This window comes from Spermophilus citellus, assembly GCF_964194105.1.
Source record: "Spermophilus citellus genome assembly, chromosome: 1".
Classification (NCBI taxonomy): Eukaryota; Metazoa; Chordata; class Mammalia; order Rodentia; family Sciuridae; genus Spermophilus; species Spermophilus citellus.
The window spans coordinates 263,296,182-263,584,539 of record NC_138182.1 but is presented as its reverse complement, the minus strand read 5'-3'; positions in this window follow the sequence as shown (position 1 = coordinate 263,584,539).

Sequence of the window (288,358 nt, the reverse complement as noted above, 5' to 3'; positions counted from 1 at the left end):
TCAAATGCCCCAAAACTTCTGAACACTTTTTCCTCTGTTGGTTCACAGTATTTCAGTGGTAAAGAAGAAATAGGGCATGGGTGCATTCTAGAACTGAAATAAGTCTACAGCAGGCACAGCACAGGCTGTACCAGGATAACATGTGCTGGACTGCATTATGCACTTCCAGGACATGCTGTGGGAAGCATATACAGCACCTTCTCCACCCCTCCTAACATGGAGTTTGGTCATTGACTTATTTGACTAATAAAGCATAACCAGCCCACAATGTTGGAGGCCACTGAGACTTAGGACTTTATTCTCACAGACTAACTTATTAAATGATAACTGATATTGTATACTATGAATAATTTAGGAAGCTACATCAGATCATTGAGGATGTTATAGATTTAGAGTTCAGATCTTATCTTTTTAGCATTTAAAAAAACATTGAACATTTTTCAAGAGGGAAGTATAAGGTTTAATTTACCTTTCTTTTATTTATTTGTTCATTTTTGTTTGGGAATTATAATGAAATAACAAATGTAAATAATTAAAAATTAAACAGCACATTTTTTAATAATAAAATAATTGAAACCAGAGTTTGAGATGAAACAAGATTCTCTGTTTCTGCTGTTAATTAGGGTCTGTGTATTGCAGTCCTTTGCAGCCTACAAAACCTGTTTTAGTGTTAGTAACTAATCCCAGCAAGGGCTGCCAACTGGTATCAGCTCTGAGGGTCCCAGCTAGCAAAGCCAGCGTTTTCTCCACTAGTATAGAATGGCATATTATATCTTTTAATGCTGAGCCATGCCCTTCAGTGTCACAGTATACTGCAACAGCTTACTGCTAATGTTTTTCTGGGGTCTTATTTCAGAAATTCGGAGAATAATATCCATCAACAACAATGAAAAGCAAAAGTGAAAGAAGTAGGATTTATTTAAGTGAAAAGGAAAAAAAAGAATTTCTGCAAGGTGAGAGGGGACCTGATAACTTTTTTTTTTTTCTGCTTAAATGTACTCGTCCAGGAGCATATATATATAGCTTCTGGGTAGGGGCATTGATTAAAACCCATGCTAAACAGACATTGGAAAATTGTTAAAGGTACTGGTTAAATTTTATGTTAAACAGGTATAAAAAATTACCAATTACTCTGCTCTTAATCTAATTGGCTGTGCCCTTTTAGCACCTGAATTTGCACTTTTCTGTAACTTCTATTTGGAGCTGCCCCCACTTTCATTTTCCCCAGGTTCGCTCCAGGACAAAGGAGTTGGCTGGAATATTTGGAACATTTCTATAAGTTAACTAATTGCCTGAAGTGAATTTAAAGTTAAAAAAAAAAAAGGAAAGAGAAAGAAAGAAAATGAAAACAATAAGCGTTATTTGGGATCCATTAACTATGGTATCTTATTCAGAATGGTGCCTTACCGCATCTTTCCCAAACTCAGGTTCTGTTTCCTGGAGGCAAAGAATTTTAGTTGTTTTGAAAATTTGTTTTACACATTACATCCAATTTCCTGTATATTTTTTAGAAGATTTTATAATAATTTTAAATTATTAATTTTAAACATTATTACTTAGATGTAGCAAGTATTTTTTTTTTTTTAATGACTGTAAAATCTCTGATACTCCTCCCATTGAGATGGGTCCATGTCCCTTTTTTTTTTTTTTTTTTTTTTAAGTCTGGGCCAATCTATGACTTGCTTTCAACTAATGCAGTACAGCAGGATGTGCGTGTGACTTTGAAGCTGGGCGTGGCTGCATGAGAATATATCTCTCAGTTCACCTGCGATGGGGAACTGAACCAAGAGACTAACCCAGAGGTGCACAGGGGATTCATTCTACATTCACGTTCTTCACATTCACATTCACAGAGGACCACTCTTCCCACAGGCTACCAATGACTGATGTAGCAGGGATGCTAAGGGAGCTTTGTCCTCCCAGAGGTCAAAATACCTTTGTTAGGTAATTTTGGCTCAAAGACTCTTTATAAGTTTGGCTGAAATGTCCTTAGAATTGTCCTGCAGTCTAAGACCCTGCCTAGCGATCTTTCCCTCCATCTGTCCTTCCAAGGAGTCAGACCTGCATTGTCAACAGCCCCTGGCTGCCTCCTTTGACTTCCTTCATTTTTTCTTTCACAGAAGTTTCACCCAGCTAATCTTTTATGCAACTGATGTCTGCTTCTCCAACTCAAGCCAACATAGCAGGTCAAAAAGGACAGGGTGGCTTTTCCTTGTCTGCTACCAAGTCACTTCTGGAGCTCTGCTACACCTGTAAGAAATCTGACTGTACTGACAGTGTGATTTGTGGGAGGAGGCCCCCAAACATGGAGAGACTGGGTGGAAGTCCTTCATTGACAGTGGTAGGTGAGGTCTTCATTGACACCTGGGCTTACTCCCCAGCCCTGTGAAATGAGAGAGGCTTTTACATGATCCCATCCCGACCCATCAAGTCAACCCTAGCTGTTCAGTCTTCCCATTGGAAACTCTTTTATTGTATACCAGAGAAAGCCATTTCTGCTGACACTCCTAACATTTAGAAACAATATAATGAAATTATTTTTTCAAACAACTAAATTGTAATTGTTGCTTGTGGATTGTCAATTTTTATTTAATTCCATTTAATTTCATCCATAGAAATTCTTTAGGTCTAGTATGAAGATATGTTTTCTGGGAAATTTTTTAGTTGTATTTTGAGTACTTTAGGGGTATATAAGGGGATAGCTAGATGTTATTTTTCAGCATGAATTTTCTCAGAAAATGAAAATATATGTATGTATGAAGATGCTTGTTATATAAATGAATAATTTTTATAATAATTTTAATGTATTTTTCCCACCCAGACCTGTAAATCCTAGAACAGTTTCACTCTTAGCCAACATGATCACCATAGAGTTTTTCTTTGTTTGTTTGTTTTTTTAAACTTGGGGTGTTTTCAAATAATTTAATTCTCACATTGGCAGACATGAAATTATTCACTTAACTTGCAAATTGAATGATTAATGAACTTTTGATTGATAATAATTTTCTCTCAAATCATTTTTCTATTATCTTGTGCTAAGCACAGCTTGAGAAGTAGAAGAAATTTTGATTTTCAGAATTTTGATATGTAAATTTGTTTTCCCATTTCTAAATCATTTAAAGGTCTTAGTCTCACACATATTGTAAAATTTTTAACAGTTTTTTGGATTATTTTTCCTTCTTTTTTTTTGTTTGTTTGTTGAAAGGTGTATCCTTTCAACTAGCCATCACTCCAACCATCTCTCGTATGTTATATGGTGGAAAATCATTTTCAGTCTATTTATTATGTCTCTTTCTCTGTGGTTTTCTATAGGTATAATCTTGAATTACCAATAAATTTTTTAAGTTTTGAGGTTTTTTCTTTTATTTTCAATTCTTTTTTTAAAGTTAAATTTAAAACTAATTTTTTATTACTCTGAGAAATGTTTCCCTGACCTTGTCCTTCAATCCTGAAGTTGATTATGTTTTCAGTGATGACAGCTTAACTTTAATAAATCTCTTTCATGTTTCCACTTTTCTTTTTCTTTTCCCCATGGTATTTTCATACTTTTTATGGAACCAAAATTGTTATATGGATATTTTTCTCTGAAAACCCCTCAGGTTGTTTTCTGTATTTTAATGTTTTTTTGAAATCTCTTATTATAGTGGAATATAAAAAAACAAAAACCTTAGGAAATAAATTAAGAAAAAGAAGTTTGGTGGGCAGCTATAAAGCCTTAGGTAGATTATTTATCATCAGATATTAATATGGAGAAATTCCACATTTGGAGACATTAAAATTTGGAATTTTTCATTATCATCATCTATTTAAACAATAGCAATGATTAAATCATAGTATCTAAAAATGATTGAAATGAGTCTTAAGTATATTTGGGGGGGAAATGATGATAGGAAAAATTGGTCAAGTGTAGTGTGCATGGCTATAATCTCAGCTACTTGGAAGGTTAGGCAGGAGGATCACAAGTTGAGGCCAGCCTACACAATTTCGTCTGACCCTGTCTGAAAATAATTTTTTTTTTTTAAAAAAAAGGTTTGGGGAAGTTGCTGAGTGGTAGAGCATTTGCCTAGCATACACAAGGTCCTGCATTCAATCCCCCATATTAAAAAAAAATTAGAAAGTTAGAATAATCACCAATCTAGAGTTGCTGATGAAGTTGAAGAATGAGTATGTTGGAGTCATTAAAGTGTAGAGTTAAAGGAACAGAAGATAATGAAGAAAGTATTTGCTATTATTTTGATAGGATGTGTTCCCCCAAAGCTCCTGTATTAATGCAGAAATATTCAGAGGTAAATGATTAGATCATTAGAGGTATAACCTAATCAGTCCATTCTAGTTGGAATGGATTAAATGGGGGTTAACTGCAAGAAGGTGGATCATGGTTGGAGGATGTGGGTCACTGGGGGTATGCACTGGAATGATTCATATCCTCATGGCTGGCCCCTTCCTCCCTCCCTCTCTCTCTCTCTCTCTCTCTCTCCTTGTCCTTCCTCCCTTCCTCCCCCTAGTCTCTCCCTCTTTCTCTCCTTCTCAGCTACTATGAGATACCTTCTGCCATGTTCTGCCTCAACTTAGGACCAGAGCAATGGAACTATCCCACCATGGACTCCATCTCTGAAATGGTGAGCCAAAATAAACTTTTCCTATTCCAAGTTGCTCTTATCAGATCTTTTTATCACAGTGATAAAAAGTGGGCTCATGCATTAATATTCAATGATTATTTTTTTAACTTCAGAGGTAGAATATTTTAGGTCATAATAAAATTAGGATTGTGTGTACAAAAGTGTGTGACTCTGGAATTAATGATCTAAGAGAGGTTATAACTGGAGAAAAATAAATCCTATTTGGCCAATAATAATATCCAGTAGGAAAACGCTGTGCAATGTTATCAGTTAAATCAATGAGACAACAAGGTGATCAGTGAGTAGCAGAACTGAGTACCTATGGAGAAAGGTGGGGGACACATTGACTTGGTTCCATCCAAATCTACTGGGATACTTTCTGATGGATGTAACCCATGCCTGAGATTCTGTGCACATTCACTTTTAATGACTTTTATTGGTGACTCTATATGGGCTAAATTGTGTACCTCCCCATGCCAATTCACATGTGTAACCTACAGTGTCACAGACTGTGACTATATTTGTAGAAAGAGTCTGTAGAGAGGCAATTAACTAAAAATGAGTCTGTTACAATGGGCCCTAATCCAATCTGACTGGTGTTTGTATAAGAAGAGGAGGTTAGGATATTCAGAGACAGAAGAGAGACCATGTGAAGAAAAAGGTGGCCATCTGCAAGCCCAAGAGAATGGCTTTAGAAGAAACAAATCTGTTAATATCTTGTTCATGGACTTAAAGTCTCCATAACTATGAGAAAATGTATTTCTTTTATGCAAGCCACTGAGTCTCTGATGTTTTATTATAACAGCCCTAACTGACTGATGGACTCCCTTTGGCGAACTATCCCTTAAGATATAGGAGCTGCTTTTCCCTAGTCAGACTGAAAGCTGCAAGAACTTGGCAGTTTATGATGCAGGGGAAGGATGTGGGAGGTAGGAGGGAAGAAGGGAGAATGTGATAGTCCAGCTTCATTGCCTAAGGAAAATTCCAATTCATAATTAATGCTTGAGAGTTGTAATATAAGATTACATGGGAGGATGACCTTGAAGTTGGCCCTCTTTCTGAAATTTTGTCCTCTTCACCTTCCTTGGCTTCTTCACCTTCCTTGTGCCATTTCCTCAAATTCTCTTCATCATTTTTTTCCCTAGAAGCCCATCTTTAATAAATCTCTTACATATACATCCAGGTCTCATTGTTGCCTGTCTGTGAACCACACCTCAGCTAGGTGGTAGAATCAAATGTTTTATTCTCCAAGAAACAGACATTTTCCAATGAAAAGCCACTGAGTTTCAGGGAGTTCACTGAAGTGCCTTTTATCCTAAAGTATGTGGAGAATAAGAACATAAAAAGCTTTATTGGAGAGGGCCAAGAAGAAATGGATTTTAAATTTAAAAAAAATTGTAGTCTCTATACCCTTCTTTCAAACACCTGACTTTTTCATGATTTTTTTATGTGCTACCATCCCATAAACAGTTGGATACCCATTAGCTTTTGTTCTTGTCCCAACTTCTGTATAGCCTTTGAATTTCAATGAGGTGTTCTTAATAAGGTAAACATATTGCAAACTCTAATCAAATTATTCAATGTCTTGCCTTTTATTTATCAAATAAAAGATCACAAGTTTCAGACACAAGAAATTTATTGAAAGGCTTTTCTTGTGCACCTAAACACCTACTACTTCATTTTCCCCAGGACATTAATCTTTCTATTTGTCATTGTTGCTTTTTCATATGTTCAGACCCTGGCACCTTATCACAAATTCATAAGAACACAATAAAATAATGCTTGCCAGTTCATGTGCTATAACAAATTGCTAAAACCTCCCCCAAGAAGAAGATGTTCCAAAGATGCTACTTAGAACTTTTTTTTTCAATAATATCTCTCATTTGCAATCATCTTCCTTTTATTCTCAGTATTCACACTTGCATATGGAGATATCATGCCCACTGCTCATTAAAGTTCCTGCTGTGCTAGAAAACTAGTTGCCGACAGCTCTCAGTCACTTCTGTGAGAAGTCTAGGGCTTCCAAACTCTAAGCAGTGCTCCTTTAAGAGGGAGAGCTTCTGTTTTATTTCTACCATCTTGCAAAAGTCTCACTGGTAATAAAATACAGAAAGAAGACAAATGAAATGAGAGTTCATGATAACCTTTAGGTGCCCATGCTGATATCTCAGTGGGTCACATTTACCACCCAGCAGGTGTTCTATTCTGCTCAAATACCACTGAGTTGGGGAATTTAAAGAAGAACATATGACCCAGGGATAAGATCAGTAGAGTTTAGATGGCCATCTTACAATGCCACACTGAAAAAAATCTCTGCAATGTCTTTATTAACTTGTGCATCTGATCCACCCACTCAGAAATGTCTGTGAATGATGAAAGCTGAGATAACAGAATGTGTTCCCTGCTCCCTAGTTTACTAGGGAAATTTCTCAACTATATCAGAAAGTCTTCTAACAGGCTTTCATTTTATTTTAATAAAACCATATTTATATCAAGAAGTATCATTTATAATCTTTCTTTAGAGCAGAATCATTTTTAGTATCCTTTGAGATTTGATAACAAATACTTACTAAGGCTTCTCATTAGAGGAAAAACATATAGTTATTGGCAAATTTCCTAAGCATTAGGAAAAGTGAGAATCTCTTCTTAGTAATAATTACATATAACAGTAATTAATGGTCTGGGACTTATGTGATTAAGTAGATTTCATACCCAGATTCTTTTGTAAGTCAATACACTTGAGTATTTCTAGTTACTAAACATATCTACTTCCTTAATTCATATCGACCCCATTTCTTTTAGATTGTACCTTCAAGTGTTTGAAGTTCTACAGAGCTTATCTGTTTTATCCTCTTTCCAAATGGCAAGACAAGCCATGTCAAGGTAATTAACTGGGATAACCTATTTTGCATAAAGTTATTATAAGTGAATGAAGAGCAAAGAAACTTTTTAGAAAATCTCCAAATTCCTAAGTCTCTTAAATTAGAGCACATGGGGCCATCTTTGTGTCTTGAATAATATCTATCTTGAGTAAATAAATAAGGGTTTAGATAAGTAAAATATTTCATTTTCTAAATTTTTTAAAGTAGGGTTTTTGTATAAATTATAATGAAAATAATCCAGAGATGGGCTTAATTATCACATTTTAATTGTATAGATTAACATTAAGTACTTTTCAACCAAAGATCACCTATAATTTCATTTGTGCTAATATTTTCTGAGGTTATATATGATTTGATGATGATGAATCTAACAGAAGACATCTCACTAAGTTTTGAAAGAGCCCTTGGCTTTGGATTACAAGACAACTTATTTTTAGGATTCTGCTTCATAGATCGGTATTTTAACATTTTGATTTCCTATTGATGAGGCATTTCTGGGATATATTAATTTAGATCGGAAATTCTTGCTGATTGGCTTCCCAGATATTAGGAGAAAAAATAGAGTTTTATCTTCAAGCACATTAAAGGCGTGTGTCAATATTTAGAAATGTTCTCAAAACAGTGTTAAAAGGCTTGACTGTGGGGATTGTCAGATAATGACCAGCCCAGGGCTAATACTATAGTTTATCTGTTCATTGAGTCCCAATAGTTTTGGGCACATTCTTGGACTGAGCATGCTAAGACTTCTGTATAATAACTGGAAAACTAAATTAGTCTCTATGACAACATAAACCATACTAAAATGCAAGGGTTTTGTTGTTGTTTGTTTGTTTGTTTTTACCCTCTGGGTTTAGAGCATTGCTAGGGTTTGTCAGGTGACAGGAGAGATCATCTCCATGTGCTAGTAGAAAAGACTGATTGGAAAATCAAGCCTGAATGAATTTTGTTCTGCCAGAACTTAAAAGAGACCAGACGACATTGATATTTTGTAATGAGACCCTCTAGGTTTTTTTTTTTAAACAAAGTTAGATGTTAGATCTATTTTTTTAAGGAAAAAAGAAATCTGATGATACCAGTACAAATTGACCCAAACTAAAAATATGCATGACTGTTGAAACTTTGGATGAATTTTGTTCTTGGTATTTCTGTTAGCAAGATGTACTATATATGAACTTTCAGTACATTAAACCTGAATGTTACAGTAGAAAATGTCCTTCACATAGCTTTACTTTGTTTAAAACCTCTTTAAAATTAATAAAATACAAGATATTTGAGTTATCTTGGATAAATACAAATAATGAATTGAAATTACCAAATGCCTGTTTTAAAATTTAAGAGTGCATAGGTACATGTACATGACTCTGCCAATTTGAATGTATTGCTGTTACACCAAGTCAATTGTTAGAGACAGAGTATTTGATGATCTAAATTAAATGAAAAATGTAATGTCTTTTTAAAAAAAGCTATTTTAGCATGACATGCTGCCATTTGGAGGAAGGAAAAAGGAAGTACCCAGAATTTGTTGCTAAAATTCACCAACATTTGGACCTAAATTCCTTGCATTTTTGTTTAATGCAGTTCCAACTGGAGGCATGAATGAGCTGGATGCATCATCTGAGGATGGCAGCTCTGCAGGCATCCACCAACTTGCTAACAGGCTTTGTATGTGTTTGTTTATTTTTGTGATTGTATTTCTCAGCTTATGGTTGCTTATCCAGCACCGGCTTTCCACAACTGGCAAGCTAAAGTGAACGTACATAGAGATTGTGTGTATGTTCTAGACATATTGACATACTTTATTGGGAAAATAAAAATTGTTTGTAGATAAAGGCTGGGTGGGAGAATATGGATAATTCAAAACAACAACTAAAAAAGGATTAATCAGATATGCTTGAATGAATCTGGCTACTGCCTAATACAGAGAACTGAATGCAATAACTTTTAGTGATGGAAAATTACTGTGTAATATACAAGCAATTTGTTAGGGGAAAAGATGGTATCCATGTGTTAAAAATATCAATGTGCAAATGAAGAAGACAGAGCTTCCCTTTTCTGACCTTTGTAGAGCATACACAAAGAGATTGGATTTTCTTACTTAATGTCTGTTGACTCATTTATATTATCCTTTAGACATGGTCATAAGTAAAACTAAGCAAATATAAGACATTAATAGGCAGACATCAACAGGAATTCTATGTATAAAATAGTTAAGAAGCTTGTTGTCTGTGGTGAAGATTTCCATAGATTGGGAAAAAAAAATTGCAGAAACAACAGGGTAAACATGGTGGATTAGCCATGCAGGCAGAAAGATCTTAAGGAAAATTTTAGTAATACTTTGTAGACATACTCACAGGTATCACAGTCCTCATTAGTGATTTGTTGTGTGATGTAAATCTTTTTTCTGATATTTGTTAGAACTCTTACTTCAACCCTTTTCCACTCTGGACTCAATTTTCCCTCCGAGTTTTATCCTTTACCTCCTACTCTGCTGCTCCCTACTCCTGAAAGACTGATGTGATTCATGGTCTCTAGATTCGCTTACACTTTGGGTCATGTTCCTTGCCCAGAAAACGTCTTCCTTTATGTACTCCTTTCCATTTATTTAGGCATCATTCAGACCATATTCCATATTTCAGATATTTTCCTTGAACTCCTGTAAGAATTGACCTATCTATTCTACAAATCCTCCCCTCCCATCCTTTCTCAAAGTTGTGTGTGTGTACATAGTGTGTTGATGGGATGTTGGTGTATTAGTTTTCTGTTACTCTCAAAACTAATTAGCACTCATTTATGCAGCTTAAAGCAACATTAATTATTATTTCACATTCTGTAGGTCAGCAGTTCAGGCATGGAGTGGCTCAGCTCATTCTCTGTTTAAAAAAAGTTACAAGAACAACCTCCATAAACTGGAACAGGGGCATGCTTTCTGGGACATTCTGGGGAGGGGTTTGCCCCCAAGTTCATATGTTGTTCGCAGAATTCAGATGGACACGGTGTTGATAGGACTGGGGTTTCTGTTATCTTGTTGGTTGCCAGTCAAGGTTCTTCTCAGTGTCTGGCAGCTGTCATATCCTTTGGAAGGTGGTCTCCTTTCTTCATATTCAAAGCTACAAAAGCAGGTTGAATCCTTTTTAATCTTTGAATATTTTTTATTTCCATAGCATCTCTTATTTCTCTAGCCAGACAATTTTCACTGCATTAGAGATTCATGTGATCAGATGAGGCCCTCCTGGATAATCCAGGTTAATCTCCCCAAGGACCATAACATTAATTACCTCTACAAAAATCCCTTCTGAACGGTTCCTAGAGTAGCGTTTGATTGAATAGCTGAGGGGTAAGAATCTTGGGGAACATCTTTGAGTCCTGCCTCACCACAGTCAATGTCACTCTGTAGGCTTTCACCCTTTGTTACCTTGCTTTAGTCACCGTGGCATCTTTTTGAATTGGTTTTTCTATATTTCCCTGGAGTTAATGTCCTTGGTGTGCATCAAGTTGTGGTGAAGAAATCCTTCCTGTGGATTTGAATGGTGCAAGTTAGAGGAAGGCCTTGGCCCATCAGCTAGTAAGGTATCCATTTTGCTGCATCAGTTTCTAGTGTTTATTTCATATTTCCATTCATCAAAACAAACAAACAAGACAAAAAAATCAATCAAACAAACAAACAAACAAACAATCAAACAAAGAGCCCGGGTGGTGGTTGCCTTGGTTTCTTGACCTGACTCCATATTCCCTGGATTATGGCTTCAGTTTCCTGATTCTTAACCTTCATGCAGTCCAGCATGCTCTGGAAGTGGTGACCGCAGCAGATGCTAATAAAACTGTCTCAGTTGTGGTCTTAGAGGAAGTCGATTCATGATGAGCCAACTCTCTGTTCTTGGAATTTTTCAAAAAACTGAGGCTTAAATAATGCTTCTACACCCATCACAAGATTTTGTAATAAAAGACCATAATCTTGCCTTCCTCTTTACACTTAAAGTCCTTAAGAGTAGTGATAGTTCTTCCTTCCACTGAAACCTGCCTGACTCATTATTTGAAATAAAAAATGAATTGATCATAGCAGATATCTAAAACTATTGACTTGGACTAGTGGTCAGGTAACAAGGAGTGCGGAGAATCTTATGTGACAGGTTGGGAACTTGTGAAGCCTTGAGCAAATGTTTATTCATACTGCTACTTACAGCTACTTTTTAAGAAGTAGTAATAAAAGGATCTAACCTTTTGGTGACTTCAAATATCAAGTTAATAACACAAAACTTGTAACTATTTGCATAATAAGCAATGTGATTATTTGGTAGCTTCCATTGTTTATATTTGTTACAAACTCAGGCAACTAAGATTCACTCTATGATATGGCACAGGTACATTAATATGAGCTTTGACACTACCTTGGGAATTTCATAAATAAACTTATTTTTATTATGGTGATGAAATATCTTCAAAAATTTCTGAAATTACTATTGAAGTTGATAATAATAATAATAATAATATCTAATTCAACTATTATGTCAAGGTATGCTGGGCATATTTAATATATATAATCAAATAATGCTGTAATATTATTTTAAATGACATAGTTAGCACAGTTTAATAACCTGTAGAGATGCAATATAAATCTCTAGTGTGTGTGTGTGTGTGTGTGTGTGTGTGTATATATATATATATATATATATATATATATATATATATATATATATATAAAATGAGCATTAAAAGGAATGAGAAACTAGGAAGGATAAGAAAGATATTTATTCATGGAGAAAAATATACCTCAAGTTTATGTTTCTTTGTAAGATTCTCTCATTATGTATTTCTCATTTTATGTATTTATATATGTAATATATATTACAGATCTTGATTACTTTTATTTCCTTATTTCTTCTCATTTTGCCATTATACAAAGTTTGAACCACCTAAAAGTAGGCAAAATTTTATAATAGACCTCCATAAGTTACAAACTTTACTAACACTTCATCAGTTGTGGTTTACCTATCTCTTCCAAATTTCCCCATTCCTCAATGAATGAAAATAAATCCTATGCATGTTGAACATATCACCAAGTCAAATTTAGTGACAATATATTTTATTAGTATGAATTAGATATATGTATAATCATATAGAATTATGTACACATCTCATAAAATTTGGGGGTGGGTACTGGAGAATTACTTCAGTGGCACTCAACCACTGAGCCACATCCCCAGCCCTATTTTGTATTTTATTTAGAGACAGGATCTCACTGAGTTGCTTAATGCCTTGCTTTTGCTGACGCTGGCTTTGAACTTGCTATCCTCCTGCTTCAGCCTCCCATGCCACTGGGATTATAGTTATGTGCCATTGAGCCCTGCTCATAAAATTTTTGATAAGAAAAAAATTTTAAAAGTTATCTGACCTTGAAATTCATCGTTCTTTTCTTTCCCTTGAGTAATTTTACAGTTAATACCCTCCATTCCTTAGTGTTTACAGTTGAATATTTCTCATTGCTGTGAAATATGTCATTTAAATCAGAGAGAAAAGTCTCATTCCATCTTCAATTCTATGCTCCTACAACCCCAGGATAAAAGCTGCATTAAAATGGAAGGCATTCTACTCAATTCTTAGGAATTGCAGAATTTTTCTCATGTGGATCCATGAATTTTAAGAAAATTGACTGTTTATAAACCAAATAAGTAGTTTTACCTTCAGTTTGCATTCTCATGATTATGACATAAGAGAAAAATGCAACTTTTTCTTATAAAGTATATGGCTAATAGAGTAAATTATTCATTCCAAAACATTTATTTCACTCCTGCTGTGTCATACAGTGAATACACAAATATCAAAAGCAAATTGCTCATTGACACCCTCAACAAACACTGGGACACAGTGCTGATCAAGTTCTGCTAATCTCCTTATAGAATGCATGGAATCAGGTCTAATAAAATACATTAGTTATGTGCTAATGCTTGAAGTACAGTGTTGTGGAGCACAAAGGGCTGACACAGTCACTGATGATATATATATATATATATATATATATATATATATATATATATATATATGAGAGGGAGTGGAGGAGATGGTGAGGGTAAAAAGAGATTTAGGGAAGAAACAGCCAAAGCTCTATGTGATTCCAGAAGCACAAAGAATAGTATGGTACATGAACAATTGATGTGAAGAATCTAAAAAAAAAAAGAAAGGAAAAAATTGTGAGGAAAATATTTTGGATAGTAAAGAAATAGAATTACATGCTAAGGAATTCAAACTTCAATGTATAGGAAAATATTTTAAGAAAAGCAATTGAATGATCAACTATAGTTAATTTAACCATATCTCACATGCCATGTAATGCCAGATAACTAAGTTGAAAGATGTGTATCATTTCCTAAGCTAGCAGACTCAATTTAACTCCGGGTGAAAAACTATATAGAATCTATTATCATTCAGTCTGAGCTCCCTGTGCTGTTGCTTTTGAAGTCTATGACCACATTTAAAACCCCAAAGGGTGGGCAAGCATTTTCCTTTCTCCCTCCTTGACTCTCTGCTCAACTCAGGTTATTCTTTAGTAAGAGGAGAGAATTGCTGCCCGGCACCCTGCAGCCTTGGGCACAGCTGGTATCTGGAACACTTTGGTGCATTCCCAAGAGCCATGCAGATAAATGACATATAGGGAGATTAGCAGTGCTTTCTCCACTCCCTGGAGAAACTCCTACTCAGTACAGTGGCAGGGGACACGAAGTGGGGCTGAAAGAAAGTCATTTCTATACACACACACACACACACACACACACACACACACACACATCAACTTGAACTAGGTTTTCCATCCCAAGGGTTAAGTTTGGTCTAGCATCTAATATCTAATATCTTGGGTCAAATATCAAGTCTCCCCCACACACAGACACACCCTGTAATTACTTTGTTGATCATAAATAGTATTTGCTTCAAGGACTCATTTGCATGACTCTCCCTGGGCAAGGACTCATTCACATTACTCTCCTTGGGCAAACCTATGGATGTATTTACCAATGCTTGTTTAGATAAGGAAAAAATCCATATGCATTTTGGAGTGTGGCTTGTGAATGCTACATAGTGTAATTCATTGCTTTTGAGTTTCTGTGGTAGGAAGAAATTTCACTTGGGTGTAATTTTGTCAGAGCTCTGGGAATTACTTACCATTTTTGACATGTGAGACATCACAGCTCTGGGAAAGAGCTGATTACCATTTCATATTTGTTATGGTTTTCCAGGTGGCTGGATATTGCTAAAGCATCCTGCCTCTCATCCAGCTTTACTCAAACTGTTTCTTTAGAATACTGAGTCTACACTGCCTGGCAGCAAGCAGAGAAGGGCTGCCAGTTATGCAGATAACTTCCACTTCGTAATTAGGAGCACTGAGGAGCCAGCAGAATACATAGGCTCCATTCACTGATAGCATCTGAGTGTCCTTGGAGCAGTGTAACTGTGGGCGATTTACTAAACCTTTAAAACCTGGTTTCCATAACCTATAATGTGAGATTAGTAAGATCTCCTTCATAAGCACCATTTATACTGTTTGAAGTTTTTTAATGTAAAATGTTTAGTCCATAAAATCTGGTTAAATATGCTGAAGAATAATAAATTTATAAGGTATTAAAATACTTATTCATTTGAATTTCCTTCTATAAAATCAACTTCCATTTACTTGCATTCTTCACTTCTCAGAAAAAAAAGCGTATCATGTCTGTGGTCTCATATGGAGAATCCACGTATTACATTCATTGATTTTTTTTTCAAATAAAAATTTTCCATACAAGTGGAAAATTTTATTTCTTTTGCTCAAAATGCAGGTGACAATTAGTTTTAAATTACTTCCTTTGATAAATGGAAGAGTAGATGTCTAAAATTTTAGCAAAAAATTGCACCAATTCTAATCCATTAAAATAAGTCAGAGCTTTATTGGAACAATCTCTTAAAGACCACTGCAAAATATTTGCTCAATTGCTATCATTACTATTAATTTTGCTATCATTTTGATATAAAGCATGGGGTGGCGGAACTTGATTTTATTGATGAGGCTAGGAACAATTTACTTTTGCAACACATTGCTCATTCCATGAATTTAGAACTAGAGGCCTAACATATCTTATGTAAGCCTACAAACCTCTGAAGTGTTTAAGCATTGAACATTTAAATACAATCAACTGGTTGGCAAGAAGTTGACAGGTTTTGATTTCAGCAATCACTTATTTGTTTATGTGTTTCCAATTGGAATTGTACAGTTATCATACTGAATGATATTGATCAAGTCAGTTGGGTGACTGGTACAAGTGTCTATAAATAACTCATATCTCATGCTGCTTAACACTGGATCATTCATCACTGTGCACAAAGCGTGAATGTCTAAGATTATTTTGCTTCTCTTTCAAGTGGTAGACAGTACTCTACCTAAATTAATACAAAAGTGAGAAGGAAATTATCAGATGATCTTGGGGATGTCATTCCGAACATTACTGAGTGGCTCACCTGTGGTTTGAATGTTCCCCCAAAAAACACATGTTGGAAACTTGATCCACACAGCAAACTTGCTGACTGGCAGGTGGAACCTGTAGAAGATGGTAGGTCTTGAGGGCTCTACTCCATGGTGGATTAATGCTGTTATAGAAGATCTTGAGGCTGTGAGTTTCATCTCTTGCTTTCTCTTACTCTCTCTTTATTCTGTCATGGGATGACCTAAAAAGGATCTCACAAGATGTTGTCTTCTCAATACCGGATCCAGCCCCCAGTACTATGAGCTAATAAATTTCTGTAGATGTATAAGTTATGTAGGCTCAGATATTTGGTTAGTAGCAGCACAAAACAGACTAAGGCAGTCCTAAATAAGGAGTAAGCAAATGATTTTGGAAATTATAATTAAGGTGATATAAATAAGTGTTATTTTAGAATAAAAATCTAATATAAATACATATACATATACACACAGGCATAATATGTTATATCTGTACATAAAAGGGAAGGATTCAGGTTATACCAAAATTAAACTAACGAGCCAGCTCCAAAAATACAGTGACATTATTAGTATCAGTTCCTTAACAGTCGAATACTGCATTATTACCAGACCACTACATAATTCATTGGAATCATGGTGAAAATTTAGAGAATACAATTGCTTATCTTTTATTTTTGTTCTGTTTTTAAGAAAATATCCCTGAGCATAAACATTCATTTACAACATAGGAATGATAATCCACCCCATAAGATAACTGAGAGTGTTAAAAAAATAAAACACATATTACATGACTGAGAGATGGTTACAAAGAATCAAAGAATGCTGTTTCTTCTTCTTCTTTTTTCCTCAAAAAAATTCACATGGGTATGTGAATGTCCAAAAGGGAATTTAAAAATGCTTTGCTACTTAAAATTTGACCACACAATGTTTTATGTTCCCAATGTCTACTAATTTCTTAAAGAATTAGTTATTTTATGGGACAAAATTCTTAAAACATAGACTTAGTTCAGTCATTTGAGAGAAATCCTTTCTACATCTCTGCCTGGTTAATACTTCCAAACTGGGGAAGATTTTACAATTCTTTGGAGTTCTAACTGAGTCATAGAGCCCTAATTTAAAAAAATAACAACATGAAAATAAATATAAATTAATGAAATACCTAGTATGAGTATCAAGGTAGATTTCCATTTATCTTTAAGCATTTTTAATGGATTCAACCAAGTGAAATTACACTATGAATTAATGAAATCAAGTTTTTACAGATTTGACTGGCTACCAAGAATAAATTGGAAGGTTGAATTATGTTCTCAAGAAAATGAGAACTAAGTAGAAATATGCCTTAATTGTCCAAATGTATCTTTTTAAAGTTGTATCTTCTTCATGAATATATAGAAAAACATGAGTGTTTTGAAAACAAATGTAAATTTACCATAAGGAAACATTTGCGTCTGGACATGTCTGTTCTATCCATATCTTTCCAACTATAAAATTTTCGGGAGACATTAAGGATGATGTCAGTTTTTATTCAAAGTTAGTTATACTAAAATACATGAAATTGTTTGAAAGGTCAGAAGAGAAAATAATTTAGACTATCACTTCAAAACCTGGGCAATTGTTTCGATTGCAAAAAATATGCTTTGGAAGCCTGAGTGGAGCTGCCAGAACCAGGCACATTTGAGAAATCTCAGGGGAAGCCATGTCCTCTGGAGACTTGGCGTTTGCTTTTCACTTCAAAGCAGTCAGGCTCAGCCTCTTGGTAATAAGCCAACATGAACATCCAAACATCTGTAGTTTCTCCCTTCACACTCGCAGTCCGTTTGCTGGTATGTCAGAAGCTGGAAATGTGAACTATAAACAAAATATTACTCTTCTATTTAAGTTTTAACTTCAGTGCACCCTTCACTGAGTCTAATAATCATATTTTTGTTACTTGCTCAGAAATAACTGTCTAAAGCTTGATAAGATAGAGTTTCGGATTTTGTTTGCGGAGCATAAACTGGGGTCCAGAATCACTAAGTGACTTGCCTAATGGCACACAGTGGGTAAGCAGATCAGCTCTGCACTCTATGTGCATCCTTCTGCTGCCTTGAATTCATCTCTGCTGTCAGCTCAAGACTTGTGTCTTGGCCTCCTGCCATTGTAGCTCAATGTTCTGGACTCTGTGAGGATGTTCATCCAAATATGATGTGACTGTACCAGAGCAGTGAATGGTGCACTTTTATATCCTTTAACCAGGTGATTTTTTGGCACATAGTAAGGTCTTTTATTTCTCAAAGAGTTTTGGATATATGTTTGTTTATAACAGAGAACAAAGGCCATGGAATTTAAATAATTCAATAATAAAAATAAAATGCCTAAAAATGTGACTTGAGGGTGACTTTTTTATGCTTTCTTTTTTTATTGGTTGTTCAAAACATTACAAAGCTCTTGACATATCATATTTCATACATTTGATTCAAGTGGGTTATGAACTCCCATTTTTACCAAGTGTACAGATTGCAGGATCACATCGGTTACACATCCACGTTTATACATACTGCCATACTAGTGTCTGTTGTATTTTGCTGCCTTTCCTATCCTCTTCCTATCCCTCCTCCCCTCCCATCTTCTCTCTCTACCCCATCTATCATAACTCATTTCTCTCTCTTTTTTTTCCCTTTTCCCTCACCTCCTCTTATATGTAATTTTGTATAACAATGAGGGTCTCCTTCCATTTCCATGCAATTTCCCTTCTCTCTCCCTTTACCTCCCACCTCTAGTCCCTGTTTAATGGTAATCTTCTTCTCATGCTCTTCCTCCCTGCTCTGTTTTGAGTTGCTCTCCTTATATCAAATAAGACATTCGGCATTTGTTTTTTAGGGATTAGCTAGCTTCATTTAGCATAATCTGCTCAAATGCCATCTATTCCCCTGCAAATGCCATGATTTTGTTATTTTTTAGTGTTGAGTAATATTCCATTGTGTATAAATGCACATTTTTCTTTATCCATTCATCTATTGAAGGGCATCTAGGTTTGTTCCACAGTCTACCTATTGTGAATTGATGTAGCTGTAACCCTATAGTAAGCTCTTTTAAGGTCTTTGGGGAATAGTCTGAGAAGGGGAATAGCTGGGTCGAATGGTGGTTCCATTCCCAGCTTTCAAAGGAATCTCCATACTGCTTTCCAGATTGGCTGCACCAATTTGCAGTCCCACCAGCAATATATAAGTGTACCCTTTTCCCCACATCCTCACCAGAACTTGTTGTTGTTTGATTTCATAATGGCTGCCATTCTTACTGGAGTGAGATGGTATCTTAGCGTGGTTTTAATTTGCATTTCTCTGATTGCTAGAGATGATGAGCATTTTTTCCGTGTATTTGCTGATTGATTGTATGTCCTTCTCTGAGAAGTGTCTTTTCAGGTCCTTGGCCCATTTGTTGATTGGGTTATTTGTTTTCTTATTGTTTAATTTTTTGAGTTCATTGTATACTCTGGATATTAGGGCTCTATCTGAAGTGCGAGGAGTAAAAATTTGTTCCCAGGATGTAGGTTCCCTATTTACCTCTCTTATTGTTTCTCTTGCTGAGAAAAAACTTTTTAGTTTGAGTAAGTCCCATCTGTTGATTCTTGATTTTAACTCTTGTGCTATAGGTGTCCTATTAAGGAATTTGGAGCCCGACCCCACGAGATGGGGATTAGAGCCAACTTTTTCTTCTATCAGACACAGAGTTTCTGGTTTGATACCAAGCACCTTGATCCATTTTGAGTTAACTTTTGTGCATGGTGAGAGAAAGGGATTCAGTTTCATTTTGTTGCATATGTATTTTCAGTTTTCCCAGAACCATTTGTTGAAGATGCTATCCTTTCTCCACTGCATGCTTTTAGCAACTTTGTCAAATATAAGTTAGTTGTAATTTTGTGGATTGGTCTCTGTGTCCTCTATTCTGTACCATTGGTCCACCCTCCTGTTTTGGTACCAGTACCATGCTGTTTTTGTTACTATTGCTCTGTAGTATAGTTTAAAGTCTGATATCACTATACCGCCTGTTTCATTCTTCCTGCTTAGAATTGCTTTTGCTATTCTGGGTCTTTTATTCTTCCTGATGAATTTCATGATTGCTTTATCTATTTCTACAAGAAATGCCTTTGGGATTTTGATTGGCATTGCATTAAACCTATAGAATACTTTTGGTAATATCACCTTTTTGATGATGTTAGTTCCGCCTCTCCATGAACAGGGTATATTGTTCCATCTTCTAAGATCTTCTTCTATTTCTTTCTTTAGGGTTCTGTAGTTTTCATGGTATAAATTTTTCACCTCTTTTGTTAGGTTGATTCCCAAGTATTTTATTTTTTTGAGGATATTGTGAATGGGGTGGTTGTCCTCATTTCCTTTTCAGAAGATTTGTCGCTGATATACAGTGATTTTTAAAAATTCATCTTATAGATGTTTAATTTACATATACTAAAATGTTCAATTGTATATATACATGTGTATGCATACATATATATGTATCTAAATCTATATTGTTATCTGTCAGTATATTTATAATTTGAACCACGTACAGACATGTTCTTAACCCCCAAATATTTGAGTATGAATTTTCCCAAAACAAAGATGTTTTCTTCCTTACATCCATATAACACTTTTAGGAAGCTAGCAAACATTTAAAAGGCCAAAAACTATCTTTAATATTCAATTGATAAATATTGGTATTTGTATTGCTATTTTAACATAAATATATGAAAAATAGATATTTATTTGAAATTATATGTTACACTGCATTTACATTTTTGTCACACAAATGCTGTTATTTAAATGGATCAAGTTAACAGTGAAATTAGTAGTAATATTAAGAATTTAAAAAATAATATAAAAGGAAAACCTAATAATATTTTATAACATTTCAATTTTGATACAGCAATGCTTAGAATTATTTAAAATATTGAAGACTTATATTTTGTAAGTTCTATTATACATTCTTAGGAAGGAATAATACATAAATGTAAGATTTTTTAAGAAGAGATTATAAATACAGAAAGATTAGGTATTGTTTTTACTTAATAAAAGGAAAAAATGACATGTTTCTTTCCTTCTAATGATGCAGTGGGATATTTTTACTCTTCCTGACTCCTTTTCTAATATTAGACCTCTGAACACCTGTGGCCTTTAAGACAAGTTTCTTTACTTTTATGCTGCGGAAAAACTAAACACTCATGTACAGGACATTCTCTTTGACTGCAGCCCTGCTTTTCTGCACTCCTTCCTGGTGTCAGACCATGGTGATGACACCAAACTAAATATCCTCTCAAGAAGAGCATTTGAGCATAGACTATTTAGAATTTTTCCAGAGAGTTTCATTTTTTAAAAAATTCATGATATAAAATCAACCATTTTAAGGTGTGCAACCCAATGACATTAAGAACATTCACAACGTTGTACAACTATCATCCTTTGTTTGAAAATATGTTCAGCATAAGAAAAGCTAGACTCATTCATCAATGTCTCATGGTCACAGTCTGTTGGGGCCTCTGGCCATGTCCTCAACTGGCAGAAGGGCTATCTAACTCTTTGCATCTCTTTCAAAATGGTACTAACACGACTTGTGAGGGCCCTGATTTTATAAGCTAATCACTTCTCAAAGGACCCACCCCCTAATATTATCCATCTAGAAGTTAGGATTTCCACCTATATTTTTAAAATTTATGATTATAACTATTATAGTCATGTCTCGTTGTGGTTTTGATCTGCATATTCCAAATGACAAATGGTGTTGAGCACCTGTTCATGTGCTTGTTGGGCATATGTGTCATGGTCTTTTAAAGAATGTCTGTTCAAATCCTTTGACTATTTATTAATTAGATTGTCTATATTTTTGTTGCTGAATTCTAAATTATTTATGTATTTTGAGTATGAGACCCCAATTAGTGTATAACTTGCAAATTTTCTTACTCTTCCTTTAAATTTATTTTTGATAAAAAAACACAAAACTTATACACATTAATGAGGTACCATAAGACATTTCATTACATGTCTACTTTAGGTTAAACAAATCAGTATTCTGAAACATTGATCACTTTTTTAGGTGAAAACATTCAAAATTCTTCCTTCTATCTTTTTGAAATATATAGTCCACAGCTGGTATTTATAGTCTCCCTACTGTGCAATAGCACACTAGAACTTCTTACTCCTATCTAACTGCAAACTAATGCCCATTAACCGACCTTCCCTCATGCCCCCTCATCCTGCCCACCCTCTGGTAAACACACTTCTACTCTGAATATTTATGAGATCATCTTGTTTATATTTCACATATAAGTAATATCATATGGACCTTATCTTTCTGCTAATTTTGATTAATGATCTCAAGTTCTATCTATGTTGCTGCAAATGATAGGACTCAGTCTTTTTTGTGGTTGAATACTACTCCTCTGTCTCTATATACCACATTTTCTTGAACTATTCATCAATGAATAGGCACGTAGGTTGCTTCGATTTCTCAGCTACTCTAAATAGTGATGTGATGAGTATGGAGAGATGGGGAGGGAGTATAGGTATCACTCTGACATGTTAATTTCACTTCCTTAGATTATATACCCAGAAGAGGAATTTCTAGATCATATAGCAACTCTCATAACTGTTTTGGAATCTCATTATAATATCTTATTATAGTTTTGATCTGCATCTTTCTAGTGACTAATGCATTTTATTATATACTTATTGGCCATTTCTTTGTCTTCCTTTGAGAAATGGCTATTTAGATGGTTTAATCATTTTTATTACATTATTATTATTATTACTATTATTTGCTGTTGAGTTTTGGGGTTTGGGGAGTTACTCATATGCTCTGGATAGGAACTACTTGTCAAATACATAGTTTGCATATATTTTGTGCTGGAAGATTGTCTCTTCACTTTGATGATTGTTTCCTTGAGTGTGACAAAGCTTTTTATTTTGATGTAATTCCATTCGTTTTTTTTTTGTTTTGTTTTGTTTTGTTTTGTTTCCTGTGCTTTTTGGGGTCTGATCCAAAAATATCGATGCCTCTTTATGAAGGAAATTCCTGAAGCATTCCTGCTTTCTTTTAGTTTCTTCATTGTTGCAAGTTGTACATTTAAGTGTCCAATCCATTTTGACTTGAACTTGTGACTGGTAAAAATAGGGATGTAGTTTCATTCTCCCCTACATAATGGCTACCCAATTTTCCCAGTGACATTTATTGAAATGACTGTCCTTTTTATAAGGGAATAATGTGTGCATCTTTGTCAAAAAGTGGTTGGCAGTAAAGGAATGAAATCAGCAAAGAGAAATCTCTATGCCTGTATTTATTTTGTCACTATTCACGTGAATAAAACCTGAAGTTAGTGTAGGTGCCCATCAACAGGTGAGTGGATAAAGAAATGTGCTATATGTACACAGTGGAGTAGTATTGAGTCATAAAGAAGAATGAAATCCTTTCACTTGCAAAAAAAACATAGAACTATAGGACATTAGGTTAAGTAAAATAAGACAGACTCACAAGGACAATTCTTAATCTTCTTTCTCAAATAGGAAGCTAAATAATATTGACCTGAAAATGGTTACTAAAGATTGGGAAGGTTATGTGTAGTGATGGTTGTGGGGAGTGAAAACAGGGAGGTTGCGTTTTATCACTGAAAACTATTATATGCATGGAAATATCACATTGAACTCCATTAAAATGCATAATTCTTATGTGTTAATAACAAAATATTTAAAAAAATAATAATTAGTTGGCTATGGTATAGTTTAGATATGAAGTGCCCCTGAGAGTTCATGTGTTAGACAATGCAAGAATCCTAAGAGGTCAAATAATTAAATCATGAGAGGTCAAAATAACTACTTAGTGTATTGAGCCACTGATATGGATCAGCTGGGAGATAACTACAGGAAGGTAGGATATGGCTGGAGTAAGTAGGTCACTGGGGGTGTGCCTTTCAGGTTTATATTTTAACTCTGATGAACAGAGCTCTCTCTCTTTTCTTCCTGGTTGCCATGCCCTAAGCTTATTTCTTTCTTTACACCCTTCTGCCATGATATTCTGCCTCACCTTGGGCCCAGAGCTATGGAAAGAGCCAACTAGACACCGAACCTCAGAAACTGTGAACTGAAAGAAACTATTCCTCGTGTATGTTTTTCTAACCAGGTCTTCAGGTCACAGCGATAAAAAAAGAAAAGCTGACAAAAACAGATATGGCTACATGAGTTCATTTCTAGGGTCTGTATTCTGTGGCTTAGGTCTCCATGGTCACTCTCTTGATAATATCTTTAGATATACAAAAGTTTGACTCTTATGAAATCAAACATATTTTTTACTGCTTATTGTGTTGTGATGTCATATAGAATAGACTATTGCCAAATGCAAGTCATGAAGATAATACACTGATTTCTTCTGAGAGTTTTATAATTTTATCTCTTTCATTTAGGATTTTGATTCATTTTATGTAATTTTTGTATATGGTATAAGGTAGGGGCAATATCTAGGATATTATTTATATATAACAGCAGGTTTTTAGATTTGTAGAAATTAGTGTCCGTTTACAAAAAATGCCCAATCTCTGTGTATACACAAGCTGTTTTTTAGTTAGGTTTATTGTATCCATAAACTCATAATATAGTCTATTCTCTGCTGTTTTAGTCAGCTGTTTCGCTACTGTGACTAAAAGATCTGATCAGAACAATTGTGGGGAAGGAAAAGTTTATTTGAGGGCTCAGGATTTCAGAGGTCTTAGTTCATAGAAGGCTGGCTCCATTTGGGTCTCAGGATAAGGCAGAACATCATGGCAGAAGAGTGTGGCGGAGGGAAACAACTCACATGATGAGCAGGAAACAGAATGTCCACTCTCCAGATAGAAAATATGTACCCCATAATCATTCCCTCCAATGCCCCACCTCCTTCAGCCACACCCTACCTGCCTGGGTCCCCACTAAATTAATCCCAGCAGGGATTATTTCACTGATTAGGTTAAGGCTATAACTCAATAATTTCTCCTTAAAACCTTCTTGCATTGTCTCATATGTGAGCTTTTGGGGGACACCTCAGATCCAAACCATAACATATACCATGATATATATAAATCAAATCTGTATTTCCCAAGAAAAATGGATTTAAAGTATAAAGATTTTTTTAAAAAAATGTAGTTGTAGATGGACAGAATGCCTTTATTTTATTTGTTATGTGATGCTAAGGATTGAACCCAGTGCCTCACGTGTGGTAGACAAGTGCTCTGCCACTGATCCACAACTCCAGCCCCTCATCAAGATAATTTTAAGTTGTGAAATTTAAGGTAGGTTCCAAAGAAGTTATAATTTTAGTTAGAAATGAAGAAAGTCCTTTTTAAATTGGCATGTATGTTCTGGTGTCTGTTTTGAGTTTTGAAGTAATCTTATTTCCAAAAGTGAATCATTTTTTGTTGTATTTTTGTCATAACCTACATATAACACTGAAAAACTAAGATGTAGTCAGTGCAGTCTTTTATGAGATCAAAATGGCCTCTTCAAATATCATCAAGCAATTTTGGAGAAAGAAAACATAAATTTTGTTTCACTAGAGTTCTCTTAATGGTTCTTATCCTCAGTGCATTTCCAGGTTAGAAAAGGACATTCTTGTCCCACAATTTGAAAATATGATGTTACACCAGGACAATTTATTTGTTTATTTATTTATTTTATTGTTGGCTATGACAGCCATCTTGTAGGTACCTGTCTAAGGAGTCTATTTCCTTCAATTTCTGTAAAGTCAAACTTCTCATTATATACTTTTGAAAAAATTGAGGAAATTGAAAGTGACTCAAAAATATAAAGCCTTCAACATTACAGATAGGCAGATGATAACCTTTTTTAGCAGTGTTTTGTGCAAGACATCTAGAAGGAAATATATAATTTTTGGCAAGAAGTTTATAGTGTGAATGAAACTGACCAAAATTACATTCATATTATATGAAGAATATGAAAATATTTGCACAAAGTCTTATTTTAATTTGGGGGCAACATTGAAAATTCTCTGTTCTGCACAATTCTCTGCTTTAATCACAATTTTTTATAGATTTTAAGAATGTGATTTGAAAGTTGACTTTCCTAATAACGTACCTAAAACCTATGGGTAACTGTTGCTATTGTTGTGTGGTGGATCCCTTGGTATTCTACAGAAACAACAGTCCTTGTATGAACTGACAGAATCAATCCTTCACTGTAAAGCACTAACAGACTAGTTATCAAACTTCTCCTCTGGTTCACCCATAGATATGTTAGTTATATTCAGGAAATGTGAATTTACTCAATTTTGGAGATCAGCTAAGTGCATAACACAACAAAGTCCAATGTAGAATTCCCAAGTTAATTTAGAGCTTTTATTTCCAACTGTGTATTTCCAACTGAGCATTTCCATCCTTTTCAGAGATGAAAAACAAAACAAACAACAACAACAAATAAAACAACAACAACAACAAAAATCTCTTGCTTAAGTTAGAAGAAGTTCCCTGTCTTGGACTTAGCAGATATCTCCTCTACCCTTTCTTCAGTATGCCTTGTCCCAGTTGTTTTCTACATATTGTGCAGCAGGTTTTCTTTTGCCTACATACATCTCTAACCCATTGTGATGTCCTGTTATCATAAATGAGAATAGTGTGTTAAATGAGATATGTATAATGATGGCATTGATATTGTGAGTGTTGTAATTTTATTTCTCTGAACACTTACAATAAATAGTCTAATATTCAAAATGCTAAAAACATTGAACCATATTTATGTCGACACTTGCTCAAAACTTAATTCAAAGACAATTTTAAAGATGAATTGTGAACTTCATGGTTATAATCCACATATATTAAACACTTAAGGCAGATAATCTGAGCTGTACTGTACTCACTTAATACTAAAATCATGTTTTTTTCCCCTTCAGTATCCACCCATAATGAGAGTTTATTGAAAATTTCCCACCAGCCTTCTGTACCTATCATGCTGTACCTGTCATCAACAAAAGCAAGGGCATTGTGGAACTGAAGAAAGGTTTGCCATCTAACTGGGCTTTCTGCCATAAAATCAGGATAGTCCTGGGCATACTCGGTGAGCTGTTCACTCTACCTCCAAATCAGGGGTCAACATTGATTCAACACTATTTAATCCTCAGCTTTTATTTACTTTTGCCCACCTGTTTTTAGGTATATCCATGTGGACAGCATTTCTTTTTTCTTTCTGGTCCTGGATTCAATGCAGGATCATGCATAGCATTTATTTGCCATGTCATTCCTGTCTTCTTTGATGTGCAAAGAAGTTGCTTATTTTATCATGACCTTGACAAGCCTTTAAAAATTATTAACTGAGATATTTGATATTTTCCTCAATGATCAAACTAAAGCCACACATTATCTAAAGGAATACTGCAGAAACATTACCACACTAGTCTCAGAACATTATATAGGGAGGAACAATTTTGCTAATAGTGATGGTAACTTTGATAGCCTGACCAATTTTGTGTATACCATATTTCTTCACTACAAAACCACTTTGCAATTTGTAATTGGAGTAAGCATTTCATGGGAAAACAGTCCAAATCTAGGACAATATTCTGTTCTTCCTTAAACCTATGTGAATCAACTGCCCCCACATTTCTCAGTTATTGAATTTTGATTCTCTTCATTTTCTCTATAGCCTTAGTTATCTTTTTAAAATATGTTTTTTTATTGTAGATTAATTTTATTTACTTATTTTCATGCAGTGCTGAGGATCCAACCCAGTGCCTCACAGATGCCAGGCAAGCACTCTACCACTGAGCAACAACTCCAACCCAGTTATCTTTCTTTTTCTACGAAAATGCTTTCTCTGCTCTTGAAGCCATTTGTTTTTTTATTTATATCAATATGAAACCATGGGATTTCTGTTTTAATGAATGAGTTGTTGCTTGTTACTATTATTATTAACTTTGATGCTTATTTTTTTTGTAGATTCTGTGTGTGTTCCCTTGAGTCTCCTTTGACATTATCCTATTATCTTTTTTTTTTTGGTGGGGGAGCACTTGCTTTTTTTTGCATAAGATTTTCCATAATTACACTTTTTATTTTTTATTATTTTGGTACTGAGGATTGAACCCAATCGTGCTTAACCACTGATCCACATCCCCAGCCCTTTTTTATGTTTTATTTAGAGACCAGGTCTCACTGAGTTGCTTAGTGCCTGGATAAATTGCTGAGGCTGGCTTTGAACTCCTGATCCTCCTGCCTCAGCCTCCTGAGACTCTGGGATTACAAACATGTGCCACCATGTCCAGCAACTTTCAATCCTGAAATCAACCATTTCACTCACAATCTGTAGCTTTTTTTAGTAAAAAAAAAATGGCATTTAGGAGTAAAATTTTGATCACTGCTAGAGAAAAGGAAACACTGTCCATATAGATATAAATAAAATGGAGAAAAGTAAATGAAGTCTGGAAATTAAATAGTGCAGAATTGATGTTGGTCTTCTGATTTTGAGGAAGAGTAATCTCTCTAGGCCTTACTGTTTCTAGATCCTCTCAGCAGAGAGAGAAATAGAGGTTAGATTTGCCTAGCCCCTGCATGGCACCCCATTGCTACCTTTTCCCACCCCATGGCTACCTCCACATAGCTCTGTGTTACCATGAGCACTTAAGTCTGCTCATGCCTCGGCTCGCTGCCCACAGGACTGTCTCCCCTTTCTCAGCCTCCAGGTAAACTGCCACATCTGCACAGCCATCCTACAGTGTGGAGATACTATAAAAATTTGTGCAACACATTTTGCATATATCATTTATTCAATTCACCTATGACTGTTTCTTTTGTTTAGAAAGTGGGCCATGCCATGGAAACATTTATTCAAAGTTACTAAATGGTGTCTTACATTTAGTGAATGATCAATTGAAGACTTTTAATTATTCATTTTACTACCTGTGATTGTTGAATGTTTAATTAATTAGCTAAATTACTTGCTTATTTTCTCTTAAGGAGATGTTCTTTTCTTTCAAATGGGAGATGATGGGAAAGTGATAGTACTAATCTTTTAAAGAGTATTAGTTTTCTTCGGTTTCTTCTATCAAAGGAAAAATAGTTTTGTTATTCATAGATCATTAAGGTCAAATATAGTTGAACTATTTTCTGACCAACTAGACTTGTAAAGAATTTTCAAGTTGGAATTATTGAATGCAAAAAAAAAATGTAGTCCATATGATATAAAGAAGATTAACGTTTTACAATATAGACTTTCAATTGCTTCTTGTTATAGTTGTGGTAAGCTATTTTGAGAAGTAATTTCCAATGTTATTGGCTGAAATTTATTTTCCTTAATCACTGTTTTGAATTTGTGAAAAATTCTTTATTGGTGTATGATCAGCCTTGTTAAAGGTTTATCCATGTATTAGTTTTTTAAAAGAAAAGGCTTTGGTCCTTGTTGGTCCTTTCCTATGCATTTACGATAACTCTGAGTGGATGTAACATGCACTGTTTATGAGCTATGCTTTAGTGTGATTAATTATTATATTATATTATCTGTGATATGTTTATCAATTGGTCTAAATTAAGTTTTATGCCCATCCTTCTAAGATTATATACAAATGTATAATATAAATTCTTATACATGCAAATATACCTATCTTGTTTGAAGTTTATGTCAAAAATACTATAAAGGTTATGATGATGATGAGAATGCATTCTCTCAACAAAAAAAGGACAATGCAAATGTTCCTAAGACTTATAACACCTATTTTAAGAAATGAGAGTGGTCTTAAGTGTGTCTTGTAATATCATAAATAAAGAATGTGAATTAATATATATATCTTAATATATACATGGAGGAATATTAGTGTGAACATATTGTCTGTGAACTTTATGTTTCTGTCCATTTATAATTGGTTTATAAATTTGTCAATACTTATAAATGTAGTATCTAAGTTATGAAATATTTTAATAGAAATCCAGATTAATAAAATTAGGTAATCACAGTGCCACAAGAAAATAGCCCTTCAGGATTGTTTATGCCATAAAACACCTAAAAATAAGTTATTATATTAAATATTGGAAAGAAACTAGAATCAATTTTGACTATGACTAAGTATGACAAGGATTACCTTGTTAAGTTTCTAGGAAATACCATCAAGTCTCTAAATAGAATTTATTTCCCAAATTCAGTAAGCATATTCCTAGTATTCAACACTATATAATAATAGCTTAATCAACATATCTTTAAAAATAGTTACAGATTAAGGCTTAATAGCAGCAATCCCTTAGCTGAATTATGGTATATTACAACTGAAGAATATAATAAATACAATAAATGTATTGTTTTATGTTTAATCATCACTTTTTAAGCCAAAGGAAATATTAATTAAATAATGCTGCATGCCATTGTATGCTCAGTCACATTAGGAAATTTAGAGACTCCCTTTATTTCTGTCTTCATTATAGCAATTACCTGTTTTGCTTCATTAACTTCCTCCTGCACTTTCTGTGGAAATTGTCTTGTTGGCCTGGAGCTTTTGAGTCAGTTCATAAAGTGAGAACTCATTAAAACATGAGTTCTGGCCTCAACATTACTGGCATTGAGAACACTGGCACAACCTAAATTATGTCAACTCTTCAGCATCAAATTGGTGCCTATTCTGATCAACTTCATTATCTAAACCAAATATGAGATGGGTCCAACTTGAAACTAAATAGTAAATTCATTAATCAGATAGACCAGGTGAAATTTTGGGGTCATTTTTATTTTCTATATAGAGAATAAATCCCTCTAGTTTTCTATGTAAAGATACAGGAAGACTGGAGTATACACCATATTCTACTATATGCAATTCTATATCCGTCATACATGATATGTCACAAAACTCCTTTACAGTGCAGTAGCAAATGCTTTTGGCACCTTTCCCAGGTCCTTTGGCCTTTACCTTCTCAGGAAACTCTTGATTTTTAGCTGCCAAGACCTTTATTTCTTTACTGGAGAAATTCAGGCACCTGGGACCCAGAAGCTCCTTTGATCCTGTGTGGCAGGCTGGGAATGCTGGAGAAAGGGTTCCCTAGGAACAGCTGCCACTTAATGATTGACAGCCGAAATCTATCAATGTCTTGTCTCCCTCACCCATTGGGTTGCATAATTTTAGGGTACATATTCTATAATTTCCCTGAAGATAAAACTGCTTTTGTCCACAGTGATAACTTGCTCAATGACACGTCTTTGGATTCCTGCTCTCCATTTTCTTTGAGATTCTAGGATTAACTCAAGAAAAGTTTACATGTTCCCTTAATTATAATGATTTGACTTTAGATTTTTCAATCTAATGATGGTTTTGAAGCAAGTACATTCATTAGACACAAAACTTTGGATTTTGATCTTTTCCTGGGCTTAGTAGTATGTGTTTATATATTATATTATCAGTACTATATAGTTGTTCACCATTGTGACCATTGTGACCATTGTGAGCCACAGCTCCCTATCAGCCACATGGTCACAATGGTGAACAACTACATAGTACTATGTTGTTAAGCTTTGGTGTTCAGGAGGTTAGGTATATTAAAGTCATTTTCAAATCATGATATTTTCAACTTACAATGAGTTTATCTGGATATAGTATAATTATAAGTTCAGGAGCATATATCCTCGTATTTGAATCTGTCTCTAGTTCTGTGCTGAAGGTAAACAAAACTGACAAATTCATTTATTTAGTAAACAGATATTTATGAATAGCCTAGTCTGTAAATAGATAAATATCCCTTTCTCATGATATTTCTATCCTAGAAGAGATAGGGCAAAAATTTTTGTGTGTGTATATTCATATATGTATACATATATACACATATGTATACATGACATGCATACATACACACACATGTGCGCACACACACACACACACACACGCACACATACTCCCATATTAAATACAGTTACATCAAAATGTCCTACTCTGAATAAGAAAATTCTCCTTCCCTCAAAGAGTTTGGATTTTAGAAGTATAAACAAAATGATACAAAAATGTAATTATTTCTAAGGAAGAGAAAGAACTCAGAATAACAAGATCAACCAATGAGAGTACAAATCAAAGGCATTTATAAAGAGTTATTGGTATATGAATAGCGTAACGAGGATCAATCAAACAAGATGGGATATTTCAGATTTGGAGAACAGTAGGAATAATGCTGTGGAATCATATGGCAAATGCCTCATGTTATTGAAGAATTGTGAGAGAGCACATTTTGAAGATTTTAGATGAAAGGTGAGGCTAAAGAAGGAGGTGAAGTTCCTATCACTAAAGGACTTTTATGCCTGGCTGAAGGGCCATTGAATACTTTGGAGTGGAAAGGATGACATCATTAAGCTTGTGTCATGAAAAGCCTCCTCTGGCTGCAGTGGGGAATATGAATTGGAGGGAGCACAAAAAAGACTGAACACAAGGTCAGGAATTTGAACATTTAGTCATGGTAGATATGTTGGCAAGCCCAAAACAGATTTGAGGTACATGTGACAAAACCAATAGGATTTGAATGACAGGAGTTAGTTGAGTGACAAATCAAGTAGCTAGACGATGTTCTGGCTAGATAGGGCACCAATCTCAAAACGGAATGTGACTTCACTCTGCTTCTGTTTATCTCTCAGGGTATTACAGTATTTTATTCCTGGATTATTGGAACTGAAAAGATTGAAGTAAGTTGCATAATAACATAACCGTACCTTCAAAATAAAACTTCTTTCATTTTATTCCAAAAATGGCAGATTACTTTGGCTATCCCAGTGTTAGTGGTTGCTACAAATAAATTTACATCCTTAAGAGGGACAAAATTAATTTTGATTGTCAAACATGGGCACTTTCCAACATTTCATCCTTCATCAGAATCCTAGGCAACAAGACAATGCTAGTTTATAGGTGAGAAATTCAGATTCTTTTGCTATTGTTCTACATAAGGACTGGGAGATTCAAACTCTCCTGTCCCAAGTTGCTCCACAAGAGGGAAACAAAATTTCAAAAGTAAATGGCCTATCTACCATTTATATATCCAATTCTAATTAGATAATATGCATTTGTATTTGTGACTAGATATTAGATTATAAGGAGCATTGAAACTTCATTTTAGGAAAGTTATGATTTTAATCAGGAAGAGTTCTGATTCAGAATAAGCTCATTAACTCTAACACTATTATATAAAAATGCATATAAAGATTTATATTTAAACTCGAGAGGAATTTACCAGTGAAAATTTTGATAGTATTTATTTGAAGTACTGGGAATTGAACCTAAGGGTGTTGTACCACGGACCTGCATCTTTTTTTTTTTTTAAGATATGGTCTTGCTAGGTAGCCCAGGCTAGCCTCAGACTTGCAATCCTCCTGCCTTAGCCTTCTGAATAGCTAAGATTACAAGTGTGAGCCGCACCTGCTGATATTTATTGTATTTGACATGATATATTTTGTTTTATATTCTTTTGTTGTTGTTGTTTAAATTTTTATTCTAATTTGTTATATATGGCAACAGGATGCATTACAATTCATATTACACATATAGAGCACAACTTTTCATTCCTCTGGTTGTACACAAAAGTATATTCACACTATTTGTGTCTTCATACATGTACTTAGGGCAATGATGTTCATCTCATTCCACCATCTTTTCTGTTTCTATGCCCCATTCCTTCTCCTCCCACCCCTTTATCCTATCTAGACTTTGTCTAATCCTCCCATGTTCCTCCTCCCAACCCCACTGTGAATTGGCCATGTTTTATCACAGAAAACATTCAGCATCAGATTTCGGGGGATTGGCTAACTTCACATAGCATTATATTCTCCAAATCCATCCATTTACCTTCAAATGTCAGGATTTCATTCTTTCATTGCTGAGAAATATTCCATTGTATATATAACCTACATTTACTTTATCCATTCATCTACTGAAGGGCATCTAGGATGGTTCCACAGTTTTGCTATTGTGAATTGTGCTGGTATAAACATTGATGTGGCTGTGTTCCTGTAGTATAGACCAAGGAGTGGAATAGCTGGGTCAAAAGGTGGTTCTATTTCCAGTTTTCCAAGGAATCTCCATACTGCTTTCCTTATTGGCTGCACCAATTTGCAGTTGCACCAGCAGTGCATGAGTGTACTTTTTCCCCCACATCCTTGCTAACACCTATTGTTGTTTGTATTCTTAATAGTTGCCATTCTGACTGGAGTGGGATGAAATCTTAGAGTAGTTTTGATTTGCATTTCTCTAATTGCTAGAGATGTTGAACTTTTTTTCATATATTTATGGATTGATTATATATCCTCTTCTGAGAAGTGTCTGTTCAGTTCCTTTGTTCATTTATTGATTGAGTTATTTGGTTTTTTGGTGTTTGGCTTTTTGAGTTCTTTTGTACCCTAGAGATTAGTACTCTTTCTGATGTGCAAGTGGCAAAAATTTGCTCCCAAGATGTAGCTTCTCTATTCACCTCACTGATTGTTTCTTTTGCTGAGAAGAAGCTTTTTAATCCATCCCATTTATTAATTCTTGATTTTAATTCTTGCACTATAGGAGTTGCATTAAGGAAAATGGGACCTAAACTGACATGATGGAGATTGGGCCTACTTTTTCTTCTAATAGACACAGGGTCTCTGTTTTAAGTCCTAGGTCCTTGAACCACTTTGAGTTGAGTTTTGTGCATGGTAAAGATAGGGGTTTAATTTCATTTTGTTGCATATGGATTTCCAGTTTTCCCCGAACCATTTGTTGAAGAGGCTATCTTTTCTACAATTTATGTATTTGGTGCCTTTCTAATATAAGATAACTGTAATTATGTGGGTTAGTCTCTGTGTCCTCTATTCTGTACCATTGGCTACCAGTCTATGTTGGTACCAAAACTATGCTGGTTTTGTTACTATTGATCTGAAGTATAGTTTAAGGTCAGGAATATTGATGCCACCTGCTTCACTCTTCTTGCTAAGGATTGCTTTAGCTATTTGGGGCTCTTATTTTTTCAGATGAATTTCATGACTGCTTTTTCTATTTATATGAGAAATATCACTGGAATTTTGAGTGGAATTGCATTAAATTTGTATACTGGTTTTGGTAGTATGGTCATTTTGACAATATTAATTCTTCCTATCCCAGAGTAAGGTAGATCTTTACATCTTCTAAGGTCTTGTTTGGTATCTTTCTTTAGCATTCTGTAGTTTTTATTGTAGATATCTTTCACCTCTTTTATGAGGTCAATTCCCAAGTATTTTACTTTATTTTTTGAGGCTATGTAAATGGGGTAGTTTTCTTTGTTTCCCTTTCAGAGGATTTATCAATGATATACAGAAACGCCTTTGATTTATGGATGTTGATTTTGTATCCTGCTACTTTACTGAATTTATTTATTAGTTCTAGAAGTTTTTTGGTGGAAATTTTTCGGTCTTCTAGTTATAGAATCATATTGTTGGCAAATAGTGCTGATTTGAGTTCTTCTTTTGCTATCTGTAGCCCTTTAATTTCTTTTGTCTGTCTAATTGCTGAGGCCAGTGTTTCAAGAACTATGTTAAATAGAAGTGGTGAAAGAGCGCATCATTGTCTTATTCCGGTTTTTAGAGGGAATACTTTCAATTTTTTTCCACTTAGAATGACATTGGCCTGGGGCTTAGCATAAATAGCTTTTACGATGTTGAGATATTTTCTGTTATCCCTAGTTTTACTAGTGTTTTGAACATGAAGGGATGCTGTATTTTGTCAGATGCTTTTTCTGCATCTATTAAGATTTTCATATGGTTCTTATCTTTAAATCTATTAATATGATGAATTACATTTATTGATTTCCTGCATCCCTGGAATGAACCCCACTTGGTGCACTATTTTTTTATATGTTTTTGCTCAATTTGTCAGAATTTTATTGAGAATTTTTGCATCTATGTTCATTAGAAATATTGATCTGAAGTTTTCTTTCTTTGATGTGTCTTTGCCTGGTTTTGGAATCAGGGTGATATTGGCCTCATAGAATGAGTTTGGAAGTGCTCCCTCTTTTTCTATATCCTGGAATAAATTGAAGAGTATTGGTATTAGTTCTTCTTTAAAGGTCTTGTAGAACTCGGCTGTGTATCCATCTAATCCTGGGTTTTTCTTGGTTGGTAGACTATTGGTGGCATCTTTTATTTCGTCACTTGAAATTGATCCGTTTAAATTGTGTATATATCGTCCTGATTCAATTTGGGCAAATTATATGAGTCCAGAAATTTGTTGATGTCTTTAATATTTTCTATTTTATTGGAGTACAATGTTTCAAAATAATTTCTAATTATCTTCTGTATCTGTAGTGTATGTTTTGATATTTTCTTTTTCATTATGTATATTAGTAATTTGAGTTTTCACTCTCCTTTTCATTAGCATGGCCAAGAGTCTGTCAATTTTGTTTATTTTTTCAAAGAACCAACTTTTTGTTTTGTCAATTTTTTCAACTGTTTCTTTTGTTTCAATTTCGTTGATTTTAGCTCTGATTTTAATTATTTCCTGTCTTCTACTGCTTTGGGTGTTGATATGTTCTTCTTTTTCTAGGGCTTTGAGATGTAGTGTTAAGTCATTAATTTGTTGACTTTTTTTTTCTTTTAAGGAATGAACTCCATGCAGTAAATTTTTCTCTTAGAACTGCTTTCATAGTGTCCCAGAGATTTCAATATGTTCTATCTGTGTTTTCATTTAAATTGGAAATTTTAAAATCTCCTCCTTGATGGCTTTAGCAACCCATTGTTCATTCAGTAGCATATTATTTAGTCTCCAGGTGTTAGAGTAGATTTTATTTCTTATTTTATCATTGATTTCTAATTTTATTCCATTATGATCTGATAAAATGCAGGGAAGTATCTCTACCTTTTTTATATTTGCTAAGAGTTGCATTCTGGCATAGTATATGGTCTATTTTAGAGAAGGATCCATGTGCTGCTGAGAAGAAAATGTATTCTCTCATTGAAAGGATGAAATGCTCTGTAATGTCAATTGAGTCTAAGTTATTAATTGTATTATTGAGTTCTATAGTTTCTTTTTTCAGTTTTTTTTTTGGAAGATCTATCTAGTGATGAAAGAGGTGTGTTAAAGTCACAAAATTATTGTTTTGTGGTCTATTTGACTTGAACTTGAGAAGATTTTGTTTGATGAATATAGATCCTCCATTGTTTGGGACATATGTATTTTTAATTGTTAAGTCTTGTTGGTGTACAGTTCCCTTGAGCAGTGTGTGGTGTCCTTCTTTATCCTTTTTGATTGACTTTAGCTTGATGTCTACTTTATTTGAAATGAAAATGTAAACCCCTGCTTGCTTCTGTAGTCCATGTGAGTGGTATGATTTTTCCGAACATTTCACCTTCAGTCTGTGGATGTCTTTTCCTATAAGATGAGTCTCTTGGAGGCAGCATATTGTTGGGTCTTTTTATTTTTATTTAATTTATTTTTTTATTTTTTATACAATCTGCTAGTCAATGGCTTTTGATTGATGAGTTTAGGCCATTAACATTCAGGGTTATCATTGAGACTAGATTTGTATTCCCAGCAATTTTTGTTTATTTTTGGTATTTAACATGACTTGTTTTTTCCTTTATTAGTTTTTCCTTAATGTAATACCTCCCTCTGATGATCTTTATTGTTGTTTTTCATTTCCTCTTCATGGAATATTTTGCCAAGTATGTTCTGTAATGCAGATTTTCTAGCTGTAAATTCTTTGAACTTTTGTTTATTATGGAAAATTTTTATTTCTTTACCAAATCTAAAGCTTAATTTTGCTGCATACAAAATTCTTGGTTGGCATCCATTTTATTTCAGAGCTTGACATATGTTCTTCTAGGATCTTCTAGCTTTCAGGGTTTGGGTTGAAAAATCTTCACACAATCTAACTGGTTTACCCCTATATGAAATCTGATTTCTCTCTCTCATGGCTTTTAATATTCTCTCCTTATTCTGTATATTGGGCACTTTTATTGTAATGTACCTTGGTGTGAATCTGTTGTGATTTTGGGACATTTGGCATCCTGTGACCCTCTTGAATTTGGTTTTTGAATTTATTCTCCACATTTGGAAAATTTTCTGATATTATTTTATTGAATAGATTGTTCATTCTTTTTTTGTTTGGAGCTCTACTGGTTCCTTTATCCCAATAACTCTTAAATTTGGTCTTTTTACGCTACTCATAGCATAAAAAGAATGTTCTGCTCATGGTTTCTTACCACTTTCTCTGTGTGGTTTACATTCTTTCCAAAATTATATATTTGTCTTGATGGTCTGAGGTCCTGTTTTCCAAGTGGTCTAATCTATTAGTGATTCTTTTAACTGAACTTTTAATTTGGTTTATTGTTTCTTTCATTTCTATTTTTTTAGAACCTTTATCTCCCAATTGAAGTAATCTTTTGCTTCCTGTATTTGTTTATGTAGCTATTTGTCAAAATGATCTTTCGATGCTTGTATTTGCTCTCTTATATCATCCTTTAATTCACATAACCTTTTAATTATATATCCTGAAACCCTTCTCTGTCATTTCTTCTTCTTTGCTGGCCATGTATTCTAATAATGTGGTATATTGGTTTGTTTCAGGCACTTTCTTCCCTTGTGTTTTCATATTCCTGGTGTGTCTTCCTTTCTAGCACTGTGGATCTTAGGCATTACCATTTTTATCCTATAGGCTTATAGTGCCCAAGTAGGATTTTAATACCTTTCCTTAGAGGGGAAGAACAATGTTAACAGATCCCAATATAAACAATACACACTCTAAAAACAAATAGTTTGCTATTAAAGCATTTACAGTCTGGTCACAATGTACAGAAATGGTGAATTTAATTATTATCTACAATATAATCAGTAGGTTTTTAAAAGGACTTACAATTTCTGAAGTTGGATCAAGAACCAGGGGTGAGGTGTAGGATAATATGCTAAGGAGGCAGGAGGTGAGGATAGAGACTTATTATATCTTAGGAAGTGTGAAAGACAAATTTAAAGAGGAAGGTTAGTAGCAGGAGAAGAGAGAGAAAGTAATTTGGGGTAAACAAGTGAGAAGACAGTAGAGTACATAAAATGTACATATATATTAATAAAAATAAAATATCTTTATTTTTATTAATATATATGTATTGGAGGAAAAAGGCAAAATTTATAAAAGAATATACAACACAACTGTTATACAATATTCAGTTGTATCAGTTCTCAAATTCCTAATTCATGCAAAGTACTTGGCTTCACATATGTTGGGGATGTGAGTGCAAAAGAATAGAAAGGAAGAAAAATAAATATCTCAAAGAAAAAAACAAGCATTGTTTTGATTGGAGATCAGTATGTTTCTTGCTTCCCTTCTCATCCAATATGTGGGGTTGTCTCTTGTTAGCTGGTATCTCTGCTCTTAGGATGGTAAAAGTATCCAGGGTGAAAGGTGGTATTGGTTGGAAGGGAACCAGGAACTGGGGTGTGGGACCCACTGGTCCCCAAAAGGAGACTGCACTTCAAGGATCTCTTTTTTGGCCCACTCCTGTGATGTGAGCACCAGGTCTTACCTCCGTATCTCACCTGAAGCCCTCCCACTTCCTGGTCTCTGTGTTAGTTTCTAAATTGTATCATATTCAGCCTCCCTCTTACTACTTCCTAATAAGGGAAATTTGTCTCCCAGGCTCTTGAGTGTGGCACTTTGGGCACACTGTGCACCTGCCCTGCTGAGAGCTGTTTTGTATTGGGCAGTCACTGTGCTGGGTTAGTGACTACTGGGGAGAGGGGTCAGGGAGAAATTGGTTATCTGGCCAGCTGGGGTTCCAAACTGGGAGTTGCCCCCACTAAAGATGGTAATGAAGGTAACCCAAGATGGAGGTGGTTGCTGTCAGCTATGGGGTGTCTGGTTGGGTGGGGGAGCTGGATGTTGGAATTGGATGATGAGTTCAGAGACAAGCTCTGTGGCATGCAGTGTGTGGCTTCTGGGATGACTTCAGAGCCTGTGTGAAGTTTCCAGGTGCAGGCAGTCTACTGTGCATAGGGGACTATCTCCGCTGCTTCAGACTTCCAAGATGGAGGCCATGAGAGGAGCCCCATAATGGTAGATAGAGCTCAACATAGGACCAGCAGCTGGAGTTCCTGTGCATGGGAAGCTGATGGGTGTCTTTCATGGGAGTGACACCCTGGATTTTTGCTGAGGTGGGTGGCCAAAAGTTCTGCACGGGTGCTTATGCCCATGGTCCTGCTCAGGCACCACATAGTCCTGTATGGGTGAGTAGTTGCGAGACCTACTCTGATGCTGAGGTCTGGAGCCCAGCACAGGAATTGCGGCCATGATTCCTTTGCAGAATCAGGAATATCACTGGTAGAGAAGCAGTATTCTTATTACTTGAGTTCCAGGTCATGAAGTGACACAGAATGCTGCCTCCCTCTGGCCCATCATCTTGGACCTCTGGTTTTATATTCTAAATCAAAAGTAGTAATTTTAACTCAAAAGGAAAATGTAAATATAAACTTTGAAACAAGATTTAGTGATGGTAATTTTATATAGAAATATAATACAGAAATATATCATATGTATTTTTCATAAGATGTATGCAAAATTTACTCTATTTAGGTACACATGAGTGATGTGTGTATATTTTAGTCATCTTTCCATCATTATGACAAATACTGGAAAAAATGAACTTAGAAGGAGAAAAACTTTATTTTGGTTCACAGTTTTAAGATTTCAGTTCATGTTCACTTGACCCCATTGCTTCTGGGCATCATTGCTGAGCAAAACCATTCTCTTCATGGTCCAGAGGCAAAAGAGATTGAGGAGGGGCCTGGGGGCCCCACAATCCCCTTCAAAAACATACTCCCAACAACATAAAGACCCAGTAGGTCCTACCTCTCAAGGGTGCCACCATTCTCTAGAGTGCCAACCTGGGTATAATTACATACCTGCACACACAAACACACACATGTATGTATTTACTATATGCTACCATTCTCAGTATCCTTGGGAAAGATTGGTACCAGGACTCCCTTAGGTATCCAAATTGGCATGTGCTCAAGTCTCTTTTTTTTTTTTAAAGAGAGAGTGAGAGAGGAGAGAGAGAGAGAGAGAATTTTTAATATTTATTTTTTAGTTCTCGGCGGACACAACATCTTTGTTGGTATGTGGTGCTGAGGATCGAACCCGGGCTGCACGCATGCCAGGTGAGTGCGCTACCGCTTGAGCCACATCCCCAGCCCAATGCTCAAGTCTCTTATTAAAAAAACGGTGCAGTAATTGCATATAACAAATGCATATTCTCTTGGATACTTTAAATAATCTCTAGATTACTTATAATATCAATTCCAAGAGAAATACTGTACAAGTTGCTATTATACTATACTTTTTAGACAATAATAAAAAGAAAAAAATGTCTGTTCATGTTTAGTATATAAATAATATATTTCAAAATATTTTCAATCTATTTTTATTTGAATCACTAGATGTGGAACTCAAGGGTATGGAGGGCCAATAGCAGATACATTTTGGTATTTAATTAAATTCATAGGAACCAAGAGGATATCCCAAGGGCCCTCACTAATACTGCTAAGTGTTTACTTGTTTGCTCACAAATTTGTATTGACAGAAGTATAAGCAGCTGCCAATTACATGCAAATAAAATGCCATAGTCTCAATACCAAAATCTACTTTAATATTTCCATAAGAATAATTTAAGAAAAGATAGAAGTTTAAAATTAATAATCTCAAATGTTCTTTAAGTACTGAGTGGCCAATGCCAATGCATAACAGAGGACAGGGTTGATAATCAAATTCTTATAAGGCTATTAATTATTGTATAGAAAAACAAGGACTAAATGTTGTGGAAATCAGAACAAATATCTTTGTTGAGAAACAAAGCCTTTTGTTTTTGAGAGAGAGAGAGAGAGAGAGAGAGAGAGAGAGAGAGAGAGAGAGAAGTTTTTAATATTTGTTTATTTTTTTAGTTTTTGGCCGACATAACATCTTTGTTGGTATGTGGTACTGAGGACTGAACCCGGGCCGCACGCATGCCAGGTGAGCGCGCTACTGCTTGAGCCACATCCCCAGCCTGAAACAAAGCCTTTTAAAAATTTATTTCTTACATACATGACAATAGTGGAGTGCATTAGATTCATAATTATCCATTCACAGCACAATTTTTCGTAACTCTGTATGTAAAGTATGTTCATGCCAACTTATGCCAAGAACACTTGCATAATCAATGAGTGATGCATAGGAGAATTTTGGTTTCCATATATTGATCACTGAAGTAAATACACAGTTATAACAGAAATGGAATTTAGAAGAGTCAAAAATTATTTTCTTTATATTTCTTATCCATATGTAAAATATGGATGTGTGCCTGCCAGAGCTTCACAAAACATCTCTGTCAAAGTCATTGTTTGAAGATTAAAATCTGATCATGCTTTCTTCCCTCCTTAAAATTCTTCTTCTTTTTTTTTTCAATAACTTCCAATTTCCAGCATAACCTCAAGTTTATCTTGCCCCACTCTTCACCTCCTTCAGTGTATTTAAACCATTTGGGTTTTCTGAGGTCCTAGAAGCCCATATACTTTCACCCATCTCAGGATTGTCAGGTCTTGTTTCCTCTGACCAAAACACCATGTCTCTGCTCTGCTCCTATGTAAATTTAGCTGTTTTTCCAACTTCAGCACCATTTCTCCAGACATTCTCTCTTACACCTACAGTTTATTCTGCAGTCTCCTATGATATGTGATCTTGGAACAGGTATCTCCAAAGAGCATTTTTTCAAAACTGAATTAGTTGATACTTATTTGGAAGTAATTATTTAATGGCTATTTTCTCTGCCAACAACCAAATGTTTGAAGCAGAGGCTAGTGTTTGTGCCCTCACATACCCAGTGCCTGACATTTGGTAGTAACATAGAACATGACTGTAGATTAATTAACTTCTGAAAGTGTTTTCATGGAGGAAAAGTTTTTGGAGCTTTGAAAGTACTATTTTTTGGCTTCAGAGGCTTTTATTCTCCAGACAGGCTCACTAAAAAAACAACAAAGTAATCTTCCTCTTTTGACATATCTGTGGCTCCCTTTGTCCTTTTGGTTCTCTTCTCATTGGTAAAAACTCATTCATTACCATTTGTTTGTAAGAGTGGTATCAAGGTGCACTGATGAGCTTGCAGATGTAGACCAATGGTGCTCTATGGAGGTGATTTTGTGCTTCAGGGGACATCTGGTAACATCTGCAGACATTTTTCTTGTGATATTTGGCCGGGTGGGGGAGGGGGCGGAGTGTGGAGGAGTGTTATTGGCTATTAGAGGCTAGGGATATGACTAAAACCATAAAATACAGTGAAAACACTCCAACCAAATAATTATTCAGTCCAAATATAAATAGTGCTGAGGTGGAAAAATTCCAATATAAAGAATTAGGCTCTGAATTATTTGGTTCGAGATAAATGGTAGTTTCTATAATGTACCTTAAGAGTGTCACTTAGTTTAATTAACTTATTTTTGGCACTTGCATAAATATGAAGAGTGTTCTTGTTTCATAGTGTATACCTTGCATTTTTAGAGTCAAGTGCAAATAACTTTCCCTAGTAAATACATTATCTTGCACATTACTGATATTCAATGAGTTTTTGTTGAATTAAATTTTGACACATCATTGTAGGATGTCATGATCATTTTGTATCCAAGATGTGATGTCTAAATAATATTCAAATTCCTAGTTTCACATCAAACACAGAGTTGATGAATGTGGCATTTATGTCATCAAAAGGAATAGTGAACAATGAAATACCACACTTGAAGATGAAATTATTTTATGAAATATAAACCATTTTGAAAAAATTCCTTTATCATAGTGGTATGCAAGTCCTTATAACATTTGTTTCCTATAAATTTGACATTTATAATTGAAAAAGGATGATTATGTTTTCAAGAAAACTTTATATGTAGGATAAGGAAAATTAAAAATGGGTGATATTTTAGAATTGTAAAAAAAAGATTAATATTTTTAATATATTGAAATATTCATTCTAATGGCTTAAAGAACATTATGTCCTCTGAAAACATGAGCAAAGATGAACAAAAAATATACAAGATAAAATTATTTAAAATAGTGGTAATGTAAAAATTAATATTCAACACTTATTGAACATTACTTTTCAATCATTGTCCTAAAGCTATTATACACACACTATTCATGACTCTAAAATATGTATTAGTTTATTTATTTCCAGTAAGTTTATCAAGGTTAAATAATTTGTAAAGTTTCTGAGGTAGGAAATATAAAGAAACGTATTTAAATTCCCTACTAAATAGTTGCAAATTAAACAACTACCTAAAAGATTTTGCATAATAGATTAGGGAAAATTAAAAATGTAACACTATTCAGTGCTATAAACTTGAAATAAAATATACACACACAGATTGGTGGAATCAATGTGTTTAACTCAATGGAAATCAAATTGACAATACTTCTCAAGCATCATGAAAGTAATTTATATATTAATTTACAATCTCACATATGGTTATTTATTACAAACAAACATAATTCTAAAAATAATTATTTATATATCCAAATTTATTTATTTATAACATTATTATTTGAAATTATATGAAATTGGACTAATGGCTGACTGATTCGCGCGGCCTGCCCCGCGGCTACAGACGGCGGGGCGCCGCAGAGAAGCGATTAATTAGCAAGCAGGGAGAAAAGTGGCTGCGATTCTGTGGAATCCTGCCGGCTGAGCCCCCACTGACCCCCGGGCTGAGTAGGGGATTTCAGACGGGGAAGGAAGCGGTACAGTCCTATCCCCCACAACGAAAACTCCACCAAGGCAATCAGCGGCCACCATCTTGGAGAGCTGAAGTAACCACCGCCACTCTCCGACAGATTGCAACAATAAAACAGGTGTGTGTCACTCAGCTCATCCCCCATACATCAGGGAATTCGCTTAAAATCTCTCCTAGGCTTTCTGGTGGAGGGAGTATCAGAGTGAGCCTGCATAAACACTAGGGGAAAACTAGAGACACCTGACCTTCAACTCCCCCTCCCATCAGCAGCCAAAACGAAACCTGTCTAGCCAGCGCTGGGGGAGGGGCAAGCAGAAAAAATCAAAACGATAGAGTGCCGGGGACCCCAATAGCCAACTGTGGGACCGGAGATCCGGGCTGATTGATTCGCGCGGCCTGCCCTGCGGCTACAGATGACGGGGCGCTGCAGAGAAGTGATTAATTAGCAAGCAGTGAGAAAAGTGGCTGCGATTCTGTGGAATCCCGCTGGCTGAGCCTGCACTGACCCCCGGGCTGAGTAGGGAATTTCAGACGGGGAAGGAAGCGGTACAGTTCTATCCCCCACAACGGAAACAAAACAATAGAGTGCCGGGGTTCCCAATAGACACCCTCCACACCCAACAAACGGCAGGCCCAGAGTACAGTTTGAACTGCCGAGAGCCATCACTCAGGGGAAATCTGGTCTAGCAGGAGAAACCAAGACTAACAGGAGAAACCAGGGCACTAGAGGCCAGGCTCTTGTGACTGGGTGGCCGGAAACCACAGGCCCGCCGGCGACAGCCCACCCGCTGCCCGCATAACTGGGCGGCAGGAAACACCCGCCTGCCGGCTACCGACCGCGCGACTGGGTGGCTAGAGATCGCCCGCCCACCGGCGACAGCCGGCCGGCTGCCCGTGCAACTGGACGGCTGGAGTCCTCCTCCCCACTGGCGACCGATCACCCGCCCGCTGCCTGCGCTACTGGGCGGCTGGCGACCGCCCGCCTGCCACGACCGGGAGCTGAAACCAAACAGAGACAGTCCAGTCACACCCCCCCATTAGGACACCCCGGCAAGGAGCCTGGGGCCCGTCAAAGCAGAGAAGTGACGTTACTGGAGCTCGGCCGTCGGAATTCCTTCCCAGCGGAAGCCATGTTAGCAGGCATAGTTTAACAAAACAAAGGAGAGACAGAGTAATACAGAACCAAAACAAATCTATAGAAGAGAGCAGAAACACGGCAATCAAATAGAGCTAGAAAGTAACATGAACATCATGAGAAAACAAGGGAAAAAAGGAGTACAAACAATGTAGGACAACTTAATTCTACAGGAGGACATAGAAACAGCAGAAACAGGGATAGGGAAAGAACTCAAGGCATACCTAACTCAAATGGAAAGGAATATTAGAGAAGACATGAGACAGCAAGTCCAAGCAATAAAAGTATATTTTGAAAATGAATTAAACAAACAAATTCAAATGGCAAAGAATGAGCTCTACCAGGAGATAGAGATCTTAAAAAAATCAAACAATAATCCTAGAATTGCAGGAAAATATAAGCCAAATTAAAAACTCAAACAAGAATATTACAAATAGACTTGATCAAATAGAAGTCAGAACATCAGATAATGAAGACAAGGTTTATCAACTTGAAAAGAATATAGTCAACACAGAAAAGATGCTTAAATCCCACGAGTAATCTATTCAAGAGATATGGGATGTCATCAGGATAGAAGGTCATCAGGATAGAAGAAGGCACAGAGATTCAAACCAAAGGAATGGACAGCATATTAAATGAAATAATTCTAGAAAACTTCCCAGAGATGAAAGATGAAATGGATTGCCAAATCCTGGAAGCCTACAGGACCCCAAACATTCAAAACCATAATAGACCAACTCCAAGACATATAATTATGAAGACAGCCAACATACAGAACAAGGAGAGAATATTAAAAGCTACAAGAGAAAGGAGGCAGATTACATTCAGGGGTAAACCAATTAGGTTAACGACTGATTTCTCATCACAGACTTTGAAAGCGAGAAGATCCTGGAACAATGTATTTCAAACGCTGAAAAATAATGGATTCCAACCAAGAATACTGTATCCAGCAAAATTAAGCTTCAGATTTTACAATTAAATTAAAATCTTTCACGATAAATAAAAGCTAAAAGAATTCACAGCAAGAAAACCAGCACTGCAAAGCATTTTGAGCAAAATACTACAAGAAGAGGAATTGAAAAATAGTGCCCAAAACTAACAGCAGGAGGTATCTCAGTAAAGGGGGAGGAAAATAACCAAAAAGTAAAACTAGCCAAACTAAAATAAATAAATAAATAAACATGACTGGAAATACAAATCATATCTCAATTGTAACCTTAAATGTTAATGGCCTAAACTCACTAATCAAGAGACATAGGCTAGTAACCTGGGTCAAAAAACCAAATCCAACAATATGCTGCCTTCAGGAGACTCATAGGATAGGAAAAGACATACACAGGCTGAAGGTAAAAGGTTGGGAAAAATCATACCACTCACATGGCCCTCGGAAGCAAGCAGGAGTGGCCATACTCATATCAAATAAAATCAACTTCAAACCTAAGTTAATCAAAAAGGATAAAGAAGGACACTATATACTGTTAAAAGGAACCATCTACCAACAAGACATAACAATTATCAATTTGTATGCACCAAACAATGGAGCTGCAACGTTCATAAAACAAACTCTCCTCAAGTTCAAGAGTCAAATAGACCACAACACAATAATTATGGGTGACTTCAACACACCGCTCTCGCCATTAGACAGATCCTCTAGACAAAAACTGAATAAAGAAACTATAGAACTCAACAGCACAATCAATAACCTAGACTTAACCGACATATATAGAATATACCAACCATCATCAAGTGGATACACATTCTTCTCAGCAGCACATGGATCCTACTCAAAGATAGACCATATATTATGCCATAAGGCAACTCTTAGTAAATATAAAGGTGTGGAGATAATACCTTGCACCATATCAGATCATAATGGAGTGAAATTGGAAATCAATGATAAAAGAAGGAAGGAAAAATCCTACATCACATGGAAAATGAACAATATGTTACTGAATGATCAATGGGTTACAGAAGACATAAAGGAGGAGATAAAAAAATTCTTAGAGACAAATGATAATACAGACACAGCATACCGGAATCTATGGGACACAATGAAAGCAGTTTTAAGAGGGAAATTCATTTCTTGGAGTTCTTTCCTCAAAAGAAGAAAAAAACCAACAAATAAATGAACTCACACTACACCTCAAAAACCTAGAAAAGGAAGAGCAAAACAACAGCAAATGTAGTAGAAGACAAGAAATAATTAAAATTAGAGCAGAAATCAACGAAATTGAAACAAAAAAAAACCATTGAAAAAATTGATAAAACTAAAAGTTGGTTCTTTGAAAAAGTAAATAAGATAGACAGGCCCTTAGCCATGCTAACGAAGAGAAGAAGAGAGAAAACTCGAATTACTAACATACGGGATGAAAAAGGCAATATCACAACAGACACTACAGAAATACAGAAGATAATTAGAAAGTATTTTGAAACCCTATATTCCAATAAAATAGAAGATAGTGAAGATATAGATAAATTTCTTAAGTCATATGATCTGCCCAGATTGAGACAGGAAGACACACACAATTTAAACAGACCAAAAACAAAGGAAGAAATAGAAGAAGCCATCAAAAGACTACCAACCAAGAAAAGCCCTGGACCGGATGGGTATACAGTGGAGTTCTACAAAACCTTCAAAGAAGAATTAATACCAATACTTTTCAAGTTATTTCAAGAAATAGAAAAAGAAGGAGCTCTTCCAAATTAATTCTATGAGGCCAACATCACTCTGATCCCAAAACCAGACAAAGACACTTCAAAGAAAGAAAACTACAGACCAATATCTCTAATGAACTTGGATGCAAAAATTCTCAATAAAATTCTGGTGAATCGAATACAAAAGCATATCAAAAAACTTGTGCACCATGATCAAGTAGGATTCATCCCTGGGATGCAAGGCTGGTTCAAAATACGGAAATCAATAAATGCTATTCACCACATCAATAGACTTAAAGACAAGAACCATATGATCATCTCGATAGATGCAGAAAAAGCATTTGACAAAGTACAACATCCCTTTATGTTCAAAACAGTAGAAAAAGTAGGGATAACAGGAACTTACCTCAACATTGTAAAAGCTATATATGCTAAACCTCAGGCTAGCATCATCCTAAACGGAGAAAAACTGAAGGCATTCCCTCTAAAATCTGGAACAAGACAGGGATGCCCTCTATCACCACTTCTATTCAATTTAGTTCTCGAAGTACTAGCCAGAGCAATTAGACAGACAAAAGAAATTAAAGGCATAAAAATAGGAAAAGAAGAAATTAAATTATCGCTATTTGCGGATGACATGATAATATATTTAACAGACCCAAAAGGGTCTACAAAGAAGCTGCTAGAGTTAATAAATGAATTCAGCAAAGTGGCAGGTTATAAAATCAACACGCATAAATCAAAGGCATTCCTATATATCAGCAACAAAACTTCTGAAATGGAAATAAGGAAAACCACTCCATACACAATATCCTCAAAGAAAATAAGATACTTGGGAATCAACCTAACAAAGGAGGTGAAAGATTTATACAATGAAAACTACAGAACCCTAAAGAGAGAGATAGAAGATCTCAGAAGATGGAAAAATGTACCCTGTTCATGGATAGGCAGAACTAACATCATCAAAATGGCGATATTACCCAAAGTTCTCTACAGGTTTAATGTGATGCCAATCAAAATCCCAATGGCATTTCTTATAGAAATAGATAAAGCAATCATGAAATTCATATGGAAAAACAAAAGACCCAGAATAGCAAAAGCAATTCAAAGCAGGAAGTGTGAATCTGTAGGTATAGTGATACCAGAGTTCAAACTGTACTACAAAGCAATAGTAACAAAAACAGCATGGTACTGGTACCAAAACAGGCAGGTGGACCAATGGTACAGAATAGAAGACACAGAGACTAATCCACAAAGTTACAACTATCTTATATTTGATAAAGGAGCTAAAAACATGCAATGGAGGAAGGATGGCATCTTCAACAACTGGTGCTGGGAAAATTGGAAATCCATATGCAACAAAATGAAACTGAATCCCTTTCTCTCGCCATGCACAAAAGTTAACTCAAAATGGATCAAGGAGCTAGACATCAAATCAGAGACACTGCGTCTGATAGAAGAAAAAGTTGGCTACGATCTACATATTGTGGGGTTGGGCTCCAAATTCCTTAATAGGGCGCCCATAGCCCAAGAGTTAATAACAAGAATAAACAAATGGGACTTACTTAAACTAAAAAGTTTTTTCTCAGCAAGAGAAACAATAAAAGAGGTAAATAGAGAGCCTACATCCTGGGAACAAATTTTTACCCCTCACACCTCAGATAGAGCCCTAATATCCAGAATATACAAAGAACTCAAAAAATTAAACAATAAGATAACAAATCACCGAATTAACAAATGGGCCAAGGGCCTGAACAGACACTTCTCAGAGGAGGACATACAATCAATCAACAAGTACATGAAAAAATGCTCACCATCTCTATCAATCAGAGAAATGCAAATCAAAACTATCCTAAGATACCATCTCACTCCTGTAAGATTGGCAGCCATTATGAAGTCAGACAACAATAAGTGTTGGCGAGGATGTGGGGAAAAGGGTACACTTGTACACTGCTGGTGGGACTGTAAATTGGTGAGGCCAATATGGAAAGCAGTATGGAGATTCCTGGGAAAGCTGGGAATGGATCCACCATTTGACCCAGCTATCGCCCTTCTCGGACTATTCCCTGAGGACCTTAAAAGAGCTTACTATAGGGATACAGCCACATCAATGATTATAGCGGCACAATTCACAATAGCTAGACTGTGGAACCAACCTAGATGCCCTTCAATAGATGAATGGATTAAAAAAATGTGGCATCTATACACAATGGAGTATTATGCAGCACTAAGAAATGACAAAATCATAGAATTTGCACGGAAATGGATGGCATTAGAGCAGATTATGCTAACTGAAGCTAGCCAATCCCTAAAAAACAAATGCCAAATGTCTTCTTTGATATAAAGAGAGCAACTAAGAACAGAACAGGAAGGAAGAGCATGAGGGAAAGACTAACAGTAAACAAAGACGAATGAGGGGAGAGAAAGGGAGAGAGAAGGGAAAGCATATGGAAATGGTAGGAGACCTTCAATGATACACAAAATTATAAGAGGTTGTGAGGGGAAAGGGGGAGGGAAAAAATAAGGGGAGAGAATTGAACAATAGCAGAGGAGGTAGAGAGGGAAGATAGGAGGGGAGGGCAGGGGTGGGGGGATAGTAGGGGATAGGAATGGTAGCAGAATAAAACAGTCACTTATATGCCATTATGTAAAAATGTGAGTGTATAACTGATGTGATTCTGCAATTTGTATTTGGGGTAAAAATGGGAGTTCAAAACCCAATTGAGTCAAATGTATGAAAGATGATATATCATGAGCTCTGTAATGTTTTGAACAATCAATAAAAAAAAAGAAATTCGACTAAATATCCAGAATCAATTTTAGTATATTAGAGAACAGAAATTGATGAAGTACTAAGAATGTTATGATTTTTGACGATTACATTGTAATCTAGGAATATCTTCTTAGTATAGTATAGTAAACAAAAAACCAAAGTAAACATTTTGAATTTATCAATAGATGTCTGCCAGCTGAGCATAATGGTGCACACTTGTATTTCCAGCAACTCAGGAGGGTGAGATAAGAGGATCACAAGTTCCGTGCCAGCCTCAGCAACTTAGTGTGACGCTGCCTAAAAATAAAAAAATAAAATAAAATGGGGGCTGGGGATGTGGCTCCTGCGGTAGCGCACTTGCCTGGCATGCGTGCGGCCCGGGTTCGATCTTCAGCACCACATACAAAGATGTTGTGTTGGCCGAAAACTAAAAAATAAATATTAAAATTCTCTGTCTCTCTCTCTTTAAAAAAAAAATGGACTAGAGATGTAGCTCTGTGGAAAAGTATTCTTGGGTTCAACCCCTAACTTCAAAACAATCTTTAAAAAATGCTTACTTATGAGAAAATTGAGAAAAGAATATCTAAGATATAAAAATGTGTACATAAGGTAGGGATCACAGAATTGAAACAGTAAATTTGTGCTATTCATGTCCAGGAATACTAAAAATCAATTAATTAATGATCCCCTAGGCTAACACATAGAATTTGTCCATAGTCTAAAACCTAGTAATTTAAAGATGATTTCTTCCTATTTTGTGGCTTCTCAGGTTTGGTAATCTTGATATTTGGGGCAAATAGTCTTTTAGTGGGGGGGGGGGGATTATGTGTAGTCAAGGATGTTTAACAGCATCCTGGATTCTAACCACAAGATGATGACTTTCAACATCCCCATATCTTAGTTGACAGCCAAAAGAACATAAATACTTTCCTAGAGTATTTGAAAATTTATCTACTTATATAATTACATTTTGTAAGGTAACCCTGGAGCTCTTGTTAAGTAGACTCTGTTTTCCTTCCTTTTTAATCTGGTCTAGCTTTGTGTCTTGATTCGGTCAGTACAATAAGCTGGCAGTTGTAGGTCCAAATTCCAAGCCTAAGTCTCAAGAAGCTGTATATAGATTCACTTGTTTGTTTATAGTACATTTCTAGGTCATCTGCATAAACCTACTCTGGAGAAACAGAAAGGAAGAAATTCAACATAGATCAGAATGGAGTTGACCAGATATTGCAGCTGGGTTTCCAAATGCATGAAGGACTCTAGTCAACTTTATCAAACAACTCATAATAACCCACAACAAACCACAAATATGTGAGGGAATCTTCCCGTACAATTGTGATTCAAATAAATAGTTGTAGTATGGCACTAAATATTGGGATGCCCTTTTATTCATCTTCTGACAACACCTTATTGCTTCTGGAAAGTATGTCTTAATGCCATTCTACATCTTAAATATTTACCCTTCTCCCTTAGTTTGCTCAGTGGAACTTCCAGCCGGAATACATGAGTGTTTTCACAAGATGTTTGTTTAATTTCCATGTGAGTATATAAGGTCCCCAATTTCCTGTGATTGGATTTATATTTTTTAGTTTTACAGTGGTGTAGAAGTGATAAGCATTCTGTATAGACCATAATTTATTGCTCCTTATCAGTATGTTAATAGGGACTACCTATATAAGGATTCTGTTTATCACTTTCAGTCTAATATTTATCATACAAGATGCTTTGTGTTGGATGCTTTTGCTTAACTGTATGCTAATGTAAGCATTCAGAGCATAGTTAAGGTAAGATGGGCTAAGCTATGATGTTCAGCAGATCATGTTACTAAATGCCTTTTTGACGTATGGTTTTCAACTTAGGATGGGTTTATTGGGACATAACCCTCTTATGAGCCAAGGATCATGTATAATAGAGAATATCACATGTTATAAGTTTTCAGTATATAAGTAGCTAGATTTTCTCTAAGATATAATCTGTTTCATTTAATTAGAACTAATACAGCTTTATTTAATTTACTTCATACATTTTTCAATTAGTGTATGCTTTATGAAAGCAATAAAATTGCAAGGAAAAGCAACCTCTTACTTCAAGATACAAATATTTGCAAGAAGTAGGTTGAAATTGCTGGGATATTTTTGAAAATAATTAGGTTTGCAGATTAATGAAGTAAAAATTATTGTAATTGTATTCTAGCAGTAGGCCACTGCAGAGACTGAGATTGTTTTACAAAAATCCTTGTGTTGTATAAACTTTCCACCCTTTCCTAGCAAACCCAATGGAGATTTTTCTTATGTCTCCTCTCGTAATGAAGTGTTAACAATAATTGAATATAAGATTTTATTTTATGTTAGTTTGGCAATTGATACTAGGTTTTGTTTTAAGAGTTTTCAGGACCTTTATTTCAACCTCACAGATATGGAGGTGCAGAAACATTTCTAGATTTTAAACCATAACACTTAGGTTGTGGTTAAGAGTTTTCCAATTGGAATCCTTTAAATTTTTAAATTTCAGTCTCCTTATTTGAAATTTAGATATTGTCATCAATTGATTGTAAAAATGGTCTTGTCTGTTTCTTCCCTTTCCCCCATATGTAGATTTTATAGCTCCTTCCATCACAAAATAGAATTTATATTTTCCCCCTCTGAATTTTAAAGGACTCATGATCTACTTAGACCTGCAGTATGTGAAGGAGGTAATGAGCTGGCAGGTCTGAAAGGAGGCCTAGCAGCACATTGATTTTGCTCATTCTCTTGGACCCTGCCTTAATGTGAGACATACTCTGGCCAAGTCCATGGTGGTGAAGAGATCACATGGCTCAGAGCCATCAAATCACCCTTTGAGGACAAGGTACAATAATAACCAGCCTCGTTTGACCTACCAGCTAATTGAAAATGTGTGAGCAAACTCAGCTGGGATGGGCCTGTGCAGCACAGATAAACAGAACCCCCTGATAGACTTGAGTTCTCACTAGCAATACTAACTGTTTTGTTGTTTAAGCCACTGTTTTGGATTGGTTTGTTAGGCTGCAACAATTAACTGTGGTGTATAGCAGATAGGCAGCAACAATAAATTGTGGTGTATAGTGGATAACCAAATTTTTATACTTGATAAACATACAGACCCACTTATAAGCATATATATGTTTGGCTAATAGTATTTTCACTGACATGTGGAAGCAAGCCTACAATAAGTGGGGAAAGGAGAAGAATTAAAGTTCAGTATATTAGACAAAGGGGGATATAGGGGAGATAGGAAAAGGAAAGACAGTGTAATGAATCTGACATAATTTTCCTATGGACATATATAAATACACCACAGTGAATCCTACCATTGTTTTCATCCCTAAGAATGGGGTCCTAATTAAACTAGATATATTCCATGCTTATATAATTATATCAAAATGAATTCTACTATCATATGTAACTAAAAAGAAACAATAAAAAATAATACAAAATATACAAATCATTTCTTAATTTAAATTATATTGCATTTTAAAATAAAGAAATTGTTTAAATTATATATGTATAATACCATTCCAGTTAATCTGAATCCCAGTTTTTACTGATTCTTTGAAATTAACCATAATAAATGGGAACACTTATTTAAATTTATTCAGCATGTCCTTAAAAGCATTGATTGGCTTCCCACATGGGAAAAAAATCTTATTGTTACAAAACTATTTTATAGTAGAAAATCCATTGAAATATGTTCTTTAAAAACTTCTTAAAAATCTATTTTGATGTATTAAAAGTATATAGAGATTTATCATTCAAATATAAAGCAAATACAAGTTAGAAAATAAACTAATCCACATTTAAAGGTGTTTTAAGTTTTGTTATTAGACACTTAAAGATTTGATTATTTAAAATATTTATTCAAAATAAAAATAGGTGAAAATTATAGCTTCTCAAAATGAATTAGAAAATTATGCTTTTTACTTGAATGAAATAAGTGCGAACAGTTTAAGCCTCTAATAAATGACAGCATATTCTCTGTAATAGGCTGTGTTTACCCTACTCTGATAAGGATAGCTTTACTGTAATTTTCTACCTTGAAAGAACACATATGGGAAAATAACATTTACTGTGAGTTTATTGACTTGGCTCAGGAATTGTATTATTAGTACTGACTTCTGCTAGGAAATAGTTTCAAAATTCCATTGCAGTCCTGTACTGGGCTATAGTTTACATGCTAACATTTTGCAGGTGCTCTGTTTTCTAGGGGCTTCTGTGAGCTACTGGCTTTCATTCATTTGTCCTTGTTTCAGCTGACATTGTCATTCATAACTACACAGGACTATAAATGATGGTCTCATGTCACTTCACTAATTACTCGGCATCTCGTACTAAAGTTTAATCCTCTTGGGTCAATAACTGCTCTTGGCTTGGCATTCGACAAACAAGCACAGATATGTGTATGAGTATATCTACAGGGGACAGGAGTGTGGCTGGCATTTTAAGGCCTTACTAAGTGTGCATCTTTGATAAATCCTGAATGAGCAAAATTTTTGATTTTTTGGGTGCAAGCTTTAAAATAATTTCACTTGAATACTTCTGGATCTGAACCAGAATAGGCCACATGAACATGATTTATGAAAATGTGATTACCTAGTATTTTAGCACATTTGATTAGTTGAACCACACCCAATTTCTTCAAGGGAAGTGTTTTTATTGTTTCCTTTTAGTAGATGAGAAAACTGAGATGTTAGGCAGTTTGCCCAGTTCCACACCATAAATCACCAGCAGGGTTAGGATTAGCATTCCGTGAACTCAGACTATTCATAAATCCATGTCCCTGAATCCATAGGTCTGTGATGAAGAGCTTTTAGAAGCTGAGTTATCATTACATTCAAAAGGACGCAGCTCCCTTAAAATTACATTGGCTTTAAGTAGTCTAAGGAAATAGACAAAAAACAGATAGGACAGATTTTAACACCATCTCTTATTTTGTTGAGAAAGCATTTTTAATAATATTTCTATTCAGTCCATTAAGAATGACAGACAGACTCAGGTCACCAGATTCATAGCAATAGGTAGCCTTTACTTTAAATGTCATATTGGTTATAGATATATTTTAACTAATTTTCAGAAGTTGTTTAATGAGTCAAGAAAAGGACTATGTTCAATGATTTCTCTTTAATACAGTTGAAGCAATTCAGAGAAAATAATTTGTCTTTTTATAACCTCTATACTTCATTTTAGACTATGATCAAATCTGTAATATTAAGGTTAGCATAGTTTACAACATGGGATATAAGGCAGAATATAGAAGTCTCCATAAAAATTCCTCTCAGGATGGATTTTGTGCTATTATATTGCTTTTCTGCATATAAGTCAACATGTTTTTTACAGGCTTTTATTAGAATTTTTTAGGTGAAGAAGAAATTTTCTGAATTCTGTATGCAAATGTGTTCTCTTATTTTCACTTTTGCAAATTTAACGTTGGTTTTGAAATTCACCCTTGCTACATATGATCTCTTTTTTTTACATGCAAAAGCCAGAAGGAAACAAACATTTTCAAGAAAACTCTTCTTACACATCCTTGACCACCTCACATGAGCTGCTTACTTCTACTTGTAATGTCTCTTCAAGATTTAAGACAATTGAGTCAGTTCAAATTTTGTACAGGTTGTTAATATTGTTTATTCTTTTTTGAGCTGGGTAGTGGAGAGCAGGTAGAGAAATGCTGAAAGCATTTCTCTGTAAGTCAAGAAAACCCACTCTCCTGGCACGGGGGAGTCAGCATTGTGTTGCTCAACATTCACAAATCCTTTTTGTGGAATTATTATGCCTCAGAACTTGACTCTACATCATTGTTTTTACCTGATGCAGAAAATTCCTTTATAGATTACTGTTCCCACCCGAATTTCATTGACTTCATTAACTACATGGGCAAAGCCTGCAGGTGATAAAAATGTCTCTTCTTTCCAGTCTGCAATAATGCTACAATATGATAGACTCAATGTGTGAAATGCTGAAAGTTCCCTTCCCCTTTACATTACTCATAAAAAAACAGTATAAAAAAGTAAAATTAAAATTAATTGAAGGTCATTACTTTTTTGTTCCTGGTAGTAAAAATATATCAGCGTTAAAAGAAACAATGCATGAGCATTCCTCAGCAAGATATTGACTTGCAGTAATTGGCTCACACCCTTCATTGACTAAGAGGTCATAGGTTTCTAAAGGAGAAAAAAGATGATGTATTCACGTCCCATGTCTCTTGCACATAATTGGATCTCAGCACCCCTGTGCAAAGTGGATTTTCTTTCTGGAAATTTTAGCTAAATAATTTTAGTATTTTCACATGTTTATCACCAAGAAAACAAGTAAACAGGAGATCGCCATCATTTGTTCCTCTGAGAAAGATGAAAAACAAAATCAAGATAGTAAAGTCTGGAACTCTACAGTTTTAGACTGGTTGAATTAGGGAAGGTAATATTGATTTGACAGATTTATTACAGCTTAAATGACTTAGGACACAACATATTGGAGCTGAAGAAGTTGAGATAGAAATCGATCACTGTGTGTGTGTGTGTGTGTGTGTGTGTGAAATATATATGTCCAATATTATGGAGCATCTATTAATCAGAACAGGTCATAGTTGCAGAAACTGATAATATAATCAGGAATATAGATTATATTTTCTGAATTGTTGAAGGAAGACTAGAATTGAGTTAAGAGTGAAAACAGTAACTGTAGAATTTAAGACTCATTAAAAAATGTTTCATTAGAGATGGAAATTTAAATTAATTTTTGGAATTTTAATTTGTTTTAGAAAAATTACTTAATAATAGTATGATGGTAAAACAAGGCATTGTTTTCAAGTACAGAAAGCCTAGGAAATGAGGAGATGAAATGCACTTCATTCTAGTACTTACAGGTTTCCTTGGCTGTGGTAGGAGCTGTAGCCTGCAGACTTTAATAATGCTACTGGCTTAGGGGGTGAGCTGAATTCTATTGAAAGTGACCAGAAAGCAACTTTATTTGTTTATTTTTATCTATAGCTTCCTTCAAATTTGCCTTGCTGAATCACTTTTCCCTGCCCCTAGATAAGATAAAAGCATGCACAGCTGCTGTGCATTATGTGATGACCTTCTGAGATATTAAAGGAGACCTGGCTAAGCAGTGTTAAAACACCAGTTCCACCAAATTAATGTTTTCCTTTCTCGCCTCCCCACTCCTTTCCTTCACCCAATTTTCACTGCATTCAAGTTCAAAAATCAACAGTGAATTTAATTATTATTTTTAGATTATTTTATAAAGCTCTTGATGTTCAAATCTTAGTTCTAAAATATTTTAGACACAATGACTAATATTTGACATGTATGAAAATTCTATATATTTGTTCCATCAATGAAAAATCCATAAATAATATTAAAAAAGACGTCATACATTTATACCTAAATTTTATACCACACCCAGCTGGTTTGGCAGATATCTAGTAGCTAAGAACTGGGAATAGCTCATTTCCAGGCTGCATAAAATATTGCAACTCACAGAATAGGATAAGAAGCAATTTTATTTGTTTTATGAAACTAATATTTCTATAATCAAAACTTAATAAGTCAAGATTAAAAAATACAAATGTTAAGAAAAACAGATTAATACAATTTAAATCAAGAAAGCAACAAGAAAATAAATCTAACACTCATATGTAATGTATATATGTAATGTATATATAAATGTATATATTCTGATTAACACATTATTAAAATAAGTCTATTGGTATACTTTAAAATATATTTGTAACCTAGTAAGTCTGCATTATTTCCACCATAACAAAATTATTCAGTATTAAAAACCATGTGAGGCTGTGGCTCAGTGGTAGAGTGCTCTCCTAGCATATGTGAGGCACTGGATTTGATCCCCAGCACCACATAAAAATAAATAAATAAATAAAGGTATTGTGTCCATTTACAACTAAAAATACATTAAAAAAAACAATGTTGTAGTAAAAATGCTCATCAATAAATTAAACAGAAGATGTATTTTTAGTACTTTTTAAAAGTACTTTTAAATAACACCTTAAATATACTCAGGAAAATCGGCCATCCATTTTTTTTAATTATATATACATTTATATTTTTAATTCTTGATGGACCTTTATTTTATTCATTTATTTATTATGCAGTTCTGAGAATCTAACCCAGTGCTTCACACATGCTAGGCAAGGGCTCTACCACTGAGCCACAATCCCAGCCCTAACATACATTTCTGATGTGTGTTTGCTAATGAGAATAAAAGTCTGTCACCAAAACTTACACACAGTGAAAAAACAAATTAATAATTTGATAAACAATTGAATTAAAATAATTCAAATTAAATAAAAATAAGACAAGATGTCTGCCCTCTTTAATGCTATTCAAGTAAAAGAGGCCACAGATCTCTACTGAAAGACAATATGAAAAAGAAATAAAAATATCAATATGAGACAAATACAAATATTTTATTTTTGCAGAAAATATGATCATCAATCTAGAAATTGCAATGTAATCAGTTGAGAAATCCTAAGACAATTTAATAATATTATTAGATATACTATTAACATCAAATTATTAGGTTTATTATGTATTAGAAACAACAAATTGAAAAATTAGATAGTAAGAAGGTTTTATCCTTTTTATCTAAAATTATAAAATAAATTGGAATATAACTTATCAAAAATGTATAGATTATGACTATATATATATTTGTGTATATGTATAACACAAAGGAAATGTAAAACTGTACTAATGACCATAATTTATGAATAAGTATAGAGAAATACCATGTTTTTATACAGAAAATGTTCAGTTTTATATTTTGTAATTTCTCCATTTATTTATACATAAATGTGGGGGAGTTATGAAGAAATTACTGTGGTGTTTCAACACAATCTACAAACTCATTCTAAAATTTACATAAAGGGAAAAGTAGTTAGAAAATTGCCAACTTAATTTTTTAAAAATTATTAAATAGTGAGCATGGAAAGTGAAAATTTACTATCACAGTGGCCTTTTGAGATATTGGCAAAAAAATGAAGAAAGCAATGAATCATTTTGAAATAATTGTCTATTTGAAAAACAGCAGATGTAAATCTTGACCAGAGTAGTCACCAAAATAAATTAAATTCCTGATTAATTAAAAATAGTTTTAGGGCTGGGGATGTGGCTGAAGCGGTAGCGCGCTCGCCTGGCATGCGTGCTGCCCGGGTTCCATCCTCAGCACCACATACAAACAAAGATGTTGTGTCCGCCAAAAACTAAAAAAAAAAAAAAAATATTAAAAAAATTCTCTCTCTCTCCCTCTCTCTCTCACTCTATCTTTAAAAAAATAGTTTTAAATATTAGAAAAAAATATATTCTTTATTAGAAAAAATATTTTAAAAAATATACAAAAGAAATTTGTGACATTTTAATTGCAAATGTTATCTTACATACAATATGAAATGCAAATGAGATGAAAAATTTGGGTCACATTAATGTATTATAAACTTTTGATCCAAAAAAAGAAATTATCTAAAAAGTTAAAAATAGCTGAGATTGGCTGGAAAAATCTTTCAAATATTCATAGCAAGTCAGAAATAAAAAGGTAAACATCTAAATAGAAATGAAGTAAAGCACTAAAGAATTTACTGAATGACATTCTAATTATTAGTAATACATGAAAACATGTTTGATTTGGGTGGTACTTATGAAAATCATAATAAGGCATATTATTATTTGCTAATAAGTATGACAAAAAAGAATAGTATATCAAATGTAGGTACCAGGTATATCAAATGTAGGTACCATTTATTTAATATAAATGTTAGAGGAGAAATGGATAAGCATGTTAGAGGATCATGCAATATTGCACATTAAAGTTCCACATGTTTGTATATCTTCATTTTAATACATAGTTGTGACAACTTTCATGAGTATACAGTGATAACAAGATTTGAAATAGTTAAAAACACAAATAAACATAAAATTCATCTAAAGTAATCATTTAAATAAACCATAAAAATACACATTATATTGAACACAGAAAGTATTAAAATACACTGTCTAGGCATTTTTAAATTTTGTTAAAAATAATAGAAGATATTTAAAATATTTTTTATATTTAAAAAACTAAAATATTAGCTAAAATTTGCAAAATGCTTCTACATGCTACACATTGACCTAAGCTCATATCATATTAACCACAAGTAATACTCCTCAAAATGTATGAGGCAAAAGTATTATGATACCTATCTTAAAGATGAAAGTAGTCACAGAAAAGTTATTTACAATGGAAAAGGACCCCATTATTATGTTTTTCTGTAGATTCTTTAAAAAATTTGTAACTTCATTAAGCAATCAGGAAAAAGGAAAATCAAGTTGAAAATGATTACTTCCTAAAATGGAGGCAAGTTTGGGCATGATATTTAAGGGGAATTATGTGTACTGGTTAAATATTCTGTTCAACCAAATAAATTGATTAATTTAAATGTTTAATGCATGTAATGCAATGGATGTAGATCCTTGAAGTTATTAAACTGTATCTTGGAAACAAAACTTTTAACTGGAAAATAGTCTTCCAATCAATCCTAATTGAAAAATACTCTTATTTATACTTAGCTCAAATTACTTACTGTCAGACGATGGATATTTTTAAATTTAAAAAATTCTATCATTACTGAGCATTGAAAAATCCATAGTAAATATAAATGAGCATGCAATATATTTTAAAATCAATTAAAATATATGCTCAGTGTAAATAAAAATAAATTGTTTCTGAAAAGACGTAATATCAAAATAAAATATATCTCAGTACAAATATCTTGGTACCTTCAGATGTTAAATTCTGCTTAAAGTTTACACAAGAAAAAATGAAACAAATAATGTTAAGTGTCAAGTTAGGGAATACCACTTTCTGCTTAAACTGACCTGTGGTCATTTCTTATATTGGATAGTCCATTTCCCCCTGCCTTGTGAGAATAATCATATTTTTTTATAAATGATTGATGAAGTGCTCCAAAACCAAACAAAGCAAAAACAACACACACAAAATAAACACACAAACAAACAATGAAGATATGATAAAGCAACACAAGAACCAACCTATGAGTTCTTAGTAGCCAGCCCACCAAAAAGTATTTATCCTGGAACCCAAACTGTAAAATATGTACCTTTATAATGGGCTGAACTTTGTTCTTTGCTTCCAAGACCAGAGTAACATAAGGGTAAATCAAAACACAAACAAAATGTTAGGGTCACGAAAGCTCCAAACTACCTTAGCAGGGTTATCAGGTTAATATCCTCAGCATTATAACATGTTGAAATACCTAGACCTAATGTGACAATGACACTCTCTCATCTTTCTCCCTAAAACCTAACCATGTTTTTTTTTTTTTTCATTCATGAGACAAAACAAAATTGAACAGTGTTCTACAAATCATCTGAACAGAATTCCTAAAAACTCCCACTGCCATTGAAAGCATGGAGGGTCCGAGAAACTGCCTTGCTCAGAGGCTGGGGACCCATGAGACTAAATGCTGTCTAGTAAAAAAAGAATGTTAAAAAAAAAAAAAAAAACTAATGGAGCCCAGATAAATATGGTGTTCAGTTAATAAAAGGGTTAATCTATTACTGAAAATTTTAATAGATACCTTTTATAGATATGGTATAATTTTTATAGATAGAGTATAATAGCTATTTACATTGCATTTACATTGTATTAGGTATACTAGATAATCTAGAAATTATTTAAAGTTATATGGGAAGATGGACAGTTCCTAGGTAAATGTTACTCCATTTTTATATAAAGGACTTGAGCATCTGTGGATTTGGTCTCCCTGAAATTTGATGAGTCTAGAAAACAAATGCCACACGGGAGACATTCATGAACTTGGATACATAGACATTAAGAACTTAAGTAATCGTTCTGTCTACTAGAAGTGTTGAAAACTGCAGACATTTGGCATTTGTTTTTTAGGGATTGGCTAGCTTCACTGAGCATAATCTGCTCTAGTGCCGTCCATTTCCCTGCAAATTCTATGATTTTGTCATTTTTTATTGCTGCATAGTACTCCATTGTGTATAGATGCCACATTTTTTTAATCCATTCATCTACTGAGGGGCATCTGGGTTGGTTCTACAGTCTAGCAATTGTGAATTGTGCTGCTATGAACATCGATGTGGCAGTATCCCTGTAGCATGCTCTTTTAAGGTCTTCAGGGAATAGTCCGAGAAGGGCAATAGCAGGGTCAAATGGTGGTTCCATTCCCATCTTTCCCAGGAATCTCCAAACTGCTTTCCAAATTGGCCGCACCAATTTGCAGTCCCACCAGCAATGTACAAGTGTACCCTTTTCTCCACATCCTCGCCAGCACTTGTTGTTGTTTGACTTCATAGTGGCTGCCAATCTTACTGGAGTGAAATGGTATCTTAGTGTGGTTTTGATTTGCATTTCTCTGACTGCTAGAGATGGTGAGCATTTCTTCATGTACTTGTTGATTGATTGTATGTCCTCCTCTGAGAAGTGTCTGTTCAGGTCCTTGGCCCATTTGTTGATTGGGTTATTTGTTATCTTATTGTCTATTTTTTTGAGTTCTTTGTATACTCTGGATATTAGGGCTCTATCTGAAGTGTGAGGAGTAAAAATTTGTTCCCAGGATGTATGTCTTCTTTTGATATAATGAGAGCAAATATGAACAGAGCAGGGAGGAAGAGTAGGAAGAAAAGAGTAACATTAATCAGTGACATGAGATGGGAGGAAAAGGGAGAGATGAGGAAAATTGCATGGAAATGAAGGGAGACCCTCATTGCTATACAAAATTACATATAAGAGGTTGGGAAGGGAATGGGAAAATAAACAAGGAGAGAAATGAATTACAGTAGATGGGGTAGAGAGAGAAGAAGGGAGGGGAGGGGAGGGGGGATAGTAGGGGATAGGAAAGGTAGCAGAATACAACAATTACTAAAAGGGCAGTATGTAAAATTATGGATGTGTAACCGACATGACTCTGCAATCTGCATTTGGGGTAAAATTGGGGGTTCATAACCCACTTCAATCTAATGTATGAAGTATGATATGTCAAGAGCTTTGTAAAGTTGTGAACAACCAATTAAAAAAAATAAAAAAAAATAAAAATATTTTCAAGATTTACATTTTAATTTCTCTCTCATATTTTTAAGTCACACTATACTTCCATATTTTAACATCTTTGCAGTTGCCATTATATGATTAAATGTATTAATAATTTAATTTTGGATTATTGCATGTGAATTTATGATCTCTTACTTTTATTATTAAAGTTAAAACAACCATGATAAAAAAAAAAGAAACTGCAGACACATCTGTCCAGACATTTATTTCACCCTTTGTGGAGCACAAAATATATCTACTTACTCTTACTAAAAATTCTAAGATGACAAAGAAGAGAAAGACAAAAAATTATTTTGGAAGTAATCTGTTATTATTAAGTAGTATGTAAATGTATGAATAGAAAATGAAGTATATTATGGATGTTTACACAAAGAGAAATGTCAATTTTTCTGTGAAACTATGAAGTTCTAGAAAAATAAAGCTTGTCCTGTTTAAATTGGTTGTTTATGGAAAGTTTCTCTGTTGCTCACTGTTAATTTAAAAATGAAAAATAAGAATAAGGTCAATATCATTATTAAATTAGCAAGAATTTCACTCCTCTCCCTAATCTAGCCCTCATCGTTTTGTAATCTACTGATCTCTGCAATATGGAAGTGTATATCTATTTGTAAACAAGATAAGATACACTTACAACACATGACAAAACAAAAAGATGCTGATTATTTTTAAAATTTATTTTTGTCATCTTTATAAAATGACAAGATGACATTTAGAAGACAAAAAAGGCCAACTGAGTTACTTCTCTCTCTCAGCCACTTACGTGCTGATATGCAGCATTAACATATCTTTTTTAGATGATACGAAGCTGTGGCATAAATGCTGAGCTCTCTGCCCATAATATCTGTACCTCAGCATAACAGCCTGCAGTGGAATTCTAATTGCCAAGATGTGCGTCTTGGGGTCTGAGGGCTTTATCTGAAACCTTCTCTATTTCCAAGGCCACATCCATATGCCAGGGAATTACATTCTTGGGGCACAACCTTAACTTCATGAGGATCAGAAGTTTTTATACAAATAACCTAGGTTCTTCTCTTCTTGCCCTCAGTATAGAAAAATACTGAAACATGTGTTTATATCATTTCTCATAGTTTCTCCATGTGATTAAACTCTAGATAATCACTGTGGTTACTAGCTTCTAACTCTATTCATTTCATTTCTCCAGTCTCCTGAAATTGTTTTCTACACTTTCCAAGTAAAACCCTGATGCAAGCAGGGAGCAGACAGTAAGAAAGGTGGCCTGGTTGATTACAGAGAATAAAATAGGAGATAATGAGAAATGGCTTGCTTCCAATTACATGAAACTTTTAAATCTAGGTACTTGCATAAGGTTGTAACACTAATAGAGAAAATTTCCCTGTGTCTTAATCTAATGTTTTGAATCATACTTTTCTGACAGGTTAGCACCTTTGTTTTTAGGATAAAATCAAAAGCAATGCATGCTTTGATGAATAAACAATAGACTACAATAATCTCATTAACTGTGTGTCACTAGAGGCTTGGAATTGCTTTAAGAAAAAAGGGAAACTGAATATAGCAAATAGGCATGAAACAGGCCCTGTGTCTTAGAACTTTCAAATGAAAAGTGCTTCATGAGTAATTAGTACACTGGTCCCAAACTCTTCCCTTTCAGAGAGTGAGAGACCTCCTGGTACAGTGCACCATGAAGGGGGATTATGAAGCAATATTTCTCAGGTGACTTTATTTTTCAAAGATTTGGTAGATGTGATTGGTGTTTTGCTATTTTATGACTGCATTCTAATTTATAAATTGAATATTTAAAGTTGAGGGTGGAGCTGTGGCTGTGGCTCAGCGGTAGCGCACTTGCCTGGCATGTGTGAGACACTGGGTTCGATTCTCAGCACCATGTAAAATAAATAAAGGTCTATTAACAACTAAATTTTTTTAAAATTATAAAAAAAATAAATAAATAAAGTTGAGGGTGTATTTCCATCTACCGATAAGCACTGAATAGTTACTAATTTCAGAAACTTAAAAGACCACATATTTTGCTTTTGCAAAAATGTGGAGTGGAGGTTCTAACTCTCCTAGATTATTATTATTGCAGGTTAAGAGCCCGGCACACTGGGGTTTACAGAGTTCGGAAAAGAACTATAGAAAAAAATGAAAGACAATTTTGGTAAGGACTAAAGGGGATGTTGGGAGAGATGTAATAATGATAATAATAATGGTAGTAATTTCATAATAATGATAGTGTTAATGATAATTATGTTAATAACGTTTTTTTGTTTATTGTGCAGTATATGACCAGACATTCTGCAAAGCCGTTTACATATGTTATCTTTGTTAGTTGTCAGAATAACACTGTTTTTTTTTTCCATAGGAGAAAACTGAAAATCAAAGTAGTAAATAAAATTTTCTAAGATAATACAGTAAGTCAAGGGAGTAACTCAAACACAGTTGCATCTAACCATAGTCTATACTCCTTACAATGCTTGGTACCTGGTGATCATTTTGAAATAAAAAAAAATATTAAAAATAAAGTAGCATGGGATGAGTTTGTGGCTCATGGCAGAGCACTTGCCTCGCACATGTGAGGCACTGGGTTTGATCCTCAATACTGCATAAAAATAAACAAAGATATTGTTTCTATGTATAACTAAAAAAATTAAAAAATAAAGTAGCACGTTAGCATATTCTGTGTAAGTGATTTTTTAAAGGGCAACATTTGAATAATATAGGCTACATAATGGAGAATTTTTTTTTTTCAGAACTGTGGATTAAACCAAAGGTCCCACACGTCAGGCAAGTATTGTACACTGAGCTAAACTGCCAGCCTCAGCTTGGAGGTATTTTTCTTCTTACTGGCAAAACAAAATAATCTTTTAAAATCACTCTCTTTAACTTGATGAACTTATCATTACTATTCTACTATTCTATTACTATTCTACTATTCTACTTCCTTGAAAATTTAGTAGTTTGGGGGGTCCAGTACATGTTAAAGTGGGAACATAGAGGGGGGTCATATGTGAATTTTAAAGAAGACAGCCCATGGCCGCTGCAGTGCTGCCTGCGGCCACTGACCCATCCCTGGACTCTGCTGCCTCCATCTTAGGACACCTGCTGGGAACTGGAGGCACAGTTTTGGGGTGCATGCAGATTTGTTGCTGCCACTGATATCTCAGAACATAGCCGCCTCTGTCTGGGGACAACAACCAGGGCCGAGAGGTACATTGTCAAGGTGCCCACAGGTTTGGTTACACCTGAAGTCTTTCTGCTGGGTGTGCTTGCAGCCAACATCTTGCTGCAGAGGCTGGAGAGGGCTGGGATCTCCTCCAGATCAGCTAGGCCTGAAGCACTCGGGAACAAACAAGGCTGGCTACGGCAAGTTGGAAGGCAAGAAGAGGGGGTGAGGGCATCTTGCTCCTGGTTCACTCAGCCAGCTAATCTGACACCAAGCAGAGTCTCAGGACTCACGTGGGCCAATACTTGCTGGGATCCAGCACCAGCCCTGTCTCTGACTCCCTCCTCAGTCTGGCATTCTCTGATCCCTTGGCCCCACCAGATCTGGCATTAGTCCAGCAACCAACAGGGCCCTTGGGCGCCCCAGGCCTGAGTCTCCCAGCTCCACCCCAGCCACAACCTGTCCCAGTGCTCATAGCTACATGGCCATTCAGCAGGTCTCAGTGCCTTGTCCTGATCTGCCCAAACAGAGCACCTCTCTGTGACAGGTGCACAAGTCCCAGGGCTCAGCACTCAGAATTGCCTGTGAGAAAAGTGTCTGATGTCCTAATAGGAGCTATTTGGCTTAATGCTGTATATTGTTTGCATTGGGTGCTGTTAATATTGAGGTCTCTCTTAAATGCTTTGTACTGGGAACTTTCAGGGACACTATAAGTCCGCAGGGTAGAATATGTACTGTCTGAGATCCATACTGCTAGATGGGAAGACGCATGATCAACATGAAAAAAACAAGGGAATAAAGCACCCCAAACAAACCAATATGCTCCAATGGTAGAGTCCATTGATAACATAGTAGAAGAGATGTCAGAGAAGGAGTTCAGAATGTACATAGTTAAACTGATCCACAACATAAAGAATAATGTAAGGAGTGAAACCAGAGATAAATTTTAGGAGGAAAAGATTACTTCAGTAAACAGATAGAGATTATGAAAAGAAATCCAGCAGAAATCCTCATAATGGAGTAATCAACAAACAAAATTAAATATTCAATGGAAAGTATCACCAACAAACAATACCCCTTGGAAGACAGAATCTCAGGCAACAAAGGTGAAATAAATAATCTTTTTTAAAATTTATATATGACAGTGGAATGCATTACAATTCTTATTACACATATATAGCACAATTTTTCATATCTCTGCATACAATGTATATTCACACCAATTTGTGTCTTCATACATATACTTTGGATAATAATGAGCATCATAGTCCACCATCATTTCTAACCTCATGTCCCTTCCCTTCCCCTCCAACCCCTCTGCCCTATCTAGAGTTCATCTATTCTTACCATGCTCCCTCTCCCTATCCAACTAAGAATCAGCCTCCTTATATCAGAGAAAACATTCAGCATTTGTTTTTTTGGGATTGGCTAACTTTACTTAGCATTATCTTCTCTAACTCCATCCATTTACCTGTAAATGTCATGATTTTATTCTCTTTGATTGCTGAGTAATATTCCATTGGTTTATATGCCACATTTTAAAAAATTCATTCATCTATTGAATGGCATCTAGGTTGGTTCCACAGTTTAGCTATTGTGAACTGTGCTGCTATAAACATTGGTGTGGCTGTGTCCCTGTAGTATGCTGTTTATAATCTTGAAAATAAAGTTGACCGCATAAAGAAGATGGTTAGGAACCATGAACTGAACTTCCTAGAATTATAGGATAACATGAAATGACCAAATTTAAGATTTATTGGGATAGAGGAAGGCATGGAGATGCATGATTAAATATTCAATGGAAAGTATCACCAAACAAAGGAATGCATAATATTTTCAATGGAATGATATCAGAAAATTTCCCAAACCTGAAGAAGAAAATGGAAAATCAAATACAAGAGACCGAATACAGGACCCTGGATGTACAAATTTTCAATAGACCCATACCAAGTCACATTTTAATGAAAATACATAGAATATAGAATACAGATAGAATTTTAAAGGCTGTGATATAAAAATATGAGATTACATATGAGGGAAACCAATTCAAATATCAGCTGATTTCTCAAACTAGACCCTCAAAGCTAGGAGGTTCTAGAAAAACATATACCAAACTGTGAAAGAAAATGGATGCCAGCCAAGAATTTTATATCCAGCAAAATTAAGCTTCAGATTTGAAAATGAAATAAAAACTTTCCACAATATAAAAAAAGTTTAAAAAAAATTCAGAACAAGAAATCCTCACTACAGAATATTCTCAGTAAAATATTCTATGAGGAAAAAAATTTAAGAATTAAAAAAAGTAAAAATCAGCAGAGAGAGAAACTACATTAAAGGAAAAGATAATCAAGGGGGGCTGGGATTGTAGCTCAGTGGGAGAGTGCTTGCCTTGCATGTGTGAGGCACTGAGTTGGATCCCCAGCACCACATAAAAATGAATAAAATAAAGGTATTGTTATCATGCATAACTAAAAAAATTCAAAAAAGATAATCAAAGGATAAACTAATTAAAACTAAAAACCAGAAATAACCTAAATGAACAGGATATAAATATTATTTCAATAATAACCATGAATGATAATGGCTTAAACTCATCAATCAAAAGACATAGACTGGCATATTGGATTAAAAAACTATAACCCAACAATATACTCTCTCCAAGAAACTCACCTCATAAGCAAAGTCATCCAAAAAGTGATGGTGAATGGATGAGGGGGAAAAAAGTATCACTCACATGGACCACATAAACAAGCAGGGATTTCCATCCTCATATCAGATAAAGTGTACTTCAAGCCAAAGTTAATGAGAAAGGATAAAGAAGGACATTCTATGCTGCTTAACGGAATTATACATCAACAAGACATAACAATTATAAATATTTTTGACCCCCAAAATGCAATATCTATGTACATCAAACACATCCTTCTCAATTTCAAGAATTAAATAGACCACAACACAATAATACTGGGTGACTTTAATACAACTTTCTTGCAACTAAATAGATCTTCCAAACAAAAACTAAACAATAAAACTATAGAACTCAACGATGTAATCAATAATTTAGACTTAATATACATATATAGAATATTTTATCCATCAATGAGCAAATACACGTTTTTCTCGGCAGCACATGGATCTTTCTCTAAAATAAATCGCATCTTATGCCACAAAGAAACTCTTAGCAAATACAAAAAAATAGAAACACTATCCTGCATTATTTTTCTTGGGGGAGGGATACCAAGGATTGAATTCAAGGGCACTCTGCTATTGTGCTACATCCCCACCCAATTTTGTATTTGTATTTTATTTAGAGACAGGATCTCACTGAGTTGCTTAGCACCTCACCATTGTTGAGGCTGGCTTTGAACTAGTAATCCTCCTGCCTCAGGCTCCAAAACCCCTGGGATAACAGGTATGCTGCACCATGCCTGGCACTACCTGCATTCGATCAGATCATAAGGAAATGAAATTAAAAATCAACAATAAAAAAATAGAAGCTACACCAACATCTGGAATCTAAATAATATGCTATTGGATAACAAATGAATAGCAGAAAGAATCAGGGATGAAATTTTAAAAAAGTACTTAGAGGTAAATGAGAACATTAATACAAAATATCAGAACTCTGGGACACTATGAAGGCAGTGATAAGAGGAAAGTTCATTGAATTGAGCTCATTCATTAACAGAATAGAAAGTCAATGAATAAATTACATAACATTACATCTCCAAGCCCTAGAGAAAGAAGAACATATCAATATCAAAAGCAATAGAAAACAGGAAATAATTAAAATCAGAGCTGAAATCAATGAAATTGAAATGAAATAAAATTCAAAAAATTGACAAAGCAAAAAGTTGGTTCTTTGAAAAATAAATAAAATTGATAAACCTTTAAGCCACACTAATGAAGAGAGAGAGAGAAAACTCAAATTAATAAAAATTGTGAACAAAAAGGAAATATCATGAAGGACACTAGTGAAATACAGACATAATTAGAAAATATTTTGAAAATTTATACTCCAATAATATAGAAAATCTTGAAGACGTTGACAAATTTCTAGAGATATATGTCTTACTCAAACTGAAGAAGTAGGACTTGCACAATTTAAGCAAATCAATTCCAAGCAATGAAATAGAAGACACCATCAAAAGTCTACAAACAAAGAAAAGCCCAGGATCAGACTGATTCTGAGCCCAGTTCTACAAGAGCTTCAAAGAAGTATTAACACCAATACTCCTCAAATTATTCCATGAAATAAAAAAGGAAGGAAACCTTCCAAACTCATTCTATGAGACTGGTATCATCTTGATACCAAAATCAGACAAAGTCGAATCAAGGAAAGAAAACTTCAAACAAATATCCCTGATGAACATAGATGCATAAATTCTCAATAAAATTCTGGCAAATCACATACAAAAACATATTAAAAAGACAGTGCATCACTATCAAGTGGGGTTCATCCTAGGGATGCAAGTTTGATTCAAGAAATCAATAAATATAATTCATCATGTCAATAGACTTAGACACAAGAATCTTTTCAATAGATGCAGGAAAAGCATTTTACCAAATACAGGACCCATTCATGTTTAAAACACTAGAAAAACTAGGAATAGTAGAAGCATACCTCAACATTTTAAGAGCTATCTATGCTAAACCCAAGGCCAGCATTATTCTAAGTGGAGAAAAATTGAAAACATTCTCTTTAAAAACTGGAACAAGAGACAGATGTCCTCTAACACCACTTATATTCAACATAGTCCTTGAAAATCAAACCAGAGCAATGAGACATATGAAAGAAATTCAAGGGATATAAATAGTAAAAGAAGAACTCAAACTATAACTATTTGCTGACAGTATGATTGTATATTTAGAAGATCCAAAAAATTCCACAAGAAAACTTCAAGAACTAATAAATAAATTCAGCAAAGTCACAGGATATAAAATCAACACTCATAAATCAAACACATTCTTATACATCAGTGATGAATCCACTGAAAGAGAAATTTAAAAACCATCCCATTCACAAATAGCATCAAAAGAAAAAATAGTTGGGATTCAGCCTAAGAAAAGAGGTAAAAGACCTCTACAATTAAAACTACAGAACACCAACGAAAGAAATTGAAGAAGATGGAAAGATCTTCCATGCTCTTGAATAGTCAGAATGAATACTGTCAAAATGACTGTATTACCAAAAGCATTATATAGATTTAATACAGTTTCTATTAAAATCCCTATGACATTCTTCACAGAAACAGAAAGAGCAATCATGAAATTTATTTGAAAAAATAAGATACCCAGAATAGCCAAAGTAATTCTTATCATTAAGAGTGAGGAGGAGACATCACAATACCAGACCTTAAACTATAATACAGAGCCATAGTAACAAAAACAGAATGGCATTGGCATCAAAACAGACATATAGACCAATAGTAGAGAATAGAAGAGAAAGAGACAAACACACTTAAGTATAGTTACCTCCTACTAGACAAAAGCACCCAAAACATTCTTTGGAGAAAAGATAGCCTCTTCAACAAATGGTGCTGGGCCAACTGGAAATCCATATGTAGCAAAGTGAATTCAAACCCCTATCTCTCACCATGCACAAAACTCAATTCAAAGTGAATCAAAGATTTGGGCACTAGAAAAGAAATCCTGCACACAATAGAAGAAAACGTAGGACCTAATCTCCATTATGTTGGCTTAATAACTGACTTCCTTAACAAGACTTCTAAAGCACAAGAAGTAAAATTAAGTATCAATAGATGGGATGAATTCAAACTCAAAAGCTTCTTCTCGGCAAAGGAAACAATCAATAAAATGAAGAGAGAGCCTACAGAATGGGAGAAAATTTTTACCACATGCACCTCAGATACAAAATTAATCTCCAGGATATAAAAAAACTCAAAAAAACCCAACAGCAAAAAAACAAATAACCCAATCAATAAATGGGCTAAGGAAATGAGCATACACTTCACAGAAGAAAAAATATAGTCAATCAACAAATATATGAAAAAAATTGTTCATCATCTCTAGAAATTAGAGAAATGCAAATCAAACTACTCTCAGATTTCATCTCACTCCAGTCAGATTGGAAACTATCAAGAATACAAATAAGAATGAATTTTGGTGAGGATGTAGGGGAAATGGTACACTCATGCATTGTTGGTGGGACTACAAATTGGTGAAACCATTATGGAAAGCAGTATGGAGATCCCTCAGAAAACCTGAAGTGGAACAACCATTTGACCTAGTCATCCCACTCCTAGGTTTATACACAAAGGACTTAAAAGTATCGTACTACAGTGATGCAGTGATATCAATGTATAGTAGCTCAATTCACAATAGCCAAACTCTGGAACCAACCTAAGTGGCCTTCAATGGATGAATGGATTAAGGCACTGTGGTATATATACAAAATGGAATATTTCTCAGCCTTAAAGAAGATTGAAATAATATCATTTGCAGATAAATGGAAGGTGCTGGGCAATATCATGCTAAGCAAAATTAGCCAATCCCAAGAAATCTAAGGCTGAGTGTTTTCTCTGATATCTGGATACTTGTTCCCAATAAGATGGGGAGGTGGCTAGGGAAAAGTAGACCTACTTTGGATTAGGTAGAGGGAAGTAAAGGGAGGGGAGGGGATATGTAGGTAGGAAGGATATTAGAATGAATCAGAAAGTATTACCTTATGTACATAGATGATTATATGACCAGTGTGATAGAATGCATTTTGACACATCATATAAATGGAGTAATAACTTGTCATTCTTCTGATTATACATGTTGTAGTGTCAAAATGCATTCTACTGTCATGTACAACTAAGTAGAACAAATAAGAAAAATGAAATCTAAAAAAAAAAAGATGAAAAAAGAAGAACGGGGGCGGGGGGTAAGGAGGAGGAGGAGGAAGCACGTTAATGTAATTTTCTCACTTGGCTGTGAGAGGTATCTGTCAAACCTTACCTCAATATTAATTTGTACCATTTGAATGCCTAACTTGCAAGTCATGTGACTAATTTGCAGGAAATAAGAAAATCAGTTCTCTTTATTGTAAAAATGACTTCTTATACTTGGCAAAACAAAATAATCATCCTTTTTTTTTAGCCTTATTTACTACTTGTTGTCTAAACCATATGTTTAAACTGCACCTTATTACGGCCACATTTATACATTTTTACTAAAGCATTTTTGTATTTCTTCTGTCATAGGGAGGTGTTTATTAACTTTATTATTTCTAAGTTCTTTTACTGTTTAAACTTACTTCAGAGAATGAGTCTGTAAAAGTCTTTAGGATTGTATCATTTAATAGAAATTTTTGTATGCTCATTTATATTATTTTATCTTGGTTGATTCAATAACTCATTAGGGAGAGCTGTATTTGGAGTTGCTAACACAGAGAAAAGAAATGAAGAGAAGAATTACCCCTGAGTAAAAACCTTATTAACAACTATTCAATGAATTTAATTCTTTCTGGAAGACTGCCACCGTTTGTTTTTTGGCATGTTGACTTATATTAGATTTTATACCAGTCATTTTCTTGCACACTTCAGAAACATTCTTCTAATTATCAAAGCACATGGGAAAATTCAACCTGATCTGACCCAAGCTTCTGCTATAAAAAGGAATGGGGTATAACATTAAAAGTTATCAGTCTATCATTAGGAGATAAAAGATGCAAGAGAGAAACTCGTAAGTGAACTAAATTACACTCATCAATGATTAAGCAGTCTTAATTGCTACCAATGATTATTGTAAATAAAGAGACACTGGAAGAAAGATATATCAGTTGCTTCCATCCAAAATATTAAGGCTTTTTAAAATGACTAATTAATAAATACTAATGTGAAACTGAAATTTTAACGTGAGGATGTGCACAGTTATATGCTGTTAAATTCCTGAGGTCATAGAAAAGTGTAAATAAATAAAATTGTATGTGTAAAACACTACTTATGGAACATATGTGTTGAAGAAAATGAAGGTTGGATGAATAAAATGTAGAGGAAACTTTTCAGACAACTTTGATTTACTAAAATAAATACTATCTATTAGCAAAGCACAATGTTGAGTGTTCAATTCAACTCTAGCTTCTGGGTTAAATTGGGCTATAAGAAAAGTTGAAAAGTAAAATACAAAGCATAATATAAAATAAAATACGAATAAAGATATACAAACACATTCTTATGCCTCCTCAGACCATTTAATTAAAACAAGTTAAATCAACTTGGTCTATAAATGTTTGAGAAAGCAAGCTTATATTTATTTTTGGAGAACAAAGAGTGGTAATCAATGAAATAATTAATTTTGGGATGGAACTGAAAGGAAGGCTGGGAGTGAAATAAGAAAAAATGGAACAAAAATATTCTAGGGAGAGAAACATTGTAGTTTCTGAAGTTTTGCTGAGCCATAGTGTGTTTCTAAGGGAGTTGGAAACTTTGTAGCTACATTTCATCACCCATAAATTTTGATACATTTTAGTTCCACTTTATTTTCCAGAATGTCTGCAGATGTACTTTGTATTTCCCCTGATTCAAAATGTCATTTTTATTCACCAGTGGAAGGGCCTTTTCATTTCCAATATGTTATTAATATGTGGCTTTATTTCATTGTAGTCAGAGAATGATACTGTGTTATTTGAATCTTTTAGAACTAGGAGTGTTATTTTTTGGGGGGAGGTGTCTTTATTTTTTATGGTCTAACATGGGGAATTCTTAGAGACTAAAGAATATGAAAAAATATATTTTTATTATGATATATATATATATATATATATATATATACACACACACACACACACACACACACACACACACACACACATACACTTTGGGTTATGCTTCTTTGATCATTTACATTTACCAATATTTTGTCCAGTTAAATATGAGAAATATTTTTAAATCCCCTATAATCAATAAGTCTGTCTCTCTCCCTCCAAACCTCTCCCTCCCTCTCCCTCCCCCCCTCCTCTCTCTCTCTCTCTCTCTCTCTGTCTCTCTCTCTCTCTCCCCTCCCACTCCTTGCATTATCTATGTTTTATTTTTTTCCATGAAAGTAGTTGCCATGTTTTGAGGGTATGACTATTAATCACTTATTATTTGTCTTCTTCCAACATGTAACGTGCACACAGGTATATGAACATATCTTAACAGATAGTGTTAAATTAAATTTAACAAAAGGATAGCACCCAGGCATTATGTAGTCATTCCTCAAATAGAACATTCCCATAACCCAGAAGGTCCCAGCCTCCCATTCACCAACCACTCCCCTTAGGTAAACATACACTGATTTTGAGAATCAGGCTCAGCTTTCCCTGCTTTTGAACTTTACATGAATAGAATTATGTAATCTATTTTTTTAACCTCACATGGTAGTTTTAAGATTCATATAATAATAATTTGTTTATTGTCATTGGAAACATACTATGTCATAAGTTTTTGATATGGAGATGGGCTCTGGGCTCTTCCCTTGAGGAGCACTTGCTGCCCAGCTGCAGGGAGCACTGTCAACACAGCCTCCAAGTGTCCTCTGCTTCAGGCTCTGTTTCAGCTGCAGGGAGCCCCTCACTTATGTTTTACACCCCTGGAAGAGACCACATCTAGTTGCAAAACTTGATAGATGTTATAGAGACCTAGCTCTTCCAACCCACTTTACACAACTGTCAGAAATTCTTCATGTGTCAGATCTGTTTCCATCTAAGGCTTTGTGGTTCTTGTATCAAAGTTCAACTTGACTCTGTTCAGGACTTCTTCTCCCTTCCTTTCACAGATATTGATCCCTAAGTATGTTGCCCTCCAAATTCCATCTTGGTATGTTCCTTCAGAGAACATAGCCTGTGATCCCACTATGGAACATATTTATCTATTGTCCTCCAAAAGGTCTTCTGGTCTGTCTTCATTGTATGTTATTTCCAATACAGAGAGCTGTTGGAAACATTCTCAGACATTTCCCAGTTTGAGGTGTTTATTTAGGAATAGAATTGTTGCATAGCAGGGTATTGGTTTACATTGGCATTGCCTACATAATTTTATAAAATACTTATCCCAATTTACCATTTTTGCATGAGAATTTCAGTTACTCAGCATATTTATCAAACTCTGGCATTTTTAGTCTGTTTTATTTTAACCCTTTTGGTGAGTGTGTGGTGGTTTCTCACTGCAGTTTTAATTAACATGTCTCTAATGACTAAAGCAATTAAGCAAAATTTTGAATGTTTATTGGATATTTGGACACACACATACTTTTTTCTGTGTTTGCAAGTGGTTGCTCAAGTCTTTTGCCAATTTTAATTGAACTGTCTGTCTTTTTCTTATTGATTTTAGAGCCCTTCATTTTTTTAGATGTAAATCTCTTTTCAAATATGTGTTTTGTGAAAGCTTTCTTGTAATCTGTGGTTTACTTTTACATTCCCAAAATAGTGACTTTGATTAACAGAAATTCTTAATTTTAATGTAGTCTAATCACCATTTTTTTTCTTTAAGCTAATGGTTTTTATGTTCAATTTAACAAATGTTTCCTACCCATGGCTATAATGAGATTGTTCTGTTTTCTACTAAAAGTGTTATGTTTAGCCTTCTGCATATGTGAGGTAGTTATCGAGATCCATTTTTTTTTTCTTTATGGAAATTCTGTGGATCCAACATCATTTCTTGAAAGCCCCTTTCTTTACCTACTGCTTGGCTATGCAAGTTTTGTCATTGAGAACTTGACCATGGCTGTGTCTATCTAACTTGTTGGTTTTCTACCTTTCCACTGTTATACTGTATGTATGTGTCTAATTATGCAAGTTTTTTAAAGATCTTGTCTACTTTAATATACTTACACTTATATATGACATAATCAACTTTTCAATTTCAGTAAAAGAACAGGTGGTCTTTTGATCAATAATAGATTTAATCTAGTGGCTGGGGTGTGGCTCAGTGATTAAGTGCTGACCTCCCATGTGTGAGGCAATAGGTTTGATCCTCAACACCACATAAAAGTAAATAAACAAAATATACTGTATTCAGGTACAACTAAAAATATTTTTTAAAAATTAATAGATTTAATCTATAAATTTGAACACTGTATTTATTCTTTAGATCCTTGAAAATTATATATTCCTTAATTTATTCAAGTTTTTTTTTAAATTTAGCTGTATTTGGACACAATATCTTTATTTTATTTTTATTTATTTATTTATTTATTTTTTTTATGTGGTGCTGAGGATCAAACCCAGTGCCTTGAACATGCTAGGCGAGCGCTCTACAGCTAAACCACAACCCCAGCTCCCATTTATTCAAGTTTTTAAAATGATCTCCTAATAACATTTTATATTTTTCATGCAGAAATTAAAAATTAAAATAAATTTTCTGGATATTAATTTATTTCATTGCTTTTACAAATGTGATAGAAAAATCCCATTGCCTATTTTAATGCATTAATCCTACTTGTAGGAGCTTTGCTAAATTTAAACAAATTCTGATAATTATCTTTAGAATTTTATATTTTTCATACATAATAATTTTACCTGTGAATAATAACACTTTCATTTCTTTCTAATGTACACATTGTTTAGTTTTTTTTTTTTTATTGTGATTGCTCTGAGTAGGAAATGAAGTACAATGCTGAACAGAAGTAGTGACAGCATGCATTCTTGTCCTTTTTTAATCTTAGAATGTTTCCAATCTCAAAATGCAAGACTTCAATCAACCACAGTTAAATGCAATGTTTCCTATTAGCTACACGTACATTATCTTCAGCAGAATTGTGAAGTTCCATTCCATTATTGATTATTCTTAGTGTGATTATGGTTGGGTCTTAAATTTAAGCAAATACTTTTAATTGCATCTTTTGAAATTATTGTCTTTTTCCTTAAAACATGTTAATATGTTGTGATCTATTAATGCAATTTATTAGCCATTTTGTTGAGTCTTTATTACATACTGTAATATGTAATACGTTATGTGGAAGTGGAATTTCCACCTAAAGTTTAGGTGGAAGTTCTAAAAGGTAGGAAGTTAGAAAAAAACACTGTTTCCATCTTGAGAATGAGAGAAATCTAAGTAATTGCAAAATAAAAATTGTTTTGAGCCCACAAGAGAGATAAGCAAACTAATTAACCAGAACTCTAGGGAGAGACACTCCACGGGGAACCAAGGTATTTGGAATGGCTCACTTGGCCAGGACCATGGGAAGGGTCACTGGACATCATAAAATTAAGTTATAAAACAAATCAGATATAATTTTCGCAAAGTAATTACAGTTTAAAGTTCAAAAGAAGAATTGGGGGAAAGTAGGAGACCTGAAGGAGCTACTTGAGTGGTCCAGGCATGAGTGACATGAGACTGGGTACTTCTTTCTAGACAGTCTCATTTTCACTTCACTTTTAATGGAAGCAAATGCTTTACACCACTGGAGAGTGGCTGTAATTCTGCCAGAGACACAGATTCTGATCCATTATGATAGAGTTGCAGAAGGAAAAATATTTCTTGTAGGAGAGGAAGCAAGTCATCTTAGGTCTATGATCTTACACTGTAACTATTAAAGGAAATTCTGATAAGAAAGTATCCCATGCCAGACTTGACACACTACAGGTTTATGTTCAACAAAGAGGGATTCTGTGAAAGTACTGTCCCTGTTGATCAAGCTCATGTGTTCTACCTAAGACAGAGGTGGAGGAAGGGGCAAAGTGGCCAAGCCTCCTCTGACCACCAGCCTAGCCAGCTGCAGTACCAAGAGACAGAAATCTAACACTGAAAGGAGGGAAAGAAAGAACAAACTGACTCTGTATGTACAGATATGCAGATTGCTAAAATCTCAACATAGAACAAAAACAATGAGAGAAGGATTCCATTATGATAGTCCCTGTACTGGGAATCGAAAGGGATCTTAATTCAAATTCTGTTAAAGGACATAGTGGAAAAATGCGGACCACATTAATAAGCAGTTGGAAATATCAACAGGAAGATGGAAAATGTAAGAATGAGTCAAGGAGAATGCTTACAAACGAAATAGAGATACAAACATGGCATCAGATATGGAGATTCCTTTAATGAGCTTTTAATAGATAAAACAGAGCAGAGGTAAGATTTACCTACTCTGAAATGGATCACTAGAAATTATTCAAAGTGAAATTTTTTAAAAAACTAAAAAATGTAAACAAATAAACACACTGGTGTCTGGACTTCCAGAAGGACTAGAAAATAAAATATGAAAAGGAAGAAATATTTGGGGAGAGAATGGTTGAAAATCAACCACCAGGAAAGAACAACATGGAAGCGTAACTGTATGAACTTCAGAGTTTCACAATCAGAATGAAAACAAAACAACAAAAATCTGAAGATTAAAGATAAAGAGGAGACCTTGAAGGCGATTAAAAGTGATACAACAATAAAAGATAACATCAGGAACAAAAAAGTGCAGAGAGAGAAATTTCACGAGACTTCTCAACAAAAACCATTCAAGCCCAAAGACATTTAAGTGCCTTCTTCAAAGTCCTTTCCTGTTCTCTCTTTGGTTCAGTTGACACACACGTTGAATTTGATATTGTCAAGAAGATCCCAGGGCTCTGTTTGGCTTTTGTCCATCTTTCTGCACTGTCTGTTCTTCCTTGGATGATTTCCCTGTCACTTCCTCTGAGTCTCCCCTCTGCTTCTTCATCCTGCTGTTCCCGTCAGTGACTTTCGTTTTATTTTTTAATTTCAGAGTTATTTCAGTTTTAGAATTTCTCTTTGATTCTTTTCCATTGCTTTCATTTCTCTGCTCATGTTTTCCTCACTTTTGCCTGTAATTTCATTTATTATCAGACTGATTTGCTTCACTTCATTTGGAATAGATGTGCTAGACATTTAGAAACAAAAGGACACTTCCAGTCCACCTCCGTGTCAGATTTGTTTTTTCCTTGAAGCATGTGTGGACTTGGTGTCCTCGTTCTTCTTCAAACACTGAGATATACTGAGTCCCATACCAGACTTTCTCTGATTATTGTTTTCTGTTCATTTGGCTAGACCTTGCCTTGGTTAGACTTGAACTCTGGACCTTGGTGTCATCTTTGGCATTAGTTGAAATTTTCTCTTTTTAACTGATACTTTTTTGAATGCTTTGCTTATCAGTCAGACCCACAGGGAGATAGAATTTAGATATTCCTTCTTTGTTTTTTGTCCCCCCAACCCTTTAGGACTCTTCCATCATTTTCAGTAGCCTTGAATTCTTGGGCTTTGTTTTTCTGATGGTCTTACTCAGAAAGTTCATTCTTATCGGTTTAAACCTTTGCTACATTTTCTGTGCCTCACTGACTGCATTTAGCTATAAACTCAACACTGCAAAAACTTATATTATATAATGTTTCTCCCTCCAACTGTCCTCCAATATCTACTCTTCACTAAAATCTGTCTCTTTCTGTTTACACCCCAGCACTTTTAGGTAATTGCTTTTGTATTTTGTCCACCTATGAGAGCTACTTTTTGCTGAAAAGTTATCTAAGAAACTCTTCAGTCCATCACTCTCAGACAAGGAAATTATTATTATCTTTTTAATAACCGAAAGCTCTGTAGCAGTGTCGTCTTTTCATTTCTGATATTTTTAATATATCGTTTCCCCCTCCTATTTATACTCTTCCAATTATCTGACTTTGTTTTTAGTTTCTTGACAAATAACTTAAAATGCGTCTTGGATGATTTTAATAAAAATAAAACTAAAAATATATGTGATTTTCTTTAAAAAAAAATACAGGTTGTAATTTAGTGGTTGTTTTCATTCAAAGTTTTTGATGACCCATCTTCTCTTTTTTAAAAAAGGTATCTAATTTAAACAGTTTTTTTGGAAGCAGATCCTTCCAGGATTAACTTGTCAATAATTAATTTTGGAAACACTCCCAGGCAAAACTACTAAGGAAGTGGAGGAAAAGATAGAAGCAGAATACGCCACCAAAGTTGCAATTCCTGGTGATGCCCCGCTCTCAGCTGTAAGTGGCACAAGACATTTCTCTCTGGCTTTGGCAATGGGCTCTGGGCTTATTCCTGCATTCATCATTTATTTACTAAGGACTGCCTCTGTTCTGTTTCTCAAGAGAAAAGGCTTTCTTACCTGAAGGACAATTTCCCAAAAAACAATTGCAGATGAGTGCTTGCTTACAAACACACTGTCAAAGTAGGCAAGAATCACAGAGACAAGGTCTAAGGGACTTGGGGAGACCTGCAGTGGACATTCTTTCTATTACACTAATCTTAGCCCTGCAACTTCTATATCCACATTCAATCTATGCTCACAAATAGTCTCAACTATCTTAATGGAAATTTGGAAAAGCAAAGGTTGTAAAAAGTTTATGTAATTAATATTTTTCTATCTCTCTTTAAATATATGGATAGTAATGAATTCAAAGAGGCTTAACATGTTTAATTATATCATTTTAATATATGTAATTAATTCATTATTAAAAGGTTAGTATTTTAACATTGTTGAGTTAGCATCACTGTTTAATAATGTAACCAGACTGTCCCAATGTTTTCATTTCAAGAAAATATGTTCTATTTTTATGAAATGAAATGTAGAGATCTTGATGATTTGATAAAACATTAATATTTCTGAAGTAGACAAAGTAGTGAGTATCAGGACCAAGTAGCTTATAACAGTGTTATATAAATTCAATGAATAATTATTTTCATCATTCTATGCATCAATCTTTAATACCAAATGTCTATTGCTGAAACCATAACACCTGATATCTAGCCATTGAATGCTTTGTGTGGTCATGGTATAATGCATATACATAACAAAGGATGTCACAATGTACTGACTTCTATGACAGGAACAGGTTCCTTAATGATGAGTGTAATTTGGTTAGAATAGGTCCTTTTGTTAATACCTGTGAGTTACTTTACATTATCTATAATGTTTCAGTTCATTTTTATTTTATTTAAATAAAACCAGAAAGATTGTATGGTTGTGTTAAATTTCTTTAACTTCCTTAAACCTGAATATGATGACTTAATAGTAAATAAGGAGATTTTTTTTTCTATAAAGACAGCAATCACTGGAAATTTAGCAGAATTTCACTAAACTATGAAAACTTTTAATTTTAAAAGTAGGCCAAGATTAGATTTTAATAAAGGATTGCAAATCCCATGTTCCTCTAAACTTTCATGCAGTTAGAAAAGCTATAGGAATCTAAAATATGAAGACTATTTCCAAATAAAGCTATCTGATTATTTGAAAATAAGTTAAAAGAAGATTTGCCCTGAATATATTTAAACATTGCAGAAGACATTTTATTTTACCTGTATTGGTTCACATATTTCTGATGATCTTTGCAGATTTCTCCTTACGGTTCAAAGGAAGAAATATAGTCATCAGTTTTCAAATACATTTGAAAGAAATCTTTGAATTATATTTGTTGATTTAACCATGTAGAGAGAACAAGAAATACCCAAGCTTCCCAAATGGTGGGATCCTAGTCTAGTTCATTTATACTATTATGAAGATCATCCATCTTGTCTCCTGTTTCTGGTCTATTCTGCTTTTCAGCTATTACCTCCAGGTATAAGAGGAGGCTATCTGAATGCATGGAAAACAACCTTAGTTGTTTACGTTGACTGTGACCAAGTCAATAGGAAATGTAATAATTCTATCATAAGCCCCCATTTATTGAACTTACTGATTCAGTATAATCACTTCTAATGAAAAATCAAGAGTATCCCCTTTTATTTTCAAAATTTTTTCCTGCGAATAATCATTCTAAGTTCCTCCCTGGTCCCTTCAAAAGTTGATCTAAATAGATTATTCACTGTCAATAGCCATTGACTATATATTTTGTGTGTGTGTGTGTGTGTGATTTTTGAGTTTTGGACAATATAAGTGAAAAGAATGCAAAACTTTGAAGGAAAGATAGTGATGATAGAAATTTCAAAGTAAGTAATCTATTCCAAAACATAAAATCAGTATGATTAACTTTAAATTTATAGGGAATGAAGCACTCTTTCACTTCTGATTGGGGGAAACAGAAAAGGACAGGTTTTATATGGCTTCACATAGAAGAACATGTTGGAAAGATGTGGTGTGCCTTTGAATTAGCAGATAAGGAGAAAGACTTTTGGTTTTGTAACTCACCACCTTTTAATTTCCATAGTAATCTGTAACTATATAGTCCTAGAAAAACCAACTCATTCAATAATTGAGTTTTTACTTATTTTTATTCTAATTTGTTATGTATGACAGCAGAATGCATTACAATTCATATTATGCATATGGAGCATAATTTTTCATATTTCTGGTTGTATACAAAATATATTTACACCATTCATGTGTTCACACATGTACTTAGGATAATGATGTCCATCTCATTCCACCATCTTTTCTTCCTCAATGCCCCCCTCTCTTCCCATCCTGCTCCTCTGCCCTACTAGAGTTTATCTATTCCTTTCATGCTCCCCCTCCCAACCCCACTATGAATTAGCCTCCTTATATCAAAGAAAACATTTGGCATTTGTGTTTTTGGGGATTGGCTAACTTCACTTAGCATTATATTTTCCAACTCAATCCATTTACCTAAAAAAGCCATGATTTTATTTTTTTTATTGCTAATATATCATTGTGTGTATAGCCTTCATTTTCTTTATCCATTCATCTACTGAAGGGCATCTAGGTTGGTTGCATAGTTTGGCTATTGTGAATTGTGCTGCTATAAACATTGATGTTTCTGTGTCCCTGTAGTATGCTGTTTTAAAGTCATTTGGTTATAGACCAAGGAGTGGGATGGCTGGGTTAAATGGTGGTTTCATTCCTAGTTTTCCAAGGATTCTTCATGCTGGTTTTCATATTGGCTGTACCAATTTGCAGTCTCACCAGCAATGTAAGAGTGTGCCCTTTCCCCTGCATTCTTGCCAACACTTATTGTTGCTTGGATTCTTGATAATTGTCATTCTGACTGGAGTGAGATGAAATCTTAGAGTAGTTTTGATTTGCATTTCTCAAATTGCTAGAGATGTTGAACTTTATATATATAAAGTTCAACATCTCTCTATATATATATATATAGATTGATTGTATATAATCTTCTGAGAAGGGTCTGTTCAGTTACTTGGCTCACTTATTGATTGGATTATTTGGGTTTTTGGTGTTTTGCTTTTTGAGTTCTTTATATACCCTAGAGATTAGTACTCTTTTTGATATGTGAGAGGTAAAACTTGCTCCTAAGATGTAGGTTCTCTATTCACCTTACTGTTTCTTTTGCTGAGAAGCTTTTCAGTTTGAATCCATCCCATTTCTTGATTCTTGATGTTAATTCTTATGCTATAGGAGTCTTTTTTAGGAAGTCAGGTCCTAATCCCACATGATGGAGATTTGGGCCTACTTTTTCTTCTATTAGACATAGGGTCTCTGGTTGTATTCCTAGGTTTTTGATCTCTTTTGGTTTGAGTTTTGTGCATGGTGAAAGATAGTGGATTAATTTCATTTTGTTGTGTTGCATATGGATTTCCAGTTTTTCCAGCACCATTTGTGGAAGAGGTTATCTTTTCTCCAATGTATGTTTTTGGTGACTTTGTCTAATATAAGATAATTGTAATTATGTGGCTTACTCTCTGTGCCCTCTATTGTTTACCATTGGTCCACAAGTCTATTTTGGTGCCCATACTATGCTGTTTTTGTTACTATTGTTACTATGACTGTGTCATACAGTTTAAGGTCTGGTATAGTGATGCCACGTGCTTCACTCTTCTTGCTAAGGATTGCTTTAGGTATTCTGTGTCTCTATTTTATATTTTCCCCAGATGAATTTAATGACTCCTTTTCCTACTTCTATGAGGAATATCATTAGGATTTTGAGTGGAGTTTCATTAAATCTGTATAGTGCTTTTGGTCATTTTGACAATATTAATACTGCCCATCCAACCTATCCAAGAGCAAGGTAGATCTTTCCAGCTTCTAAGGTCTTATTTGATTTCTTTCTTTAGCATTCTGTAGTTTGTGTTGTAATGGTCTTTCACTTATTTTGTTAGGTTGATTCCCAAGTATTTTATTTTTTCTGAGGCTATTATATGGGGTAGTTTTTCTCATTTCCTTTCATGCTCATTTTCACTGACATACAGAAATGCCTTTGATGTATGGGTTTTGATTTTGAATCCTGCTACTTCGCTGAATTCATTTACTCATTGTAAAAATTTTCTGGTGGAATTGTTTGGGTTTTCTAGTTATAGAATCATATCGTGGGCAAATAGTGCTAACTTGAGTTCTTCTTTTGCTATCTATATTCCTTCAATTTCTTTCATCTAATTGCTCTGGCTAGTGTTTCAAGAACTATGTTAACTCAAAGTGGTAAAAGATGGCATCATTGTCTTATTCCATTTTTTAGAAGAAATGCTTTCAATTTTTTTCCATTGAGAATGATGTTGGCCTGGGGTTTAGCATAGATAGCTTTTATGATGTTGAGATATTTTCTGTTATCCCTAGTTTTTCTAGTGTTTTGAATATGAAGGGATGCTGTATTTTGTCAGATGCTTTTTCTGCATCTATTGAGATAATCATATGATTCTTATCTTTAAGTCTATTGATGTGATGAATTACATGTATTGATTTCCATATGTTGCCAACCTTAAATACCTGGGATGAACTCCACTTGATTATGGTGCATTATCTTTTTGATATGTATTTGTGTTCAATTTGCCAGAATTTTATTGAGAATATTTGCATCTATGTTTATTAGAGATATTTATTTGAAGTTTTCTTTCTTTGATGTGTCTTTGCCTTGTTTGGGAATCAAGGTGATATTGGCTTCATAGAATGAGTTTGGAAGTGTTATCTCTTTTTGTATTTCACAAAATAATTTGAAGAGTATAAGTATTAGTTCTTCTTTATAGGTCTTGTAAAACTTGGCTCTGTATCCATCTGATCCTGGGATTTTCTTTGTTAGTAGGCTTCTGATGTGTCTTCTATTTAATTGATTGAAATTAATCTGTTTAAATTGTGATAACATCCAGATTCAGTTTGAGCAAATCATATGAATCTAGAAATTTGTTGATGCCTTCAACATTTTCTGTTTTATTGGAGTACAAGTTTTAAAAATAATTTCTAATTATCTTCTGTATTTCTGTAGTGTTTGTTGTAATATTTCCTTTTTCATCATGTATGTTAGTAATTTGAGTTTTCTCTCTCCCTCTCTTCATTAGCATGGCTAAGGGTTTGTCAATGTTATTTATTTTTTCAAAGAGCCAACTTTTTGTTTTGTCCGTTTTTTTCAATTATGACTTTTGTTTTGATTTTATTGATTTCATTTCTGAATTTAATTACTTTCTTTCTTCTACTGCTTTGGGTGTTGATTTGTTCTTCTTTTTCCTAGGGATTTGAGATGTGATGTTAGGTCAATTATTTGTTGACATTTTCTTCTTTGAACTCCATGCAATGAACTTTCCTCTTATTACTGCCTTCAGAGTATCTCAGAGATTTTGATATGTTCTATCTGTGTTCTTATTCATCTCTAAATTTTTTTAAATCTACTCCTTGATGTCTTTTGCAACCTATTTTTCATATTATTTTTTCATATAATTTAGTCTCCAGATGTTGGAGTAGTTTGTATTTTATCATTGATTTCTAATTTTATCCATTATAATCTGATAGAATGCAGGGTAGTATCTCTACTTTTTATATTTGCTAAGAGTTGCTTGCTGGTATAATATATGGTCTATTTTAGAGATGGATCCATGTGCTGGTGAGAAGAAAGTGTATTTGTTCACTGAAGGATGAAATATTCTATATATGTCAGTTAAGTCTAAGGTATTGATTGTATTATAGAGTTCTATTGTTTCTCTGTTTAGATTTAGTTTGGAAGATTTATCCAGTGGTGAAAGAGGTGTGTTAAAGTCACCCAAAATTATTGTGTTTTTGGTCAATTTGACTCTTGAGCTTGAGAAGAATTTGTTTGATAAACTTAGATACTCTGTCGTTTGGGGCATATATATTTATAATTGTTATGTCTTGTTGGTGTATAGTTCCCTTGAGCAGTATGAAATGTTGTTCTTTATACCTTTTTATTAACTTTAGCTTGAAGTCTACTTTATTTAATACAAGAATGGAAAACCTTGCTTGCTTCCACAGTACATGTGAGTGGTATTATATTTCTCAAACTTTCATCTTCAGTCTGGATGTCTTTTCCCACGAAACGAGTCTCTTGGAGCCATGATATTGTTGAGCCTTTTTTTTTAAAAATCCATTCTGCTAGCCTATGTCTTTTGTTTGGTGAGTTTAGGCCATTAACATTCAGGGTTATTATTGAGACATGATTTGTATTCCCAGCCATTTTTGTTTATTTTTGGTATTCAACTTGACTTGGTTTCTCCTTTGATTAGTTTTTCCTTTAGTGTTATAACTCCCTTTGCTGATTTTTGTCTTTTTTTATTTCCTCTTCATGGAATATTTTGCCAAGGATGTTCTCTAGTGCAGGTTTTATAGTGTATATTATTTATACTTTTGTTTATCATGGAAGGATTTTATTTCATCATCAAATCTAAAGCTTAATTTTGCTGGATACAAGATTCTTGGTTGGCATCCATTTTCTTCAGAGCTTGATGTATGCTTTTACAGAATCTTCTAGCTTTCAGTGTGTAGGTTGAAAAATCTGCACACAATCAAGTTGGTTTTCTCCTATATTTAATCTGTCTCTTTTCTCTTATGGTTTTTAATATTCTCTCCTTATTTAATATGTTAGGCCTTTTCATTTTAATGTGCCTTGTTGTGGGTCTGTTGTAATTTTGTACATTTGGTGTCTTGTAAGGCTCTTGAATTTGGTTTTCCGATTCATTCTTCATGTTTGGAAATTTTCTGATATTATTTCATTGAACAGATTGTTTATCCTTTGGATTGGAACTCTATGCCTTCCTTTATCCCAATAACTCTTAAATTCAGTCTTTTTTTGCTTGTGGTGAGGCAGAACATCATGGCAGAAGAGTGTGGCAGAGGGAAGCAGCTCATGTGGTGATGAGAAAGCAGAGAAGGTCTCCACTTGCCAGATACCAGTATATACTTCAAAATGAATCCCTCAATTCCCACCTCCTTCAATAACACTCCACCACTTCAGGTACCACTCAGTTAATCCTTATCAGGAGATTAATTCATTGATTGGATGTTTCACACATTAGCTCTTGGAAGACAGCTCACATCCAAACCATAACAGTAGGCCATCGTGAGACAAAGGTGAAGTGTGAATTATGTAACCAAAAGAAATAGTTGAAGAATATCTCCCCAACATTACACACACACACACACAGACATACACAGAAAAAAAATTTAAAGACTAAGAAAGCATCTATGCACATGGCAGAGATAAATAAGATTGTGGAGAATAGAAGAACATTCGGTAACCTGCAGAGGACACACTGGAAAGAGCCAAGAGAACCTTACAGATATAGAAGATAGCAAGATAGTAGCAAAACACATACAGTCCAAAAGAAGATGATTGAAATTTGGGACATTATCATTTAATTATTATAAGATAATTTTAAGGCACTTTTTAAAAAATTAAAGAAAACCTTCCATTATTTGGGCACTTAGACTTTTATTTTTTTTCTTATAAACTCCTCAACACCCAATATGACCAAAGGTGACTTTCTCCTGCCACCAGCTGCCAGATATTGGTCATATATCAGTCAATGGTATTGAATAAAGCAGGCAGAAGACACCCCTTCTTTTAAGAACTCATATCATTTGCACATACAAAGTTACCTTAGCTCTAAAAATATGGATGTCCATTTATCTTTTATTTTTTGGCAAGGTTGTCATAAGTCCAAGTAAATATATTTTATTGAAAAAGAGGACTAGCTACTGCAGTGATACTAGTGAGTGATCTCTAAAATGATGCTTTAAAAATATACACAAGTATGTATAAGAATAAGATACTGGGGAGGTGGGACCAGAGAGGAAAACTAGGGAAATGAGAAAAAAATATGAACAGAAATTCCAGTAGATACTTTTATTGGGTTTTCAATCATGTGAACACATTATGTATACCAAAATAAAATTTATTAATGTGTGGCAATTAAACTTACAACAAGTCACAAACTGTGTCATGAAATAAATATAAAATAAGAATGGCTATGTGTGGGTGGGCTGAGGAATCAAATAAATGTAATTGATTTTTATATTAAGAATGATTAGTATATCTACATGTCTTTTAGTATTTCTCTTAGATTTCCTGTTTGAGTAATTTCTCTGTTGTGTATTTAATTTTTTTTTCTTTGAACTATAAATATGTCTGGAATATATTCAATCAGTAAAAAACAAGGACAAAAGTAAAATAAAAAATATTAATTTCTTCAATTTTCCATGATCTTTATGGTTTAGTATAATATTGGTTATATAAAAATGAATGTAAAGTACTAAATTCCAAGTTATTTTGCCTTGAGCTTTATTCTTATAGCTTATTACTTTGAAGATGCTGAGCTGGATTAGCTACTATTCTCAATAAACATGCCCATTTGTGCTAAACAAATTTCTCAACTAGTTCAATTCTTTAATTAGTATAATCAAATTAACCAGTTTGTTTTAAGTTCTCTGTATTGTGTTCTAAAATTTTAGCAATTGAAATAAATCAGCAGTTTATAAATATCTACACATAAGTGAAATGAACCGGATCTTGATATTGTATTAGCAGCTGCATCTATTTCTTGTTAGCGATGGTTAATTTTATGTTGCCAACTTGGCTATGCAACAGCATCCAGATATTTGGTCAAATATCAATCAGGATATTGTTATAAATGTAGTTGTTATGAGATTAACGTTCAAATCAGTAGGCTTTGTGTAAAGCATATCAGCAGTCATAATGTGGGTGGGTCTTGTTCTCTTAGTTGAAGGCCTTGAGAGAAAACAAACCCAGATTCCCTAGTGAAAGGAAAATACCTTTTCCAGAACTGTTTTTGGACTTAGCTGCAAAATCAGTTCTTTTCTGGGTCTCCTGCCTGCTGGCCTACTCTGCAGAGGTTGGACTTAGCTATTGCAATCTTGTGAACCAGTTCTTATCATAAGTCTCCCTTTCTTTCACACACACACACACACACACACACACACACACACACACACACACACACAGAGTCTGTTGGTTCTGTCTCTGTAGAGACCTGATTTATACAGTGTCCAAATTTAGATCAGAGAGAGAGAGAGACAAAGAGCACAAAGTTGTTTTTGTTTGTTTGTTTATGAAATACTATCTTTAAAGTTGTTCTATTTTGTATTTGATTTGAAGTTTTATTTTTGTCTTCAATTTCAATAAAATGAAATATGGTCTATCCACACGATCAGAATAAAGTCAATTTAATGCAGTTCAATTATTGACAACAGAATATTTTAGGTTTTAGAACAGTGTGTCATATAAATGTGACTAATTAGTGCTTTGAGTAAAAAGATTACTGGATAATATGATATTTTAACTTTGTCTAATGCAAAAACTAATGGTAACTAAAAAGATGGGATTGCTTCAACAACACAGGGTAGATATTAAACTCATGAAGAAAAATGAAAAATGAGATAGTACCTTAGGGCTCTTGTCTGCAAACATGTTTTTGTATGAAATGTACACATTTGGTTGACATAAATTTTATCCTTGGTTAGAAAAACTTTGATTTTTATTGCAGTGATTTTTAATAAAAAATAAATGATTTCAAACTCCATTTAAGGAAAGGTAAGATATTTATGGAGAAAAGAGCTTTAGGAAAGCTCAAGGGGAAATGTCAGTACTTGCTCAAGAAGAATGGAAATGTCATTTTGCATTTTAAAAAGCATGATTATGGCTTTGCTGTGAAATTCACAAAACCTTTTATGGCAGGGAAAAACTTTACTTGATTAAGTGGCACCAGGCATAGATGTATATCAAATTATAACTAGAGTGCCTACCAGAGAAACGTTCTTTAACATCCAGGAAAGGCCGATCCTTTAATATCGCCCAGTGATTTGCAAGTGCCTTGGAGTAGGAACCCATCATAAGGACCACAACTTTAAACTCTGTCAATTCTTGAATTGCAATTGTCTGCATGAGTAAGCATCCTCTCCTAATAATAGCAGAAAACCTGTTTTCATTTGTAAATGCTTTTTCTTTTGATGGAAAAGTACATTTATGTCCTTAAGAATTGTGAATACCCCTTGTAAATTCCACTTTCCCCAGGATTTAGTTATCTCAAGGCTACATTTATGGTCAAGAAGCTAAATAGTTTGGTGTAACAATGTATCCAGAAGAGGGTTTTGCATATCATAGATACTAAGAATGAATTAATGATAATAAGTATGTGGAATTCTTTTTTAATTTTTATTTGTTTTATTTTTGGTACCAGGGATTGAACCCAAGGGGACTTAAACACTGAGCTACATCCTCAGTCCTTTTTTTTAATTTTATTTTTTTATTTGAGACAGAGTTTAAGTTGCTTATGACTTCACTAAATTGCTGAGGCTAACTTTGAACTTGTAATATTCTTGCCCCAACTTCCTGAGATGCTGGGATTACAGGTGTGTGCCCAGGTTGGAATGTTTTTTTAAATAAAAATTTCAATTGTTATTTATTTTATAAATTTTTACATTAATCTGTTGTCACCATTTAATTAAATACAGAATATATAGTCCTATTTTTATGCTCCAAAGAACCCTGCCTAAGATTTTCCTTGGGGAGTACTTTTGTAGGGTTTCCTAAGGAAACTGCACTTGTAATATTTGTCTTCAGAAGTTTCTTAAAAAGAGATAATTTAAAGTAAAAACAGCAAAGAAGCAATACTATTCTGAATGACTTGAGTAGCATGCTCTATAATTTTGTGGCACCTGATTTAGTATAAAAAATTCCATTAATGGGACACACATGAAATTGCACATTACTGTAACTGTAAAATAAAAAGAAATGGGCCTTTGTTATTACTTAAGCAATAATTGAATGTCCTTTCTCACATTTGAAAATACTTTCATGTTCTCATGGAGCAGATAACTCTATAGTTAAGAATATGTGGGGGCTGGGGATGTGGCTCAAGTGGTAGCGTGCTCACCTGGCATGCTTGGGACACTGGGTTCAATTCTCAGCACCACATAAAAATAAAATAAAGATGTTTTGTCCACTGAAAACTAAAAAATAAGTATTTAAAAATTCTCTCTCTCTCTTTCTCTCTTTAAAAAAATATGTTATATTCCTTTTCATTTATGCCACTGAAGAGTCAATTCAAACGTCAGAAACTGGAGAAGTGCAGGGCAAGTTGGGTGCTTTCTTAGTGGGAGGAATGTAGGGTCCTTTTCTGTGGCAGTTCTATGTGTGGCTTCTATTTCAAGTTCACCCAATGGTTTAAGACAGTCAGAGTAGCAGGAAGGAGAAATTATAACTCAAAATGAGGCAATCAGCAAATACCAGTCATCTCAAGAAGAACATTCACAGAGGCTTCATCCACAGATTCATTCCCACCATTTCTATGTGTGTGTGTCATTGTGGAAAACTTAGTCACAGAAAGCCTATGAGAAGGTAGAAAATGCACCTTTTGATTGCCCAAATGCTCAGCTAAAATCTATGTAACTTCAGAAGAAGAAAGATTTCATGAAGTTCTTTGGTACAACTTATTTTTCTGTTAATATTTTCTCTAGGGATATTGATGATAGATTTGGCAATATAATCATAAAGATTATTAATTTATTAGTTATTACCCCCCACTTCAATCATGAGCTACATCTTTTAAAACAGCATTTTCCCTACTCAGTGCACAGCAAAGTGCATCAGTGTTGACAGATTTTCAAAAGTCTAGTGAATTCAATTAAGTTTATTGTTAATTTTTAAATAGAAACAAATTTCAAATGAAAAATATTCCCAAAAGTTCTAACATAGTAAGTGGAAATTGAAACATTACTCCTTCCCATAACAATAACTTAACTCTTCCTATTTTTAGTTGTTTTGATTGCTATCACTAACTTTCAGATAATATGCACACATGAGAAACAAGGCATTTATTCACCTAAAGCTAAGTTAATTTCACTATTATAACCAAGTTCTTTAAATCATACTTTAATCCTGTGTGTGTGTGTGTGTGTGTGTGTGTGTGTGTGTGTGTGAGATATATGCCGGGAATTGAGCCCAGGGTTTTGTATATAGTAAGCAAGCACTGTACCACAGAGCTATACTCCCCAGTCCTAAACTTTACATTATAGCCTGTTTACTAACACTATAAATTGGGTTTTCCAGAGAGCAGTTTCTGCAATGGAGATTAATGTGTAGGAGGCTTATTGGTGGGTGTGGGTGTTCAGACAGTCAAGGTCAAAGGAACAAGAGAAGGTGAAAAAGGAGGAATGAGGGGTGGGGGGGAGTTAGGGTCCTAAAAAGTCTTGAAAGAAACCTACTTAGGCTCTTTGGAGAGCTCTGGTACCTAACTGGTGGTTCAAGGTTTTTACATATATAGTACATTTACAAGTTTGTATATATTTTTAGTTTTAACTGATAGTAATAAATTATGTGTTCAAATTAACTTTAAATATTTTTCAATTATGTGATAATTGAATGACTTTAAATATTATATTCAAAGCAAATTTAATAACAATGATGAAATATAGTATGATGTATTATATTCTGCTTATTTCACTTACAAATACATATTTAAAACTGTATTCAGAGAAAAATTATTTTTAATTTCTTACATCCACAAATATAGCAGTTTATATTTTGCTCTAATTGTAAAAGAATTATCAAAAAATGCAATGAACTCATGTAAGATATATTTTCAAATCTGAACATACAAAAAGCCAAAAACTAATAAAATACCAGGGATGAATTTAAGTTAAGGAGGGAACCACTGAAACATTCTTATTTAAAAATTCCTTGGTGATAAAATAAAAATGATAATATAGATAAAAAGCAGAAAATGAAGGAATATTACTAAGGAAAAGAAAAGAATAATTTTACAAAATAGTTTTCTGAGCGTTTGCTCATTCATTTACTTAACAACACTTCATTCCTGTTTAATATATGTAAGTTTGTCCTTAAGTGGTAGCATGCCACAGGAAAAATTAAAATGCTGAATTGTAATCAGGAAATATGGCAAAGAAGAAATAACTGCCCAAAGAAAAAGGAAATAAGTGGATGTTCTCTTAATTAAAATAAAATGAAACATTATGTGCCATTTGTCAATCATTATAATAGTTGTTAGTGCTACACCCAAAATTTTCTCATGGTCATAGAACTGTGAATTTTCTCAGCTAAGCAGTGGCATTCCAAAGTGAGAGATATGAAGTAGCAAAGCATTCGTAGGAAAACAATGAGTAAAGACAGAACAATAAAAATGTAGAAATCTGATTCACACTTCCTGCTTAAAATTGTTTTTGCTATTCTGGGTCTTTTATTTTTCCATATGAATTTCACGATTGCTTTATCTATTTCTACAAGAAATGCCATTGGGATTTTGATTGGCATTGCATTAAACCTATAGAGAACTTTTGGTAATATCGCCATTTTGATGATGTTAGTTCTGCCTATCCATGAACAAGGTATATTTTTCCATCTTCTAAGATCCTCTTCTATTTCTTTCTTTAGGGTTCTGTAGTTTTCATTGTATAGGTCTTTCACCTCTTTTGTTAGGTTGATTCCCAAGTATTTTATTTTTTTTTTGAGGTTATTGTGAATGGAGTGTTTTTCCTCATTTCCGTTTCAGAAGTTTTGTCGCTGATATACAGAAATGCCTTTGATTTATGTGTGTTGATTTTATATCCTGCCACTTTGCTGAATTCATTTATTAGTTCTAGTAGTTTTTTTGTAGACCCTTTTGGGTCTTCTAGGTATAGAATCATGTCATCCGCAAATAGTGATAATTTAAGTTCTTCTTTTCCTATTTTTATGCCTTTAATTTCTTTCGTCTGTCTAATTGCTCTGGCCAGTGTTTCGAGAACTATATTGAATAGAAGTGGTGATAGGGGGCATCGCTGTCTTGTTCCAGATTTTAGAGGGAATGCCTTCAATTTTTCTCCATTCAGAATGATGCTAGCCTGAGGCTTGGCATAGATAGCTTTTACAATGTCGAGGTAAGTTCATGTTATCCCTAGTTTTTCTAATGTTTTGAACATAAAGGGATGTAACAGATTTCAAACTATATTACAGAGCAATAGTAATAAAAACAGCATGGTTCTGGTACCAGAACAGGCGGGTGGACCAATGGTACAGAATAGAGGACACAGAGACTAATCCACAAAGCTACAACTATCTTATATTTGATAAAGGAGCTAAAAACATGCAATGGAGAAAGGATAGCATCTTCAACAAATGGTGTTGGGAAAACTGGAAATCTATATGCAACAAAATGAAACTGAATCCCCTCCTCTCGCCATGCACAAAAGTCAACTCAAAGTGGATAAAGGAGCTAGATATCAAATCAGAGACTCTCTGTCTGATAGAAGAAAAAGTTGGCTCCGATCTACAGATTGTGGGGACGGGCTCAAAATTCCTTAATAGGACACCCATAGCACAAGAGTTAATAACAAGAATCAACAAATGGGACTTTCTTAAACTGAAAAGTTTTTTCTCAGCAAGAGAAACAATAAGAGAGGTAAATAGGGAGCCTACATCCTGGGAACAAATTTTTACTCCTCACACTTCAGATAGAGCCCTAATATCCAGAGTATACAAAGAACTCAAAAAATTAGACAATAAGAAAATAAACAACCCAATCAACAAATGGGCCAAGGACATGAACCAACACTTCACAGAGGAGGACATACAATCAATCAACAAGTACATGAAAAAATGCTCACCATCTCTAGCAGTCAAGGAAATGCAAATCAAAACCACCCTAAGATACCACCTCACCCCAGTAAGATTGGCAGCCATGATGAAGTCAAACAACAACAAGTGCTGGCGAGGATGTGGGGAAAAGGGTACTCTTGTACACTGCTGGTGGGACTGCAAACGGGTGCGGCCAATTTGGAAAGCAGTATGGAGATTCCTGGGAAAGCTGGGAATGGAACCACCATTTGACCCAGCTATTGCCCTTCTTGCTGAAGACCTTAAAAGAGCACACTACAGGGATACTGCCACATCGATGTTCATAGCAGCACAATTCACAATTGCTAGACTGTGGAATCAACCCAGATGCCCTTCAATAGATGAATGGATAAAAAAATGTGGCATTTATACACCATGGAGTATTATGCAGCACTAAAAAATGACAAAATCAGGGAATGCAGGGAAATGGATGGCACTAGAGCAGATTATGCTTAGTGAAGCTAGCCAATCCCTAAAAAACAAATACCAAATGTCTCCTTTGATATAATGAGAGCAACTAAGAACAGAACAGGGAGGAAGAGCAGGAAGAAAAGATTAACGTTAAACAGAGACATGAGGCGGGAGGGAAAGGGAGAAAAAAAGGAAAATCACATGGAAATGGAGGGAGACCCTCATTGTTATACAAAATTACATATAAGAGTTTATGAGGGGAATGGGATAACAAACATGGAGGGAAATGAATTACAGTAGATGGGGTAGGGAGAGAAGATGGGAGGGGAGGGGAGGGGGGATAGTGGAGGATAGGAAAGGTAGCAGAATACAACAGTCACTAATATGGCAGTATGTAAAAATGTGATGTGTAACCGATGTGATTCTGCAATCTGTATTTGGGGTAAAAATGGGAGTTCATAACCCACTTGATTCTAATGTATGAAATATGATTTGTCAAGAGCTTTGTAATGTTGTGAACATCCAATTAAAAAAAAAAGAAAAAAAAATGTAGAAATCTGACTATTGAGGAAGGAATGATTTAATAAATCTTCAAATACATGAAAGGTTTTGAGGGAACATGCTAATCAATATTTTTCTTATGTTGAAAATAGAACAAGTGCAACTTGGCTTAAGTATGACAGATTTGAGTTAGCAAGTAGTAAAATACTATCTGACAGTGAGGAAGTTGCTGTGGATCGAAGGTCAAGTAAACACAAATGGATTTTCTTTTCTGTGATTCTCTTTGCATTACCTGACTAATGATTGAATAACTGGGCAAAGTGATCCATTTCTACAATATGATTTCTTTATATAAAATATGGATGTGTATGAAATATCATTTTGAAAAACCCTCTCCCAAACTTGGAATGTAACCACCATTTTACCCAGTTATCCCACTCCTCAGTATATACTCAAACAACTTAAAATCAGCATACTACAGTGATGCAGCCATACCAATATTTACAGCAGCTCAACTCACAATAGCTAAGCTATGGAACCAACATAGACACCCTTCAATAGATAAATGGCTCAAGAAAATGTTACTCAGCCACACACAAAAAAAGAATGACTTTAAAGTGTTTTGCTGGCAAAACTGGAATTACAGACTATCATGCTTAGTGAGATAAGCCAGTCCCCAAAAAACCAAAGGCCCAAAGTTCTCTCTGATATGAGGATGCTAACTCACAATAAATGGGGATGAGGGAAGGGAAATGAAGGGAATTTTGGGAAAATGGGAACAGGAAAAACAGTAGAATGACTTGAACATAGTTTTCCTATGTTCATATATGAATACATCACTAGTGAAAGTCCACACCATGTATAGCCACAAGAAAGGGATCCTAATTAGAGTAAGATATACTCCACGCATGTTTAACATATCAAAATACACTCTACTGTCATGTGTATCTAAAAAGAACAAATAAAGATTAAAAAAACCCTCCCACAATGTTAAAATTATTTTTTCATAGAAAGTTCATCTAAGATGGCTTGGAATGACAAGTCTTTTTAGTAGAATACGATTCTAAGTTTGTCATTTAAAAAAAAAAATTTGCACCGTAAACAGAGCTATAAAGAGTCAGAAACAAAATTGTAAAACAAAGGACAATGTCCCCTACTATGTATCTCAACAGGTAAATATATTAATAGTCCTTATAGCATCAATATAATTTATAATAGTGAGTTTCTGGCTTATTAAAAAAGTTAGTTTTCTTCTACCCACTGAATTTTTAAAAATTGACTCTTTTAAAAAGGTGAATTTCTTTTCTTAAAAAATATACAATTATTTTTAAAAAGGTAAGCTGTTTGTGACATATGTTAATAACCTGTATCTTTCATGTTAGTTCAAAATGCATGTTTTCTTTTAAAAAAAACTACGAGATATTCTGGAGTTTCCCTCACCTAGAAAGAAAACAAAACATTTCCCTAAAGTTTTTTCACCTGCAACCAACTTATCTGGAAGGAGATTCTTTACACCACTCTATGATGTCTACCCCTACAGTGGCTGCCAACTTTGATTAAACTTCCTAAAATCAGGATATCCCTGAGCATTCTTCTGTAGCTATGAGTTTCAATACTAAAAATGACAGGATGAAGATTACCATTATTCATCTAACTTAGGTAATAAAATGACTCCTATTTATTAAATTTTACTTCACAGAAAGAAAATATATCTTTTGGTCTAAGGTCACTGAGAGTATATTAGGTTGGATGTATGTAAAGGAGAAGAAAATATTTTTTTTTTGAAGGCTGGTAGTTTATTTGAAACTCAATTACCAGAACTGAATTACAAGAACTTTAAGGTTAGAAGTCTATAAATTGAATCATTTAAACATCTACATATCATAATTGCATGGAGCATGTTTTTCAGACTGTGTGCCAAGTGAAAAATCATTTTGTTTACCATCCTCAAGCTAAGTTTTGTTTTCTTTTGTTTTGTTTCCTTTTTGGTTAGGATATTCTCATACACTTCCCATTCCCACTTAAAGAGCTTTCATGAGATTTAGGCTTTAGGCATGATCAATGATGTTTCAAGAGACTGGATTTTAGCTTTCCTTGATAATTTGTTCCCAAAAAAGCAACGCCTAATTCTATCAGCTTTCTGAATAGGGTGTAAACCTTGATACTATCAGGTTATTTTGTCTGCTGAAACAACTAGATTCTTTGCTTAGAGAAAGAAAAGCAAAGAATCTACTTTCAGTCTACTATTTAGCGGCATTCATACATCTTCTGTTTCCTATCTATAAATACAAGCATGCATAACAAAGTTCAGTTTTAAGTTTAAACCCTCCCTACAATGCTACCTATCCTCTTTGGAATCCAAAGACCTGAAAGGGCATGCGAGAACAGTAGTGTATAGCACTAAAAAGGTCAACAAGGGCAAAATAATAATAATTTTTAGAGTATGAGAGTAGAATCAAGAAGGTAAATGCCCTACACAGGTTTACCTTGGTACCGCCTGCATACAGCATGTGGCTGAAAGTCAGGGTCTTTTCTACCTATGACTAAGACGGAGGGCAGCAATGCAACAGCATGGGATGAGCTTTGGAATGCCTAGCTCAGGCTGGGTGGCAGTGTCATAGATGGATTTGTGTGTGATCCTTTGTGAAGATGCACACTTCTGACTTGTTTACAAGGAGATAATTTTCAATGCATAACTTATCCTTTGATAAAAAGCTTATTAAACACTAATAACATTAGAAAATTTTGTGATTTATATGCTAGAGAATTATGAAGACTAGTAGAGTAACATCTGTGCCCATCTGGGGAAAATATCATTTTTAATTATTTGGAATGCAAAATACAATTGGATTCATACACTGACAGCGAATTTCGACTAAGAAAGTTTGATAATACAATTGTGAACAAACAGAAATTCAAAGTTTTAAATTTAAATAATGGCTACATCTCACTGGGTACTTGATTATAGGTGTTATTTTCTTAACACATTTTCAGGTAACAAGAACTTTGGAAAATTCATAATTGTTTTATGTGAAACTTCTTTGATTATTTTTGCTTCAGAGTATTGCACTGTTTTAGTATATTGATTTATCCATTTTGCAATTAACATATATTTGAGGTGTTTCTAATTTTTTTTTCTGCTATGAAAAGTGCTTCTAGGAATGTTTTGGTACATTTTAGTTTTTTGTTTCACATATACATGAATTTGTATATGACTATGTGAAACAGCAATTTATAAACTTATCTTGATAACATTAGAGTATTCACTAATTCTAGAATCCAGTTTCCTGGGAAATTATGCATCTTGAATCCTGGTGTCCATACATGAACTATGAATATTAAATAATTTTAACCATTATTCATGTCTGTGGAATGGATGTAACCCTTTAATTATCCAGTGATGGAGTCCATACAGCATTAGTTGCCTGGTAATGTACTCAATTGTCTCTCTTCTATACCTTATTCTCTCTCATATCCCGAGCTTTAAACTTCATTAATATTCACATTTTAAATGAAATTATTAATTTATTATTATCTTTGGTTTTAAGGGTATGCATTTTTAGCATCAAATTATAATGCCAGTTGTCAAAAAATAAAATATCATACAAAAAATTTCAATCCTACCAGTACTGTTTATAAATTCCTATTGTGCTAAGTGTGCTGACCTTGGTATTGTCCAAATTAACTTCTGCATAATATTATGTTTATATCACTTAATAAAATTAAATTTGTGGTATAGTTTTATGTGTAGATAGTCTCTCAGTGAATAAAACAAGATACAATCAAATTTCTTTTTTGTACTACCCTACAGCAATGCCTGTAATAACAATGTTTCATAGTATTCATTTACCATGCCAAATAATTTAGGAGTTTATTTCAGATTGGTTTATTTTGATATGCCATTGTGGAAGAAATAATCTTTTTTTTTTCTATCTTTGTTTAAGGCATTTTTCACTGCTGCTATTAACTCTGACCAGTTACTAACCTTAATAGGTTATTTTAATACAATAAAAATGTCAATGCCAAGTGCATTATTACTTCAGGAATAGTCTCACTTAACTGAAATATTCAAATAGGAAGGTCAGGGAGAGGTGCTACATGGCATGGCTGCTGCAGAGCTCTTTGTATTGGTGAGTGTTACCCATAAAATCTTACAAGCATAATAAAAATGTGAAAAATAAGAGTACATGAAACCAAAAGCAAAGCTTAATATTTTAAATGTTCACATAAAAAGAATTTCACTGATGAGTACAAAATAAAATTGAGTGAAGTTAAGTCTACCTGGCATGATTAAGTGTGTTACTCAGAGGGCATGGAAATTGTTTTAAATGTTACAGAGATTTCTTTGGTGGTGATTGCTAAAAATAAAGACTTAAAGACCAAAATAATTTTTAAATACAGAAGTTCACAGAGAAAGCAACAGATAAAATATTCAACTATAATACAAATGTACATTTTTAAATATGTGCAACCAACAATCTAAATCTCTCTACAAGTTTGATATGAACAAGAACACCATAATTGAATAGCTAACCTTCTTCTATCCAGTTCTGAAAGAAAGAAAGAACGAGAGAAAATAGGTTTACTACTATATTGTAATGTCATAGAAACTATTTTTTAGAGAGAGAGAGAGAGAGATAGAGAAAGAGAGAGAGAAAAAAAATTTTTTAATATTTATTTTTTAGTTCTTGGCGGACACAACATCTTTGTATGCGGTGCTGAGGATCAAACCTGGACCGCACTCATGCCAGGCGAGGCGCTACCGCTTGAGCCACATCCCCAGCCCAGAGAAAGTATTTTTTTTAAATCTTTTTTTAGTTGTCAATTAACCTTTATTTTATTTATTTATATGCAGTATTGAGAATCAAACCCAGTGTCTCACATATGCTAAGCAAGCACTCCACCATTAAGCTACTACCCCAGCCATGACATAGAAAATTAATGCTAAAAGGACACTGTAATAAACTTAGTGCACATGAAAGAAAATTCTGGAATTCTTCCCTCTTTCTCTTTTCCTCCGGAGAGTATGATAATTATCTTCAAACAAATATATTTTATGTCCAAGCACGTATTCATAATGTTTCTAGTGGTTTCTTTATTTCTGTGGCTCTCAAATTTCAGTGCATGTAAAAATTAATATACAAAATTGTTACATGTATCATGTTTATTGTACTTTGCAGTTTAATTTCTGATTATTTTTGTGACCATTTTTTCAAGAGTAATTTTAACAATATGCAGATTTTATCATTGTTTTTTTTCACTTCATCATAGATTTGAGACATTAACATCCACCTAACATGCCTCTCCTCAAGTAGAAGTGGTGATATTACTTAGCTGTATTAGAGTATAGATAAAATGATAAAACCATCCCCATAATCAGTAATTTTAAAATTGGCAGATGTTTAAAACTCCATTCTGGGCTAAACTTTTAATTCTTCTAGTTAATAAAAAATAATATACTTTATAGTGGCAGAAACAGAACCCACGCTTTCTGAAAAAAAAAATTACTACATTTTTAAAGAAATTCAATTTCACTTACAAGCTAAAAACTTTGTGTGCAACTTTTTATGTTAAAAGATACGTTTTATATTAGCAACCTTTACATTTCTGTTTTTTGTACCTATGCAAAACTTCTTATTCTAACTTGAGTTATGACTTTTATGTATTATTTGTACATTGTTAGAGACTCTTAGGGCAGATCAAGGATAAATTGATCTATGGTTTGGTTCAAATGTTAAAACGTATGGGACAATGACAGAAATCCTTTACAAATCTCAATGTGCACAAATAAATCAATCAGAAATATGTATACATTTATCCTAAACTTTAAAACTTGTCTCAATCTGACCCCATACATTAGAAACATACTTTTTCACCAACCCAACACAGTGACATCTTAAGTCAGACGGGCCACGCCTCTTTGGGAGGAAATTGTTTCATATGCATCCATACCTCTACCATTGCTTCTGTCTCTGTGGTCCCTTCCTGCTTCCATTTAACCAGACCTATTCAAAAAGTCCAGTCATTTGGCATTCAGTGTCACAGAGATTTGTTTACTCTGTTACACCTACTGTCAGTAGGTGTGCCTCATCTTTGACCTGAAACATGAATTACATACTTGGACAACTATTTGTGACTAAGCTGATTCTGACCAACTCCATTGTTCCTCTCTGAGAATGTGGCTTATCTAGCACATACCACCTACTTAACAGAGGTTAGAGAAAAAATATGTTTTAAATTAATTTAAAGACAAAAATTCTCTGATCCCCTGCTCCACCCCCCCACCCCCGAACCAATGCAGTTAATAAGAATCCTTGCAAATGTTATCATTTTATCATTAACTGGCATGTTGCCTCATCTTAAGCATTAGGTCATCTTAAACTTAGGTCATTCCAGATTTATCAGTTGTGTCCCCAGTTTTTCTTGGTGTCTCATCTTGATACTTTCAAACAACGTTAAGATGGGATCACACCAATGTCACCCTCTAAAGTCTTCAGAGATGGTAATGACTCAGGGTGAAGAAGAAAATCTACTTCTGTCTGTTCAATAATTACCTTCCCCTAGTAAACGTGAGAACAGAACAAAACTGTTTATAACCACTCGTCTATTTTACAACTGCCCTTATGCCTTCAGAATTAATTTTCCAAAATTTAATGATTGCTTATGAGGTGCTAGGTCTGTTCTAGGGGATAAGGGTTGTGCTGTGAACAAACCAGATAAAGTCTACCCTGTCATGGCTGAGACAGTGTCGTGATGGAAGGAAGGAGTGGGAAGTGGCCAAAACGAGATAAGCAAAATCTCCACTGGTCAAATCACGGGGCTTCATTGGAGATGACAAGATGGTTTCTCTTCAGGGTGTGATGGAGTGCCACAGGGAGGTTTTGAGTAGAAAATTTACATGATCTGCGTAGGTCTGAAAAGTTTTATTGGGATGTTTCATGTCTCTGAGGGGTTTCTTCTATTATTGATTTACTTTCAAAAAGTTGTATAGAAGTAGGCACATGTCATCTAGTAAGGAGACAGAGCTAATCTCTTTTGGATGTTGGTGACATGACCACAAGTCCAACACACAGCAGTGTCTAAATTCGTCACTATGCCTTCAGGTTATCTGTACTCCATGCCCACTGAAATGACCTTTTAATATTCTTTAGTGATTATTTTCTGTTTTCTTGTGAATATTCAGGAATTTTAGGGAAATGTAAAAGCCATCAATCTCATTTCTTCTAACTGTCCTCTTGATATCATATTCCAAACACACAAGCTCCTGGTCATCCTCAGTGCCTGAGTTCTTCCTAATTCGGCAATCAGCCATTTCTCTGCTGGGATTACTTTCTTATGCTCCTGTTTTCTCTTGCTAAACATTAACTCTTTGGTGTCAAATCCTCTGAGAAGACCCCCCTGTTCTTTCTAGGATGTCGTTTTGAGGTGAGACCATGGCATCTACTCCTCACCCCTGAAAAGAAATCTATTGCTTTGTGTCATAATTATCTTTTCTTCTCTTTCTTCCTACTAAGTCATTCCCTTTGTGGAGTCAGAAGCTTTTTCTTTCAATCTTCAGCAATTTGTTAAGTCCTGGACCAATATTTAGTAACAGAAATTCCCATTTTCATTCAATTTATAACATGATTTTATGGGGTTCTTATATAAGATTTTTTTTTTCAGTAGGGCTACAAAGGACAGTAACTCTAGAAGAGATAAAAGCTAACCTGATTAACAAGAGTTTGGGAAGGGAGATAATTAAAAAAAAATATATATATATATATATATATATATATATATATATATATATATATAAATTCATGATAATACACTGTGTATTTAAACAAAACTGAAGAAAGGATTTTGAACTTCTTTACCACAAGAAATGGTAAATGTTTAAGATGATGGATATGTGGACCCCAACATTACATGATGTATACATGTAATGAAACATCCTGGTACTCCTGTAAATATGTACAATTTTTATGTACAATTTTTATTTAAAAAATAAATGTTTTTGATATTGTAACAACTATGAACACATGTGTCTTTTTTTCTGGATTGATCTAGGTTTTACCTTTCCTATTAAAATTCACCTTTCATATAATACCAGCTCATTTGCCTTCTAAAGCAGAAAGTTCTTTCCTTTGATGAAAACCTTTGGTGACTCCATATAAACTACTGCTTAATGTGCAAATTTCTCATCTTTCAGTCTTCCACATTAGGGTCCTTATCTGTGATAGTAGAGAAAAATAAATTACCCCGTAAAACTCACCATCTGAATTTCTACTTCCTAAGGGAGAAACAACATAACTCACTTGGGCTTATACTCTTTGTTAAGGAAAATATTAAGGTAGGGTTTGTGGTATGAGGTAGTAAATCTTTAAGACACAGCCCAGAAGGGAAAAGTGAGATAAAATGAAGTAAATTGTGTTGCATAACACAGTAAGAAGATATTTTAGCTTATTCAGGCAAGTAGAAAGGATGAGAAGATCTTGGAGTTAGTGAGGGTAGGAGAATCTGAGCAAAATACCAAGAAGATATTTTTTTCATGTCCCAGGGTATAGAAGAGACTGATGCATTCCTCATGTAGAGAGAAGAAGCTCCTGCATTTCAGTTAAGCACATGGTGCCCTGGTTACAGCTCCATTCCCAGCCAGATGTCTCCAGGACACGATTTCAGAGTTATTCAGTTTGATTTATCCATGTAAGAAAGACATCCCTTTCTCTTGTGTTTCTCACTCCCTCTTCCCATTTTGCTGAGGCATGGCACAAACTAGAAGCCAGCCTTTGAGCAGGATAAATGACCACGCCAGCCCTATCCCACTAATCTCTATATAATATGCTAAATTGAAATAAAGTTCTCTTTTGCTTGAGCCATTAAATACTTAGTTCATTTTGCATCAGTTGCTTAGTCTATAACTAGCAAAGATGGCTAACGTCTAATTTTAAGTTCTTTCTCATCCTTTACTGCAGTTTATTCTTCTTGTTAATCCAACACTTCAGTAAAATCCTCCTACAGTTTCATTTTTACCTAGGTGACTGGCATGTACCCCATAAAGGGACAAATTAGAAAAGAACTGAAGTTGCAGAAATTAAGGAGGCAGTGGAAAGCAGAAAATCTGACTCAGAAGTGAGGAGGAGAAACATAAGTTCTCTTAAAATCCCCAGAGAAATGAGGTTTTTTTTTTTTTTTTGACATTGCACAAGTAGCTTTATTTAAAGCCTAAAGACAAGCTACCATAGCAGACACAAGGACTTGAGCTCCTCACATAAGTGACTCTTGGGTTACATTACTTTTCCATCCTCATCTCTTTTGATCCTTCCTTAATGAACTCTTTGCTCTGTTGAAAATAATAATAGTACCTGGCTTCAAACAGGCCTCACTCTAGGTAGATTATTTTCTTAAAGCTTCCCCCTACTCAATCATCACATATCTCCTTGCTTCCCCATGATATTCATTACTATTCCTCTCTTCCAGAAGCTTGTTGTCTACAAAGTCTTAAGAAAAATCTTGCTTATAAATATCAAAACACAGAAGCTATTTTAAAGAAATTTATTAATTATATCCATTGCCTTTCTTTTTTCTGTGACACCAAGTATTTATCATAAAACTTTATCTTGACTTCAGCCATGTAAAACTGGCAAGGTGTTTCAAGTTCATAAGTATCTGGAGGTATTTTAGGTTTAAAATATGTCTTGCACATAAATTTAGTAATCTGGAGCTGGAGTGTAGCTCATGGTAGAACATTTGTCTAGCATGTGCAAGGCCATGGGTTGGATTCCAGCACTTGGAAGGATAAAAAAGGTAGTAGTATAAACATTAAGTGATACTGGAAAAATTATTAACTCAGATAATAGACCATGAATCTTTACTAGAAAAGCTAATTAGCTGTTATCAAGTACATATTTGTATGTTTGGGTAAAAATAGCTAAAACTAAGTTTCTGCTGACCATTATATAATTCACTGAATGTATTCAGAAAAGAATAAAGACTTGGATCAGAGATTTATGTTTTGAATTTTTCTATCACTTAAAGTTTAGACTACTACCTTTATTATCCTTTCCAGTGCTGGAATCCAACCCATGGCCTTGCACATGCTAGACAAATGTTCTACCATGAGCTACACTCCAGCTCCAGATTACTAAACTAATGTGCAAGACATATTTTAAACCTAAAATACCTCCAGATATTTATATATATATATACATATACATTTATATATATACATATATATATATATATATAGAGAGAGAGAGAGAGAGAGAATTTCAGTATTGTTATTCTCTTTTAAGTTATATTCTTCTCAAAAAGTAAGATAATCAAAATGATTCATTTTTTATTAATAATTTCTTCTTGTATGAAAAACTCATTCTAATAGATTCTAAATACTGAGATCATTTTAAGACATTAAATATGTCTCCAAATTTCACTAAATCTATGTCCGACTTTCAAAAATTGAGAGGAAGGTAGACATATAAACAACAGATTATAATTAAATATTGTTTAAGTAGTTTAAATTTTAGCAGTACAAACTTTAGCATTCATTTCATTTTCTGTTTCCTTGCTCAGGCCTATAATGATTTAATGAGTGATACTATAGCAGGGTAATCCCACTTCCATTTCCTGTATTTTCACTTGAAATCGGCTTACAGTGTCTAAACAGGCAGAACAGGAATTATAATCAAGCACAGAGTCAATTAGAATCTGATTTTCCTACTTCTGCCATTGATTCTTATGGCCACAGCTGTAGAAGTTCTCTACAGAGGAGCTGTAGATATTTAGTTATTGTTATACTGAGTACTCATTGGTCATCATTCTAGCCAATGTTGCAGTGGTTCTAAAGTGAGAAGATAGTTTATTCCATTGAAATCTTCTGCTGTGATCATAGTTGCTCTTCTATGACCACAGTCCACATCTAATAATTTCCATTCAAGAATGTAAGTTAGAATGCCTCTTTGTCACAAGAATGTTGTTCCTGAATTTAGTAAAGCTCCATCTATCTGTATGCCCCAATAGTTATTGTCCTAATTATCTCCCTGGCATTTTCCTTTTCTTGGAATCTGGACTAATTTTCCATCTTCCAATGATGCTTAGCCGTGATTATGATCCTACATTACTATTTTGATGGAAGGTAATTCTAGAATCTCTGGGTGGTATTATCAACTTCTTAAAGGGTTTATCTTCAAAGATTATTCAGCATCTACCTTCCTAAAGTAAGGAAAAATAAAGTGCCCAATTTCAGTCTCTGTTGGGACATCCCACAACTACTATATATTTGTTATTTCAGTTGTGGATACCAGGAATAGCACAATACAGCAAGTTCAATTTTACTTAGCAAGATTGTTTCAAATAGACTTCACAGAGAAGCTGATGCATTAATGAAGTAATGAAATATTAATATCTGTCAGGCAGGTTGAACATGGTGGAGAAGGAAATTCCAAAGTGCAAAGTGGAGCCTGTGAAAATAGGCTCACAGCTTGAGAAATACAAAAGTACTTTTTGGAAACTGTAAATAATATGATGTTGACTGCACTTTTGAAATGAGTGGAGATCAAAGGAAAACTGGACGTGGTGGCAGGTAAGGGTTAAATCCTGGAATAGTGAAACACATTAGAAGTACTTTTGTCATAATCCTACAGTCAACATAATGACCAGTGAATTTAAATGATTTAATCAAATCTTTGACATAATTATATTTACATGCTAAATGTTGAATCATTATTCCACTTCTAATAATATGGATTATATTACTGGAGGGATTTTAGATTATTAAATTCTTCTATATGAGAGAGAGTTATTGTCTAAATTAAGAAGAGTTTCAATAATATATGAAAGTTATATTGACATGACTTGGTCATGTTCAAGGCCCTTCACCTACTTAAATAAGCAGGTTAATAAAATTTTATTGATTTTAAACTTTTGTTTCCTAACTGGATTAGATGGTAATTTCTGTTTGCATTCAAGTCAATTTTTTTGATCCTGTTTCTCAGCTATGCTGATAACCTACCCTGAAGTCCATTCCTCACCTTTCCTTATCCAATCTGTTTTATAGAGTGAGCTGATTCCTGCAGTCTACTTTTCTGGATCTTTCTTGTCAACAAGCATCCTGAAAATCTCTAAGATGAGACACTGGTGGGAAGGATAAAGAAGTTGGTTCCCCCCCCCCCACCACCAGCTTCTCTGCTTCTGTCAATATCCCCAGAAGTGACTGCATCTCCTCGGGGCTTTTACTTTCAACCAAAACCCACTTTTTCTCTTTAGTCCATTTTCCATCTATCCAGGTGAACTTTCTCCAAGGTCCCAGAGTGCAGGCTTTTGTCACAACAATTACTTTCCTTGATTCTCTATCCTTACAGAGTTGTGTATATCAATCTGTTTGTGACTTTCTGATAATCTTTGGTTTGCCTTAATTTCCATTTTGACCTTCAGCTCATCCAAGACTTAAGCAACAGGTTTTCCACAATGAGAATCCTCTTTTGAACTACTGAGATTGAGCTCTGTTTTCCTGACAAAGTGACTAAATTTTATTAAAAGTATCGCAAGTATTCAGTGATTGAAAGAGCTATCAATATTCTCTCTGCAGAGAGGACTAAGAATGTTTACAGCTTCACATTCTTCAAAGCACTACACATGCCTTTTTATTTTTCATTTATTTGAGTTCTGTGAAGAAAGGTAAAGATACATGATATGTGATGCTTTCCTAAATTTATAACAAGATATTTTAGTGCCAGGAGAGCAGCTAAAAGACAAAAATAGTTCCTAATTCAGCATCTACAACTACTCCAGCGTGCCTTTTCTTAGTGGATTAATGTCTTTCACTCCATTGAACTATGTCATACATGTTGCTTCACAATTTTTTTTAGAGATATTTCTTCTCTGAAGCCATAAAGGAAAGTAAAATTTGAATATGTTTTATGTTTCCTGATTCACATAATGAATGTCAAAGTTGAAAGTTTTTATGTTAAACCCAGTATTGGACTACAGATCAGTTTGATTTGATCAAAATATTTCTACTCAGAATTATAACTTTGGAAAAACTTCTGGTAAAATAAAGAGGGAAAGTTGGAATTTTCAACTCACATTTAGGTTGCAAATAACTGAGAGATAAGGTGAGATTACCATTCGTTTCTACTACTCACACCACCACCACCACCACCACCACCTCCACCAGCAACAACAATACCACCACCATCTCTTCTGTCCTCTCTCAGGGAACCCTGGGAATAATAGACATTCCATATGTTTACAATATGATATAGGATTAAACATAATTCTAAGATTATTCTAACACATCAATTTGGGACTATTGAATGCAAGAAGATTCAAATTTCCCTGTTTTTCATGTTGAGTTGTTCACTCATTTTGAGTTTATTTCTGTATAAGGAGGAAGATAAGGATCCATTTTTATTCTTCTTCACGTGGATATTCAGTTTTCCCAACAGTGTTTATTGCAGATACCATTCTTTTCAAGTTGTTGGTTCTTAGCAATTTTTGTCAAAACTCAACTGACCATAGGTGTGTGGATTTATTTCTGGGATTTATAAATTCTTCAGTTGGTCCATGTGTCTGTTTTTTTTTATTTTTATGGCAGTATCATGCTGTTTTTGTTACTATAACTTTGGAACATATTTTGAAATATTGTAGTGTAATACCTCCAGTTTTGTTCTTTGGGGTAATGATTGCTTTGTGGGTTTTCTGTGGGTACACAGACATTTCAGGATTTTTTTTCTATTTCTATGAATATTAATATTGGAATTTTAGTACAGACTGCATTAAATCTGTAGATTGCTTTGTGCAATATGGATATTTTAACAATGTTTATTCCTCCAATCCATGGACACAGTATTTTTTTTTTGGGGGGGGGTGAGGGTTACTGGAGATTAAACTCAGGCACTCAGCCACTGGGCCACATCACCAGCCCTGTTTTGTATTTTATTTAGAGACAGAGTCTCACTGAGTTGCTTAGCACCTCACCATTGCTAAGGCTGGCTTTGAATTTATGATCCTCCTGCTTCAGCCTCCTGAGCCACTGGGATTACAGATAGACACCACCACACCCAGCAAGATATTTTTGCTTTTCTTCGAATCATCTTTAGTTTCTTTTGTCAATAGTTTTCAGCATACAGGAAATCCCATCATTTGCAACATGGGTGGACTCAGAGAACATTATGTTAGGTGAAATAAGCCAGACATATGGAGACAAATACTGCATAAACTCACTTATGTGTGGAATTTAAAAAGTTTCACTCTTAAAAGTGGGATGCAGAATTTTTGATTTTTTAGGAATGGGATGGGCAGAGATAGGGTAGAAATTTGTCAGTAAGTATCAAGTGATTAAGTCCTGGTGTTATATTGCCCAATACAGTGACTATATTTAACACAAGTGTAGTGCATATTTCAAAACATCTCAAAGAGAAGATTTTACATGTTCTAACTACAAAAAAGAATTACTGGGTTTAGGTTATGGATATACTTATCTGCATGATTTGATCATTCCACAAAGCATACATGTATCAAAATAGCACATTGTACTCTACAAGTACATTTAAATATTATTTTGTCAATTAAAGTAAAATAAAACAAAAACTTCTCGTAAAATTTAAAAGATCAACAACAATAACAAAAATTTTCCTGGAGTCACCACAGAGACTGGAAATTTTGAATGATTATCAGAGTAGAAGTTTCTCCTCCACAGCTGTTCTGAGGAAACACCTGTTGAACTGATCTTAACCTGAAGCCATAAGCTGAACAATTGTCCATCTTGGTTTTCCCACTGCTGCCATTATCCCAATCACTATGTCTTGAGATCTTGGAATCATCTTTAACTCCTCTTTCATTCTCTATGGCTATATGCACTGCTATTCTATTCTAAACAAAGAGAAAGCCTGATTTTTATTTTTTTTCTAAATATTTCTGATTTCTCCCATTTTTAATCATTATTATGATTAATTTTTAAAACTTCAGTCTCACATATATCTCTGGAAATGTCTTATTTCGTTCCTTTTCTGTAATTTGTCTGTTATGGTTTAGATAAAACGTATCTCCCAAAAGTTTATGTGTGAGACAATGCTAGAATGTTCATAGGTGACATCACTGGGGTAATGAAAGCCTTAATCTAATTGTTACATTAGTAACTGATAGAAATTGACTGGGTGGTAATAGTAGGCAGATAGGGCATGGTTGGAGGAGGTGGGCCATTGCTGGTGTGCTTTGGAGGTATATATTTTGCTCCAAGTGTGGACTATTCTCTCAGCTTCACGTCATGTTCTGAGCTGTTCTGAGCCACCATGCCCTTCTGCCTTGATATTGCGCCTCATTCAGGCCCAGAACAGTGGAGTTGGCCATATGTGGACTGAAACCTCTGACACTATAAGCCCCAAGTAAACTTTTCCTCCTCTAAAATTGTTCTTGAAAGGTCTTTCTGTTATCATGGTGAAAAAGCTGACCAAAACAGGGTCAACACGTCTTAACATGCTTCAGCAGATCATTTTTCTGCAGAAGTAGCATCAGTGGTTCCTTATTGCCTGTGGATAGACCCTAGCTTGTGTCATTGGGATAATCTATGGCAAGTCATGCACAATTAGACTTATTCTGCTTTTGTAAAATTATCAGTGCATATTGCAAACTATGATCCTTAAAAATTCTTAATCTAGAAATATAACATTTATTCAGTGATTTAAATGATATGTATTTATATATATGGTTTCCTCAACTCTTTTTCTTTTGCCCTATTTAAATTTATTGAATGTCTTCCTCCTATCTGTAGCTCGTTATTACACTGTAAGTGCTAATAAAAACACACTTTTAAAAATTTGTTTTCTGATAGCAAGATTGTGGAACCAACCTAGATGCCCTTCAATAGATGAATGGATAAAAAAAATGTGGCATTTATACACAATGGAGTATTACTCTGCATTAAAAAATGACAAAATCATAGAATTTGGAGGGAAATATGGATGGCATTAGAGCAGATTATGCTAAGTGAAGCCAGCCAATCCCTAAAAAACAAATGCCAAATGACTTCTTTGATATAAGGGGAGTAACTAAGGACAGAGTAGGGACTAAGAGCATGTGAAGAAGATTAACATTAAACAGGGATGAGAGGTGGGAGGGAAAGGGAGAGAGAAGGGAAATTGCATGGAAATGGAAGGTGATCCTCAGGGTTATACAAAATTACATACAAGAGGAAGTGAGGGGTAAGGGAAGAATAATACAAGTGGAAGAAAAGATTTACAGTAGAGGGGGTAGAGAGAGTAGAGGGGAGGTGAGGGGAGGGGAGGGGGGATAGTAGAGGATAGGAAAGGCAGCAGAATACAACAGACACTAGAATGGCAATGTGTAACTCAATGGAAGTGTAAATGATGTGATTCAGCAATCTGTATACGGGGTAAAAATGGGAGTTCATAACCCACTTGAATCAAACTGTGAAATATGATATATCAAGAACTATGTAATGTTTTGAACGACCAACAATAAAAAAGAAAAAATAAATAAAAATTTGATTTCTGATGATTCATTATTTAATTTATGGTTTCTTTCAAACTCATATCACCGTGGGTATGTGTGCATGTGTGTGAGTGCTACCTTATCTACTCATTTAAATTACAAACTTTAGAAATGTGTACCAATAACAAGATCTTTGTGTTATTAACATCATGAAATTTGATACCTTCAATTCCTTAATACACAAGGATTAAGAAAATATTTATTTATTCTTTAGTAGGTCACCCTATTTCTGACTTCCCTTATCATTCTAATGTATTGCAACCTAGACAATAAGTGGATATATAGCATTCATTGTTTTGGCTGGAAATGGAAGCAGATGTTTTATTCAATATTACATTTTCAAATTCAGTTACTTGTTTTGATGTACAAGACATCTTTGAACACTCTGAGAGCCTTTCAGTTCTCTGCATTTTTTCCCTTTAAACATTGTAGGAGCTTCAGTGTATATAGCCTTTGACTGAAATGGACAAATGTGTATTTTTAACTTTCTCTTTGTTATTTCAAATCCCAGGTTTTTATATACAATTTAAGTGCAGTAGTCTGATAAATACATTATAATTGTATTTATTGGGTAAGCTACATAGCAAATTCAAATATTTCCATGTCTCTAATAACAGATTGGTACTTTAAAGAGCCAGAATTCCAGTAAAGGCAAACAAAACACCACCAAAGATTTGTTTTGTGCCATTTATTTTCAATCTACTTTAATTGCACTGGAACTTTAATTGAGCTGTAATTGCACTTTATTGCATGCATTTGTATGAATTAAAAAATACTTAAAACTGAAATGTGGTGGATGAAACAATTTCATGCCTATAGTGAACAGTTACCATAAAGAAAAGTTATCATCTCTTTTATATTATCACTATCAGGCACTTTAAGTTGAAGCTTGCAATCCAATCACATTTTATTCAACTGTGTTTTTTTATTTTCTTTTCCCCCCTCTCCTACCCCATGGCCTTTTATTCATTCTCAGCTCTCTGCTCTATTCAGTGCCCTGGGAGATTATTACTATGATGGCATCCGTGTCTTCTACCTTTCATTTGGATTCAGCCAATGAGAGCCACTTGAAGGAGGTGGCAGCTATGAGAAAGACTGGTCTGGGTGGTTATGCTTGCTGCACTCTTGCTGTGCTGGGAGTGGCTGCCTTCCTGTACCCCCAGAGCTCCTGCTGGTTGTCTCTCTTCTGCAGAAGCAGCTCTTCTTTGACTTTGTTTAAACACATTCTCTCCTTTCCTCTTCAGGGTGCAGCTGGCTTCCTGTTGTCATTACATCCTCCTCTTTGCTTTGCTTCGTGTCACCCTTGTGTATGTGCCCTTTCTGAAATTCATTTCAATGAAACACTTTCAGGACCATCTATGTCCTGCTGATACCTTAACTGATAAATCATTCATAAAAATTTATCAATCAATTTCTTTTTTGTTATTGGTTCTTTTTAGTATGACAGTAGAATCCATTTGGACATAAGTATAAAGCATGGAATGTATCTTGTTCTAATTATTTTTTTCTTGTGTCTTTAATATACAATTTGAGACACATACATAGTATTAAATGAACAAATGCACTGTTGACCAAATACAGTATGTGAGATTAGTTTCCAGATAAAACTCCTCAAATCTTGACTCATCAAGAACCAATTAAAATGCAAGTATACCTCAGTTTACAAAAGTGTAGAGTTCAAATTCTCATACTGCTTAAGGAAGATTAATGACTCTTCTATAATTGATTTATGTCACTGTTTACTTATTGAATTGGCTGACATTCAACTTCTGTATTAACAGGAGGCAGACTACCACTAAAGTTAGTTACTGCCCACATGCCTAGGTGAGAGAAGGTGTTACCACTGAGACATAACTAATTGAATACTAACTTTCAGTTTAAATATTTTTATTTCCGTGGCATTCTATTAAGTTTTACTATTGTAGATCTAAAATTTGTCTAAATAATGTCATTTTTTCACCTTTTTTTTCTTTCATTATAGAATATCACTGAATTTTTTTAGCTTGTCATGAGGGTACTCAATGGCCAGTTTCCTAAGATCTCACAATTCTTGTTTGTTCCTCCAATATTTATATGTTTAATGGGCCACCAGATACTTCCCTTAAACTTTTAGCAGATGTAGCATTATTTTCCCAGGTTCAATATTTGCAAAGCAATAAGCAGTTTATTGGCCATTTCTAACGAGAAACAATTCTTGAATCTTTAAATATTGTGTTTATAGCATTTGTGGGGATCTGTTCAGTATGCAGAGCCATCATGTTTTCACAGCCAGGCCCAGATAACAACTGTTGAGGAGGACCTGCCAAGATAGGTTATGCTACAGTATAAAAAATGAGATGTAAAATCAAGACGACAAATGACCTTCATTTAGTGTCAAAGTACTTAATTTACATTTTTGCCTATATTTATTATAACTTATGATCTATAGTAATGATGACCAAATGTTTTTTTTAGGGCTTAATATGTGACAGGTACCATTTTAAGTGTTGTTTACATTCCCTCTTTTCAATTATTTCATGCTACATACTAACAAGATTCCTAATGTTAGAAAAAGGAATCAGGAGATTAAAGCAATTCTACAACATGCCCGAAGTCACATAATCGATATATGGTGGAGAAATAGGTCAAATTAAGTCTGTTTTACTTTAAACTATCTTTAGTTCTCATACACACTTACTGATATCTTTGCATATGTTGGTAAGTTAAATTGTAGCATAATTATGTATACATTAATGTAATAGTTGGCAGCAAATTTGGCCAGAGTCAAGGTATTTAGACAGGTATAAATGTATTAGTCATAAAATTAAATTTTCACTTCATGTCTGACAATTACGAATAGAACAGTAAGAGTCTAAATGAAGTATAATCAGTATTCTTTCTAGTTGTGTCAATTTTTCATTAATATTCAAATATTCTTTTTCAAATTGAAATATAGGTCATAGCATTTTCTATTTCTATAGAAATGCAAGTTGCTGCTTCATTTTTTTTCTCCTCTAACAGTTTCACGTCTGGAATAAAGGTCTTTTGCAATATCAAGATCATCTTATATTCATTAGATAAAACATATGTGATATTGTAAATGTCATTTATGTCAGCAGCAAGTTATTTTTTTCCATTCACACATATGTGGGGCTTTAATTTATCATGTCATCTACCATCTGGTTTTCAGTAGAGATTTTTATTACATTTTAATAAAGAACATATTGAAGAAAGTGATTTTTACTGCTAAGTAAAGTATACAGGCATTTACAATTTTCCCTGGTAAATTTTCGTTGATAATTATTTGTCACTTAAAATTTTGGACATATTATTTTACAATTGTATTAAAAGCCCCATATGAATGTGTTCTAAGTATGTTTAGGGTTATTAGATTACGTACACTATATCAGAAGGACTAAGGGTATAGCTAGCTCAGTGATGATTAGCAAGCAGGCATCAGGGGTTCCATTTGCAACACCATTAAAAAACAAACAAACAAAAATGTCACTTCATAGTATCTATTAGACAAAAGGTATTTTTAAATTTCAAAGTTACTTTATTTTTTGGCTTTATAAACTTTAGTGTAATTAATGTGTCCATTTGTTGGGAAATAGAGGTAGTGATTGTACCCTGGGATATCTTCCTAAAGCTTCAACTATTTTTTCAAGTTCCATTTAAACCAAAACCTAATGTTCCTAATAGACAAGACCTTTTCCAGATCTATTACTTATTGTTCCCTTAATGAGGATAATCAATATTGACTCACGAGAAAGGAATCAGGATTAGATCATCCTTTTGACACTGGAATTTCCTGTAAACACTAAGTCCATTGTGAATAATCTATGAATAGATTCATGAGTCTAGAATAGAGGTTTAGTCACCCAAGGCTTGCCATATTTTATCTTAATGTCTCTTCCTCTGTAATATATTACTAACTTATGAAAATTCATTGTTCCTGGGTCTTTTTCTGTGTACAAAGATATTCATCAGAGCATTTTGGGATCTTGGTGCAATGTCATCTTCTCTGCACAAATGACACAAATGACACATCTGGAATATTCTGAACTTCCCTTTCTTCCAATGGAAGAAATTGGAACAATGATCTGATTAAGGGTAAACACATGTAAAATAAATATGAGCAAGACTCTGGGACTGCCCTGTTTTAACAATTCTTGATAAAGGTAAAGAAGCTGAAAGAAAGCTCAATCTCTGGAATTTACAACACGTTTTTCCTATGCTTCTCATTTGCTTTCAGTTCTGGAATACCTTGAGACAGTCAGAGAGACATTGGTGAACCTTTGATCTCACGGTATTTAATTAGGGAAACCAACAGGATCTTTTATGTTTAGAGGCCAGCGATGTGTAAAAAGCCATGTGTAATGTGAAGCCTGACAAATTGTGGTGAGTATTTTTGGACAGCAGATTTAGCAGGCCCTTTGTTGTCTGTGCACTGTCAGCTTTTGACTCAAACAGAGTGGATTAACATAAAAAGAGAATCCTCCATTCCTGGGGCATGCCTGGAAAGCATGAATCTGCCTCTTTTGATTCTTTTTTTTTTTCTTTTTTTTTTTTCCTGAGCTAGGTCAGGTACAATATAAAACTGCTACAATTTATGGCCTTGAGCTTTTTTTTTCTTCTTTTTTCTTTTTTAAAAAGCTGGCTTTAAATAGATAGCTATCTCCTCTGTTTTCCTTATGGGTAAAATAAATATCTAATTTTCTGTACATATAACATTCTTCCCAAATTAATAAACTAGTGAATTTCTAATACTTTGTGTTTCTCAATAATTTCATCATATATTATAGCATATCAAATTTAACTCAGATAATCCCCCCAAAAAAAATAAAACATAAGAAATATGTTTTTAAGGAAATTTTCAGTACAGATTAAGACTTCAAAATAATTTATTTGAGATGTGCAGGTAGTATAGGAACATGTTTTTCGTATTTACTTATATTTACCTAAAAAATGGAGAAGGCACATGTAAGTTTCAATACCTCCTAATTCCTGTAGGATTCAAGACCCAATTCATGTGATTCCTGAGTTCAGGGAGCTCTATGGTCTTAACCAAGTTTAGAGTTTGACCTTTGCCCGCACAAAATATCCATTCCCTTGAGTCTGTTTTGCTGATGCACTTTTCATAACACTCTGGGATGTTTCCCCCCCAACTCTGCAGTAGAATCAAAGACTAAGTGTTCTCTCTCACTCATTGAATCTATGGATATTAACCCCTTGGGGCATTCTGAACACTCTCCTGTCCCTCTGTTTTCATTGTCCTACTTCTTCACTCTTTCTAACACAACCCTTCAATGGTTAGAATGCTTAATGTTCACATAGTCTATAATGTATTAAGAAAGAAATCCATGTGCAACAAAGATATACATCCTATAGCTATCCTATACATTTTCAAATTCAGATACTTGTTTTGATGTACAAGACATCTTTGAACACTCTGAGAGCCTTTCAGTTCTCTGTATTTTTCCCTTTAAACATTGTAGGAGCTTCAGTGTATATAGCCTTTGACTGAAATGGGCAACTTCACACTAAACAGATGACTCTGCCCCCACTACAATGAACTTTGGCATCATGTGCATCAAATGTACATTGTACTTGCAGAAGCAAAGGGAAAGCAATTTTCCACTGATTATGTGTCCACCATGCACTGTCTCTATTGCTTTCTCCTTTCCCTAGGTTTAGAAGCCTAACAAAGGGACAGTCAATGTGCAGAGAACCTTGGTTGCATTTCATGATGATTTCATGTTTTCCAGTCTTGATCCAGCTTTTGGTGATGAGTGCAAATGCCAAAAATTTCTTAAGGACTTCTAAGTCTTTCCTTTCTCTTTACCCACTGTGCTTAGGCTTACCACCCAATTTTGTTGATTACATCAAAAATAAGCTAAGTCATCCAAGAAGATAGTTCTTAAACTCACCCTACCTATACATCTGCCCAATCCTTGTGAAACCAGAATTAGACAGGCAGTCAGTATAGACAGGTAAATGGAATCAGGTCAGATCAAGGAGGCCAATTTGAGTGAGTCTAGGAAGTTGGAGACTGCCCCCTGAGGGACCGAAATGCCTTCAGAGCCCTTCTTTCACCCAATCAAGATTACCTGCCCTTGCTACAACCTGCTTGCTAAGGTATTCTGTCCCAGGAATTGTATCTTCTTACAGGGAGTTATAAAGTTGTTAATTAATGTGTCTTTGGTTGATCCATCCTGCCTTTCCCCCGTCAGCTCACCTGGTTCCCACTTTTTGGTCATTCCACCAAGCATTTCCTGGGCCTAGTCACTTATGCTAGAAGGAAAAAGATAGGTGGAGGAGGGCAGGAGAACAAAGGAAGCCTAAGACATATAAAAAGGCAGAATACCTCACTTCTTGGGATACCAGGATACCAGCTATGGCTCCTTTCTCCCCTGGGAGAAGTCTATGTTACCCCTTTTTAAATAAACCCTGCATTATATGCTTGCCTCAGTGTGCTTCTCTAATGTTCAAACTTCAAAATGTGAGGGAGCAGAATTCATCACCAATAACCAGTGGTATCACTTGTTCACCTAGTATTTATAAGTATAGTTACCTGTTTTACTTTGCACTTTTCAGTTATATATTCCAACTCATTTTCTCTAATTGTATTTGTGATACTGTCTCCATTTTTCTTCTTCTCACCGCTCTCCATCAATTATCCTTGACTTATTTTATATTTTCACTATTTTAACAAATAATCTTTCCTTTCCACATGTTCGCCATCAGACATTGTTTGGTTTAACCCCATGTGTATTTTAAAATACTCATTTCATGAGAACCAAATCTCTGCGAAACATAGGCTTATATAAGTAGCTCTCAGTAGTTTTAAAAAGTCTTTCTTTGATCTGGCACATCCACTTACAAGACTGTACAGATTTTTTCTTTCTTACATCTCCAAATATGTTGAAATATTCCACTGGGTTCAGAATTTCTCCTAAAACTCTTACTTATTACTCTTTAGCTTTAGGCTATAACCACCAAGTAAAACTGTACCCAGGGTCATTAACGATCTCCCTCTTAAAACACCTTGCACTTTCTTCTTCGATATCATTTTAAATCATCTTCCTGCTGTACATGATACTGGAGAACAAAGGTTACTTTTAGCACTACTTTTTTTCTGGATTTCTGCGAGGTTAAATCTGGTATTACTATACTAGCCCTTCCTTCTCATCTTCTTTACATCTTCCTTACTTTCCCTTTCCCTTCCACTGACTCATTTTCTCTGAGGTGTCTATCTGTGGCCTAGAATCCTTCATCCTATCCCAAGTGTTTCTTCTGGATTTGGTCAACTTCTTCATGAGGCTTCAAATATAACCTTAATATATGTTTCCTTTAATCATCTTCCCAATTCAGATTACTTGCCTGTGTTTCTTACAATGCAGTGTGATTGTCCATAGATTCTCTTAAAATGAATCTGCCTTAATGTAGCTCTCAGAATGCTTAGTGAGCTCATTGTTTTCTCAGAAATAATCTTCACCCATATTTAGCATCCACATTAATAGCAATATTCCAATCTCCCTGGTAGAAATCATTTTTCCTTTGGAACAAACACATTTCATATACAACAAAGATCTGTTAGGGTTGTTTTTTGAAAAAAGAAAAAGTGTGCCCTTTATTTGATTATTATCAAAGTCATGTAATTTTAGAGCTAAAAGACTGTAGAGATCATTAATTCATCTCCTGTTTAGTTGAGAATCCTTGAGCTTTGTGAGGGGGGTAAATGTCTCTATGAGTTAGTAATTAATCAGGTTTAAGCCAAGTTTATTTTAGTCTCACTCTAATGAATCAAATAATCTTTGTATTGTCATAGTTCATGAACTTTCTCCTGTGTTCCTATGCATCATTTAATATAACCTGTTTGCCAACTCCCATTATTTGATTTATTAAATATACAATTGATGTCTTTAAATGTAATACGTTGAAGTACTATTACTATATTGCACAACACATCATATCATTACTTGGTCAAGAAAAATAATGATGCCACAATTTTAAAATTAAAGCTCAAATTCCTGGAAAGTTGAACTATGAGTTGGTTCCAACTCTTCTTTTCAGCTTAGTTTTCTACTACTCTTCCCAGATGTTAAACCTAACACTTCATATAATAATGCTCTCTTTAATGACACCATGAAATCACACAACTCTGTGTCTTTACTTATACTTTATGAGCCAATCAGGGTCAAATTCTCATCTTCCAATCCTGCAGAACAAACAGTTTACATTCTTCATTTTAAGGGAGGAATAGACACCATAATGGAAAGGTGGATAAAAGATCATGTTGTGGAGTCAGAGTTCTGAGTTTGAATCCTGATCCTGACACTGGTAGTGTGGTCTATGAAAGTACTGCAACAATGCAGACTTAACCTTAAATCAGTGGCAATTGGCCTTCCTATTATTAATCCTAGTAGTATAAACATTAAACAAGGTAAAGCCTATAAATAACTACTTTGTTAGTGAGAGTAGAATTGATAAAATAAGGAGGAATAAAAGAAAATAAATTTAGAGGAGGAAAAAAGGAGGAAGTGTTCTTAGGATAGATGATCCCTTACCGTATTTATTCCTAGTGTATTTTTCTAGCCGATTAACATCCTTTATAAATTTTGTGTGATAGAGTGTAGAATTCACATCTGCTTTAGTCATCAGTGACTTATAATCAGGGAGACCATTTCATTCAGATTTGAATCTTCATTAGTACCTAACGCATCATCTGGTGCATAGCCTGATTTTGGTAAGTATTGAAATGATTAATGCTGGTGGCACAGATGAAGGGTTGTAGGAGTTCCTGTGCTGTCCTGGAAAGACTACCAAAGCACAGGATCTGTCTCAGCTCACATGGACAGAACACTTTCTATTCTACATAGTGGCCTCTGGTGCTAGATATTAGAGGATTCAAAACCAAGTTGACCACAGAACAAAGAGTGGCTTGGCACTGTCTGTTCCCTGATACTGATTTGTGTTTGTTAGGTCATGCTTTTCTTAGATTTCTTAAATATAAGAATATGAAATATTGATTTATGCCAGTTAAATCTGCACAGACTAAAGTTTTATGTAAAATATGGAAAATTAAAGCCCCAACTACACTGATTTAACTAAATCAGATTTTTTTTTTTTTTTGCTGGAATTAACAATTATTGACAACTCTAAAGAAAGTTTGTACTTACTTCACACATATAAAACCTGAATTTGATGCATATATGATATACATCTTAACACTTGAAAGTTGCATTTTGTCTCTGAATTGATACTGTTGTACTTTTACTTAATTAAATTGCATTTTCAGAAAATACCTTTTGAGATTGAGAAAAAAATCTCACTTTTTTATATTTTTGAAAATTTTTATGCTTAAAGTGTGATTGATAGTTTAAAAAATTATATTGCATAGACTTTTTTCATTTATAATCTCTTTGACTTGAATATACGTATTTTGAGTTTTCCAAAATAATAGATCACATTTTCAAGGAAAAAATTCTCCTAAGTAAAAATGAACTGAGCTGCATATAACAGATATTCAGGGAAGGAAAGTACTTGAGAATAAATTATCAAGGCTCTGTATAGGTTAGCATTGCATTTGGCAAAATGAACTCCCTCAAAAATCCTTGTTCTGAAAGAGTAGAAAAATGACAAAATCGGTGGTATCATTGTATCCAGGTGTTAATTTCAATTCTAAGCTTGATAATCTTAGTTAATGTTTATTTTGTTTGTGGAGATGTTAAATTTCATCATAAAACAGTCAACTTTAAATGGTGGAGTACATTTAAATAACATTTGTTACGTACTTTATTCATATCATTATAGAAATTATTTTTTAATTTGTTCAAATTATTTCAAATTTTTTCTTAATATTAAATAATTTCTTTTCACCAGAAAACTGTGATTTCTTAGATTTCAATTCATTTTTTTTCTAGTTTTTCAAGTGTATTCTCTTAGGATTAAAATAATTCTGTGTTGGGGCTGGGGTTGTGGCTCAGCGGTAGAGCACATGCCTAGCACGTGCGAGGCACTGGGTTCGATCCTCAGCACCACATAAAAATAAACAAATAAAATAAAGGTATTGTACCGAACTATAACTATAAAAAAGTTAAAAAATAAAATAAAATAATTCTGTGAAAGAATATCTGCTTTTAAATAAAGTGGAAGTTCTAAAGCCCAGGGTGATTAAGTGATTTGGCCAAAGCCGAATAAGCAGTAAACAGCAAAACTAAGGTTTGAAGTGAGATGTTAATAACTTGACAAAGCTATTTATTCAGTCAGCCTTTTATTTGTTCAACAATTTCTCCTTGTGAGTCAAGAGCTACTTTAAGCATTGAGACAATATAAAGCAAACAAAACAGATGAGGTCAAGGCTCTCATGAAATTTACATGTAGCAAGGGGAGAACAATAATAAACAAACATCTTCCAGTATAAAACAGTCCCATAAACATATAAAGCTGAGTAATATGATAGAAGATGACCTATGGAGAGTAGGGTTATTCTTGGACAAGCGACCTCTCTGAGCTAAGCTTCCATTAATTAAAAAAAAAAAAAAGAAGAAGAAGAAGAAGATGTCTATAAGAAGATCTAGGAGAAGGAAGAGTTTAGTTCTTAAGTTTAAATGTTCTGTATGGTTGCTAATTTCCCTTACTGTTTTTCCTTGTATTTAATCTAATATGAAGGTAGGGATATAATCTCCACATGTATGGTCTGGAAAATGGACGGATATGTGGTGTGATTCCTTACATAAGATGCAGTATACAACTTCATAGATTAGGATCTATGACCCTTAATCTCTGACAAAACCTTGCTGTGTTTTATACAAAGTAATAAAATTTAAGAAAATCAATGTAACAATTAAAAAGTATGTTTGCCTGCAAATGTAAGATTACATCAGGGTTATAAATACATATGCAAATCTGTGTTACTCATTTCCCCTAGATGAATATTAAAAGAATATTGACTGAACATTTAAAATGTTAAGTCATGAAATCATAGAACAGAGTTTGGGAAATATTTCAGAGGGCATCAAGTCCAACTTCACATAAGATGCAGATCTATTTATTTTTGCAAACTCAATCAAATTGCTTTCCAAAAAAAAACCCTTGATGACTTCTCACAATTCTTAGTGTGAAGCTCACATCATTAACATGCCTTATAAAGCTACCCAGAGATATTTGAAATGAATATATGACTACCATTGTAAGGACCCTTATGATATCTGGATTTTTTAAAAAAATTATCTTCTAAGGTTAAAGCTTTCTTTGCAATAACCACTGAATTGTTTAAAAAAAACCAAACATATTTTTAGTGAGGGAAAACATAAGGCTTACTATTAGTTAAAAAAAATTTAAAAACATAGATTTTTCTAAACCTCAATTTTCTCATTTAAAAATGAGATACTCCTTTTTTAGTATTATTATTTCATTTTTATTTTTAGTTATAGAAAGACACATACCTTTGCTTTATTTATCTTTATGCAGTGCTGAAAATCGAACCCAGGACCTCATACATGCTAGGCAAGCGCTCTACCTCTGAGCCACAACCCCAGCCTAGTATTACTGTTTTTTATTTGCTTTTTTAAAAAGATATACAGGACAGTATAGTGTATTTTGACATACTATACATACATGGAATATAACTTATTATAATTAGGATCCCATTTCTGCAGTTGTATATGATGTAGCCATTTTTTTTCCTTCTTAAGGCAAATGTTCATTGATTTATCATCTATTTTACATCAGGCAGTATGATGGGATTACAATACAATGATGTAATAGTTGATATTTCTACTGTGAAATATTTCATTCTACTTACATTACTGAGAGGAAGACAGATACTATATAAGGAGCAAAGCAGCTCATATGTAAGATAAATAATGAATTAAACAGGCTTTTATGAAGGAAATAAGTGGACTCATACATGTAAGACAGAAAAAGAAGCAGAACAAGAGGAGAGTCCTAATGTGGTATAGAGCTCAATGTTCTCCAATGGAGAAATAGTGTTTTCTAACAGTCTAATAGAAGTTTGTGACTGAAGCCTGTGTTATCAGTGATCTTGTAGACAGATGCTGGGAGAGTGCAGGTCAAGCACTGGGAAGACTTAGGTTTAATTCTAAGAGAAGGTAAATCATTAGAAGGCGTGTTAGTCACCTGTTAAAAAAATATACATGAGAGCAAAAACTTTGTAAAAAGAAAAGGTTTATTTGCCTCCTAATTCTGAAGGTTCAAGGGCATGCTTACCATCATAGGCTCAGTTTTGGTGAGAGATGGCAGGTGGCATATGGCAACAATAGTAGTTCATGCCTGGGCATGGCAGAAGGGGGCTGGTCAAGCTCAGGATTTTGTAAAGACCTTCTTCAATTTTATTTTTTACTGATACATAATAATGGGACTCATTATGCTATATTTGTACATACACATAATTTGATCAATCACATTCCCCAGTACCTTTCCTTTTCTTCTCTTCCTCCTTCCCCCAATTTACTTGCTCTAGTCTACTTTTCTCTCTTCTATTATTTTAACTAAATTGTGCATTATAATTGTGTGTATGTGTGTGTGTGTGTGTGTGTGTGTATGATTTGTTGTGATATGATTATATATGCACATGGCATAATTTGGTAGATTTCATTCCCTAAAACTTCCCCCTGTCCCCTACCTCCCTCCTCTGTGATCCCTTTCCTCTATTTTTAGTCTCCTTTTGCTAGGAGCCACAAGCAAAATATATGATGTATGGCACCTTTGGTTGTAAAGCCAGCTAGCCACTGAGGTATTATTATGCTAAGATTTACATTCATATGCAAATTGGGCTCTTGCTGTTCACCTTGGCCTACTACTGGACTCATGTTACGGGGACTCATGGAGAATTCCCATTGGTTGGGGAAGGATAGTAGGAGGAAATTCCGGGGGAGGTCCGGGGGACCCCGGGTCCCGGGAGACGGCGGTTCCGGTTAGACGCCCGCGTGGGAGGACCGGTTTTTGCTTGCTGGCGCTGAGAGTGTTGGCGGCTTTTTCAAAATAAAGTTTTGTTCCTGCTTGAGTGGCTCGTGATTCTGTGCCCAGCCAAGACTGCGGCATTTGGCGGCCCGGACGGGGAACGCCTGAAACTTAGAGGTGAGTAAAACTGCTCGCCCCTGAGGGAAGGCGACAGAATGGGTGAACATTTAGAAAAACAATGTGTTCTTGTTTTGATTTATTTTGTTTTTATTTCAAGCTCCCTAGCCCTAGAATTTTCTCAGGCGAACTGGGAAAAATGGTTGGCTCAAGGTTTGAAGTTATTCGGCCCTGAGAAAGAGAAAATTGATACAACCATTGTCTGTTCCGTTTTTGTTTCATTCTGTTTCGGCTTTGTTTTATCCTATCTTATTGGGTTACGTTACCTTTATAGTAGATTAGAATCCAGTAAAAAACAAACCGAAAAACTGCTAAGTAAATTGTTAGAGGTCCAGACTATGGTAGAAAAAACGCTAGGTCAAGCAAAAGAGAAGGTCTCTCAAGCTAGTCAGACAGAGGAGAATTTAAAAAAAGCAAGCTTAGAGGAAAAGCAGCCATCAGGTGGAGAATTACAACAGGAGGTTGCTACTAACTCCGTTCTATCACCAGAGGGCGTAACTCAACCAACAGCTCCATCTACCGCTGAGCGGCCCTCAACTCCCGTAGTTGATGGACGGAATTCTGAGGCAGGACCCCAAAGATTAGCATGCCCTGTACTTGAGCAGGCAGGAGGGCAACGAATTCACCGTGCTTTAGATTTCAAAACAATAAAGCAATTAAAGGAGGCTGTAACGACCTATGGGCCGCAAGCTCCCTTCACAATAAGCATGGTCGAATCTGTTACCAACTTGGACATGACACCAGCAGATTGGGCTAACATGTGTTGATCTGTGCTAAACGGAGGACAATATTTGTTATGGAAGGTTGCCAATGAGGAATTTTGCATGGAGACAGCTAGGCGAAATGCAGAAGCTGGTTATCCTCAAAGAAATATGGACATGCTATTGGGAAAGGGACCATATGAGGGTCAAAGACAGCAAATTGAATATGACCCTGGCGTATACGCACAAATTGCTGTAGATGCAGTTAGGGCATGGAAAACTTTACAGGGGCATGGAGACTTACAAGGTCAATTATCTAAGGTAATACAAGGAACTAATGAACCTTACGCTGAATTTGTAGATAGACTTATTCAGTCAGCCTCTAGGATATTTGGTAATACAGAACAGGTAATGCCATTTATAAAACAACTGGCTTATGACCAAGCAAATCGTTGCTGCAGAGAGGTCATTAGACCATGGAAACATGAAGATTTAAACACATATATTAAATTATGTAGAGACATTAATGAACAAGGGCAAGTCTTAGCAGCAGTACAACAGGCTTTAGATGCCAGGCCAAAAACATGCTATAATTGTAATCAAACAGGACGTTTTAAAAGGAGTTGCCCCATAAGAGGAGGGTTTAACAAAGCTGGATATCAAAGGAATAGAATACCGGGTATTTGCCCACGATGCCATAGAGGGAAACATTGGGCTAATGAATGCCGTTCTCAAACCACCATAGAGGGTATTCCGTTATCAAAAAACGGGCAAGGACCAAGTGTTTACCCACGATATCGTGGAGAAAGGTATCAGGCTCCAATGCCAAAAAACGGACTAGAGGGCCCAATGCCCCGGGGCCCAAAACCACAAATATATGGGGCAATGGAGGAACCCAACAGCACCATCAAGGTAGTGCCCAGGACGCATTATCCATTAAATCCCTCATCAGACAAACTAGAGGGAGCGCAGGGCTGGACATCTGCGCCTCTGCCAGAGCAGTACTAACCCCAGAGATGGGAATTCAAATCATTCCCACAGGAGTAAAAGCACCTCTTCCCCAGGGAACAGTAGGCTTATTATTGGGACGCAGTTCTTCTACACTAAAAGGACTTATGATAAGTCCTGGGGTAATTGATCCCGATTATGAGGGTGAAATAAAAATTATAGCTAGTTCTCCAAGAGGTATATCAGTAATTTCACCAGGAGATAGAATAGCACAGTTATTAATAATACCCAGCCTGCATGATAAATTTTCCAGTTGTAATGTAGAAAGAGGTTCCAAGGGATTAGGCTCCACAGGTGTAGATTGGGCTATGCTGTCTTTGAATTTAGATTCTCGCCCAATGCTAAAATTAAATATTCAAGGACATGACTTTAATGGGCTGCTGGACACAGGAGCTGACCTTAGTGTCATCTCTCGTCAAGAATGGCCAAAACATTGGCCATTACAACAAGCCACTCAAACGCTTCGAGGCCTAGGAGTGGCAACAAATCCCCATAGAAGTGCTATGGTATTAGATTGGAGGGATCCTGAAGGATGTGAAGGAACTATACAGCCCTATGTATTAGATCATCTTCCCGTAAATTTATGGGGACGAGATGTCCTAGATCAATTAGGATTGACATTAACAAATAACATCAATCCTAACGTGCCCACTACTAGGGCTAAACAAGGCTTTAGGAAAGAAAAAAGATTAAGAGAACAAGAACAAGGTATGACAGCACCTATTCAAATAGATCAAGAAATAAATAGACATGAATTGGGTTTTCAGAAAGGGCCACTGAGACAATCAAAATTACTTGGAAATCAGAAAGACCAGTGTGGGTTCCTCAGTGGCCCCTGACTAAAGAAAAGATACAAGTAGCCCATGACTTGGTCAGACAACAATTAGCGGAAGGACATATACAACCTTCCGTATCCCCCCATAATACTCCCATTTTTGTCATTAAAAAGAAATCTGGTAAATGGAGATTATTACAAGATTTAAGAGCCATTAATAATGAGATGGTTATTATGGGACCTGCTCAATCAGGGATTCCTCAATTGTCTGCTTTACCAAAAACCTGGCATGTTTTAGCTATAGATATTAAAGATTGTTTCTTTTCAATTCCAATTCATCCCGAGGATAGTCCACATTTTGCATTTACTATCCCTGCACTGAATCATGAAGGTCCTGATCAGAGATATGAATGGAAAGTACTCCCTCAAGGGATGGCTAACAGCCCAACTATGTGTCAAATTTATGTTAATAAAGCAATCCAGCCACTTAGAAACCAAAATCCTGAACTACAAATATTTCACTATATGGATGATGTGTTATTGGCACATAAAGATAAAAACACATTGCTAGAATGTTATGCCACACTTACAAACTTATTGAAAAATTATAATCTAGAGATAGCAATAGATAAAGTACAATTAAATCTTCCAATTAATTATTTAGGAGTTCTATTATCCTCAACCATGGTCCGTCCACCAAAAATTCAAATACGAGTAGATCAACTCAAATCACTTAATGACTTTCAAAAATTATTGGGAGACATAAATTGGATAAGGCCTTATCTAGGCATACCAACAGGAGAGTTAGGACCTTTATTTGATATTCTAAAAGGTCCATCAGATCCAAATTCACCCCGCATGTTAACGCCTGAAGCAAGAAAAACATTAAAAATCATTGAAACGTATATGGAAAATATGCATTTAGATAGAATTGATATAAGTTTGCCTTTATTATTTATTGTACTACCAACAAAAAATATTCCTACAGGAGTATTTTGGCAGGAAGGTCCATTATTGTGGATACATTTATCTTATTCTCCTAACACTATTCTTACTAGATATCCTGAGGCTGTAGGACAATTAATACTCAAAGGAATAAAAGCAGCTAAGGGAGTATTTGGGATTTCTCCCAATAAAATTATCACTCCATATACTATGGATCAAATTGATGAGTTAGCTAATGAGTTAAATACTTGGGCAATAATCATGTGTAAAACTAGTGTTTCATTTGATAATCACTTACCATCTAATCCTTTGTTGTCTTTTTGGTCTAAGCATCCTGTAGTTTTTCCAAAAATGACAAGAAAAACCCCTATCATAAATGCTCCAAATATATTCACTGATGGGTCAAACAATGGTACAGCAGCAGTAGTTACTCCTGATCAAACTTTTACATTTTTAGTTCCCAAACAATCAGCTCAAAAGGTAGAGCTTAATGCAGTATTACAAGCTTTTATGATGTTTAAAGATTCTGTATTTAATTTATTTTCTGATAGTCAGTATGTAGTTAATGCTATAATATCCCTTGAAGATGCTGGTAGGATTTCACCTTCTTCTACTGTTTTCTCTTTGTTTTCTGCTATACAAAGTCTAATCTGGGACCGAAAATATCCATTCTTTATAGGTCATATCAGGGCACATACAGGATTGCCTGGAGCCCTTAGTATGGGCAATGAACTAGCAGATAAATCTACACATGACATACATATTTTCTCCACAATAGAAGAAGCTATAAATTTTCATAAAAGGTTCCATGTCAATGCTAATACTTTACAAAAACGTTTTAAAATAACTAAAGAACAAGCCAGACATATAATAAAACAATGTCAAAATTGTGTGACATTTTTACCACAAGTTAATCTTGGAGTCAATCCTAGAGGACTGATACCTAACCATATTTGGCAGATGGACGTCACACACTTGCCAGAATTTGGAAAATTAAAATATTTACATGTTACAGTTGATACCTCTTCCGGATTTTTGATGGGCTCCCTTCATGCCGGAGAAAAAACTAAAGATGTTATAGCTCATTGCTTACAAAATTTTGCCACTGTGGGTGTTCCAAAACAGTTAAAAACGGACAACGGTCCTGGTTATACTTCCTCCTCTTTTAAACAATTTTGCTCATCATTTGGTATTACTCACATAACAGGAATTCCATACAATCCACAAGGACAAGGCATAGTTGAAAGAGCTCATCAAACTATTAAAATGTACTTATTAAAACAAAAGGAGGGAATTGGAAAGGGGTATATATCCCCCAAAGATAAACTTAAAATAACCCTTTTTACTCTAAACTTTTTAAATTTAGATTCATCGGGACTTAGTGCTGCGGAAAGACACTTGTACCCCCAAAATGTACATAAGCCTAAGGTACTTTGGAAAGATATTCTAACAGGACAATGGAAAGGCCCGGATCCAGTGATAGTCTGGAATCGGGGCGCTGTCTGTGTTTTCCCACAGGATGAACAGCAACCGATTTGGATTCCAGAGAGATTAACTAAAACAATTTCTACAGAAAAAGAAGATGATTTGACTCAAATCCATAACAGCTGACATCCAGAGCTCCAGCTTGGCTATTCTTACATCTGCGACAGTGATTAACCAAGGTGTTTTTTTCAATATCTATTTTATTATTGCATTTTTCCACATCATAAAGTTCTATTTTATTTTTGAGCTCATACAAACCTAGGTTAATGTTTTTCTGATCAGTTTTATTTTTTGACTGTGTTTTATTTTTTGACTGTGGAGTTTTTAAACATTGCAATGGAGATTTCACCTAGGTATAGTTACAAGGCCTTTATTTACTATTGTCTTATGTGTTGTATGTTGTGTGCACACTTCTGTTTTGTGTTGTATGTCTGTATGTGTGTATGTCCATATTTCTTATATGAGGAGCGCTCATGAAAAAATGGATCCGAATTTTTTCTTTATTCACGTGATTTATATAGTTTAATTTAAATTAGGTAAACAGCTGTTAATGATTGTTTTTAAAGATGGTTAACAGATCTGTTTGTTTGCTAATTTAAATTTGGTAAACAGCTGTTAAGGATTGTTTTTAAAGGAGTTTAACAGATCTGTTTGTTTACTTTCACCTTTCCTTTTTATTATATTTAATAATTCTGTTCAGGATAATGTCTCTTTAACATCATTGCCAGAATTTCCATCTCCATCCCAATTCCAGTGAAGACTGAGATAAAACCAAACTACAGCTTCTATGATAGCAATCACAGTAAACTGTATAAACTGATGCATCAATGAATATAACTCAACAAGTAATGCTATCAAGGACTTGATTTACTTTGGGAGGAAATGGACATATTGATAGACTCCTCCAATTTGAACTGCTTGCAGAACTTGCCTGGACTATATATCAGTTACATACATTGTAAAATATCATCTGGTGCACCGAATTGTGGTACTGCTGGCATATCTTTGCTGATGGTGTCACCAGTGATGCAATTTCCTTGCCAGCTCACCCCATGTTTATTGTGGTAATACTGGCATATCTTTGCTGATGGTGTCACCAGTGACGCAATTTTTCCAAGGAGCCATCAATTGGCTTGGTGTCGTGGCATTTCTGTATCCTCCTCCCTTCTACTAGTGATGGTCTAAAATTTGGGGGCCAACAGAGGTGAGGCAAAGAACCTTACCCCCCCACTGGCACCAAGGCAAAATTTGGGGGCCAACAGAGGTGAGGCAAGAACCTCACCCCCCCACTGGTGCATAGGCCTATCCACAAGCATGGCTGAATGCTGGACCGGTAGTCAGCGACGGGTTGCTCTGATTACAGTGGATTCAACCTAAGACAGGAAGCTGACGCCTAAAGGTCAGTTCTCCCATGACGGGTAAGAACCATATGTTAAATTGGACAACCTACCAGGCACGGTCCCTAGCCACATTGCTTGTTACTTAATTAAACAGAAGGGGGCAGATGCTAGGAGCCACAAGCAAAATATATGATGTATGGCACCTTTGGTTGTAAAGCCAGCTAGCCACTGAGGTATTATTATGCTAAGATTTACATTCATATGCAAATTGGGCTCCTGCTGTTCACCTTGGCCTACTACTGGACTCATGTTACGGGGACTCATGGAGAATTCCCATTGGTTGGGGAAGGATAGTAGGAGGAAATTCCGGGGGAGGTCCGGGGGACCCCGGGTCCCGGGAGACGGCGGTTCCGGTTAGACGCCCGCGTGGGAGGACCGGTTTTTGCTTGCTGGCGCTGAGAGTGTTGGCGGCTTTTTCAAAATAAAGTTTTGTTCCTGCTTGAGTGGCTCGTGATTCTGTGCCCAGCCAAGACTGCGGCATCCTTTCAATTTGCATGAGATCTCACATCCCATTTTTATTCCCTTCTCTCTCTCTCTCTCTCTCTCTCTCTCTCTCTCTCTCTCTCTCTCCTACATATGAGAGAAAACATTCTACCCTTTACTTTTGCAGTCTAGCTTATTTCTTTCACTTAGCATAATGTTTTCCAGTTCTCTTTATTTACCAACAAATGACATAAGTTCATTCTTCTTTATGGCTAAGTAAAACATCATAAAGTGGTTTATATATACCACGTTTTCTTTAGCCATTCATCTGTTGATGGGCGCCTGTGCTGGTTCTATAACTTGGCTACTATGAATTGTGTGCTATAAACATTTTTATGCATTTATACTGATTTCAGCACTTTAGGATAAATATCAAGGTGTATGACAGCTGGGTTGTATGGGTGGTTCCATTGATAATCTTTTGAGAAATTTCTGGATAGTAATAACTTTGTAAAAAAAAGGAACATCAATTATACAGAATAGTGTCTTTATTATGGAATATTCATATATACACCTAACATAGTTTTACCAGTTTCACTCTCTAGTACCTCTTTTTTGCTGTCTAATTTCCTTCCCCCTGATCTGTTTCCTCTACCATACTGGTTTTCTTATTTTCATGAGATCCTTTTCTTCTCTCTAACTTCCTATATGAGAGAAAACATGACAATTGTCTTTCTTTCTGAATCTACTTATTTTACTTCTCATGATGTTCCCTATATCCATCTATTTTTTTTAATGACTTAACTTTATTCTTTTTTCCTTGCTGCATAAAAACTCCATTGTGTATATATATATGACACATTTTCATTATCCATTATTCTGTTGTCAGGCATCTAGGCTGGTTCCATAACTTAGCTATTGTGAATTGTGCTGCTATAAACATGACTCTTTTGGATAGATACCGAAGAGTGGTGTGGTGGGATCATATTGTTATTTCCATTTATTTATTTATTTATTTATTTATTTATTTATTTATTTATTTATATCTGTTTATTTATTTATTTAGACCCACTGTACTCATTTTCATAGTGGCTGTACTAATTTACATTTCACCAACAGTGTATTAGGGTTCATTTCTCTTCACATCCGTACCAGCATTATTGTTATTTGTATATTTGATGGTGGCTATTCTAATTTAGTGAGACAGAATTTCAGTGCAGTTTTGATTTCTATTTCTCTAACAGCTTAAGATGTTGAAGATCTTTTCATATAATTTTTGGCCATTTGCACTTCTTCTTTTGAGAATGGTTTGTTAATTTGCCCATTTATTGAATGTATCAGATTTTGGTGTTGACTTTTTTTGAGTTTTTAATATATTTTATATATTAATGCACTGTGACAACCTTTTTTGAGAGAACTACAAAAGTTTTCCATGAGAACTATATTCTAAGGACATGCCATGAATTACCAAGGTTCTCCTACTAGCTGCTCCACCAAAGATTTCCCAGCCTAAACGTTCTGGGGACCAAGCTTTTAATCACAATGAACCCTTGAGAGACTGAGCACACCCAGACTAAAGCAGAGGGTTTTAAACAAAAGGATACCCTTTCATTTTTATTTGTGATATAATTACTCAGTTGGAGTAATGCATTTAGGAAGCTAGGTAAAGTGGGAGAAACCAGTTCAAAAGCTACTGCATTCTCTGGGGATAAAACATAATGTGGAGAAGGTGATGCCAGTGGAATGAGTTTTGGGTAAATCTGAGAAGTATATTGGAGGTAGAATCAAAAGAATTTGATATAAAATTTAGACATTCAAACTAAATAAAATTGAAAGCATTTTGTAGTGAAAGAAAAAAGAGAAAATTGGACAAAATAAATTTTAATATGAGTCTTTAGGAAATGCAAGTCAAAGTAGGATTTAGAGCCTCAGAGCTTGAAGATGTGAGGATGTTTTTCTTGGCTCTTGGAATGAGCCAGAATGGGAAGAGGTGAAGCTAAGAGACCAGGCAGGTGTAGCTGTCACAGTTCTGGTGAGATGGGAACAATAAGATTAGGGAACAGAAATAGAAAATAAGGGCTTAAATTGAGAACTATAATGAAAACAATATGACTGAGCTTAGAAAGTGATTCTACACCCGGGCAACTAGGACAAGAGGTGGTCCAATCAGCCAAGATAGGGACTGAGGAGGAGAGGATAGTTTTCAAAAAAGGATTGGTTAGTTTTTGAGCCTAAAGAGATTGAGCTTTTTGTGGAACTTGTACTTGAAATCTTCAACATCAAAAATGAAGGGAGCCAAATGTTCTCTTTGATAAGTCCATGCTAATCCATAATGGGGGGGTGAGGGAATGGGAAAAAATGGAGGAACTTTGATTGAACAAAAAGGAAGGAGGGGAGGAGAGGGTGTATGGGGGCAGGGAAGATGGTGGAATGAAATGGATGTCATTACCCTAGGAACATATATCACTGCACTTATGGTGTGATGCTACATCATGTACAACCAGAGAAATGAAAAGTTGTTCGGCAATTGTGCGCAATGAATCAAAATGCATTCTGTTGTCATATACACTTAATTAAAAATAAATAAATAAATTTCTTAAAAAGTAAAGAGGATATATTCTAAGAAAGAAGGGAACTTAAAAGGTCTCTAGTTCTCTAAAAATATTATTTTCCATAAAATGGTATATAAGTCAAAAAAAGAAAAAAGAAGAAAACAAATGTATCAAATAGAATCACTTACATCTGACTTCAGTAAAATAGCCTAATGGTGGTGTTAAATGGAAGAAAATCTATTTATAATTTTTTATATAAATATGTGTTTATATAAATATGTGTTTATATATCTGTCAATTTATTGAAAGATATTTTGAGCCTGATGAGGACAAAAATCAGTAAGGAAGAAAGACAAATGTAAATATGTAGCATTGTTTAAAACATACACTTAAAATATCTTTTATATTTTAAGAGTGAATACTTTTAAAATAAAAGAAAATCTAAAAATAGATTTAAAAAAGATAAACATAAATGAAAATATTGGTGAGTGTATGCCTTGGAAAGAAATTTAAAAGTTTAAATAAGGAAAGAAAAGCAAACATATTTACAAAATAATGAGTAATGTCATTACTAGCCATTTAAAAAGAAGAAAATTAAATTATGTGTATTCTGACTTATCAGAGATCAAAACAATGAAGAATTTTACAACAACAAAACCATCAGAATAAAATAAAAATACTTTAGGTAAGGGTATAAGGGAAACAATCATTTCAATTCACTTCAGGGAAAAGAATAAGTTTGCTGTAACCCTTTGTAGGAAAAATGTTAATATGTAGCAAAGTTGTTTAAAATAACTTCTTTGGACATAGTAAGTCCTGTTCCAGGTCATTAGCAATAAAAAATTATGTATACAGTAAATTGCCCATACAATTATGATATTGTCTAGAATACTAAAGTTTTGGAAATGTTCAATAAGAGAACAACCAAAGAAACTACACACGTAGTGTAAAGACATTTTGAGTGCGTATCTGTTGATTTGCGAAGACACCATATGGAATGAAAAGAGTATACATATTTACAAAATGTTGTCTCCATTGTAGAGGCTTTTCTCTGAAATAGGAAATAATATGTAGATAAAGGAATGACAGATGAAATGGGTCAAGAGATAATAAATGGGTAGAAATATAATCAGACAAAATACAGTGAGAGAGCAGACATTATTCTACACAATTCAAAGAAAGAAAATTTAGCACAGGGAATTGACGAAGCAATAGAAGAATAGAAAAGAAGGGACAGGGATGCAATGGACCAGAGCAGGGCCTGTAATGACACACAGGAGTAAGTGGTGGGGCCCCAGAATGAGAAACTGGGGTCTCCAAAGCCACGCCCAGAGCTGTTCTGGAGACTTCATCATGGTATGTTCTGGATCCACTGAAGAAGTGCTTCTTCAGGCTGGAAGCCAGCTCCTCCCTTCCCTGTGCCCTCCGCTCCTATGTTGTACTCTTAGAGACTCCTGTGTTGGTGGCAGTGTCACAGGTCAGAACCAGAAGGTGTCTCCTCTCTTCCTTTCACCCTTTGTTCTTCTGCCAGTGTTTGTTTTTGTTACTAAATATTATTAGGAAGTCATCACCCAGGCAGCAAAGAAATGCCCTGTGCAGGTTTCCAGTTCCAGAAAGACAGAGCTGAGCATAGAAAGGCCAGTGCAGAAACAGAGAACTACAGGCTAATTACCAGGGGGAAAAGAGACCAGGAGGACCTCAGGTGAGGCAGGCCAACAGGCGGCAAGGAAGGTCAAACAGATGCAAGAAAGGAGGGCAGGGGAAGAACAGGCCAGAGATTACACACATCTACAATATCATCATAGTGCTTAGTTTTGAAGATTCATTGCAGGGTTTTTTTTTTTTTTTTTTTTGCAGTTTTTACAGTAACAATAAATTTTTGTTTTACTAAGAAAAAAAAAAGAAATACATTGAATTTTGAATAGTCCACTAACCTTTCTATAAGGTGATATAGATTTTAGTTTTAGCTTTGTCCCAAAGTCTATAATGCTAAGTAGTTCACTTATACCATTAGTCACTTCATTTCTTGCTATAACCCATACCGATATGAGAGTCTTTATGATTTTTGAGTGTAAATGTAATGCCTTTCATTTACCATCTGGTTCTTTAAAAAGATACCATTTTGACAGAACGTGTAGCATTAAGGAAGGATATGTCTTTGGTGAAGGATGTTTCAGTGTTCCTAAGTACAAACTGTATGTAATAGAGAATTAACACTGAATTGCTTTGTAGTAAATAAAATAGAACTGAGACTACAAACATTCCTATACCCATGTTCACTACTGACTCTGGATAAGACAATTTCAAGAATATTTGTTACTTTAATATGCAATATATTAAATGTCTCTCCATTTATACATAGATGAAGCCTCATAATTGCAATATAAAATTTTATGTAGTAATTATTTATTCAAAGTCTCAAATTATATATATGTGTATATATGTGATTTGTGTATACATACAAATACACATATTGGATACAAATCTATTATCTGATTTTTAAGAAAATTCTATACATCTATTATTTAATTACAAGAAAGCTTTGGATGATTATACTTTTCTGTATGGCTCAAAATGCCCAAAAGTCTGTAAGCATACAGTTATTTGAATTACTTTCTATTCTATTACTTGAAATCTTGTTATTTGTATTTATGTTAATTTTTTCAAAGAAGCAAGAAAATTGAAAAAATATGTATTTTGCTGCTTGATATTAATATTCTAACATTTCTCCTAAATCTTGCTCTATAAAATAAATGGAAAAATAATGTTATAACAAACATCTCAGAATGTATCATTAACTGTTAAAGTGTATACATATCTTCCAAGTCTTATTTTTTTTCCAGTTTTTGTTATATAAAATAGAAACCTTGAACAGCTCTTTTTAAGTTTTAAACAGTTTATTTATGGTTAGCATTCAGAGTTCTTGGGGAAAATATTTTATTTAGTTGAGATAATGTACTAGTGATCAGTCCTCAAAATGATATTTCAATGCATTCATGAGATGAACTTGGAAATATAAAAATTCTCGAGAAGTTTTAAATTTTTTAAATTTATTCAAATATGAATCAAAAAGCTATATAAAATTTTATTTTAAATCTAATTTTCATAGAGATAAAATTAATGATTTATTTTGGTATATTAGCTTATTTTATATTGATTTTTTAAATTTTATATCACATTCTCTAAAAGCTCTCTGAATTAAACAAATTATGTTTATAAGTTAAGCTTATAACATTTTTAGTGTCATCTAAACCAATGCTAAGAACTAATTTGTTGAAAGCTTAAGCTTTTCAAGGGTCTTAAGAAAATAGAGGCAGCAGCCTGGAAGAGATGCACATTAGCTTGGGAAACAGAGACAAATCAATGACTATATTACTTTTGTATCTCAGTGATTAGAAAGATGCCCATAGGGAGAAATGGAAAAAAAACCTGAAAATAATAAAAAAATTATCTTTCTCATTAAATTAAAAGTCACCCCAAAACTTAAAACACCTTTTCTTGCATAGTTTATTATTTTTAAAAATAGAGCTCGCTATGCAAAGTAACTTTACTCCAATGAGCCTATTCGTTTCAGTAATGCTCTATTTATCACAAACAAGATGAGACAGCATCTCTTTCTGCCCTAACACCAGTGCCATTTTGTAATTATAATAGCAATCAGCTCTTGTAAATTCTGTTTACATATTTGTTATACAGATGTTTCCTTAGGATTTTCCTTAAATTAAATAATAATTAAGTGGCAAATTATGCTTATATTGCTTATAATAAGTGGCAAAAAATATTATCTCCATTTGTCAATAAAGAAATTGAGACTTAGGTTAACTATAAGTTGCCCAGTTGATTTCTATTGGAAAGTGGTTGGGCAGGGTTTTGAATCCAATTACTTTTTCTCCAGGGTTGAAACTTCTTCATGTTCATGAGGGCCATAAAGGGTCATACATTTATATTATATATTTAAGATATATTTTACTTTTTAGAATTTATCAATTATTAGTACACTCTTGTGGCTTTGAAATCATATTAACAATATATAGAACCTGGCCCGTATATAGTTACTTATTATTTGTAATGCCTTTCAGGTAAAAACAGATATTGGCTTTTTATTTATTGCTGTTACAGTTACATCAAAATATATTTGTTCACATACAGGGGTCAAAATTTAATGAAATTTGGATAAGAGGATATTGGTGATTTTATTTATTTTTTGTTAATTTTTAAAGTTAAATAAAATAAAAACAGATGCAGCAAGCATGTTGCCTTTATTATCTAGTATAAAATTTTTAAAAATTATCATATATTCAGTAATCAGCTTAGAAACAAGAATATAAAATTAAGTGTTTTTGTTCAAGCTAAAAAACTTTTGCAGTATTCTAAGATATTAGTTTATTTTATTACTATTGTGCACACACACACATATATACTGTACAATCTGGTCTGGTAAGTAATGTTCCATTTTATTGTGACATATGGCAGGCTGAAAGAAAATCTATTCTGTTTTCGTATTGTCTGGTCATATTCAGCTGAACTCAAAGCAAATCTCCTTTGAGCAGTTTTGTTGCTTTGTTGCTGCTGTCTGCTTGAAGTTTCCACAGCCTGCTGCTTGATGGTCAAAGGCAATAACCTGAGCTGGAGCTATACTGCTTCATTGCTCACATGGACCTCTAAACAGGAGGGTTCATCTTTCTCTATGTGGGTTCTTGGAACCCCACTCCCAATGCCTGCAACCTGCTGACGACTGAGTGAATTTATACCAAATGCTGACATACTGGGAAATATAACTAGATCTCGGAGGCAATATCTGTGGACCTATAAAGGAAACACATGAGGTTGAAACTCAAAGTGCTTGAACTTACCCACAGTGCTATGCATTTACAAGACTCATGGATCATAATGCTCAACAATATAATCCTGAGAGCTTACTATCAGTGCAGGCAAAACAGTCCAGGTCTACAACAGCACTGTGGAAATATAGAACAAAACCTGCTGATTTCCATGAGATTTTTTTAGATCATTACAAAGACTGTTTAGGGACAGGTGATTTTATAATCATTCATTCCCCAGTGCTATTTAAACTAAATCATGCCTTCTCTCTGTATTTAATTAGCACATAGAAAAATAGCTGAAAATTAGGATTGTTATTTTCTTAAAGAAAGATGGATACAGAATTATAGATCTTCCCATGAATGTGAAAAATGTCAAATAACCTTGAGATGCATGGCAAGTTTGAGATATGCATGGTGTAGTACACAATTTTTCTTTAAGTATGAGTAATTTCTTCTCTGAAGGAAAAATATGATTGGCATGTTTAGTTTCATATTGAACGAAAACAGTACTAATAAACTGGGATATGTGATTTACTGTGGACCATTATAATACTATGTAAGTATAGAAATTCTCATTTAAAGAATCTGCACCTTGGCAGAAACTAAATATTATTATTATTATTATTATTATTATTATTATTATTGACAAAATTGGAGTTTATACTCTTCTGTGGGGTGGAATTATTTTTATGGATGTCAATGAAGCAAAACTTTTAGAATATTTATGATAAGCCTAGAGACCACTATAGGGTTATTTGATAATATTTTTATATTAATCACATTGCTTTATTCCTCTGCTTGTGATCTTTTATCTCTACATTTTATTTGAGAAGATCTCAGCTTTGTACCTTTTCACAGTGTATATAGAATATACTTGTCACAAAGTGCTATTCATTCTGACTCCTTTTATTTCTCATAGTTCAGATATAAGAGTCCACAGTGAAATTCATTCATAGTTTCATTACTGTATTTGGGACTGTTAAGATGTACAGGTCCTGCTGTACTTTTTAAAGGCAATTTTCACAGTAAGCCCAAACATTTTTGAACAAGTTATCTTATTGAAACTTTGGGTAGGTATTACAAATTCTGAGAAATTTGCTTACAGATCTTGTTGTGGCTTGAAAAAAATAAATGCCACACTCAGATTTTTCTTTTGCTATTTTTTTTCCTTTAAAAAAGGAGGAAGAAAGAAACATATTAAATGTACGGAGAGGATTAAGGGGTTTGCAGGACCATAAAAAGGAAGTAATAAAGTTTACTGTTACACTGGGTAGCATGAACTAAAGGAGCATATCAATTCAGTCGAGTTCGGTTAGTGTGTTTTGACAGATTTAATATTTCAGGTCAATATATTGGACCATGAGATCTAAGTATCCATCTAAAAGTTGTAAGGCAGCCAAAAGTTATATCAACTTTGGTGGTGATATTTCATTCTTATTTGAGCTGAACAATTACAGGACACCAAAGATAAATTACTAAGAATTTTTATATTAAACTGTTCTCTGTTTGGCCATATGGCATGGACTTTTGAATTGTGTGGTATGGTTTCTTTTCTCAGGAATTCTACAAAAGAGTGTCGACAAGCCTGATGGTAGGTGAAGGTAATCTAATGCAACAAATCTAACCTGGCAGTGATCGGGAAGGTCTAGAGTCTTTTGAGCATAGAATGTTGAAGTAGATATCCATAGAAGCAGGTATTTAAAACTTTTGTCACCTTTCTAGTAAGATGAACTAGAATAGGAACCAGCACTGTATCATGTATATTGAATCAGTTTTCTGCTATTAAGTGCCCATACATTTTTTTACTTCATTTAGATAAAACTATAATCTTTTTTAAATATTTATTTTTTAGTTTTAGGTGGACACAATATCTTTATTTTACATTTATGTGGTGCTGAGGATTGAACCCAGTGCCTCGTGCATGTTAGTCGAGCGCTCTATCACTGAGCCACAAGCCCCACCCCAAGATAAGAGTGTAATTAAGTTTAAATTAATTGAGTAAGTGTCTCTCAAGTGCTGAACATGATATCTGATGCATGGAAAAGCAAATATTTATCTACAACTTTCTCTTGGTTGTAGCAACTGAACTGACATTAGAATAGTTCAGAAGAGAAGAAACTGTTACTTAAACTCACAGTTCAAGTACATTCCCCTAGGTTGTATTGCTAATAACTATTAATGTAAACACATGTTGCGGCAGCTATTTATAATTATAAATAATTGTATGGGACAACATTTCTAATTACATAAGCATTTTTTATGTGTTGTCCTTGTGAAGTAGCGGCAAGATATATTATTCATGTTTGAGAACATTTAAAACTTGGATTTGTAATTTATTTATTTTTTTTCTTTGTGGATAATGTGATGTCAGGATTAGTTTTTGAATGATCCTGTGGCCATAAATTTATAATGAAGATATATGCACACTAATGTGATCATCTATCAAGTAGTAGTTTATGCTGAGGCATATCAGATTGTGTGCAAGCATGGCTAACACATGATTTGTTTTCTATCATGCAGCACATTGACAGAATCATCTGGAAAAAATAAATTCAGGGTCTAAAAATTTGGTTAGAAGAGAGAGGGTACGTTACAGTACATGACAGATTGGCAGTTTGCTTCAAGCAGGAGATTGATTGACCTATAGATTTTACTCAAAACGTTAATGTGCAATGCTGCAGGCATGGAGAAGCATTAAGTTATCAAGATGGATAGGCTGGGACTACTTATTTTCCTTGGTTCTACTTTCTCCAAGATAAATGTAGTAGTGGAGAGGCAAAGAACAATGGGCATTGAACAGTTGAAGGAAGTTGAATTTGTCAGATCTTAGCTAACAGAACATAAAGGCCAACTTTTAAAACTCCTTTTTTTCTGCACTGGAAAATGCAATCTGTGCTAAATACATTATTTCTTTTTCTTATATCATCCATAATTTCTCAACTGTTTTGACCATGATTATTTCTCCATTACTCCTCGGTTACTATTTTTTTTTTTTTAAAGAGAGAGTGAGAGAGGGAGAGAGAGAGGAGAGAGAGAGAATTTTTTTTAAAATATTTATTTTTCAGTTATCAGCGGACACAACATCTTTGTATGTGGTGCTGAGGATCGAACCCGGGCCGCACGCAAGCCAGGTGAGCGCGCTACCGCTTGAGCCACATCCCCAGCCCTCCTCGGTTACTATTTGATTGATTCTCCCTCGTAGTTTAGACAAGCAATTTCATAAAAATAATTTTCTGTTACTTGGGTACCAATTCAACAGTCAGTAAACTCCACCTAGCCTTAGGGTTATTCTGAGGATATCTTAGTAGATTTAATTTTGATGCATTTATAAATGTATTAACTAAGCTGTTGAATTAAACATGCACATAGCAGTCACTTTTATACTAGTGAGTGGCTATAATTCAGTACTTATCAGAGAATAGATCAATGTCATGTTTTCTTAACAAACAGCTTAGTCTTCTCTATCATCATCCATCATCACAGTAATAGTGCATTTCCCAAAACACCACAACAAGAGGCTTAAAATGGCCCATTCAAAATGTTGCATATGTGTGTATGGATAACCTGGAATTTCCTTCCCCTCTTATTTGAGGTCACGAATATATGAGTAGTAATCTGGGGAAAGATAAGTGGTTATGCTAAACCTGGATTTTCCCAGATGGTTTGTGGTCAGTTTGGTGTCATCTAGTCATGTGTTTTCTCAGTTTTGGTAGTCAGTCTCTCATTGTCCAACAGACCAGCTAAGTCTTTTTTATGAGGTGAAAACAAGAGTCCACAGGGGAAAGAGTAGAAACAAGTGAGGTTTCAGGAGTCTTATCTCAATACCCTCACATTATCATTGTTGCCACTTTCTGTAGGCTCAAACAATTCACAAACCTCATCCTGATTCAAGGGAACAGAAATAGACTCCACCTTTTGATGGAAGAAGCAGAGATACCACACTGCAAGGACATAGTTATAGAGAAAAAGGGAGAACCCAGGCAGATTTTGTACTCAATCTACCATACTGACTCATTTGGCCAGAAATATCTTCATTTAAAAGTAGTATTAGTGGAAATACTTGCCTTATTCTAATTCTCTAAGTAAAACACTTTAAACATTTTACTATTAGGGAAAATATTTGATAAAGACTTTTAGGAAAAGACTTTTATCACAGCAACATAGTTTCTATTTATTTCTCATAGGCTAAGGGTTTTTGTAGTTATGAGTAAGTATGGAATACTATCAAATAAATCATTTTTATACATCTATTTTACTGATCATAAGACTATTTGATTCTTTGTGTTGAGTTACACTTTAAATTTTCAAATATTAAATTGCTGTCACCTTCTGCATTAGTTTGCTATTGTTGACAAAAGATTAGCAGCTGAAACAACACAAACATATTACTTTATAATTCTACAGGGCACAAGTCCAGCACAGGTCTTAGAGGGCTAAAATTAAGGAGAAGGCAGTATGCATTTCATTCTGAATGCTCTGTGGGAGGGGGTCTGATGGCTTCTCATTCTGATTATTAAAAAAAAAAAATGTAAATGTTCTTGCAGTAACAGGATTAGGATTAAAATTCCTTTTTATTTTTTATTTTTTTGAGGTGGTCTGTGTTGATAGCTGTTCCCATCTTCTACAGGCCACAAGCGCTTCTTGGCTCCTGGCCTTTTTCTTCTATTTCAATGCCATGTATGGTAAGTTGAATTCCTTTCAACTCAAATTTCTCTCTGACCCAGTCTGGAAGAGTTTTTGCTTTTAAAATATCTATGGGATTAGATTTGACAAAACCCAGATAAACCAGGATAATCTCCTCACACCAATCAAGTCTGCAAAGAGCCTTTTGTCATGTAACAGATAATAGTCACAGGTTTTTGAGTGCTAGGGCGTGTACAGGTTTTGAGAACCATTGTTCTTCCTACCTCATCTACCTAGAACAGATTAATTTGCTCCTAGCATAGAGTTTTGCTAATATGTTTCTTTGGGATTTTGAATGTTGGATTAATAGAAGGAATTGGTGGACATTTTCTACCTTCTTCTGAAGAGTTTTATTTTCCATCACTTTAAAACATACCTAAGTTAGCACACTGGTGCATGCCTTTAATCTTAGCAATCTGGGAAGCTGGAGCAGGAGGAGCTCAAGTTTGAAGCCAGTCTGGGCAATTTGGCATACATAGATAAACAGATATGGATAGATAGATAGATACATAGATAGATAGATATGCCTGGTTTTGATTAAAAGCTACATATCCCTTAAAAAATTAGAGTACTCATACACTGCTGGTGGGACTGCAAATTGTTGTAACCACTCTGAAAAGCAGTATGGAGATTTCTCAGAAAACTTGGAAAGCAACCACCATTTTACCTATTTATCCCATTCCTAGGTATATACCCAAGGGACTTAAAATCTCAATACTAAAGTGACGCAGCCACAGCCACATCAATGTTTATAACAGCTCAGTTCACAATAGCTAAGATATGGAACTAACCTACATGCCCTTCAACAGATGAATGGATGAAGAAAATATGATATATATGCACAATGAAATATTACTCAGACATAAAGAAGAATGAAATTATGACAGTTGCTGATAAATGGATGGAACTGGAGGCTATCATGCTAAGTGAAATAAGCCAGTTTCAAAAAACCAAAGGCTGAATGTTCTCTCTGATAAATGGATGCTAACACACAATAAGGGAATTTGGAGGGATTAGATAAAGGGGAATGAAGGTAAGGCAGTGGGGATGGAATAGGAAAGACAGTAGAAACATTCATACGTAACTTATGTATGTTCATATATGAATACATGAGCAGTGAAACTCCACAGCATGTATAGACACAAAAATGAGGTCCCAATTAGAATAAGTTATACTTCAAGCATGTATAATGTGTCAAAATACATTCTACTGTCATGTATACCTAAAAAGAGCAAGTGAATGAATAATTAAAAACTATAGTTCTAATATTATTATTTTTTTAATTATTTTATTGTTGGTTGTTCAAAACATTACATAGTTCTTATTATACCATATTTCACAGATTGATTCAAGTGGGTTATGAACTCCCCTTTTTACCCCGTATACAGATTGCTGTGTCACATCAGTTACATTTCCATTGATTTACAAATTGCCTTTCTAGTGACTGATGTATTCTGCTGTCTATCCCATTCTCCACTGTCCCCTCACCCCTCCCCTCCCCTCCCCTCCCCTACTCTCTCTCCATTCCCTCTACTATAAATCGTTTCTTCCACTTATATAATTTTTCTCCCACTCCTCCTTTCCTCTTATATGTAATTGTGTATAACCCTGAGGCTCACCTTCCAATTCCATGCAATTTCCCTTAACTCTCACTTTCCCTCCCACCTATCATCCCTGTTTAATGTTATTCTTCTTCTCCAGCTCTTCGTCTCTACCCTGTCCTTGGTTACTCCCCTTATATCAAAGAAGACATTTGACATTTGTTTTTTAAGGATTGGCTAGCTTCACTTAGCATAATCTGCTCTAATGCCATCCATTTCCCTCCAAATTCTATGATTTTGTCATTTCTTATTGCAGAGTAATACTCCATTGTGTATAAATACCACATTTTTTAATCCATTCATCTATTGAAGGGCTTCTAGGTTGGTTCCACAATCTTGCTATCGTGAATTGTGCTGCTATGAACATCGATATAGCAGTGTCCCTGTAGCATGCTCTTGTTAGGTCTTTAGGGAATAGACCGAGAAGGGGAATAGCTGGGTCAAATGGTGGTTCCATTCCCAGCTTTCCAAGAAATCTCCATACTGCTTTCCAAATTGGCTGCACCATTTTGCAGTCCCACCAACAATGAACAAGTGTACCCATTTCCCCGCATCCTCGCCAGCACTTGTTGTTGTTGGACTTCTTAATGGCTGCCAATCTTACTGGAGTGAGATGGTATCTTAGGGTGGTTTTGATTTGCATTTCTCTGACTGCTAGCGATGTTGAGCATTTTTTCATGTACTTGTTGATTGATTGTATGTCCTCCTCTGAGAAGTGTCTGTTCAGGTCCTTGGCCCATTTGTTGATTGGGTTATTTGTTATCTTATTATCTAATTTTTTGAGTTCTTTGTATACTCTGGATATTAGGGCTCTATCTGAAGTGTGTGGGGTAAAGATTTGTTCCCAGGATGTAGGCTCCCTGTTTATCTCTCTTATTGTTTCTTTTGTTGAGAGAAAACTTCTTAGTTTGAGTAAGTCCCATTTGTTGATTCTGGTTGTTAACTCTTGCGCTATGGGTGTCCTATTGAGGAATTTGGGGCCTGACCCCACAGTATGTAGATCATAGCCGACTTTTTCTTCTATCAGACGCCGTGTCTCTGATTTAATATCGAGCTCCTTGATCCATTTTGAGTTAACTTTTGTGCATGGCGAGAGAAAGGGATTCAGTTTCATTTTGATGCAAATGGATTTCCAGTTTTCCCAGCACCATTTGTTGAAGATGCTATCCTTCCTCCATTGCATGCTTTTAGCCCCTTTATCAAATATAAGATAGTTGTAGTTTTGCAGAATGGTTACTGTGTCTTCTATTCTGTACCATTGGTCCACTCGCCTGTTTTGGTACCAGTACCATGCTGTTTTTGTTACTATTGCTCTGTAGTATAGTTTGAAGTCTGGTATCGCTATACCGCCTGATTCACACTTCCTGCTTAGCATTGTTTTTGCTATTCTGGGTCTTTTATTATTCCATATGAATTTCCTGATTGTTTTATCTGTTTCTACAAGAAATGCTGTTGGGATTTTGATTGGGATAGCATTGAACTTATAGAGAACTTTTGGTAATATCGCCATTTTGATGATGTTAGTTCTGCCTATCCATGAGCAGGGTATATTTTTCCATATTCTGAGGTCTTCTTCTATGTCTCTTTTTAGGGTTCAGTAGTTTTCATTGTATAGGTCTTTCACCTCTTTTGTTAGCTTGATTCCCAGGTATTTTATTTTTTGGGGGGATATTGTGAATGGAGTAGTTGTCCTCATTTCTGTTTCAGAGGATTTGTCGCTGATATACAGGAATGCATTTGATTTATGCGTGTTGATTTTATATCCCGCCACTTTGCTGAATTCATTTATTAACTCTAATAGTTTCTTTGTAGACCCTTTTGGGTCTGTTAGGTATAGAATCATATCGTCTGCAAATAGTGATAATTTAAGTTCTTCTTTTCCTATTTTTATGCCTTTAATTTCTTTCGTCTGTCTAATTGCTCTGGCCAGTGTTTCGAGGACTATGTTGAACAGAAGTGGTGAGAGAGGGCATCCCTGTCTTGTACCAGATCTTAGAGGGAATGCCTTCAATTTTTCTCCATTCAGGATGATGCTGGCCTGTGGCTTGTTATAGATTCCTTTTACAATGTTGAGGTATGATCCTGTTATCCCTAATTTTTCTAGAGTTTTGAACATAAAGGGATGCTGTACTTTGTCGAATGCCTTTTCTGCATCTATCGAGATGATCATATGGTTCTTATTTTTAAGTCTATTGATGTGGTGAATAACATTTATTGATTTCCGTATATTGAACCAGCCTTGCATCCCAGGGATGAATCCTACTTGATCATGGTGTATAATCTTTTTGATATGTTTTTGAATCCGATTCGCCAGAATTTTATTGAGGATTTTTGCATCTAGGTTCATTAGAGATATTGGTCTGTAGTTTTCTTTCTTTGAACTGTCTTTGTCTGGTTTAGGAATCAGGGTGATGTTGGCCTCGTAGAATGTATTTGGAAGTTCTCCCTCTTTTTCTATTTCCTGAAATAACTTGAAAAGTATTGGTGTTAGTTCCTCTTTAAAGGTTTTGTAAAATTCTGCTGTATACCCATCCGGTCCTGGGCTTTTCTTAGTTGGTAGTCTTTTGATGGTTTCTTCTATTTCCTCTTTTGTTATTGGTCTGTTTAGGTTGTCTATATCTTCCTGACTCAATCTGGGCAGATCATATGACTTAAGAAATTTATCGATGCCTTCACTATCTTCTATTTTATTGGAGTATAAGGATTCAAAGTAATTTCTGATTATCTTCTGTATTTCTGAAGTGTCTGTTGTGATATTGCCTTTTTCATCCCGTATGCTAGTAATTTGGGTTCTCTCTCTTCTTCTCTTCGTTAGCATGGCTAAGGGTCTGTCAATTTTATTTATTTTTTCAAAGAACCAACTTTTGGTTTTGTCAATTTTTTCAATTGTTTCTTTTGTTTCAATTTCATTAATTTCAGCTCTGATTTTAATTATTTCTTGCCTTCTACTTCTTTTGCTGTTATTTTGCTCTTCTTTTTCTAGGATTTTGAGATGATATATGAGATCGTTTATTTGTTGGTTTTTTCTTTTTTTAAGGAATGCGCTCCAAGCAATGAATTTTCCTCTTAAAACTGCTTTCAATGTGTCCCATAGATTCTGATATGTTGTGTCAGTGTTTTCATTTATCTCTAAGAATTTTTAAATTTCCTCCTTGATGTCTTCTATGACCCATTGATCATTCAGTAACCTATTGTTCATTCTCCACGTGATGCATGATTTTTCCTTCCTTCTTTTATCGTTGATTTTCAGTTTCATTCCATTATGATCAGATAGGATGCATGGTATTATTTCTACTCCTTTATATTGTCTAAGAGTTGTCCTGTGACATAATATATGATCTATTTTTGTGAAGGATCCATGTGCTGCTGAGAAAAATGTGTAACTACTTGATGTTGGGTGGTATATTCTATATATGTCAATTAAGTCTAGGTTGTTAATTGTGTTGTTGAGTTCTATAGTTTCCTTATTTAACTTTTGTTTGGAAGATCTGTCCAGTGGTGAGAGAGGTGTGTTGAAGTCTCCCATGATTATTGTATGGTGGTCTATTAGACTCTTGTACTTGAGAAGAGTTTGCTTGATGAACGTAGGTGCACCATTGTTTGGGGCATATGTATTTATGATTGTTATGTCTTGTTGGTGTATGGTTCCCTTGAGCAGTATGCAGTGTCCCTCTTTATCCTTTTTGATTAATTTTGGCTTGAAATCTATTTTGTTTGATATGAGTATGGACACTCCTGCTTGTTTCCGCAGTCCATATGAGTGGAATGATTTTTCCCAGCCTTTCACCTTCAGTCTATGTATATCTTTTCCTATCAAATGCGTCTCCTGTAGGCAACATATTGTTGGATCTTGTTTTGTGATCCATTCGACTAGCCTGTGTCTCTTAATTGGTGAGTTTAAGCCATTAACATTTAGGGTTATTATTGAGATTAGGTTTGTTCCTCCAGTCATATTTGTTTATTTATGTTACTAAACCTGATTAGTTTTCCTCTTTGGTTACTTTCCCCCCTTTACTGTCCTGCCTCCCACTGATGGTTTTCAATGTTATTTTCAGTTTCCTGTTCCTGTAATGTTTTGCCAAGGATTTTTTGAAGAGATGGTTTTCTAGCTGCGAATTCTTTTAACTTTTGTTTATCGTGAAAGGTTTTAATTTCATCTTCCATCCTGAAGCTTAATTTCACTGGATACACGATTCTTGGTTGGAGCCCATTTTCTTTCAGTGTTTGAAATATGTTGTTCCAGGATCTTCTAGCTTTCAGAGTCTGTGTTGAGAGATCAGCTGTTATCCTGATTGGTTTGCCCCTAAATGTAATCTGCTTTCTTTCTCTTGTAGCTTTTAAAATTCTCTCCTTATTCTGTATGTTGGGCATCTTCATTATAATGTGTCTAGGTGTGGATCTCTTATGATTTTGCACTTTTGGCGTCCTGTAGGCTTCTAGGATATGGGATTCTGTTTCATTCTTCAAGTCTGGGAAGTTTTCTCGTATTATTTCATTGAATAGAATGTTCATTCCTCTGGTTTGGAGCTCTGTGCCCTCCTGTATCCCAATGACTCTTAAGTTTGGTCTTTTAATGTTATCCCATATCTCTTGGATGTTCTGCTCATGGTTTCTTAGCAGTCTTGCTGAACTGTCTATGTTCTTCTCAAGTTGAAATACTTTGTCTTCATTGTCTGATGTTCTATCTTCTAAGTGATCTATTCTGCTGGTAGTATTGTCAATTGAGGTTTTAAGTTGGTTTATTGCTTCCTGCATTTCTAGGATTTCTATTTGTTTGTTCTTTATTACTTCTAACTCCCTGTGAAATTGATCTTTTACTTCCTGGATTTGTTTCTGTAGTTCCTTGTCAATGTGATCTTTCATTGTCTGATTTTGCTGTCTCATGTCTTCCTTGAGAGTCCAGATCATCTGAAGCATGTATATCCTGAACTCTTTATCTGACATTCCATCTGTTGCAGCTATTACCTCTTCTAGGGTTGAGTTGACCTGCATTGCTTGTGGTCCTTTCTTTCCTTGTCTTTTCATGTTGCTTGCGTTTCTTTCTGCTTCGTGAAACTGTTGTGTTTTTGAAATTTTTCCCCCTGTTTATTTTTGTTGCTCTTGTATATTTGGGATATCTCTCTTGTAAGGCGGGTAGTGGCTGTGATCCTCCTCTAATCAGGGTGATCTATATACTACGCTGGTTGGTCGTAGGTCTGCCCGCCCTGCGGGCACGGGTGGCTGTTCTACTCTGCCCCCACTCCAATTGCGGTGACGTTCCTACCACGTCCTTGGATCGTTGGTCCTGATCCGGACTTGGGCAGCAGCTCTTCTCCACCCCTACTCCAATTGATGTGACGTGTCTACCACGCTGGTCGGCCTCCAAGCCTGTTCCGCCGGTGGGTCTCAGATCTGCCCACCCTGCGGGCCTGGGCTGCAGTTCTGCTCAACCCCCACTCCCAGTGGGGGTACCTAACTGCCTCTCCAACGGGTCTCTGGGCTCCTTCCGGATGCTGGCGGCGGCTCTGTCCAACCCCCACTCCAACCAGTGTGACGTGACTGCCTCGATGCTACTCGTCCACTACACTGGCCGGCTGCCGAGCCTGTCCTGCCAGTGGGACGCAGGACTGCCTACCTTGCAGGGTCAGACGGCAGCTCTTCACGGCCTCTACTCCAAGTGGGTTGACTTGGCTACCCTGCCGTCGGGTCGCTGGTCCTGTTCCAGGCGTGGGCGGCTACTCTCCTCGGCCCCAGCTGCAGTTGGGGTGTCGCGATACCACACCGGCGGGACCCTTAGCCTGCTCTGGGCACAGGAGGCAGCTCCACTCTGCCCTCCAGGCCCCCGCAGCACCCAGCAGGACCCGGACCAAGAAGCAGTCCCTGTAGGATCCCCAACCCTGAGCCAGAGCCGCTTCGGGAGCCAGGAGCCGGTCTCTCCGATCCCCGCCACTTTCTGCTAGGAGCAGGCTTCTCAGGGCTACCGCCGCGGGTTCCCCAATCCCAGGCCAAAGCTGCCCCGGGAGCCCAAGCCTGGCCGCACCAGACTCTCCCTGCTCGGTGCCCAAGCCTGGCCGCACCAAACTCTCCCTGCTCGGTGCACGCTCCCCTGGGAGCAGAGTCTAAGACGCACTTCCCGCGGGCTCCCCAGCTCCGAGTCAAAACTGTTCCAGGAGACAGAGTCCCGCTGCCCCTCGTTGCAAGTTTCACTTGTGGCTGGCCTCAGCTCGCGGTCCTCGCAGGCTCCGCGGCCCTGGGCTCAAGCAGCCACGAGGACCAGAACCCAGCCTCTCCGATCCCTGCCACACTCTGCTCGGAGCAGGCTCCACAGAGGTACCCCAGCCTCAGGCCCAGGCGGCCCCGGGAGCCCGGGCCTGGCAGCTCCAACCTCTCCCAGCTCAGTGTACGCTCAGACAGGGGCAGGGTCAAAGACACAGTCGCCGCGGGTTCCGTAGCCCCGGGCCAAGAAGGATCTCCCGCCCTGGGCCAAAGCAACCCGGGGAACTAGAATCTGGCCGCTCAAAGCCCGGCGCCCGCCTTGCTAGGAGTGAGGCCTGAAGAGTATTCTCCTCAGAGTTTCCAGTCCCAAGCCTGAGCGATCTGTCTGCGCGACGCAGGCAAATACCAGCCTGGAATCACCTGTTCTGTAGTTGAATGAGCTGAGATCAGTAGAAAACAGGGATGATTGCATCAGCTCTCCATGATGGCGGCTGCAGTTCTCCTCCGTGTTCCGACCGGTGTCGGGAAACGAACTGGACCGATTCTCTCCTCTATTTCAAAGCTGGAATTCAGCACTCAGCGCGGCTAGTGTGCCACTGGCAGGAGCCTGCAGAATCCGCTTCGCTGTAATCCCTCTCTGGTAACTCGCGGCTAATTAACTCGGGCGCGTCCCAGACTCCATCCACGGGGCGGTCCGCCGACCAAGTACTGCTTCCCTCCGTGCGGAGAAATCGCCCGCTATCAAGCCCCTGCAGCCGAATCCCGCGCGCTGGAATTCTGACCTCTAGATTCTGGAGCACTTCAATTTCACTGGGGATTCCCACCAAGGTAGCCTTCAGCCATTTCACCTCGTGTTTCTCCCGCACAGTGGCGCAGCGTACTGGTGTGCTGCACTCCCTTGGCCGCCATCTTCCGCCTCTCCCTAATATTATTTTCTTGATGATGTGATTAGTTTGCTCTTTCCTGAAGAAATAAAAAGATAAAGTAAATGAATATGTGCTAAGATTCTAATGTAGTTTTAAATTTATTTAATTAGAATTGGCTTGGACTTAATTAATGTGCATCTATGGATAGCTCCATCGGTTCTGCAAACCTATTGGAATTATATGGAAATTATTTTATGTCTATTCACTTTTAACTACATGGGTCTTTGGAGAAAAGTTTAATTTCTACTAGAGACACTAAATATTCACCAGTAGAAAAGTTTCAAAACAATCTTTATGTAGGTTGATTACCCAGTTTTATTGTGGAAGTTTTCAATGCAGACTTGACTAAGTAATGAAGATAATAAAAATTGATTACTTTTTGTAGATATCTCTTTTTAAGCAAATTTATTTTATTTGATGCATATGTTTAACTATCCTACATACTAATTCTTGGAGTTTCTTCTGCAGGAGTGGAAAAAAGAAAATGAATTCAGTCAGAATAAATTGTATGATGTGAGAAAATGATCATACAAAGAACTGGGGAGAAGGAGCAAAGCCTCACTAACACCTGAATTCCTTTTAGGTGCATAAAATACCAATTTATTATACATGCTTTTACCCTCTCTCTGTTACTTTTTTCCTTTAAGCACTAGAATATATTCTAGTTTATTAAAATGTTTTAGAATAATATTGTATCACTTTAATAAAGGCAACACTTAAATTAATAAATAGTAGAATCTAGTTTGGTGCAACTATTTAAAAAATGCATAAGTTTCACTTCTAATCTTAATTTCTTTTGCCTGGTGCCAATTGAAAAACTTTAAAGTAAAAATGCTGATATGAGACTATTAGTTAAAAATAGGATCACTCCCATAGTTGCATATTTTTAAGAATTGTAATAGATGACACATATGCTAGAGGATGGTGAGAAAGTAATTGTTATAGTAAAACTTTCAGGATACAACTTACTTGTTTGCATAAATAATGGAGAGAAATTAAAATTTAGTGTGATATTCAAATGTTCCTTTAATGGAACTATAGATCATAATTACTTAAGATTGTTATATGGCATGTGTCATCATTATGTTAATAATTGGGAATCTTACATTCCTATAAAAGAAGCATATTTTCAAAATATTTTGTCTGTTTTATAGTTACCTGTACACTAAACTGAAACAGGTGTTTGAACATTTGTGGTAATACCTACCTGATTCAGAATGATAAATATATTTACTGCTTAAATCTTTTATTGCCCTGTAGAGCAATGGATAATGATCTTAAACCTGGAAAATATGGCAGGTTAATTGGCCACCAAAATTTTTGTTTTAATCTGTTGCTAGCCTGAATCTCCTATAATTCTTAACTCTAATAGCAAATGCTAGTACTGGAAAATAATGTGTTAATATACATATATAACTTAAATCACTTCTTTTAAAACTAAGTAATGAGTCTTGCAAGTTATTTTCTTTTTATGGTCCAAATTTGAAGGATTTTGTTTTTCTCGTAAGTAGAAGTAGCAACCCCAAAACAAAAATATATAATCATTCTGAAATGATAAACTAAATAGGAAATCTTTTACTTTTCAATATTAAAGCCAAAGGGCTTTCTCCTCTGTAATAACAGATAAGAATGCAGAGATAGTCACTGGAACATAGTAATTCCATGTCTGTTTTCTTACTCTGCAATGTGGAGCTGGAAGAAACCTGGATGGAAGAAACAAATTCTTCAAATGACAAGACATAAGCCCTTACTAGCTTTGTTCCATTTCTTTTCTTGAGGTCTACTTGGAAATATGCTTTACTGGGCTGTTAAATTCCATGTGGCTGACTAGGTAACAAATAGAAAAGACAGAAGATGAGGGCCACAGGGGTTTGCAGTTGTCAGCATGGTGATAAGCCAGCACTTTATCATCAGAAACTAAAGAGTACTTAAATGATACTGGCTGCAGTTGTGGTCATAATTTATTGGCCTCAAGCGACTCTGTGAGTATGTGTGCCTACCTTTCCTAATCTCAGTTTCTGTTCCATTGGAGTCTGCATTATACAACCCCAGTGATCCTCTCGCACACATTCTTTATTTCTCTAACATCAAAAGACTCAGAAAGATCACATGGCAGGAAATATGAGAAAAACAAATACTGCAAAAGAAGATTGGAAAGTTTGTATAAATAAAATGCCACCAAAATGACTATCCAATAGAAAAATTGAAGTTTAGTAGCCCTGAAGCAGAAATATAAGAATGAGGCTTTCAAATAATAATTTGCTCTTAGGTTGCAACATGAATGAGTTAAAAGGGGTCATCTGAAAACATTTTATTTATTTGTAAAGTGCATTTCTAAAAGGAATTGATTTTGAAATCCATATGTAGTGGGTCAGGCAAAGTTTAAAAGAATTAAATTGTCTGAAAATATGTTTTTAAAAAAATTCCTTTTTAACCATGTAAGATAATAGAAGTTTGAAAGAGTTGACTTTATTTCCCCCCCAAACCTTTTTGCCCCATGTTCTGAAGCTTCCAGTGAAGGAGAAAGTTTCTGGAAAACAACTGTGAAGGGAATTCTAGTAAGATAATTTGTCTATGAACAGAGTATGTCTGTAATTACTTTGTTCCAGAATGTTGGTCCGTCTGCAAAACTTAGGAAACTCAAGTAATGACTTTTACTTCTTTCTGGTTAATTTATGCCACAAAGATTAAAGCACCACCTGTATTACTTTACATCATACACCTGAAACCCCGGCCAACAAAGAAAAACTCTCGGTGAGATTCTAGACATTGCTGCACCTCCACTTGCCACTCCATTTGCTAGTGGTTCTTGTGATCTCCTCTAATCACTGGCTGCAGACCTCCCCCAAGGATGATGGCAACTCCAGGAAAGAGTGGTATACGGCAAAGGACTCCTGTGAGTTGTCAGCAAGTAGCCATCCAGCCAGCAACTGGATCATGAGTAATCAGTTCCTAACTGGGCTTTGAGTGATGGCCCATGGTGTTGTGGATGTGGATCCTGAATCACAACATCCATCTGTGCATTATCATATCATCCATTGTAGATGAGGGTGTGCATACACATTCAAGAAAAAAAAATGACATTCATTTCTGACATTGACCATTTTTCAGTATAGTTTTTATGATGTCACCAGATAGTTTCTTAGCACATGAACTTCTTGAGGGGACATAAATTATAGTAGAGTGCTTGCTTTTTACATCTGTTTATTTATTTTTTTAAATCAGGTAGACATCTGATTTAAAATTTTTAAATCAGTTAGAATAGACCATGAAGAAATGTCTGCAAAATGATTGTCTGCCTGAATAAATGAAAATAGAGATTTGTCATTGGGTGCCTTATTATAAACTTCAATGTAGATTTTTAAAAACTATTTGGCCTCCATCTTTCCCTCTCAATTCCTTCCTCCTTCTTCTTTTATCTCTTCATTTTATTTTCTTCCTGTTTCCATCTTTTCACCACTTTCCTATTTCTTTTATCACTATGTCTTTAATATTAGATATAAAGTTATGTTACAGAATATATTTACTTTCAGATTCTTAGTTGAATTTATTTCAAACTGCATTTTGGAGGTATTTATTGCAGAATTCCAACAAACTAGAAAACTTAAAAAATATGAGACTATTTAAGTATGGGTAAATAATAGTGGTTTTAAATTTTAAAAGATCACTTTTTGATGATTTGAGTATGGAAAGGAAAGCTAGTAAATTTATAGTATAGACCCTCACTTGAGAGTTGTTTATGTCATATTGACATGGACCCTGATATAACACAAAAGTAAGGGCATGTGCTATTTTTCTGGAAACCTATAATTTCACTCTAATCATTAAAAAATAAATCAGTTTACTTAGATTGAGTATTGTTCTATTGTAAGTGTGGTAAGAAATTTTCAAAATTTTCTTCATTGACTCCCCCTGAAAGGTTTGTGAGAAAATAAAGAAAGGGAAAAATTAAACACACATATACACACACACATATGTAAATGTAAAGAAAACAAAAGACTAAGAAACAGTTGAAAATCAGAAGAAAATAAGGGAATATGAGGGCTGGGGATACAGCTCAGTTGATAGAGTACTTGCCTTGCATGCATAAGGCTCTAGGTTCAATCCCCAACACAACCAAAAAAAAAAAAAAAAAAAGGAACATGATGGCTGAATATAGCTGAATATAGTGGAATGTCCAGGACTGGATTCTGAAACACCCAAAGGACATTAGTGGAAAAACCATTCGCATCAAAATTAACGATGTAGATGTAATTTTGTTAATTTAGTTACTGGTAGTGTAAGGCTAATCTTTTAGTCTTGAACAGTGTACCATGGTTATATAAAATGGTAACACTGGAGAACTACTTCCATATAAGAATTTAGCTACTTTATTACATCAATGTTGACTCAGCTAAAGAGAAACAGAACTAAAGGACACTGACAGATTTATTGCAGGAAACTAGATAAAGCTATGATCAGGACTAGTTAAGCAGTCTCTGCAAGGCTATTCCCTGCCCCATATGGCTGGAGCACAAATCTTCAGTCAGTCAGAAGGTGAGCACAGGGGGGGAACCTCACAGTCGCCAGCAGGGTTCCCAACAGCTTGAGGTGGAAATCTGGGAGGACAAACTGTAATGCTCGTCAGTCTTGTTGCTTCTTCCTCATGGAGCTGAACATATGTGCTTCTAGTCTAGGAGTAAAAGGAAATTATGATCTAGGGGAAGGAGGAGAGGTTTTCAGGACCAGCTGCTAACTTGAGCTTAGCAGAGCAGCTTCAAGGTATTTATGCTACAAAATGGATGCTACCTCTTTTCTAGTTTCCTGGGCAAGATTATTGTACTTTACCCAACAGACTGTTTTCTTGAATTCTGTGTTGCCTCCCCTGGAACCTTGTATCACAGAGCAAATGGTTAGCTTCTTTAATATGCTGCATTTGAATCTAAATATATGCACCGTTTTCTAGCTCTAGTCTCAAAAAATACGATAATGTAAGTCAGTTAATTACTGTAGCACATTTGTATTTTGTTTTCTATTAGACAGAATAAAGATGTTAATAGAGCCCTTGATATTCCTACTCATTTCATTAAATATGAAATGTATATTTATAAACATAAATATCTAACATAATGTGTTGAATATTTATGCCATACTTTGCTGCCAAAGTCCATATGTGTATATCCATGGATTTTGAGATAATTTTCTGAATTGATGGATTTATTCATATAATACAGAACTCTCTGCATCATCAACCTTTTTACTATGAATAGCTTTTAGCTATTAAGCATGAGGAATTAACTCTCAGATGAATTTTGAGCTCGAAGAAATGCTGGTAGTTTTTAAGATGTATTGTGAAATACTATGATGATATGCTATTAAATGTATTCCAAATTATATATGTTTTTAAATAGCCAATAGAAATATAATAGTGCATTTTTTCCTTTATTTGTAATCATGAAACTTGCCCCAGGTTTCCAGAAATGCAGCTATCAGCATTCCTTGGGGAAGGCAGAGGAGTGCTGTCAGCCATCTTCCTTCCCTATTGTGTGGGTGATGTTTTATTATCAATGAACACAGATATGAAAATGGAACCCTGATCCTACCGTACTCACACAGGTCTTCAGATGCCTCTCTGTTCTTTGGAGATTCTCTGTTAAAGAAATCAGGCTCACAAGCATAATTTACAAATTATACATATTGAAAATAAAATACTTACGATAGATGGCTACTAAGGAAATGATGACGGAATAGAGAACAAGTAAAGAGAAAATTTTTTAAAAAGACTGATGTTTCAGTAACTTTACAAAGATCAGATGAAATCTAGGTAGCTGAACTCCAAAGGCATATCTGCTATTCTTAAGTCAGGTTATTTCCAAAAGTATATCATTAGCTCATGTTGCAGAAAGATCTTTTGCATATATTGACTTCTAAACCACACATAAAAATCTCAGGATGTTTTATTGTGATTTTTTATGTAAGGATCCATAAGATATCATTTTAGGCATAAAGTGACAAAGAGAAGAATGGCAGCTCTAACAGTTATGAAATCATTAAACTCAGAGTACATAAATAGGTTTTGCTTTATTTCTAAAGCAAAGGAAACTGCATACAGTTTTTCACAAATACTCTATTGATATATTGCAGCAAAAATTATTTTTACATAGCAGATGAATAGAATAGATCTGAATAAAAACCTAAAATTTTTATAAAAATATATGTATATCTGTATCCTTATGCACATTATAGTCAACTGATATTAAGTATAAATGATGTATCATTGCTGCTTTAAAGACAGGCATGGATTCTAAATATAAACAATGAGGCTTCTCTGTCTTTTATTAACCAGACACTAGTGGAAAACACATGTAAATAGCCAATTGTAAATTTGATTTTAATGTTATCTCTGAAATATAGCAGTGAATGCATGGATCATGCTACAACTAATTGTTTAACCACCCCCCACACACACACACACACAAACACACAAAAAACTTAAATACTACTATTCATGTATGTATGTTTTGCAACATAAACTAATATTGACAATATAGACTCTTCCAGTCTAGAATCATTATAACTAAAATATTCTCCAACTACTAATTAGAGAAGAGATACAAAATATTAAAAAGATAACACTTGTATATCATGATGTTCATGTTTATTGTATCTATAACTGCTTGGCACTATCATATAGTAAGTGGTTCCATCAATTTCTGTACATTTATTAACCTGATTCTTTATTGCCTAAAATAACTAACTTTGTACTTAGTAAAATATAATACCAATGTAAACTCAGACAAATATTTGAATTGATCCTGTTATCTTCTCTGTAGGTGATCTGGGTAGGACTATCTATTGCACTGCTCCCTCCTACACTGCCTCAAATCCCTCATCAAGTCCACCGAACTGTCCTCAATACATTTCCCCCTTCTGCACCCCCACCCAAATCTAGCCAAATATTATCTTCCAGAGTGACTCTTCTAGCCATTGTACACTGAGTCCTAACTCAACCTGATCATTATTCTATTATATCTTTATTATAATTTTTTAATTGAAGCTGTTAACACAATCTGAATTTTTGAATATTTACTAATTTATCCTATCTCTACTCACTGGTTTCAAAATTTCATAAGGGTGAGTTCCTTACCTGTTTTTCCCACTACTTCATTACTAGTTTCTATTTCAGTGCCTGGTGAACAATGAGCCATGAATATTTATTGACTAGAAGAGCAAACAGAAGGAAAAAAATATATGACTGGGGCTATAGCTCTCAGTGATGGAGTGCTTGTGAGTATGTGTGAGCCCTGGATTCCATCTCCAGTACTGAAAAAAAAAAAAAAAAAAAAAAAAAGGAAAAACAAAACAAAACTTTACCTTAAATGGGACAAAGCAGAATTTTCATCCCCATCAAATCCATGTTCCCCAATTTCAGGTTAATATCATTAAAATATGTTTTTTTATTATAACAGTACTTTAATTAAAATAAAAATTTTAATTAGAAAAAATAAAACTATTATATAAGGCTTTTCAAAATCTAAATCTGAATATCCATCCTGATTTTGTCTTGGGCTAGGCTTCCTTAAAGTTATGCTTTTAACCAAATGAATTTCTGCATTTTCTGTTTCCCATAGTTCTTCCTCATGGCAAATACCTTACTACGTAAACCAAAATCAGTCTTAATTCTGGGAGACTTATCTCCAGAGAGAAGACCTATGTAGTAAATGGTATCTAGAAGTTTCTCTTCTATCAATATAAAGCCTAGAATGTTCCCCAAATGGAAAAATATGGAGTGAAAAATAATGTCACTAATTTTAAGCTCAAAATACCTGGACATATTATCATAATACAAAATCAAAATTTTATAATTCCATCTGAAAATGTGCCCTGGTAAGCTGGTTCCCTGGTCCATGCCCATGCTCAGTAACTTTGCTGCTCTCTGAACTTTCCTGGACTCCCTCTCCATAGCAATTTCTATCTGCTCTTCAGTCTTAAAGTTTTATTGCTTCTAACAATTGTTTAGACAATTTAATTCCCTCTAAATGCCTTGTAGGAATATCCTCTTGTTTTGTATAATCTAAGTCGGACCTTGGACGTAATAAATGCTCAATAATTTCAGGTTAATTGGATGAATTCCATGTCACAATGAGGAATGCCAATTCAATTTTGTAACCTGTCTTTACAAGACAGATACTGATCCCATTAACAGAATTGCTTATGTGGCAATTAGCATCATTAAGATAAATTAAATTAATGGATCAGATGTCTTTGTAATTCTGGCTTTAGTGATTAGAAATTTTTTTGCCAAATAAACAATACTCATCAAATTAATACATATGTTTTCACTTGAGCACAACCCACATTTATAAAAAAAAGATCATATCAATCTAAGTTATAATAGAAATTATTCTGTTATATTTCCTTAAATAAAAGCTTCTATAAATTAACTTTAAATAGCACTATTTTAGAGATAAAATAATCTGCTTATGTTAATATGATATGAGTTTTTATTGGTTTATTTGATACTTTCACTTGTTAAATACCTACTGGGATTAAACTAGTATAAAAATACAGATACACAGTATCAAGATGCATATAAATATTACCTTCTGTTTTAAAAAATTAAAAATTTTTAGGAGTTTTGTGTCATGAATAAAGAGCAAAGCTTATCTTGACTTATTAATGGAGATTCATGTTTTCTGTATACCATAAAAGTTATAAATAACAAACAACAACAACAAAAAAAAACTTTCTCCCATTACTTTCCAAACATGCTATGTAGCAACTTCTTTTGTTTTCCACATAACATTTTGAACAGTTTCCTTAAATATTAGGTAACTTTTTTTCAATAAGAGGAAATCTAACTTTGCCTAACATTTAATCATTCAAAACCCATTCCTAAACAAATAAAACCGTATATATTATATCTTTCTCCCAATTTCAGTTCTGATCATTTAGATCCTCTTGGAAGGATTTGTTCCAAAGGAAGAAGGACAAATATCAATATCAAACTGTGCACTTTCTTTTCATATTCCTTTCTTATCAAGTGTAGCCGAAGCTCAAGCTCTATTTTTGGGGGGACACGCATGTAACTATTAGATCTTTCACAAATTGCACTTGTTCATTGTCCATTAAGAGCAGAGCAGCGCTTGTTTCTCTGTTTCGATGTCCACAACACAGAATTCAGCTGCTTTCTTGATATCTCTCTTCACATGGTGGCTGTCCTCAGTGGTTCACATCATAACAAGCAACCTGTAAGGTAGGTGTTTCACATGTTTCTATTAGCTCCACCCAGGAATAAAGCCCCTTGCCTTTCCACATCCTCTCTTAGATTCTTTGTTTTAACTATTATATTCTTTACAACTAAATTATTTTATTATTTCCTTATTTTTTGCTTTCATTTTACTAAGACTATCTCATTGTCTTTAGTATGTTAATTAATCTGTTTTACCTTCTTTAGCTTCTCCAATCTCTCCTTCTGATGGCACACCTCCTTTGTTCTTTTTCTTTGAAATTGTTAATTCATCAGATTTGGATTACTTAGACCTATGAGTTTCTGTTTCCATTGAGGATATTGGGAACTGGGTCAACTGGGCACTGTGTCAGCTAATGTGAATGTGTCTTCTGATCAGACCTCTATTTGAGTCAATCTCAATGAACTCAAGATAAGTAGAATTGAATCCTATGGTGAAAATGTACAGATGTGACAACAGTACAATATATCTATCCCAAACCAATGGGAAAAATTCATCTTGAAGCCTTTCCCTCCTGAGTCTGCAGGGAGAAGCAGACTCAGGACTCCTTAGATTCTTCACTGGCTATGGCTATTTAGAAGGAAAGTGCTTTTTCTCAGCCACTAACCAACACAGCTTTTATGATATTCCTGAATACACCTACCTCAGAAGTCTGATTTGCCACAGGTGTAGGATCTGGCACTAATGATTCCATGGTAAGGAAGGGCTAAATGAGAGAGGAATGCTACAGGATCTATTTTACCTTGGAGTGCACCTGTCTGCCTCTGGTTATCAGCTGATAGCACTCCTACTAACAGACATGCTCAGAGTACAAACATTTTCTCCCAGGCTTCTTCTTACTTTGTTTCGAGGTTTGATTCCTCTGGTGTTGGTCTAGGGGAAGATGCCAGCGGTTTTTGCTAGGTCAGTATAAGAAGAAGAACTGGTGATTCTAAAATTTCTACATTATGAGATTTGTTGAGGATTGCTTCCAATTCTTATGAACTATGTCACCTAAAACAGTTATCTAACTTTTCACTACATTACAAGGTAATATTTGGAAATAGTGTTTCTTTATGACCTGAACTTGGAGTAATATATTCTCCTATCATTGACTTTATACTGAATTTCCCTGAAACATCCCTCCATTTTTGCTTTATAAATTTTGATATTTTATTTGATATTTTATTCATTTTAAATATCAATTTGGAATTTAGAATTTCCTGAGTGTCATCTTGTGATCTGAAATTAATATTGGTTGGATGATGACTTTGTTCTAGTTTTATAAATACTTTTGTGTGTATTTCCATAGTTAATTTTGACTAGTTTTTGTGATATAATCTCTACTAATTTCTTCCCTTGAGGTCATTTGGAAGATTTATACTATGATTTTTGTACAATGAATTGTGCTTACATATTTAGCTGAACACTTTATTTTTATTTTTCAACTTTCAAAATCAAGCAGGTGTTATAAATTTCCTTACAGAGAAATTCTGTCCTAATTTTTTATTTCTCAATAAATTATCCTAAAATACATATAAAGTCATGTTAAAAGAACATTAAGTCAGCCATATACCAGTATTAGGAGATAAAGATCATCAATTTGAGTTACAGAAAAGTGGGGAGAATATATCTGATACTTGCAAAGCTGAAGGGAAAGCACACAGCTTGCTCATGTGGATGACAGAGGAAGACATCAGGGAAGAGGGGACACTCTGTGAGGATGATGGAGGTGAAAGCAAAGATAACATCAGTGAGGGTTCATTTCAAAACAAGAACACTTTTCATGAATGGGAATACTGAAAGCAAAATTGAGTTCTAATGGATCAAACATTGTTTCTCAGTGATTAGAAAGAGAAAGCTTAGAAAACCTGTGAGGCCAGATGTGTCACTCTTAGAAAAACATCATTGAATGGAGAAGAAAGCATTTTGAAAGAGAAAAATGTCCCTTGTAGGCTTAGTGGTAGAATAAAAACAATTTGTATACGGGGTAAAAATGGGAGTTCATAACCCACTTGAATCAAATTGTGAAATATGATATATTAAGAACTATGTAATGTTTTGAACGACCAACAATAAAAAAATAAATAAATAAATAAAATAAAACCTAAATTCTGGTGTAAAAAAAAAAAGAAGAAAAGGAATGTGGAAGGACCATAAAAGAAGCAGGGCAAGAGACGGGAGAATACACTGGGGGAAATGTTGCTTCTCTGTAGCAACAGAAGAATTTGTTCTTAGACAGAAAAATTAAATTTATCATGTCTTTCATAAGCTCTTCTGTTATTGCCATTATAAAAATTAAACTTAGAATTCTGCTGCATTTAAGCCCCGGATAGCCTGCTTCTCGTGACTCAGCACTAACGATCCCGCTGAAATAACTAGTCGGCCCACCTGATCTCACAGAGGTAAAAGCCAACTGAGCACCATAGCCAGACCCAGGGAATCAGGAGTGACGTGGGACTAGCGGCGCAGAACCCCCGGCTATCGCTCCCACCAGGGCTGACAACAGAGGTCCCTTGCACCAGCTACCAGGGGAGTTGCTACCTGAGGGCAAACAAATTCGCTGGGGGTCCTCAGCCCCAAGCCCTACAAACTTAGGGTCCGAGGGAGGCAAACAGAAAGGGTGTGCCCAGGCATCCATGGAAACACAGCTCCCAGGAGCAGCAGACCCGGTGTGTAGCCAGTAATGTGGTAAGCGTCACAGGTGAGTGGGGCCTGGATTGAGGAACCACAAGAGAAGGACCTAGGCACTCAGGACTGGAGACCCGCACAGTCTGGGAAGAAGAGCTGAGGCACAGTGATTGGTTCCCACCTATCAAGAGGAGAAGCCTGGCCCAGTGGGCATAGTTCCACCTACTGGAAGAGAAGTTAATCGAGCTCTATGACTGCATTTATTATTATTTTTTAAATGATTATTAGTATTTTTTTTATTTTTTTTTATTCTCACTTTTTGTAGTTGATGTTGTTGTTGTTCTTTAACTTTCTTATTAATGGTTTCAATTTTTTAATTCTTTTTATTCTATTATTATTACTATTATTTTTTAAACTTCAATTTCCATTTTTTTATTATCATTATAATTTTTTTGTTTGTTTTAAATTTTTATTTTTTCATTTTTTCTTTCTTTTCACTTTTTTTTTCTTTTGTCTTTTCATTTCTTTTCAATTTTCTTATTCCCCCTCTCTTGAATTCCACCTGCCTACACTCACTCTCTTTAGTGACTTCTTCCCTTCCCTTCTAATACCTCTCCTCCCAAGCATCAAATAAATTTACAAGAGTAAACAGTAACTCAGCAGTCAAACAGAACAAGAAGTATCATGAGCATAAAAAAGCAAGGAAGAAAAGGAGTACAAACAATGAAAGACAGCCTAAATATTCAGGAGGACCTGGACTCATCTGAAAAATGGCCATAAAAAGAACTCAAGGAACACCTTAGACAGATGGAAAGGAACCTTAAAGATCACATTGAAAATGAATTACATAAACAGATAAAATAAGAAGTTAAGCATCTTTATCAGGAGATAGAGATTATTAAAAAAATCAAACAATTCTAGAAATGAAGGAAACGATAAACCAAATTAAAAACTCAATCGAGAGTATCACTAACAGAGTGGAGCAAGTAGAAGCCAGAACGTCAGATAATGAAGACAAAATATATCATCTTGAAAAGAGTCTAGCCAACTCAGATAGGCTGGTAAAAAATCACGAGAAAAACATCCAAGAGATTTGGGATAACTTAAAAAAAAACAAACTTACGAGTCATCGGGATAGAGGAAGGCACAGAGATTCATGCCAAGGGAATGAGTAACTTGCTGAAGGAAATAATTACAGAAAACTTTCCAGAAATAAAAAAGGAAACAGATATACAAATTGTAGATGCATACAGGACACCAAGCACACAAAATCACAGTAGACCAACGCCAAGACACATTGTTATGAAGCTATCCAATATACAGAACAAAGAGAAAATATTAAAAGCTACAAGAGAAAAGAGGCAGATTACATTTAGGGGTAAACCAATAAGGTTGACAACAGATTTTTCATCACAGACGCTAAAAGTGAGAAGATCCTGGAACAACGTATTTCAAACACTGAAAGACAATGGATGCCAACCAAGAATTCTGTATCCAGCAAAATTAAGCTTCAGATACGACAATGAAATAAATACCTTTCATGATAAACAAAAGCTAAAAGAATTTGTAGCCAGAAAACCAGCATTGCAAAGCGCCTTGAGCAAAACTGTACACGAGGAAGAAATGGAAAACAATAACCAAAACCATCAGCGGGAAGTGCCTCGGTAAAGACAGAGGACGGGGGAAAGATAATCATGGAGAAACAAACTAAATTAGGAAAAAAAAAAAGAGATAAATAATCAAACATGGCAGGAAGTACAAATCATATATCAATAGTAACTCTAAACGTTAATGGCTTAAACTCTCCAATAAAGCAACATAGGCTGGTAACATGGATTAAAAAAACAAATCCAACAATATGCTGCCTCCGGGAGACACATCTGATTGGAAAAGACATACACAGGCTCAAGGTAAAAGGTTGGGAAAAAATATACCACGCACACGGTCCTCGTAAGCAAGGCCATTCTCATATCGAATAAAATCGACTTCAAGACTAAGTTAATCAAAAGGGATAAGGAAGGACATTATATACTGTTAAAAGGAACCATTCACCAACAAGACATAACAATTATCAATATTTATGCACCAAATAATGGCGCTGCGACGTTCATAAAACAAACTCTCCTCAAGTTCAAGAATCAAATAGACCACAACACAATAATCATGGGTGACTTCAACATACCTCTCTCACCATTGGACAGATCCTCCAAACAAAAGTTGAATAAAGAAACTATTGACCTCAATATCAAAATCAATAACCTAGACTTAACTGACATATATAGAATATATCAACCATCATCAAGTGGATATACTTTTTTCTCAGCAGCACATGGAACCTTCTCAAAAATAGATCATATATTATGCCATAGGGCAACCCTCAGTAAATATAAAGGGGTTGAGATAATACCATGCACTTTATCAGATCATAATGGAATGAAACTGGAAATCAATGATAAAAGAAGGAAGGAAAAATCCTACATCACATGGACAATGAACAATACGTTACTGAATGATCAATGGGTTACAGAAGACATAAAGGAGGAAATCAAAAAATTCTTAGAGATAAATGAAAATACAGACACAACATATCGGAATCTATGGGACACAATGAAAGCAGTTTTAAGAGGGAAATTCATCGCCTGGAGGTCATTCCTCAAAAAAAGGAAAAACCAACAAATAAATGAGTTCACACTTCATCTCAAAGCCCTAGAAAAGGAAGAGCAAAACAACAGCAAATTTAGCAGAAGGCAAGAATTAATTAAAATCAGAGCAGAAATCAATGAAATTGAAACAAAAGAAACTATTGAAAAAATTAACAAAACAAAAAGTTGGTTCTTTGAAAAAATAAATAAGATCGACAGACCCCTAGCCATACTAATGAAGAGAAGAAGAGAGAGAACTCAAATTACTAACATGTGGGATGAAAAAGGCAATATTACAACAGACGCTTCAGAAATACAGAAAACAATTAGAAATTATTTTGAAAACCTATATTCCAATAAAATAGAAGATAGTGAAGACATCGATAAATTCCTTAAGTCATATGATTTGCCCAGACTGAGTCAGGAGGAAACTCACAACTTAAACAGACCAATATCAATAGATGAAATAAAAGAAGCAATCAAAAGACTTCCAACCAAGAAAAGCCCAGGACCTGATGGGTATACAGCAGAGTTCTACAAAACCTTTAAAGAAGAATTAATACCAATACTTTTCAAGTTATTTCAGGAAACAGAAAAAGAGGGAGCTCTTCCAAATTCATTCTATGAGGCCAACATCACCCTGATTCCGAAACCAGACAAAGACACCTCAAAGAAAGAAAATTACAGACCAATATCTCTAATGAACCTAGATGCAAAAATCCTCAATAAAATTCTGGCGAATCGAATACAAAAACACATCAAAAAAAATGTGCACCATGATCAAGTAGGATTCATCCCTGGGATGCAAGGATGGTTCAATATACGGAAATCAGTAAATGTTATTCACCACATCAATAGACTTAAAGATAAGAACCATATGATCATCTCGATAGACGCAGAAAAAGCATTTGACAAAGTACAGCATCCCTTTATGTTCAAAACATTAGAAAAACTAGGGATAACAGGAACTTACCTCGACATTGTAAAAGCTATCTATGCTAAGCCTCAGGCTAGCATCATTCTGAATGGAGAAAAATTGAAGGCATTCCCTCTAAAATCTGGAACAAGACAGGGATGCCCCCTATCACCACTTCTATTCAATATAGTTCTCGAAACACTGGCCAGAGCAATTAGACAGACGAAAGAAATTAAAGGCATAAAAATAGGAAAAGAAGAACTTAAATTATCACTATTTGCGGATGACATGATTCTATACCTAGAAGACCCAAAAGGGTCTACAAAAAAACTACTAGAACTAATAAATGAATTCAGCAAAGTGGCAGGATATAAAATCAACACACATAAATCAAAGGCATTTCTGTATATCAGCGACAAAACTTCTGAAACGGAAATGAGGAAAAACACTCCATTCACAATATCCTCAAACAAAAAAAAATACTTGGGAATCAACCTAACAAAAGAGGTGAAAGACCTATACAATGAAAACTACAGAACCCTAAAGAAAGAAATAGAAGAGGATCTTAGAAGATGGAAAAATATACCCTGTTCATGGATAGGCAGAACTAACATCATCAAAATGGCGATATTACCAAAAGTTCTCTACAGGTTTAATGCAATGCCAATCAAAATCCCAATGGCATTTCTTGTAGAAATAGATAAAGCAATCGTGAAATTCATATGGAAAAATAAAAGACCCAGAATAGCAAAAACAATTCTAAGCAGGAAGTGTGAATCAGGTGGTATAGCGATACCAAATTTCAAACTATATTACAGAGCAATAGTAATAAAAATAGCATGGTTCTGGTACCAGAACAGGCGGGTGGACCAATGGTACAGAATAGAGGACACAGAGACTAATCCACAAAGCTACAACTATCTTATATTTGATAAAGGAGCTAAAAACATGCAATGGAGAAAGGATAGCATCTTCAACAAATGGTGTTGGGAAAACTGGAAATCTATATGCAACAAAATGAAACTGAATCCCCTCCTCTCGCCATGCACAAAAGTCAACTCAAAGTGGATAAAGGAGCTAGATATCAAATCAGAGACTCTCTGTCTGATAGAAGAAAAAGTTGGCTCCGATCTACAGATTGTGGGGACGGGCTCAAAATTCCTTAATAGGACACCCATAGCACAAGAGTTAATAACAAGAATCAACAAATGGGACTTTCTTAAACTGAAAAGTTTTTTCTCAGCAAGAGAAACAATAAGAGAGGTAAATAGGGAGCCTACATCCTGGGAACAAATTTTTACTCCTCACACTTCAGATAGAGCCCTAATATCCAGAGTATACAAAGAACTCAAAAAATTAGACAATAAGAAAACAAACAACCCAATCAACAAATGGGCCAAGGACATGAACCAACACTTCACAGAGGAGGACATACAATCAACAAGTACATGAAAAAATGCTCACCATCTCTAGCAGTCAAGGAAATGCAAATCAAAACCACCCTAAGATACCACCTCACCCCAGTAAGATTGGCAGCCATGATGAAGTCAAACAACAACAAGTGCTGGCGAGGATGTGGGGAAAAGGGTACTCTTGTACATTGCTGGTGGGACTGCAAACGGGTGCGGCCAATTTGGAAAGCAGTATGGAGATTCCTGGAAAGCTGGGAATGGAACCACCATTTGACCCAGCTATTGCCCTTCTCGGACTATTTCCTGAAGACCTTAAAAGAGCACACTACAGGGATACTGCCACATCGATGTTAATAGCAGCACAATTCACAATTGCTAGACTGTGGAATCAACCCAGATGCCCTTCAATAGATGAATGGATAAAAAAAATGTGGCACTTATACACCATGGAGTATTACGCAACACTAAAAAATGACAAAATCACGGAATTTGCAGGGAAATGGATGGCACTAGAGCAGATTATGCTTAGTGAAGCTAGCCAATCCCTAAAAAACAAATACCAAATGTCTTCTTTGATATAATGAGAGCAACTAAGAACAGAACAGGGAGGAAGAGCAGGAAGAAAAGATTAACATTAAACAGAGACATGAGGCGGGAGGGAAAGGGAGAAAAAAAGGAAATCACATGGAAATGGAGGGAGACCCTCATTGTTATACAAAATTACATATAAGAGGTTATGAGGGGAATGGGATAACAAACATGGAGGGAAATGAATTACAGTAGATGGGGTAGAGAGAGAAGATGGGAGGGGAGGGGAGGGGAGATAGTAGAGGATAGGAAAGGTAGCAGAATACAACAGTCACTAATATGGCAGTATGTAAAAATGTGATGTGTAACCGATGTGATTCTGCAATCTGTATTTGGGGTAAAAATGGGAGTTCATAACCCACTTGATTCTAATGTATGAAATATGATTTGTCAAGAGCTTTGTAATGTTGTGAACATCCAATTAAAAAAAAAAAGAAAATGAAAGAAGTGGAGAAAGAAGTGGATAATGTTACAAATATAGAAAAAAGTATAAAAGGCTGCAATATATAAGTAAATGTTATATATAGACATATTATATATAAAATTATATGTAGAAATTATACTATATTATACATAAATATATTTATTATTTATTTATTATATTATTTATATATTTATCATATTTTATTATACTACATATATATAAATTGGGTCTTCTAAAGAGTAAAAGGAACTGTAATTTAAAAAATTAATATTCAATATTAAAAAATTCACAATAACTTTTCAGATATAGAAGAAAATAGGAAATTCCATTTTGAAAGGTGCTACTTTTGTATGAGAAAAATTGACAGAGAAAGACCAACATTGACACATAAAATTTCAATTATTGAATTTGACATACAAGAAAAAAATCCTTTGGGAATTCATGCAAAACATCAAGGACAAGGAACAAAAAAACTCAAGTTTGTATAATATGTCTTAATAGCATCCTATAAAATATACAACCTTAGATCAACAATTGAAAGAAAAAACCCAAGGAGAGCTAGTATAATCCAAATATTTTCTTCTAATATAAACCTTAAAAATCTAGATTATAGAAAAATTATTTTTAATGTGCAATATCTTGGTGAATATTTATTCCTGAGCTTTTCCAGTAAAATAGATTATATATGATTTTTTATGAAACAGAATGCATCTTTACTTAAACTGGAATGTTTGGAAAAATCATGCAAAAAAAGTCAGTGGTGGGTGAAATACACACATGTATCTACACACATGTATACACACTGTATAGTTAAATAAAGTTAATTTTACACCAGAGAGTTTCTGAATATAGACAGTTGTGGTGGCATACCTCTGTAATCCCAGCGACATGTCAGGCTAAAGCAGAAGGATTACACGTGAGGCCAGCCTCAGCAATTTAGCAAGGCCCTAAACAACTTAGTGAGACACTGTCATAAAATTAAAAAAAAATAAAATGAATTGGGCTATAGCTCAGTGGTAAGTGCCTATGGGTTCAACTCCCAATATTCCCCTAGGGGGGGAAAATCATGAACACACATGATATAAATATATACATAGATATATATGTATATATACATCATATATATATGCACACCAACACATACACACACATATATATGTGTATATATATATATATATATGGATTTATATGTATCTGTGTATTTACATTTATAAATATATACATATACATATTTCCACAAACTTTCAAACCCTTTTTTTTTCAAAGTATTCCTATTATTCCTATCTGCAGAAGAATGAACAAAAATATCTAAACTCTTTACATGAAACAATGTAATATTGATACTGTCCCTATTAAGATTGTATAATAGTAGTAACTTACAGGATAATCTATATAATAATTATCACGACAATGATCCAACACATTCATAAGAAAATTGAGCAACATATTAAAATAGCAATAACATAATCAAGTGAGGATTATTCTAGAAATAAAAAAATAATAATAATTTAATAGCAGAATCTCAGAGTGACAGATGAAAGGGTAAAATAAGAAAAAAATTATGAGATTCTGAAAGAGCATTTGACAAAACAACTCAGACATCATGATAAAAGCCTAATAAATGACATCAGTCAATGGACATTATTTACTCTGTATCATATGTGTTTATGTGCATATACCTAAAACTCAGAATCTTCCTTAAGGAAGAAAAGATAAAAGAATTCTACATAAGGTTAGAAGAAGTGATATTTTTCAAATCCTCATTTTTGTTTACCATTCTATAACACACTCAAGCAAAATGAAACAGTGAGAGAGACAAGAATTAACTCAATAGAATCAATGGAATAAAGAAGATGCCTCATAAAAAGATTTAGAAATATATAACATTAAAGTAAAAAAAAATTCATATATAACAGTGGTTCACAGTAGGATGCAATTGACTCACTCTCTACCCTAAGTGGAGGGAAAATATTTAAGAGTGTCTGGAGACATTTGTTATTGTCACAAGAAGAGGGGTTGAGTTGGGAGTGCTGGTGGCATCTGGTACTCATGGACACTGCTGTTAAACATCTGACAATGCACAGAACAGCACCTTTTCACCATATCCAACAAAGAATTATTCAAGGCAAAATGTCAATAATGCCATTGTTGAGAAATTGATATACACTAGCAAATAAAGTTATTCTTCAGTATCCATAGGCGATTAGCTACAGAAACTCCATGGTTACCAAAATATTTGGCTGCTCAAGTCCCATATATAAAATGATGTAGTAATTGCATATATCCAATGCACATCCTCTGGCATATTTTAAATCAAGTATAGATTACTCATAATACCTAATAAAATGAAAATGCTATGCAAGTAGTTGTTATACTGTATTGTTTTGGGAAAAAAGGCTATACATGTTCATTACATATGCAATTTTCTTCAAATATTTTCAATCTACCATCTGAGGTTGGTTGAACTCATTGATAGAGAAGCCACAAATAGAAAGACACCAACCATACATGATACTATGGAAAGGGAAATATTATTTACAATACTAAATACAATATACATTATAAAATATCTAAAATTAAATAACAATATAAGTTGTAAAACTTTTATAATTATGAAATTTAAAAATTCTTCTAAAGATAAAATTCTCTATAAAATGGAAAGACCAGTCCTTGCATAGGAAGATTGATGCTCATAAGATTTTGTTTTCTCTTAATTACCAAGAAAGTTTAATATTATTTTCATGCAGGGAATAAAGAGTGTTTTTGTTTATTTCCAGGAGTCATATAAGTTGATAAGTTGAAAAAAAAAAGACTTTGGATTTAAAAAAGGAAAAATAACCAGAAAATGATGAATAAATGTAAGTTTATCTCATGCATGATAAAGGTGATATTTCAAATTACTGAGAATTTAATATTCATATAAATATTTATATTACATGTATAAACTTAATTAATAAGGATTACACCTTTGTGTTCTTATTAACATCTTTAATTATTTAAGAAAACCAATCCATTTTTCTTATAGTAGTTTTCAGCTTTCAAAGTTTGCTAAATTTTTTCTCATGGTGAGTTTTCACTTGATTCTATTTCTTGCTTTTTTTTTTTTTTTTTTTTTTTTTTTTTTTGGTAAACCAGTACATATACATGGAGTATGTATTAGGCAAATAATAAGTAATTTTAGGCAAAAATGACTTATTCATCACTGATGCTATGTGTTTCCTATTGTATTTCAAGGGCCCTCCATGCTCTCATATTGTTGTTGACTCTTAAGGTGGTTTGATCAGTGGAATAGACTATTACTTTGTTAAAGAATGGCTTTAATATTAGTAACAATCATTTCACATACTTATTATATACTCTAGATTTCAATCTATTCTGACATATGAGTACACATGATAGGATAAATATATACCTACTGCGTTACCTTTTTTGTTGTTAAATAAGTTTTGCATTTGTTATAAAGGTCAGATTTCCAGTTGAACATGTTAGATTTTGATCTAAATGTGACAAGAGACATGGAATGCAAGTCTAGATCCAACCTATGAGCTAAATCCCACTAACCCCAGATGAATCCCCAGATAATGAGAGTATGAAAATGAAGGACTATTGGTTTAATCCATCTCTACAATATTACTGAGGGAATAGTAACAAAAAAAATGAATTATAGTAAATAAGTGATGCCTGGTAATGAACAGGATATTCAAGATGTCTGGGGGTTACCGCACTGACAAAAGTAACAACTGTAAATGAGGCAAATGCACATTTTTTCAATAATAAATCTCATTCCTCCATAATAGAAGTCCAGTAAAATGTTTTAAAATCAGGTAACAAGTTTGCCCCCTCAGGGAAAAACAGTATTAGAGATTCAGTTTTACATTCAGAGGTGGCAGATGATTAACCCTGGTGAGGGAATGCCCATAGGTTGGTCTTATCATGGCTTCTTTACTCATCAGTCTCCTGAGTCAGCACTGAAGGGGGTTAAAAGCAGGCTCACTGACTTTTGTAGAATAGGTCATTGTAAAGTTTATTAACAATTGCCTTTGCTGTGTTGCCTGCCATTGGGAAAATTCACACAGGAAACACATCCTCACCCTAAGGGAACATGTTGAGAGCTCGATTATATATTTCTTCCCCAGGCTTTTTGGCACCAGATTGGTCTATGTTCTTGACCATCCAGACATATCTATTCTGTACACTATATTTCTAGCCATCTCTTTTTAGCATGTGGCCAGATGCATCCTTGACTATATTGGGTAGCCAAGTAACGAGTAAAACATCATTTCTGGGTGTGTCTATGAGGTTGATTCCAAAAGATACTTAGCATTTGAACAAGCGGACTAAGTAAAGAAGATCCACCCTCAGCAGTGTTGGTGGGCAACATCCAATCCATTGAGGACATGAAGAGAACAAAAAGGCAGAGGAAGGGCCAATTTGCCTTCTTACCTGAGACATTGCTGTTCCTGGCACTCGGGCCTTCAGAGTTAAGACTGAGGCTAACACCACTGGCTCCTCTGATTGTCAGGCCTTCAAGTGTGGATTGGAACTACACCACCATTTCTTCAGCTTGTGGATGGTAGATTGTGGGACTTCTCAGTATTCATAACAATCAGATGTAATCTCACCTAATATATTTCTTTCTAAAATCTACATATTCTATTGGTTTTGCTTTTCCAGCCAACTATAACCAATACCCCTACTTGAAGCTCTGCCTACTGGGGGACTTAACATCCCCACTGCCTTGCAGACCTAAACCTATGTCAGACTGCAACTGCTTAAAAAGTCCATTTCCAGAAAGCATAATAGAAAAATATGATTCAATGTGATTCATTTCTTTTCTATTGTCAAATGATCAGGAAGAACTCTCCTTGAAGCTCCAGATGTAGATTGAGAGGAGAAGTGCTATGTAACATTAAATTGATGGTGACTTTAGAAGAATATGGCTTTGTCTTCACAGAATGTTCAATGAAGAGAAGAAGGCACACACATTTTAGGAAGGACAGTCTGTTGCTGCTTAGTAAGTGAAAAGCTATTAGAATAGTACTAGGAGTTTTTGAGGAAAATAATTCTTACAGCATAATCACAAATTATTCCACTGAAGAAGAAGTTTTGGAAGGTATTGAAATATAGTCACTTCAAATACTTGAAGGGAAATCTGAAAGTATCAATTATAAACAAATATCTGAAGAGGTTGACGTGAGTTTAAAAAGAATGCTGTTAAGCTCAGATTGATTTTTTTTTGTATAAAATATGAAAAGGATATAATCAAAAAGCAGGCATATTCCAAATAATGAACCTGCATTTATAGGAAAAAAATGAACACTAACAAAGGATAAGAAAGGTGATTTTTAGTAAATGTTCAAAGCAAGAAGAGCCAAAAAGCTGTCAGATTCCTCTTTGAGATATATGTTATAATACTAATAATGAGGCTAAGAAAAAAAAATCTTCCCCTCATGCTGTGCCCTCATTTTTTTTCATGTTAAAGAAAAGACTTAACACTGGAATGAAAAACTTAGCACTTCCTATCTGTAAGAAGAAATTTAAATTTGAAATGAGAGGAAACTGTAAGACAGCAACTACATTATTTTTCGTATTTACACTGTAGGAATTAAATTCTGAGGCACCAAAAGACATGGCAGTTAAAATGCAGAATCATCAACACAAAAATTAATGGAGAGATGTATGAAAAAATGGGCAGTCAAAGGCCTTTTCAAGTTTTGAGGCCCAACAGAAAGCATATTCTGCAAAACAGAGATCTTCGTGCTAATCATGAACAATTTCCCAGAGTCTATTAATAAAAAAAAGAGTGTTGGACCACCTATAAAAGAGAGTGGTGATGATGGGGAACTAATAGAAGCTCATTAAATAAGTCACACTAGGCTAGTTCAATTGTCTTTTTTGATATGGTTATGATATGATGAGTTCAGAGAAGTGCTGCCGTCAGAAAGAAAATGGTTTTCAAAAAGTTGTTTAACAGAGCTTCACATGATATCCTGTTGCGTAAAATGGAGAAATGTACACAGCATGGCAACATCTGTAAATGAATATAACCAAGGAGCAATCAACAGGGCTCAAGTTCAAGCCATTTTGACATGTCCTGTGATCTCACCCTGATTCTCTTTTTTGCCATACCTCTAAGAATTGCATGCGGACTTTGATAAAATCCTTACTAAATTTTTGCAGACACAGAGTTGAAAATAATAGTAGATATTCTGGATAACAATTTCAGCATTCTAAAAGATCTCTGCAGGCTAGAAGAATGGGTCAAATGCAGAAGTTTAAAATAAAAAATGGATAGTGATGGGCCAACAAAAGTAGCAAAAAAAAAAGGAAGTAGAACATAAATGACAATGGTGAAGCAGATTTTAATAACAGAAATATGACAATGCAGAAATTTAACAGAAACTAAAACTATAATCTAAATGTGCTAAATGAGGCAAACTATTTTTTTAAAAAATTCAGATGACCACCCAATAAACTGTGTTTTCTAGTCCTTATGTATATCTCTCAACTTTGAATTTGAATTGTCCCTATGATTCATTTGTAAATAATAAAGTGTAGCCAATGTGACAGTAAAATGATTTCTAAGGACAGTCAGAAAAATCCTTGCAGGTTCTGCCTTTGTCCCTTGGAATGCCCACTCTGGATGAAGCCTGCTTCTGAAAAGATTACCCTGGAACCTGTGGAGTGAAGTGTGCACACTAGCCACAGTGAGAGACAGAGAAGACCCCTCAAGCCAGGTCTAAATGTCTATGAGGAAATGTCTCCAGTTGACTCCACCCTAAGCTGCCATCCAGTTTTAACCCTGTGAGACACCAAGCAATAACTGTCCAGCTCCGTCTGTCAATCCCCAAAACCACGACAAATAACAATAAATTGTATTAGATACTTAATTTTAGATAAGTTTTCTACACAGCAAGAGATAATGGGACTGATGCAAAACTTGATTTGTACTTAGTCTGCATGAACATAATCATATTACCATTGAGAGCATAAAATTTAGAGTGGCCATGAATGGCCTGTTCTACTTATTTCACATAACCTAAAATTCAGACTATGGCCCCTCTTTCTGTTGGCTGTGGTTTATTGACAACATTCAAACACAAACTAGATTTCACAGATGAGAGGAGCATGATCATGAGAAGAAACATTTTGTATTAGAAATACCAACCAACTAAGGATGTTTAGCTTATAAAAATAATTTAAACAGAGATAAGGTACAAAAGTAGCACCTGCTTTGCCCAGAAAAGTTTCGGTTTGTGTCTGTTTTCTAAATGCTCTACTTATCATTGAATCAATTCATCATTATATTAAAATAAATCATAATGGGCTCACTTTTCCCATGTCATTGTCATATTTGTAGTATCTATTATATCTCATAGGATTGTGTGTGAAACTTTTGCATGAGACAGAATCCTAACAAGTGGTTTTATTTGAAAAATAATCAGCAACAGCTTGAACCTTCTCAGGCATATCTAGCTACAACAACCATCCCTTTCAAACAGTATATTGCCTTAACTGATAAAACTAAATGCTCTGAGACACAGAAACCTAAGGGGAGCTAAATCCTTTGAATTCAGATTGTAGTTGGAGAAGCATGGATTGTGCACTGACTCTGCCAACAGTGTGGCTGTGATCTGACAGGGCAAGCCACTAAGCTGTAGCCCACAGTGTTGATTGAAAATAAAACAACTGTAGATTATAGTTACCAGAGATGTATATGAAAAATAGAAGTTGAGCAACATTGTTGAGAAACTGACATAGGGAGAGAAATTTGAATGTCCTCAATAATGTGTTTTGCCATTTATCATGTCATGTAAATAAATAACTACTTATATATTTTATATTTGATAATAGCTTTTTATTATAAAATAAACACACTTGGTATCAATAATTTTTAAAATGTACTGATACTTCATAAAAAGTGTCTAATTAATAAATGAGGAAATAAATGTCTGTTTCCCAAGTGAAATGATTTGAGCATTTTAACACTTCCTGAAAATTCCTTGCCACTGTGAGGGTATTGGGAGGTGGTACCTTTAGGAGCTGTTTAGGTCATGAGGACTCCACTGTCATGAAGAGTCTAGTGCCTTTTGCTCAGGAGTGTGTTGGCTTCCTCCTCACTCTCACTCTGCCTTTTCCCTTCAGCCACATGATGTTATTTGCCATGTGAGGACACAGCACAGAGATCCTCTCCAGATGCCATCACCCTAATCCTGAATTTCTTGGATTCCCGCATTGTGAGCTGATAAATTTCTTTTCATTATACTATTCCAATCTGAGCTATACTGTTATAGCAGCAGATAATGTACGAATGCATTAAGTAAGATAAAAATATATATGCTTGACATCATTAATCAAAATGTATTGCTCATCATGGAAGGTTTTTGAGCTACTACCCATGACCTGTAGGCCCAGGATACAAATACATGTTTTTGAAGAACTGACATATACTTCATTATTGAGAAGACTGTATACCAACTTCATGATTTCATTTGAGCAGCAGCTGATATTGCAGTTACATATCATACTGCAAACCATGGCTTTTCTTCTAGATCAAGACTATTGTTTTTTAGGCTAATTCTTCTCATTTTTTTATTTTACAATATTTTGTGAATACAATAAAAATGAAGACAGAGTTAATATAGTTTCTGTTAGAAATTCAGAAATAATTCCTTGATGCCATTTTTAGTCAGTGACATTAGATTTTCAAAATTAACTTTAATAATGATTTAATTTACATTAATTATGTAATCAGAGTTTTTATTTTAGAATATAGTTCAGTCAAAGATAAAATATCTGATATTATTATGAATGCTATTACAAATTCAATTCAATATTTGAAACAATCAAATATTATAAATGCTATATTTAATTAAATTAAGAAAATAAAATGTTTCATGGCAACAATAAAAATAGAAGCTTGGGTTAGGTCTGGTGGCTTACAATCCCAGTGACTCAGGAAGCTGAGGCAGGAGGATCCCAAGTTCAAATCCAGCCTAAGCAATTTAGGGAGACCCTAAACAGCTTAGAGAGATCCTGTCTCAAAATAAAAAATAAAAAGTGATGGAGATGTGGCTCAGTGGATGAGCACCTCTGGTTCAATCCCTAGTACCAGTAAATAAATAAATAATAAATAAAAATAGAAACTTGGGGAAAGTTATGGCAGCAATTATAATGGCAATATAAAATTATATTATAATAAAAACAAAAATTAAAAAAATACTAAGGCAAAAGATACTCAAAATGTTTAATACAGAAATCTTTGAGACTGGTTGAATGTTCCCATACTCTGTAATCCATGGTCCTCACATGGCAGGAGAGAGTGTGGAGCTCTGAAGACCCTCCTGATGTTTTTTGTTTGTTTGTTTTGTTTTGTTTTCTTTCATAGCATGGATTAAACCCAGGGACACTTAATCCCTGAAGTTTATCCTCATCCTTTTAAAAATATTTAGAGACAGACTCTCAGTTACTGAGGGCCTTGCTAAGTTGGCATTGAAGAGACAATCCTCCTGCCTCAGCTTCTGGAGCCACAGGGATTACAGATGTGTGCCACTGCAGCCAGCTTGAGGGCCTCTTTTTTAACAGCACCAATACCATTGACGAATGCTCCACACTCATGACTTCGTCACCTCTTGAAGACTCCACCTCCAAATCTGTAGCACTTAATTTATACATGAAAAAACATCTAAAATCGGGGTCTTAAGCTTTCATCCTTAGGAAAGTCGAGAAACAGAAATAATTTAAGCCTAAATTGAATAGCAGAAAAGAAATAAGTTTAGAGAAGCCAATGAAATTCAAGATAAGAAAATAATACAAAAATAAGTGAAACAAAAGCCTGCTTTTTAGAACAGGTTAATAAAATTGATAAAGGATGAAGGATCGTTGCTGATATTGGAAATAAAAGGAAGACTATCAAAATTCATTATGTAGACATTAAAGGGATACTAAAGGAATATTTTGAACAACTTTGTACTCTGCAATGAAATTGACCAATTCTTTGAAAGACACAAACTACTCAAACCCATTTAAGGAGAAATAGATAAACTTAACAACCCTTTATATATTAAAAATTTAATGAGTAAGTAATAACTTTCAAAAAAAAAAAAGAATCATGAGGCCCCAGTGGTTATACTGGTAAAGCATAAACAAATATTTTATAAAGAAATGATATAAATTCTCCACAATTAGTGGAGGAAATACAATCAGTGGGAACATTTTTAAATTCATTATGAGACTATGGCTATCCTAATATCAAAACCGGGTAAGAAATATAAAAAAGTAAATGTCACACCAATGTCTCCCTTGGATATGGATACAAAAATATGTGAACAAAATTGGATGAGAAAATCCATCATAACAAGCTAGCCATGTTGGATTTAGTCAGAATACAATGACTTACATAATATTTTAAAAGGCAATTGTATTAATAAAAATATTTAACAAAAGCCAGAATACATGCATTATTATAAAAATATCAGGAAACTAAGAATGGAGGATAGCTTTTTTTCAATTTGATATAGAATATCCACAAAATCCACACGTACCACCATGTTTAATGCTGAGGACCTGGACATTTAATCACCATTTCTATTCAGAACCATTCTGGAAGCTAATACAACCAGACCACAAAGGAAACAAATGGTATATAGATTGGAAGGAAAGACATATAACTATTTCTGTTCTATTTTCCACTTAGATGATGTGATATCTATGTGGAAAATTCTCAAATCACTGAGGAAAAAATATCTAGAATTAATAAGCAAGGCAGATAAGTTAATAAAACAAAGGAGATACACAAAAGTCAATTGCTTCCTTAAACACATGAAATGTACAATTGCAATGCAAAAAAAATTTAAATACTTCTTTTACCACCACAGTGCAAAAAAAATAAAATGAAATACTGAGGCACAAATTCAATGAAATATATGGAAAGCCCATATATGGAAAAGTAAAACATCTGAAGAAATACATAAAAGATGATTTAAATAAATTGACACTATGGGTTGGAATACCCAACTTTGTCAAATGTCAGTTCTTACTAACTTGATAGCTTCTAAGGTTAAGATGGGAAGACAACTCAGAAAAGCCTAGACAATAGTAAAGAACAAATACAGACCACACAAAGTATTTTCAAGACTCTCTAAAGCCACAGTCACAGTTATAGCAAGGTGTTTGCAAAGAAGAGACATGTAGATCAGAGTAACATAATAGGGAATCTAGAAGTAGGTACCTGCAATTGTCAACTGATTTTTGATGGAGTCTTTTAAAAAAAAATGGTGCCGGAAAAATTGGACACACACAGGGCAAAACATCTGCATTTCTATCTACATATCTTTGTGTATCTTATATTTCTCACAAAAAAACCTCAAAATTGATCCTAGATATAAATGTAACACTTATAAACCTTCTTCAAGAAAGCATGCAAGAAAAACAAATGACCTTAGGTGAAGCAATGAGGTTTCTTCCAGAAACACATAAATCCACACTAAAGGTGATAAAACATCAGAGAAATCCTAAACAGGCACTTTTTTACAAAATACCTGACCATGACTCCTCAAAAGTTCCAAGGTCATCAAAAACAAGGAAAGTCTGAGAAATTGTTACAACCAAGAGGAAACCAAGAAGACAGGACTACTAAATGTAATGTGGCATCTTGGATGACATCCTGGTCAGAAAAAGGACATTAAGAGGAGACAAAAAGATCTTAAATATGGACTTCAGTTAATCTTAAGGAATCAATATTTTTCCATTGCTTGGAACAAAGGTACCATATTCCATATAAGCTGTTGATAATAGGGGAAACTGGTTGGGGCCTTCATGAGACCTCCCTGTATTTTCTTTATAACTTTTCTTTAAATCTATAACCAATCACTTTTAAAAACTATGAAAATGTGCAAGTTTTCAATGTAAAAATTGTAAAGATATTAATGAACTATTACTGCATTTGTAATAATAGAGATGTGATCATAAACAAAATAATTTGAAGGCAGTTTGTGGTTTTCTTCACTAAGCATCATTAACCAGAGTTGTAAACATTTTCAAACTTTGGAGAAACTACTTCCTAACTCAGCTCAAGAATCGCACAATAGCATTACATATTTTTGTGTTCTAAAAATTTTCTTTATTTTTTTTTTCAAATCAGTTGTAAATTTTAATAATTAAAGTCAAAGATCATAGCCCTAAAGATTTGGGTAATGAGGTTTTTTTGAGAATTTCAATTACTTTGAAAATAAATCTTGAAATGAAAATGACTTTGACATGTCTCTACAAGACCAATGAAGATGTAAAACAAAGAATGAGAACTAATGGACAGAAAAATTAATTCTGAGTTTGTGTTATTGCATTAGGAAAATACTTTTATGAGTTAATTTTGTAATTTGTAGCAGCTGGATGAACTTGAGAACATGTGCAATTTTCTCCTTTAGGTTTGATGAAATATTCAAATGAATCATAAGTATATATGCGATTGGTGAGTATTGTTTTATGAAACTATTTGTTAAAATCATTATATAAAATTAAGGTATACATTGTAAAATACATAAATTATTTTTAGATGTTGGAATGAATAATGATTTACATGACCATCTGCCTCATGATGGCTCTTCAGTGAATAAATTTCTTTAAGATGTTATTTGATTTTAAGTACAAACATCTGTAATATTATGAAGACAATGATTCTGAATAGGTTAACATACTATGATTCTATATGCAGGTATATATTGGGTCTGAGGCAGTAGAAATAATAACTCCTTCTGAATAGGTTTTATTTTTATGATGGTCATGATGTTTAACAGTTGGAGAATTTATGATGTCACCACTAAAATTCCCAGTTCTCATGCTATACCAAGAACTGGCCAGGATTATAGCTACATATAATCCTAGCTCACACAAATCTCCATAAGCAAGATTCTGATATAAATGGATTGAGAAAATAGCAATTACAATTATGAACAAAAATTGCATTTTATATAGCAGTGTCTATATAAAGCTAACCAAATAGATGCTTTAAAACAAATTACCTGATCTATTTAGGCAAAAATATGCTTTGATATTGGTTTGATTTTAATATATTAAATAACTATATGGATTAACTTATGAATTCAACATAGTTTTTTTATACATTCCTTAATGTCTATTCTTTTTTTAAATATAAAAATTTTTATTTGTTCTGCTTAGTTGTACATGAGAGCAGAATGCATTTCAATTCATTGTACACAAGTGGGGAGCAACATTTCAATTCTCTGTACATGACATAGAGACACACCATTTGTGCAATCATACATATACCTAGAGTAATGTTCATCTCATTTCACCATCTTTCCTACCCTCATAACCCATGCCTTTGCCCAATCCAAAAAGCCTCCATTCTTTTCATGCTCCCGCCCCAACCCCGCCCCCGCCCCCCATCATAGATCAGCATCCACTAATCAGAGAAAACATTCAGCCTTTAGTTTTTTTAGATTGGCTTACTTTGCTTAGCATGATATTCTCCAAATCCATCCAATCGCCTGCAAATGCCATAATTTTGTTCTCTTTTAATGCTGAGGAATATGCTATAGTGTGGATATATACCATAGTTTCTTTATACATTCATCTATTGATTGGCATCTAGGTTTGTTCCACAGCTATTGTGAAGTCAGCTGCAATAAATATTGGTGTGGCTATGTCACTATGGTATGCTGATTTTAAGTCCTTTGGATATAAACTGAGAAGTGGGATAGCTGGGTAAAATGGTGGTTCCAGTCCAAGTTTTCTGAGGAATCTCCATATTGCTTTCCAAAGTGGTTGCACCAATTTATAGTCCCAGCAACAATGTATGAACATACCTTTTTCCCCACATCCTCGCCAACACTTATAATTGCTTGTATTTTTGATAACTGCCATTCTGACTGGGGTAAGATGAAATCTTAGAGTAGTTTTGATTTGCATTTCTTTAATTACTAAAGGTGTTAAACACTTTTTCATATATTTTTCATCACATATATATCTTCTTCTGAGAAGTGTCTATTTAGTTCCTTAGTCCATTTATTGATTCGGTTGTTTGACTTTTTTTGGTAGTAAGTTTTTTAGTTCTTTATACATCCTGGAGATTGGTGCTCAATCTGATGTATAGGTGTGGTAAAAATTTACTCCCATATTGTAAGCTATCTCTTCACCTCAATGTTTGTGTCTTTTGCTGAGAAGAAGCTTTTTAGTTTTAATCCATCCCATTTATTGATTCTTGATTTTATTTCCTATGCTTTAGGAGTCATATTAAGGAAGTCAGGGCCTAATCTGACATTATCAAGATTAGGACCTACTTTTTCTTCTATTAGGTGCAGAGTCTCTGGTCTAATTCCTAGGTCCTTGATCAACTTTGAGTAGAGTTTTGAACATGGTGAGAGATAGAGGTTTAACTTCATTTTGCTACATATGGATTTCCACTTTCTCTACAACAATTTGTTGAAAAAGCTATCCTTTTTCCAATATCTTTTTGACTCCTTTGTCTAGTATGAAATAACTGTATTTATGTGGGTTGCTCTCTGTGACTTCTATTCTGTACCATTGATTTACATGTCTATTTTGGTGTGAATACTGTGCTGCTTTTGTTAGTATTGCTCTGTAGTGTAGATTAAGTTCTGGTATTGTGATGTCTTCTGCTTCACTTTTTTTGCTAAGTATTGCTTTGGCTATTCTGGATCTCTCATTTTTCCAAATAAATTTCATGATTGCTTTTTCTAGTTCTATAAAGAATGTCATAGGGATTTTAATTGAAATTACATTAAATCTGTATAACAGTTTTGGTAGTGTGGACATTTGGACAATATTAACTCTGCCTATCCAAGAGGATGGGAAATCTTTCCATCTTCTAAGGTCTTCTTCAATTTCCTTCTTTAGTATTCTGTAGTTTTCATTGTAGAGGTCTTTCCCCTCTTTTGTTAGATTGATTCCCAAGTATTTTATATTTTTTGAAATATAAAATTTTATATTTTTATGTTTTGAATAGGATAGTTTTCCTAATTTCTCTTTCAGTGGATTCATCACTTATGTATAGAAATGCATTTGATTTATGGGTGTTGACTTTATATCCTGTCACTTTGCTGAATTCATTTATTCATTCTAGAAGATTTCTGGAGGAGGTTTTTGGATCCTCTAAGTATATAATGATAGCTTGAGGTTTCTTTTTTTATGTTTATCCCTTTAATTTCTTTTGTTTGTCTATTTGTTCTTGTTATAATTTTAAGGACTATGTTGAATAACATCTATTCTTTTTGAGTAAATGTGTTAAGACAGATAGTTCTTTGAAAAATAGTTGCAAGTATTTTAACCAGCAAGTGGGTCAAACCTAGAGACATAAATGTAAGCCCATCTAGAACAGCAAAAGAGCCAAAATTTGACAGAAGACTTCTTCTTACTTGCATTCTGAATCTCCACTTACAGAAACAAGAAAATATCCAATCAATTTTAAATATGACAAACAGAAAACAAAGAAAATAAAAAATTGTCAGAGTAAATTCAAAATAGATTCTAGATTAATGATCAATATTATTTCAAAAGTATAAGCTATATAGATATTGACAACTTCATAGATTTAAAAATATTTAATAGAAAAATAAATTTACTTGGGTATGGTGGCACACACCTGTAATCCCAGCAGCTCTGGAGGCTGAGGCAAGAGTTTCAAAAGTTCAAAGCCAGCCTCAGCAACTTGGCAAGTCCCTAAGCTACTTGCTAAGAACTTGCCTCTACGTAAAATACACAAAAGGGTTCAATGGTTAAGTGTCTCTGGGTTCAATCATCAGGATTAAAAAAATAAAAATAGATTTTAAAAATAATCAAAGTAGCAGAACTAAAGGATAAATCAAATGTTTGTTTGGGATAGGTTTTTGAATAAACATTGTGAATAAAATTTAAAAAAACAGGACAACCCACATAATTTGTTGGTTAATGATGACCATACCCAAATAAGATTAAAATAAAATTTATTTTTTCTGGGAATTTTATAAAACATTAACAGATTATGTAAATTATTACTTTTTTTAAAGAGAGAGAGAGAATTTTTAATATTTATTTTTTAGTTTTCAGTGGACACAACATCTTTATTTTATTTGTATGTGGTGCTGAGGATTGAACCCAGTGCCGTAAGCATGCCAGCGAATGCGCTACCACTTGAACCACATCCCCAGCCCTTATGTAAATTATTTTAAAGAAAAGTTTTATTGCTTTTAAAAATGTGCATTGCCTTTAGTGCAACACCACAATTTGAGAATTTTATATAGTGACAGGATCTTTGAGTGTGTTTCAAATTAGGCTTTGAAAGTTTTGCTTTATTAATTTTTAAAGTAAAAACAATTAGGTATTCACTTTCTACCAGGAAAAGGTTTATAAGTGACAGTAACTAGAGATGCACAGATGTATATAAAAAGATTATGTAAATAGACTAATAAGATGCTCAAGTTGCTTTTACACACATTTATTTTTAATCCCAAATATGTCAGACAGACATGATAGTAACAATTTGTATGTAAAATATATCTTTTCTTAAATATTTATTTCTTTCATTCTGTTTTCTTTCATTGAGAAAATATGCATGGTGTGTATGTTACTTTTCATGTTGTCATAATATAAATGAGAAATAGATATTCCATTCAGTGACTAATTAAAATATTAATTTTCAAATACTCTCTAGAATTTTCAAGTATTCTCTAGAATATCCAGAAAGAAGGCTCCTGTGTATCTGTCACCTGGTTTGTATCTCCCCACCCTTACACCTCTGAATACCTCACCATCCGTTATTGTTCATCCATTAAATTTGAGTTTTGGAGTTTTTCTTTTCCCAGAACCACTCTCTCTCTTGCCCTAAACATCCCAATTCTTTTCATCTAATGTTGTACTGGTACTCAAAGATTAATACTCTCTCGCTGGCTCAGAGTTCTACTGTTGTGATTACATGGAAATAGTGGATGCACAGAAATGATATTAGACTATTACACTGTGGAATTCATTCTTAGCTAATTGAGTACTATGTTTAATTAGAGAGAATACATGAACCATCACTTTAAAACATATTTATTTATTTATTTATTTATGTATGTATGTATGTATGCATGTTAGACTTCCTTAGTATTTCTTTACTACAATGAAAGACTACAGATTAAATCAGTGAAGGCAAAAAGCACACAGGGCAGAGTCTACAGATCATGTGCCAGCTTCCAGTTGTCTTCTCCTGGTGGAATCACAGACACAGTGTTTAATTCTCCCAGCAGTGATATATGAGAACATGCACGAGGTATTGCTAGTCAGGGAAGCTCACTGAGCGTCTATGTGCAGGGTTTGATTGGAAGTGAATCATGAAGGTATGAAAGATTCTGTAGCTGATCTTTTAAAAATTGTTTTAATTATGCTATGTGCATTTATGAGCATATCACAGTGAATGCAATTGAATATATCACATTGAACACAATGAATGTATAATTAAAATGCACCAATTTTGTTTCATATGTAATTGGCATACATTATTTATATTTATGTATAGGCTCTGGTCTTATAATCTGATGCATTTATATGATGTGTAATGATAAAATCAGGGTAATCATCATTTTATCATCTGAAATATTATTATTATGTGTTTGGGGACTTACAAGCTCTTCTCTAGTTGCCTTTATATGAAAAATTGTTGAAAATGTTATTTTACTTATTGTGCTATACCATTGAAACTACTCCCTCTGCAACTCTATTTTGATACACATTATCTATCCTCTTAATATCCCCTCCTCTGTACCCTTCTTTTTTTTTAAAAAAATAGTTTTTAGTTGTCAATGGATCTTCTATTTGTTTATTTATTTATAGGTGGTGCTGAGGACTGAACTCAGGGCCTCACACACAGCAGGCAAGTGCTCTACCACTGAGTCACAACTCCAGCCCCTCTGTTCCCTTCTTATCTTCTAATGACCTCTATTCTTTTTTTTTTTTTTTTAAAGAGAGAGTGAGAGAGGGGAGAGAGAGAGAGAATTTTTTTAATATTTATTTTTTTTTTTAGTTCTCGGCAGACACAACATCTTTGTTGGTATGTGGTGCTGAGGATCGAACCCGGGCCGCACGCATCCCAGGCGAGCGCGCTACCGCTTGAGCCACATCCCCAGCCCCCAATGACCTCTATTCTTATCTCTACTTCTATGTGATCAGCTCTTTTAGTTTCTACTAATGAATGAGTACATATGATGGTTTTATTTCTGTTCCTGGCTTATTTCACTTAATATAATGTTCTACAGTTCCATCCATTATGCTGCATATGTCAGGATTTCATCTCCTTTATAGCTGAGTATTATTATAATGAATGAACAGACAGGTAGATAGATAGATAGACAGACAGACAGATAGATAGATTGATTGATCTCACTTTTTTATTCATTCTTCCATTATTAGGCATCTTGGCTGACTCAATATCTTGGCTATTGTGAATATTGCTGCAATAAATGTGGGTACACAATAATCTCCTTGATGTAATGATTTCTTATCATTTGGATATATATACAACAGTGGGGTTACTGAATCATATAATAATTATATGTTAATCTTTTGAGGAACTTCCATACCATTTGTTATGATGGGTGAACTAATTTGCACTAATATCACATAAGAATTTCTCTTTCTCTACATCCTTCCCACCATTTGTTATCTATTTGTGTTTGTTATAATTGCCCTTCTAACTGGGGTGAGATGTTACATCATTGCAGTTTAAATTTGCATTTCCCTCAAGATTGGTGAGATTTAAAATTCTTTAACATATCTGTTGAATATATATTTTTAAAAAATGTATATTCAGATCATAAATCCATTTGTGTGGGGGGGCATGCTGTGGATTGAACTCAAGGCCTTGTGCATGCAAGACAAGCACTCTTACCAACTCAGCTATATTCTTGGCCCATAAGCCCATTTTTAATTTGATTATTTGCTATGTTTTTTGCCATTGAGTTGGTTGAGTCCCTTATATGTTCTGAATATTACCTCCTTGTCTGATAGTTTGCGAATATTTCTCCCATTCTGTAGGTTGTCTCTTCACTCTGTTGATATTTTCTTTTCTTTACAAAAGCTTCTGAGTTTGATATATTTCCATTTGTCTACTTTTGCTGTCATTGCTTGTCCTTGTGGGATCTCATCTAAAAACATATTAACCTTTGCCAAAGTCCTAATGTGTTTCCCTATGTTTTCTTCTAGTAGTTTCAGCTTTCCATCTTAAATTTAGGTCCTTGGTACATTTTGAATTCATTTTAGTACATGGTGAGAGTCAAGAGTCTAACTTTAGTCATAGGCATATGGAAATCCAGTTCTTCCAGCACCATTAATTGAGAAGATTGCTGTTTTTCCAATGCATGTTCATGGCACCTTTGCTGAAAATCAGTTAGCTGTAAATAAAGGGACTAATTTCCTGATAGAATTAGCATATCTCTAAGGAGCCCTGGTTTCTTTTGTCGTAGAATGGTCTTTCATTATTCTAGTACTTAGCTGTTTTGATTATTATAGCTTTGTAATATGTTTGAAATCAAGTGTTGTAATGCTCCACCCCTGCCGTGGGAGTTCTTTACTGAATTAGAAAAAAAAAATCAAAAAATTCATCCAGAAATACAAAAGATCTAGAACAGCTAAATATTTTTATGATTAGCATTATTCAAGAGGAACCACATTACACATTTTATTAACTCTAGTAAATTATTAAAATTACTTTATCTCTAGATCTGTCTTCCTTGTATTCTTACATCTGTCTTTCTTGTTTTCTCTCTCCCTATTTTATTTATTATTTCTCTCTTACTTACTTCCCTAAAGTTTTTGTGAACATCTCTGATTCAAATCCCAAGACAGCATATTTCAACTCTTTCAGAATGAGAATTCAATACTAATTTGTTGAAATCACACTAAAAGCCAAGTCAGCTATCATAGAACCAAGAAAACTGTACATGAGATCTGTGGAGAAGAGCATATAAGTCTAAGGGAAGAGCCAGTTATGAGAAGATTAACCATTTTTAGGAATACAAATTGATAATTGTTGTCCTTTAAAATTAGGACACAATTGTATGCATGGAACACCAAACTCAAACGAAATATCTTTTCAATTTCTCCTGTATCATTTAAAAAAAATAAACTCGTAAAGAAAAGTTTTAGGAGTAGAAAATTATTGTACGGATTGTACAGAGCATTCTCATGTAATCCAAACCCCATTTTGCTTATTAGCTACTTGCATTCAAATGGCACATTTGTCATAATAAACAGTTTTTATGTAGTATGATTAACTAAAGCCAATGCTCCCTTCAGATATTCCGTTTTACCCTAATGGCCTCTTTTCTGTTCCATGATCCCATCTCAGATATCACATTACATTTAACCATCATTTGTCTTTAGACTCCTTTTGACTCTGACAGATTTTCAGAATTTCTTGTTTTCAATGACCTTGACAGTTTTGAGGTGTGATGGGAAAAAATTGTGTGAATTGCCCCTCAATTGGGATTCATCTGATGTTTTTCTCATAAATAGATTGAGAGGAAGATCACAGAGATAAAGTGCTATTCTCATCACATCATGTCAATGGTTCAATACATAATTATGATTTATCACTGTAGATGCTAATCTTGATTACCCAGCCTGACAGAGTATTTGCAAGCTTCTCTCCTGTCAAGTTACTATTTTAGGACTCCCTTTCCACATTCTACTATTGGGAAGAAAGTCACCATAGGCAGCCTTCTCCATAGTAGGTTTTGTGCTTTACCATTTTAAGGGAATATCTAAGTTAGAATTCTTCTGAACAGATAATTTCTCAATTCTTTTCATTGATTTTTAATTAAATAATTGATTCATATTAGATAGCCATGCATGTTTATTTTATATTTTGTGTTAAAATCCAATATTACTTCATCCATTTTGTTGCTCAGGTTGTTTCAGATTTGGCCATTGGGTGCTGTTTTCATGGGCTCCTGTATATCTTTAACATACACTCATCAATATGTAAATTTTTTTGGTAGGGAGAAGAGCATTTTCTTTATTTTTGAAAATAGTTTTAGTTCTAGGCTCATCATATTTATTTCCTTCGTCAATACTAGAATGAGCCATAGCTCTAAGGAACTCTGGTTTCTTCTTGGTAGAATGATGTTAGAAACCAATATTTTGGCACCAGGTGTGCTCGTTGCTTCTGTGGTGTGCTTGTTGCTAGGCACTCTCAAGGAGATATGCGAGTGTATATTAATTTATGTGCACACAGGTATACATGCATTTACATGAAATAGTTCTTCAACTATTTTTGCCTGTTATATCTTACTTTAGTATTTATCCTACTTGACGTTCTCTGAACTACTTGGATGTATGGTTTGATGTCTGTCATTAATTTTTTGAAAGATATTCTGTTATTACTTTATGTATTTCTTCTACTATGTTCTCTTTTTCTTCTGGAATCCCAATTTTGTGTATGATATACCTTTTGAAGCTTTCCCACAGTTCTTAGATATTTTCTTCTCTCTCTCTCTCTCTCTCTCTCTCTCTCTCTCTCTCTCTCTCTCTCTCTCTCTTCTCATATACTTTTGTTTTTCTCTTTTTATCTTCGCATTTCAGGTTGGAAAGTTCCTATTGGCATATTCTCAAGCTCAATTTCTTTTTTCTTGACCATGTTTACAAATAGTGAGCTTACTGAAGGCATTCTTCATTTGTTATAGTGGTTTTGATTTCTAGCATTTCATTTTGATTATTTCTTAGAGTTTCCATCTTTGTGCTTTTATTACCAATCTGATATCCAGCCTTGCTGCATTAGTTCCTAAGGACTGGGGTAAGCAGGAATTCAGTTGATAAAATATGTTATTAGGCTAGGAATTGATGTCTGTTTAGTGCTTGCTGAAGGTCTCCTCGTCAGGGTTCAACTACTTCCCACATTGTTTGTTTGTTTGTTGTCTTCCTTCATAACTTTTTTTAAAAATTTTTAGTTGTGATGGACACTGTACCTTTATTTATTTATTTATTTATTTATTTATTTATTATGTGATGCTGAGGATGGAACCCAGTGCCTCACACGTGCTAGGCAAGTGCTCTACCACTGAGCTACAGCCCTAGCCCTTTATAATTTCTTTATGCACTTCTTCCCAGAATGAGTCTGTGCCTGCTACTCTTTCAGCTGTAATCCACTGTTACTATACTGTAGCCAAGTTGATATCATGCCAAGGCAATACAATTTTCCAATAACATCTCAGTCTTTTAGTGGTCTGGTATCTCATGCTTATAATTTTCACCAGCTTTCCTGCTTGATGAGATGGGAAATTCAAAGGTGACTGGAGAGAGAAAGGAAGGCCCTTTTCTCATTGCACTAGCAGGCACCTCTGGTAAAGGCATTTGTCATGACCCACGTGAAGTTTACTCAGTTTCCCAAAGTTAGGGCAGTGAGTCACATCAGAAATATTAAAGATATGAGAAATTAAAGAAATAAGACATGAAAATAAGTGAAACTGCAGCATCAGATGAGGACCAGCTCTGATGGAGACTGGGTTTAACTCCCAAAAATAGAGCTCCTGGGTTTTATTTAAATGAGTGGGAACAGCAATGGGATTCAACGTACACAACTTCCCCAGGGAACTGGAGGAAGATGGTAGAAACAATCTGGCTGGAGCCTAGTAAGTAGGTTAGGCCTGCCTCCTCTACCTCTAGGATGGCTACATTTTAATTTAGGGATGTGAGCTGAGGCAGGGCGTCAGCATAACCTGGGCATTTTCTACCCCAGGGAATTTCACCCAGGAGTTCCCAGAAAAGCAACCTCCCTGCCTTGTGATGCCTCAAACAAACCCATAATTCATACACAACCCAACAGGCATTTTTAATGGAAATGGCTCTAGATGCATCTCACAAGAACTGTTTCTCTGCTTCTTTCTACCCCAGTCACAAGGGACTCTTGGATCTTCACTTTGAGAACCTGGTGTGCTTTGTGGATGTGAAACCCATGGAAGTGTGGAGCTATCCGAGGACAGACTTGAGTGTTTCTCATTTATACACACATCTCCAATTATCCTCCAGAAGTTTGGCAAAATCAACTTTTTAAGTCTTCATATCACTCTGTATCTCCAGCACCTTCTGCTCCAAATAAGCAGATGTTGGCTGTGACTTTCTTGACCCACCTGTCTCTCCTGATTTCAGGGTAGCATTTTACTTTGCAAATTCATTCTCTGATGTGTTCAACAAAAATTCATTGGTTTTCAGTTTGTCTAGGTTTTTTTTTTTTTACATGTTGAAAATGCGATTGAGAACCTCTAACCTTTTTATACATTGCAGCTAAAATTGAAAGTTCAAACTGTCTTTTAAAACCTCTTTTGTTTTCTTGTTGATTGCTCAGTTGATAGTAGCCTCCAATGGAAATTGTTATTTTCTTTTTTGTCCTCTTAAGCTTTACCTTCTTTCTGAAAATTCTGACATGGGTACTTCTTTGAAAATTGCTTCCAGGAAATTTTATTTGTATCATCTGCATTCTTTTCTTTTCTTTTAAACTGCCTGTTTTGTGGCTTGATGTTCCAGAGTTGCATAGTAATAACTTCACTTGTCCCTTCTTCCAGCCTCCAATGGTAGCTGGGTACTAATTTAAAAGGAGAATATTGATTCTGGTTTTAGAGTAAAATTGATTCCATTAATAGTTTCTAGGCTTTCTTTGGCTGAACTTCCTGAAAAATGCCAATTGTGGGTATTGCTTTTATTTACTTTTTTAATGCCTGTTTTTGTTTCATCCCTTATCACCAGGTTTCCATGTGTATAAATTACGCAAGTGGAAAAATTACTAACATAAATCCCTTCTTGAAAACTTCTTTGATGTAACGGTTTAGCATTTTCAAGACTATAATTATAAAAACACTGAGTAATTTTTAAAAGGCAAGGGTCCAATCTTTTGTTTCTTTTAGGTCATAATCATGTACTTTTATTTTACTCCATTAATTAACAAAAAGGAAACAGATTACTGGAAAACATTTGAGCTCTCTGAGATTCATAAAAAAGAGATCATGGGTCTAAAAATTAATTGTTGTATAACTTTGAAATAGTTACATTTGATGGGACTTAAATCTCCTGACGCTGAAGAAAGAGAAGGTTCCAGGGATTTCATGTCATATGTTTTGAAGGCCCTGCAATATTCTTGGTTAGTAATCTTACAAGTGAGTAGCACAGGTTTATTGCTAATCCTCTGAACAACAAATGCACAGCAGTGCAGTAACAGTTCCAATAAATTGGTAGTCTGAAAAAGACAACAGATTGCTTATATTGTTTGTGAAAGTATAAGCAACATATTAGCACTGTAAGAGTTAGTTTTTAGCTTGATGAGGATCCTGGAGTGAATTTCAAATATGGATTAGCATAACACTTTTGTACTATGTAATTTGTGGGGTTTTTAAGTGGCTAACCCTAATATTCATGGCATTAGTAGTTTTTAACTGAATAAAAAACATTCATGTGTGGTGATATCTCAACAAGAATGAAATCCAGCTGTAAACTAAAGAATAGAAAATATAATGTTAGCATCTTTATTTTAATGTGTATTTTATCTGTAAGAAGGCTATTCAATAAATGAAGGGGATTAATCATAGCCAAGTTATACAATATGTTTTTATGGATAATCAAAAACTTCACAAGAAAATCTTCAAATTCAAATAATTTATCTTTAGCTACAGTTTTAAAAATGAGAACACTTGGGGGCTGGGGCTGTGGCTCAGTGGTAGACCACCTGCCTACCATGCATGAGATACTGGGTTTGAACCTCAGCACCACATACAAATAAAAAATAAAGATATTGTGTCCACCTAAAACTAAAAAATAAAATATAAAAAATTCAAAAAAATGAGAACACTTATAAAAAGTTCTTTGGAGGGGATTGGAATATACCTCAATGATAGAGTGCTTGTCTACCATGTATGAGGGTTCAATTCTACCACCACACACACACACACACACACACACACATACACACAAAGGTTTTTAACATATAATTATCTCAATTATTGGTAAATTTTACTAAATTATGGAAGTATATGGGTATGCATAAATATTTAAATAAAAATAAAATGAAATGTGTCTACATGACAAAAATTGGGTGCAATGAATATTCACATCTACATGTTTAAAATTTATTGTCTGACTTAACAAAGATAAGGTGTTTAAAACCTGAGATAAATTTTCTTAAACATGTAATAATATTTCCCTAAGATGGAGATATGAATTTCTGAAAGAAAATTTAAAATCTAGAAATTAAAATTGTAAAAAAATGAAGTGCTGGAAAAGATTAATGTAATTATTAGGGAAATGTATCAACTGTAGGGTAGAAGATATTTTAATTATATCACTAAATACAAAGCTTTTTTATGAAATAAATCAGCAAGCTGATAAGTGAGTTCCACATGTGTGTCTTTGGCCCTCTGGTCAGCAAGTGCACACCACTGTACTAGTGATTCCAATGAAGTGGGATGACCAGAAAGGGACAGCATTTTAACTTCCTTAAAAAGAAAGGCTCAGGTGACCAATAATCTGAGTACGTTTAGGGTTTTGGTGCTGGTTACATGACATGCTTATGAGGAGTATTGTTTTCAGTGTAGAATTAACATTCAATTATTTTTCATGTGTGTTTATTAAATTATAAAAATAAATCTAATTATCTATTCAAAATATAACTGGGCTAAAATCAATCATAGCTGTAGGGTGGAAAAATTACAATAAATGGGAATTAACTCACACTAAGACTTAATTGAGCTGACTCCGGGGGTTAGATACACATCTCTACAGGAGATATATTAATATTAGATTGCAGTAGCTTCAGTAGGAATAAATAGTTTTCATTTGTGGAAGCAAAACCTTTTGTTACCCAAACTACAGAAATAATTAGCTACAACATCTTTTATTCCAGTTGGGGAAAATTTCTAATAATAAAATAAAGTCTTCTGGTACTTTAAAATTCCCTTTATGGATTCTAGCTTAATTTTGTCAGCTTTTATCCAGGTTATTGTGACTCACAATCAGGGAAAATATAAAGGTCCTTTACAAAGAGTAAGTTAGTCTTGTTAATATTTCCTGGAGTTAACTTTTACTTACCAGGAATCAAGGATATGATAATGTGTGTTTGTGCATGGGAGAGAGAGATCATCACAGCTGTGCAAAACTTTAGAGGATAAATTTAAAATTCTAAGTATTTGTCAAAATTCCTTAATTATATTTTGACTTCATTACTTCCCAATTATAAATATTGAATAATATTTAGAATTTTAGATTCTTTATCTTTCTAGGTCATGATACTACTATGTTTTCGATGATTAATCCTGTTACTACTGTCTTTTTCAAAGTTTGCCTGAAATATGCTCATTCCTGCCATGGCCAAGAATGCCTTATACATTGCCTTTTGACATGCAATAGATGATGATCTTTGCATCATTGCAACATCTTTCTGCCCTGTTCTCTGTTTCTTTTCTGGAGTCTAAAAATCAAGGCATGTAAAGGAGTTCCATCCCACCTTATTTGATGCAGTAACAAAACTTGTGGGCAGATTAGCTGAAGATATGGCCACAGATATCTATAAAATTAATGTTGAAATATCTCATTAGAAAACATTCATAGAAAAAAATCAGGAAATCATCATCTAGTGAGTTGAATTTCACATCTGAGGAAGCATGAGTTTTCTTTAGAAAAACTTATTCCTCAATGGAAAATGTGCTTCTTATAAAATAGCCATTGGGTCATAATGTCCATTATGTAAAGATGTTTTGAAACAATTCTTTGCTGATGATCATCTTTCCTGAATTAGTTAAATATTTTAAAACTGTGTTATTATACATTAATTTGCTATGGCAATTGTGACAACTGTAGAGAAATTTGCAGGAAGTCACTTTAAAACTGATGTAGGGGCTGGGGACATGGCTCAAGCCGTAGCGCGCTTGCCTGGCATGCGCAGGGAGCTGGGTTCGATCCTCCGCACCACATAAAAATAAAATAAAGATGTTGTGTCCACCGAAAACTAAAAAATAAATATTAAAAAATTCTCTCTCTCTCTCTCTCTCTCTCTCTCTCTCTCTCTCTCTCTCCTTTAAAAAAAAAACACACAAAAAACACTGATGTAGGAATCAAGCAAAGGCAAAGAAATAGTTTGTTTACAAAAGAAATACATTTGCAGAATCTTGTATCGGGAATCTGAAAGATTGTAACATCACCATATTTATGATCTGAAATGTATATTGAAAATTGTCTTTTATAACCTCCTATTCAATGTGACATCCCAAAATCCTACTATATGCTATAGTTTCTATTGCTTGTATTTTTTCACATGACAAGTAATCATAATAAGGATCCTCAAGAATGTATGGTTAAAAATAAAATTTTGTAAGTAATCAACTAGCTAAAGACATATTATGTTTAGCATATATATAACCTGTTATTTTTGTCAGAAAAAAAGCCATCCACGTTTGCAAATACTATGCATGTTCCACTTCCCCTTTAGAAGTCCATTCTAACCATGATTTATAGTGCCTTTTGAACCTTATCTGATTTCAAACTCCTTCCCTATCATTATAAACTGTACAGAGGCCTAACCTTGTCTTAGCAATGCCTTTCTTACTTGAATTTTTTTTCTTTCCTTCTAAACTTCTCAGAGAATAGATCTTCCTTTATTTCACAACAATTTTACCCATTATTCACATTTTAATAACCTATGAATCTGCATTTTATCTTATATGTTAATCTTTATTTGTTTGGATCATTTCAAAATATAAATTTTCTTATAGCCTTTGAAAATTATTACAGTTTTTCTTGTGATTAAAATTTTATACTTCTGGTTTTGTCACTTTATATAATACTCATATTCTCATTGAAGCAACTATGCCAGTATGCTTAATGCAAAGCCTTCACCCATGACTCGTGACTCCTGTACATCCGGTATTAGATGAAAAGCACACCTGCCTTTCCTGAACTCCTCCTCCCTCCGCGGTTGAGCATGGTTTATGCATCTCCTTTCTTCTTGTTCTATTGTTCAGTGCTGTCCGGGACCAAGCACAAAACTGGCCTCAATAATCCATTCATCTCTGTGTATTTTCAATAGGTAAATACGTTTTGAGGGTTTTCTATGAGCCAAGTAGTCTGTGCTAGGAGCCTGGGTGTCAACAGGAAGACAGGCACATTATCTATCTCTACAGACCTTTGTACATTTGGGGGCAAGAACAGTTTCATGTACAATAAATTTCAAATACAAAATTACTCAAAAGAAGAAACAATGTGTGAACTACCCTGGGAGCAAGTTAGTAGTAGTATTAACTTAGGCTGCCATAACAAAATGCCATGGACTGGGTAATTTAAAAAAATGAAAAATTATTTGTTCATAGTTCCGGAACCATGATCTAGGTGTCAGTCCCTTTGGCTGCTGGGAAGAGGGTCTGCTCTTGATTTGCAGTCAGCAGACTTCTGCATCCACTCATGGACTTTTTTCACTCATGCCTGTGGAAAGAGAGAGGGGCCAAGCTCTCTCTCTTGTTTCTTCATGTACAGTCATTAATCCCCACCACATGGGTACCACCCCCATGACCTCATTGAGCCTTAATGACTATCACATTTGAGCTAGGGCTTCAATATGTGAATTTTGAGGAGATAAAAACATTCATTCCATAATGCTCCCTAAAAAATATTACCTTTTTTTTGACAATAGAAAAGCACAGGAAAATGCTTTTATGGAGGCTTGAGTAGCATTCAATTATCTAAAATAAGTTTGACAATGTCAGAACACAGAGAGCAGCATGAGATAGCGATAAAAGAGAGGCAGGGTTCAGAATATGAGGCTGTATTGATATATCTTTAGATTTAATGCTAGAGACAAAAAAAAATTACTGATAAGCTTTAAACTGCAAGCAAGTAGCATAATCCTCTTGTGCTTTTCAAATAAATTAGTGAAAAAGAAGTTTGGTGGCACATGAGAGGATTATTATAGAACAACCAAGACGTAGTAGCTGTACTTTGTACTAGAGCAGTGGTAACAAAGATAAACACGAGGAAACAAACATAGGAATAGTCAGGGTGTGCAATTGACTGTGACCAGGTATGATGTGCAAAAGGTTACTATAACTTCTACATTTCTGGCTTGGGTATATCCTGGTATGTTACCAGAACAGAGAACTTTTGGAGGGGGATGAATACAAAGTTAATCTCTGAATATTCTTCCTAGGTTTAGTAAGAATGCTTCTTTCCCTTTCTTGGGTTAGTGTTACTGATTAGTCCTAGTGATTAGCTCCCTAGATATCAGTATTGAGTATCTGATTTGTTACTTTTGACCATTTACAAAAGAGATAATTAGAGTTACATCCTTGTTCCCAGCCCTCAAACTGGGACATTGCCTTATCTTGAGCAGAGATTTCAGAATAAACTAAGAAGTTTAAAATCAGAACAGGTGAATACAGTAATTATTTTAGATCTAAGTTAATTCACTTAACAACATGTGTTTTTTGAGTTGCGATATTCTGTGCCTATTGGGTTACTCCTAACATGTACTAATGATTTGGGGCTTTTGAATCACTATCACACTGCCCAATGTTACTCTTGTATTCTTTTTTTGAAAATTTCAATATAAACATTCTTCTGATACCTTGTTCATTAGCCTGTGCTTCAGTGATCTTGTCTTCAGCCCCAATTTGAGCACTGCCAACCAAACTCCATCACTACCTGTCATCAATATTCTTCAAAGTTTGTCTTCACCAATAATCACAACCCTTCCATGGTCCCAAGGACGTTCATGTGTGAGATTCTTAGTTTTCTACATCAACTTGGCTAGGCTATGAGATCTAGTATTTCAACCAAGTACTAACTTAGATGGTGTTGTGAAGGTGTTTTGAGATGTAGTTAACATCTACCATCAGTTTGTTTTAAATAAAGGAGATAACGTTGATAACATGGATGAAACTCATCAAATCAATTGAAAAATATTGAGAGAAAAAAAATTCCCCAGCAATCAAATAAGCAAATTCCCTGAATAAAGTATCTCTCCATTCCATTCTCCCCCACTCTACACACACACACACACACACACAAGACAACTTCTGCAACAATATCTGCAGATCCTACATCTGTGTATCCAACCAAAAGATGAAAGAAATGTTGTCTTTACTGAATATATAGATTTTTCCCTTGTTATCACTTCCTACATAATATGACATCACTATTTATATATCATTTACACTGTATTACATATTCTAACATAATCTAGAAGTGATTTAAAGTATATCGGATGATATGTACAGGTTATGTGTAAATACTATACTATTTTATTTAAGGAATTTGAGCATCCAGACTTTTTTATCTGATGGGGACCATGCAGGTAGTACCTTAATCCTAGATACTGATGATTACATACATACACATACTAAACATCTCACAGTTATGCTTCACCTTTTCTGGAGAACCCTTGCTGGTACAATACATCTCCCTCTTTCCAAGCTCTATACAATACAGATCCTCCTTGTTTTATGATAGGGTGATATCCCTACAATTAGAAGTTGATAATGTTCTAATTTAATACATCTAACCTCCCAAACATTATAGTTTTGCAGCACCATGCATTGTGGAGGATCAAAGTTTACTCATGTGATCATGTGGCTGATTAAGATCTAGTCTCACAACTGCTGCCCAGCATCAGGAGACACGGTATCATACCGCAATGTTCCAGCTTAGGAAAAGATTAAAATTCAAAATTTGAAGTAAAGTTTCTGCTGAATGTTCATCACTTTCATGTCAGTAAGATAAGAAAATCCTAACTAGAACCTGCTGCAGTCCGGCTGCAGCAAAATAACCGGGGGTGGGGGGGTGGGGGGGTGACGAACAACTTGTGTACATTGATACAGCAGGAATGGGAGCCGTTTATTGTAGGACAGGAGCGGTATATATACATTCCACACAGCTTATCTTAATTAACATAAACTAGATACAGCAGTCAACCAATAAGGAATCTCCACACTTAATGGCTCGCTGGGCTGGCGTTACTTCACAAACCACTCCCTCTGGCAAAATGCCAGGCGCCATCCTGACTTGTTGACAGACTCTAACAAGAACCTTATAATTTGAGAACCATTATAAATTCCTTTAACTGCAATGAGATATCTCATGTAATGATCACCTCTTCTTTCCCTGAATTATATGCCTTTGATGTACTAGCATCATACTTACCTAGTTTAAATTTTGTATTAAACTAATACAATCATTCCAATGTATATACTCCAATGGCCTTGTCCCTGATTACTTATTCATAGAAACACAAAAAATTCACAACCTTGATTAAATCTAATAGAACATAGACTTGCACACTGCAGCTATCCAAGTGAGGGTGGCTGGAAAAAAGCACCTCAGAAACATGGATTTCTCAAATTAAATTTATGGCCAAAAAGTTCATGTGGGTTCTCAATGATTCCTGTCCATTCATATACCCAGTGTTCTGGATGACTAGTTTACAGCTTAATTTTGTCTCTTCAAATGTCTACTACCACCTTTGCTGTTCAATGTTCTCCAAACTAGCTATAAAGCTTCTGCCTGCACATTGATGGTCAAAGCATACGACATGGCCAAACACTGAAATATATAAATTTATTGAAGTATAGAGAAACAGAGAAAGCTGCCAATGAGAAATTTTTAGCATATCATTTAGGGTTGTACATGTAAGAGTAAAAAAGAATAAAAGAGAATATGATAGGATTTTTAGCAATATAATAAGAATACACAATTTTTACATGGAAAACATTTTCAAATATGACAAAAGTATTTATAACTAGAAATCGATTGTAAAATTTATTGAAAATAATACTTTAGGGCTAAGGTTGTGGCTTAGTGGTAAAGTGCTTGACTTGCATGTGCAAGACCATTGGTTCAATCCTTAGCACCACATGAAAATAAACAAATAAAATAAAATAAAGGTATTCTGTCCAACTACAACTAAAAAATAAATATTTGTAAAAATAATAATAATACTTTAATACATTTATTAACATTCATAGTTCACTACTTGTGATGTGATCTAACCAATTAGAAATTAATAATATAAGACTATAAAAGTTTATGGGTTAACATTTAAAAAGTAACTTGGAAAATTTATATTTAACTATTAATTAATATATATCATTTATAAAAAAAGATATAACATATTGCATAAAATATAAGATCTTCAAATAACTATAATAAAATTCCATTAAATTGTGAATATTTGACCAAATAGATTCAGGGGAAATTTATACTGGATGATGCTCATTTTGCTGTTAAAATGGGCACACAATGAAGTAAACATTCAAAATAAGCTTTTAGAAAACAAACATGACTCAACCCCACAATTATGAAATTACAATGATTTCATGAGCAAAAAGTAAAAAATATTTTAAGAACTAGAACAATTGAAGAGATATGACACATTAGTCAAACAAAAATACAAATAAAGAAATGCTGTTCTTCCTCAACACTTAGTGTCTGAAGCATAAATATCAATGCTCCAGATAATTTGTTCTTCTGGCTCTTTTATTACCCACTTCAACAAATTAAAAATTATAGAAACAAATAAAAAGGAATGTAAATGACTCCCAAATCCATATTCTGACTCACTATCTTTTTAATCCATCAAATTCTTAAGATAAACAATCAACTCCAGAAATCACGCAGGGATAATGTCTGTGTCAATCTGGAACTTGCTTATCTATACGCAGCAGAAAACATCTTTACCAAACAGCGCTCCAGGTCTGGATGCTGCTTCCATAATACAAAAAAGAGGAAATCGAGTGAAGGACAACACAATCATAGGAATTAATATGACTATTTGAAAAAGACTTTCTAAATCCTCATGAGTGTCTTCTGTTTAATAATCTGAGAAAGAATTGAGTTTCTTCCCTACTTTCTGATGCACAAAAATCCATGAAGTTTATTATTTTTAATGTTGCTGTAAAGATCAACTTTTTTTTTTGTTTTTGTTTGCTTGTTTTTGAAAGACAAAAAATGAATGTTAAGTGGTAAATTGCAGAATCAACATAATTATTTTCAAGAGTTTTGCCTAATACCATGTAATGTCACTTTTCAAGATACCAAGAAAATCATAATTATTATAAGGTAAGTCATGAGGATAAGATGATTATTTTGCTAAACATGAGAGCATTAAAAACAATGAACAATTTATTATAATTGTTAAACAATTTATAAAGTGTCTGATATGTACTAATAATTTGAACATCAACAAGTGTTATATATTAGTAACATTCTTATAGGAATTCTAAACATAATAAAAAGTTCATTTTAATAGTGAAGATAGAGTGATTTAATGAAAACATATAGAAAGTGTTTTTACAGAGATATTCAAAATCATATTTGAGTAAATTTAAGATCAATAAACTTCTAGTTAATTCAAGTAAGATAAAAATCCTTGTGTTTTTTTTTTATGTTTTCAGGTAAAAGAGGAAAAATTTAACAACAAAAAAATAATCTAAAATAATCAGTGGTAAAAAAAACATAAAATATTAGAAAATAAAATGCCCAAAGCCATTATGCCAAGAAATCACCAGAATATAACACTGGATTATAAAATCAGAATAGGCAAAGGAAACAGATGAATGTCACAAAAAATATTTTGAGAAAATGGAAGGAACAATTTCAAATTAAAATTAGTTATTTGGAAAATATTTCATTTGAATTGAACTATCTATTTTAATTTTAACTTTATTTTTCTGAAGGCTGAGTCATTTCTAATACTACTTTGATTCTCCAAACAAAATAAAATTCATCTGTGGATTAGATGAATCATGTGTTTTTTTCTAATCTGTTCCATATTTTAATTAATTTTTTTACAGTGTGTTGCCTTAATCATAACTATAAATAATATACAGTCCCTAAATTGAACAAGGTAGGTGGCAACTTTAGAATTTCTACAGAATTATAATATTTTTGTAAGAAGTAATCTATTTAAAAGTGTTTTCATATAATCCAATAAAGTGGAGTTTGTAAAAAAATCAGTTGCCAATATCTAAAATTCAGGATAGAGAATAAATGTTGAAAGGAAAAAGAAGGCTAAAGTCTTCTTCCCAAGCTAACTCTAGGCAATATCACTACTGATAAAATTTTCTTTTATATCTGATCCCAGTGCCTGAATTTTTGAATTCCAAAACAGGATTATTGACAACCCAACATGACCTTTCTTTTACCTGTATTATGTCCCTTTGCCGCCCTCATCTGGCAAACACTGATTTTTCCTGTTTTGCTGATTATATTTATCATTTATCTTGGGGAGGGGGGGGGGTGTATGCACTAATACTTTGCATTTTGAGCAGTTTGGGAACTATTTTGTAAGATTGCATTGTGAGTCTTCAAAAATGATTTAAAAGTGTTTTTTTTTTTCAATAGTCTGTGGAAGAAAAACATTTGTTGGTAAATGAGCATAGCACAGTGACAACATTTCTACTTTTGTGACTAGTAATACTGAAATAATCACCACCAAAACAGTGTACCAAAACAGCCTTAGCTCATCTGCTCTTTCTCTTATGAAATGAAAAAGTGGAGCAATTGTAGACAGATCAGTATTCACAGTACATTCTCATTTTCAAATTAAATCTATATAGACATAATTGTCATGGCTATCCTTTGGTATGCAGAAAAGACCTTAATTTATTATATTTCAGCTGACTTTTTTGACAAGAAACCTCATTTTGAATAAAATGAGTATCAATTAAATTTCACAGCAGAAGCATATGGTACAACTTCCTCACTTGCCACCTTTTTTTTTTTTTTAACTTGGGTATTGATTAATGTTAACTATATTACAATGGGAAACAACAGAGGGTTTTGACTCTGTGGCTTTACAATATTTGGGTTGAGAAACTTTTTTGTTTTGTTTTGTTTTTGTTTCAAAATTGATGGCTCAGATATTTAGTATTCACTACCAATATCTCATAAATTATTTACTCTCTTTGAGAAAAAAATCGTGCAGGTTAAAATGTAGAAATATTTATCTACATATTTCACAGTCCTTACTATTTTAGACTTCACTGAAATAAAATGTGGAATACACCACATTATTATGTGGTTAGATTGTTGAAGGATCACATTATCATATTTGGAGTTATATATGCAGTTTGTGCTTAAAAAAGGATTTATTTTCGTTTATAAAGTTAAAAAGCTGAACACTATCATCATTTTCTTTGTAAATTCCTTACTAAAGGCTGCCAAAACTTCAGCCACTCTTGACTTCTGTAGCTTATCTGCAGTAGAATTTGAGAATGGATTTATTCTCTATAACTAAATTTGCATAGGATGAAGCTTTCAGCTTCTACAAAGCAATGGACTACAATATATTTTCACAACTTATTCCAATATCATGATAGAGTCCATCTACAGATACTCACAGATGTTGGAAGAATAACTGGGTCACCGTTGCCGTAGTGAAGAATACCAAGTTCTAATGTAGGGGAAACTGGCGGCATTTAGCAGCAAAAGGAGACAAAATTTTTTCCAGATATGCATGTGTGGGAGGGATGGAAGTCAGGATAAACATGTTGTAATCACACTAGGTTTGGAAATTAAGGAGAACAAGGCAACAAGTTGAAGTCTTTCTGATGGTAAGGAGACTGCATAACGAAGCAGCAGTCTCAGTAAGTAAGCTGGTACCCTGAGAGCTGAGACTGGAAGTCAGAGACAGGATCTGTAACTAATATGGAAGTTCTGGGGGAGCTGGTGCCAGGCAGGTTAAAAGCTATGGCCAGGGCTGGGAACTGGAGGAGACGTCAATGAAAAGACTAGCAGTTCAGGCTGTATATTTTCATATAGGCAGCTTATCAGGCACTGTAAGCCAAAAAGCCAAATAAAGATGGCTGTGGGATTTTTATCCTAAGTAGTTGCGTGCCTCATCTCCCTGCTTTAAAATAGCCTCTTCAGAGCTTCCCAGAAAATGACACATCTTCTTGTAACTTTCAGAAGTCATAGTGAAAGGAAAGTGAGGAACTGGGAGACAGGGGAGCAAAAAGTGAAAGACAGAGACCAGGCAGAGATACACATGAGAGTTCATTGGTCAGACCTGATAAATAGACACATGCCCCCATAGACAGAGAGAGGCAAAACAGGCTTGGGGGTCAGGACTTCTATGGGGCAGGCTCAGTGATTACCGCTGGGCAGGTCCTAAAGCAGGAGGTTAAGGGTGGGGTTGGTATGAGAGAGTGGTGAGGCTTTCTCAGAAACGCCCTTGGGATGGAAAGCAAAATTTTTCTGAAAATGGAGGCTGTCACTTAGGATGGCCATCTAGATGCTAAGCAAGGACCTTACACATAGCAAGTAAAAAGTAATAAATAAATTACTTGTATATCATTTTGCTGTTTCATTGTCTTCTGTCTTCTTTCTTTCCTTTCCTTGCCTTTCTTTGCCCACTAGCCTCTCCTCTTTTCTCCTTCCCTCCCCTCCCATTCCTCTCCCTTGCCTTCTTTTACTTTACTTCACTTAATCTCTCCTCCTCTTTTTTTTTTCCAGATAATATATGAACATCTATTGAATCTATTTGGAACTAGGTATGGTTTCCCTGCTAGTAACATACTGGTCCCTAATGTGTTTCAGTAATACATTTTGCATAATCTCATTGAACTAAACTTCCTAGGACAAAACTCTAGCCTTATAAATTCACTTCCTTAAATATACTATATACTAACTTTTTAGAATATAGTAACCAAATGAGAAGATTTCCAAATTTAGGGCCTTCAAGGACCTAAATAACATAACTTTCACTTTTTTTTTTAAATATTCTCATCCCCATTCTCCTACATTTACTCTATTTTAACAAAGTAAATACTTTAACATTCTTCAACTTTGCCCTATGCCAGTGTTTCCAAAACTTTTCCTCAAAGTTCTGTTCATGGTAAAATGAAGCAAGAATATAAGATAATCACCCTGAAGAAAATAAGACATTAGAAGACTTATGTCACTTACATTAAGTTCCATAATTATCTTTCTTTAAAATGTAAGATTAGATTTCTTGGTATTAGATAAATAAAAAGGCCCAAAACAAATCATCAATCATCATTTCTTATTGGCTACTGTGAGTGATGTTGCTTTGCCTAATCTATCAACTTTTGAAAAATAAAGCTATTTACAAAGTTGACATTGTATGATTGATTTAACCCAGCAGTCATTACTATTTATTTTTTAGCTTATTGTGACAATATTTTGAGAAAACAATTATTTAAATCTGTGAGTACTTATTTCTGGGTTATTTTCTGCTGCTTCAAACAGTGACTCAAAGTTATCAGAGGTACATTAAGTTCAGAAGACTGTCAAAGATACAGTGTCATAAAAATTACTCAAGCAGAAGAACATGTGTGATATATTTTGTTGACATCTTAGTAAAAAAAAAAAATACAACCTAAAGTATTCTTCCCTGTGTTCATAATGACTTATTTCCTATATGCAAAATACTCTATCTTCCAAAAGCCAGTAGTATTGTATCATGAGCAGCAAGTCTAAGATCCCATCAATAAAGTCAGTTGAAATTGCCAAAGTCAGCTCATGCTTCTTGGGATCAAATCTACATGTACACAATTCCTTCCATCTGAAAAGCCTTTTCTAATGAGACAAATTATCTGTCTCTCAAACATTCCACTTGTGATAGAGAATGGATGGTGGCATTCATTTGGACATTTCCATCTGGAAAAAAAGTATAATTGCAATGTTCATAGAAGCCACTGGCACAGAGCAATTCTGAAAATCAGCCTGTTAAATGTGCTAATCCTTCCTCTTTGGGAAAATTTTCTACATTTTTTTCCTACCTCCTGGTACTTCTTTCTGCTATTGAGTCATTATTATTTTTACATTAGAAGAGACCTCTGTTTAAAGCTGAGTAATTTTCTATCCTGCTCTGTGCATGAAAGTTTAGGATCTAGAGAGTTACTTTCTTTTTGAGCCTGCTTTGGCTGTTTTATTACAATATGATGGTGTCTACCACCTGTCTTTTGAAAATCAAGTTTCATTGGAACACAGACATACCTATTCATTTATGTATATTCTATGGATGTTTTCTCTTTAAAATGACAGAGTTGAATGTTGCTGCAGAAGTCATAAGGCCAAATAAGTCTGAAACATTTATAACCTGATACTTAAAAAAAAATGCTGTCTTTTAGTCTAGCTGAGGTAGTCTACAAGGCAGTGCCTTAAATCTTTCTGATGTTTTAACAAAGGGTTTCCTGTCATCCCTATGATATGAACTTTATCTTGTGTATTGCTGCAGCATCCCAGATTTTATTTTCACCCTGATGTAACCTTCTATGTTAAAAATATTCTTACTAGATAAAAAAATTTTAGTGGAAGATATTTTTATATCTAGCCCAGCAAATTCTATCCTCTTCATATTTTGGATAAATTCTGTCTAAACTTTTTTCTCAAATATTTTAAATTTTCCTTTCTTTCCTACATTTCTACCTATGATGTATATTTAAAAGGAACCATTTGGTACTTTTGATATTTTGTATGAAAATCAACCCAGTTAGATTCACTAGTTTGAAGATGGTGTTTGTGTTAACTTTCTGTAGCTGTGACCAAAATACCCAAGAAGAATAACTTAGAAGAGGAGAAATTAATTTTGGGTTCACTGTTTCAAAGGTTCAGTTCATGGTCATCTGACTCCAAGGCAGAAATATGGCAGAAGGGCAGATTGGATGAAAGCTACTCAACTCATGACAACTCATGGCAACCAGGAAGTAGGGTGGGGGGAGGGGAGAGAAAGGAGAAAGAGGAAGGGGCTGTGGACATAGAGACCTTGATGACATACTTCCTCCAGCCATATTTCATGTACCTATAATTATCACCGAAAATTCCATTCAAATTATTAATCCATCAAATGGCTTAGTCCACTGAAGAGGTTTCATCTCTGACAATCTAATCATTTTATCTCTGAACATGGTTATCACTGGATATCTTATTCACATTACATAAACTTTTCATTTGGACACATCACATCCAAACTATAACACTGTTTCTATTTTTCATGTTACCATAAGCCATATTTTTCTAAATAAATTTTATACCATATATATAATTTTTATTTCAGATTCTCATGAGAATTTCCTCAGTGTCCTTCCTTTTTCTACTAACAATTTTCATGAGTACTTTCTGGCTTCTGCCCAGTCACAAATTTAATGTCCCATCTCATGAATACATGGATTTATTCTGTCAAATTTAACATGCTTTCAAGTTGCTATAATTTTTTCTCATTTAAATTTATTTTTAAAAAGTCAAGAAAAAAATCATGGCTTTAAAAAAATAGATATATTTAATGTTATGAGAGAAGAAATGGATGTTAAATCCTATATTAGTAAGCAAATTAACCATAATTTCAAAAGGAATTTTAATGAACTTATTATTTGTGTTTGTAATTAAAAGTTTAAAAATAAAAAGCAACACAATGTAGAGTGATATTCTCATTTAAAAATATTTTATTTATTTTTTTAAATTGTTGATGGACACAACACCTTTATTTAATTAATTTATTTATTTTTATATGGTGCTGAGGATTGAACCCAGTGCCTCACAAATGCTAGATGAGTGTGCTACCACTGAGCCACAAACCCAGCCGCAAAATGTTTACTTTTTTATACTTGCGTTTTTTCTCCGGCCACAAGAACTAACATCTCTCTTCCTCTGTTTTGATAGGTATGAACTCTGTGCATGTGTCAGAATTGTTAGTATGATGTATATTTATGTGCACATACAAGGGTTTCACAGTATTGCAGTATTCGATAAAGTAAACATAATTTGTGTTAATCTTCAGATGTAAGCACCATATTGATCCACTTGATTGAGCAAAGTTCTACTGATCTGTGCACATGTGTGATAAAGACTTTTTTAAAAAAAAATTTTGTTTTTGTTTTTTGTTAGTTGTAGATGGACACCATACTTATTTATTTATTTATTTATTTTTTTTTTGTGGTGCTGAGGATCGAACTTAGTCCCTCACATGTGCTAGGCAACTGTTCCACCACTGAGTCACAACCCAACCCATGAGAAACATTCTTAAGAGCACAAAAATTCATCACTGTTTTTCTAAATTGATGTTTTTTACTCTGATCTTCTGTCTAAAATCTACTCTTATACATGTGTATTGTCTGCCTCCTATATGATTGTCACTATGCTCAAATCTGTAAATGTAACAGAATAGGAAAAAAATGCAACAAATAGATAAATTCTTCATGCATTATTGTGAAAAAAAAAGCCAGCCAGAAAATATATATCTTACTATTTTGACAGGGTAAACCTATGAAGTAAACTGAGGAAGGTAGAGATTTCTGCTTCTGGCAATGGTAGAAAACATCTTGCTAACAAACCCCCTTGCTAAGGTTAACTAGTAAAGTAAAAAAAAAACCACACACACACACACACACACACACACACACACACACAAACAATTCTATGTGAGTAAGGTAAATGACACCATGACACTGAGAGAATATATCAATGCCAAAGTTAAGTGTGGACTTTTTCATTAAGGCATTCAATGACTCACAATCACAGACCAGAAATAGACTTTTCAGCAAACTCATTGGGATGGAAAATCAAACACAGTGTTCATGGCTCATTAAAGATGATGGGCCATGTGAAAGTCCTAAACAGTCCTCATCAAAGAAGATACACAAGTGGTAAATAAACATCTGAAAAATGCTTTGTATCATATGTCATCAGACAAATACAACTTAAAAAAAATAATGAGACACCACTGCTCACCTATTAGAATGACTAAAATCCAGAATATTGAAAATATCAAATTCTAGCAAGAAAGAGGTACAACAGGAACTCTCATTCACTAATAGTGGTAATGCAAAGTAGAACTGCCTTCTTGACAAAGAGTTTGGTGGTTTCTAATAAACTTAAGTCTCATCATGCATCTTAGCAATCATTCACTTTTGTCTCCACCCAAAGGATATGACAATTTATGTTTATACATAGACTTGCTTGTAGATGTTAATATCAGCTATATTCATAATTGACAAAGCTTGGAGTTACCAAGATGTTCTTCAGTGGGTGAATGGATAAATAAATTGTGTTATATCCAAAGAAGTAGTACTCATCCACAATTTTACATAATGCCCTATTAGTAATTGTTGTATTCTGCTACCTTTCCTGTCCCCTGCTATCCCCCCTCCCCTTCCCTCACATCTTCTCTCTCTACCCCATCTACTGTAATTCATTTATCTCCTTGTTTATTTTCCCATTCCCCTCACAACCTCTTATATGTAATTTTGTATAGCAATGAGGGTCTCCCTTCATTTCCATGATTCTGCAATCTGCATTTGGGGTAAAATTGGGAGTTCATAACTCACTTCAATCTAATGTATGAAATATGATATGTCAAGAGCTTTGTAATGTTGTGAACAACCAATAAAGAAGAATGTGAAAAAAAGAAAAAAAAGAAGTAGTACTTACAGATAAAATATAAAATTTCAAGTCATGTAAAGATAGAGAAGAAACAAATGCACATTACTAATGCACGTTACTAGTCTAGAAAGGGAGCATATTGTATGATTCCAACTACATAACATTCTGGAAAAAACAAATCTAAGAAGACAAGACCACTGATTGCCAGGGGAGAGAGGATGAATAGGTAGAGCACAGCTGATTTTAGGGCAGTTAAAATGCTCTGCATGATACTATAATGATGAACACATGTCATATACATTTGTTCAAATAGAAAGAATGTAGAACACTAGGAGTGATCCCTACTGGGAATTGTGGACTTCGGGTGATTTGATCTGTCAGCATAGGTTCTGTCAGTTGTAATGGAGGCATGGTGCTCATTGGAGATGTTAATAATGAGGGAAGCTGGGCCTGTGTGGGGGCAGAAAGTACATAGGAAATTTGTATTCTGTCCACTCCACTCTGCTTTGAACCTAAAACTGTTCTAAAAAATTAAAATATTTTTAAAAAGCATGATGACCTCTCGTTATCATTTCAGACTTTCAGTTGGGAACATGAAAGGATAAAGATGATGAGGAATTGGCCAGTGCTGAGAGATTCTAGGGCAAGTTCAAATCAACTCAATTTGTGTCAAAATAAAATTTTTGTCCCTATTTAGATGCAAATGAGTAAATCAGATATGAGGAAGGAAACACAACAACTGACATCGAGAAACACACACACACACACACACACACACACACACACACACATATATATATATATATATATATATATATATATATATATTCACCTTTGTCTTCACCCAAAGGATATGACAATTTATGTTTATGTAGAGACTTGCTTGTAGATGTTAATATCAGCTATATTCATAATTGACAATGCTTGAGAGTTACCAAGATGTCCTTCAGTGAGTGAATGGATAAATAAATTGTGTTACATCCAAAGAAATAGTACTTACAGATAAAATATAAAATTTCAAGTCACGTAAAGATAGAGAGGATGATATGTGTGTGTATGTATGTATGTGTGTGCGCATATATATATATATATATATATATATATATATATTATTAAGGGCTATTATGAACAACTACACACCCCAAATTGAAAAGCCTAGTAAAGACAGGTAAGTTTCCAGACACCTACAACCTGCTAAAATGAAACCATGAGGATATATAAAACAGAAACACACCAATAGCAAGAAATGAGAGTAAATCAGTAATAAACAGCTTCACAACACAGAAAAGCAAGAACTGCATGACTATATTGATGGGTTTTGCCAAATCTTTAAAGAAATAGTGGCAGTTCTTTTCAAACTATTCCAAAGAACAGAAAGGAAAAGGAAAGCTTCTATACCAGCCTATGTGCCCAGCATTACCCCAGTACCAAAACCAGGAACAGACACAGCAATAGCATAGGTAATGGAGTGCTTCTGAACAGGGAGAATAAAGGAAACACCTGGTCACTCTTGGCAGGAATATACAATCATTGTGAAACACAGCATGGAGTTTTTTCAGAAAATCAAAAAAGAAGACTACCATGTGATCCAGCATTCCCATAACTGGATATATACCAGGAAATAAAATCAGTATATCAAAAAGACACCTATATTCACATGTTTATTATTCCAATATTCTCAATAGCCAAGAAATGGCTTAGTGTCTATCAACTGATGATAGATATAGACAATGTGATAGGCTTATCCAATGGAATATTATTCAGCCATACAAGACAGGAAAGTTCTGTCATTTGAAGCAACATAGATGGAACTGGAGGGAATTATATTAAATGAAATAAGTTAGGGACAGACAAATATCAGATGTTTTTATGTGTGAAACTAAAAAGTTTGCAAATAAAAATATTGCTTCCAGAGCATAGGGATGTGTGTGTGTGTGTGTGTGTGTGTGTGTGTGTGTATGAACACATGTCAGGAATTGAACTCAGGGGCACTTCACCACTTCACCACATCCCCAGCCCTATTTAGTATTTTATTTTGAGACAGGGTCTCACTGAGCTGCTTAGTACATCACTTTTCTGAGGCTGGCTTTGAACTTGCACTCTTCCTGCTTCAGCCTCCCGAGCTTCTGGGATTATAAGTGTGCGCCATAGCATAGAAGGATTGTGAAGGAGGAAAGGATCATGAGAAGATTTTTAATAGGTACAGAGGAGCAATTGGCTGGAAGGAATAACTTCTAATGTTCTATAACACAGTAGAATACCTATGATTGGCAATAATTAATTGAATATATTAAAATTGCTAGTAGAGAGGATTTTGCATGCCCCTGAAACAAAGAAATGGCAAATATTTGAGGTTATACATATTCCAGTTTCCTTAATCTGATTCTTAAATATTGTTTGCAAGCTCTTATTGCCATGTTGTACTTTATAACATGTATAATTATGATGGGTCAATTAATAATAAAATATTTTAAAAGAGTAAAGGGAAAGTTAACAAATAGTAAAGTTGATTCTTTCAAAAATCAATGTAATTTTTAACTTGTGGGAAGACCAGTTAAAGAAAAAGAGAAATAAATAAGAAAAAGAAAAAAAAAACTGCTGGTAATGAATGAGGGATAACATTACATTATTAAGATTCTTCCAGTATTCTTCAAAGTATTATTCATGTGATATTAAATTCCCTAATACCAATTAAAATCAACATTAACATTTGACTATAGAGGAAGTTTTAAAACAGGGCTAAACATTTTTTGACACATTTTATTAAGCAGTGGAAATTTTTGTTTTTTCTCCTTGAATTTGGGTGAGCCTGTGACTATTTGACCTACAGAGTAAGGCAGACATGATGCTGAGTTTCTCCCAAGAGCATGTCATAAAAGACCCTGAAGCTTTATATTATTTGCTGGGGACAACAGCACCAGGCATCCTCTCTCACCTTCAACTAGCAAAAGCCTGTTATTTGATAAGGAGGTCAAACCCACATGCAAAAAGCCATGTGTGACTGCTCTGGCCAATAAGGCAGCTGTGCCAGAACTTCAGGTTGCCCAGATATTGAGACCTCCATCTTACCCCAGGTCTAAGCTCAGAGTCACCCTCAGCTGTTCTAGTCTTCCTAGCTAAACCCCAGATATCATGCATGGAATAGCAAAACCTATATTCCCTGAGGTCTGAATTTTCAGCTTATGGAAAGGTTGTTGTCTTATCTTTCTAAGTGTTGAGGTGGTTTGGGATGACACAATAGAGAAATGGAGCACCTAGAATCTGAAAATAGCTACTGAATTGTCCCTGTGCATGCATGCTACCCTCCTGAGTTCACTTCCATGAGTAGAAATAAGGTTAAATATTAAAATGATAAATCCGACCACATTTCACCCTGTTTAAAATTTTCTATTGGACTTCCAATGTCCTCAGCAAAATAGAGATAAATATTTAGTGTGATTTACTGAACTTTCTATTTTTTTTTCTGTACTTGCCTAACCTGAACATTAAAATTAGACCAGGTCACCCTGTTATGGTCTTATAAAATACATATTTTTGTTATTGCACTTACTAGAGTTAGGATTTTATATGCATTTGTGAGATTGTGTGAGTAATGATGTTCCCTTTTAAGCTCTAAATTTCTTGAGGGCAAGAACTAGATCTGGTTTTGATCATCATTTTATTCCAGGCACCCAGCCTACTGTCTAACTTAAATTATGTGGTCAGAAAATACTTCTTAGTGCTGATATTATGAAGAATAGTAAACCAGAGAAAATCTGAAGTGACATAAAAATGACTTGGTTCAGCTCAAACAAGAAGGCTTAAAATGCTAGAGGCAGAGATGATAGAAAAAAAGGATACAGAGAAAGATTTTCAAGAAGGCATTCTCAGTAAATGCTTGTTTGCCTGCCTTCAGGACCACCTCTTTCTTTGAGATAAGAGAATAGATTGTGGCATCCTGAAAGAATTGTTGTGAGAAGACGGGGATAGGGCCAGATAAACTGATCAATGAGAAAATATAATCCCAGCACCCATAAATGAAAAGTAGGGGGATACACGTTTTGCCAAAAACTATGCAGGAGAGGTTGTATGATAGAATTTTTAATTTTCAGAGAAGGGAGATTTTGACAGCTGCTTCAAACTAACAAGAATCCAAAAACAAGAATAATTTTGATACTGTCATTTATGTGCCTATCACAATTACAACCACATAAAAAGCAGCATGTATAGCATAATAAAATACTTAAACTTGCCAAATGGAATGAGGCAGGCATGTCAATCAAAACATTAACTACATTGTGTGATTTCTTTTTTCTTTTTGTATTAATGACAGCCTTGGTTTTGAAGGACAAACTATGGGATCTATGGGACAGAAAGGATTTTTTTAAATTAAGCTTGGTTCATATTTTCTGAATATAGTACTTATTCTTTTCAGGATGTAAGAGATGTAAGATTTGAACATGAGGCATTTAGTAGTTAAAGGCATCTCTCCTGATGTCATGGAGAAATAATTCCTGATACAGACATTTAAAAAATTAGTAGAAATGACAAAATGATTTAATATCAGTAGCTCGAGTTGTATACATGAATGATATTGTATTTTTACTTTAAATTGGATATTTCTCTTATGGAATCTATATGAAAAATATAAAGAAGAGAAAAAAGGAAATATGAAAACAATTTAAAGTTCTCATAATATATTGAGGAATATAATATATATTTTTAATACAGAGAGTGTTCACGGTGTGATTAAATGTCAGCCAATATCTCAGGAGATCAAAATTCCCATAGTGTTAGTCCAGCCTGTGATATTTACCAGCACTTAGCCTTCTACACGATCCTCGGCAAATACACATAGGTAGGATCTGCGGCCATGATCATTTACACAGATGCAGCGTCTTCCCATCTTCTCATGATGTGTATCCTAGATGGTTGATCCAGTTGATGCATTGTTCTTGTTTTTGCAAACCAAACAGGTCCTGATGAAACCACACTAAATTCATCAGTAAGAATTTTTCACAAATATGATGTCAGTCAGAACTATATTGCCAGTGAGCATGCCCAATGTCTTTGTGATGATTTCTAATCTACAATTATATCACCTAATTTATTAATTGGCTTGAGTATGAAACTAATATGACAGTTGATTTCTCACTTCTCATTTGGACAAAGACTCATCTGTGGAATGAACTGTGTTTGTAGAGATAGAAGGTAAATTCTGTGCCAGCAGGTTGTTTTGAAGTACAGGAAAATATAGAAAGTAAAAGAATGGTGCCCTACATTTGAAAGTTAAGGTGATATAATGCTTTAACTCATACGAGAAAATGAGTATAATTTCTCCTTTCACCTCATCTTCATACCATTAATATTATTGCTGGTATTATTCTACTTCAATAACAGTAATTGAAGCAGCAACAGTATTAATGGTAGTAATAATAGTAATTGCAGCATTAAAAGTAGATTTAGTTTTCATAATATAACAAGTAGTGCTGGTGGTGGTAGAGAGAGTAATTTTTTTATTATTAGTGTAGGATTCAATTTCCTAGTAGGGATTATATCACACACTTATAAGGCTTGGTTGAAGAGAGTTTAGTGGAGAATATGTATAGCTTCATGAATTGAATGAATGAAACCAACAAAAGATAATAATTCCAGCAACACTGGAACCAAGGAAAGAAATATATAATAAGAATTGAGCAAGAACTGTAGCCACAGGAAGACATACCTACAGGGGCTGTGGCTTAGATTAGGTGTGGGGGTAACACACATCTCCTTCTGCCCTCTAATGTCCCAGGAAGCATCCCAGGGGCAACCAGTAGGAAGCTAGCAACATGGGTGCTGAGGAGACACATACCAGAGAGAGAACTTCCAAGGGTGTGAAATAGGACAGAGAAGGGTAGAAATTTACTTTGGAGTGACAGAAAGAGAATGAACAGTTTAACAAGTTGCCTTTACTTTTCATTCACTATGTACCATAAAATGTTCAAAGTCATTTAAATGCATCCTTTGGTCTTTAATAAATCTTGTTTAATGTATAAATAGCAACAATCTCATAAAGTGAATTGCTCATACCCCCATTCATATTTAGGGAAGATGAGAATCAAAGGGGTGAGATAGCACAAAATCTAAAGGAAAATAAAAGTAAAAGTTCCTTACAGACATGATCAAGCATGGAGGTTAGAGACTCAAGTTTCTTTATTTTCTATGTAGAAAAAAGAACAGGTACTCCAAATTATTTTTTTCCATCTGCCACCTAAGTGCTCTAAAACTTTAGGGCAGAAAACTAGTAACATCAGTAGCACAGACTACTTATTTTTTTTCAAGAGCTAGATGTGTTAATCTTATCTTTAGCCATGGAAAAGGGATGGCCTTTTGCACTTTATTTTGAACCCCAGGATTCATTTTTTTTCTGCACCTTTTTTTATCCCATTCATCTTTGAATTGAGGTGTTAGGAAAATGAACTCTAGTGAACTCCAATGGTAACCTTAAATGCTGTTGTCTAATATGATTTGGTAGGTGAGAAACCAAGAGCAAAAGAAGCAAAAATCAGTAGAAGGAGCAGTGAACTAGATAGTAGGTGACCCAGACACTAGATATAGCCAGTAACCAGCTTGGGGTTTAAGAATAATCTTTTACTCTCACGCAGATGTAAGAATTTTACCTTCAGGCAGTCTCTGTCCTCGGAATGCCTTGTATTACAGAAGTGCATTTGTCTGTGCTTTGAAGAGCACACAGCACTTTTTCCCATAGCAACATGTTTTTCAAGGGAAGCCCATAGTGTCTCATTGATGTATGTTTCTTCTTGCAGCTACCTGATTGAATTGTGTGTGTTTAAGGAAAGGGTCTTTTGTTTTGTTATGCTTTGTGATGGCACACAAATATCAAGTTAGGTAAGATGTAATTACCTGCAGCAATATACACCAATTGACACACACATATACATACACTCTTATGCAAAGAAAGGCTTTTCTTAGACCCAATTTTGGATAAAGGTAGACTTAGAATTGTTATTAGTGCATCAAAAAAGACAATCTTGGGGGATGTTCCAAAGTCCTTCAATCAGCATAATATCTGACATAAGATGCCTAGAAGCAAACTAATGTGAAATTGTAAGGATTTTTTTATTGAGGATAGCAAGACAGATGCGTATGAAAACAAATTTTTTCCCCAACACCAAAGTGCTATTCCATACATCTATTTTTTCACAACAATGTTGATAACGTGGTGATTTAATAGATTTTTTAATAGACACTAAGAAAGTAGGAAAATATAGAGCCAGCTTAGTGTAAGCCACATATCCTTTCCACTTCCCTTCCCATGAGATTCTCCATCTGTGTACTAGCTTTGATCTGGAGTCACAAACAAAGACTATCTATTTATTCAAGAGATCAAATGTTACTTTTGGTGTAGACCCTGGGGAAACTCAGAAGAGGGACATAAGCTTTGGGAGTACATTGATTTTCAAAGTGTTGATCTGAATAATCCATGACATATTTAGTTTCTTTGACTGTGAGAAGATGTACATGGAGGTGATGAGCTCAGAGGGCTTTGTTCTCTTGGCATAAATCCTCTCTTTCCTTCTGCAGTTGTCTTCTTTATATTACCACAGAAAATATTCTAAATAAAAAAGCTCAAGCTACACATCTCCCTGCCAAAAATATGGTAAATGTTCCTAGAGTTTCTGATTTTCCCATTTTAAAATAATAAAGAAAAACTGGACACATACTTTCTAAATGGTTGCTGATTTTTATGTGTCATTCTGAGAGTTGATTTTCCTTCAGAAATTCTTAATACTTAATAGAATGCACATTTTTTAAATAGATTTATTTTTTAAAGCAGTTTCACGTTTGTAGAAAAATTGAGCACAAAGCATGAAGAATTCCCATAATCTACCTTTATTCCTTCCCACATATTTCCCTGGATGCTAACATTTTTTATTGGTGTGGTTTATTTGATATAATTGATGGTACAAGATCAATATATGATGCTTAACTAAAACCAATAGTGTTTATTAGGGTTCTCTCTTTGTGTTGTACAGTTCTGTGGGTTTTGACAAATGTGTAATGTCATATACTGTTAGAGTCTGTAAACAAGTCAGGATGGCGCCTGGCATTTTGCCAGGGGGAGTGGTTTGTGAGGTGGCGCCAGTGAGCCATTAAGTGTGGAGATTTCTTATTGGTTGACTGCTGTATCTAGTTTATGTTAATTAAGATAAGCTGTGTGGAATGTATAAATACCCCTCAGGTCCTACCATAAACGGCTCCCATTCCTGCTGTATCAATGTACACAAGTTGCTCGTCACCCCCCGGCTATTTTGCTGCAGCCGGACTGCAGCAATATATGCACCATTATATTATTAAAATAATTTCACTGTTCTAAAATCTCATTTTTTTAAACCTATGCATGCAATATGCACCCCCTCTCATCCTGGCAACCATTGGTAATTCTACTGTCTATAACATAGTCCCCCTTTTTCTGTGCCTTCACTTTCCATGATTTCAGTCACACCTGGTTAAACACAGTTCAAAAATACTTAGTGGAAGCTCCAGAAATGAACTGTGAGTTTTAAATTGCACATTGCTTTGACTAAGTTAATGAGATCTCATGACATTCTTCTCTATCCCACCAGGGACATGAATTATGCCTTTGTCTACCACATCCAAACTGCATATCTGCTTTTAGTCATTTAGTAGCCATTCCTGTTATCTGATTGACTTCTGGGTTCAGGTAACCCTTATTTTACCCAAAGCCTTAGCATAATGATGTGAAGAAGTCACCAAGAAATAAAATATGGAAGGAAAAATGAACTTTGGTGCCATGCTGCAGTGCTGCAGGCCTATGGTAAAAACCATTGTTTACATAGGGTTCTGTACCATCTGTGGGTCTCAGGCATCTACTAGGGCTCTTCAAACATATCCCCTGAGAATATAGTTTCGCTTTTTCCAGAATGACATACAGTTGACATCATACCTATGTTGTCTTTTCAGACTGGTTTCCTTCTTTTAGTAACATACATTCTAGTACCTGTATGTCCACTCATGCTTAATAGCTGAAGTATTTGTTTTATTTTATCTCTGAATAATATTCCATCATCTAGATGTACCACACTTATCCATTTGATGGCTAAAAGACAATTTGGTAGCTTCTAAGATGGGGAGTCTATGAATAAATCTGTTATGAACATATGTATTCAAGTTTTTATTTCGGCATAGGTTTACAACTCCTTTATGCAAGTACCTAGGAGCATGGTTGCTATATCATATAGTAACTCTATTCTGTTTTAAAAGAAATTGCCAAACAATCTTCCCAAACAACTACCATTACATATTCCCTCCAATTAAGAGAGACAGTTCTTAATGCTCTACATTCTTGACAGCACTGGATGCCGTGTCTGTTTTGGATTAAAAAAAAAATATATATATATATATATATATATATATATATATATATATATATATATATATATATATATCTTGCAAACTTTTCTATCCAGTCTGTAATTTGTGTTTTCATTATCTTGATCATATAATTTGCATGAAATATTTTAATTTTGATAATGCCCAACTTATTTTTTCATGAATCATGAAATTGATATGTTCCTTAAAAAATTATCACCCAACTCAGCATCACCTAGATTTTCTTCTATTTTGTCATTTAGAAATTATGTAGTTTTGCATTTATGTTAGGTCTGTGACACATTTCAAGTTGAATTTCATGAAAGGTGTAGTTTCTATGTGTGAATTCATTACGTTGCATGTGGGTAGCCATGTCGCAGTTCCATCTGTTGAGAAGACTGTCCTTTCTCCATGGAATTCCCTTTACTCTGTTTCTAAATATCAGTTCACTATATTTGTGTGCATATTTTTCTGGGATCTCTATTCTGTTCCAGTAGATAATTCATCTATTCTTTTGCCAATACCATAATGCCTTGATTACTGTAGCTTTATAATACAATTAAAATTTGTGCATTGATTTTTCCCCAATTTTGCTTTCTTCAACACTGTATTAGCAATTCTGAGTCTTTTGTTTCACTATATAATCTTGAAAATCAGTTTGTTAATATCCACACAATTACTTGCTGAGATTTTGTTTGGGATTGGGTTGAATCTATTGACCAATTTAGGAAGAAATACCATCTTAACAACGTTGAATCTTTGTATCCATTTATAAGAGATCACTCTTCATTTATTAAAATCTTCTTTAATGTCTTTAAAGTCTTGGAGTTTTCCTCATATATATTTTGTACATTTTTTTGTTTGACTTATGTGTTTTTTAAAAACTTTTGTCTGCTAATGAAATGTAAATACTTTTTCCTACCTCTTCCATCTTTATAAGGTATACATAAATTTAGTCACAATAGTCTGAAAGTTAATATTGTTTCATGAGTTACTTGTTCATTTAAATTTTTCTTTCATATTTTAAACCCACAGTTTTATACAATCTCCATCTTTTCAAATCTTTGTATTCATGGTAATTCCTGCATGAGAAGCCATAACTACTTAAATATAGTTTGAATATACACATTAAGTTTTTTCTTGGGACAGTGTAGAGTCTTAAATGTGTAATAATTATTAAAGTCTCAAGTTTTTATAAAATTTGCCCAAATTTCTCATTTTACATATGCAATTATCTAAACAATAGAATTGGATGCTTATCAAAATGTCCATATTTATATAATAATGTGTAAAATTAAATAATCATTGAAACAAAATAAATCTAAAAAAATGATTAGTCTTTATATTTGAGACCTTGAAATGTGAAGTGATTTTTTTTAAAACACAATCATAAAATTATTCTAGAGAATGTAGTAGGAATCAGGTTGGTGGTAAAACTGACTCTTGAAGACAATCATCACATTTTCTGCATAAAATTTGGAGTCTTTTTCCATGTCTCAATGACCTTGTCCCAGAGAGGCGATAATTTACATTTGCATGTAGAATTTTAAAAGGCAAATATTCAAGTTTGATTTAGCATAAGTTGAAAGTAGATACTAAAATTATACACTCTTCATTTTGCTATGTTTGTAGGTCACAAACGATTGCTCTTAACATGTCTGACAACAATTCATGGAAACACTGACATCTATTAAAATTGACTTGGAGGATTTGCGTTCATTCTGCACACTCGTTCAAACTAAATTAATTCATGGGAGCAATTGAGAAGATAAAAGGACTCAGAACATGTACTTAAACCAAAATATTGAAGTGTTAGAATCTTTCTCAGTGAATAAAGAAGTACCTAATATTCTCCTTCAAACGAGGTCCTAGTTAATTCTAGTGAATTGACACACCAGAGTATGCTGAAGATGGTTGTAATACTGCTCCATTAGATCTATTGTTAGAAAATTGCACTTTACATATCTGGCTGCACACACACTGAATAAATTGCTAGGTTGGGGATGACTTCACTATTTGTCCTTGTGGTGTTTTGTAATGCTGTGCTAATCCAATACAGTCCTTTATCTATCTAGCTCTGTGTTTAAAGGTTGATTTGATCTGATTTGGGGTGCAATGCCTGCAGAGCATCAAGCAAGTGTTTCCTGAGTAAAGTGTTTGCATTTGTACTTGCATATTTCTTCTCCACTTCGGTTTTCTATGGAATTGGCATGCTTTACAGAAAAGACGGTTTATAGTGTATTTGATTACACAGTTAGACATAACAGTTCAGCACAATATGCTATAATCAGGACTACTCAGAAAAGCAATTTAGTCCTGATCTTGTCAAATTAAGTGTGTATTGAATGTATAACTTACCGTCTCCAAAGAGAGCTATTTTGAGGCAGTAGTAAAAAAAAGAAAACCATTACTTGTTGTCATAATTTTCTTTTAAGGAGTAGATTGGTAGAATCAGTTGAGTTGTCATGGGACTAATCTTTCAATAACTTTTTCTTTGTGTGTGTGTGTGAGAATAGAGACAGGCTGTGGATAGTGTGGATATTGATACCAAAGATGAAAAATCTTGAAATGAAAACAAGTGAAAGAAAAAGAGATGCTTACATGTGGAGCAAGGAACCACATTAAAGAAATGAGAGAGGGAAGATGGCAGGGCAGTCCTAGAGAGGAGGAGGTCTCATAAGGAGGTCTCATACTTGGCTTCTCAGATGCTGCCATATTGACAACCATCCCCAAATTCAACCTCACATTGGCCATACCCTCAAAATTCTGACTGACTTCTCTACTTCTTATTGATACAAATGACAATACTTGCTTTTTAAACTCTGTCTTCCAACAAAACCAGCTGGTTATCATCACACTGGCTTTTGATATTTGTGTGACAGGTTTTTTGCATAGTATCGATTAGATTGCACAAGTTATCTTTTCTTTTCTCCTACTAACTTTTCTGTATAATCACTTAATAATAAAGACAGGTGAAAAAAGTGTTTATTCAGTAATATATTATTGAAATCATGCCAGAAGTGTCTTGGGGAAGAAGCTAGTATTATGCATTCAACATTTTCCTATTTAAACTAAATTAACTCTGGTGATTATTTATATTGCCAAGGGTGTGGGAAGCAAAAAGTTTTAAATAATATTAAAAGATATTTAAAATGGTCTTGAAAGCAACTTGCCAGGACCTACCCAAACTGAAAAATGTATCTGCTCCTTGATAAAGCAACCACATTAGATATGCTTATGAAATGTACTGATAAACATTTGCTAAATATATGTATGATATTCATTAATAATGCTATTATCTAAAACAAAGGTTTAATAAAAAATTTATTAAATCAAAACACACCTTCTATCAGGTGTGTATTCATTAAGTAAATCATAGACCATTGTGTTTAGAATAAATGATACTTATCTTTAGAAACTGTAAGGTAAAACTTTCCAAGGCAAGTGAAAAATATAGGTATAACTCAGTTTGAGTTATTTTACTATTTTAGTGTAATTCTGTAACACCCTGCCTCTTGGGGAATTTCTAATAATTCCCAAATCTGAAATTTAATCATGTATTTCAATATTATGCTCTTCAAATCCATAACTTACCTCTAGAAAATAGATTATCAATAGCAATTTTATCTCAAATTATTTATCAATACAAGCGATTCATCTTCCCTTCTATATAGAAAGATTATCTTGTCCAGAATGTTTATCTGTTTTTTTTTTAATTTTTTTGGACCCCTTAAACTATATTGATCACTGAACTCTTTTGAGGAAAAGGAAATTTTAATTTGATTGAAAATAATTTCCATGGAGTTGAAGGGAAAATATCCTTTGAAATGATCAAATACGATTCTTTGTTTCAGAATTCTTTCCTAATATAATTATGTAACAGATCTGTCTTATTCAATCATTTACAATGACATTGTGTTCATTATTGACCAATACTCAGTTTATTCTACACAGTTTTTACCTATATCATAGATGTCTCTTTGAGTATTTGGAGTTACTTCAACTGTGTAAATATCTTCCTTTCTTATCGTTTTCCTGAAAGTAGCTGTTGTCCAATATCTAATGGAATGCAGGTCTTTGCATTGCTTGGGCAAACTCCATATGATCTCTGTCTTTAGATTAGACATAGATACATACACATGCAGGCTCTTTTTACAAAAGAAGCAGAGCCAGGTAAACAGCAATTGCTATCTTTGGCAAAGTTGCATATGCACTGTTTACATGGGGACTTCTATGAATCCTACCGTGAATTCCCCAGTTTATATCTATTTAGAAGAGAACTAAACCACTGGCAAATCATAATGTTACATGAACTGTGCTATACATTCCTACCCTCAGCCTCTCAGTAGTAAGAGTTTTTCTGAAAGCAACTTGGATCATTTTAGAAGCTGTATAAACTATTTTAGGTGACAAGTGGACCATTTTGTGCACTGAAGTAGGAATTTGCTAGTGGCCTAAAAGAGCTAATGAAGCTTTCAAAGGCATTGGCAGACTTGAAAGGATTATGAACCAAAAATTGTTTTAACATAAATGAAAACATCAACTGAAAAAGACATATGGTCTATTCTTAGGAAGCAAATTTAAAAAGAGAGAGAAGGAAAAAAAGAGAAAGAATAAAAAATCTAAGGGGCAAGTAGAGAATTGGGAAGAAATGGAAGCATAGAAAATAAATTTTCAAAGGCAAGTAGAATTTTATGCATATATACACAAATACAAATTACATAAAATACTACACATATTAAATTTACATAATATTTGACATATATGAGGAAGTGTGTCCTAAATTATTGAAATATCATGTAAAATTTCCATTAAATTTATATTACAAATCCCAGAAATCATTATGGCAAACTGTCATGTTTGATAGTCTATAGAAAATTTATACTCATAAAACATAGAGCTTAATTATGGCATACATATGGAATTATAGAGAACAAGTTATTTTTTACGAATAAATTGATCCATTTAATCAGTAGTTAGGTTAATATTATTTCAAAGTTGCCAAGAGGCATAAAAGTGGTATACTATATAAAATCTTTGTTTCTGGTGTAAAACAGAAATTAAGCACTATTTGAGAGAGAGAGAGAGAGAGAGAGAGAGAGAGAGAGAGAGAGAGAGAGATCTTGTGGATATAGTGATTTTTCACCAACAGTGAGAATAAATGAGAGATTCTTCCCTTTTACCAGTCTAGATCTGCTTCTTCATTCTTCTCCATTCATATTGAATGTTGGAACTTTAACAAAATGAAAGGAGAAACCTCATAGAAAAAACAAGAAGAGAAGCCTTTCCTTTTCTGACTATTGGGCATGCCAGCAGGAGAATAAAAAGGGAAGAGGGTAAAGTCTTAATCAGGCTCCTCCCATTACATTTGCTTGCCTCTTTCACCAAGATCTTCTTTTATCAGGGGCCCCTCTTTACTCTGGAGGTCCACCACAGTGAAATCACCCTCTCTACTCATGGTGCTTACTCTCTCGGCATACCACGCTCTCTGTGTCCCAATGAACACAGGGAAACGCTTTCTACCTCTTGGGAGCAAAGACTCTTGGAGCCCTCTTTCCTACAACTGGCAGAACATTCTTTCTTCTGGTATATTTATATGTTGTTTGCACTTAAAAATTGTTCTTTTCTTAATCTTGTTAAGTAATACCTGGCTGAGATTACCATTTGTTTCTTGCCAGAACACAGACTTATTCAAGTTTGGTTTTTATTAGCTACAGTGATAGAATTTATAGTTGAGGTAATTCAGGTTTCACAGAGACAATAGTCAGAAAACCCAAAAGTTCCCATGAAAGAATCAAATTTCAAATTCAATTTAAAACTATGCAGCACATTTAAAGGAATATTGATGAATTAGCATTAAAGATTTTTAACAAGAAATAGTAGATCTTATATATTTTGCATTTTCATTCCTGATGTGCAGAAAATGGTTTATAGTCCTTTATCATTTTCATGCCTCTATGTAATTAGTTAATTAATCTAATTGCCCTTGGAACACATACTTAAAATTGTGTTACAGTTCCTACAAAAATATCAGGCAGATTTTTATCTGAGTGGTTGGGTGTTTGCTTTTTGTGAATTCTACTTTTTAATCTTCTATTTCAACAAATGCAATCTACCTCTAGTTGGCAGGTCAATTTCTCTTAGTGGTACTTTCTGCTCCCTTTTTCCTCAGAGTTACAGTGGAGGAATGTTTAGGGCTTGGTCTCTTTTTTCATGTGCACTAGCCAACCACTCTCCCCTGAGGAGCATCCTTGGTTCCTAAGACCTGGCCTTTGTTTATTTCCTAGTTCCTTTCTTATTCATCATTACCACTATTCTACTGTAATGCATAAATATAACAAATTTATTGAATTTAACAAAATTTATGAAGAATCCATAAAGTTATGTGGAATAATTATAAAAACTTTAAATTTTCATGAGGAATTTCAGGTGTGAGATACTTGAATAATAACCCTGAAGAATAAATAAATGGAATCAAAAGAAGTACATTATATATAAAAGTGGATATTTCCATAAAACTGGGTGAAAATTAAGGCTGATTCCTATTAATTAAAATTGTTCTAAAATTTAATAAATGTAAATAGATGGAAATGAGAAATAATAGGTATGAATATGGATATTAGAATGTTAAACAAATAGAAAGGATCTAGCATTGTATCTAGTATTCTGTTTGTTTTATCTATTTTTGTTCTTCTTACTTTATTTTGGGATAAACTTGCATTTTTAAAATTTCATGTTAATATTTTGCATTTGTAGTTTTCAATTCTACATTATTTATTTGGGGATTGCTTTAAAGAATGCAATATACATTTTAACCCTCACAATAAGTGACGTCTATATAAAGTTAATATTGAACCAGAAAGTTAATATTGAACCAGGTCACAGAAAGTTTAAGAACTTTGCAATTAAAATGTTCATTACTCCCTCTCCCTACATTTACATTAAAAAAATGCACAAAACTATTATTAGTTACTACTATAGCTATATTATTCTTTGGGTGTTATATGAATTTTAAAGAAATTATGAAGAAAAGTATATTTTAGACTAATCCATGCAGTTATTATTTTTATTGTTCATTTTTCTGTCTGATGATTTGAGTTTTCATCTGTTGTCATTTCTTTATCAGACTAAAGGTTGTTTTTTGATGTGTCTTTGTGATGCTTTTCTGATGGCAGTTCATTCTCATGAGTTTTATTTTATCTAAAAATATCTTTATTTCATCTTTGTTATTGAAGGGCACTTACAGTGGGCATGGACTTCTCAGTGACACTCTCTATCACTATTTCTATTGACAGGACTTAGGTCATGTGAGTACTGGATTCCTAGATACAATGTGTCACTTTCTCTGGCACATAAATTTCTCTAATTTTGGTTATAATTCTTTATATTTTATTTTCTCTATATGCTCAGAGTTTGCTGATGTTTTGGTCTTTGAAGTAGTTCTCTATGTTTATGAGACCTTGGACTGTCATCATTTTTTTTTCTTCCCAGCCTCAGTTTCTTTTATTTTAAATCTATCATATTCTCATGAAACCATTTGATATTACCTTACAAGTTACTGATCCTCTATTATTTTTATCCTTTTCTATATGTTTCATGATTTTTATTGACCTGTTTTCAAATTTACTGATTTTTTTCCTGCTAGGTTTAATTAATTATTTATATAAAATATCCTGTTCTATCATTTCCACTGGGTTATTTTTATGCTTTTATTTCTCTGTTGAGATTCCTTTTATAGTCACTAATTATGACAATGCTTAAATTTTTATTCAGCTAAGGTATAAAAGCCTCTTAGCCTCTTTAAATTACTTTGCTAATTCCACATCTGGATCATCTTATAATCAATCTACATTCATGACATTTTCCATCAATATAGGTCAAGTTCTTTGTTGTTTAATATGCCTTTTAAATTTGAGTTCTGTTCCCAATTTTGTAAATGTAGAGACTTTGAATTATCCTTGTCTCTTTAAAAATTCTTAACTTATTTTATTTTGTAGATAGTTTCCTGGGCTGGAATCAACTTACAAACTCTACTTTCTTCAGATAGACAGCAGCTGAGATTCCTCTTCAGTTAGTTTAGTTTTAGCTAGGCTGCTTATTGTCTGTTCAATGCATACCTAGCTTAGGGTGTAGACAGAATCCATTTAAATGCATAGACTCCCCTTGTGTATGAAATATCCTATGTGTTTTAGTTATCTATAGCTACTGTAGTAAAATATCTCACAAATTTAGTGGTTTAAAACAATACAAATGTATCATCTTATAGTTGGACTGGTCAGAAGTCCAACAAGAGTCTCACTGAGTAAAACCAAGGCTGAGTTTCTTTCTGGAGGCTCTAAAGGGAGAATCCATTTTCTCCTCTTTTCCAGTTTTCAGAGTGCTCACATTCCGTCACCTGTGACTCCCTTCCTCCACCTTCAAGGCAAACACCAGTACCCCTTTCTGGATCTCTTTTATACTTTTGTAACTGCATCTTTCCACTTTTAAGAACATGTATGAGCTCATCTGGATAATGATTTGCCATCTCAGGGTCCTTAACTTCATTTAGATCTGCCAAGACTTTATGCTACGAATAGTATCACATTCACAGGTCTTAATATTGCAATATGGATATTTTGTGGAATTATTTTTTTTAAATTTACCATGATACACTATTCTTTATGCACCTACTAAAAGGTGATGTAGGAACTCCCTTACTAAGAATCATTGGGGGCCTATGTTCCTTTCCCATAAATCTAGGCAGGACTGAGACACATGTGAAAATAATATCATAGAATTTCTAAGAGCAGGTGATAAAAAGGTAGTACAGTTTCCACTTAGTTTTTCCTTTGAATATTTCTTATCAGAATCAGACACCGTGCCCTGATACTATGTGTTCTGGACAGTTGAGGTCTCTATTCACAGCATCAACCAACAGCTTGATGATGTAGTTAGTGGCACAGTGTTGGTGATGCAGTTAGTGGCACTCACCATTGCAACCACAGTGACCAAAGGGAGTGGGCTAATAATGAAGCCAGATTTAAAGATAGGTAGTTATTTCAAGACTAATAGTTTAATAGCCTATTAGACTAGACTCTAATAAAGAAAATGGAGTCTGATCTGAGTCTCAGAAACCAGAAACTGCACCTGGGAGATTGAAAAGTTAATGTCCCCAAGGCCTGGGCCCATTCTAAAGACTGTTAATGATGCAGCCCCCATTATGATTGCTAGTTAATTCACCTTAGGCCCTTCCTGCTCAGATCCCTCCCCCCCACACCCCATGAACTCACCTGTTTCCCACCTTTTGGCTTTCCCTCCTGCATGCTCCATCCCATGTAAGATAAAGGACAGGAATGTAGAAGGACAAAGAAAACCTTAGATTTAAAAGGGATGGGACTTCTTCATTCCATGGATTCTGCCTTTCAGTCCCCTTCTTCCTCCAGGGAGAAGTCTGTTTCACTATCCTTAAATAGAGCCTTTTACTTTCTACTCTACAGTTGCCTCAGTGTACTTCTCTGGTGTTACGCTTCAGCATTCAGGGAAACAAGACTTATTAAGGTAACTGGCGGTATCAATAGTGCCTCCTCAATGGCCCCCCAGAACTGATTGCTGCTGCTGTTAGATAGTGACAGTGATGCCACCCATTACTAGTGACCAGTCCTACTTCCTCACATGTTGAAGTATCACATTAGAGAAGCATGTTGAAACAAGCATATGAAGCAGAATTTGTTTAAAAAGGGGTAACATAGACTCATATAAAAAAAAGGAACCATAGCTGGTATCCTGGGATCCTAAGAAGTGAGGGTTTTCTACCTTTTTAGTATGTCCTAGGCTGCCTTTGTTCCCCTGCTCTCTTCCCCTCATTTCTCTCCTTCCTGAGTATTTGACTAGGCCCAGGAGATGCTGGGATGGCCAAAAGGCCAGAAGCAGATGGACTGGAGGGGCCAAGGTTGAGTGATCTGGGCAGGAAGGGGTCATAATTAACAACTCTCTCTAGGGACAGACAATCCCTGGGACAGGTTACCTTAGCAACAGGTTGGAGCAGGGGCAGGTTATCTTGATAAGGGTGGAGGAAGGGCTCTGGGAGAATTAACATTTCAATCTCTCCATTTTCTGGATCTGACCCTTGCCCATCTGCCTGTCTGATTTTGGCCTCAACAGGCTAAGTTTGACTGTTTCTTTTTTTCCTCTTAATTTATAGTTAGTCTGCTTTCCCCAAACCACCTTTCTCATTTTTTTTTTGTTTTTATTTATTTATCTATTTATTTTGCTTTTAATTGCTCTCCATGGTGCCAGCAGCTTTTAGACCAAGGTCCATGACTCAGCAAATGTTATTTCTTTCATTCAAGTGCAGAATCTCCCTCAGACTCTGCCCATGTTTTTAAAATTAATCAATGTATTTATTTGTTGTAATTTGTTATACATGACAAAAGAATGCATTTCAACTCATAGAACACAAATGGAGCACAATTTTTCATTCCTCTGGTTATACACAAAGTAGAGTTGCAACATTTGTGTCTTCATACATTTACCTAGGGTAATGATATCCATCTCATTCCACCATCTTTCTTACCCCCATGTCCTCTCCCTTCCACTCCCTCCCCTTTACCCTATCCATTCCTCCCGTGCTCCCCCACTCCCATTAAAGATAAGCATCCACTTATCAGAGAAAACATTCAGTCTTTGGTTTTTCAGGATTAGCTTGCTTCACTTAGCATGATATTCTCCAGCTCCATCCATTTACCTGCAAATGCCATGATTTTGTTCTCTTTTATTGCTGAGGAATATGCCATTGTGTATATATACCACAATTTCTTTATCCATTCATCTATTGAAGGGCATCTAGGTTGGTTCCACAAATTAATTATTTTGAATTGTCCTGCTATAGATATTTATATGACTGTGTCTCTGTATTATGCTGTTTTTAAGTCCTTTGGGTATAAACTGAGAAGTGGGATGGCTGGGTCAAATGGTGGCTCCATTCCAAGTGTTCTAAGGAAACTCAACACTGCTTTCCAGAGTGGTTGCACCACCTTGCAGTCCTGCCAGCAATGTAAGAGTATGCCTTTCCCCCCTGAACCCTTGACAACACTTATTGTTGCTTCCATTCTTAATAACTGCCATTCTGATTGGAGTGAGGTAAAATCTTAGAGTACTTTTGATTTCTAATTGCTAGAGATGTTGAACATCTTTTCATATATTTGTTGATCGACTGTATATCTGTTTCTGTGAAGTATCTGTTCAGTTCCTTAGCCCATTTATTGATTGGGTTATTTGTTTTTTAGTGTTAAGTTTTTGAGTTATTTGTATATCCTGGAGATTAGTGCTCTATTTTATGTATGCATGGTAATACTTTGCTCCCATTCTGTAGGCTCTCTGAGGACACAGAAACAAATCCGTACCAATGCAGTTATCTCACACTAGATAAAGGTGACAAAAACATATATTGGAGAAAAGATAGCCTCTTCAAAAAATGGTGCTAGGGTAACTGGAAATCCATATGTAGCAAAATGTAATTAAATCCTTTCTCTCACCATGCACAAAACTCAACTCAAGAACCTAGAAATTAGAGCAGAGACCCTGCATTTAATAGAAGAAAACATAGGCCCAAATTTTCATCATGTTGGATTAGGCCCCTATTTTCTTACCAAGACTCCTAAAGTGAAATAAAATCAAGAGTCAATCAATGGTATGATTTCAAATTGAAACGCTTCTTCTCAGCAATCAGCAAGTTGAATAGATTCAGTGAGTTGAATAGATTCTGCCCATTTTTATTCTTTTCCAAGTAGCTCCCAGTAGTTGTTTTGATTGTTAATTATATTTCATAACTTGTTGTCTACAAGGAAGGTTTTGTCTAATAGAAATATCTGTCATTGCCAGAAACAAAGGTCTATAGCAACAGATTTTAAACATGTTTACAAAATGATCAAGCTCTACTTTAGAATATTTTAAGTATATAGAGGAATGTCTTTTCTAATATACCTTACATATCTACAATATCTATTTCCATTTATCAAAGTTTAATTTTGCTTATTAAATCTAAACTACATTGATGTAGTACATTTGCTTCAGGTATTTTTACTTCTTAATAAATAAAGGATATGTTTGAATTTGTGACTCCTTCTTTTTTCTAAACTAGCATTTCTAGTATAAATCTTATATGGTGCTTTAGAAATATGCAGTGTTACATTAAAGTTGTTAGTAATCTACTTAGGACTTTTCCCTTAATATTACAGGTGAGAAAAGCTTTTAATTTTACCTATGCATATGTGTAAGTAATTGAAATGTTACAGAACAGATGGTAGATTCAAACTGAATTAATTGATTTCCTTTTTTATTCTGAAAAATATCTCTACAAAATTTAAGTAAATAGGGATTTTTTTCCAAGAGATTTAATAAATGTTATTTAAAATCTGTGTTGGCTACATGTTACTTTTTTTGGTGCATTTAATTACCACTTTAATTTTTTTTTCTATTCACTTTAGTCTACTACTGTTTATGTTAAATGGTGATATATCTCCCAATGATTATTTTATAACTGTATTTTTTAGTTACTAAGCATTTGTTGAGTCAACTTTTTTCTGTCAGCATTTTTTTTTTTAACTTTGGTCAGAGATTAATGGATTTTTAAAATTTATTGCAATTTGTTTATTTTTATTTTTATAGCCAGCTTATTGTCTGACTTGATAAATTTTCTATGTGCCTTTGAGAAGAATGTATATTCTCTTTTTGTTAATTGTTCAGAAGAGTGTTCTATAAATATCAATTGTGTTGTGTGTTAAAAATTTTAAGTCTTTTCTATATTATTTTTTGTACAAATTTTTGAGGGGTGCAAGATATAGATATTTCCAACAGTAATTATAGGTTGGTTTATTTCTCCTTTCACTTCTTTTGTTCCCCCATATGTTTAGAAGCTCAGTTATTAGGAATACACGATTTAGAACTGATGGAGTTTCCTGTTGATTTGAACTTCTTTTTGTTATGAAATGTCCATCTGAATTTTTGGCAATGTTTATCTTTTATAAGACAGCATACGATTAGTTCTTCATTTTCAATCCAATATGTCAATGCGTACGTACTTTTTAGTGAGAATTTTCAAGTTATATTAGTCTTTAATGCAATTAACTACACAACCATATGGCTATATGCCTTGAACTCTGTTATTCCTACCTGTTTGTGTGTTTGCTCTTTGCCATCTCTCTTCTTTTGCTGTTTCTTATTTCTTGCCTTAGATTAAATATTTTGGAATGAGTATTTTTTGATCAACAAGGAATCTTGAATATTTTATTTTATCTCCACTAAAGGCTTACTATCTATAGTGCTTTATTTATAGCTATCTCTTTTTAGCAATTATTTTATTTTTTTAGAATATGTATTCTTATAACAGTTTTCCTTCAAATAACACTATACCAATTTATTTCTAATTTAAGAATTTGCATCAGTATATTTCTATGTTTACTTCCTCACGATATTTCCTCCCTCATGATATTATAATTCTATATCAGTTATGTCCCTTATAATACATTATTTTTTAATATAAAACTGCAACTATCACTTAACATTGAAAAGTAAGATAATTTTTATGCATTTACTTTTATTTTTATCATTAATTATGCTCTATTACTTTGTATATATCCATTTTTAAAAATATAATTTTTCTTTATTCTGGCCTTCCTTTCACATTTTTTTGTAGTACAGGTCTAATGATTAAAAATTGTCTGAGCTTTTCATTGTTTGCAAAGGTCTTTTTTTCCCACTGTATTTAAAAGAGAAATGCAAATGAAACTACTCAAACATTTCATCTCACTCCAGCCAGAATGTCAACTATTAAGAGTTTTTTATAAGCAATAATAAATGTTGGTGAGGATGTGGGGGAAAAGGTACACTCATATATTGCTGGTAGCACTGAAAATTGGTGCAACCACTCTGGAAAACAGTATGGAGTTTCCTTAGAAAACTTAGAATGGAACCACCATTTGACCTAGCTATCCCACTCCTCCATTTATACCTAAAGGACTTAAAAACAGCACAATACAGCGACACAGCCACATCAATGCTTATAGAAGCACAATTCATTATAGCTAAACTGTGAAACCAACCTAGATGCCCTTCAATAGATGAATGGATAAAGAAACTGTGATATATATATATATATATATACACACACACACACACACACACACACACACACACACACACAATGGTGTATTCCTCAGCATTAAAAGAGAACAGAATCATGGCATTTACAGCTAAATGGATAGAGTTGGAGAATATCATGCTAAGTAAACTAAGCCAATACAAAAAAAAACAAAGGCTGAATGTTTTTTTCTCATAACTGGATGCTGATCCATAATGGGGGTGGGGGGAGAATGGAGGAACTTTGATGGGGCAAGGGCGAGAGAGAGGAGGCAAGGGATAATGGGGGCAGGAAAGATGGTGAAATGAGATGGACATCATTTCCTTAGGTACATGTATGACCGCACTTATGGTGCAACTCTAGATCATTTACAAGCAGAGAAATGCAAAGTTGTGCTCCATTTGTGTACAATAAATCAAAATTCATTTTACTGTCATGTATACCTAATTTGAACAAATAAATAAATAATATTATTTGTAACTCTACTTGATATGAAATTCAGTAAAAGCAAAGGTATATTTACACATTTTAATTAAACTAATTTTGCAAATCTGTAAACCTGGAGTGATTATGGTCATATTGTCACATGTGAAAATATTTGTATCTATATCTAAAAATGCTCAAATAATTAACATTAATAAATATTCATATTCTAAACAGTATTCATTGTGAACAAGACATATTAAAAACTAATGATTAAAAAAGCAAAAATATATTTTCACTGGATACTAAAATACATATCTATATCTATATCTATCTATCTATCTATCTATGGTTCATTGAAAAATTCTTTTATAACTAAAGATAAAAAATCCCTGCTTTCTAGAGTGCATAGTTTCTCACCCAAAATCTGTTGTAATTTTTATATTTGTTCCTCATTTTGTTTGAGCATTGTAAACTACTCTTAGGCTATTTAGAAAAAAAAAATTCACCAATACATAGCCAAATGTTTGATTCTTCCATCAAAGAATTCTAGAGAATTGCACGTTAATAATTTTCTCATTGTGTAGACACACTCCAATTAAAAGTACAATGCTGCATAAGTAAACTGAAATGTATTTCCTTAAAAGCTTTACTTGAGAACGGAGAAAATCCAAAATTTCTTATCAAATAAAATCATCATACTCTTTAGGAAACTCTTGTACCTATAAAATAATTAACTGTGAGGTTTAAAACAATACTGACAACATAAAATTAATTTGCTCATGAGCACACAAGTGTAATTACTTTTATCTCTGTTCTAAGACAGCACATTTTCAAACCTGTAAACTAAACTGTGTTCTAGCCACTTAATAATAAAGATACGTTAATTTAGATAGGTTAATTTTTCTTCATTAATACATAATTGTGACCATTAAAGTTCTGATACTGAAGCTGTTTTAGATATCTATCAGTTTGGGGAGAAAATGCTAAAATCTTATATGCAAATGGTCTTTGGATTATAGAAAATTAAGCTCACCTTTGTTAAAGAATTGTCAAATGTTGGAAGAAGTATATTCTCCTGTTAATTGAAGTTCAATTATTATTCTTACAATGTGATCATCAGGAAAAATACATTTTAGTGGTTATTTTATTAGATGATCTAATCATTTTATTGTGTTAGGAGCATGAAGTATCTGTGCAGGACTTTTCACTTGTCTTCCTTCCTTGTTCCTCTCATTCCTCTAAACTTTTCTTGAACCACATGGTCCTTCTCTTTTATGTCCTGTCTTCTAAAAAATATGCCCTCTTCTTCCATCATGTTGAGCCTTGAACTCTAGGCAGATGCCCTCGAGCTTCTGCCTTGTATGATATCCTCCTTTTTCTCCAGATAGGTGAAGGATTGCTGCAGCTAGGTATATGTAAGCATAAAGTGCCATTTTTTTCTCTTGGATTTTGTTCAAGGAGTTGGGAAACTTTCCCCGTAGTACCTACTGTGCTCCTGCTCTATGCTAATATTTTATTTATACCTTCATTTTTCATCTTATCTTTACCAGACAGACTTGAATTATCAAGCCAGTTTACTGGAAATCAAATGGACAACAGTCCATCTGTTGAGATAAAGTAATTCTGTAGAATCTTTCATGTCCACTACTCTGCACTTTGTTAAGTGAAGTGTCAAGGAACCTGAAAATGCAGAGATGATCAAAGGTTAAGATTATAACTTGGCTGTGTGGAGAGTTTATGGTATGAGATTTGGCTGTGATTTTTTTATTTGATTTATATTTGGAATAAATACTTCATTGCCTTATATAAACTTAAAAGATTATATTGGTTTTGTTCAACTATAATTTTACTGAGTTGCAGCTCTATGAAATATGCTTGGAATTTGTCAGCTGAAGTTACATTATGTCTTTTTAAAAATAGCAACATTTAGGGGCTGGGGTTGTGGCTCAGTGGTAAAGCGCTGGCCTAGCTAGTGTGAGGCACTGGATTCAATCGATCCCCAGCACCACACAGAAATAAAGAAAGAAAGGAAGGAAGGAAGGAAGGAAGGAAGGAAGGAAGGAAGGAAGAAAGGAAGGAAGGAAGGAAGAAGGAAGGAGGGAGGGAGGGGAAAGAATTTGTGTTCATCTACAACTAAAATTTTTTAAAAAGCTATAATTAGTACAATAAAATAATTAATAATTAAGTTGTTATATCTGAAAAAGTTTTGTGCTTAAATTTAAAAGAAAATCTTTAAAATATCAAAATTTTAAAACATGCATATCCTTAACTTGTGAATTCAGATGACATAGAGGAGTGTATAGAAAGGACCTTTGGGAAGTTTCTCTTTAATCAATGAATTGAATTTTCATGATTTCAATTCATTTCCATGAATTGAAGAATTAACAAGTAACACCAGAAACATTCCAAAATTATGTAAATGTCTTCCAAATGTTACATTATGTCATATAAATAAGAATTTATTGAAGAATAAAATATGCAAAAAAACTAATTTTAAAAGAGCACAAATGAGGAACTATTGCAAAGGAAATACACCAATGTAATCAAACATAAGGATACCCTCTTTCTTTTTTTAATATGGAGCGTTCACGAATTTGCATGTCATCTTCTTGTATCGTTCCAATTTTAGTACATGCGCTGCCGAAGCGATCACAAAGATGCCCTTTTATAAGCACATACTCATTTCCTTTGAGTATAAATGGAAGAGGAAATCCTAGGTCAGAGAGTAGGCATGTGTTCAAGTTTTTTAGAAACCATAACACAGTTTCTTACATTTAGAGTTGCAGTTGCTCTACATTCTCACCCACACTTGGTGTTATCAACATTTTAAATTTTAGCCATCTGGAACACCCCGGCTAAGCCAAATGGCCTTATGAACTCCACAAGTGTGAGAAAATGCATGAGTAATGTTAAATCTGTTCTGTTCTTGGCAACTTATTATGGCTCACATGACAAAAACAATGTACTCTCAGACAGAACTGCAATACAAGAAATATTAAAAGTAATTCTTTAAGTTGAAATCATATTTGGGCTGAACCTAGATTTTCAAAAAGGAATAGAATCCCTAGAAATGGAAAGATATATATATATATATATATATATATATATATATATATATATATATATACACACACACATACACACACACATACACACACACACACACACATATATATATATATATATATATATATATATATATATATATATAAGCTTTTTATTACTTTAAATGGCAATCAGTTTAAAGCAAAATTATGAATTGTGTGTGAGAATTATAAGGAATACAGAGTAAAATGTGACACCAACAGCACAGAGAGTGGAGTGATGTATGTTATGTTATTGCCACAGGAGTTAAATCTCTGTTTCTTTAATTTTTAAAATTTTAATTGGAGGATAATATCATTTTATTTATTTAATAGGAAGGTTTTTTTTCTTTTGTACTTATCTTTAGTACTACTTATCAGCATTTTATATTGATGTTCTTTGTATATTTGAGATTGTAGAGTTTACCTAAAGTCAAAGACTGATGTTTGTCATCACCTTTGGAAACTGTCAGTTCTTAACATATTACAGAGTCTTGCTTTCTCTCTTCCCCTTTTCTGAAACTACAATTGCATATAAATATTGGCTCTGTTCTATATTCCTGTAATATTTGTGTATGATATTTGTTGTGTCCCCCATTTTTTTCTCTTTAGGCTTAAAAGTGAATTTTTTCCTTTGGTTTATAAACTAGATTATTAAATTCCTTTTTGTAGTATTGATTTCCATCATTGCATGTTTATTTTCTTAGCTTCTGAATCTCATTGTTTCCTATTTACATTTTCTAGTGTTTCATTTTAATTTTATAAGCATGGTCCCATAGATTCTGATTGATACTACATTATTCTGGAGTCCCTGAGAATTCTTCTTGCAAAAATAAGTTTTGTTCCTGTCTTTTAGTCACTTTCCTTTGCTACCATGATTCCTGTGTGTGTTTCATATTTTATATGAAACTTTCAATATCTTTTGTGGCTTATGATGAGTTTTACTTCCAGGAAGGAGCTACTTGTCTTTGAACTGACACTGTGGCTAGTGGTACAAACCTCCAGCCTAGATTACCATAAAATAGTCTAGGATTTATATCATTGGAAAGTGTGATTCAGTTCCTGAGTACAAATTTTGTCTAAAACCTCGGTATTTTCCAGGCTTCCTCCCCCTTTGAGGACCCATTACTTCATCAGTACTTCTCCTACTAGTCTCATTGTCTCAGTCCTCACATCATGCCATTGACATTGGAAGATATTTGTGGGGTCAAGCAGCCCCACATGTTGTATACACCTCTCTCCATTACTCTTATAGATTATAGATATGTTTTTATGCCTTTGAACAAATGTATTTTTCATATTTGATTATAATATTTCTAATACTCAGTGAAAGTTTACTTAATCCACCTATTCTATGACTTCTGGAATTACCAATTGATTTTTAAACATGTTAATTTTTACAAAAATTACCATGACAAGTACTCACTCCTGAAAATGTGACTTGAATCTGTAAATACAATTTGATCATTAATTTTCACATAATCAACCCACTGACATTAGCGATATTTTTATAATTCTGTGTATGGGTGCATTTATAATGTTATGGATGAGTTAAATCATTGTTTTGTGAATTTATCTTTCCAGAAACAAACAGATGACATATACCTTGAACTTAGGTTTTTGTCAGAAATATCATAATATATAAACAAATTTTCTACATGGTAACTTGACTTATTCTCAAAATTATCATCTCATAAACCTAATTTCCTTCTTATTGGAATCTTATACCCTAAACCTATGCCTTGAGTGTTCTGAGTGCCGATTTCAAAACGCAACAAAATATGCAAGTTGCGGGACAGTGTAAGCCTCTGGAAGTCCTTGCATGACAGGTTGAGAGCAAGGAGGCCTGCCTCTGTTCCAAGATTATGTCTTTATACTGTGAACCACAAAACTAAGACAATTTGCAATGTGATTCTATATAATTCCTAAATGAATTAAATAAATGAGAAAAGAAAATAATTTGAGCATAAAGATGAGTGAAACTTTAAGTTCAATAATGGGTTAAAATTCATGTAGAACAAACGATAGTGACAGTAGTTTTGCATTTTCATTTTAATTTTTTTGTAGGCTGAATATCCAACCCAGGGCCTTACACATGCTAAGCATTCATTCTACCACTAAGCCAAATCCAAAGCTCCAGCTTTGCATTTTCAATTTGCAGTAGATTACCAATGAAATAGTAATAAACTTTAAATATATCTTGTCATTCATGTTTTATAATACTATTTTATTTTCAGAATTTAGTTTCTCATTTTTCATAAACTTAAACGTATCAATCTTCATTTGTGGTTTTTATCTTTTCATCACTAGTTATAAAAATATATTCCAGTATTTTCAGTGCTATAATAGTTATACATTATACTTTCTGATTTACATGCTGATAGATTAGTTTGTTTAGACAGTTGTTAGCATGCACTGAAATGTTATTTAACTAAACATAAATTCTATAATCTCAAAGATAACAATCCTAAAATAAATACATGCATAAACCACAAAATCAGCTTCCAACAATACTAATAATTCATTTATATCTTGGCAACAATAAGTAGTAATTAAGTATTAATAGTTTCTTAGTTTCTTCATTTTAAAGACATTGTTGTTGACTGCAGATCACTTTATGCTTTTTGAAAAAAATATGTATTTTTTTTTTTTGTAAGAGTACTTGCATGTGTTTAATGAGAGTAGATGAGCTCTGGTATAAGGAAAACATCAGTGATTATGTTAACATGTGCCATTTGGTTAAGAGACCACTATAGTCATGAGAATGTAAATTATGTGAAACAGAAAAATTAAGTATCACATGGGGAAAAGAACACATTCCCAGGAATTTCTAAATCATATAACTGAGAATACATCTTATGAAAAATGTTAATGATAAGCTAGATCAATATTGTTTGTGCACAATTAACATCTACAGTTAAAAACATCTATTGATGCCAGCTTAATTTTGGTGATTACTTTTTATGTAAGTACCCATGTGGTGTGTATTTACTGCAGCCTCTGGTAAGGGACCAGTGTTTGCAGCTATCTGACTGTGAGCACAATGATAGCAAATCATTTCTGCACACACAATGCAAACAATCTGCCAAGAAAAGAACTCTTGCATATGCAGTTCCACTCAGATTCAAAGGATTTAAATCTATTTACTTTTTCAGCTGTGATGTAAATGATAAATTCCAAGCAAATCTCTCAACTGTGATTTAACTGAATGATGAAAATTTTCTTGGGAGGAATCCATGATTTATAGAGCTTAGCATCAAATAAAATTTCTTAGGAGCTTGAGAATTAATCATTTTTTGAAGAATTTTTTTTTTTGGTATAAAAATACATACTCCTTTACTTCCACGCTACCCCCAGGCAAACTCTCATTGCTATCCATTACTCACTGCTATGAACAGGTGCCTCCTGGCTTAAGCACCTTTCACAGCATTGGCCGCAGAAATGGTTAGCATTCAATGACTGTTGACTGAATGTGATTGTGAAAAAGCTGACTAGAGTTAATACAGTGAGGGAAAAGCATGAAATATATTCTCTCCTCCTGATCACTGGAGTATATCATTTTATGCTACTTTCTATTCTCAGGGGCAATTTTTATGTAGCAAAGTAACTCTGTGCATTTTCTTTTATAATCCAAAGGGAAAGAGTTTTGTTCCAGGAACATAAGACTTCTGCCATACATAACTAATGTAATGAATCAAATAACTAAAGTGGTAGATTTAATAGGCATTTCCCTTTTATGTGGCTTTGGTATTTCAACAGATGTCATCTTCAACATGGAATAATGAACAATTCATCTACGAACTTTGGGTCACCACAGTGTGTGGTTGATTAAATAATTTGAATTGTGGACTGTCAGGAGAGCTCCATGATCAGAAATATTTCTTTTCTCAGATTTATTGTTAGGCTTAGGGTATTAAAGTTAAATAATATTCCTGAATAATATATAGAAGTTATTAACCTTAATACTGACCTATTATAGATTCAAAAATCACATCTATTAGAAGAGAATAGTTACAGTAGCTATCAGAATTTGGACTCAGGCCAAATTCATTTAGTTCCTGATCAAACCACATTTCACAAATTTTAAAAACTTTCTAAATTTGTACTATATGAATCATATGCTTTTTTTTGGTTAGTTTTAAAATTTTAAACCAAAATTTCAATTTATGAATTAAGTATAATTGAGAAATTTAGAGTATTGTAATGGTGTTAAAATTGATATCCTATGATGACATATTTTAGCAGTTAGTTTTCCAGGATACCGCCTCCTGAGAGCAAGTGGCTTAGAGGAGGTGAAGTGTTGAAAGGGGTGGTTACTATGGAGGAACACCTTGGGCCATAGACAAATCCTGCCTCAAAGAGTAAGGCCAACCTAATAGAATATATCCCCAGGAAAAGTGGGAGCCTCAGCTAGAATTAAGGGAAGAGAAAGCTCAGAAAGAAAAGGAAAGACCACCAAAGGTAGCCCTGCAAATTAGAATCAGCATGAACACTGTTTCCAGTGATAGTTCATTGTGATGTTATTTTTAGAAAGTCTTATAATAAAATAGAAAGATCTAATTACATTGTCACTGAAGTAATACTCTGCTTTACTAAGAAATAGAACATGAATTCAGACATGGTGACCTAGGCCTATAATTTGCATGACCCAGGAGGCTGAGACACAAGAAGATCTCAAGTTCAAAGTCAGCCTGAGCAACTCAGACCCTGTTGCAAAATTAATAAAAAAATAACAATAAAAAGGATATTATGATTTGGATATCAGGTGGCTTCCAAAAGATCCTGGGTTAATTCAGGAATTTTTAGAGATGATATGATCAGATTATGAGAGTTGAAACCCAATCAGTTCATCCTAGTTTGAATGGACCAACCATGTGGTGGCTGTAGAAAGTGGGGTGTGGCTGTGGGAGTGGGTCCTTTGAGTTGTGCCTTGGAAGGGTTCATGTCTTTTGCAGTCTGTCCTCCCCTCTGTGCTTCCTGGATACCATGAGGTAGGCACTGTCATGATGTTCTGCCTCACCCTTGGGCCCAGGGGAAAGGAGTTGGGTCACTATGAACTAAACTTCTGGAACATGAGCTAAAGTAAACTTTTTCTCACTAAGTTGTTTTTGTTAGGTATTTTGATAATGGTGATTAAAAACCTAACTAACACAAAGGGTCAGTAACACCCCCCCCACACACACACACAGTGACTAATGTAATAGAGAAAATAAAATAATTTTTATGTCAAAGCAAAAAGTAGAAATTGCATGGTTAAATTCCAAAAGAAAAAGATATACAGTATTTTGAGGAAATGGTCTTTTCTGCCTTACTTAGGAGTATGGGACACAGCAATGCCAAGCTGTGACCACTGAGGAATTTATAGGAGCAACATCACCGGGGAATCTCTAAGATGTATTAGTATATTTGTATATTTCTCCCCTGAGGGGCAACTCATAGTGTTTTAAATAGTATTTCACATTTGTACCAATACAAAAATTATACTACCTATAATTTGCTTAATGCATAAGAGGGGAAATAATAAGAGGTCAGAAAACCAGGTAGAAATCCGTTTAGAGTTAAGGTAATCCTTGAAGTAAGTCTGAGCAATATAGGGTAGTAGAATAGGAAGATGTGATTGGATTAAAACATGCTAAAGAAGTGAAATGCATAGGAATCATTGACTAATTAGGTATAGAGAAGACAGAAAAATGTAATTATAACAACTATTATAATTTTATATTTTTGGCTCGAATAATATACGGTGGAAATTTTCCCTGAATAGAGGAACAAGGAGCCGAGCTCAGTTGTTGGTGAGACAAAGTGCTATGTTTGAGATATTGGTTTGAAATCAGTGATTTAGGCCATCCAGGTGGAGACGATGTGCAAACAGATCTTGGTCTGAAGCTTTGATGAGATCTAGGGCTCCTTATGCATGTATTCATCAGGCTTTGTTTTTTTGCAGTTAAAACTGTATGTACTTGGATTAGGAAAGAAGACTGTGAACAATAACATTTAAGGAAGCTTGACAGGAAAGAAGAGTCTGAAAAAAGAAGAAGAAGAAGAAAAAAAAAGTGGTCAGATAGAGCAATATGATAAAGGCATGATTAGAACATCAGGACCTGCTTCCTTAATCTGCTATTCATTCCCATATATTTCTTATCTCACTTTACAGTAAACTCCTAAAAATACTCATGGTCTTGACACCAAATCATGACCAATAGTACATGATGTTGATGCAAAATAATAATTTGGTTATAAATATACATAAAATTCATAAAAAAACAGTATTGTCACACCAAATAATTCAGCCTCATTAGACTATGAGCAACCTGGATTTTTGACAATATATGGAAAAGGAGTTTCTTAAAAAGATGTATGTGACTTCCTGCTGAAAATATACATAGGAAAGACAGTGGAATGAATCTGGCATAACTTTCCTATGTACATATATGAATATACCACAATAAAACCACATCATGTACAGCTATAAGAATGGGACCTTAATTAGAATAAGATATATGCCATGTTTGTATAAATGTGTCAAAATACACTATACTATCATTGTATAACTAAAAATAACGGATTAAAAAAAGATAGAAAACATACACAGTAACTCAAAACTTAAAATGTGTAAAACCTATTTTTATTCCTATTGAAGATATGTTCCTGCAAATAGCATGCTACTTTCACATGCAATATGAGCTTCTATATTTCATGTTGTGAGCATATATAATTTTAATTATTAGACCAAAATCCCAGAGCATATTTCATTTCTGATCCATCATTTTCTGCCTTTCTCTAACACATTGTCAACACATTGTCAAAAATCTATTAAGCATTTAAATACATGTTGAACAAATAAATGAAACAAAAAGAAAATTGTTTTATTTTGTAACAATACCTCTAATATATTTCTTGTTTTTATTTTTTACAAATCAGCATTATATTTGTTTGAGTTTGGATAAAACAGCACAAGTATAAAAATTAGCTATTTCCTTTTTAGACTACTGCCAATGACAATATGTATATTTAAAGTGGAAGATGGATTTTGGAGGACATATAACAGAGTTGGTTCCTAAGAAAAGATTGACAAGAAAAAGTTTTCACTTAATAAGCCAATGTCTACTTTGTATCATTTTACCTGGGAAAGAAAAGGTGTATCAGGTTGACAGATAGAGAAAGAGTGACCAAAATTAGTAAAGCAAAGTCAACATTAAACCAGGTTAAAAAATATTTTTAATATAAAAAGAGCATTTAATGACTGAGAGTTAAGAACAGAGCAAAGTTGAAATTACAAGTGTTCATATCCAATTAGATGTATAAATCTGAATGGTCAGAAGAAGCCAGGAACAAATATTCCATTTCACATCCTCTAGAAAATGTGAGAGATCAGACATCGTGTGAGGGAATTTAACTAGGATATGTTTTGAACAAGTTCTGTTTCTCAAAATCAAAAAAATAACCAATATTACTTTTATGACAAAATAATTAAAAGCTTATCAAACATAAGCAAACTATAATAAATTATATTTGCTCTTTATGGAGCCCTTAGCAAATAATTGAGATCACTTGATTAAAAAATAATGATACTGGGGCTGGGGATGTGGCTCAAGCGGTATTGCGCTGGCCTGGCATGCATGCGGCCCGGGTTCAATCCTCAGCACCACATACAAACAAAGATGTTGTGTCCACTGAAAACTAAAAAATAAATATTAAAAAAATTCTCTCTCTCTCTCTCTCTCTCTCTCTCTCTCTGATGCTGAGGGCCATTACCAAGTAGGAATGACGCATCGATTTCCTTGCCAGCATACCCCATGTTAAATTTGCTGTGACCTTGCATGTGTGTTTGAGAAAGATGACCCTACTCAAGGACGAGGGTGGATCCAGGATTAGGGTGTATCCTGCAGTTTGAGGAAGTATAGTATCCCGGTCCTTGGGTTTAGGGTGTTCCCAGTTTAAGACCTTAGGTTTTAGGGAAGTTCGATGTTGAGGATTATTGCTGCTGGAAATAGGGCGTTCTTGCTACCTGAGCTCCCTTTGAGTTCTCGTGAGATTCAGAGAGTAATTTTGGGAAGAAAGCCTCGTGGAGTAGGTGAATTGGGCGGAGGAGAACTGGGATTGCCCCAGAATGTGTGTGGAGGCCGGTGTGAGTTCGGGAATAAAGAATTGCTGTTTGAATCTACAAAGCTGTGTGGTGGCTCGTGATTCTGTGCCCAGCCAAGACTGCGGCACTCTCTTAAAAAAATAATAATTATACTATCATTCTAAAATAATGATGCGACCAGTAACCATGGTAAGGGTTACTTACACTCTCTGCTTTATATATTCTTGCCTTATACCTATATACTCAAACTTAAGAACTTAAATATATTAAATATAAGCAATTTATGACTGAACTAGCATAATAAACATCTTTTAAAATTATCAGGCAAATTTATACAGTTTTTAATGATTTTTATGAATCTGATTTGATAGTCCTGTCTTTTCCAACATCCATATCCAATAATGAATAAAATTATTATTTACTTCATTCTTTCTCTTAAGTTTTAACTCTATACACTGGTTAAAGAAGCAATTCTCTATTCTATAGTCTACATACAAAATTATGTGTGGAAAACTATATGACTTATAATTTCTGCTTACAGTATAATTTCTTATTTCTGAAAAGTAGCCTTTAAAGTAAACAGTACAAATTCTGATACCTAATGGTCGCTTTCAATCTTACAGTTAAAAGGTTAATCTTTCTTAACAGAAAGAAATGAATGTGGCTAGTATTAACTTTTTGAAAAATAATATAATGGGTTTATCAGTGATTGTACATCTATGTTGATAGAAAAGAAGTAATTCAACTCTATGTGGTAGTCATAGCTCTTATTCTTCATGAAGAACAAAAACAGACTTTTCATGAAGTTATAAACACTATTAATGTCATTGAAGACTTGTGAAAAATAATTAATTGTTTATGATTCTCGAGACACAAATCTCCCCAGAAGTCAAGAATCTTTTTTATTTTAAAGATTAATACAGGATTGATTGTTGTAATGTTTCAATAGATTTTATTCTGCAATATAACCTATATAACCAATGGATTTGCATTTTGTAATAGGACTTCTATGATTTAATCATGATATGTGGGCATATTGTGCCTATATATACTGTGCTTCTGAATGTTAATTTTTTTCATAAATGTAATTCAGTCTCCTCTTAGATTCAGTCAACTTATAGAATATACTGAATATTCTAGGAAATCAATGGGAAAATTTTTTGTTTTAGTCTAGTAATTCTATCATTTTGTTGTGTGGTACTATGTACCAGTGCTGCATACTCTAATATAATTTTATTTATGTCTCTAAAATGATAAAATTATTTTATATAATTTCAAAGAAATAATGATATTCTATGTGCTCCTTGAAGTGTTTGTTCTATAATATTTTACCTGTAAACAATATTTCAGAAATTCATATGATCACAAACATATTTATGATAATTAAAACAGTGATGACACTCTTCAATGTTTACTTTTGTAAAATTATTTTATGTACAATTTATTAAAAAATCTAGCTTTGATTAACTAATGCTGCAAATAGATGACAATTATAGGTAGTATGTTGGAAAATGTGTTCTTTAATAGATACCTCTAGGTTAAAGGTTGCAATTTGATGAAAAACTCTTTTCAAATAAGAGCTGCTTTAGACGATTTATTCTCACTCTGTTGACATAGCTGAATGTTAATAAAACTTTATGAAAAGTAGGAAAATAAACCTCTATAAATTCAATGGAAAAATCGTCATAACAATCATATAACATAAAATATATTCATACTAGTGGTTCAACCTTTTTATGTGTAATAATATTTAATCATATAAAATGTAACTACAGAAATTATGCTTCAGAGGAGAAATACACATTAAAATTTGGATTCATGTGATTTTTGACGACAGGAACTTTTCTATTATATTTATATTTTAAAGGAGAAGATGAAATTTTTGTTTACAATTTTGAAGTGTAATTTTTCTTTGAGCATGTATCATTCTATATTTTGTATGCACTCTGCAGTCTTTAAAGATGTAGTTACCAAGGCTTTAAAAGTGAGTTATACATGTAATACAGATTTCTTATAACTGAATAGTAAAAATTTCTACATCCTGATCATTATGATATCCTTAAACTTACACACATGCTACAAATAAGAAATATTAGCTATACTATTTCTTTTAACAAATTTATATTTTAGATAAATTGGAAAATAAGAGAAAAGTTCTTGGTTTAAACTGGTAAATTCCCATGAGAAGCACCAGTTACAGAATATAGCCATGATTGCAAATTATGGAAGTATACACCTCATTTTATGCTCATTGCAGAGTGGTTAATTATCTGTTCTTTCATTTCATTTCATTATAGAATTATTTGCACCTCTTCAAAGAGGTGGTTGGACACAGTAGGGCAAAGAGATATTTTGTGGCAAAAATATGAACTTTTTAGAGAGATACTGTTCAAAGAGGCCAGTATTTAACAGGTAATTAAATAAGGCACAATATCCAATCTGTTACCAATCAGAACAGTCTGATTATTCCAAAAATCAGCTTTCTTGACTTTCACCCTAATTACCCTTTACTCCAAAATTATTTCTCAACAATGTCTTTTTTTAACTCTTTCCTGAAGTTTTTATATTATCCTGTACCTTTTCATTTAAACTTTTCCTCAAAATGTTTGTCACAACCCAGCCATGACCTTCCCATATAGTCATTCTATACTTAGAGAAGTCTTGGAGCATGCTTTACTAGTTGTTTCACCATTTGTTTTCTATTTTGCTGATCTGATAGTTCGTGTACTACACATATGATTAAATACGATATGTTTTACACACTATCCACCATTTCTTACAATGAGGGGCAGGAGTTGACAAATTCAGTGCTGACTATTCATCCCAAATCATCATTAGCCCTTTCAATATTTCAATGCCTTTTCTTTGAAGTATACACCAACCACTTTCATGCAATTCTTAAAACTATATTGAATTTATTTAATCATTTACTTCTGTTATTTTTATTATAAGTATTCAAACGTATTAATCATATAAATTAATGTGTTTCACTGTGATATTTTCCTATATGCATAAATATACCACACTTTGATTATATCCACCTTCCCTCCTACCCTTTCTTGCCTTTTTTTTTTCATTCATCTATCTCCAGTCCCCTCACCCTTCTCTAATCGTTTGTTATCTAATTTGAAGTCATACTATTGATTCATTTGTTAGTTTTCACATATAAAAAAACATGTTATAGTCATCTTTTCTATGTCTGCTTAATTTTGAATAGTCTTATAAATTCTAGTTCTATCATTTCTTTTTCTGCAAATTACAGGATTTTACTCTTCTTCATGGAAGAATAAAACTCCATACCTATGTAGACATTTTTTATGTGTTCATCTGTTGGTGAGCATCTATGCTGATTCCATATGTTGGCTCTTGTGAACGATGCTGTAAATATGGGTATGAAGGTATCTCTTGTGTATGCTTATTTCATTTCCTTTAGACGTAGACTCAGGAGTGATACAGCTGTATTGAATGGTAGATCCGTTTTTAGTTTTTTGAGGCATGTCCATAGTGGTTTCCATGGTGACTGTATTAAGTTTATTTCCCACCAACAGGATGTAAGAGGTTCTTCTTCTCCAAGTGGGGGGAAAAAAAAAAAAAAAAAACATTTGTTACTTGCTGTTTGTTTTGCGTGTGTTGTTTGGTTGTTTTTTGTTTTGTTTTGTTTTTGGTAATAGCCACTATCCCAGGGAGGCTCAGACCTACAGTAGGGCACACACACCCTCCCCTGAGTCCAAATACTTGTTGGCAGGGCCCCACTCTCAGACCACAGTGAGTTAGTCTCCTTTAGGATGTTGTCATAGTCGCCATAATGATGCATTGCCCTTCAACAGATAATTGAATAAAGAAAATGTGACATACATACACAGTGGAATACTACTCAGCCATAAAGAAGAATGAAGTCATGGCATTTTTCTATTAAATGGGTAGAAGTGGAGACTATCATGCTAAGTGAAGTAAGCCAATCCCAACAAAACCAAAGTCTAAATGTTCTTTCTGATATGAGAATAAATGCTAACTCACTATAAGAGGAGGAGTAGGCAAGAATAGAAATACCTTGGATTAGACAAAGGGGAATGAAGGGAAGGGAGGTGGAGCAGGAATCTAAAGACTGGAATTAATTTGACATTACTTTCCTATGTGCATAAATGAATATATGACCAGTGTAATTCATCATCATGTACAACCAGAAGAATGGGAAATTATATTTTATATATGTATAATATGTCAAAATACATTTTACTGTCATGTATAACTAATAAGAACAAGCAAAAATAATATCATTCTGATTGGAGTGAGATAGAATCTTAAGGAAGTTTTGCTTTGCATTTCCCTGATGGCTAAAGAAATTGAATATTTTTCATATACTTATTTTCCCATTTGTTGATTAGATTACTTGTTGTTCTGTGGCTGATTTTTTAAAAAATTCTTTATGTATTATGGTTATCAATCTTCTACCAGGTGCATAGCTAGCAATGATTTTCTTTCTTTCTGTTTGTTGTCTTTATGTTTGTGATTGTTTCCTTTGTTAGCAGGATATTTTTAATTCGATGTAATTCGGTTGGTCAACTTTTGCTTTTATTTCCTGAACTCTTGGAGTTCTATTCAAGAATCCGTTGTCTGTGCCAATATGTCGCAGTGTTTCTCCTATATTTTCCTGTAGTAGCTCCAAATCAGTAGCTTTCCTATACACCACAAATGAACTTGCTGAGAAAGAAACCAGGAAACAATGTCATTCACAATGGCCTAAAAAAAATAAAAACAGCAAAAAACCTAGGAATAAATGCAACCTCTGAAATACTGCTTTAATAAAAATTATTAAACACTGAAAAGTTGAAGGTCCTAGCAGATGGCAAAACCTATCAAATTATGGTTTGAGAATATTAATATTGCTTAAATGGCTGTGTTATCAAAAGCAATCTACAAGTGCTCCTGAGTTCAATCCCGGGCACCCCCTACCAAAAAAAAAAAAAAAAAAAAAAAAAAAAAAAATCAACCTACAGATGCTATGCAATACCCACCAAAATATCAGTGATTTTCTTCACATAACTAGAAAAATTTCTAAAATTCATAAGAAAACACAAAAGACCCCCTAATAACAAAAGGAATCTTGAGTAAAAAGAGCAACACTAGAGCCATCATAGTACCTGATTTTAAACTGTACCACAGAGCTTTAGTTACAAAACCTTCATAGTATTGATATAAAAACAGACACAGAACTATGTGACAGAAGACAGAACACAAAATTAAATCCATGCACGGATAGCCATCAGATTCTCAACTTGATAATACTTTTGTACTGTCCTCTTTCCCAAGTATCCCTCTCTCTATTCACTGCAAAAGCAATAAGCCCATTTTTTTTAAAGAAAGAGAGAGAGAGAGAGAGAGAGAGAGAGAGAGAGAGAGAGAATTTTAATATTTATTTTGTAGTTTTCAGTGGGCACAACATGTTTGTTTGTATGTGGTGCTGAGGATAGAACCCGGGCGGCACGCATGCCAGGCGAGCGCGCTACCGCTTGAGCTACATCCCCAGCCCAGCAATAAACCCATTTTTAATGATTTCTCAAAATACACATTTAGTAATTACTAATCCTAAAACTTTTGCCAAACATCTCTCCCATTAAATTTATTCTTAAGAAAATAGTGGTTAAATTGTTTTCAAAGAGAGGGAAATTCATCGCCTGGAGGTCATTCCTCAAAAAAAGGAAAAACCAACAAATAAATGAGCTCACACTTTATCTCAAAGCCCTAGAAAAGGAAGAGCAAAACAACAGCAAATGTAGCAGAAGGCAAGAATTAATTAAAATCAGAGCAGAAATCAATGAAATTGAAACAAAAGAAACTATTGAAAAAATTAACAAAACAAAAAGTTGATTCTTTGAAAAAATAAATAAGATTGACAGACCCCTAGCCACACTAACGAAGAGAAGAAGAGAGAGAACTCAAATTACTAACATACGGGATGAAAAAGGCAATATTACAACAGACGCTTCAGAAATACAGAAAACAATTAGAAATTATTTTGAAAACCTATACTCCAATAAAATAGAAGATAGTGAAGACATCGATAAATTCCTTAAGTCATATGATTTGCCCAGACTGAGTCAGGAGGAAACTCACAACTTAAACAGACCAATATCAATAGATGAAATAGAAGAAGCAATCAAAAGACTTCCAACCAAGAAAAGCCCAGGACCGGATGGGTATACAGCAGAGTTCTACAAAACCTTTAAAGAAAAATCAATACCAATACTTTTCAAGTTATTTCAGGAAATAGAAAAAGAGGGAGCTCTTCCAAATTCATTCTATAAGGCCAACATCACCCTGATTCTGAAACCAGACAAAGACACCTCAAAGAAAGAAAACTACAGACCAATATCTCTAAGGAACCTAGATGCAAAAATCCTCAATAAAATTCTGGCGAATCGGATACAAAGGCACATCAAAAAAATTGTGCACCATGATCAAGTAGGATTCATCCCTGGGATGCAAGGATGGTTCAATATACGGAAATCAATAAATGTTATTCACCACATCAATAGACTTAAAAATAAGAACCATATGATCATCTCGATAGATGTGGAAAAAGCATTTGACAAAGTACAGCATCCCTTTATGTTCAAAACATTAGAAAAACTAGGGATAACAGGAACTTACCTCGACATTGTAAAAGCTATCTATGCTAAGCCTCAGGCTAGCATCATTCTGAATGGAGAAAAATTGAAGGCATTCCCTCTAAAATCTGGAACAAGACAGGGATGCCCCCTATCACCACTTCTATTCAATATAGTTCTCGAAACACTGGCCAGAGCAATTAGACAGACGAAAGAAATTAAAGGCATAAAAATAGGAAAAGAAGAACTTAAATTATCACTATTTGCAGATGACATGATTCTATACCTAGAAGACCCAAAAGGGTCTACAAAAAAACTACTAGAACTAATAAATGAATTCAGCAAAGTGGCAGGATATAAAATCAACACACATAAATCAAAGGCATTTCTGTATATCAGCGACAAAACTTCTGAAACGGAAATGAGGAAAAACACTCCATTCACAATATCCTCAAAAAAAATAAAATACTTAGGAATCAACCTAACAAAAGAGGTGAAAGACCTATACAATGAAAACTACAGAACCCTAAAGAAAGAAATAGAAGAGGATCTTAGAAGATGGAAAAATATACCTTGTTCATGGATAGGCAGAACTAACATCATCAAAATGGCGATATTACCAAAAGTTCTCTATAGGTTTAATGCAATGCCAATCAAAATCCCAATGGCATTTCTTGTAGAAATAGATAAAGCAATCGTGAAATTCATATGGAAAAATAAAAGACCCAGAATAGCAAAAACAATTCTAAGCAGGAAGTGTGAATCAGGTGGTATAGTGATACCAGATTTCAAACTTTATTACAGAGCAATAGGAATAAAAACAGCATGATACTGGTACCAGAACAGGCGGGTGGACCAATGGTACAGGATAGAGGACACAGAGACTAATCCACAAAGCTACAACTATCTTATATTTGATAAAGGAGCTAAAAACATGCAATGGAGAAAGGATAGCATCTTCAACAAATGGTGTTGGGAAAACTGGAAATCCATATGCAACAAAATGAAACTGAATCCCCTCCTCTTGCCATGCACAAAAGTCAACTCAAAGTGGATAAAGGAGCTAGATATCAAATCAGAGACTCTCCGTCTGATAGAAGAAAAAGTTGGCTCCGATCTACAGATTGTGGGGACGGGCTCAAAATTCCTTAATAGGACACCCATAGCACAAGAGTTAATAACAAGAATCAACAAATGGGACTTTCTTAAACTGAAAAGTTTTTTCTCAGCAAGAGAAACAATAAGAGAGGTAAATAGGGAGCCTACATCCTGGGAACAAATTTTTACTCCTCACACTTCAGATAGAGCCCTAATATCCAGAGTATACAAAGAACTCAAAAAAATTAGACAATAAGAAAATAAACAACCCAATCAACAAATGGGCCAAGGACATGAACAAACACCTCACAGAGGAGGACATACAATCAATCAACAAGTACATGAAAAAATGCTCACCATCTCTAGCAGTCAGAGAAATGCAAATCAAAACCACCCTAAGATACCACCTCACCCCAGTAAGATTGGCAGCCATGATGAAGTCAAACAACAACAAGTGCTGGCGAGGATGTGGGGAAAAGGGTACTCTTGTACACTGCTGGTGGGACTGCAAAAGGGTACGGCCAATTTGGAAAGCAGTATGGAGATTCCTGGGAAAGCTGGGAATGGAACCACCATTTGACCCAGCTATTGCCCTTCTCGGACTATTTCCTGAAAACCTTAAAAGAGCACACTACAGGGATACTGCCACATCAATGTTTATAGCAGCACAATTCACAATTGCTAGACTGTGGAATCAACCCAGATGCCCTTCAATAGATGAATGGATAAAAAAATGTGGCATTTATACACCACGGAGTATTACGCAGCACTAAAAAATGACAAAATCACGGAATTTGCAGGGAAATGGATGCCACTAGAGCAGATTATGCTTAGTGAAGCTAGCCAATCCCTTAAAAACAAATACCAAATGTCTTCTTTGATATAATGAGAGCAACTAAGAACAGAACAGGGAGGAAGAGCAGGAAGAAAAGATTAACATTAAACAGAGACATGAGGAGGGAGGGAAAGGGAGAAAAAAAGGGAAATCACATGGAAATGGAGGGAGACCCTCATTGTTATACAAAATTACATATAAGAGTTTATGAGGGGAATGGGATAACAAACATGGAGGGAAATGAATTACAGTAGATGGGGTAGAGAGAGAAGATGGGAGGGGAGGGGAGGGGGGATAGTAGAGGATAGGAAAGGTAGCAGAATACAACAGTCACTAATATGGCAGTATGTAAAAATGTGATGTGTAACCGATGTGATTCTGCAATCTGTATTTGGGGTAAAAATGGGAGTTCATAACCCACTTGATTCTAATGTATGAAATATGATTTGTCAAGAGCTTTGTAATGTTGTGAACATCCAATAAAAAAAAATAAATTGTCTTCAAAGAAATCATAGAAAAAATTCTTATTGCTATACTGAAGTAAATTGTTGTTTTTTATTGATGTTTCTTGCTTCCTGTTTATTAGATTATCCAATTTGTTCCCTTTAAATGATATATGATTTACAATTATAGAAAGTGCACCTATCTTCAAATTCCTGACTAATGCTATTTTTTTACGTGAAACCTCTGTTATCCTCCCAAAAGGAAGATGACATTTTATTGTTGAAGATAGATTAATACATTTTTTTAGTTATAATATTTAACATTTAAAAATTAATCTAATTTTTATCTTAGGATATAGATATTTGTATCTTAGGATATAGATTAATCTAATTTGTATCTTAGGATATAGATTGTCCAGCCTCTTAAAGTCTAACTCTAGATCTGCTATCCTTCTTGAGCTGATGCACACTTCCCCTTTATTAAGAAAGTTTGAATGAACATTATTGTGAAATCTTGTTTCTGGATCACGATTTGCACTTAGAAAGAGTTAAGTATTTGCAGTTCCATAGACAAACAGTAGTACCTTGCAAGTGCCATATTCATTAACAGTGTTTCAAATTCCATATAGAAAATAAAATTTCTTCAAATACAATCAAAGGTATGAATATAAATCAAAGGAATGATGAACCTCCCATTTTGCAAGACTATATAATTATTCTTTTTGTGAATGATGGGAATCCCTCATGATTGTTTTCACCTTAGCAAAAGTGATATATGATTACAGTACCTTATCCAAATTTCATGTGTAGCTATTCTCAGGATTAATGCAAGCATCAAATATCCTTGCTTTGGTTCAATATTTTGCTTAATCACAATCATTTGGTATGTACAGGATGAGCCCTAAATGCTGTTGATCTCTCTGTTGCCATAAATGAGAATAGAAGACAATTGGTGTGGCTCCCTGTGTAAGTTTTGACCTGAATATTCTGCATATTGCAATAGACAGAATTAAGAGAGATATCCAATGACTCACCCTTTTTTATAGTCCTCTCTTTCAGACTTCCCCTTTGAGTGTGGTATCTATGAATATGATGAGATTTTCTCCATTTCCTTCTATGGCAAAATGAGGGGACTTGGCAGATGCAATTAAGGTAAATAGTTTAATACCTACAAGTGAATCTGCCTTCTGCTATGTTTGTAGTATGAAGAAGTGAATAGGGGAATTAATCTGCTTAAGAATTGGACTACATTTGAAATTTGTTGTTGGTATGGTTATGCTAAAATTCATCATAATCTTCAGATTCTTTTCTGTATTTAAGGTAAAGATTAACTTTTCAAAGACTCCCTTCCTTCCTTCCTTCCTTCCTTCCTTCCTTCCTTCCTTCCTTCCTTCCTTCCTTCCTTCCTTCCTTCCTTCCTTCCTTCCGTTTTAGGTTCTCTTCTGTACTGTGCCCCTGAGGAAGTCTGTCTTTCCTATTGGTAGTGAATGAATGTTTGCTAGACTGTCTGGCAGTAGGAGGAGGGGAATGTTCCCTACTGTCCTAAGCCACAGCCTATAGCCTGAGACTTTGAGGTGCTGTGGACTTTCCAGTGCTCAGGTCCTTCCCTGGCTTAATCAGAGTGCAGCACGCATGCCCGCTACATCCCAGGAGTGTTTTGTTTCTTGTCTATTCCTGCATCGCAGTTAGTTGTCATCAGTGCCCTGAGGATGACGGTGTTGTTATCCTTTCCTCCACAACTTAGGGCTTCTGATTTCCCTGTTCTAATAAATTGTTAATGTAAGCTCTGCAAGGAACAATTGATAAGAGTAACAATGATCCTGCCATTCAGGAGGTGATAAAATGGCTTCTAGTGATATGGATCACAGGGATTGCTCTCTTTTAATGTGTTTTATTTGTGATTCCTTATAACTAACCGTTATGCTGAAGGGAATACTTTACTTGTGCTTCACCTGACAACCTGTTTTCCTCTTGAGCATAATTTCAAGAACTGTCATCTCTTTAAATGCCTTTCTTTCTAATAGGGCTTATCTTTATTCTAAATCCAGATATGCCATGTAAGTCAGCAATGAGCTGTCCACATATACCTGATTTTGATAAATTATGTTCCTAGCCTCATCAGCTTTTATGCAAGCAACCCCCACCCCAGTTTAAAGGAAAGAACTGATATATTTTTCTCTCAAAATCTTTCTATCCTTCCTTCAATCTTGAATGCGTAAAGAAATAATATATTCTCCTGTGATTTTTGTTCTTGAATTTTAGGACAATGAAAATGTTCTCAGGGTACTACTGCAGCCCTCAGGTTTTCTGCTAGGGGTGCTACCACTGACATGCTATGGGATAAAATGAATACCACATAAACATCAGGAACAGTTTTTAAAACATTAAAAGACCAACAATAAAGGCATACTGTTAATTGATGTTTTCTTTGTACCACCAAAAAAAAAAAAAAAAAAAGTAAAGGAAGGGACCTCTAAATCTGCATTAATTTAACCTAAGGACATTATTTGAAACTGTCCAGTTAGTTGAGAAGCACATCCTCATAGTACTTTGCAATGAAATTAAGAGGTACTGAAATATATTTGACATGTGTCAATGTCTATGTTCAGCTTTTGACTCAGGTGATGACTTTCATAATACTAAGTGGCCTATCTACACTGCTTGGTCAAGTGGTTGTTGATACAGACAGTTATTTATGACAATTGGTCACCTGGAAATAATGCCCAGGGAGGGCTCAGAGACAGGATAATCTTTCTATCACATCAAGGAGTTAACAGCATAGCTTCCTCTCTTATCACTCTTGACAAATGGGTTATTTTAAAAACATTTATTTTGTTTTATCTTTACCCAGATTTCACTTCTGCATAAATAATGTTGTAATTCCACTTGTAATTTTCCCTTAGTGCCTGTTCCTCTGATTGGGAGGAGGTAAGGTCAATGAAGAATTAGAGTAAGGACATAAATAATGATGTTTACATTTCCTTTATTTAAAAAATACTTTACTTTTCTTTTTTGAATTACTTCCCATGTAGTAAAAAATGACTACTTGACTCCCATCATAGTTTTTACTATATTGCGTTGTCCTGTTCATTTATTTCTTCATATATTAGCAAAGTTCAAAAGGACCCTTCAGAAAGAATATGTTGTTTTTAATAGTTTCATAATTAAATCTAACTGTTCACTGGTTCTTATATAGTTATTTAAACAAATTTTTGCAGATTGTCCGATTCTATATCTCCCAATATCTTCCTTTTTAAAAAAAATTCAAGGTTATTGCCACCTTTATGGTTCAGTAAGTGGTTGTAGCCTTAGTGGGAATTTCAATAAGGACATCAAGGGAACATCTAGATTCACTTGAACCATGGCTGCATTCATCTCAGAGTAATAGCCAATCCATCACAGAGGCTTGTCCTACCTAAAATGCATCTTGTCCTGGGAATTCTATATGGACTTGGTAGTTTATTCAAGTCACTTGGCATTCTTAAACAAAGCTAGGAAGACCGCTAAAGTTATCCTCAAATCAGGTTGCACATGGAGTAATTAATATTTATATAATTTTTACAGCATTTTGTGTGCTGTGATTTCAGACATGAATATCATGATGAAGAATACACATATAGTTTGGAAAAGAAAGAAGGCTGACAGTTTAAATTACCCACTTGTATGTAAACTATATTTCATTTGCAGGTTAGTTATCAGATTGCACAATTTAATCAAATTAATATTTTCTTCTAGTGGACTCCTGTGGATAACCAGTCACAGTATGAAACTTGAATATGTATCAAGGTTAGATAAATAGACAAGTCCTGTGAGCTAGAACTGAGGTGATGTGTAAATTGCTTGTGAACACATTCAGTGACTACCAAGTCCTCTCTTCTGCATAAATGATTAGACAGGAATCCATTAAAACTACAGAGTACTAAATGAAGTGTACTTTTGCTTTACTTTTTAGCAAATATAATTTAAATTAGATGATTTAGTAGTAAACAAACAAAAGAAAAAGACAAAAAAATCACAATAAATAATGCTTCAGTGCTTAAAGTTTGTGGTTGTTCCATTCATCAGGGTTCAGTTAAAACTTATATAATATCACTTCATTTTGTGTCATGAGAGTTGACGCTAATTTCCTGCAGCCCCAACCACAATTACAGGAGTGTGCCATATCCAATCTATTTCAGGATAACTACAGGAGAGTAGAAACAACCGAAAGAAACACCACTAGATAATATAGCTGTTTGTTTGGGAGAGGAGAGAAATTCAATTGATTTTTTCAATATAGAGAAATTGAGTTCTCTTTCCATGAACTAAAATATGAATAAATTTATATTCATATAATGGATATAAAGTGACTTAGCAATAAATATAAAAGCGTGTAATAACTAAAGTAGTATAGATACCACACTCAGCTCCTTTATTCATAAAGGTTTCTTGAATTCCCAAACAGCTCAAGGCACTGGACTTATTTACTGTCAATGCTTTATGTAAAATTTCTCATCTAATTCCCATAAACACTTTTTGAAATGAGGTCCATTTATCCACTCACTTTGAAAGTGAGGAATCTGTAGTACATAGAGTTTAAATAAATTTCTTCGTTTCACTTTTTGGAGGTCTGAACTTTACCGCTTTTATATGCATGTGATTAACAACAATTTCCAATGAAAAGTTGACACATTGATATATCTTGAGTTTCTTTAAACCCTACAGATCTGCTAGGAGGTCATTCGCTGAATTTGAAAAACAGTTGTACAAAGATTGAAGCTTGTGAGAGAGGATTTCATTAGGACCTGGGGCAGACTTGGTTCTGTGGGAGCATGTTTCTTTCTCTAATACACATCCTATAGGATTGAGTCATCAGGGTCGTGGCCAGAAGAGTGATGTCTCATCCTTTTGTAGAGTGACAGAGCAAACACTTTCAAATGAACATGCATTTGAGGATTGAGGAAGAGATGCTCAGTTATAACAATTAAAAATCTGGGTGACTTATTAAAGTTCAATCATAAATATTAAAACCTTGAAAACATTGTCTAAACAATTAAATATCTTGATTCCCTTACCCATGCAGAAGAGATCACCTTGTTGACAAATGCAAAAAAAACCTTTTTAACCAAATGCAATCAGGACATGTGTACTGCAATCACAAATATTGGTTAAGAATCTGTATTACAGTTAAAGAGAAAAAGATACATGATTATCTAAAGTGATGCTTCATAGCAGTCAAGGGGTTTGTGATGTTTTGCAATGGTTTATAAAATTGTAGATACCATCAACTCTAAAACAGGTATAAAATATATTACAATTTCATGAACTTTTAACAAATGCATCCAAATAAATTTTAGTCAAAATGTAAATTTATGCATTAAATACTTTATTGCCTTTGGATTGTGATATCTCTAGAAGTGCTATTGTGGACATGGCACTTTACCATGTATGCTTAACAATTTCATTTCAGTACCATGTTAACAGATCTCAAACTGTATGCATTCATTTTATATCACTAAATTTTTTTTAATCTGAACGTTTTGTTTCCTAAGTCAAAAGAGGTTTTAAAAAACTGTGTAAATAAGATCCAATTGAATGTCATATGTTTCCCCTTTATATCCAAGGGTCATTTTCAGGACGTAATACTGAGTATATGTTAAAATATTGTTCAGAGAGGAGTGTTGACATAAGATAATGTGATTTATGCCTCCCATCCATCATATTGACAGATTTTAGACAGATGTCACTGTTTGTCAAACATAGTACAAAACAAGGCAAAACCCCATAATATCATAAAAACTATTTGCCTTTATCACCATCTCATCCATCTTTCATTTCTATGAAAATTTCAGTGTTAGAAATAATGATTGATTCAATAGGAAATTTCAAAATATGTTTTTGTTAAACAATTTTCCCTCGAAGACATTTAGCACTTGTCACTCAGTTGTCATTCCAATAAAATGTGATATTTTAACTTCAGTCAAGTAAACATAAAATGCATTGGATTTGAACAATATGAGCATGGGTAGAGAGATTATGTTTTAAATAAATAAAATAAATGCAGAAAAAGTTATCTCAATTGAGTCTTATTTTTGTCTTGGCAAATGTTAGATACTAGTGATTTAAAAAATCTAATTTGCAGTGCGTTTAGACTGCCTTTTATGTAAACATGCTGGATGTCCTTGTGATATACACAAATGTGCATTAACAAATCACTAATGGTACACTAATTTGGTCTCTAAAGCTGGAGAGAGAACATTTGAAGCCATCTTCTCACAACAGTAAACACCTATATTATTTATCATAAAATGTCATACATGAGATAATTATTAAAAACTTTCTTCCTACCTTCACAATTCCAATCTACACAACTTTTCCCTTTTCTATGTCTATTTCTCCATATTATCTGCTAATTCCACATGTGTAGATCACGTAAACACAACTTTGTATATATGTGGCTTCAGTTATTTGACTGAATATTTAACATGTATAAGTTCATTACATTGTACCAACCTGTATTCAGGAAATTATTTTTAAAAACTTACAGGGGCTGAACATTTTTCTATTCTCTAAGGGAACAGAAGTCTTGGAAACATTTATCAATTGCTGCTTTCATGTAGTGCTTATTTTGGATTATACTCTATGGATAAAAAAAAGAATTAAGACTTGAACCTAGCATTCCAGAGGCATACATTTTATTTTAGTAGAAAAAGCATGTGAAAAGCACTTATCAGAAGCTTTTAAGTAAAAAATTCAAGCTAGTGTATTATCAGAGGACTAATGTATAGAATACTTGCATTAGGGTATTATTTCTAAGAGATCCATAGAAAATTCCATATTTTACTAAAATTGAATATTAAAATGCAAATTTTTAGAAATAAACTCAACTCCAAGTGGCTGTTTGAAAATCACTTTTAAGGGTAAAGAAAAAAAATCTGAACTGTAATATGATTTTCGATGTGGTTTTTTTCTGAACAAGAAATTGGAGGCATTAGATTCTAAGATTCAACCTCAAATGTTTTCTTTAGTATTCAGAAATATAATCCCCCAAATCCCAATCTCATTTAAAACAGTTTATGTACTTTGGCGCAGGGTGGATCAGAAGGGTATGTTTGAAGGCAGATAAGTGGTTAATTACATTTATTAATGGGGTTTAATATATGCATTCTGAAAAAGTACAGGAAAAACACAAATGTATCAAAAGATAAACAAAATAAAATATTATCATGAACACAGAACATAGATCAGGGCAGGGCAGACATCAGGCAAGATGTTGTAGTTGCCTTATGATTTTCCAGAAGAGGATGTCTTCCTGGCTTTTTAAGTTCACAATATGCGACCCAATAAAATTGTGTCTCTTCTACTTATTCTACTCCCATAAATAATTTCCTCTTACCCAAGTCTTGCTTCAAAATGTTGATCTTCATTTTATTCTCTTCTTTCAGCATTTTTGATATTCAAAACTATAAACATTAGGTCTCTCTCTACATAGGCACCTAGCCTATACCTCATAACTCAATGACACAGATAATTATCATGTAGTTTAGATAATTTATTCTATTTCAAACTTATAGTGTGAATCCTACATTGCATAGTTGGAATTTTACTGAGTACATAATATTTTTGAATTTGAATGACATATTTACCATTATAAAACATAATTGTAATTGTTGATGAATAGTCCAAAACATGCAAACTTGGTAGAAGCACCATAACATATAACTGTAGTGCATGTGCAACATTTCCATATAAAACACTGTATCATATCATTCTAATTGTAAAACCTTTAAATATAATGCACTAATTTTAAAGAATAAAAATAAAACTAATAATTTCAGTAGATTCCAGGTGTGATCTTATGTATAATTTTTCAATTTCTTCAAAACACAGTAATAATATGCCAATTATTTTAAAATATCATTAAATTTAAGATTCACTATGAATAAACAAGAAGGCAATTTTTGCTCAAAAAATGAAGAACAAATATATGTTGTATGCATACACACATGGTGTAAGTTTTCCTGTCCTTGATCAGTGGGCTTCAATCTAGTTCAAACTTTCACAAGACCTTCTCCCATAGAGTTTACATTTAGAAATTGTAATGTTAATACATAATAAAGGACTTCAGTATATTTGAGTTTTTCCTTTAATCTGTCTTCTTCTTCTTCAATTCCCCTGTGGGTTCAACTTAAAGGATTTTGGAGAGAAAATACAATTATAACAAGACAAAATAAAAACCTAAACTTAAGAGAACTTGCTATTCCATTCAAAAGGCACAAAGAAAAAAAAAATCAAGGTATTTTTTAACAAATGTGAACCACATAAGACTATAATTAAATTTAAAGAGGAGTGTTATAAAGATGTGTTCGTTATTTTATATGAATGAAATATTTGTAATAGTTTTAACTTTGAGTCTAGAATATTATAAAAATACTTAAGTGTTTTAAATGTATCATTTGTAGGTATATATTCTATAGAGTTTCTAGGCATATACCTTTTAGAATATCACAATAGTTGATACTAATATGTCTTAATGTGACTCTATGAATAAAATAATAGAACAGCCTTCTTTAATAGAAATTAAATTTCAGTGGGTTACTACTTTATGCATAGAAAAATGATCATCAAAGAATGTTGTTCCAAGAATAATATTTTCTAAGACAAGCAATAAGTTTTATATATGTTAGTATCTTCTAGTTAATATAGATTAGAAAACAGACATCCTAGGTACTGTTTTAAATATTTATATAATTGTATATAGTACATTAGTTGAAAAGTTTGTATGTGTGTATATATATACATATGTATATATATACACATATATACATACATGTATATACACATACATGAAATAAATAGAAGGCCAATGGATTTTAAAAATTGATTAGAAGTCCTGATATTTTATGGTAATGAAGTAACTTTGATGTCACAATCCTTCACTAAAATGAAGTTTCACAATGCTGCAAATACTAATTGTCTTCATAAACTTCTTAGCAGTTTATCTTTTTACAGCTAATATTTTCTGGTAAAAGAAATCTTCATAGTCTTTTAGCCATTGATTAATTTCAATAATGAGTAGCAACTTTTTGAGCTAATCCTCAAAGCATGCATTTCATATTAATAGTCTGATTCTTTTAAGCAGAAAATTAACAAATTTTGTAATCCAAGGGGAGAATAAATTTATAATTATTTGGCAAATAAAATGTCTTTCCAGTAAAATATCCATGAATTTATCACTGAGTTAAGTTTTTTTTTGGCCATTTGTCATGATGGCTTACTGAATTGTATTTTGTTCTCCATGTTCTATCTGTCTCTCCTAATTTATGCTAATTAATACTATTTAGTAAACTAGTTTTTAGATGAAAAGCTGCCCAAATTATTGGAAAAAATACTATATTTATACAGAAAAATTCATTTCTTTAGCACACCTCCTCCCAAGGAGAAATAAAAAAACAAAAAACATTGTTTCCTTCATAATACCAGGCTGTTTGTTATTGACTATGATATGTGCCAGACCCTGTCTACAGACATATTATTTTATTTAATCTTATAATTTACTTTTTAAGTAATGAATTATTTTCTGTATTTTATGGTATGGAAATGTGCAATGAATAAGTCACGTAACTCAATGTCTTAGATATGATCAATGTAATCCTGAAAATTTGAATATGGTTATCTAAAAAACTGTCACAAAAAAATAGGAGAAATAAATTTTCCAAAGAAAGTATTATCTGCCTTTCTCATGACACGGGGAAACATTTCCAAGTCAGCTACTTTTCCTATTTAGAACAAGAATTTTTATTTTTCTTTTGGCATGATTTGGCTTTAAGGTATTTTTAAAATTATTTTCTACTCTTCTATAATTCCAGTGGCTCATTAGACTAAGACAGGAGTATCACAAGTTCAAAGCCAACCTCATCAATTTAGCAAGGCCTTAAGGCTTAAGCACTTAGGGAGACTTTGTCTCAAGATAAAAACTAATTTAAAAAAAAAAGAATGGCCTGGTACAAACAAATAAATATTCTCTACTCTTTTGTGTAGTCAGCTTTACCTTGCTCAGAACACCTCAGAGGAGGATAAGTTTATTTCGACTCTTGGTTTTGGTGGTTCAGTCCATGGTTGACCAATTCCATTGCTCTGAAAGTGAGGTGAGGCAGAACTTCATGATAAAAGAGCATACCATTGTAGAAGGGCATGTCACAGGAAAATTTCTGATTTCATGACAGCCAAAAAGCAGAGAAACAGAGAGAGAAAAGGAAAGGGAGGGGACTCAGGTACAAAATATAATCCCTAAGGTCATACCCCCAGTGCTCCACTTCCTCCAGACATGCCTCATTTATCCATTGTTGCCATTCAGGTATCCATTCAAATTATTAATCCATCAAACAGCATAATTCACTGATCAGGTTATAGCTCTCATAATCTAATCATTCCAATTCTGAGCATTCCTGTATAAACACATAAGCTTTTGGGAGATATCTCATATCTAAACCATTAATACCTTTGAAAAATGGCAGATTCTTGTCTAAAACTTTCTTGCATTAATTTAAACTATGAAATTATTTTTATTAGAATATACTAGTCTATATTAAAAGTATGTCTTTTTTCTTTTTTTATTGGTTGTTCACAACATTACAAAGCTCTTGACATATCATATTTCATACATTAGATTGAAGTGGGTTATGACTCCCAATTTTTACCCCAAATACAGATTGCAGAATCACGCCGGTTACACATCCACAATTTTACATAATGCCCTATTAGTAACTGTTGTATTCTGCTGCCTTTCCTAATATATTGCACCATTGTAAGAATTTTCCATTTTTTTCTAACAATAAGACATAAATAATAAAGTATACTTCATATTTAAAACATTGTATTTTATTCATTCTATAATGTACTGGGTGCCCTTTGATTGAAATAAGAAATTTAATCAAATTTCAGTTAAAGTAAGTCATTTATCTCTTTCATGATTGTGCTACATAAGAATTAAATTCAGCCATAAAACAACTAAAGTAACTATAGATCCTTTTAACTGTACAAATAATTATCTCTGCTCTGTGGATTGTGACAAATCTGCATATTTCCTAACATACTGTTATTGGTATTTTCCATTTCACTTGATTCCATTCATTGAGTTAACGTCTATTTTTTTGCTCTTCTTGTGACTATATGGATTCACAATAGTTGCTATTTAAATTGCTAACGATATAGTAACCAAGTGAATTGAGTGTAGAAGACAAGGGTATTTAATAGAAAAGGCAGATGTTGATGCAAAGTAATGTGGGTACAGGAGAATCAATGTGTAGAACATTTGGAAAAGAAACAGAATATCTTGAAAACATGCTATGCTCTCTTGAGATTGGCTGAGCTTGTTATGGAAAGCCCTGAGTTGCTTTCATTCTAAATCGGGGGCAAAGATCTTTCTCATCTGCAGAAGATGATTCAAGGGATAAAACAAGCTATTTTTCCTATTGCTTCTTTCTATTAACTTTCTGTATGGTCTATTTGTTGGATGAATGCAGGGTATTAGTCATTATAGCACCTTCTGATTGGACAGGTCATTGTTGTTAACCTTAGATGTTCTTCGGAATGGATATATAGATAGACAGATATATGATAGATTTTTTTTAAAGTCCAATTGTTCATTATTTTCCTTGATATATAAAAAAACTAAAGACATTCTTATCTCGCAAAATAAGCCATCTATTCATTAGATGCAAAAGTGGTTTGATACATATATAGAATAATGATTGTTTTCTTGATTTAAATGATGTTTAAAAATTTATTTGTTCTTCTTAGTTATACATAACAATAGAATGTTTTTTAATATATATTATAATACATGGAGTATAACTTCCCATTTTTGTGGTTGTACATGATATAGAGTTACACTGGTCGTGTATTTACATATGGACATAGGGATGTTATGTCCAAGTCGTTCTACTGGAACGACATTTTTGATACATGTTCATGCCTCATAATTACCTTAGAGTAAGTTGTTTATCTAAATTACTCAACTTACCTCTAAAATGTGCTTTTTTTTTTTTTTTTTGCACTGGGAATTAAACCCAGGGACGATTTACCACTGACTATGTCCCCATAAACCCCTCCCCCCACTTTTTTTCCATGTTTTTAGGATGAGAAAAGACCCAAGTAATTTGCTTAGGGCCTTGCTAATTTGCTGAGATTGGCTTTGAACTTGCAATTCTCCTGCTTCAACCTGGTATAATACGCATGTGCCACTGCGCCAGGTCAAAATGTGCATATTTTTGGTTTAGAAATTAGATGAAGCTGATAATTAAAATAACTTTAAGTTTACTTATTGATGAAAATTTCTAAGTCCTTTTCCAATAAAAGACAGACTCCTGAGGTACCCAAATACATGGCTACATTTTCAGGGACTGCAGTAGTTGTTTACATTCACATTTTTGACATTTTTACAATGATGGAACCAAAAACTACTAGAATCCATCAGGAGCTATTCTTGATTTTTCAGTTGAATTTGAATGTAGACATGAGTGTAGTGGAGTGAAATTTTCCATTTTAGAGTACCCAGAAAGAGATTTTATCAGGGAACTTTTATAACCATACATGATCCCATCTGTATTACTTCATGGGTTAGAAGCAATATGAAATTATACATTATTACATTGATTAAAGAGTTCATTTACTTCAAAATATAGTACCTACTCTGCATATATGTGTGAAAGAAATATTGAATAAATGGACTTGGTAAGGGGTGTCTAATTTTAGAAGAATCTAGTGTCTGAGTGATGCTTAGAAGGCATAGCTGAAGATGAACACTCTGTGTCTGGTTTATATTGTGCTCACTTAAGAACACCTAGAACACTATTGGTAACTGGGTATTATGAAAGGGAATCTTCAAAGCAGCATAAACAGAAACATCAAACAAGATTTTTAAAATTCACAAATTCAAAAATCCAGTTTGCCAGTGTTACTTATTTTAGTCATGTTTATAATCCTGTATAATAGGTATTATGTTCATGTTTTAGGTGAATAATGGTGACTTATTGAGGTTCAGTCACTTGTTCAGTTTAGTAAGCAACTTGAGAGTGAATGGCAGCTACATTGTGTGACAGGCTGCAGGGCTTGCCTTCCTGTCACTCACTACAAGGTCTCTATATATATTAAAAAAACACTTTATCAATTTATCAAGTATTTATTGAACATATAATATACAAAAGCATGTTCCCTGCTTGAAAGAGCTACAGTCTCATCAGAAGAAACAGACATGTAGATCCAACATATCAGATGTTCTGATTTGCAGCATGTATTTTTATTTGTATAAAAAGTCATGGTAGTAACCCCTTATTACCTTTTATTTTATGATAGTCTATCATTTATTCAACATGGGGCCCATTAAATCTCATGTAGTGGTGATCAATATTAACAGTAAAACAACAGTTTTCTTGATATGATTTAACAGAATAACTGAACATTGATCATACTCCATGATTTCCCATATGAAAGAGCCAAGGAATCCAAATGAAAATATGTCCCATTTGTGGCAAAACTGTGGTGTCCAACTGCTCTCATTCAATCTAATTCTTAGAGGGAAAGAGATAGGCCTTATTTCTTACCATTAATACAATGGGTATTATTTCAAATTCTCTGGGAATGTGAATTCCCACTTGACTTTCAGGAAAATTTTGCATTATATTTCCTTGTGTTTGAAAATTTAAAGATTTACATTATGACATTACTTAATTGTGGTGTATTATTTGCCTGATTGAAAAAGAAAAGAATATTCTATTTCAACTGAGTAGTAATATGCCTAACTTATAATTCCTCTAATTTGAAATAATTATACTCTACAAAGTGTGAAGCCATTTATTATATTTGATTAGTCATATTAATTTTCCTTTAAATAGTTTCAGATACAGCAGCCTTGCATGAATCATTTTTGTAGTTTGACAAAATTTCAGGAAAATAGACAAGGTATGCACATTATTTACCCCTGAGCAAATATCTCAAACTACTTAGTGGAAATTCATATATATTCATATGTGGAAAAGAAAGTAAGAAATACAGGGAAAATTAAAGAAGGAAAATATAAATCCATTAGGAATACAATAGAGGAAAGTTTGGGAAATCTCTTAATTTCTCTCTTTTCATTAATTCTCTATATCTTTCAATTGCTAGTAAAAAAAAAAAGCCACACTTGGAAAAATGACTAATTTGTCTTAACTACTCTATTCTAAGGCTGGACCTAGTTATAGCCTGGGAGATAATTATTGAGGTGGAGAATTACAAAGCTTTCTTTATCTCAAGAAATACACATTGTCTAATTTTGAAGGGAACGTGTGAGAAGAACAACCAAAATAGTTCCCTGGGAAGCACTTATATTTAAGATGCGTTTAAATATACTCACTTAAGTTTATCTTAAAAAATATCTGATTTCACATCATGGACTACATAACAAAAGAAACAAATATAAATACTAGCTAATCTTATACATTTTATATGATTAAAATTAGGGAAAAGGAATATATAGGTCAAATCTGCGTGGACATTCCCTAAATTATTTTGCTGTCATTTTTGGAAGAGGAACAGCATAGTACACTAAGAACTTGATACATATGGAGCAATCATGCTGCCTGTGTTCCATCAGCTGCACTATCTTAGAGGAGTTCTTAATTTCCATATCATAAAATGGACACCATAATGCATATTAAGCAAAGATGAGGTGGTAGTTATCATCAGACACTTTGCCTATTGCTGTAGATGGAAGTTTTGTGCCCAACACCCATTCATGTTCAAATTCTGATCCCCAAAGTAGTAGAGGTTGGGAATAAAGAATAATTAAGTCATGATAGTGGACCCCTCATAATTACAATTAATATCATTATAAAAGGAACCACAGAGCTAACTTGTCCCTTCTACCAGACAAGGTTGCAGTGAAAAGCTAGCAATCATTAATACAAATAGGACCCTCACCAGAACCTGAGCTTGCTGGTACTCTGATCTCAGATTTCTAGCTTCCAGAACTCTGAGAAACAAATGTTCATTATTTATGAGGTATATTTTATTTTTTTATAGCAATCTAAATAGCCTAAGACACTTTTTAATTTACAAAATATGGGAAATTAAGGCATTTAAAACTATATACTTTTGGTATAATTAAATTTGTTTTTCAAACTCTACTGTAATATAATTTCTCACTATATGGACTGTAGGCACTAGCTAGAAATTCAGGATACTTGTACTAGACCAGGATCCAATAGTATGGTTGTGTGGGGTTTAGATAGTGACATTTCCCCATCTGACAACAGAAAAATCTCTGACACATCTTACTGTCAATAGAATTTGGTGATTCCATGATTCTACTCAGAGTTATGATTGCATTAAAATAGGTAATGGTTTGGGTAACAATTCCGGAGGACTACTAGTATCTAAGTTTGAAGATACATCCTAGTCATTGAGATTTCCCTCTAGTCCTTTCTAGTATCAAAATGATAAGAAATGTAAAACAATAGCTTCTTTCAGGAACAAAACAGAAGGTAGAGAAATGTGAAATACCAAATATTCATTGAATGTATTTTTGAAATTTCCTGGTATACTTTAAATTTTATTTAAGATAAAAATGTATCTATGAAACAGTTATACTTCTCTTTTAATATTAAAGGGGGGGGGTGGTTGGAGTTACCGACCACAGTGTTCAGATAAAGAAATATACTTCAGAAAAGTTGAGATTCTGACCAGACTAAGCAATGACAGACTTATTCAAGTGATTCAGTCTTCACATTTTTTTTTTCAAATAATAAAATTACTTTTTAAGTTAAAAAATTGTTGTCAAGGAACAATGAAGGATTTCCTTCAAGGATGTAATTGATTGAAATGCAAAACAAGTTTTGAATAGTCATTGGTGAACTACTATATAATTATTTTATTTTTGGCTTTAAAACCTTCAGTCTGATAGTTTTCAGTTATGTGTTATAATCAATACAATCTTCTCTCTCTGACAGATAATTCAACACTTATTAATTTTAGCTTTGCAATTCTTTCAGAGAGACAATCATATAAATGGCTAAATACTATGAAACATCTTTTTTTTTTTTAACACAGTGGTAGAAAGCCAAAAGATTTCTTAATCCTCCTACGTTTTTACTTTGTCTTCATCTGATAAAATAAAAAAGAATTGTTTTGCATTGGGTGTCCAAAAATCTGAAGAATGACTAGTGTTGCTACCCTTCTTCAAACATCTATTTTATCTAACAAGAAAAAGAAAAATATAGAAACTGTAAAATAAATTAGTTCTATAAATTATTCAATAAGAAATTATAAGAAATACTCGTGTTTTTTGGGTCTATCATTTTGTTTCCTATGTAGATCAATAATAAATGCTAACTTTTTGGCACATTGAATGAGCTACATTTTACTCCAAATATTTGCAATTGAATCAATAGTTTAGTCAACAGTATATTATTTCTTAGCTGGTATAAAATATTATGTTTTCTAATATATAATAGACTTTTTATTTATTCAGGAGTCTGTCTCTGAATTGTGTCCAAAAGTGTTTCTGAAACAGAATTTCACTTTGTACATTATTTGAGATTCATATGGACCCATACATATGAGTTCAACTTTACTCCTCAGGGTTCTTTGTCATATTTTTTGCTTTTGATTTTAATCTTTTTGATCATTTCTCTATGAATCTGGAAAAAAATAATTATATGTTTAAAAAATACTTAATTTTGCAATTTGTTGCATTGAATTTATGAATAGATTTGTCATTTTAAAATACTGAGCTTTTCATCCAGAAATAGCATTATTTCCACTTATTTAAGCATCTATGTGCTTCAGTAAGATGTTTTTCTAATAACAAATATTTCATCTTTTAATTGCTCAAAGTCCCAAATAGTATTGAAAAGTATTGCTATATAGGAATCCATTTTAAGGAAGATATTTATTTTTAAAAATCATGTAACTAAGACAAAAATAATATTTAAAATACTATTTGCCAAATAGGATTTGGAGTCAAGCAGTAACTAAAACAAGAGAGGGGCTATAATGTAAATATGTGGATTTTTAAAATTTATTCTGTATTATCTTTTTTTAGAAATTCAGTAAAATTTTATATTGTATTTATATATAGGTCTTACATATTTGAATAAATCTATTTTTTATTTATATTTTTTATTTAATAATGATATTTCTGGTAACTTTTGACCTAAGTAATGCGGATGCATATGAAAGTGCTCTTAGTGTTAGGAATAATTTATTTCTAGTTGAATTAATTTATATATGTGGTATAGTGCACTAGTCATAGATGAGATAATTTGTTTACTTGTATTCAAATCCCATACCTGAGGCTTTCTATATGAGTAACTTTGAAGAAATTGTGCCTTACTTTATTCATTCACAAAATGGGAATAACAAAGCACAACTGTTTCATAGAATGTGGCAGATTTATTGACTTATTATTTTTGGGTTAATATACATTCTGCATTTCTAGAGGAATATAAAGGAATAAAAATAATAATATCTCTCTTTTAAACAATATTATTCTTTATTTTATATTGCTTTTGCTTCTTAAAAGACCCTTAGAATTGAAGAATTAGCCCTTTTTAATAAGATATACTATTTTTTCATGTTAGTTTAATAATTTTTGACATAAGAGCTATACTTAAAAGTAAACAGTGCAATGTGGTATACTTAATGTAGGTTCAGCATTGTACAGCAGATCTCTAGAACATATAACTAAGGTTTTATGCCCATTGGACAACAGATGTACATTGCTTACTGCCCACAGTTCCCTGGTACCCCTAATTTTCCTTTCTGTTTTTATAGATTCACTATTGTTGGCATCTCAAATGTGTTAGAGCATGATATGTTTATCTTTCTTAGACTGGCTTCAGTTGGCACAGTGTCCTTCAGATTCATTCATGTTCTCACATCTGACAGCAACACATTATACTGAAGAATATTCTTTAGCTTTAAAGAAAGAAATATATACCACAGTTTCTTTATTCACTCATTGTCAATGAACACTTATGTTATTACTGTATATTAACAATTATTGTTAATGCTGCAATAAACATGGGAGTGGAAACTCTCTTCAAGAGTCTAATTTCAATTCTATAGAACCACAAAAGACTCTGAAGAGCCAAAGCTATTTTGAAAAAGAGCAAAGATTGAGGTACTATCCTTCATAATTTCAAAATAGAGCACAAAACCACAGTAGTTCATATAATGTGATAGTGGCACAAATACATATGTATAGACAAACAGAAGAGAGTAGAGGACTCAGAAATCAACCCGTGTATACATACATGGACAACTGATTTTCAATAGGTTGCCAAGAATACCAAATAGGGAAAAGATAACCCTTTAACTAGTGGTGATAGAAATTAGTTATTGGGCTGGGGATGTGGCTCAAGCGGTAGCGCGCTCGCCTGGCATGCGTGAGGCCCGGGTTCGATCCTCAGCACCACATACCAACAAAGATGTTGTGTCCCCCGAGAACTAAAAAATAAATATTAAAAATTCTCTCTCTCTCTCTCTCACTCTCTCTCTCCCTCTCTCTCCTTTCACTCTCTCTTTAAAAAAAAAGAAAGAAATTAGTTATTAACATGCAAACACATATACTTGGGTCCTTACAATATACCCTACACAGAAATTCATTCAAAGTGGATTAAAGACCAAAATCTACAAAACTCCTATAAGGAAAAAATGTGGATAGGCTCATGGCATTGCCCTTGGCAATGATTTCTTGAATATAGCCACAAAAGTAGAAGCAACAATAACAAAAAGTAGACAAGTAGGATTGTATCATACAGAGAAGCTTCTGTTCAGTGAAGAAAATAATCAGAATGAAAACACAATCTAAGTAATGGAAGAAAATATCTGCAAACCATAATGTAATAAAAGGTTAATATCCAAAATATACCTAAGTAACCACCATAACTCAATAACAAAAACAACCACCACCACCAAAAAAGACCCAAGTATATGTGTTTGCATGTTAATAACTAATTTCTATCAAACAAAAGCAAATACACCTGTTAAAAATTGGCAATGACTTATATTGGTATTTCTCCAAAGAAGATATACAAAAATCTATTCATATTTTGAAGGGAACCTAGGTTGGTTCCATAGTTTAACTATTGAGAGTTAAGCTGCTATAAACATTGATGTGGCTACATCACTATAGTATGCTGATTTTCTACTCTGGGTATAAATGGAGGAGTGGGATAACTGGGTCAAATGTTAGTTCCTTTCCAAGTTGTCTGCGGATTCTCCATAATGATTTCCACAGTGGTTGCACCAATTTGCAGTCCCACCAGCAATGTGTGAGTGAACCTTTTCCCCTACATCTTTGCCAATGTTTATTGTTTATTTACCCAAAGGACTTAAAAACAGCATACTACAGTGACACAGCCACATCAATATTTATAGCAGCTCAAATCACAATAGCTAAACTATGGACCTAACCTAGATGCCCTTCAACAGAAGAATCCATGAAGAAAATGTGGTAAATATACACAATGGAATATTACTCAGCCTTAAAGAAGACTGAAATCATGGCATTTGCCATAAGTGGATGGGACTGGAGAATATCATGCTAAGCAAAGTACACCAATCCCAAATAACCAAAGCCAAATGTTTTCTCTAATATACAGATGCTAATTCACAATAAGGGGGAGGGCTAGGGAAGAATAGATTAGAATAGATTGGATTAGGCAGAGGGGAGTGAAGAAAGGGGAGAGGTATGAGAATAGGGAAGGAGAGTAGAACAAATTGAACATTAATACCCTATTGCCTCTATGACTACAAGACCAGTGTGATCCTACAACATGTAAAAACAGAGGAAAGAGAAGTTATACTCCATTTATATATGATGTGTAAAAATGCATTCTCTTGTCATGTAAAACTAATTAGAACAAATAAAAAATCTAATAGGTTGATGAAAAGGTTTTCAATGCTAATGATCGGGGAAGTGCAAACTGACACCACAGCAAGATATCATCCCACAGCTATTAAGATGGCTATTTAAAAGTAAACAGAACAAACACTGATGAAGATGTGGAAAATGGAAACTCTTGCACACTGTTGGTGGAAATGTAAAGTGGAAGGTGGTATGGTAAGGGTTAAGGAAAGCAATATAAAATTTCCAAAATATTTACAAGAGAACGGAAATATGATCTAAGGACTCCATGCCTATAAATACATAAATAAACAGGCTACATTCTTCCCACATGTCAAATATTCTTATTTGTTTTACTTAATTATTTCCTCTAAAGTAAACAATAGAAATACTCTATTTGGGTTAACATATGAATCTACTTTTACAAAACCTCCAGACAGGAGCTGTTTAAATTGCCTGCAGAAATGTAGTCGCTAATTTTAAAGGTGCCCACATTGGACTACAGTTACATGTTTTCAGAACATTTGGGGCCAGGATGTCTGGTGAATTACGTCTCTAGAATATTCAGGTCTCACCTGTTTACTGTGTGAATAAACACCATGCAGGGCACTTCCCTTAACTTTGTTTTGCTTTCTCTGTGTATGAAGAAGTAATGTGCTGTACATGTTAAACTCTTAAAATAAATCACGAATTTCCCCAAACCCACAGTTGCTCTGGATTCCACGTTTCTTACTTTTAAGATTCACATTAGTTTTGCTCATTATGATTTTGAAAACTAAAATATATAGAGCCTTCAACAACATCTTGTATTAAAAATCCACACAATGTATCTATCTTGGAAATATCCCCCTTACTCTGGCTTTTTTAAAAAAAATTCAATACCAACTCCAGTAATGTAAACTTATTCTTATTGCTTTTCAGTAAAGAAAATCAGGAGTTACAACTTGTCTTTTATGTTCAAGATAACATGCTTGATATTAAGATTATTTTCAGTTTAATTTTAGGACATTTTCGCTTTGTTCTCCTCTAGATTTCTTAAATGGGAGCAGATATTCTATTCATCTCAGAGGTCACATCACAGCTGTTCAAGTCCTCACATTTTTATCATGATCATACTGCAGGGCAGTATGATAATTCCAGGGTGGGTATGTAACTAGCTGTAGTTAACTGTGCTGAGAGCCCTTTCTTCCACAGCAAGGATGTTAAGTCTTGTAATTTGCCACTCTCCTGGGTGTAGATTTTTCAGAATATTGTCATGCACATTTTGTTTTTTCAGAACGTCTTTTTTAACTATCTGATTTTCAGAAGAAAGTGTGATGTTTCTTTATAATGTCAATGACAACCTCACTGTATTTAAATAAATCAACTACTGGATATTCAAACCCATGGGGGATATTTCACATAGAAAGATTCTATGGAGAGTCATCAGGCATAATATGTCCTATCTCCTTATGTCTAGATTCTTGGTAACATAGTCAGCCTTTGTGTGATTTTTTTTTCTGAACCTGCATTGTGATATAAACAGAGAGATATGAAAATACCATCTTTTGGTAGAGCTTTAATTGAATAGATTAAAAGTTACTGATTGCCTTGATTCTCTCTTTGGTAAATATCTACTAGGATGTGTAGAGGTGAAAGAGAGTGTCATATCACAATCACTACATGGTGATATTTTTTTATAAACTGGTACATTTTGTCTCATAGATTTGAGGAGAATAAAAGACCATTTCCAGGTGGACTGGATTTAAGAGAATATCACCTTGACTAGACAGTGGCTTTCAAAGAGAAATTGCTTATGATTGCCAGATCTGTATGAGGACCCCCAATCACATCACTAAGGTGAATTAAATCTGTTGGTGTTTTATGCTATTCTGCAACCTGCCCCTGTCCACTGATGATTGTACCAAGACATGTATTAACCCCACCCTTCACTTGCCATGTTTCTAGAAATGAAAATTCCAGACTTAAAGTTTTCTATCTTTTAGCAACATAGGAAGGAAACTAGGTTCTTTTTGACATGATTTACAGGAACAAGCATTTTAATAGACACACAGATGGTTTCTTAATGCTATGGGGCTATTGTAAAAGTAATGTCTTAATTGTGAAATATATGGTACAAATTACAATTCATTAGACATTAAAACGTACCTACAAAATTTTCGCCTTCACCGTAACTTCCACCATCCTCCATGGCTAAAGTTCAGGCACAGGCAAATAACATCTTCATCTTTGATATCATTGCTATGGACCACAAAGTACAGACAGCATTTTCAATTATGTTAGCCTATTTTCTTCTTCGTTTTATTTATTTATTTATTTTTGTTTTCCCAATGTATCTGATGATTTCTAGGGAGGAATCATACAACTGGCTCTTCTGAATTTTCAGAAATTAGGCTTGATTCTTTGTTGAATAGAACCATGAACATAAGATTTGAAGCATTCATTCTCAGCAGTGCTCAGTCAACAATAAACACATTTTTCAGAAGCCAATCAGCTCTTTTCTTTAGGCTAAATGCGCTAATTTGAGAAAGAACACATGGGAAATTCTGGTCTGTTTTCCTGTTCTGATGCCTATTATCCGTTTTGGGATCCCTTTGCTCTAGTCTCTCTCTTTCTTTTTAAATATTTGGTTCCTAGATTGTTATTCTAAAGTGACACTGGACTCCCCCATGTGAGAAAAGGGGTTCTTATTTACATGAAATTTTTGATACAATTTATGGTAATTACTTCATGGCCAAATTTCAAGCAGATTACCTTCCTGTAGTTGATACTTAAAGATATTTCCTGAATTGAATTAATCACAGGGCTTCTAACAAAGGACTTTCTATAATTTGACACATAGAATTACATAAATAGGTAATCACTTTAAATGATATGTTTCCTTATTCTATTTCCCTACCTATTCATTTTTCTCTGTGAGTCATATATTGTTTATTTCGATTTTGAATTTGAGTTATTAGCAAAATGAGAATTTTAAGTCTTTCAAATTGATATGTAAATGTTATCACAGGTTGTTCATCATAGGAACACCCTCATATATTTCAAGGTTCAAAATTCTGATAGCTAGACGTGACTTATATTTACTGCAAACTTGTTCCTGGTTACAATCCGTAATTCTGGAAGAAGCATGATGATGATGAGGAGGAGGGAATTTGGATAAATAAGGCTTCTGCTTTTGTAAAAAGTCAAATAGTTTTGGAAGAGAATCATACAAATGATTCCATTCTATCTCATTATATCAAGCTCTAAGGTTTTGTCAAATATATTAGGGTTTCCATTTCATACTTTGTCATTTGTGGCAGCACCCAAGTGAGTTTCTTGTTCAGATGTTACTGAGTAAACCATGGTATGTCTGTGAACTAATATTAGTATTAAAAACCTAATGAAGAATTATGGAGACTACAAAATGCCAAAAAGGCAGATAATTTAAGTATTATGTCTGAAGCAGAAGATGGATATATAAAAACATAAGTAAATAAATCCATTCATTAATAAATTCTCACTCAAAGAAGGCAAATCACGAATTCCTATGGGATCTCACTGTAACACTAGAAAACATTAAAAAATTAGACATACAAATTGCTTTCTTTAACTATTATTTACTATTCATAAACATATTTAAATTATTCTTCTTCATCTCCATCAATGAAGCCTTCACAAAGACAGTTTGAAGAACAGGTCTATAAATGACCTTAGCCACTCATGTAAATATACTAGTTACATTATAGATATGAGAGGCCCTGTTAATTGCTTATTCATATTTAGTGAAGGAAAGGTCACAATTAGGTCCAAAGCACAGTTGAGCAGCTTTGTGGAAATGTAAGATACTACTGGGTAAGAGTTCACAGGTCAAAAAGAAGTGGCCAGATGATATGGCCTCCAGCATGGAGCACCTTCTGTTTCCCTTGCTGACACAGGAATCTAGCTCAGTAAAGAAAATAATTTACCAGATGTAAGACCTCAGGATAGCACACAGATCTAATTATCACCACAATCAAAGATAATGCTAATGTCACTTAAGCAGGATCAGTTTCAGCACTGATAACTGCTAAAAGGTGAATTGCATTTGCTGATGCATTTGGGGAAAAAATCGTCCTGGGTTTAGCACCTATTTTCTCAATGACATTTTTAGTAAGCAGTAGTATTTTCAACTATTTTAGCCTTTATTTTTGGACCTATATAACCAATTTCCAGAGTGCACAAAGATTGTTACTAACATGATGAAGTGATAGGATAGAAACATGTGAGTCACTCGCAGCAATCCCAAGGATAAAAATGATACTAATGGATATTCAGTGTGCTGTGTTTTGCTCTTCAGACTACCCATGTAGCAAGTAATGGACTAGATTGATCCCTTTATTGATTTATTGCATCTAGTTTGTTGGGTCAACTGAGGCCAATAAGTTACTATTATTATAACTGAGCAGATGCTAATAAATATTTGTTGTTTTAGAAAAGTAATTATATTCTTTTATAAATATCCTTGTAATTTCTTGGTTGATTGTAAAGGAATGGTAAAGAAAGAATTATCTGCCTACCTATATATGTCTCCCTCTCTCTCTCTCCCTTCTCTCTCTCTCTTTTTCCTCCTCTGTATATAAATATATATTTTATATACACACATATGTCATGTGTCATCCAACAGGTACCAGTTCTGAGGAATGCATCCTTTGGGTGTCTTGTGCAAATACCATATAGTGCACTTACACAAATCCATATGGTCTAGATCAGCCACTCAAGGTGATCTCATGAAACAGGAGATGCAGTGAGTAGGAGAGGTAAGAGGCTGCTGCTAGGGTAATACAAAATTTAACCACGTCATTAGTAGAAATACATGCTGAAGTAACAATAGGTAGTATAGAGTAGTAAATGCATAAACCAGCAACATCCTCAGTTATTATATTTCCAAGTATTATGTGCAACACACAATTGGATACACTATATTTTTTCTGACTGCCAGCACAGTGATTTTTTTATACCAACATCACCAGAAACAGATTGCTCTGTGACATTATAATGTCTGCAATATTACTAGGTGTGACAGAAACTTAGTTTCATTAAAATTGTATGGGTACACTTTCCTATATTGTGGTTGGTCCATCATTAACTAGAATGTCATTTTGTGGTGCATGAGTATATATATTCCACTCAATTTGAATGGAAAGGATTATCATCACTACCTTTGTGTTTGAGGAAAAAGAGACTCAGGTAAGTCAATCTTTACACAAAAATATAATTAGCGAGAAATGCAAAATTAAATCTTGATATTTTAACTAAAAAACCATCTGCTCTTTCAATATTTTTATTTGAGAAGAACTGACACAAAGGGCAAAGTCAAAACATAAATACTAGGAGTTTATATGCAGCAGTAACACTTGTGATTCCAAAAGAATCCAGGTCAAAAATCTGTTTCTTATTTTGTCAGTGGTATTCACAATTTATCTTCAGAATCCTACACCTAGCTTCATCTTTCTCAGAGAAATAGATTGATGCTCCTAATGATAGAGACATGAACATTTCTCTTCCTTCGTTCCCATGTTTGCAAAATTAGAGTTTAAACTAGACATTCTTGAAGGCTGCTTGCATTTCTTATCCTTGAAATCTCAAACCCAGACACATTGATCTGATGGCTGCTCCACTGCCATGTGGCCTACCTATCTGACTTCCGTTTTCTTCTTGATGGATTTTTTGGACTTTGTTTATCTAATAAAATAACTGGTCCCCCATTTTTCTATATGACAAGTCTTCAGAGACAGAGCCCTATATCCTCTTCTTATTAAGCTGAAATTGTAGCTGGTTTAGCTCTGTTTACTTTATTGCTATCTAAAAATCTTTAATTTAAAGATCTAAACATCTTCAAATAGCAATGTGTTCAGTCCATAATAAATTCCTAGAAGTTACTGGAACCATTTCTAAGACAGTGATCATATTAGGTCATATAAACTATTTTCTTTTATCTTCTTTTACATGAAGAGAGAATAAATTAATTAAAATCTCAATGAGAAAAGCACTCAATATTGCTATCTCTTCAATTTAACAGTGTTGAAAAATACTTTCTTTCAAATTTAGGAAAGTTAATCTTGACTCTTTACATGTGTGATAGGGTCTAAAGTCAAAACTTTTCTATGATTATGTATTGTGTTAACCTTCTACTCAGAATTCTTCATCTTTTAAAAAGAGCAATGTTATATGCCTTACATCCATGGTTGATAAATGCAGAATAAGTGTAGAACCTTGTAATATCTGAATAATAATTGCTCTTACAGTTTAGACATTATGTCCCCCAAAAGGTTAAATGTGAGACAATGCAAGAAAGTTTGGAGGAGAAATGATTGGGTTACAACCTTAACCTAATCACGGAATTGATCCCTGATAGGATTAATTGAGTGGTAACCAAAGGCTGGTGGGGTGTGGCTGCAGGAAGTGGTTGATTTGGGGCATGGCTATGGGATATATACTTTGTATATGAAGAGTGAAGTCTCTTTTTCTGCTTTTTGATCATGATGTGCGCTTCTTCCCTCCGCCACACTTTCCCGCCATGATGTTCAGTTCAGTTTGAGCCCCTCTAGAGGAATGGAGCTGGCCTTCCATGGACTAAGACCTTGGAAACTCTGAGCCTTGAAATAAACTTGCCTCCTTTACAGTTATTCTGGTCAGATCTTTCAGTCATCTTTTAGTCATCGCAGTGACTGACTAAAACATTGTGCTAAAAGTGAAAATGATTCATACACCAAAATGTCAAAGTGCATATCACAAAAAAAGTGTGATCAAAATGTGAAGTAAGAAGGCACCATCCCAGGACAAAATCCTGCACTTTAGGGATTGAGAATAAAAATTAGAAGCCAATTACATGTTAAGTGAAATAAGCCAGACCCACATCTGTCTTGATACTTTCATTTTGTGTAATTTCAAATGAGGTGGTTGTCATTTTAGGCATTAGAAAGACTAAAAATTTTTAAATATTGGAAGATTTTTTTAAGAAAATAATATAAAGCTTCAAAAGGATTTGTTTCAAAAGTGAATATGAGTTAATAATATTGAATGCTGTCATATAACATCAGCATAAAAAAATCAAAAATACATAATATTTGTGTTCATTGATTAGTAAACTCACCCTGTTTTCTAATGCCTTTGGATGGCTGCTCTGATGGCATCTGCATAAAACAATGATTTTATTATTCCGAGAAATAATTCTCTTTAAATTGGCTGATAGAAATTTAAATTTTTATTAATATTTAGAATCTATAAAACACATAGCTTTACTCATACATTTGATATAGCTGGATAAATTCCATTTTGGGATATTTTCTATCAAATATTCCTTAAGAAAAAAATTAAAAAAAATAATTTAATTGTACAATACTGCATTATCAGGCATTTTCCAGAGAAAAGAAAATTGCAATTTTGACCAAGTACTTCTGGTAAGAACTGAATCTGTCACTAACTATTTTCCACAGTGAGCTGCCAGCACTGTATATTCAAAGCTTGCTTCTTCTTCACCACACATACTTGCACCCTTGTGCTGTGGCCACATTAGGGCTACCAAGAGTTCTAGCAGAAATTCTGGCAACAAGATGGTTAGCAATAAATTCCATGTTTGCATAAGGGAACAAAACAAAATAAACACTAGTCTCAAAATACTGGTAAAGCCACTTTTATACAAACTTCAAGGGAAGTGTAAAAAAATTGGGAGAACATATCAATAGTTGGTAGATAGTATTAACACATGGCAAAGAAAATAACTCACATTTGAAAATTCTGCCAGAGCAATTGAACACCTTTGAAGGTTTGTCTAAGACTTTGGTAAGGAGTTACAAAGCAATAGTTGTGTTGCTCAAGCTTATGCTTTATTCATTTCATGGTAAATCTAAATTGTGTTAATGTTATGCTAAGAAGGGCCTGGATTATGGAAGAACTATAGAATGCTGCGGTGAAAATAAATTTTATTTTATGTCATTCACATTTTTAATTATAAATTTGTCAGGATGTTTCTTTAAGACAAGGCAGAAGATGATCAGCATTTTGAGTTTCAGGATGTTAATGCGGGTATCTTAACAATACGGAAACAAGTCTTAATTGTCTATGAGTTATGCTGCCTATTGACCTCTAGGAAACTGCCCCTAAATGTTTCTTTGATCCCTTTTGGTCGTCTAGATGGCATTGCCTCTCCAAATTTTTATTCTATGATTTTTGTTTTCTATTTCTGATTTAATTGCAGTTACCAAGTCCATTCAGAGTCATAAAACATCAAAAATTTAATTAACACAGACCTCCAATGTGGAAAGGGGGTCACCATGAATAAAGACTTGGAGTAAAAGAGAAATCTTCATATTTAAGAAAGAATATTTGATCCATCTTTGCTATATTCTACTTAATTGTGAAACACTTTATGCTTTTAAAAAATTATTCATCTGAACTATAGATTTCATAGCATCACACAGGAAATAGTTCACCATCGTACTGAAGACAGAAGAAGGTGAACAAATGGAAAATGAATTTATTCAAGCTGAAATTTTTTAATTAAAGCCTAAAATCTAGACTTTTCTATGAGTGTCATAAAATAAATTAATTCTTATTCTACAAGCAAGGCCCTAACTTGACAAAAATTAATCAAATTTTAATAATCTCTAACTAAGCATTGGAATTTACCTCTAGTATCTACCTTGTATATAGGTTTCAGATTCTGAGAACATTCTACTTGTAAAAGGAACAACACCATCAGCAGCAGTAATTATATTCATAAGAATAATATATTTTCACTGTTGATTGGGGTTTTTTAATAATATTATCTAAGAAAATGTCATTAATATTCCACAAGTGAAGTTTTTGTTATTCACTTGTTTTTCCAATAAAAACCACTGATGCTCCTGGGTAAGTGTGTCAATGTGCTCTCGTTTTCTCAGTCACCAATCACAAGGATTCTTCTAGCTCAGTTGCCCAGAGACTCTGAAATGGACTTCATTCCCATACACAAGCATGGGATGGATATTCAATTCATACGATTTGCTTACCTGAGATTCTGACTAGACATCAGTCTTGATGGTTTGATTATTTGTGTGAAAAAGCTAAGAATATACCAATGTGCAATGTAAGGCATCCTCTTTCTTCTGCCTGGAACGTCCTCTCTGAGGACCTTTCTCATGTCAACTCCTCCTAGTCATCCAGAGCCTCTCCTCATTCTTTGTTTGAGCCCTAACTTCCAATCTCTACATTTCACTCTTTTTGCCCTTTACTTTCTAATTTACTTTATTAAATTCAGCACTCCGCATTTTTCTTTTATTCTTCTGGTAACTATTAATTGAAAAACTGCCTTCGGAATTTATGCAATAAAATGATAGGAGATAGTTGTTCATGACATTGACTCCAGATCTCTGTTTACATTTCTTGGCATATGCTCAATAAATTAATCAAATAGTTACAATACAGGGATAGATGCATTGATAAAGATACTAAAAGCAAGCAGAAAAACAACAAATGAAAGAAGTAAGGCGCACAAAGGCATAAAAAAAATGTCAGAGGCAGCAAAATTATACTTAAATCTTACAGGACAAATAGACATTTTCCCCACAAAAGAAAACGGAATACACTTTACAAAAGAAGTAAATAGCATGTGAAAAACATTTGGGTCACGCTATTTGGAAAAAAATTAGAGGTAGAGAAATGCGCCATTTGTGTGTGTGTGTGTGTGTGTGTGTGTGTGTGTGTGTGTGTAAATATGGGGTATAAAATAATATTTATGAGTTGGTACTTCACTCATAAAGGTCTTGGTACTTCACTTAAGAGCTTGTGTCATTGTTTAAAAGAACAGAGAGAAGGGCTGGGGATATAGCTCAGTTGGTAGATTGTATTCCTAGCATACACAAGGACCTGGTTTTAATCCTCAGCATTACCAAAAAAAAAAAAAAAAAAGAAAAAAAAAACAGAGAGAGACAGAATTTTTGCTGTTTTTCATCTCTGAAATAGAGATCATATGAGCACCACCTTCTGAGTTCTAGATGTTAATCTGGCTAATATGTATAAATTATTGAGAAAGAGTCTTTCTACTTGTCAA